The sequence below is a fragment of the Centropristis striata genome, chromosome 11, assembly GCF_030273125.1.
Source record: "Centropristis striata isolate RG_2023a ecotype Rhode Island chromosome 11, C.striata_1.0, whole genome shotgun sequence".
NCBI classification, from domain to species: domain Eukaryota; kingdom Metazoa; phylum Chordata; class Actinopteri; order Perciformes; family Serranidae; genus Centropristis; species Centropristis striata.
The window spans coordinates 25,228,477-25,516,834 of NC_081527.1; the positions used below are offsets into that span (position 1 = coordinate 25,228,477).

The 288,358-nt window shown below is 38.2% G+C and overlaps 5 protein-coding genes and 1 long non-coding RNA gene across 10 annotated transcripts in view; 3 read left to right on the forward strand and 3 right to left on the reverse strand.

Annotated features, from left to right (window-relative positions):
* Positions 1-9,362: 9,362 nt before the first annotated feature.
* On the reverse strand, positions 9,363-170,940 carry LOC131980842 (disks large-associated protein 1-like). 2 transcript variants are annotated; one of them, XM_059345151.1, is made up of 16 exons: positions 170,808-170,940; positions 115,446-115,534; positions 91,923-93,302; positions 76,994-77,208; positions 69,974-70,169; positions 63,804-64,086; positions 43,580-43,704; positions 39,851-39,976; positions 38,976-39,134; positions 38,248-38,330; positions 33,205-33,250; positions 31,519-31,803; positions 29,089-29,221; positions 26,999-27,090; positions 24,638-24,790; positions 9,363-18,395 (listed from the first exon to the last, which is right to left on the reverse strand). In XM_059345151.1, the coding sequence occupies exons 3-16, from the start codon at positions 93,186-93,188 to the stop codon at positions 18,171-18,173; spliced, it is 3,387 nt and encodes a 1,128-aa protein (XP_059201134.1). In that variant the 5' UTR covers positions 93,189-93,302; positions 115,446-115,534; positions 170,808-170,940; the 3' UTR covers positions 9,363-18,170. The 2 variants fall into 2 exon arrangements, with proteins under 2 accessions (XP_059201134.1, XP_059201133.1); XM_059345150.1 differs by having other exon boundaries at positions 91,776-93,302.
* Positions 170,941-186,697: 15,757 nt separating this feature from the next.
* cahz (carbonic anhydrase) lies at positions 186,698-202,100 on the forward strand. Of its 3 annotated transcripts, none has more exons than XM_059344752.1 (8): positions 186,698-186,716; positions 189,928-189,984; positions 191,952-192,149; positions 193,287-193,405; positions 196,078-196,170; positions 196,318-196,380; positions 196,583-196,738; positions 201,258-202,100. In XM_059344752.1, exons 2-8 carry the CDS (start codon positions 189,951-189,953, stop codon positions 201,375-201,377), a joined length of 783 nt encoding a protein of 260 aa, XP_059200735.1. In that variant the 5' UTR covers positions 186,698-186,716; positions 189,928-189,950; the 3' UTR covers positions 201,378-202,100. The 3 variants fall into 3 exon arrangements, with proteins under 3 accessions (XP_059200735.1, XP_059200734.1, XP_059200733.1); XM_059344751.1 differs by lacking the exon at positions 186,698-186,716 and adding an exon at positions 189,716-189,806; XM_059344750.1 differs by lacking the exon at positions 186,698-186,716 and having other exon boundaries at positions 189,844-189,984.
* A 17,602-nt stretch (positions 202,101-219,702) lies between these two features.
* gad3 (glutamate decarboxylase 3) lies at positions 219,703-236,573 on the reverse strand. The gene is made up of 14 exons (XM_059344333.1): positions 236,462-236,573; positions 235,134-235,269; positions 233,568-233,658; positions 233,096-233,208; positions 231,606-231,721; positions 229,666-229,745; positions 229,342-229,396; positions 228,531-228,647; positions 227,028-227,092; positions 226,344-226,422; positions 225,249-225,398; positions 222,572-222,679; positions 221,543-221,632; positions 219,703-220,625 (listed from the first exon to the last, which is right to left on the reverse strand). Exons 1-14 carry the CDS (start codon positions 236,537-236,539, stop codon positions 220,452-220,454), a joined length of 1,452 nt encoding a protein of 483 aa, XP_059200316.1. The 5' UTR covers positions 236,540-236,573; the 3' UTR covers positions 219,703-220,451.
* Positions 236,574-250,888: 14,315 nt separating this feature from the next.
* Positions 250,889-251,742, reverse strand: LOC131981078 (uncharacterized). 2 transcript variants are annotated; one of them, XR_009395272.1, is made up of 4 exons: positions 251,575-251,742; positions 251,417-251,488; positions 251,100-251,334; positions 250,889-250,970 (listed from the first exon to the last, which is right to left on the reverse strand). It is a non-coding gene; the product is annotated as an uncharacterized LOC131981078 (long non-coding RNA). The 2 variants fall into 2 exon arrangements; XR_009395271.1 differs by having other exon boundaries at positions 250,959-251,334.
* A 19,008-nt stretch (positions 251,743-270,750) lies between these two features.
* tyw3 (tRNA-yW synthesizing protein 3 homolog (S. cerevisiae)) lies at positions 270,751-278,302 on the forward strand. Its single transcript, XM_059345397.1, has 6 exons — positions 270,751-270,969; positions 275,738-275,818; positions 275,916-276,014; positions 276,555-276,626; positions 276,742-276,875; positions 277,851-278,302. The coding sequence occupies exons 1-6, from the start codon at positions 270,793-270,795 to the stop codon at positions 278,098-278,100; spliced, it is 813 nt and encodes a 270-aa protein (XP_059201380.1). The 5' UTR covers positions 270,751-270,792; the 3' UTR covers positions 278,101-278,302.
* Positions 278,303-286,118: 7,816 nt separating this feature from the next.
* Positions 286,119-288,358, forward strand: part of LOC131980671 (phospholipid phosphatase-related protein type 5-like) — a 13,150-nt gene continuing 10,910 nt past the window's right edge. Inside the window, exon 1 of the mRNA XM_059344954.1 lies at positions 286,119-286,322. Within this exon, the coding sequence (XP_059200937.1) occupies positions 286,119-286,322 (204 nt within the window). The remainder of the gene's footprint in view (positions 286,323-288,358) is intronic.

Here is a 288,358-nt window from a genome sequence, read left to right on the forward strand (position 1 = left end):
ACACAGCCTCTTCCTCAGCTTGTTCCTTATAGGCGTACACGCATTATAGGCGTTACGAGTGTGTTATTGTCCTAAAGTCAACGCTTCAGATGCCTTAACATGTGCATATGTAGACTGAAACAGCCTAAACTGTCTCATTGGTCTCTCTTGGTGATACATGAACTGCTTTAATTGTGAAGCAAAGCAGCTGTTAAACTCATAATTCGTCGTCATAAAGTAAATCATTATTTGTACATTGAGACGAGCGTTGACAGGCGTCCGCTACGTTCGCTCATGGCACTTTTCACCCGTCACCCATGTAATCTGGGGTACTCGCAATACACGTGTCTGTACGCATGCCTATTTATCAGACTTTATGCTGGCACAGGGGACGCGTTTAAGGCGTTTAAGTATAGTGTGCTGGCAAAAAATACCCCTCATAGTGTGTGTAGCGAAAATCGCTACACCTGTGTGTGTGTGTGTGTGTGTGTGTAATTAAAATCACATAAAGTTACCTGTGTGTGTTTGTGTGTGTGTGTGTGTGTGTGTGTGTGTATGCGTGTGTACGCGTGTGTGTTTGAAGCATGTGTATGCATGTGTGGGGAGTGTGCGCGCTTACGCGCATGTGTGTGTGTGTGTACCTGTAGCTGTAATCACATCAAAGATCAAAGGCAATCAGATCAAAGCAATCAACAGAATTAACTGACACCTGTTCCGGCACAGTTACAGCAGAGGTGGACAGACTGGAATTTCTGGCCTCGAACAGAAAGCATTTTTGGCAAAACCATAATACCTATCATTGATCCGACTTCACTTTGAGCGTCCTGAGTTCTTCCATTGCATTTTACCAATACTCACTTCAATATATCCATCTGGAATATATATAGACAGTTCCGTGCAAAAGTCTTAGGCAGTGTAAACAAAAGCCAAGAAGAATTGAGAACAACTGCTTCTAAAACAACAACTACAAAAACAACTATTAGAACAACTACTACAACAACAACTACAAAAGCAACTATTAGAACAAATACTACAACAACAACTACAAAAGCAAATATTAGAACAACTACTACAACAACAACCCCCCCGGAAGGATTTCCACCTTGTTGTGGTCTGGGGGCTTGAATGCCTCAATGACCCCAAGAGCTATACCGACAGGAGCTTAGGCTCGTGGTAGGGTCACCAAAGTCGGTCAGGTCGAGGGATAGAGGTCTGACAAAGTGCAATCCACTGGTCCTCCAGGTTGGGGGTTGGGCACAGGGCTAACAACCCAGTCCCGTAGAAAAAAATTTGTTACAGAAACAGCAACAAAGGAAAAAAACCCTACTGTGTACTATGGGCCTCCAGAGTTATCGAAAGATAATAGAATGAATGTCAGTAGTGAAAGCCGTAAGGAAGCTACTGACAAGAAGGTGGGTGCCCTCAACACAAAATGCAAGACCAGGATTGGATTCTGGAATGTGCGAACCTTGTACCAAACAGGTAAACTCGCTCAAGTAACAGCAGAAATTAGAAATTACAACCTGCATATTCTCGGAATAAGTGAGAGTAGGTGGACTGGAACAGGCAGACACAAAACCAACACAGGACAGACCGTTCTGTACTCTGGAATGGATGACAACCAACATCACATCATGAAGGGGTAGCCATCATCCTTAAAAAAGGAATGGAGAAATGTCTGATGGCATGGAAACCTGTAAACAGCAGACTCATGAAAGTCAGATTGTGGGGGAAACACATTAACATCACAATCATCCAATGCTATGCACCAACCAATGACAGTGATGAAATAACCAAGGACACATTCTACGATCAGCTTCAAGCAGAATTAGAAGAAAGTACACAACATGATATGAAGATAATAATGGGCGATTTAAATGCAAAAGTAGACAGCAATAACAATAACTACGACAGGGCCATGGGGAGGGAGGGCTGCGGCATCATGAATGAAAATGGAGAGAGACTGTTAGAGTTATGTACCACTTACAACCTTGTCATCGGAGGTACCCTATTCCCACATTGCGACATCCACAAACTCACCTGGTGTTCCCCCAATGGAAGAGACAGGAACCAGATAGACCACCTAATGATCAACGGCATTGATGCCGTTGATCGGTGCCGATCAGTGTTGATCGGTGCCGATCGGTGTTGATTGGTGCCGTTGATCATTAGGTGGTCATTAGGTCAGGAGAGTCAGGAGAGGAGCTGATGTTGGCAGCGACCATCACCTAGTCACAGCAGTGCTTAAGCTAAAATTAAGGAGAGCTGGGAAGAAGATAACAGGACACAAGTGAAAACACGCAAATAGGACCTGATGATGCCAACATGAAATGGGAACAGATCAAAACCGCTTACTCCAATAGCAGTGAAGTCTGCCTGGGAATAAAACAAAGGAACAGAAAAGAGTGGATTACAGCAGACATAGAAAGTCATAACAGATAGGAGAGCCCTTAAAAAGAAATTAATGGAAGCCAAGTCAGAAAGGATTAAAGATAAATACAAGCTACAATATAGGGAAACCGACAGAACAGTTAAGAGGATGGAAAGAGAAAACAAGAGAAATTATATAAACAGTCTTGCAGATCAGGCAGAAGAAGCAGCAAACAAGGGAGAGCAAGGTAAGGTCTACAAAATCACCAAAATAGTCTGCGGTAGGTACCATAGAGCTACCGATACACCAATCACTGACAAACAAGGGCAAACTCTTACATCAGAGGCAGAAGTAGACGCAAGGTGGGCCGAACACTTCAGCGAGGTCCTAAACAGACCCCCACCAACAGCAGAAGCAGAGATACAGGAACCTGAGACTGTCCTAGATGTTAACACTGCACCACCAGAAGAGAAAGAAATAGTTTCAGTCATCAAATCACTCAAAAATGGAAAAGCTCCCGGGCATGACAACCTGAATGCAGAACTATTCAAAGTACATCCAGAACTTTCTGCAAAACTGCTCAAACCACTCTTCACATCAATATGGGAGGGGAAAACAATACCAAACGACTGGTCAAAGGGTGTAATTGTAAAGGTCCCCAAGAAAGGTTCCCTAAAAAGCTGCGACAACTGGCGTGGAATTACCCTTTTGTCAATTCCAAGTAAAATACTATCAAAAGTCATCATACAAAGAATGTCAGATGCAACAGACAAGCAGCTCAGAAGAGAACAAGCAGGGTTTTCGGAAAGGAAGAGGGTGTGCCGACCAAATTTTCACTCTGCGCAACATCATAGAGCAATGCACAGAATGGCAAAGACAGCTGTATATCAATTTTGTAGACTTTGAGAAAGCATTTGACAGCATCCACAGGGACAGTTTATGGCGCATTCTACTTTTGTATGGGATTCCACGAGAAATCATCCTCGTCATAAAGGGTTTTTACACCAACTTCACATGCCAAGTAGGAAACAGCAACCACACTTTTGAAGTCAAGACTGGAGTGAGGCAAGGATGTGTGATGTCCGCATTACTCTTCAATATCGTCATAGACTGGGTGATGCGAAGAACGACTGAAGATCAACCTAGAGGCATCAGATGGACACTATTTACAACTCTTGAAGACCTAGACTTTGCAGACGACTTGGCACTGGTTTCCCATACACACCAACATATGCAAGAAAAAACATCCCGTGTCAACAGATTTGCACAACAAATAGGACTGAACATAAGCCTGAAGAAAACAGAAGTGATGACCTTAAACACACAAAACCCTCCACCTATACAAATACATGGAATAAATATACGAACAACAGAAGAGTTTTCATATCTGGGAAGCACTTTAAGGAGGAACAGGCAATGACATCAAAAGCCGTCTCAACAAGGCAAGAAACACATTCAGAATGATGAACAATTTGTGGAAGTCCACGAAGTACAGCATCAACACCAAACTCAAGTTATACCAGAGCTGTGTTCTCTCCACCTTATTATACAGCTCTGAATGCTGGAGGATGACGGAGAAAGATCTTTCCAAGATCTCTGCATTCCACACAAGAAACCTCAGAATAATCTTACATATCTTCTGGCCTAACACCATCTCCAACCAGCAATTACTTGCTCGGACAAACCAAGAAAGTATAGAGACCATTATTACAAGAAGGCGGTGGAGATGGATTGGACACATCATGCAAAAAGAACAGGATTACATTTCAAGAACCGCTCTACACTGGACACCTGAAGGCACTCGAAAGAGAGGACGACCCAAAGAGACCTGGCGTCGAACAGTGGAGAAAGAACTGAAAACCATGAAGCAGACCTGGAGTTCTATCCAAAAGCTTGCCCAAAACAGACAGGAGTGGAGATCCTTTGTTGCTGCCCTACATGCCATTAGGCATAAAGGGCAGTAAGTAAGGAAGTAAGTACAACAACAACAACTACTACTACTACAACAACAACTAATACAACAACAACGACTACTACTACTACTACTACAACTACTACAACAACTACTACTACTACAACAACTACTACTACAACAACAACAACAACTACGACAACAACGGCTACTACAACAACAACAACTACTACTACTATAAGAACTAATACAACAAAAACTGCTACTACTACCACAACTACTACAACAACAACTACTACTACTACTACTACAAAAACCACTACTACAACAACTACTACTACAAGAACTACTACGACAACAACAAATATTACAACAAGTACTGCTACTATAAAAACAACAACAACTACTATTACAACAACTACTACTAATACAACAACAACTACTATTAATACAACAACTACTGCAACAAAAACTACTACTACTACAAAAACTACTACTACTACTACTACAACAACTACTACTACAACAACAACAACTACTACTACTACTATTACTACTACAAAAACAACAACAACTAATACAACATCAACTACTACTACAACACCTGCTTCTACAACAACAAATACAAAAACAACTATTAGAACAACTACTACAACAACAACTACAAAAAACTATTAGAACCACTACTACAACAACAACAACAATTAATGCAACAACAACTACTACTACTACAACATCAACTCCTACTAATACAACAACAATTACTACTACAACAAGAACTACTACTACAACAGCAATTCCTACAACTACAAGAACTACTACTACGACTACTAAAACAACAACTACTACAACAACTGCTACTACTACTACTACTACAACTACTACAACAACAACAATTAGTACTACAAAAACCACTACTACAACAACTACTACTCCAACAACTACTACGACAACAACAAATACTATTACAACAACTACTGCTACGATAACAACTACAACAACTACTATTACAACAACTACTACTAATACAACAACATCTACTATTACTACAACAACTACTGCAACAAAAGCTACTACTACTACAAAAACTACTACTACTACGACTACAACCAGTACAACAACAACTACTACTACAACTACTAATACAACAACAACTACTACGACAACACCTGCTACTACAACAACAACTACAAAAACAACTATTAGAACAACTACTACAACAACAACAACTACTACGACTACAACAACAACTAATACAAGAACAACTACTACTACTACAACTACTACAACAACAACTACGACAACAACTACTACAACAACAACTCATTCAACAACAACTATTACAACAACAACAACTACTACTACTACTACAAAAACTAATACAACAACTACAACAACAGCAACAACTACAACTACAACAACTAAAACTACAACAATTACAACCACAACTGCAACAACTACAACAACAACAATGAAACAAAAACATAAATATATAGATATAGATATATAGACAGTGCTGTGCAAAAGTCTTAGGCAGTGTAAAGAAATGTCGAGAAGAATTGATGCTGGTTTGAAGGCATCATCTTTTCAAATTATAACATCATAAATTAATATGTTTTGAAAGATTCATTATGTATGTAAAGGTGGATTTTCACTGTAAAAATAATCTCTTGCAATGTGCATTGCATTTTACCAATACTCACTTCAATATATTCATCTGGAATATATATAGACAGCTCCATGCAAAAGTCTTAGGCAGTGTAAACAAATGCCTAGAAGAATTGAGAACAACTGCTACTAAAATAACAACTACAAAAACAACTATTAGAACTAATACTATTACAACAACAACTACTACTACAACAACTACTACTACTACAACAACAACTACTGCAATAAAAACTACTACTACTACAAAAACTACTACTACAACCAGTGCGACAACTACTACTACAACAACAACTACTACTACTACTACTACTACAACAACAACAACTACTACGACAACAACTACTACCAAAACACCTGCTACTACAACAACAAATACAAAAACAACTATTAGAACCACTACTACAACAACAACAACTAATACTACAACAACTAATACAACAACTACTACTACTACAATAACAACTCCTACTCCTACAACAACAACAACTACTGCAACAACAACAACTACAACAACAACTCATTCAACAACAACAACAACTATTACAACAACTAGTACAACAGCAACAACTACACCTACAACTACAACAACTAAAACTTCAACAACTACAACAACAACAACAACAACAACAATGAAACAAAAACATAAATATATAGATATAGATATATAGACAGTGCTGTGCAAAAGTCTTAGGCAGTGTAAACAAATGCCGAGAATAATTGATGCTGGTTTGAAGGCAAAGGGTGGTCACATGAAATATTGATTTGATTTGTCTTCTGTTCACTCACTTTGCATTTTGTTATTTGATGAAAAATGTTATCAATTCTATTTTTGAAAGCATTTTTATTTCATGGCATTTTTCACACCTGCTAACAATTTTCTACAGTACTGTACATTTCAACAACAACCACAAAATTCGAACAAAAACTAAAAACAAAAATTACAAAACAACATAAAGTCACCTCTCGTGACAAAAACTGCCCACAATCTTTTCAGTTTCACTATGTTAACTTGTTGTGTAAATGTCACATAGTGGGCTTCAGGAGAGGACATACAACATCAGAGAACTATTTCAGAGACACTAACCTTCCACTGAGATACAGGAGCCAAAATGTCACATAAGTTAGAGTGAGCACGTCCATCCCTACCTTCTTCAGCCTTCTATTCAGGACACTGCACAGGGCACTGGCAACATGCAGAAAAAAGCCTTCCACTTTCCTGTGTGTCTCATTGATCCACAGGTATCACAAAGTTAGAAAAAAACTAAGATAAGATGTAAAAACTCCGAGTAGTATTTCCAGTCCAAGCAGATCCACAGTTTGCTGCCAAGTGGTGTGTCCAGTCGGTGGAGAGCACACATTCTAAATAGACTGTCTGTGTGTTCTGTGTTCTAATTTATGTCCAAACATTAGAAAACAGAACACATGGGGCCCTGAGTCACTAAACACACACACATCATCTTTTCAAATTATAACATCATAAATTAATATGTTTTGAAAGATTCATTATGTAAAGGTGGATTTTCACTGTAAAAATAATCTCTTGCAATCTGCATATATATATATATATATATATATATATATATATATATATATATATATATATATTCTTTTCATAACAAATATTAGTATTATGTAATCAAAATCCTGATGATTATTCAATATTTGATGGTTTTGATCAGGACTGAGTTTGATCAAAAGATTTAACACAAAAAACGGTGGACAAGTCTGCCATCAAGTGGCCATAAAGGTGTTTTTACATTTTAAATCTGACATGACACAAAAACTAAAAATGCATCAAAATCAATTTTGTTCTTAATGACATATCCAATGCTGTGATAAAAATAAATACCCCAGCCAAATAATATTTATAATATGGAAAATATTACATTCTTCATTAAAAAAAACATCAGTGACATCATGCAATCAAACTGGCATTTAAAGGGTTAAAATTAGATTTTTTTTTTTTTTTTTTTTTCGTGGACATTTTTAGCCTTTAGGGCCTGAAAGGGTAGTACGTTTTAAATCTGACACTACACAAAAGCTGAAAACGCATCAAAATCAATTTCGTTCTTAATCTTTGACATATCCAAGGCTGTGATAAAACCAATGTCACGCCCAATGCTTTGCTACATTAGATATTTCAAAGGAAATACTGTTATATCTTATGTGTGGTTTATATAACCTCCTCTCTTCTTAGGCTGACAAAGTTTATCCAAATTAATTCTAGGCTTTTTTCCCTCCCAAAGAAAGTTTTGTTACGTTGTTATATCTAAGCAATAATTGCTGTGGAATCCATACATGTATCATACCAGTTAAATAGTTTACCTGTGGTACTATAACCATATTTATTATGTTCACCTTCCCCCATAAAGTCAGATGTAGCTTGTTCCAATTTTCAGGATTAACTTTAACTTCATTTAGCAGTGTTTCCATGGTGGCAGTAATAATTTCTCCTATATCTGGGTTCAGTTATATTCCTAAATACTTCAAACCTTTTGGTAACCATTTAAAGTTAAATGTAGCAACAAGATTATAGAGGAGCTGGTCTCAGAAACAGGCATACACTGTAAAAAATGTCTGTAGATTTTACGGTGAAAAACTGCTAAACCATGACAGTAAAAGACCGTAAAATGATGAATGGGTTAATTCAGTTTCAGTAACAATGAAACACTGTAAATGTATATATCAGCCAAAACAGTATTTAAAAAAAAAAAAACATTACTCCACTGTAAAATACACTGTAATATGTATTTAATGTAATATAAGACATCACAATAATTATTGCATTTATGTTTTGTAAAAAGATAAATAAAATACTTTTTCTCACTGTTAAATGTACTAAACACCATATCTCTAACAAAAATATGCTGTAATATTTAATGGTAAAGTATTTAATATATGCGTTTTCATTTATAAAGCTCTTGTCAGTTATATGGCAGAACAGCGTTTTTTTTAGATGGAAAAAATATTTTATTAATTAATTAATAAAAAGGCAATCTTAAACATGAAATCAACAGTGCTAATATCTTTTTACCGTAATATTTAAAAAAGTTATATCGTATTTATTACAGTAAAGTTCTGGCAACCACAGCTGCCAGTTTTTTAATGTAAAAACAACAGGTTTTTTTTACAGTGTAGCTTTTGATTTGTGCCAATTCATTTTGTAACCAGATATTATTGAGTATGTTTCATTAACTTCTAGAAGCACTGATATAGACGGCTGGCTCTTGACCAAAACATGATCAGCATAAGGAAACAATTTGTTTTCTGCGTACACAGACCATATTTGAACTTTTTCTTTCTACTACATTTCTTATGTAAAACAGACTGAATTGCTTCAGTATTTGAAAGATAACTACCTGCCCTGGTGCTTCAATCCACTTGATATGAGGAAATATCCACTCTAATGAAATGAGACCAGTCATGGAAGAAGAGCTGATAGTTAATTTTATTATGGGTTTATCAATAGTTATGGGCATGTAATCGTGTCTTTACATTACAACATAAGATCAGAAGAGCATGACAGACCACTTTAACAGAACCTCATAGTTTAGAAAATCAATAAATAATAGCATAAATAAACCAAATACATATTTTCAACTTAGATATAGATTCATAAGTACTAATATTGTGTCTGCATGCGTTATGAAACACCCTCAGTCATTTTCTGTACAAGCACAAGAGATCTGTCGCAGGTACGAATGGAGAGTTAATGTACAGAATGATTCTATGAGGCTACTAGACCATACTGAGAAAAGGCCCGACATAGAAAACAAGGGACTCAGGAAGCACTTTATAAAGACCTCGCACACACATCGTGCATCTTCCATAATGGTAGTATATACATATGAAACGCATACAAACTGTATAACACATAGACTCTCCCACTCACAGGTTAAGTAACAGACTAGCATGTCTGGGAGACCCTGATTTTGTAGACTACATTTCCCAACTCTTCCTGAGGAAAAAAAGCACACAGAGCCAGCTCAAACACACCATTGGTTGCAGTTACTTGGGTTTTCAGCAGCATTACATCCAAGGTTGTCCTCTATGAAAGTCCAGGACTGGCAATTTAAATCTAAATAAAAAAATGTATATATGTTTTTATTATTATTACATAAAACTGAACATTAATTTTCAGTGTGTGTGCCTAAACGGCCCACATTTAGGCATAAATGTAATAATCCTCAATCATTTACATGTTTGAAAATGTATAATTAATGCAACAATGACCCGATTTAATTCTGCTGAAAAATAATTCTCAAGCATAACACTGATAGATTTTTATTTTTCTTAACATATTAGTTTAGAAATTATATTTTATTTTTTATTCTTAAATATGGGGGGTACAGTATAGTATAAGCTTGTGGCTTCTCCTGTTGCATCACATATTTTTCTCTGTTTTATGCCGTTTTTATAGTACAAATAAAACTGAAAACCCTCTGAAATCTTCAGCTATTATGTTAAAAAATCTTCACCATGCCATGTTTGTATCAGTTTTTTCAGTGCAACCTCACCTATATGTCCTGATAATTAATTTTTAACTTTGACTTACTTGATCAAAATTTTGAACCCGAAAGAAACAAAGGAAAACATAAAATCTGATCTTGAAAATTACATGTTGCAAAAATGAACACAAGTTGCAAATATAACATATAACAGGTAAATTGAGGATAATATTTAGTTCTATATTTTTATACTAAATATATTTGACATTATCTCTGGTTTTACTTGGCTGAATATCATCAAAAAAAGAGTTTCAAGCCAAAAATTTAGAGGGAAGCTTATGGCAAGGTCTTCACGTCATGAAGAAGTCATGTGCCGATTGTTTCATGGACTCCAGAGGGTTAAAAAAAAAAAGTTGTAAATGTAAAACTTAAAAAAATAGAAGGCAACAAATTTAGTGTATATGTCCAAAAACACAGAATTAGCAAATCTGTTTAATTAAAGTTTACACAATGTCCCAACCTTTTTGGAATCAGGTTTGTCCAATCTCATCTTCAGATTTTCGTGGCACAGTTTCTGCCAAATTGAAAACATTAAGTTCATTTCACATTTTAGTTGTTTTTTTTTTAAAGCTTTCAATCAGCTTTCAAGTAGAGGAATTATGTTAGTAGGAGAATTTTTTTTTGCATTAATTATGCATTTTCAAACGTGACATTTTAATCCTTTAGCAGATATTTAGTTACATTTTCTTACAGCTCTCAGCTACAAAAATAGAAAATGGAATAGTGTCAGCCCTGATCTTGATGTTCACTTTCCCCAATAAAGTCAGCTTTTTTAGCAGTGTTTCCATGTTGGCCGTAATAATTTCTCCTATATCTGGCTTCAGTTATATTCCTAAATACTTCAAACCTTTTGCTAACCATTTAAAGTTAAATGTTGCAAGGCGATTATAGAGGAGCAGGTCTCAGAAACAGGCATACACTGTAAAAAATGACTGCTAAACCATGACAGTAAAAGACTGTAAAATAATAAATGGGTTAATTCAGTTTCAATAACAATAAAATACCGTGAATGTATATATCAGCCAAAACAGTATTTTTTACAGTTTTTTAGAGGAATTGTGTTATTAGGAGAATTATATTTTGCAATAATTATGCATTTTCAAACGTGACATTTTAATCCTTTCGCAGCTATTTAGTTAAATTTTGTCACAGCTCCCGGGTATAAAAATAGAAAATGGAATATTGTCTGCCCTGATCTTCCATAGTTTCCTACCTTTTTGTTTTAATATTTCACATTTATCATTTTGAATCTCCAACTAGGAGGCCAGTGGCTAATGTGTGTGAAAAGTCATCCAGGCTTTTATTAGAGAAGCTTTTAGAGTCTAATACACACTAAAGATTACTAATATGTCTGTCTTCCTGTTTCCCCTGGTTCATGTTCACATCGTGTTGATTCTGCTCTACTGTTCCTCCCAAACATACAGACAGGAAGCTTGCTACTGGAACACTAAAGAAATGAGTCAGTAAACAGTAAAACAAAAACAAAAACTCTTTCAGCATCTGTATGGCCCTTTCCTCTTGATAAGGGTATTTCACATTGAATATGGCTCACCGTCATTGTCACTGTCACTGTCATCATCATTTAAACATAGAGGTAATTAGATCCTGTACAAAATTACACCATCTCCCCACACACACGCACAACTAATCTTTACAAAAGAAGAAAATAAATACTGAATACTTTCATCAACAACACATCATCGTCAGCATAAAAGAATAGTCTGTAGAGTCCTGTGAATCCTACTTTTGATTTCCAGATAGTTGCTCTACAAAAATTGAATGGCAGTTATATAAGAGGTTGTAACAATAAAATGTTGGCATTAGTAGTAGTAATATAAATGGTATTATCACAGATAAACAACATGAAGTGGTTCTTAAAAAAATCATCTTGGCCCCAAAGATGTTTTCTTAGTCACCGTTAAAACCAGCTGTCGTCCAGCTGTGCAGTGCAACTGTGGGATATGAAATATGGATTTGGAATGTATTTTTATGGCACTTTATAACTCTGGTCAGTTAGTGTAGCAGTAATAGACGGCAGCATCTCATCCATACTGTATGTTGAACCCTTAAAACCTAAATTAAACCTGCTGTTGTTGTGTTCACTAGGAGATGTCTCTGCACAGTGATGAGTCCAAACTTAATAATACGTTTGGTGTGCTTTTTAATATTATCTTGTTTTTGTTAATACTTTTTTGGCACTGAAGGGGAACTCCAGCAATTTAGTACTTGACTTTCATAAATCTAGGAGGCTCACCAAAGACGGAATGAAAAGAGTGGTCAAAATTGAAGCATCAGAGAAAAATTATCGTAACTTTTAGTCCATTTTCCATAATGCAACTTGAAAGTGACCCTTCCTGACATCATAATGACATCCTCAGGGTTATTTTCTGAAACGAGACACAGAAAACATTTTACAATTAATTATACAGGCTGAGTATAACTAAAAAAATGGGTAACTCTTTAGAATAACCATCATTTATAAATGGTAAACAGATAGTTTATTGATGTTTAATCACCATTTATAAACCGTATATAGGCCATTTAGAATGGTAAATACATCATTTATTAATGTTTAACTAACTACATTATTTATAAATGGGAAATAGATCGTATATTAATGTAAGTTTATAGTTACTTTGCCATTAACAAACAATTAAATTATAATTAATAGTTTATTAATGGTGTTAGCTGCACTCATTTTAACATTTTTAACACCATATTAAGTATGTTAATGATTTTGAAATGATTCATATACCTTTGAAAACATTTAAAGATTAAATATGTATAGCACTTTGTAAATGGTTAATAATTGGTCTATAAACCATCTATGAACATTACTTAGTTGGTTTTTGTAAAGTGTTACCGAATATATTTAAATTCTGTGATTTATGCAGAGAAGAGCTTAATACAGTGGAACTCAGGAGCAAAGAGCATTTTAACGCTAAATGTATTTCCAAACAACTGCTTAGAATAGTTTGACTGTATTTGCAACATTCAGATAGGTGTGTTTAAATTATTTTTTATAAATGTTTTAAATATTTTTTAAGTCAAGTCTTTCATATTTGCTACTGTCAGCTTAACATACTTCTTGAAAGTAAAACAAACAAACAAAAAAAAAGAATATTTCACATTGTTGTTTTATAATCCAGCCATATTGTCATTTCTGTTCCATCACAATGCACAAGACTATGAACTGTGCATGGACAGCTAGTGGTGTTAATTCTAAAACTCTCATCTTTAAGAAGAAGAACTCTTTCAAGTAGCATGCACAGGAAAAAGGACTCGTGCAAGTAGAGAAATAGGACAATTCCCCTCAACTTCAATTCATTCTGAAGTGAAGTATAAATATAACACAGAAACCAGTATTGATGAACCATCAGCACACATTAAGAAGTTGATTTGCATCACCCTACACAGGGTGTGTATGACTGAGAGCCTGGCCACACTTATACAAATGACATCGATATTTTCCGTGATTCAACTGAAAGGAATTTTTATAAGCAGTGGATGTAGCCGTGGTCTCAAAATACACCTCACTGTATATTTCACTGTTGTGATATGTGAATTATTTCTGTAAACTAGGGGCTGACCTCTGAGGAGGATGCAACGCCCAAAAATAAAGGCCATCTTCTTAGCTCAGCAGGTTCTATAGTTCATGGCTGACCAGCCCACTGAGCAGAAAAAAGTTGCCAAACCACAGATATCTAGAGTCAGAGGAGGTAGGAGGCCAGGGTGGGTGGATGAGTTTTTCATCCAGGAGACTGGTGTTCATGTCCAGAGTTATTTTATTGGGTTAACCTGTAAATTAGAAGTGCAGTACGTAAGTCTGGAGAAAAAGACTGCACATTCTACTGATGCCCAAGTCCTTTTTTCCCTCAAAATCTGTATTGAAACTCCATCCAGTAGTTTTTTATGGAAGTAGGGTTTTTTTTTTTAACTTTATTTACCCAAACCCTGACTTTTTCTTAACCTTAACCAAGTAGTTTTGTTGCCTAAGAATCACAAAGTAGTTTTGTTTGAATTTTTCAAAAAATGTGACCCCAGTGCATCATGAGAAGGGAATAGAATGGCTGCAGAATTTCAGAAACTAGATTCTATCTAGATTTATCTGTATCTGTATCTGTAAACACACAATGCCAACATTTATTCTAGCAACTTTGTTGGGCATTTCAGTTGAACCTGAACAGACATTGTCTGTAGATACAGTGACATGAAGGAATGTCAACTTGTCTGATGTGACCAGGCCCTTGGTCAATAGAGTTCAGTTTCCTCTCAAAAACATTTGGAGCTGCATATTTTACTCAAAATTGCCTCGTGAAGCTAAACAACTTTCAGCAGTGTAGAACAGGTGGTATTGTATACAGCGGATAACAATGTCAGGCCATCTCAGACACCATCATATCAGCTGGTCATGACTCTTGACAAAATTGGTCAAAGATGCAGTGTAGATTAAAAATGCTCTCACCTTTGTGCATCCTATTAACTGAACAAAAGAAATGAATCAAGACATACTTAATTTTGTGTTGTTTTAGTCTGTCTGGAGTATTGAAAAATACTTGTTCAGGGAACTAATTAATTTTAATTAACTCCAGGTCCCTGGGAGCTCTTGTTTGGCAACCAATGGATGACTACTAATGGGTAGATTTATAGCCCTCTCTATCCAAAACCGTGTGATGGTTATGTACATAGGGACAATTGCAGCTTTGATTTTTGTCAGATCCTATCTGTGTTACTACCAATTAGATTTCCAACTAGTTTAAATCTTAGCATCACTAAACATCGAGCTAAAGAAGAAAAAAATGCATTTGAACATCTTAAACTAGAAACATGGCTTTTGGCGATCGGAGGTTCGATCCCCATGGCAGCCTACGTGTTAAAGTATCCTTGGGCAAGATACTGAACCCCAAATGGCTTCTGATGCTGCGTTCATCAGTGTGTGAATGGATTCCTGATGGTGGCAGGTGGCACCATTTAGGGTAGCCTCTGCCACCAGTATGAATGTGTGTGTGAACGGCTGACTGGGTGCTATAAAGCACTTTGATTGGTTGCAAAGACTAGAGAATTCCTATATAAGTGCAGTTCACTTACCATACTAGTTACTAAGAGACATGAGATTAATACTACACTGCACATTTGATCATTTGTAGGGTCTTGTGAGATATTGTAAATCTTTTAGCACTTTCATAAAGTTCACTATCACCTAATATTGCTTTAGAGTACCTGACATTATCTGTAAATAACAAATTTTAGAAGGAGGATGGGCATGAAGAGGCAGAAGATGTGTGACCTATGCACCAGTGGTGATCAACCAGACACCCAGATCAGTTACCTCCCCTACATTATCTGGCATTGTTGTCACTGTTACACTGTTTTGGACAGTATCCAAATTTCATAATTCACTTGATGGCTTTCTGTGTTGCACAAGAAAGAGTTCAAAGAAAATCATGTTTATTTACAACTTAGGTTGTGTAGTTTGGATAATCAAAAACTGAATTGCTCAAATACAAAGGGTCACAACCACTCCAGCCACCAGAGAGCTTTGAATCAAATCTTTCAATAAGTATTTTGGAAAACTTGGTTATAACCTATCCTATTGACGTCACGCCTTGTCTAATCCCTGTGACCCAACTGGTGAGTAAAAAATGATCACAGCCAAAACTATGAAAATACATCTAAGTTTGTAAAAGAACAGAATTTTCCTTTAGAATAGTGTCCCCGTTTTAAGAGGGTTCACCAGAACAAGAAAATGCCAGTTGATCATTACATGAAGTCCCTAAGTTTAATAAAGACCTGGTCTAGTGTGGTGATAGAGAGGAAGATGAAAGGTCAACAGTGATCATGGCGGTCTCTTCTCCAGAGGGAAGAGAGACACACTGTTTTATATTACAACAGCCTGCAGTGTTCATACAGCCACAAGACCTGAAAGAATTACCTGTGAGCGTTGATGTGTTCAGTATGTGTTGGGTTTAAACCAGTGTGCATTTCAAGTGTGTTCATAAGACAGTCAATGATTGTGGGTTTACAATGTGCTGATTGTCCATCACCTCTGTACATACAGGTGTGTCTGTGATATTAAAGATCCACAGGAAATTCATCTGCCTATATCTAAAGTTAAAGTGCTTTGTGCTGTTCCACACTGGAAAGTGAGTTGAAAAGCCTGGCATCATAGCGTTCTCTGCTTCCCTCATCTCTTTCCAGCATCTCTTTATCTTTTGTATGTCATTGCAGTCCAATAACAATCCATTTTAGATATGGGCATCACTTTGCAGACTTTCAGTCGCCTCAACCACATTCATGATGTTACACTCAGTGGTGACAGAGGTCTAAGGAAAAGCTAATGTCCGTATCTGGGGAGGGGTTGATTTGTCATTTGCTTATGGGAAATGTTTTTTCTCATCTATAGATTTTTTTTTTTTTGCTTTGTGAATGGGTTTACAAAACATTAGAGCTTCAACATAACAGGTCACGAGCTGTCCAAGGTTATTATAGTTAACGAAAACTAAAGAAATAACGAAAACTAGAATTGAAAAAACATTTTCGTTAACTGAAATAAAAATAAAAACGAAAGTTTAAAAAAAAAAAAAGATGACTAAGTAAACTGTATTGTGTGGTTACAAAACTAACTAAAATTATAGTGAAAATGTCCTTCCTTTTCATCTTTGTCATCTTTTTTCATGAATGAATTCTTAAGGAGTTTGTGCGTGCAATTGGAAGAGATCCAGATTGAAATAAATGATCTATTTGAAATGTCGGTTAAAAAACAGAAAGCTATTGACAAAATTTGAAAAGCTCCATTAACCTATTAGCATTGTGTTACACAACGCTCTTCAGAATCCTGTTCTGGCTGCACTGTAGTAAATTATTCTGTAGTCATTTCATTTTACTTAATATATTTGATAAAATGTATTAAATATAAATGTGTCCTTGATTTTGAGGCAGTTGTTTAAGTAACTTTAATATAAACATGTTTGAGATAGAATCTACGTATTTTGATCACATTAAATATAATCTTTATGTGTATGTAATTCTAAATCAAGAGAATTTTTAATGAATCCAACACAATAGAATTAGTCCGTTTTTAATTGACAGGCACTTCCTGTTAAATTGTTATTAACTCAACTTGTAACATAGTTAGATTTAATTAATAATATTGCCTGCAATCTGTTGCCTCAATTTTATTGAGTAGTTATTGTTTATCTTTTTTTACAGTGTGTGTGTGTCTGGCTTTGATGTCTGATTATGTCATGGTCCGGGCTTTAAGCCTCAGTTTCCCAGAGTTCTCTGGTGCTTTCCCCTGCCTTGTGTGTCTGTCTTCGCCTGTCTGTCTGTGTCTGTGTGTGTGAGGTAAAAAAAAAAACACCCAAGGAACATCATTTAGATTAGATTTTTCTCTGAACAGCTAATCTGGTTAAAGTTTATATGACTTGAAAGAAAAATGTCTGAACCTGAGAGCTGATAAAGAGTCTCATATTAATATCAGAGATGGACACCACTGTAAAGAGTGAATACGGTGTGCATGATGTCTGTGTGTTTATGAATGTGAAAAATGTTACTGCAAAACTGAAGACATTTTCCACAGTATATAATCTGTGCACATCTAAATAAAGTATCTCTGTTTTGGATACACCTGTATATCTTGGTGTGGACAATCATACATGTTAGTGTTGGGTTGTGTTATGCATGGTAAGCTTGTACTGCATGTCAACCGTGTGTGTCCCTGTTAGTGTCCTCATAGCCTTGTCTGAGCCTCAGGGATGTAAATCTCGATGCTGTCAGCACTCTCCGTAGCTGAGTTTTGTCGAACGGATGCGGCTCTCTTGGCAGCCATCAGGCGCTTCCTGGCCTCCTGCCGCTGTTTCTCTGAGCTCTCCAGTGAGCGGTCTCTGGCCAAAGGGGGGTGGTGGTGAGGGCCCTTGGGTGGCTTTTTTGGCACTGGAGGTGGGAGCCGCCTCTCCTGGTGGAAGAGGACGGTGAGGGAGGGGAGAACATTTCAGGAAAAAGACAGACGTGTGTACGTGTGCGTGTGTGTGTTCTTGTACTTCCTACATAGTGAGGACCAGAACACGTTTTTAACCAACAGAGTGAGGACATTTTTGCAAAGTGAGGACATTTCGACACTTCTTTTTTGAGATTTCACACTTTGTTTAAGGGTTAAAGGTTACATGATAATGATAATTAACTGAAACTGTGTGGTTACAAAACTAACTAAAATTAGAGTGAAAAGTCCTTCGTTTTCGTCTTTATCAACTTTTTTCATACATAATGAAGATGGATAAGACAAAGGAAATAAAGGCAAAATTTACTGTGACCTCTTTTAATCTCCTACCCAACAAATACCCCATTACAAAAAAACTAAAACTAACACTAAACTAATAAAAACTAAACTAAAACTAAAGCATTTCAATTAATTAATTAATTCAGTTCATTTCATTCACTCTAAAAACTAATTAAAACTAATTGAATTTGAAAACAAAAAAATCACAGCTAAATTAAAAATAAAACTGATGAAAAATTAACTATTCCAATGACGGTCCTCACAAAGATAGAAGTACAAGAATGTGTGTGTGTGTGTGTGTGTGTGTGTGTGTGCGTGTACCTATCTGTACGTGTATCTATGATGTCCATTGCAACTGCCATCATTGATTTTAGTGGCTTTTGGTTTAATAGATTGTACATTACCACTTTTACAAGTGAATAGTATTCTCTGTTCCTGCACATAATATGAATGGCATGGCTTCAGTTTCACTACAATGCAGAATACATAATATCCTATCTTTTTACTGACACCAAAAATGCCCCTCAAGGACCATTCTGGTACTTGTTGTCTTATTTTTATAGCTGTGTCCATCTTGTCTATCAGGGGCGGAGCAAGACGTTGTAAAAACCTAAAAGAGTTTGGCTTGAGAAAACGTTCTAAGCTGGGAACCCATAAGACTCCAGTGGCAGTGGGTTAGATTTTAAGCAGAAGTGGATTTTTATTCTGTGATGGATGTTTGAGTTATCATTACTGTTCTCTAATTACTGATTCATTCTGACAACCTGGGCATTAGTTTGACTGTACGATTGCCCATGCTTTTTGACCTGTCAGACTTATTTTTAGCAACTATTGTCATGCTGCCAGATCTCAGCAATTAACTTGCTGCCATAAGAAATAGAGCCAATGGGCCAGCATTCTGAACATCCCTGTTGTAATAATAACAAGCTCTATTCTTTCTACCAACTTTGACAAGCTTGTTACATGTCTTTGTCAGTCAAACATGTTTTTTTAAGTTCTCTCTCAACCAATTTATTTATCTGTTTTTCAGTTTAACCCATAAGAACCCAGACCTGTTTATCCTTGAAGGAAAATTATGGGGAATATACCACAGACATAGTGGACCACATAGAACACATGTATGATGTTTTAAAAAAATACTACCTCTAAATGTCAAAGATCTGTGATGTGACATATACGTTACAATGGGCTTTTATGGTATTTGTTTATAATATTTCTTATTTTAAAATAAAAAATCTAGAAACATTTTCTGCTTACATAATCACAAATTTACATTTTTCTTCGCATCTCATTTATCATTTATCAAACATTTATCGAAATTGTGACATTAATAGTGCTATTTAACAACAAATAATTTTCAGATTTGTTTTTAAGTAATAAAATAAGAATTAGTCAATAATAAATAAAAACAAATCACCATTTGTCTTTTTGTTTGCATCTCCATAACATATATCAAAATTGTGACTTTCATTTGTCCAAGTTAAATGCAAATTCAGGAGAAACTATTAACAGATTAGAATTGCTAAATGGGTTTAAACTTAGCCTCGTAAAAAAAAACATACTTTTTCATATTTCTGTTTCCAGTCACATCCATATTTTGGAGAAGTCACTTCTTGTCACAGTCACATGGCCACCACACCAGGGTGTTGAGTATGTGTCACTTAGAGATTTAATGAGTTAAGGTGAAGCATAAAGCTGAATATGGGAGATTCTAGAAGATTTAAAGTGTTTGTTACAAGGTAGTCACCATGGGTTCTTATGGGTTAAACAAAAAACAGCATCCAGGTTCCTCATGAGAACCAGGAGCTGAATTAGCTGCCCTGAACTTGTTGTTGATTTCAAAAGCTGAGCTTCTGTCCACATGAATCTGAGCTCACTTTGAGATGAACATACGTTTCCATAGACCACAACAGCACACATTAGCAGGACTGGACTGGACTGGATCCTCACAGCAGGCAGTAACCACCCAGCCTTCACATTGTGGACAAAGGTTTCCCAAACATTAAAACTCTTAATTCGCTGATTAAGTTTGACTTGTCTCTTCCCTATCTTGTAATAAATCCCTTGTCATACTGGAATATTGCATTTGTTCCTAATTAGTATATATATATTTACAGTTTAACTGGGGATTTAACAAATTTGCTTTTGTTTTCCCTTCTAATTCCCTGTTTGTTTTGGTCGTCAGGAGTTTGAGCGTATGCACATCTTTCTATTATCTCCTGTGAAACTGCTGTGTAAGATATATCTCTTGCCTGTCCATCTATCTTTACATTGGCAGCTACAACACAGACAATAAAAAGCCACACATGGTGAGGTGGCTGCAGGCAGCATGGGGAAGGAACGGCAGAAGGAAGCATGGACAGATGGATGGAAAGACAGACATGATGGATCTACGGAGACCCAGAGGTGTCAAGGCCCCGTGGTGTTGTTGGCATTGCAGTTATGCTGATTGATGCGTGGCTGTTTGCAAGCGCCTTCACTGTCAACACAAAAAAGCACAGGAAAGAAAAAGACAATAATGAGAGCAAATGAGGAAGCCAGCAGAGTCAATATTCACAACGATGCAAAGCCACAACAGATACTGCTGAAAGAGAGCAGCAGAACAGGCAGAAGACATCTGAAAGAGATTTACAGAAACACACATATGCAGAAGGAGCAGAAGGAAGAGAATCTGTATCAGCGCAGAGATCAAGTCAAACAAGCATGCACTAACTCTGCAACAGGAGAGAAGAGCTGAGTGATATTACAAGATTAAAAACAGGGTGTTCTACATTGTTAATTTACTGAAGGGATGAAATGCAAACCTAATTGCTTGTTCTTTTACAGCATGAATGGAGGCCTAAGGCAGTTGTGCAAAGAGTTTATAATGCAGAATGACTGCTGTCACTACTTTGACACTAGGCAGCATCACTTGCACATCAAACAAACATGGAAGGCTTCCATCCAGGAACCTCAGGTTCACTATAATAATGAGCTTATGAAGAGCTTAACCCTTTATCAGGCGAAGAACCTTATTTGGTAACTTCAGCGGATATCCAAAATAAAAATATTTCGAGAAAAAAGTTGCAAATTTACTAGATTAAAGTGGCAGATCTACAAGAAAAAAAGGAGCAGATTTAAGAGATTTAAAGTGGCAAATCTGCGTGGAAAAAAGTCACAGATTTACGAGAAAGAAGTGGGAAAAAAAGCAACTTTTTTTCTCGCAGATTCACCACTTTAAATCTCATAAATCTGCAACTTTTTTTGCGCAGATTTGCCACTTTAAATCTCTTTAATTTGCTACTTTTTTTCTTGTAGATTTGCCACTTTAATCTAGTCAATTTGCAACTTTTTTCTCGACCCCATTTTGATATCCACTGAAGTTACCAAATATAGCTATTCGCCGGATAAAGGGTTAAGGGTGAAAAGCACGAGTCTTCAGACAGTTGGGAGTGCTCTGTGAGAGGACATATTTTATATCAATACATTAAAGGCTAATCTCACAGGTTCATGTTATGTCACACTGTGTCAGATCGAGTAATGCAATCTTAATATAGATCAAATGTGATCTCCGTTTAGAGGTATGTCAGACACATGCCTGGTCATCAAACATTGGAAATAAATGTTAAGAAAATGGAGGGAAGCAGAGATATGTCATCAACTTGCATCATCGCAGGTTTTGCTAAATTCAACAAAAAGCAAGCTATGGCCAAGTTTGGTTGCGGTATCCACATGGGCTGTGCAGTGCTTTTTGTAATTACAAAGTTGTCTCAGTAAGTGTATTCTGTCATTTCAAGCTGTACTCTGATCGGGTGGTTTGAAGATGTGAGTTATAGCAGCAGTTACATCACACAGTGAGAACTTTGTTTGACATTTGTGACACTTGTGATGCAGGCTGTTTTTTGTCTCAGAAGCTTTAAATCAGAGTACCATACAGTACATTATTGTATTAATGTAATTAGGTCAGTACCCCTAATTTAAGGGTACTGACCTAATTACAGTCACTACCCTTCAATTTTAAGAGCCTTAACCCTTACCCTTAATAGGGCACTCATTGAAATACTTGCAAATTTCAAATTTCAAACCTAGAGAATATTGGAGGATATTACTGGCAGAATGTGTAAAAAAACATATGGACCCGAGGGAGGGGGGTAATATTTTGAGAAAAAAAGTTTACGAGATTAAGGTGTCAAATCTAAGAGAAAAAATTTGCAGATTTATGAGATTTAAAGTGGTGAATCTGCGAGAAAAAGTTGTTTTTCCCTCACTTTTGTCTCGTAAGTCTGCGACTTTTTTCGCGCAGATTTGCGACTTTAAATTCACTTAAATCTGCGCATTTTTTTCTTGTAGATTTGGCACTTTAAATTCTCTTAAATCTGCGCATTTTTTTCTTGTAGATTTGGCATTTTAATCTAGTAAATTTGCAACCCCACCCCGGTTTGTATTTTTATTTTTATTCATAATATGCCTTAATAGGCCTTAATATGCCATCATAGTCAAGTTCTCCTCGTCTTTGGTTCTACAACCAAACAGAGAGACATGGGGACCCCATTTTTAATATCCACTGAAGTTACCAAATATAGTTCTTCGCCAGATAAAGGGTTAAAAGTCCAGAGTTCGGTACTCAGGCCTAGCTAGCATTCACTAATCAAAACAACAGTCCCCAACTTGACAACATAAAGTAAAGGTTATTATAAAGGTTAATATAACGCTATAATGCATGCGGTTACTATGTAGTGTTGCAATCTTTCATGTGGCAGTCATAAACTGACCTGATGTGTTCTGCTTTTTGATATCACCAGTACACAAGCATTGAATACCAGGACACTAACTGAGGGGGGTCATCCCTATGTTCCCCGCTCGGGGCAACATAGGGAAAAAAGTCCTATGTTCCCTGTTTTTCCTAAAAAGGGTCCTATGTTCCCCTGTAGCTATATATACCGGGGAGCATAGGACCCTTTTTCTGAAAAAGACACCTTCTGGGGAAAAGCGGGGAAAAAGGGTCCTATGTTCCCCAGACTTATATAAAGAGGGGAACCCGGGGAACATAGACACACTCCCAAGTGAGGAGCCTTGTTTAACTCCTACTAGCTTACATGCTGTATGTGAAGAAATTGACTTATGTGAAAGTGACCGAGGTGCTTGTTTATGCCATATGACATTAATTTGACATCACATTAACCTAAAGGGGTGCATGTGGAAATGGAAAATGCCCACCTGGAGGACAAGCCTAAGCTGCACAGCACAGCTTTTACTACACTGTTGGCTAGCTGGTTTCTTGCATCTCCATGGTAAATCATTTCAATCTAAATGCACGCAACATAAATAAAGAACATGTGATTCAGTGGTCTTTCTAAAAATGAGCAGTGGTAAAAGTGAAATATAAATCTTGTGGGTTGACAAAATAAAAACTTGTGCATTAGCTCTGTGGAGACCCAGTGTTAGCCACACATGATACTCAGGCAAACTGCAAACTACAAATGTCTTAGTGAATCTGAAACCATTTGTCCAAAAATATATAGGTCAAATTGTGATTATCATATCAAAAAAAATATTTTTTCTTTCATTTTTGATAGCAGCCTTATCAGGAACTGTGACTTAGGTTGACACTGCTGAATCATTACCTGGCTAACACAATTTGTATTTCCACTGGGTGTTCATCCTACCTTCATTTACTCCAAATGGGTTAAAGTGGGCAATACGTTTTAGTTTTAGAGCAAAATAGATTTGAAAAAAAAAAAAAAAACACTGATGATCATGCAATGACATATCCTTTTGTCTTCTACAAACAAAAGTAATCTGCTGCCAAATGACACATTCATATGATGACCCCCACACAGTAGCCATGAAGTGAAAGAAACAGCACAAAATGAATTGTTCTATTCAGATGTTGGTGTTATCCTTGGTCAACCCATCAGGATACTTGAAGCTTATCTGTGTACCTTTCTTTCTGGGGGATCCAGGGGTCTCCAGCTGTTGGCTCTGAGCTGGTGAAGCTCATCAAATTTGAGGCTTATGTTCTCTATTGACAGCTGAAGCATATCCCAAAAACCAGCCAGGTCTGAGGCTACAGGACGAGGATGGGCGTTGGGGTTCTATGACGATAGAAAAGGAGGACAAAGTGGAAGTTTCATAGATGAAAACAGAGGAAGGTATGATATATAACACTAAAAAAAACGGCAGCTGTGGTTGCCAGAACTTTTCCGTAATAAATACAGTGGAACTTTTTGTAATATTATGGTAAAATTATATTAGCACTGTTGATTTCCCGTTTAAGATTGCCATTTTATTTTTTAGCATAAAAAAAACAAAAAACGCTGTTTTGACATAATTGACAAGAAAATACTTTATAAATGCTGCATGAATTAAAGATTTTACCATTAAATATTACAGTATATTTCTGTTAGAGATATGGTGTTTAGTACATTTAACAGAGAGAAAAAGTATTTTTACATAAAATAAATGCAAAAATAATGGCTTGTATATATATATATATATATATATATATATTACAGTATACTGCCAGTGTATTTTTTTTTAATATACATTTACGATGTTTCTTTGTTACTGAAATTGAATGAATCCATTTATCATTTCACAGTCTTTTACTGTAACGATTTAGCAGTTTTTCACCATAAAATCTAAATTTTTTACAGTGAACGTTTTTGCGTGGGTGTCTATGTCCCAAATGGACATAGACAGCCATAGAGGCAGTTCTCTGAAAATAGTTAAAGACCCAGGCATCCATCAAGTCCAACTGGAAGAACAGAGAGTGGAGGCTAAAAGGTTTGCAGCAGCCCTGGCAGGCACAAGAACGAGGGTTACAATATTGTAACCTTGGACTAGTTAAATATTGATGCAGCTTACAATGTTCTACTATGGCAAATGGGTCATGTCAGCCACCAAGCTAATGTGTACAGCAACACTTCAATCTTTGAGAAAGTTCAAGGCAATCTAAAGTTATTTTTAGTATCACTGTTTAGACAGAACAGTGCTGAGCTCACCTAGTATTGAATTTACCACATAACATTAGCTACAGTAGTTGTATGGGTCAACTCGTCTAACACTAAGTTAGCAAGTTAACATTTTGTTAACATTTCTTACAGCTATTTCATTAGAATAAAATTAAATGACACGAATAAACCTGTACCAAAGATGACTCCTGTGGTCACACTCTACTTCAAGGGATGTCAACAAAATATTTATTTTCTTATTGTTTTAATTGAGAGACCCCGAGCACCAGAAAATATATACTGTACATTCTAAAGAAAAGTAAGTAAGAGTAAAGTACATATATAAGACATGAAAATATGAATTACTGATATCATGGTGAGATAATTTTCATCAAATGAGGATGTAATATCATTTTAAGGGTGTCGTCCATATTGCTACTCAGTATGATTTAATTTATCAATATAGCTTAAAAAAACGTACACTAAAACTAAATCAAAACTAGCAAACTCACTGTAACTGCATTAATCTTAAATGAGATGTTTAAATAAGCTAAAATAAAGATGTTAAATATCATCTTTGCCACTTGTTAATGTGCTAATGTGCCCCTCTGATTAAACACTGGCCCCTGCTTGGCCCCCACAGTAAAATTGGTCTAGAACCGCCACTGCCACATCTCCTTAGATTTGTCCCTTCCACAAAACAACAACAAGACAATCAAATAAATGTGTTTCTAAAATACTTTTTTTTTATGTTGTATATGGTATCCCTGTAAACCTCAACCATCAGAACATGGGGGTAGACATCACATTTTCTATGTTATCATGTTTGGTTCAGGAGCTATGATGCAAAATACATAATTCGGTTATGGAAGAAAGTCAAATGGCCGCTAGGGCTGCCACAAGGAGTTTTTGCGATGGCTCCATTTCTGAAAATGTTCAGGGCCCCAAACTGTACAAATGCACCAAGTTTCATGCTTTTATGAAAAAGTGAACATATCACCACAAATTTGGCAAAGATCTCCTGGACTATAGTACTTTTACTTAAGAGCTTTGAAGACACTTTGAAAACTAGCATCTGGATGGTTTTATAACAACTGTGGGTGGAAAGGAGAGCAGCTTGACAATAATAACAATCAAATTAAAAAGCAATTTTTAAGAGGAAATGTGGAGCTAAAAGCAAGAAAGAAATGAAAGGATGCCCCACATGAAAAGTAATTCAAGAAACCAATAATGTGTTTGTAAATCAAATATTAGTTTGTTAAAAAAGTATACTACATAAAAGTGAAAGGTGTAGCGTTAGTGTAAATTATTGTGTGCATTTCATTTTGGCAGTGAGTGTTTCAGACTTACCAGATTCTCCTCACACAGCTCCCTGAACTGTTGAAACTTCTGGGACATCAGAAGCTGAGCACTTCCTACAGCACTCCTCATCTTCCCCAGAACTGTGAGCATAGACACAGAGCTCAGAAAGACACTAACCTACAGCACATCCATTTGTTTTTCATTTTAGCACTTCCATGTGACGATGTACACTGTAAAAAAAAACCTGTTGTTTTTATGGTTAACCCTTTATCAGGCACTCATTGAAATACTTGGAAATTCACAATTTCAACCCTAAAGTGTCATTGCAGGACACTACAATACTTTTTTTACATTTGTGACATTTTTAAAAATATAACATTTTTTTGTTGAAAAACAAGATCAATGAAGTGACCATATATGGTTCTTCGCCTGTCTAGAGGAAAACATTTTTAAAAAGGTGAATGCATAAAAATATAGGAAAGTCACATATAAACTTAAAGGAACATTGATTTTTATGTTGTTAAATGTTTTATGGAACATTTATAACACATGTATATATTTATATAGTTGTTATTTATGTAGATATATAACAATATAACATATATAATATAATATATAATAGCAGGAGGTGTAAAAAAAGCCGTACTTTGGGCATCTGGTGAAAGAGGGAAATTAGAAATGCTCATGGCTGATGCTGATTGGTCCGATGGTGTGATATCACTATCTGTGACATAGCCTAATATTAGCTGATTGGCTGAGAGAAGTCACGTGGTTCTCTGACCTCACTGGGCTGCGTAGCAACGCCATTTTGGATGTCCGTGGAAGTGACCATATATGGTTCCTTACCGGATAAAGGGTTAAAAACCGGCAGCTGTTGCCAGAACTTTCCAGTAATAAATACGGTGCAAGTTTTTCTAATATTACGGTAAAATGATATTAGCACTGTTGATTTCACATTTAAGATTTAATTTTTTTTTAAGATTATATTTTACTGGGAAAAAAAAGTTTTTCCATCAAAAGAAACGCTGTTCTGCCATATAATTGACAAGAAAATACTTTATAAATGCCGCATAAATTGTATTACAGTATATTTTTGTTAGAGATATGGTGTTTAGTACATTTAACAGAGAGAAAAAGTATTTTTACTAAAATAAATGCAAAAATTACAGTGATGGCTTGTATGTTACAGTATATTTTTGTTACAAACACGGTGCCAGTGTATTTTATAGTGGAGTAATGTATTTTTCTCCCAAAAAATTTTAAAAAATACTGTTTTGGCTGATATATACATTTATGGTGTTTCATAGTTACTGAAGCTGAATTAACAAATTTATCATTTTACGTCTTTTACTGTCGTTTTTTACAGTGTAGAGTTCATGACCTAAGGACTATCATGGTACAATCATTTGTTTGTGACTTATGGCAAAACCATTTATAGGCAAGTGAAAAAATGCTGATGTCATGTTTTATTGCTCTGACTGGTTGTACAATCAGAGGCATTTTTGTCTACATCCATTGATAACGCCCCTTGGAAATTAAAAAAATGAAAGGAGAGGCTCCGACTAATACCCATTGGCGCATGGCAATGCCAGGCTAACCTTTCATGCTCCTGATTTTCAGATATTTTTCAGATTTTCTGCGGTGGAATTTGCAGTACTGCGGTCAAACCTTAATGCATCTTTCATTTAAAACTAATTTAAAATTGTGTCAGTGGCTCCCAACCTTGTGATTGGGACATCCACAAAAAGAGAAGAGAAGATTACTGGAACAGGAAATCAGAAACGATAAAATACAGGTACATTACATTACAATATTTTTATATTTTAATTTTATTTAATCTTTGCCTTGTTCTTGGGAAATACTGCATAGTTTTGTCTTCAAACCACAAAAAAACTTTTTTTTAATTTACCTGTTAACATGCTGAATTGCACCCTATGATGAGATACTTTCTTCATATTAAAAGGTCAAAGGCAAAAAAATGTTGGGAACCAATGCCAGTGCTCTATGTGATTACTTTCTTATAGAATATAATAATGTACAAATGTCAGGTGTAAATGCAAATTAAATAATGTCTTTTCTACATAGTAGCATACATACTTGGAATCAAGACATGAAGAACAACACAAACAAACACATACTGTCTTCAGGCAGGTCGTTTTCCCGTTGCTCCAGCTCCATCTGTCGACACCAGCCCTCCATGCGGTCGGTCTCCGCCTGCAGCAGCTTTAGAAACCAACGTCCATCTCTGTGACACACTGACCGCTGCACCACCTGCCGTTTCAAATATTCAGACTTTCACAACACATAGAGACAAATATGCTGAGGCAATTTGTATATCCACTCCAATGTAACAAAGCCAATGCTCATATATGCCTTGACAATGAAACATGTAGTCAGCGATTGCTGTCCAATATACTTTTTGTCAAATTGTCATGGTCCACTATCTGTCCAATCTGTGTGCACTGTAAAAAAAAAAACTTTCTGGAAAAAATTCCTTGAGAGGCTGGTAACAAGAAGACTAAATAACCTATTACTTATTATAATTTCATGAATAAACACTGAACTGCACTTAGCTTTTTATTACATGATATACTTCACATAAATAATGTTATTGTATTGTAGTCATTCAGGGAGATTTAAGGGATCGAGCAGATGACCTTTGCTGACAATTTTAAAATGAAGGTTATACAATTTTTATATCCAGGCCTCTGGTCATTTCTGTAAGGTATGAATGTAATTTAGTGCACTGAAAAAAAACTGGTGTGACATTTACTTAAAAAAAGCTAGGCAAGTTTTTCCACACAGAAAGTAATCTTTACTCAGACTGTTTCTAAGTAATATTTATTTAATAGAACCACTTTTTTTAAATGAAAATACAAAAGTAAATTGCAGATTCGCTGATGTCCCTCAATTACATTTTACTTGGAAATATTAACTAATTAAGCCAATGAACTGGTTTAGTGAATATTACTTAGAACAAATGATTCAATTAACATACAAAACTGAGGACACATCATAACAAACAATCACTAAGTAATGCACGAAAAACTGCTATTTTAGAGTAAAAGCACTGAATTCATATTTCTTTGTAGAATTTATATAGATGATTGAAATAATAATTACAGTGCCCCAAAAAAATTTTCCGTGTGGAAATTGCTTGAGTTTAATGATTCACAACTCACATCGATGAATTATTGTAAATGTTCCAGTACTGTTGTATGGTAATGCAGTTTAAGTGCAGATTGGTTAAAATAATCTGTTTCGCTACACTTCATTACGTCATTTGGTATTATTTATGTGTGAATGGGTTCATGAAAGGGCTCTGTTATTAGTCTCATCTTAAAGATTTTGAGGGAAGATCGGCTGAAATTTGGTAACTTGTTTCACCACGAGAGAATTACAAGGGAGAACAGTCTAGCATGTGGCTTAGGGCCCTGTAAAAGTGAAAGAGCCATGCCAGTTATGCTCAGTCAGGTAGGCTCTTCCTGATGTACAGTGCAAATCGACCACAGGAACCTTAAAGGTTAGTTGGAACAGCCTTGTGGTAGGAGTTGGGTTGATCTAATGTATAGAGGGAAGAGCTGGTTAAAGTCAGCACATAGCTGTGGTTTGAGAAACCATGAGAGTGGATGATTGCACCAAGTCTGGTGGTATTTAATAAAAAGAGAAGGGGAATGAGCACTGACCCTTGAGGCACCCCTGTGGATAGGTTTGGACACTTACTCACTACAAAATACTTAAAAAGATCTCCCTGGAAGGTAGGACATGAACCAGGACACAGGAGAGATCCTGAGATACCAAGATCAGTGAATGTAGAGAGGAGGATTTGGTGGTTAACAGTGTAAAAGGCAACAGACAGATCCTGCAGCAAAAATGTGGTGATTCTATTACTAACAGGAGTGTAATCTCAGTAGAGCAATCCTGCTTAAAGATAGACTGATTGGGATTGTTCTCAGAAAGGAATTCAAAGACATGGTTAAAGATTGTGAGGTCAAGTAATTTTGATAAAAAGGGTCGATCTGTAGTTTTCAACCTGGTTTTGAGCAGTAGGGTGACCCATGCTCTCTTAAATGTGGTGCCTAGTAACAGAGGGATGAGAGTTCAGTAGATAATGTATGTATGTATACAAGTATGTTTGTCTTTCATCAAAAGGAAGATTTTCAAATTTGTCCCGTAAAAGGTAATCAACAATTATGATGACCAACAACAGTTATAGAGACCATAGTTGCTAACATGTCCACTTAATCATGAAAGTCCAATTTTCATTCTCCTTTTAGCTCTGGCTTGGTCTCTATCAACCCCTGAGAGCGTTAATAGTAACTAAACTAAAATATTACATTTCAGTTAATAAATCCTTCACTATGTTCACAGCTAGCCTCTATTACACCCTATTTACATGACACAGTATCACTGCTCGAACCTGGGTCAAAAGTGGCACCAATTCTGGTTGAAAACTTCTTGGTGGGCCTCGGCAACTTGTCAACCTGTCTTTCATTTGTAGAAATGAAAGCTGGGCTCATGTCTTGAATGTCCGTGGACCTGTTGTTAAGGAATCTGCTCCCACATACCTCCAGTATAGCAGAGCTGTTAAAGTTGACATCAGTGAGTGAGTCATCGGTTACGCTGTCTATCCAGGGGTCTGGAGGGGGCAGGATGGAAGGGTCAAATCCCACATCGTCGTAGTCATCAGATGCACAAGCATGGTAGTGGTTCCCTGAGCCCTGGATGCTGACAGTAGAGGTGGCAGCATCACGGGAGTATTGTCGAGAGATGGCACCAGATGACAGGACTTCCATGTCAGTGTCCGGAGAATCTAGAGGGGTGTCAAGCAGGTCCGGCATGTCGAGATCTGCCTGGATGGAATAATGAATAATTCAAATTAATAATTAATGACTGAGTTTAAAATATAAAACCCTGTTGCATGTACAAGCTCTGATCAGGTGGTGCATCATAATTATTTTAGGAGATCATCACATCCTTGATGTACGTCAGGGCTCAAGACTCAAATGTTCACTTCTATGCTGATGATAATCTGCTGTATGTGCCCACATATTTTATACCCTGCTGTATTTTTTAACTGCACATTCACCAACAATTTTCTCATATCTGAACATTGCAAAAAAAAAAAACAACAACCACAATATTGTTTTTCTGGACCTGGATCTAAGTTTTGGATTAATTCAGAATAAAATAGTGTGTTACTCTCTTTGGTTCAGTTTGGGTTAAAAGCGTTTGAACAGGGTCAAATATCTCCAGGTCTATGTATTAGCACTTGCCAAGTAAGTAAACAAATGACTTGTTAAATACATTAATATGCCATTAAATGTACCAAAATTATATTAATTATTAAATTAATTAATTGATAAATGTGACATACATTTATATTTCTGGTTTAATTGGCTTCTTTTTGTATGTACCTTTGTATCAATTAATAGTACAAAGGTAATCCTCTATGTATTAAAATTTCCACTAATTTTCCCTTTTATTAAAGTTTTAATATTTCTTTTTGAATGTTATATATATTTGTATCGTAGCAGATTGTGGATATCTACCAAAATTACATGGAATGACCATGACATCTTAACATGTTAATATACATACAAGTATGGCTTGCAGTTGTCAAAAGGCTTTCTGGTAAGGCGTTATAAAAGAGACAGTATATAAACCATGAATCTGTGTATCCTGCATGAAAAATTATCCCCATTGACTTTACATTGGCATTGTTTCCATGCTGCTCGCACATTACATGCCACCAGCATGGAATTATGTGTCAATCAATCAATCAATCAATCAATCAATCAATCAATCAATCAATCGATCGATCAACCAACCAATCAACCAATCAACCAATCAATCAATCAATCAAATCATCATTTTTACTACTACTACTACTACTACTACTACTACTACTACTACTACTATTGGGAATTAAATATCCTCATCCTTCAAACACTAAATAATATGAGAGGAGCCATACAGTTAACTCTCAAAAATAAGAAGACACTCAAAAACGAGGCATTTATACTATTAATTTTCTACTTGATACCTTTGTACTTGTACCTGCCACACTCTAAACTGTAATTTATCAATTTGAAATGTTCATGAAATGTGTGATGGGCTACTGGATTTGGATGAAAATGTAGGTACTTTGTTAACTAATATTCACTGGACAAGAAAAAAGCCTAAGTGCACTGGAGGAGGAAATGCTTTGAGCTCTGTAACTCAATAATAAAATAGCCGTTATGGAAGCTTACCTGTACAGCTGCTGTCACACTGTTGGAGCGCTGGAACCTGCGATACCTGACCACAAGAGGGAGACAAACAGAAACAGGTCAGGATTTAAAAAGCACATTGGTTCCAAGTCTCACTTCACAGACCCTACATGAACAGGCACACTGGGGCAACTTGGCACCAGGTGTTTGGTTGCTGGGCCCTGATGCCAGTCAGGCACAGTCTAAAAGAACAACACAAGGCTGCTTTCCTGGAGGCTCATTACCACTAGACCCACAGAGATAGGCACAGGGACGGATTTATTGTAAGCCAGGAAGCGGGCAAAGGCAGGGACAGAGGCTTTCTGACCCTTGGTGTCATAAACACGATAGGGGAATACAGAATGGATGTTAAATGTCATCTCCCTGTTGAGGATAGAACCAAAATCCAGTATCGAGCCCTCTTGGAGTCTTTGGGTGGGGTATTGGAAAGAACCCCGGTCTAGACCCCAAACACGTTTGAGAGATTATATAATTGATGTGGTTTGGGAATGCCTTGTAATCTCCCAGAGCTGGGATTGATGAGAAGAGGGATGTCTGGACTACTTTACTCAGCCTAGTGCCAAAGCTAGAAGGCCATGTAAATGGATGGCTGGATGGATGGATGGGTGGATGGATGGATGGACGGATGGCCGAGATTGTTTTAAATAAATCCCACGATGTGAAAGTGATTCATATCACTGGTGTTATGGTTGACAGGTTGTATTTTGAGAAATTGGCAACCATTTTTCAAAAATTGTTGCATTACTACATAGCCCCCAAAGTGACATGAGAAAAAAACAACAACCTTGAACCTCGACTTTAAAACTCAAGATTGCGACACTGAAAGTTGTGATCTCTCTGTGTACGAGTTTAACTTTGGTGGAAAAACTTTGAGGCTTAATTAGGCTGTTTTGAGGAAAGTGCCTGATGCATGTTATAAAGGGAAGTGAAAGTTAAGCAAAATGCAGCATAAACATAATGTTTTACTTTATTAGTTAACTACAAATGTCTATAAAACGTAATGGGACTGTGCATAGGTGCCGACTTGGCTTAAACAGTGTAGATATAAGGTATTATATTGTGAAGAGATCTCGAGTTTCAAAGTCAAGATTTCCCTGTTTTGTTCGCTTGTCAAAAACATTGGTGGAGTTAAGGTTTAATTGCACTTATAGGCTATAACTTTAGCTTTAATGTTGACTTTACCGCATGTGTCTGTGTGGCGTGGACATGCACACTATGCTTATTTTATTCACACAGTCAACATCAGCTCCTGTCACAAATTGCAAACTTGTTGTCTCTCAGACACAAGCAGACAAAACTAACGTCAACATATCCCATAAGTGCAATTAAACGTCACTAGACTGCATGTAGTGAAATGAGCCGCTCAAAGCATATGGCATTTCTTGCATCCAGGTGCATCATATACACATTAGGTAGGTTTAGACTGCCTGCAGGAACCATGATCACGGTCACCCATCCAACGTGAATATTAGCCATGTGGAACACCCAGTCTCTTTAAAATCGAGTTTCAAAGTCGAGATCTCAAGTTTTAAAGTTGAGATCTTGAGTTTCAAAGTCAAGATCTCAAGTTTTAAAGTCGAGATCTCGAGTTTCAAAGTCAAGATTTCAAGTTGGGTTTTTTTTCATGTCAATTCGGGGGCTCCGTACATTAGTGAAATTTAAGAGCTCTTCTGTGTGGAGTTTGCATGTTCTGTCTGTGTCAGCTTGGGTTCTCTCCAGGTCCTCCTACAGTCCAAAGACACGCAGCTTAGGTTTAATTGGTGTCTCTAAATTGCCCGTAGAAGTGAATGAGAGCATCAATGGTGGTCTGTCTCTATGTGTCAGTCCTGTGATAGTCTGGGAGAGAGGTGGGGTACACTCTGGACAGGTCTCCAATGTCAGCTGGGACCGGCTCAGGTCACTCGCGACCCGAATGCAGATAAGTGTTTCTGGAGAATGAATGAATGATTTTAGAAGAACATGACAAAAGCTGCACTACAAACATTTTCTTTACCAGGATTTAAGGTTGGGCATGTTAGCTGTTGCCTAGGATTAAATTTTGTATCAATAAACTTGTGTTTATTAACTGTAAATAAATCTTTTTTTCCTTGTCACATTTTCTTTTTTAAGCTGACATATAACTGCATAGTAGCTTCAAGCATTGGATTAGAGAGTTGCAGTCACCCTTTTCCACATTACTGAAACACCTGTCTGACACTTCAGTGAAACTTGACTTTATCTTAACTCTATCTTAACTGTTGATGAAGTATCTTTAATAATATGTTGAATGCCAGTAATCTAACAATACATAAATCTTTAAATACATGAGGGACACACTTAAACCAATACAGTCCAATACACCTGCAATGCGATAAATCCTTTAATGAGAGCAACAATTATCAGTCCCTGCTAAAACTGTTCCAGGGTGGTGTTTCTTAATCGTATCCTGGAGGCTAGAAAACACCCCAACGGGAATGGTTTGAGATCAGGTGCTGAGATCAGACATTTAGAAAGATCTAAGACTAAAAGTGTTGCTCCTCCAAATTGAAGAGAAGTAAATGAACAAATTCAATTAGACTGTGTTGAATATTATAAGTCAATTTGAGACATCGGGGCAGATCCAGAATATGCTTTTCCTGCTAAGAAAAATTGATAAATGTAATGTTTTATGTACACTGTTGATGTAAATACTATGGTTATTGTCTTGTTTGTATGGGATGTAGTTTGGTGAGTTGATACAGTATCAGCATCATCAAGACAGATGTATCTGCATAAAGTATTCTATAATTTGTATGTGTTTTCATGACATTATTTAACATAATTTTAGAGAGGTTTGAAGAGATAGGGGTCTAAAGAAAACTGCTGTGAGTCTAGAAGTCAGAAACTGGTCCTCAGCTGCAGTTATTAGAGTTTATTGCCGTGGATAACCTTGGCAGATGAATATGTGGGTGTTTGTTTGTGCCCAAGATGAGAGAGACAGACAGAGAGAGAGAGAGAGAGAGAGATAATTATGTGACAGCCGGAAATGACTCAGCTAGACTCAGCTAGTCTGAAGGAAAAGACACATCATGTAAGCTTAAATTCATACATTATCTAATCAGACTATTAAAAATGTGTGACGAACTAAAAAAAATATATTGGATCTGATCTTCTGATCAAAATTTAGTTTTATGTGTAAGAACTACAACAATTTTGTTCATAGTTTTACTTTTCTCAAGTCTATATTCAGAGTACACTTATGTTATTACCAAAAGAAACAATGGAAAGATGTTTCAAGCTGTCGAGGTTAGAGTAAAGCTGGATTCATTGCCAATGCAAAGGGTTAACAGAAGTTCCACTGTAGGTGCTTTTGCCAGATGTTTTAACCCTCTGGAGTCTTGGGCTATTTTGTCAATTTCTGAATCCCTTTCATGTCTTTTCATGTCTTTGTGATCATTTTGTGTCTTTTTTGGTAATTTGTGTCTTTTTTGGTAATTTTGTGTCTTTTTTGGTCATTTGTGTCTTTTTTTGGTAATTTTGTGTCTTTTTTGGTAATTTTGTGTCTTTTTTTTTGTCATTTTGTGTCTTCTGTGGGTTTTTTTGGTCTTTCTGTCCTCTCATTTTGTGTATTTTTTGGTCATTTTGTTTCTTTTTTTGAACATTTTGTGTCTTTTTTTAGTCCTTTAGTCCAACATAAAATGTGTTTTTGTATCTTTTTTTTACTTTCAAAACACTATCATGCACAATAAAGAATTTTAAATATTGCAAATGTGAACAAAGGTTGCAAATATAACATACAAGAGGGTTACATTCTGTCATTTTATACTAAATCTATTTGAGCTTGTCTCCAGTTTTACTTGGTATATCATCATCAAACTGAAACTGGCCTCATGGAGTTTACAGCCAGAACTTTAGAGGTAAATTTACAGTAGGGCTCCACGCTGCTTTGTTTTCTAGTCTGGATGTCATGAAGAAGTCTGGATTTGGTGGTTTTGCAGACTCCAGAGGGTTAAATTTAATTTTACCGTTTGGTTTCACCTCAGCACTCTGGACATGATAAATCTGTAGTCACAGTACAAAGAAATCTATCATTCATCATTCATATAACATTTTTTACCCAGTCCAGAAATCAGCTGCCTTTTCCTTACTGGCACAAAGACCTGGCAGCACATCAGCCCCACCCTCATCCACCTCCACCTGCTCCCCATCAGATCTCGGGACACAGGTCTGCTCCATCCCCTCCACCAGACTGCAGACTTTTGGTAACAGAGGTTTCAGTGCTACAGCCCCCAGACTCTGCAACTCTCAGACATCAGAACTGCCTCATCCCTGGACACTTTCAAAAGACTCCTTAAGCCATAACAACCCAGACCTGTTTATCCTTGAAAGAAATATGGGGGATATACCACAGACCTAGTGGACCACATAGAACACATTTATGATGTTTTTGAAAAAAGGCTACCCCTAAATGTCAAAGATCTGTGATGTGACATATATGTCACATTGGGCGTTTATGGTATTTATTTTTACGATATTTCTTATTTTAATATAAATATATTAAAATTGTGACAATAATAGTGCTGTTTAACAACAAATTATTTTTCAGATTTGTTTTTAAATAACAAACTAATAATAAATCAATACTAAAACAAATAACAAATCCTAATAGGGTCAAATGGATAACCCTAACCCTAATACAGGACACCCGATTAACGGATTAGAATGTGTTAAATTTTTCACATTTCTGTTTCCAGTCACAGCCACATTTTGGAGAAGTCACTTCTTGTCACAGTCACATGACCACCACACCAGGGTGTTGAGTATGTGTTGTTTAGGGACTTAATGGATTAAGGTGAAGCATAAAGCTGAATATGGGAGATTCCAGAACATTTAAAGTGTTTGTTACACCTGTGTCACCATGAGTTCTTATGGGTTAATACCACCTGTTCATCACGGCCTTCCACCTTAAATAACTCCTGACAAATCGTAATTTTTGTCTTTTTAACTTATTTGCGCATGTTTAGCAGTTGCAAATGCTCTTAGGGTAAAGAAAAATGTGTGCCTCACCCTCTGTCATCCTCCACTTGTACCCCTACAGAGGTGAACTTGGATGGGTCTTCTGGATCTGGAATCTCCTCTGGTCCATCCACCTACAGGAGACCAACAGGATAAATCCCTAATATAACCTAGTACTACAAATTAACACTACAAATACACATATGAACACAGAATACAGACTCAACACACTGCAAAAAAGGGGTGTATAAAAACAAGATAAAAACACTAAATCTGAGGGAAATGATCTTGCTGCATGGACAGATCATTTCACTTAACAAGATTTCTTGAATTAAGATTATTAAATGGAGAAATAAGCATGTTGAACGCTTAAAATAAGAAATTCATTCTTAATACAAGATAAATTAAAGCTGCAAGCAGCGATGAACTGGTCCGAGCAGAGTGACCTGACAATTATTTGTTTCTTACCAAGATAAAAAAAAAGCTTTAGATTTAGAAGTGTTAGATAATTTATCTTGTTTTAAGAGTTCATTTCTTATTTTAAGCGTTCAACATGCTTATTATTTCTAGATCTTAATTCTTAAGTCTTAATTTAAGAAATCTTGTCAAGTGAAATCATCTGTCCATGCAGCAAGATCATTTCCCTCAGATTTAATGTTTTTATCTTGTTTTAAGACACACCTTTTTTGCAGTGCATAATGTGTAGGAAGCTTAAGATCATTATGTCCTCTGGCCTCCTCCTCAACATCTCTCTGCCTCCACTGTGGTCTCACACATACCTGGATACCTATGGAGAGACATTTGCCCTTCCTGAACGCTTCTTTCCTGTATAAATCCCGGTGATCTTCAACAGCTGGTCCTCTGGTCAGGATGGAGGGGATGGGAGTGTTGACTGTCATGGTGCTGTTATTGACATGCTGGCTGGCTGGCCCATGGACCTACATGACATAAAGCATATTCTAAGTAAAATATTTATGAAAAAATGAAAATGTATATCACATACAATTACCAAATTATTGATTTGGAACCCTGATAATAATAATGAAATAATAATGATCAACTTTAGAATTGTAGAAATAATTTGGAATTATTTTCATAGAAGAGGTAAGCATATCACTCATACATGTACAACATTAAATTGGGGTGGGGGGTGCATGCATGACCTTGTGTCTGTGTAAAGCAGGACTAATATTCAACTACAAATGGTGGGGCAAAGCCTATAACAAATAACCGACACGGATATTACAACAATAATACTTAACAACACACATTAAACCAAATCATCAATTACAGATTAAAATCGTCTGTAAAATCATTGCAAACTCTTCATTCCCAAAATTGCAAAACGTTATTGGTGCACTGTAAAACCCAACTTGTTGTTTCAACTTAAATATTTGAGTGTCCATGCTGCAAAATAATTTTATGTCAAGACAACAAAGACAACGGAGATAACTCAAATGAATCTTGCTATTTGACTCAATATTTTAAGTTAAAATGACTTTTTGCACAAATCTTTGTTATATTGAAAACGAAAAAATAGTTATAATAACAAACAACCAACATTGGGTTTTACAGTGGGGTTATTACAAAGTTACAAGCTGTTAACTGCACAAAGCAAATGTTGATTTGTACACAAACAATAACAAGCACTGACCTGAGCATTAGCAGCTTCTATGGCAGCTGTCAGGGCCTTCATGCTGTCAATGCTTTCTGTTGAGTTACTGAGCCCAGACTGGATGGTCATGTCACCTCTGGGTCCCTCCTCCTCCATGTATGCATCCTGGTTGGTTTTAGAGAACATGTAACATTGTTTTCAAGATGAAGTGTTAATATGACCACTTGTAGCTGGCATCAGAGTCAATGCCTTCCTTAATTCATTCATTTAAGTTATTTCTTTATTTGAGTTAAAATACAATATTAACTTTTGATAAAATATTATTTTATTATTTATTATTGTTTGCTTGCATTCCGGTGTGTGTGTCCTTTGTTTCTGGAACAAGAATTGTTTGTTTTGTAGCATGCTGCTCATGTTCAAGTAAAGCTATCCATGTCACTGCAATACAGATAGATTCATGCAATCTGGCTTAAGGTATCTATTTATGTTCCTCTGTGTTGTTTTTTGCTGCGTTTTTGCATTTTCAGGCAGTTTTCTGAACAGCTTTTCAAAAATTAGGTTTTAAAATCTGGAAAAAATAATGTCATATTCTTTATCTGATAGACTTTGAAAGAGTGAATGTGCTGATAATACCATTTGATTCCTAGCATAGTTTCATTTCTGGTGTTCTTACTGAGTGTTAGAGGCTAAATGCAATATTTGGTAAACGTGATCAGCTACCCAACCTAATGCTTCCCCTCTTATTTCAGCTTACCTTGTTATTAAATGTATTTTATCCATCAAAAAAGGCCCTTCTGAAATAAAGCTACAATGTGGATGCATTATTCAGCAGAGACAGACCTATATTTAATTACCTGCCAAAATCTGGATCTGCTCTTTTCTCAGACCAGGTGAGTATTAAATGTATGAACTGTCCATTAAAAACAGCCAAATATGAGCTGGTAAAATTATTTGACTCCTAGATATCCAGAGACAAAGTTATGAGGTGCATACATATTTTGGCAATACTGCCAAATGACTTGGAGTAATCTGCATGCCCCTGTTATTTCAGCCAAAATGTATGCTACATGTATGAAATTCACATTGTCCAATCAAAACAGCTTTAATTATCAGCTGGTTAAATTATTTGACTTCTGGATATCCAGATAGTATAAATTTCCACAGTAAAACAGGAGTGATTACACAATTATGAAAAATGATTTGACATGTTGGTAATAATAACTTTTAATATGAATTTCAAACTTTCAGATTGGCTGTAGCATCTGTTGAAGGTGGTATGACCATAGCTGTGTAAAAATCCATGGGGGGATGAAGAGTACCTCGGCCCTTATAATAATATTTATTTCCAATCTATTTTGTATTTTATTCATCAGGGCCCGAGCACCGACTGCAAGGGTCGGTGATGAGCACCACTTGTGTGGGTTTCACACATTAAAAATGATCATAAATAATTATCAATTATATGAAATGATATAGACTAGATTGACTAGATAGACTTGATTTAGTTACCTCGAGTTGGGCCACCACTTTGTAAAACAGAGAAAAGATTCACCTTAATCAGTCACATACAGTTACCAAATTATCAATTTGGAACCCTGATAATAATAATAATTAACTTTATAACTGTAACCAAATTACCATATTAATATTTAGTAATGGTAGAAATAATTTGGAATTATTTTCATAGAAGAGGTTAGCATATCACTTATACATGTACAACATTAAATGGACAGCATGTGTATTCCAAAAAGTATTTATTCTAAAAAGCAAAGTAAAACAAACAAATAATTTAAGCAGACTATTTTCAAGTGTATGAGAGAGGTAGTGTGTGTGTGTGTGTGTGTGTGTGTGTGTGTGTGTGTGCGTGTGTGTGTGTGTGTGTGTGTGTGTGTGTGTGTGTTGGGGGGTGCATGCATGACATTGTGTCTGTGTAAAACAGGACTAATATTCAACTACAAATGGTGTGGCAAAGCCTAATACAAATAACCGACACAGATATTACAACAATAATACTTAACAACACACATTAAACCAAATCATCAATTACAGATTAAAATCGTTTGCTTAGCCTTTTGCTTGTTGCTATCTCAGTCTATGCCCAGTACATTACCAGTCCATAAATGGGAATGATGGTGAAGAAAGGTGCAGGAAAAGGCTGAAGACTTGTTTTTTTATGGGGTCTATCAGTCCTCAGTTGGGTTGCAGACAGGTCGCTGCTGTCTTCCAAGTTAAGTTACGTGCTGCAAACACACTCTGTTGAATTTAAAGCAGTTCAGAGACCTTCTGTCGTGGTATCTGGGCTGATTGCTGTTGTAGCAAATTTTGTGCTCATCAAAATCTTGAGAGCAGTCGGGGAGAGGGTAACCCGCTGGCTGCAGACACTCTTTTCTCTGAAGGGAGTTCTCAGCAGGAGGCCCCAAGCCTGTCCTTTGGGGTCTGTGTGTCCCAAGCCAGATGCTGAAGAAAGAGAGAAGCCCTCTCCTCTCAGTAGGGGAGAGGCTGGAGTAGAGAGAGAATGAAGGAATGCGAGTTTGGGGTTATAAGCAGGAGACCCCGTGTGGTGTCAGAGGTCTTTCAGACCAATGAGGTTATCACAGCTCTGTAGGGGCCATAAAATGCAAGGCATCATGGGAACTGAGTTTGCTGGCTGTTTCCTTGCCAGAGGACAAAGGGGACTGAGACACCATTTATAGAGGCTGAGATGAGAAATGCTGTTGCTGTTCCATACAAGTCAGTTCAACATGCACAAATGAACAAAGTCTGTCCATGTGTGTTGTGTTCCCAATAAAAGGATCCTATTAGAATTGAAGGAGTTATTATTTTTGCAGCAAAAATAAATGTGGCTTTTTGGAGGCTTTATTATAAGTTGTGAAATCATCAAGCATCAGGTCTGGTCTGGTGAAAATTTTGATATTTTTGAGTTCTCGCAAATGGGCGTGGCAAAATCCCTCAGTTGCGTGCCCTACAATGTTTAAACGGAGTGGAACCCAATGGTCAGCTTTCATGTAGACCAATGAAATTTGGTAGGCAGATGTAACATGCAGAGAAGCACCAAAAAGCCTCTTGGACCAATACCCTAAAACCAACAGGAAGTCACCCATATTGACTTGAATGTCAATTTTTGGCGAATATGGTGTTTCGCCATAAAGAAGGAAGTTGTTATAACTTAAGCATTTATTATCCAATTTGTCCCAAATTTCTCATGCGTGATGAGAGTCCAACCCTGAACACATCCACATGTCAATATTGACACAAAGTTATAGCGCGTGAGATGTTAATGATGGTTCATTGTGAAGATTGTGTGTTTTCAGGATATCAGCTTACATTGTCCAATCTGCCTCAAAGTCCAGACCTGGACACACCACAATACATCAATACTGAGCACAGTCATAGCCTACCCTTTAAAATTACCCTTCTTTGGTGTCAGCGCTCTTTGCTTTAACTGATGTTTTGTAAGAAAGTCATCATTTGTGTGTTTCTGGGTAGTTTACCTGTGCTGGTTTCCTTTGGAAAGGACAGGTTTTGTTAAGTGTCTTGGTGCAGATGTAGTACCTACAGAGTTGTGGAGGTGTTCTTTGCTGTCTAAATAACCTGAACTACAAGGGGAAACTCTTTCCTTTTTAAAGTGTGCCCTTCCATATGTGCTGAGTGTGAATAAGCTCTGTGGTAGCTTCACCCTTACACCTAATGTACATTTACAAACAGGCGTGTAATGTTCTGTAAGTACAAGAGGGACAGATTGTGGTAATAGATAGACTTGTACAGTACCTGTGCAGACTCTGTGCTGCTCTGGGCTGTGATGGAGATGTATGGCTTGGAGGCTGTGGAACAGGTGGACGTTCTGGGTGGTACTGGTGGAGGAGTTTTCTTATAGGTGGTGATGCAAGAAGAAACTGTAAGGGAGGGCATTAAGAAGGTGTTATAAATTGTTTAGTTTAAACATTGTATACAGAACAACTGAATCCCAAACAAACCGTGATCCTTATTCCTTAGTTAGTTCTCATGAACATTTAACTATTTAGCTTTATTGGTGTGACTCTGCTCATGTGATGCTCTGAATTATGAAATCTTATCAGTTGTGCTGGTCATCCCTGAGCACCCAAACTCTTCTGGCAGCCTGACATACATTTAATAAACATTAACACATGTTCAAAACATTTGACATTCACATACAAGTAAATACTGATTGGATGATTATTTGAAGAATGCAAGAATACAGGAATAGCAGAAAGCAGAAATCATGCTCATCTTAAGTGTATAAAGAAATGGGAGACTGATTCATCCAACTTAATACAATTTTGTATAGTTTACAGCATGGGATATCAAAATATTTACATGCTTAGAGGCACCAGAGCATTGTTGGAGATATTCAACGATGTAGAAACATTTTCAAGACCATCCATTATCCTTAACCGCTTATCCAAACTCAGGTCAGGTCGCCAGACTATTGCAGGGCAGACGCATAGGGACAGACAACCATGCACGCTCTCATTCACTCCTATGGGCAATTCAGAGTCACCAATTAAACTTAAGGTGCATGTTTTTGGACTGTTGGAGGAAGCCGGAGGACCCAGTGAAAATCCACACTGACACAGGGAGATCATGTTAACTCCCTCTTACTGTGAGTTACAGTTTTTCTCAGTGGCTTTGGTGCATTCCTCACATCAGTATTAACATTTGCACAACAGTTAGTTCAACCTCAACAACATTTAGTAATTTGTGCTCATCATAGTAGCAGTTCCTCATTCCTTACAACACATTACAAATACTTTTGGACATGCATCAAGTGCTTTCACTACAACTCTCTGCTGTTTTATAACATTATCATATCTTATGTCAGTAAAAATGAACTATACTTGTGAATGCTGAATAGTCATTCCATATAAAACTAATAGTCCTCATTTCATTGCTTGAGTCATTACATACAAAAATGTTGAACTAGTTGTCAAAATCTGTCAAGCAAATTTTATACTTTTTTTTTTCTCTTTCATCTTTTTTATTTATTTATTTTTTTTGCTGAAAATGTCTCCGGAATTGAATAATTTCTCTCAGGTGAACCTCTTCTTTCACTGGTGAGAAGGGCTGTGTGAAGCATTAGTTGAACCAATGATAAGCCACTTCTCTACAATCACTCAGAGCTGAATCCATAAACCATAAACACTTTACAACATATATGAACCAAGCAGGACATAGAGTGGACCATTTCTACAACACTATGACACTGGACTGTCACAGCTTTACCTAAAGAGACTTTATGTTGCACAATGCTGTAAACACATAGAATTGAAAAGAGCATATACAGTAAAAATGTGAAACATACATATTCAGTGTGTTGTACTCAGTTACCTCATTAAATTCAGTAATGTGTAACTTAACTGTAGTTTTCAAATGGCTGTGTAAATAGTGTATTTTGCTGTCTGGAGCATTTTCAGGTAGCGTCACCAAGATCTGACTTTTTAGCATTGAAAACATTTCCAGAGTAAACTGTCATAATGAAAACATGACAGAAACATTTGACTATCTCGTTCATAAACATGGTGTCAGGACTTTTCATCTTGATGACACTTTCATTGACATGAATACTTGCTTTTGAGGAATGAACTATGATCCATTTAGAGCAAGTGACATGCTGTTACAGGTTATCAACTAGGTTTTGCAGTTTGTACTAATTGTTTTGAGAAATGCATTAACTGTTGTGAAAATGTAAAGAGCGAGAAATGCACCAAAGCGACTGAGAAAATTATACATATTGAGGACACGGTTGATAGGACATTTTAACACATAAGCTGACCAACTATGATAAATCTGATTTCACGTAAAAAATAAAAAAAATAAAAACTTTGCTAAAGTATTTACACATATATACATGAAGTTGCAAAATCCTTTTGTTTCTCCAGAGATTTAAAAATCAGGATGGTAGAAGTAAGAAATGCTGACCAGAAGCGCCGCTGTTATCATGACTGAACAGGAGCATCGGGTAATGGACCAGAGTTCACCAGCTTCTACCCCTTATACAGTCTATGTTCTACACACATCATGGTTGAAGAAGAGTGGACAAGGGAAGCTAAAAGACAAAAGGAGATTTTAACCGAGCAAGAGACTCGATCTGGCTTTTAGTTGTTGGCAAGAGCTTTGTGAAATAAAAAACTAGCAACACCAAGCTGTGTTGGACGAGTAAGTAAAACATATTTTAGCTAATAGCTAATAGTAGCTATTAGCTAAAATATGTTTTATGGTGTTTGTGTTATTAATTATAAAAAAATAATGTAACCTACAATATTAAACATAAATGTTGCCATTTATAGATGAAAATTAGCTTCAAGCTAACTTTTGTACAATGCATCAGTACCTTGATGTGTGCCTTTGTTAGCTATTGTTTCAACCCTAAACAGGCCAATAAAGTATTCATAACAAATGCATGTGTCATGTACCTACACATCCTCTTGCGCTACAGCTGTCAGACTGTTAGGTGTCATTTTGGTAGAAGTATTGCAAAAATAGCAGTTTAGTCGTTTTACCAATTGCAATATAAAGCATAGTTATCATAAAGAATTTCCAAAGATCCAAGTACCTTAATTTACCTAACTAAGCACATTTCATTATAACAAATGTTCCTTCAGCAAATACAAGCTACAAATAATTAAACTTTTTCATCAATTCAAATACACTGGTGCCAACCCTTATGTTTGCTTGATTTTTGGTGTGTCCCACCTAGAGAAAAAATGCACCAAACACCACTGCCAACAACCTTACCTTGGTTTCAGCACAGAGGCTCTAGGCTCGAGCCAAGGTCAAATTAGATTAAAGATATTAAATGCCATGAAGACATATGAAAAGACACAGGGGTAAGGATATCCCCTACTTAGCTCTGGAAAAGCTAGTAAATATTTCTGTAAAACTTGAGTGAAAGCCTTGTTGGATCACTGTTGCTATGAAACTGGAGTCTGTCTTCTGCAGGCCCACTGGTGGAGCTGTCACTAAGCAAGCACAGGGCCCATTTCTTTTTTATCCCATGCTGCAGTGGAACACAGTAATTTCATTTTATCCATATCTGCATTTTTAGACAATCTGAAGCCTTGCTTCCTATTTAGTCAGTAGCTCCAGAAAAAAAAAAAAATATAGACTTGAAATAACATATATTCATGCTTGTGTGTTCATAAATACCATGCAGCCTGAAGAAGGATTAAACCACCTTGTTAACTACGCATCTAGCTGATAATAGCAATGTCCAGCTGGGAAGGAAACAGTAAGAAAAACAAACACAGTTTCTCACTCCCTTCAGTCACTTCTGAACAGAGCAAATGTCAAACTCTCTAACCCCTTCTGTTAAGAATGAACTCGTTCTCTAATGCTGTACTACGAGGTTTTTTGCCACGCTAGTGGTACGGCCACGGAGATGATGTTGGTCAGTTCATAACATTGGTCCAGAAGAAACTTTCTCAAAAACCATTGGATAGAATGCCATGAAATTTGTTTAGACATTCATGCATCAAATTCAGAATGCGTGTCGATTTTTGCAAACTGCGCAACAGCGAAATAGAGCTCTCTGATAGCCACAAGTGCAAACTCAAATCCTTTAACGTCCTGCATCCCAAGACACCATTCCCGGCAATCTGCCCACAGAGTGCTATCCTCTTCACATCAGCTGTCTCCACATGGAGCGACAGCGACAATAATCCAGGTTGTCTAACCCTGCTTCAGATTCGTCAGGAACAGAATCAGATTCAGAATCAGAATTACTTTAATTATCCCCAGGGGGAAATTACTTTCGTTAGAGAGACTCCAGTGCAAATATAATATATATATAAATATATATAATATTCCAAAGCGTAAAAAGAAGGAGATGCAATAAATGAAATAAAAATAAAGAACTAAAACAAATATACAATTTGTATATAAAGTATATACAATATACAACACAATATCATATATACAGATCAAAGAGTGCTCCTCTGCAGGGCCTGTGCGTCATGGAGAGGGTGGGAGACATTGTGGATTATGGAGCTTGGACATCCTCCTCTCTGACACGGCTCCACAGCTCCACCCCCACAACATCACTGGCCTTTTTGATCAGTTTATTGAGTCTGTTAGAGTCAACGACCCTCAGGCCGCTTCCCCAATACACCACAGCAAAGAAGAACGCGCTGGCCACAACAGAGGTCTTCAGGTTAGGTAGTACAGGATGCATAGTGGATAGTGGATTGTGGAGGTGAGGAGTAGATAGGAGGTCCGTAAGGAGGTGGAGTAGGGGGAGTGAGAGTGGCAGCAGTTGGGGGCAGGCAGGCAGCAGCAGAGTCATGAGGGGCAGCAGCCGCAGTGTCAAACCTGTTGCAAAACAGGTTCACAGCCCTCTTATCCACTCTACCAGTCTTTTTAAAGCCTCTGATGGTTCTCATGCCATGTTTTTGCTCCAGCTTCCTCTAGTAGTTGTTCTTGGCCTCCTTCGTTTTCAGTTTGAGTACCCCCTGTATTCTCCTCACATTGTCGTGGTTGCCATTTCTGACCGCTTTCTTCTTGTCTTTCATAATGGCCTAAATGTCTTTGGTGATCCCGGGTTTATTATTAGCGTAGCAGGTGACAGTCCTAGCTGGGACATTGCAGTCCACACAGAAGTTTATATAGTCATTGATGTACTCTGTGAGCCCATCAATGTCCTCTCAGTGTGACCTACAGAGTGCAGGCCAGTCGGCCACCTCAAAGCATCTTGCAGGGCCTCATAAGCCTCCTCTGACCACCTCCTTACAACGTCAGACATGATGTCCCCATGGCTCCCAGTCGAAGTAAAATTCGTACTTAATTTCAATGTGGCCTCTTGCGTGAGGAATACTGATCTTGTCCCCTTCCAGCCTATCATTTGGTATTGTGTCAAGTTTTCACATTGTTAAATCCCATCGAATTGATTGTTTGATGCTTGAAGTCAGAATTCCCACTTCTTACTTCTTCCTCCCCCATCTTCAAAATGTATTCAACTTCAACACATCAGCCATCTTTTGGGGGCACAATCGGTTCTATAAGATCACCACCATTTAATTTGATAACAGCATTGTTGTAGACATCTTTACCAAGGATAACCCTTACCGTACACCAGGTCGCATACTTATTTGTTTTCAGAGGGTTAACCAAGTGCTGCCAGTGCATCAATCAATAACAATTCCTCATTGTGTTCATAGGAAACAGCTGGCATTATGCTTCCTTCAAAATGTGTTTGCTTTTATATTTTTATAGAGACAGAGCGCCACGTGTCATACTCTGAAGATCAGTGCCACAATACACAACCATGGGCTGAAACATTTACAAAATGTCTGTTTCTTGCTAAAACTTAGAAAAATTAGATTTAATCACATCATATGATTAGTTTAACACTCTGTCTACCAGACAGGACAAGTTGGCTGTTAGCAAGCTAATGTTAGCTACTATATGTTGGCAAGCTAAGGCACTTGATACGGCATAGATTTCTGAATCCACACTGTACTACACACACACACACAACTTAAATCATGGCAAACATACAGAACTGTAGTTAGTCTAAAACTGTCTTTGGATATACTTGGTGACAAAACGACTGCATACGTAAGATAATAACATACTATATCCACTTCGTCCTCTTGAAAATTCAATGTTGTGGTTCCTTAAAATAAAAAAAACGTAGTTATTGTTCTTTACCCTGTTAGTAGAGCATTTTAGACATTTTTCTATCGTTTGCTAACAGACAGAATTGACTAGGAGACTCTTTTATTAAATACAAAGTCAATGGATATAGATGGACTGTTTTCCCCTCTGGTGGGGGTGGAGCTTAAGTGTGCTTTGTCTCTACAAAACAGGCTTGGTGTACTGTCATCATTGGGATCACTTCTTTGTTTATAGTGATAATTCAAACTTGTCATTGCACACATCTATCTCCCAACTCCTCCAATCTCTGTCTCTGAAAAATTAAGACACAAACTTTGAGTGTTGGCTGTAAGGCAGCCTAAGGACTAAACATGTATTATGAGAATAATTCTCATAGAGGGAGGTTTTTCACCCTATGAATTTAAATTTGCAGGGAGAAAAGCCTTCTCCTCCTGGTCTCTGTTAAACGAATCTTCCACAGTGGTGAACCCGTCTCCTCTCCCCCTGCTCATCTCCACACAGAGCTGACTTGTCGTAATTCAAGAGTTTCAGCAGAATATTCAGGGTGCTTTTGGACAGGGTCAGGTCAGCTCTTCACTTGATTTTTGATGCATCAGCAGAATGATAAAGGTTCACTGCGGGCTTGTTTTGAAAAAGGGGGTCTTTAGCTTCTTGCTGTTGAAAGTCAGCTTCTTTGACTGACATAAAATGTGTTGAAAATCTGCTTGGTTGCTTAATTGTACGTCGAAAGGACAGGTTCCGATTTTTTCGAGTTGTCTTATAGCGGAATCATTTTCCATCTCAAAGTTTCTTTCCAGATGTTATAAGTTTTACTGAATATGTGAAAAAAGTTCTATAAATAAAGAGCTATGCAAAGTAGTGTGATCATCAGATGACAAGTAGCACTTATTAAATAATTTGATAAAACAGAAACACCTTTCAGGTCTTTTACATGATCTCCAGGGCACCAATGGAAATACCCTAAATTTGCGATTGGCCTGGACAAGCTCACTAAGGAAAATCCAACAAAGTTTGAGTGTAAATTCTGACATTAAAAATAAAAATAAAAAATTTTGCTGCCCGATTGGTGGGGTTCACCAACAATCTGAAAATTAGTGTTGGTGACCCACAATATAGAGACATTCACTACAGGCTGCTGCCCCTTTAAGAACCAAACAGGAGACGTATCTTGTAGCTTTGTGGGCTAGTTAGTGTGTGTTAGAGAGTTGTGAACTGTGCTGAGTGAAATGCCAGAGCTGTAACCTTACTGTTATTGTTCTAAGTGAGAGTAAACAGAATCACCTCAAGTCCCTCAGTCTTGTCTGTTACATGCTCCCACATTGGTGACCCCAAACGTGGACAGCAATCATGCTACCCAGCAACACAAACAACAGTGTTGGAGCCACCACTCCAGCAATCAGCTGTGCTAACAGTGAGGCTGCTGTTAGTGCTAGCATCTATGCTGCGACAATCAAGTTACCCGACTTCTGGCAGCACAGCCCTCAGCCGTGGATTCAGCACATCGAAGCCCAATTCGAGCTGAGAGTCATGAGACAGGACGTTACAAAGTACTTCTATCTGGTGGCAGCACTGAAAGCTCCGACGACAGCCCAGGCGATGGGGTTGGTGGAAGCTCCACCGGCTGTGGGCAAGTACCACACACTAAAAACGTTCCTTTGGAAATTTTTCAAGCTGTCGGAGATCGAGAAGGCAGTCCTTTTCACCATCCTGCGACAGCTTCCTGCGCCCATGCTCACCTAGCTGGCAAGCTCCCCTCTCTCCTTCACCAAAGACTACCACTGGCTCGCACACTGGCTGCTGAGGAAGACAGGATTTTCCTTGCCAACCGGTAGCAGTTTGTTCATGCTCTGCCTCCAGCCCATACCTGCCCAGATGAGGCAAGCACGGCGGCCGTGGTGTCTGCCCGCCGGCAATGTGAAAACTTATTACCACAAGTTAGGTTTAGAGCCAAGGCTGCCCTGCAATTTCAACGTCCAGGAAAACATCAAAGCCAGCACTCGTTAGCAGTTGTGAATGCTGGCAGGAAGCTGTTGTTTATCACGGACGCCTTGACTGTCCGGCAGCTGCTGGTCCATTCTGGCGCTCAAAGTTGTTAAGTCCAGTTTGGTATAAACAATAAAAACACCAGAGAGTTTAAGTGTACTGTATGTGCTCTTTTCTTAATACTTCCAGTGCACCTTCACAACAGGTTTGTGTAACCCCGAAGCCCCAACAATAGTTAGGGCCACGGGGCAATCGCACCGAGCACTGGTCCCATACAGCAATAGCTGTAGGGACCAGTGCCCCGAGCACTACTGTTATACTGTGGATTTCTTCTTCTTCCCCTTCCGGACGCAATTTCGTCCTGCTACTAGTCCTACAACTTGAAGAGTTGCAGGACAAATTATATATCAAAATGTGCGGTTTGATCGGGATCGGTGTGCTATTACTTTTCTCTACAGAATACGAAAACCTGCCCAAAATTTTTGCATTGAAATGAATGGGACGGCCGAAAAAAAATGTTCAAAAAAGAACAATAACTGGAGATTTTTAAACGTCTACTTCTCCGGCATAATTTCACCTAGAGACTCCATTTAAACTTTAAACAGTAGACACAAGTCTTGTGTATCGGTGTATTAATCCACATTTCGATAGGTCATATCGTTTTTTATCAATCCCTGTTCAATGAACATGATCATTTTTGGAGAAATTCTGAGATTATAATGGGTGTGTATTGCACAGAATGTTCGTGTCACAGTGTGTGACATCATCGCCAGAGTGTAGAGGGAGAGAAAAAATTGTCAAAAAATAAATTTGAAAACTGCACTCCAGGCTACAAATTCCACTCTACAGAAATAATTTATACATAGAAACGCAGGAAAATGTGTCTTCTCCCTCACAATCCTCTGGTAAAGCTGTCAGAGTTATAGTTTGGGCGTAGGACACACAGATGAGCCACCAACGCGCACCAACAGCCTCATTGGCTCCCATAGTAAAAACGCAGGAAGATTTCTGAAAAAGGTCTCTCTTGTACTGGGGTGGTCATCAACGACTCTCTGTGTTCCGCCCTGTGCTGTTAGCATGCGTTGCATCTCTCCACCACCAGACAGACTGTCAGGCTCTTGCTCTGCACTTGACAATACCTTGATGGCCACTGTGGAGGTTGTTCAAGATTTCTAGTCACATGCACTATGGAACAACGATTCTTTGACCCCTCAGAAGCAGCTCTCCTGCCAGCGTGAGTGACTCTCTCTCTCGGGCCAGTATGCACCCAGCTCTGGAGGTAGAGCATGTTTCTCTGGCCACCCTGTCTTGCTGTACATCCTGAGTTTTACACAAACCGGGTCAGCTCTCTGTTTTTCTTGAATTTCCTTAAATCTTGCTTCTGTGGCTGGGAAGCTTTGGAAAAAAGCATCTACAAACACTTTGACTTCAGCCTTATTGTCTTTTTTCTCCTTTGTGAGTGTCTATCGCACAGGAGCTCTTGACAAAGTGTCTGTTGCTACCAGTTTCTTGCCTGGCACATGTAATATGTCGAACATGAACTTAGTCTCAGTCTGAATTTCAGCACTCTGGAAGGGACTTCATCTAACACTTTTGTGCTGAGAAGTAGAACCAAAAACTTATAGTCTGTCTCTAGCTTGAACTTCAGTCCCAGGAGATAAGGTGTGAGCCGTTCACATGCCCAGGTAGCTGCCAAAGCCTCCTTCTCGATTTGTACATAATGTTTTTCGGCCTCTGACAGGCCTCTTGAGATGAACATGATGGGTCTCCATGTTCCATCTGTGTGCTGCTGGCTGAGGACGGATCCCAGGCCACAGGAAGAGGCATCTACTGATACAAAGGTCTCTGCTGCAGTTGAGTATGGCGCTAACACTCGTGGTGAACTTCGTTCCATGTTCAGTCTCTGAAATGCCTCTTTTTGTGGTATTCCCAAGCACCACTTATTCTTCTCACTGAGCAGATCTGTAAAAACTTCCTAAGATAATTAGCCATTCCCATCACTCTCCTCACACCCTCAACTCCGTCTGGATCAGCCATCTCTATGATAGCCCTGACTTTCCCTGGTTCAAGTTTAACTCCATCTACTGTGATGCAGTTGCCCACAAAATTGATACTGTTTTTCAGGAACTCACATTTTTCATTCAGAGTGAGCTATTCTTCCTTCAGCCTCCTCAGCACCTGGTGTAGTCTTTCATTGTGTTGCTGTCACGTCTTCTCCATACACAACTATGTCATCAGCATGACACACCACTCCGTCGCGCCCTTCAAGGATTTGCGACATACAGCACTGGAAGTGTTCAGGGGCTGATGAAATCCCAAATGGCAGGCGATTGAATGCGTATTGCCCGAATGGGGTGATGAATGTCGTGAGGGTCCGGCTCTCCTCTGACAACAGGTTCTGCCAGAAACCTTAGGCTGCGTCTAGCTTTGTGAACACCTTCGCCCCAGCCAGCATTGCTAGTGTGTGGTCGACCGCTGGGAAAATGTGTCTCTCTCTCCGCACCCACTTGTTCAGATGTGTGAGGTCCACACAACCAGATCTTTCCTGGGTGAGCCTTCGGCGCCACAACCTTGCCAGCGCACCAGGGTGTATGCCGGGTCACTTTCAAAATCATCCCCATGTCCTCCAGCCTTTTCAGTTCTGCTTGCACCTTGTCTCTCAGTGGTAGAGACACATGACATGGGGATGACAGGGCATAGGGGATAGCATCAAGCTCCAGCTCAATTTTGTAGGACTCCTTTAATTCTCCTAAGCCTGAAAACACTGATGAATACTCAGCTTTCAAATCAACTTCTTGAACATCCTCTTATCTGTCTGTGATTTCCTGGTCCTTACAGTACCTTATGTGGCAGTTGCAGTTGCTTTCCCCATTCGAGTTCAACATGTCAATCCATTCATCCTCCTCTGCAGAGAACATTTCTCCTAAGAAGGCAAAATCAAGCTTTTCCTCTTTCACCATCTGTGATGTCATTGACTCTACCAGTTGACCTTCAATTCTTTGAAGGTGTCCCTTTTTTCGGCACCTTCTACACTCCATCCAGAGATGTTTCCTTAAAAGTCCACACCTGCTGCATTCAAAGGTTTTTTATGTCCGTTTATTCTTTATCTGCTTTCCGCCCTCTGCTTTTTGCGTATTGTTTCCACTTGTCCGGTTGTTTGTTCTGTACCATGTAACACTGGCTGCTGTTTTTTCACCTCGACATTCTGCCTCACTGTTGTGAGGGCTTTTACTAACGTCAGGTCAGGATCCAGCTGTAGGCTCTCTGAAAGCTTAGCATCTCTGATGCCGACCACGATTCAGTCCCTTATCAACTGTTCCCTCAGGGCCCCGAATTCACAATGTTCTGCCAGAGTGTGCACTGCTGTTATGAATGACTCGACGCTCTCAGCGTGCTCTTTCGAAGATTACCTTTGACTTGTTGACACAATGTCTCGTGAACGCCTCTGTGACGACTTCGTATGACCCCTTCTGTTTGTCAGTGAGCGGCAATACCTTTAGGATATCTTCGGCCTCATCCCCGATTGCATACATGAATGTATTCACCTGAAACTCTTGCAGCTGTTTATCAAGGCGCGACGCCATCCTGTAGCGTACAAATCGTTTCAGTCATCTCGGCCATCCATTCACAATGTGAGAAGTCGAACTTGACCGGCAGCGCTAACTGTGAAGCTAACTGCGGCTCCGCTCCTTCGCCGTCCATCTTCGTTCTTTCTCTATGCTTTCTTCTTTCTTTCTTTCTTTCTTTCTTTCTTCCTTCCACTTCACTTGTGACACCATGTCAGGTTTAAGTCCAGTTTGGTACAAACAATGAAAACACCGGAGAGTTTAATTGTACTCAACAGGCTCTTAAAACTTCAGGTGCACCAACACAACAGGTCCGCATAACGATTGAAGCCCCCATAAGAGTTCCCTGTTAACGTGCCTGCATCAGCCGTGCACACCATGGTGGACACGGCCCCCCGAAACATGCTTGCTTCAGGAGATTTGTAATGCCCTTTGGCCTCTAGGGGGTATCGCAGACATTCCAGCAGCAAATGGACTCTGTGTTGTGGGACATGTCGTTATGTTATTCTCTATAAATACTGATTGTTTCTTATACTCTGGAGTAGTGTGCAGGGACTCTTTGACAGCAATGAAGCCAAGCCACACCCTCCAAAAATATCATAACAGTTATGAGCCCATAAGAATGGACAAGTAGGGGTCTGCTCCACCTGCTTGCAAGTTGAGAAGGTTGTTATCAGCCCATTCAATGGCGACACGCAGAAAACAAACTTGTTCTGTTTGGTTAAGGGGCTGCAGTTTCACAAGGATTGCGCTACAAAACCACTTCTCCAAGGTAGGGGATAAAACATTGTGGTGAGGCATTATAAATTTAATTTAAAAAGTCAAATACATGCATGTAAATGCTGTAAGTGTTATGTAGGTCATGAAACACAAGGATGTTAACTGATGTTACTTAAAATAACACAGTATACTATTGCTTTGACATGGGACACGAACCCGGTTTACTGTACTTCCCCCCTTCACTTTCACAGTATGTCAACTCACTTCCGCCGTGCTTCGTTCATAATTACTATAGCCGGTAGAGGAAGGTGCAAAACAACACACATTGATACAGCTGCCTGAGATGAAAACGACCTACTGGCCTCACCAGCAGGAGGCGCAGGCCCCTTCTCACCCATTCTTATGGGCTGATAACCAATGAACACCCATTCAACCATCTGATAACATTCAGCTCGGGTGGTAAATCAACACTGGGGTTTCGATATTCCTCACAATTCGTCCAGTTGCCCGTTGGTGGGTTAATCTAACCACAGAAATAAATATTGAAATTTACACTTAGGTGCCTATGTATTATGTGCACCTAGCTAAACCTTTAGTTGGCTCTAATTGATGTAATTAGATGGACCAACTGTTAGAAATATCATTCAGTAAAATGCAGTTCAACAGCAGCACAAATTTCTGACATTAACACTTTGATAAAGGGAGGATATACTGCAGAGCTGTTGGATAAAACTAGACTGCATTGGTTGGAATTGGATATAAACAAATCAAAACAAAACTGAGTGTATGAATATAATTATTAAAACAGTAAATACTTTTGACCTCTATGCTTCTGTCTGCCATTCCTCAATGGAGTAAGTCTGCTGTTAAAGAGAGGGTGTAACATGGAGTTGAATATCTCTTTTTTTTTTTTTAATGACCACAACAATGTTATATGGCTGATATCAAGTGTGACCTTAGCAGCTGAATAGAAAACACAGAGCGGGCTGGTGGGAAAGTTGGATGTGTGAGGAAGCACATAAAGCGGAGATTATTAAATGGTTTTACACAGCCTGCTCTGCTTCTCAACTCAAACTGACCTCATTTAATTTGCATTTACTATTGAAACCACAGAATCGGCTATTCTCACTCTTTTTTATTTTCACTCTTTTCTCTTCATTTTTTTCTCTGTGGTGAACTCATGTATTTTGTTTTCTTTCCTGATTTGTTTTTTCAGATTTTTTTATAGTGGTCTTTGATCCTTCTTTTACCTACTATATGTCCCTATACAGTTTGCTGCTCTTCATTCATTCTGTCTTTAATACCTTAGCATGTCACACAATTGTACACAGAATTGGGGTGGGGAGCAGTATATTTTTAGAGGAAGATAGATAGCAGGTCAACAGTAGATGCCACATAGAAGCTACATACACCTTCTGAAAGCTTGGAAGCTGAAGATTATTTTGAGAAGCTCGGTGCTGTGTGGAAAGTTGTTATAGTCATACATTTTTAATAAGTTTTAATTAGTCAATAATCAAATCTATAAAGGTGTTCAAGGGTTTAGAACATCTTTGTATGACTATGAAGTCAAGTCAAGTCAAAAGTTGTTGCAGCAATTTCTGGGTTGATACCATTTGTACTTTTGGTGTTAAACTTTTTTTATATCAAGAATGGACATAAATGGTCACAAATTCCTACAGAATACCACACACTACAACCTTGAGGAATACCATAGAAAAAGCCATGCTGTGATTTGGTTTCAAATGCTTTTGGAGATTTCTGTGTTTCTGGTGATTGGATGATGAGCACTTCTGTTCTCTGAACTGCTGAGAAACCGACTTACTTTCAATGTACCTCAGAAAGCTATATCACCTGAATTCTTTAGGTCTCTGGTTTGTGGTTGTGAAGTTTCCTGAGGCTGTGATTATACTCTGTGAGATCTCAGCAACTCATTTTATATTGCAAATTCATGTTTCAAGAAATGCACTCACTGCAGTGACATGCTTCTATGCGGATTGACATGAAAAGGATTGGGCTCATTACATAATGTAAGCATGTATGTAAAGAGAAGACTTGTGGGTACCAGTAGACCCCATTGTCATTCAGATATCTTGAGGTGAGAGGTCAGAGGGCTGCTTTGAAAATTGTCATGTCCATTTTTTCATCACTACAAAAATGGCATAACTTTGAAGCGTTATTACACAACAAGACATCTGCAAAAGTTCGCTACAGCCTCTAAAAGAAAAAAATGTCTGAACAAGTCAAGGAGTTAACCCTTTTTCAGGCAAAGAACCATATTTGGTAACTTGAGCGGACATCTATAACAGGTCTCCTGGCTCTCTGTGAGCTCATAGAACCACATGGGTTTCTACATCACACATAGTGACACTGTGGCATCTGACCAATCAGTAAATCATACAAGATTCAAGCTTTCCTTTATTATCATTGTATTAAAAAAGTATACAACTAAATTTACGTCTGCTTCTCATATATAAGGTGCTTTAAAAAAGACATTCAGACACTACGCATAAGTAATAAGTAGTCTAAAAAGATAATTAATAGTTTAAAGGTAAAAGATAAAGAGGTGATGGATGCAAATTATGTGTTATTGTCTATTTAGGGTTACTATAATAAATATAATAATAATAATGACTCAATTGACCTCGATTTGCAATATAAAAATGAAACATTTTTGCAAAAAGTCCTCCAATAACACTTTTCAATTTCCAGGAGTGCCCTATAAAGGGTTAACCACAATCATCATTATGCTTCAGCTGTTGCAGAGATTTCTTCTGTGTTAATTTTAATTTCATTTTCTCCTTTACTATGGAGGAAAACCAAACTGTCAAAACAACCCATTGTGGGCTTTATATGGGCTTGTGGGCCAAACTACTTTCTGGCTGGCAGTATAGTTACAAGGCCAGCAGAGACTAAAAATATGGCAAATTGTTATTTTTACAATTTGTTTTTTCTACGCATTAAACTAACAAGCTATATGACGTGTTAATAAGTGAGTTTAGACTACTGGTAGGTGGTTTTTATTCCTCTTTGAGAGAGCCCTGCTAGCCTGTCCCACTATAACCTAGCCAGCTGCTTTGTATGGCCTAGCATGGCCCTGACATGGCCTAGCCCCTCAGTATTTGACCGAGCTCAAATCCACACCCCTGCCAGAACACTGAGATCCTCCAGTCAGCTGCTACTGGCCGCCCCTAAAACCAGATTTAAAACCAAAGGGGACCGTGCCTTTGTGGCTCTGGAATAACCTGCCCTGGCACATCCCATCTGCAGGATCTTTTAAGGTTTTTAAATCCTCCTTAAAAACACACTTTTTCTCCCTGGCTTTTAATCAAGTTTAAGTGGACATCTTGCAAAAACAAAATGTTATTACATTTTTAAAATCTTAATGTATTTTGTTATATTTTTATTTATTTTATTCTATTGTTGCACTGTGTTTATGTATTTTAGTATTTTAGTTTTTACCGAATTTCCTGCAACTGTGATATCTGTACAGCACTTTGGTCAACCCCGGTTGTTTTAAATGTGCTTTATAAATACAATTTGACTTGACTTGACGGTAACACTTTACAATAACCAACTAAGTAATGTTTATAGATGGTTTATAAACCAATTATTAACCATTTACAAAATTCTATAAATATTTAATCCTTAAATGTTTTCAAACTATTTCTTAAAGGTATAAGAATAATTTTGAAATAATTGACATACTTAATATGGTGTTAAAAATGTTAGAATGAGTGCAAAACTATTAATAAACTAATAATTATAATGTTATATATAATGTGTATAATTGTATAATTGTTTGTTTATGGTAAAGTAACTATAAACTTACATTAATATGCCATCTATTTGGCATTTATAACTTATAGTTCAACATTAATAAATTATGTATTTACCATTCTAAATGGCCTATATACGGTTTATAAATGATGATTAAACCTTAATAAACTATCTGTTTACCATTTATAAATGGTCTATTTACCATCAATAAATGATGGTTATTGTAAAGTGTTACCGACTTGACTTGACTTGTCGTGACTTGACTTGACTTGACTTGGAACAGCAAAAAAGTGAATAAGCAGTGAATCAATATTTACGAACTATTCCTTTAAGGGTTTTTTTTACATCTGAAAGTTAGTATGAAGGTAACCAAAGGGAAATAGTCATGGTGAATGGAAGGTTTACAAAGCACAGGACTTGGACAGTAGAGACTGGTGTTCACATCCTGCATCCCATGAGTGGCAATGAAACAATGTAATCTCTAAAGACATATTCTGCATATCAAAGCACCATCTGTAGGCAATGGGATGGTACCATATTTAGTAACGGGAGCCCTTAGTATTGATCAATCATGTTTGGTTGAAAGGCTTGGCGACTGCAGATCCCTGTGAAGAGCAAAAGAGGGTTGAACAAATGCCTCATTGGATGTTCTGTAATCTGGTGGGCTACCTTTTAGGAAGACAGCATCTTTTGTTTGATCAAAAATTCCACACTGTAAATGAGTCAACAAATGAAAATGCCAAGGAAAGCCTTTAAAGTCCTGTGGTGATAATAATTCAGTTGCACAATAGGGCATGGAGTGGATAATTCAGTTCAGTGGACATTGGACCAACATTTCTCAGCACAATCTCCAGTCATGTGGATGTGGAGCTAACCATCTACTGTACTGTTAGACTGCAGAAAATTGTGTTGGTGTGCATGAGTGAATAATATATACATACACATTTGTGCATATCTGCACGTGTGCATGTGAGAGTGTGTTTGTGTGTGTCCATTTATCCTCTTGGTTAACTCTAAGAATTACCAGAGGAGCAGCAAATGTAGGTCATCTCCAGTTGAGCACTTTGAAAATAAAGACAACTCTAATACCAAACAGCCGACTCCAAGTCCCCCGTGGCATCCACTCTGGCATGTTCTCATCTGAATACCACGCATGAAGACAGTCTTTTTTTAGGCTTTTACAAGATTATCTCTGTGAGATTTCTGGTTGACTGTTACAGTGTACGAGTGCAGAGTGCAGCTATGCACGTAACTGCAACCCAAGGCATTTTATAATCCTTTCTCCTGTTCTCTGTGTAACTACATCATGTTGTATTCGACTGTGAATTCTGTCAAATTGCCTCTGAGCACACAGCCGTGCTAGACAAGTAAAGTGAAGTAACGTTTAAAAAGTTACTCTGCACTAAGAGTAGTTATCTACTCATGTAATACACTGAACCGCAGTCCAGATTAAAAAAACAAAAAAAACAATAACAAAATGAAAGTTGAACTGATCATTGGTAAACATTAATTCATCCATATCCTATATATATATTATCGGGACTCTGGTCTTGGGGGGCTGGAGCTGATCCCAGCTGACATTGGGTGAGAGGCGGGTACACCCTGGACAGGTCTCCAGACTATCACAGGGCTGACACATAGAGACAGACAATCACACTCTCATTCACACCTACGGACAATTTAGAGTCAAACCTAGGTGCATGTTTTTAGGCCGGAGTCGAACCGGCGACCCTCTTGCTGTGAGGCGAAACAACTTTTCGTCTTCCTCCCCTTTTTTCAGAACCTCACCTCTGATTGCAGGGTAAGACCTACATCAGGGATAGGCAACTGGAGGCCCGGGGGCCGCATACGGCCCGCAACCTCATTTGAAGTGGCCCTCAGTACAACTACATGCATTTGAGCATGAAATCTTAAAAGTGTGGTGTAAAAATGCACAAAATGACTTGCAATTAATGTTTGTCTGCTGTTCTTGCACAAAAAAAAAAAGAAATCACAGTAAGTGGTTATTTTTTATTTGCTTCAAACCTTTTGTATTCCTATTTATACTCTTATACATGCATTTGAACATGAAATATGTTAAGTTACTGCACTGTAAACATATTTAAAATAGCAGTTTCATCATATCTGGTTAAGTACACGGTCCTATATGTGGCACTGTGGTGTCCATGAAAAATTGTGGCCCCCTCCTGCATTTAAGTTGCCCATTCCTGACCTACATAGTTTTTTGAAAGACGTCAATAGCAGTAATTAAGTCTTTTATGGTAGTATGTTTGCAGCTTCTTAAACCTGAGGCGTAATTATTTGGCATAAACAGGCAAAACTTCCACAATAATCTAATATTTTTATGGAAAAGGCCAAAAAAAAAAAAGACTCACCTACGGTTGCTCTCACATGTGTACAGACATCTTTATTTTGCATTTACACATCAGTTTTGTTTTTTATTCACAGTTTGGGTTTGTTTCCTTATCTCAACTATATTAAAGAGAAGGGTTTGGGGATCATACATTTTCACGTTTTTCATTATTCTTCTTTCACACTTGTTGATCAGATGCAAAAATCAAATACTTTGTAAAAACATTCAAAATTGAAGTCTATGTTCCCACGCTACTATTCAGAACTCAAAACCCTTCAACACTTTACCAGCTATTGATATGGTAATTTTGGTTGCAGCTATCTATTAAAATATCCATCAGAGTTTCAAACTGATGGTCTATTACATTTAAATATATGTAATAATATAATATATATAATTTATATAAGAGTGCTATCATTTTCCTTTTTTTCCAGAAAGATGAGACAAATTAAATGTAAATACTGATGGGCATTTTAATGGCACCTAGAGTTCGTAGTATTTAAATGATCTGTTTTAATCTTAGAACGGCCATGTTGGAATGTTGTCCAGTCCAATAAGACTCTACAGAAAGTAGTGGCTTGAATATGAAGGGCACAATTATCAGCTATCTTATCATAACTGGGAAGCTGATTCATTTGCCTCATCATATTATCACAGATATGAATATTCCTTCCAGACTAAAGTGTACTTGTTACTCTTTGTTATTCATACAGTCATGATTAGCCAACGATGTAACAGCCCAGCAGTTATCATACATGTGAGAAGGAAACTCAACACGGGTTAGTAGTGTTATTTACTGCTGACTTAAATTCAATAGTGTAAAATGATATTATTGCAGATTCAAGTGCAATGTAAAAGAGGCACATACAGACACTAAAAATTCCTGCTTATCTCTAACAATTCTCTACTTTTCATTTTGCGATACATAAGTTAATACAACTTAAATTACATTTTTGTGTAAACGTGTACTTGTAAAAGTTTATGGTGTCTGTAGTGACTGATATGTTTTATGTTCAAAATGAGGAAAATCAATAAAACAACCTGGTCTCACAGGAATTCGTGAAATAGCCACGGATTTGCTTCAGTCAAAATCCGTGGAATAGCCACAGAATAACTCAAATTTCCGTGAAACTGACACGGACTTCCCACAACACATCCGGTAGATTACAAAATAAAACAGCAGACAAATCTGATCGTAAGTCGTCACTTTGTCAACATTAGTGGCTCCCGCTGCAACAGAATAATATGTTGATCAGCAAATCAACCTCAGACACAAGGCATGTAATGGGCGAAGGTTTGATCCATTAAATACACAGAGGATCAGGGAGATTTCAAAATAAAACACAGCAGATCGTCTCTTTCTGGCGAGATCTTCGCCACAAAGTGATTATGTACATTCACTGAGTGGATATTTACAAAATAAAACATATTTCTCGCTAGCAATGTAACGAAAATCCATTTTTATGCAGAAAATAAGTCAAAATATTGTTTTTTTCACTAAAAATGAGAGAACTGTCCGCCATGTTTTTTGTTCTGACTTGGACACAAACCAATAGGAAAAAATATCCATGGAATAGCCACGGGATATGACTGTCATTAACTTGCATTGTAGCGAAATCCGTGTCAGTTTCACGGAAATTTGAGTGATTCCGTGGCTATTCTATGGATTTTGAGTTAAGCGAATCTGTGGCTATTTCACGGATTCCTGAGAGACCAGGTTCTGTATTTACCATTCTAAATGGCCTATAAACGGTTTATAAATGATGATTAAACATTAATAAACTATCTGTTTACCATTTATAAATGATGGTTATTGTAAAGTGTTACCACTTGTACTTGTAAATGTGTATGGTGTCTGTAGTGACTGATATGTTTTATGTTCAAAATGAGGAAAATCAATAAAAAGAGTTGGGGGGAAAAAAAGAAAGAAAAGAACATCTATTCCTGCCTTCTTGTGGCCTACCTGTGCTGCTCTGGATGGTCCTGACGGTGGTGGCAGATGTGCGTGGTGGGGAGGACGGCAGCAGGAGCAGCGGTCTCCCTCCTTCTCCCTCCTCATCGCCTGAACAGCCCTGGTCGATCGCCCGCACATAGCTGTGGCTCCGCATCCGGAAGCATCCTGGCATAGGCAGGGTGTCCATGGTGTCCATGCTGTCCATGGCAGCCTCCATGGCCTGGGCCTGCATCTCACTGTAGACCTGCTCACACACCTGCTCGATCTGCCCGTTCACCTCCACCTCACTCAGCTGGAGGAGGAGAGGAGAAAGCATCAGAGCAGGAGCAGGCAGAGAGAGAGAAAAGGGAGGAGGAACAATGAAGGATGGACGTTGTGCAAACTTCCACACTATTGTCATCCAAAACGATTTAACCCTCTGAAATCTCAGGCTATTAGGTCCTTTAAAAAATCTGTTTAAAACTATTTATCAGGTTTTTTCAGCGCAACCTCATCTTTATGTCCTGATAATTAATTTTTTAGTTTGACTTACTTAATATAGTATATATATACAATAACCAACTAAGTGATATTTATAGATGGTTTATAGACCAATTATTAACCATTTATAAAGTGCTATACATATTTAATCTTTAAGTGTTTTAAACCAGTTTATTAAAGGTATATGAATATTTCAAAATCATTAACATACTTAATATGGTGTTAACAATGTTAAAATGAGTGTAACTAAAATTATTGATAAACTATTTTCTTATAATGTAATTGTTTTTTAATGGTAAAGTAACTATAAACTTACATTAATATACCATCTATTTGTCATTTATAAATTATGTAGTTAGTAAAACATTAATAAATTATGTATTTACCATTCTAAATGGTCTATGGTTTATAAAAGATAAAATATCTGTTTACCATTTATAAATTAGGGTTATTGTAAAGTGTTACCAAGTTTTGAACCCAAAAGAAACAAAGGAAAACAAAAAATCTGATCCTGAAAATTATATTTCAATACACAGAATTTTAAATGTTGCAAATATGAATACAGGTTGCAAATATTACATACAACAGGTAAAATGATGATAATCTCTAATTTGATATTTTTATACTAAATATATTTTACATTATCTTCAGTTTTACTTGGCCAAATAGAATTTAAAAAAAATCTGGTATGGAGTTTCAAGCCAGAACTTTAGAGAGAAGCTGATGGCAAGACTCCACGTTGCTTCATTTTTATGTCTTCACGTCATGAAGAAGTAATGTGCAGGTGCTTTCATGGACTCTAGAGGGTTAATCTTTTTAAGAGAGCAACACTTTGTTGTCAATAATTTGGACATGCATTGAAGGGGCATTAACCCTTAATAGGGCACTCATTGAAATACTTGCAAATTCCAAATTTCAACCCGAGAGAATATTGGAGGATATTACATACTGCCAGAATGTGTAAAAAAACCAAAAACATACGGACCCGGGGGAGGGGGGTAATATTTTGAGAAAAAAGTTTACGAGGCTAAAGTGGCAAATCTAAGAGAAAAAAAATTGCAGATTTATGAGATTTAAAGTGGTGAACCTGCGAGAAAAAAGTTGCTTTTTCGCCCCCACTTTTTTCTCGTAAATCTGCAACTTTTTTTGTGCAGTTTTGCCATTTTAAATCTCTTAAATCTGCAACTTTTTTTCTTGTAGATTTGTCACTTTAATCTAGTAAATGTTCTACTTTTTCTCAAAACATTACACCCCTCCCCTGGGTTTGTATTTTTATTTTTATTCATACTTAATATGCCCTAATATGCCGTTTTTACATTGGAGGTCAAGGTCAATAAAGTGAATATTATTATATTATTATCATACTGATTGGTACCCTGATCTTTGCTGATTAGCTGGAAGAAATCCATGTGGTTCTACGACCTCAGAGAGAGACATGGGGACCCAGTTTGATATCCACTGAAGTTACCAAATATAGTTCTTCGCCCGATAAAGGGTTAATGAGGGCGTGCTTGCTAGCAGCTGCTTGATTCCTTAACGGTGCTGACACTTTTCTCTTGCTCTGTCTCCATTCAGGTCTGCCACTAGGGACAAAGACTGCTGGTGGAGCCAGTAACAGGGGGTGTGCTGCCACATGGAGCTCCTGTTGCTGGTTGCCATGGATGCTGCCTCTGAAGGAAAACTGAGTCGCTTCTCATAATCAAGAACAACCTTGTTTACTTATCTCTTTTTAGCACCTCACTTTGCTGAAAAGGCACACCAGGAACCAAGTCCCCAAGTGATATTAACCCATTAGTGAGGGCTGCACTTCCATTCATCCTGTACAACTTTTCTGTTTTTTGAAAACTTTCCAGCTCACACTCATAGCGTGGGTTAATGCTGAATAATAAACAGGTAGGAGCGATCGTACGCATGCAGACACAGTACAACTGATTTTCCAGTCGTTATTTGAATTTATTTCTCATTTCTGCCAGTTGTAGCATGTTGCTCATTTCCTGGTGTGGTTAGAATTGTACAGTCCCCCTCTTCCTGTTCCTTCCCTGTCCTCTAACTGTGCCCCTACATATACAACCCTGTAAATCCACTTACCACTATCAACTATCCATAATAATTTGACATGCCGACATTAATCAACAATCAAACAACATCACTATACACTAAAGGCCCTTTTCTTTTTTATGAAAGCAAGTCTAATCTGATGGCAAGAGGGACTTACCACAAGGTAAATGAAGTTACACGGTAAAAAAAAGTTGTCTAAAAACAAGATAAAACACTAAATCTGAGGGAAATGATCTTGCTGCATGGACAGATAATTTCACTTGACAAGATTTCTTAAATTAAGATTATTAAATCTAGAAATAAGCATGTTGAACGCGTAAAATAAGAAATTAACTCTTAAAACAAGATACATTATGTAACACCTCTAAATCTAAAGGGTTTTTTTATCTTGGTAAGAAACAAATAATTGTCAGTGCACTCTGCTCGGGCCAGTTCATCGCTGCTTGCAGCTTTAATTTATCTTGTTTTTAAGAGTTAATTTCTTTTTTTAAGCCTTCAACATGCTTATTTCCAGATTTAATCATCTTAATTTAAGAAATCTTGTCAAGAGAAATTATCTGTCCATGCAGCAAGATCATTTCCCTCAGATTTACTGTTTTTATCTTGTTGTAGACACACCTTTTTTGCAGTGTACCAATGCTGGGGCATTTGTGTAACATTCTACAAGTTGCTCCAGGCAACTGACTCATCAAATATCAACATTTCAATACATTGCACAATAGGGCAAGACAATGTTCTAACAACATTTATTTTTCAATTTCATGTGAAGTAGATACAATCATTCTGCCTCTCTTTTTTATTTAATATGTGTGCAAACAGCAAGTCTATTGCATTATCCCATGACTGGGTTTCTATTTTGATTTTCATCCCCATATTCTCTTATTTTTTAAATTATTAGATTTTAAATCATTCAGCTTGATTTTTTAAATGACTTGAATCAAACTGAAAACAAATTGAATGGATCTTAAATGCAAGACAAAAGCATATTGTTGCAAGTTGTTTAATTGGGGTTTTTTGTTGGGTTCATGCAGAGAAGGATATTAAAAGTGTTAATAGAGGCAGGATGAGTAATACAAGTAGAGGTAAGGTAAGGTTAAGGTGGGACAAATGAAGGCTTATTGGGCACAGCTTTATTTCACTTCCTCTAGCTTTAAAGGAAGGTTTAAACAGTTTAGTCTGCCAGAAGTCAATGCAGAGTTATTCATTACACATGCAGGCTGCTGCAGCTGTAAATTAATGTTAATTTCAAAGTTACCAAATATGGTGCCAACATCAAGTTTTCTTTTTAAATACCTCAAAACATGACTGAAAAAAAAGTGATGCATCGCCACCTCTTCTGCTGAAATTCTGTACTTTTCATATTGTCAATAAATCCCATAAAAACATCCCAAACCAACAATTTGCTCGACAAAGACCATACGTTCCTACTGAAAGAGCACTGGTTCCTACTGAAGATAATAATATTTATGGCTTTGCAGTCACAAATATAATGGTTTCATTTTTAATTTCCTGAAACTGGTTGTTTTAGTTTAAACATTAGGAAATGGGGCATTAGTAGGAGACTATATAAATTAGTTCACATTTCTTTCCCTTCTGTGTATTTGGGGCAGCAGGAATGTGTGTGTGAGTAAAAGTCAATGAAGTGTGTGTGTTCATGGTGATGCAGTGCAACAGTGTGGCTCATTGGTGTGGTGTTAATAGTTTTGGACAACAATGGAGCACTGAAGAATAAGATACATACACAATACATTCAGTGTTGGTTTGGGTCTGCACATGGGATTTGTTGACAAGAAGAAAAATAAAGAATATCACCACAAATGTGATGTGATGGATGGTTCTGAGGAGTTGTTAACATGACTCTCATCCTCCTTTTACTCCTTTCCCGTTTAGACTATATGGGCTGTAGTGGAGTTTGCTGGTGGTGCACTGTGGAACACACCTGGGCTTAGATAGTATTTGAAAGCATTTTCAAAAACATGGCCTCACAGGAATCCGTGAAATAGCCACGGATTTGCTTAACTCAAAATCCGTGGAATAGCCACGGAATCACTCAAATTTCTGTGAAACTGACACGGATTTCGCTACAATGCAAGTTAATGACAGTCATATCCCGTGGCTATTCCATGGATATTCTTTCCTACTGGTTTGTTCCAAGTCACGTGACATTGAAGGTCCTGGCGGTCAGAACAAAAAACATGGCGGAAACTTACTTGCATTGTAGCGAAATCTGTGTCAGTTTCAAGGAAATTTGATTGATTCCGTGGCTATTCCACGGATTTCTGAGACCAGGTTGTTTTCAAACAATGAGGGGTTCACTGGTTAGCAAAGTGCTCTATTGGACAATTAAATATGTTCATGGCCATGTGAACATTTTTCCTGAACACAGGGCTGTGTTCTGTCTTGGGATGCTTAGGACAAAACCTCAGTTGCATCAAATAACAAAGCTTAAGTCAGAGAATAACAAAGTCTTCCAGGATTACATGAAAGATTTAATTATAAATGACTGGCTGCAGCTTTACTTTACAAGATGGACACTGATACGCATCTCTGGCTACTTTTGGGTTAGTATTAAGTACCTCCTCAGAGGTGGATATGTGCAACACACTTGTGTTGGAAACAGTAAACCCATCCTTTAAAAACAGTGAAAGATAATGTATATTCAGCCCGATCGGACAAAATTACGTGAAATGACCACAATCTCTTAACACAGAATTCTGTGCTTGTGGCACGTAATGTTTGAAAAGTTATAGAATTTGGAAACAATGCCAATATAAGTCAATAGGGATCTCTTTTCACAGCACATGTATACCCTGGTGTAACAATGTCAATGCTATTTTGAGAATGCTCTGCTGTTTTATGTAATTTTCACAAATTACGTGCCACCAAGGACTTTTTTAAAAACGATAACTAACTGAAACTGAATTGTGTGGTTACAAAACTAACTAAAACTAACTAAAATTATAATGAAAATGTCCTTAGTTTTCGTCTTTGTCAACTTTTTTCATACATAAACCTTTTTGGTTGATATGAAATCTACTTCATCTATCTGGTTTTATGACTTAATAAACTTATTGGGGCTGAGATGGATCAGACAAAGGAAATAAAGGAAACATTTATTGTGACTTTTTTGTATCTGGCACCCAACAAATACCCCATTACAAAAAACTAAATAAAACTAAACTAAAACATTTTCCCCCCCAAAAAAGAAACTAATTAAAACTAGCAATCACACTCTGAAAACTAATTAAAACTAACTGAATTTGAAAACAAAAAATCACAACAAAATTAAAACTTAAACTAATGAAAAATCCAAAACTATTATAACCTTGTGTGTCACCAGCACAGAATCCTGTGTTAAGAAGTCATGGTCATTTCACATGATTTTGTGGGATCAGGTTGTGTACATCATCCAAAGCTTCCAGGTGGTTGCATGTGCTTGAAGTCATCACCCACATGAACAAATCCATGACAAAAGTGAAAAATAATGTTGTCAAATGAAAGTCAAGGATTGTTTTCAATGTGGTATACCACTCCTCACATGCTCTATCACATCCATCTACACCTTAGTCTTAGTTTGTTTAAAGTAAGATGATTTGGTGGGGCATACTTTAAATATGAAGGCAGCAGTGTTGGCAACCAACCTGACTGATGGTGCTCATGGCCCTCATGTAGCTTTCATTGCGTGAGCGGTATTGGGGTGAGGACAGCAGCGATTTGGGGTCGAGGAGGGTTTTGGGGTCCAGGGTATCCAGGCTTCTATTGATTGAAACCTCACTCACCGCACGCAGATAACTGTGGCTCCTGATCTGCAGTTTGGGGGAGTGCTCCGTTGAAATCCTGACAAAGGGACGGCAGAGATGGAGAGTTATACACATTTTTTTAATGAATTTATTCAAGAAATATTTCAGTCAGTGGCAGTGGCGGTTCTAGACCAATTTCACTGTTTTTCCGAAATCTTCCTGCGTTTTTTAATATGGGAGCCATTGAGGCTGTTGGTGCATGTTGGTGGCGCATCTGTGCGTCCTATGCCCAAACTATAACTCTGACAGCTTTACCAGAGGATTGTGAGTGAGAAGACAAATTTTCATATGTTTCTATGTATAAATTATTTCTGTAGAGTGGTATTTGCGGCCTGGAGCGCAGTTTTCAAATTTATTTTTTGACAATTTATTCTCTCCCTCTACACTCTGGCGATGATGTCACACACTGTGACACGAACATTCCATGCAATGCACACCCATTATAATCTCAGAATTTCTCCAAAAATGATCATGTTCATTGAACAAGGATTGATAAAAAACTATATGACCTATCGAAACGTGGATTAATACACCGATACACAAGACTTGTGTCTACTGTTTAAAGTTTAAATGGAGTCTCTAGGTGAAATTATGCCGGAGAAGTAGATGTTTAAAAATCTCCAATTATTGTTCTTTTTCGCTCATTTTTTGTCGGCCGTCCCATTCATTTCAATGCAAAATTTTGGGCAATTTTTCTTACGTCGCGAAAAATTCGTATTCTGTAGAGAAAGGTAATAGCACACCGATCCCAATCAAACTGCACGTTTTGAGATATAATTTGTCCTGCAACTCTTCAAGTTGTAGGACTAGTTGCGGGACGAAATTGCGTCCGGAAGAGGAAGAAGAAAAAATCCACACTATAACAGTAGCGCCCCGAGCACGGCTCCTCTCTCTCTGTTGCAGGACAGAGAGATACAAAAGATCCTTCTCTCCTACAGCCATCAGGCTGTCTCATTCTAACAGAGATTCTACCAGACTAACTGGATTTCCCCTCTGGGATAAATAAAGTACATTTTGATTTAATTTGATTGAGATGCATTGCTTGAGTGTTTTAGCAAAATGCTAATTCTAGTCCACAGGAGACTACAATACAAGTACAATAATATTGCATGGCTAATAACAGCAGCAACATATATTCAGAATTAAAATACACACCTGAGCTATCAGGGATTAACAGCAAAGCACAGCAAAGCCAGGACAATGTGATCATACAAACCATTTATAATATATGCATGTAAATGATAACCATGGTTTGAGTCTGCTATAAAGACATTAGATTAGGTTAGTGGGTAGAGAAGAGAAACAGATATGAGGTATTGTACCTTGAAACAAGACAGTCACCATATGGAGTTTATCTAATTTATTCAAGAACAGGATTTTCGTTTTCTGTGCAGGATTTTCAGTTTGAGAGTAGGATTACTTGATTTTGCGTTCATAGTGTTTTTACTGCTCTCTCTCAAACCTCTTCTATTGCACTCAAAATGTCTCTGCTCACACTCAGATTCCCTCTCCTTGAGCTTAAAAGTGTGTGTTTGCGCTTAAAACTTGCTGTTTACACACATTTCCTTCACTCTCACTTGAACTCTTTTCCTTGGATTCAAACCGTCTGTGTGCACTCTTAAAACTTGGGCTAGTAAGTATGAAACTCAAGAGAGTTAAAAAAAAAAATTATATGTTCGTCTTGAATATCTATTACAATCTCCTTGAGTCTACCAGGGTAATTTAAAGGGACGTTGGTTACAATGAACAAAATGTATGGGGTTTAATCATTGATTGTGTGTGCATGAATCTTATGATTAATACAAATTTTCAGCTGTAAACATCTAGAACTTTTCCCACACACAGTTTCTTATAGTAAGGACTGAATTCTGCCACAGAGCATTTGATGGTCAGTTCTGACCTGATGATCATTTAGATCAGTAGTTCTCAACCTTTTTAAGAGCCCCAATAACATGCATGTTGTCCGTGACCCCAGCTCACTGAACACAATCTCCACGCACAGTTCAGATAATTAAAACTCAGTTGATACGACAAATTTTGGACAAATAATGAAGCAGATAGCAACTAAAACATCTCTCTGCCTGTGCATTTATATATTCTTTAACATTTTATTGTTACTTTTAATCTAAGTGCTTTGCTATAAGTTTAAAGGTCCATTCTGACCTCCTGAGTGTGTAACAGTCAGCTTCAAGCCAGAGACTCCTTGGAAAGTAAGAACTTGCTACTTTGGGATTTGTCAGAAAAGACACAAAATTACCCAAAAAAGAATCAAATTGACCACAAAATGACACAAAATGACCAAAAAAATATATAAAATTGAGCAACAAAGGACTCAAATTGACCACAAAATGACAGAAAATGAGCACAAAAAGACACAAAATGACTAGAAAAGACAAAATGACAAAAAAAGACACAAAATGACCAAAAAAAAAGACACACAATTACCAAAAAAGACGCAAAATGACCAAAAAAAGACACAAAATGACCAAACACAGTGGAGACAGAGCTGACTTCCAAAATGATTTGGTGACCCCCAGAAATCATCTCGCGACCCCAATTGGGGTCAGGACCCCAAGCTTGAGAATAGCTGATTTAGATCATGAGAAAGGACCTATCAAAGTTATACTTATTATGTATCATAGTCACATAACTGTTGTCAAGATTTAGAAGGGCCACAAATATGTATTTTAATGCTTGCGCTTGTATATTTCCTAGCATGTATAGAAAGTTGTCATTATTAGCCACAAAGACACATCTGTGTGTATTGGTATTGTTGCGTTTGTTGTCTCATATGCACCAATATGAAATCTTATTTATATATAATGCAGAAAAAATGCTTGGGGTATTTGTTTTTAATTATTCCTTTTTTAATTACTAGAATTGGTTGACAATGTTATAGATTTACAGTATTGTACAATGTTTAATAATAATATTAATGATAATTATAATAAGAATTCTTTAATATCCTTATTTGTTTGAGAAAGTTGCCTTTTTTAAGTACATTTGCTGAGTAGAATTGGTGCACAATCCACTTAGAGCAGTGAATAAAAGTAGACATTTACTCTCTCAAACCTTTTCTCTTGCATTCAGATTTTCTGTCCTTGAGCTCAAAATTGTCTGTTTGCACTCAAAACTTGATGCTTACACAGATTTTCTTCACTCACTTGAAGTCTTCTCCTTGGATTCAAACCGTTTGTGTGAGCTCTCAAGACTTGAGCATGACATCAATATCAAAATATTCCTCTCCTGCTTAAACTGTTGGGGGTGTTGTAGTATATTTTATATCACAAGTGGTATATTTTATTGTTACTTTTAATGTAAGTCGCCGCTTTTCTAAAAGGCCTCAGTATGACCTCCAGATCATGTAACAGCCGGTGTAAACCAGAAATAAAGTACTGTAGGATCTGGGATTTTTTAGACCATAGAGGCGTTTGAAAAAAGAAATATAAGCAGTATAAGTTGCATCCTTTTAAGGTTAAAAAGTAGACTTAGCAGCGTGCGCGTTCCCATAAAATGTGCCAATACTTTGGATGTGGGATGTTACAAACAGAATTGTTTAAATGATCTTACACACAGACAGAAAATCCAGAGAGGAAAAGGGCTTCATTGGACTTGGGGACACCTTTTTTTCAGCAGCCTTAAAATTGACAAAGTTCTCCTCCGCTGTACCTACACTGTAATAAATTATTCTCTAGTCATTTCATTTCACTTAATATATTTGATAAAATGTATTTAATATAAATGCGTCCTTAATTTTGAGGCAGTTGTTTAAGTAACTTTATATAAAAATGTTTGAGATAGAATCTACTTATTTTGATCACATTAAATATAATCTTTATGTGTATGTAATTCTAAATCAAGAGAATTTTGAATGAATCCAACACAATAGAATTAGTCCGTTTTTTAATTGACAGGCACTTCCTGTTAAGTTGTTATTAACTCAACTTGTAACATAGTTAGATTTAATTAGTAATTATTAATATTGCGTTCAATCTGTTGCCTAAATATTATTGAGTAGCTATTGTTTATCTTTTTTACAGTCTGGTAATAAAATAAACTAAAAGGAACTTTGCCTTGATCTTTGATTCATTTTCTCACTCAATTTGAGGTAGTACATTTACACTACACTGTTACAGTATTGACTGGGCTGAAAGTGAAAGGAACCAATGAAGCAGACACATTTGGCAATATTTTAAAAAAGCAACACACATAGTTTACTAAGTTGTTCATAAAAAAATGTTGATTTAGAGAGTAGGGTGTGTGCATGACACAGTAAGAGAAAGGGACAGAAAAAGAAGAGTGGTCGTCCCTCGACTGCTCACTGTAATTACTCTCACTATTTAGAGAGCTGTGAAAGCTTAATTAGACAAAAGTGATATTTCTGGCTTCCTGCTGTAAATCAGACTGAAGATAAGCCCTCTCTCAGGGGCACATTTACTGAGCCTGCAAGCTTTTGTTTTAGCGCAACGAGATTTTACGTTGCTTATAATGCTTCATCAGTATTTAAATTAAAAAATTTGGATTTAATACTAGGGTTGGGTTAAGCCTTTTCACCCGTTAAAATACCCTATAATGCATATCAAATAAGTGACATTTTCAGTCAATGAGAACACACTGGTATAAAATATCAATTCTGCTAAATGAAAGAAGGAGATTCGAACTAACCACTAAGAATTTAAAAATAGATAGGTTGCTAAATAAGGCAATGCACTAGGTGTGCATATGGACATAATGAATCCATCAAATTAAATGTACACTGCAAAAAAGTGTTGTCTAAAAACAAGATAAAACACTAAATCTGAGGGAAATGATCTTGCTACATGGACAGATAATTTCACAAGATTTCGTCAATTAAGATTGTTAAATCTAGAAATAATAAGCATGTTGAACGCTTAAAATAAGAAATAACTCTTAAAACAAGATAAATTATCTAACAAAAATGTAATCAAAATTTTTTTATCTTACAAATAATTGTCAGGTCACTCTGCTCGGGCCAGTTCATCGCTGCTTGCAGCTTTAATTTATCTTGTTTTAAGAGTGAATTTCTTATTTTAAGCGTACAACATGCTTATTTCTAGATTTAATCATCTTAATTGACGAAATCTTGTCTTTTTATCTTGTTTTAGACACACCTTTTTTGCAGTGTAAATCTGAAGAGCTCTTCTATGTAGAGAACACAGAATGTCTTTCTAAACTGAATTTCCATCCCAGAGACAATAAATCACCATCATTAATGTAATGGTTAATAAAGCTACCGCAGTCATTTCAGTCCCTGAGAGAAAGTTCATTTTCTCAGGGAATAAAAACCACTGTAAGAAAAATAAAATGCAAACGAAACTGTATTAAAATATTTAAATTCATAGTGTATTGCAGATATAATGAATAAAGATAAATAAATAAAAAACTGTTGTATTATCTAACTATATGTTATAGTTAGTTAGTGTAATTGAGTTCAAGTGCAGCCAACACAACAAGCCCCATCTGTTTCTTAATTAGATAATCAGACTAATGTTAAGGCAAACTGCATTCTCCTGCAGGCTTCATATGATTGTAACATGGCTTCAATGATAAATATGCCAAATGCACTGGGTTTTTTTTCACTATAACAATGAAATAATATCTGTGATGATTATCAAATTAAACAGAATTACACAATGTTTGCATGTTACAGTGGAGAGTTTCTTTGATAAGGCTATCTGATATTATCCTTATTGGTCAAAACTAATGCATTTACTATTAGTGACAATATCATGTTTCTGGTCTGCTGCTTAGAGCTGACATCATAATATATCAGAAACGAATTGATCTTGGATTTGCTATAAAAGTAAATACAAATGCCAGGGAAATAAATTCTTAGAGCTTTGTCCTTTTAAAATGTAGCCAACTTAAATTTAACCCTTAATAGGACACTCATTGAAATACTTGCAAATTCCAAATTTCCACCCTAGAGAATATTGGAGGATATTACATACAGCCAGAATGTGTAAAAAAAAAAAAAAAGACATACGGACCCGGGGGAGGGGGATAATATTTTGAGGAATGTGAGAAAAAACTGTGCAGATTTATGAGATTTAAAATTGCTTTTTCCCCACTTTTTTCTCGTAAATCCGTGACTTTTTTTCTTGTAGATTTGCCACTTTAATCTAGTAAATTTGCAACTTTTTTCTCTAAAATTATATTTTATTTTGGATATCCGCTGAAGTTACTAAATACAGTTCTTCGCCCGATAAAGGGTTAAAAACACATTTTAGTAAAACAGCAAAGTAAAAAGTCTATCCATGTGTGTCATTAACACATGTATAGTGGAAAAAAACACAACAGAAAATAACAGAATATCATTTTCATGATTTTTTTCAATCATGGGGGCAACATGGTCTCACAGGAATCCGTGAAATAGCCACGGATTTCACTACAATGCAAGTTAATGACAGTCATATCCCGTGGCTATTCTAACATACAAAGTGATTATGTACATTCACTGAGTGAATATTTAGAAAATAAAACATATATTTCTCGCTAGAAATGTGATCAAAATCCATTTTTATGCAGAAAGAATTGTTTTTTTTTCACTAAAAGTTAGAGAACTGTCCGCATGTTATTTGTTCTGACCGCCGGGACCTTAAAAGTCACGTGACTTGGAACAAACCAATAGGAAAAAATATCCATGGAATAGCCACGGGATATGACTGTCATTTACTTGCATTGTAGCGAAATCTGTGTCAGTTTCATGGAAATTGTAGTTATTCTGTGGCTATTCTACGGATTTTGAGTTAAGCGAATCCGTGGCTATTTCACAGATTCCTGTGAGACCAGGTTCCATAGGAGAGTTCATGCACATGTTCATAGTTGATGAAAACTTACTGTAGAGTGGTCATCTCAGTCAGTGATGGCTGTGTGGCTTTCAGGTAGCTGGCCCGGCGTGCCTGGACCTTGGGGGACGGTTTGGGACTCCCGTCAGAGTCTCCACTGTCGTCCTCAGCCATGGCTTTGACATAGCTGCCGCTCCTCATCCTCCGACAGGGAATGTCGTCCTCCTTCCCCAGAGGAGAGAAGCCACTCCACTCATCCTGAGGTACCTGATAACCCGGCAGAGAGGACAGAGAACCACTATCAGGAAGATCCACTCCACTGCTGTCTGAGTTCCAGCCACCAAACTGGGTAACTAAACTGTCCTGATGATACATGGAACCTATAAAACCAACATGCCATACAACATAAACACAATACAAAGCAAGATCTGACATCCAAAAACACAGACTGGACTAAACTGATGGCTGGCATTTCACTGACTCCATCACTCTTTCTCACACATGCATCCATACACAGCTCCCGTACAGTCTGTTGGCTAATTAGCATCAAACAGTATGTTTATGTGCGTCAGTCAGTCTGAAATTTCTCTCTGGCTAATTCTTACATCTGCTTTCCTGGAGCCAGCTCAGTTCTCCAACACAGAACTGCATCCATAAATAAGCACAGGAGGGTTTCTAATGTATGTATGAGCATCAAGGTTATTATAGTTAACGAAAACTAAAGAAATAACGAAAACTAGAATTGAAAAAACACTTTCATTAACTGTAATAAAAATAAAAATGAGTTTTTAAAAAAACGATGTCTAACTGAAACTGTATTGTCTGGTTACAAAACTAACTAAAACGAACTAAAATTATAGTAAAATTGTCCTTAGTTTTCGTATTTGTCAACTTTTTTCATACATAAACCTTTTTGGTTGATATTAAATCTATTTCATCTATCTGGTTTTATGACTTAATAAACTTATTGGGGCTGAGATGGATCAGACAAAGGAAATAAAGGAAACATTTATTGTGACTTTTTTGGATCTGGCACCCAACAAATACCCCATTACAAAAAAATTAAAACTAACACTAAAACTAATAAAAACTAAACTGAAACCTAGCATTTTCCAAAAAATAAAAACTAATTAAAACAAACTGAATTTGAAAACAAAAAATCGCAACAAAATTAAAATAAAAACTAATGAAAAGTCCAAAACTATTATAACCTTGATGAGCATTCATGTGTCAGTTGAATGTGTTTATATGTGTCTGCATGTATTTGACCTGAGGGTATGCTATGTTTTTTAACTGAGAAATACTTGTTTTTTTGACTAACCTACTGTATCTATAACAGTAACGTTTACAGAGTCAAAAACCATTACTCAAATCACACAGTTATTTAAATATTGTGAAAAAACGAATTTCCCTCGAATGGTGTCTGTCCAATCAGACAGCTTTGGTTTGATCAATCCATTCTGAAATATCTGTCTGGTCAGCAATACCATAAACATTAAGGGCCTGTGCCCCATGCACAAAGGCCGAATCTTTTCTGCAGCGGCCACCGGTTCTGACCTGCGGCCCTCTTGTCTGTCCTGTATCCACTGTCCAATCAAAATGCCCAAAAAATGAAGAAAAAAAACTAAATCTCACAACAGCTACTACACAACTGTGATGTAACAATACTGTGTGTAGACTGTGTCAGTCCTTAAACATTGTATTTCTCACATTTCTCCCTGTTTACAGGTATACACAGAGAAATGCTAAAATATGAATGCAGCAATTCAAATGAATTAGTACAGAGAAAGAGCAGAGGCCGTCTGTTGTTTTTGTTGTTGTTGTTGTTGTTGAGGGCGGTGAATTGGTTCAATTGGCTAATAACGCCTTTCTTATAATAACTGTTTTTCAAACTTTAACCTGGACACCAATGATAAAGTCACTATACTGTACAGTGCTATAAAAATCACCATAATAATTTCCTCTGAATATGATATGAAAATCAGCAAAAGAAGTCATCTGGAATACTAATAAATTATGGTGAGACAAATGTCTATAACAAATGCCGCCTTAGTGAATATCTCTTTCCTGAATAAATTATTGATATGTAGTCCATTATACTACTTAGTCAGGTCCCAGTCTATAAGTGTATATTGTAACAGCCATTGTTTGCACTGAAAAATCTGATCTGATCCATGATGTCTTTTATTCCCTCACAGTTCAAGGCAATGTCACATATGTTGTTCAAGCTTGAGTTATTTTTTTATTGTCATATAGACAATTACAAAGAAGACATAATTTGTCAATTGTCAATGAAAATCTTGGATCAAGGGCTCCCCCAAACAATGCTCATTAAATATGCGTAAAAAAGAAAATCACACAAGCAAAAGTGAAATGGAAATTTAAAATAGTCGCAGTCATGTGGAACAGAAAACTCATGAGACCTGAAAACACAGCCCTGAGCGGCTCCATGGTGTTGAATGCTGGTCTATGAAAAGCACAAAGGGTTGCACAAGGGAAATACAGATGTGTTGTTTAAAACTGAGATGGATGTCTGAAAAATGTGGCTGTAGTCAGGGGTGAGTACCTGTGCGTTTTTAGGTTTTTGAATATTTCCATATTGTTGGACATGGAGTGTTAAGTTGCTCAAGAAAATAAAATAGGTTAAATAGGCAGTTTGAGAAAGCCAAGCCCTTTGTGTTTTCTCCTCAGAACTTATGGAAGCCAATACATGGACCTGGAGCATGTGATCTCTTTGATTGAAGACTGCTAGGTCTCAACATGCTGATGCTAATAGCAAGCTAGCTTGGATGAAGCTACATTATGTCTGTACATATAGCTCATAGTCTATATATACGACCGACAACAGCTCATTATTTTTAATTAGCCACACCTTTTTAGTGTGTTTGTGCCAGATGGAACACCTTTACCGACTTCAAACTAGAGGCCAGTGTGATAATTTGACGGACAATAATAGACACAGACAGCAGAGAAATTGCTCTGCTATTCTGACTAATTATATATGAATCACAGGGAAAGAGGCTGAACTGATCTGCTCGGCACAATGTCTCTCTCTCTCCCTCTGTATGTGTGTATGTGTGTGACGTCAAAGAGACACAAATGAGCAGTTTGGCTATAAAAAGAGAATGCGGGGAAAGGACCAGCTGCAGTAGCATCAGCAGTGCCTCTCACCCACGCACAGGCCTCACTTCCACTGCAGCTCAATACGCATTCTCTTGGCTGAGGAACAGTGGAACACAGCTTTTTCTATCATTTACACTGTCATTAGTGCAGATGCTGTTTGTTGGAGATTGGGTGCATTTTTAGGTTTAACAAGAAAAGCAATTCCCTATCTGTCTTCCCATTCACAGTGACAGTGTGTATACAGCATGTCCACAGCGTCTACTGTGTATTTTTATTACAGGCTGTAGATTGTTTCCTTGGCAACACTTGGCTGCTTTGATGGCTTAAGGCAGCAGTGTTATAAGTAACAGGTACTGTAACAGTGCAGCCAGCAGCTGTGCTGGAGAGATGCTGAAGATCATTTCAGATTATACATACTGTATAAACCCAAGGGCAAAGCTTTAATTTGTTCTGTTGACCGATAAAGCAGCTGTACTCTCTGCTTCAGATTTAAAGGTACAGAAATAAAACACAGGGGGCAGCATTTCACTGTGTGCAAGACTTGCATGGTTAACTAAATGCAGTGATGACACTGTTGACAGTTATGTAACAGTCAAGTTAGACACAAAAGAAACCTGAAACCTCAGTTAAGACCTACACCTGAACTGATATTCAAGAGAATGGATGGGTCGCCAACAGTCTGGCTCCATCCCGGCAGAGATTACTCACTCACTAGAGTGTACGGAGTACACAGTGGGCAGAGAGAAAGCACAGGCAGATGTGATGCAGAGTCGGTGTGGGGGTCTGCACAGTGGACGGTGCTGCCTGCTAGCTTCACTGCTAAGCTGAATCAGGGATGTTTTCATGCATCCTGGTCTCTGATATGGGTTCTCTCTCTCCTTCCCCTTCCCCTTTAATATTCTTCGAGCAAGCCAGCTCCCTGCCTCCACTGCCTGCTCCTTTGTGTTTTTGTTGTTCAATAAACTCTTTTTGTAAATACTAAGCTGTGTCAGTCTCTGCTTTGGGGTCAAAACAAAACCAGAACCTCACAACTGAGACTCTTGTGGATTCAATGAGCCCAATTTTATTCATGTGTGATTATGTTAATCCCCAAAGTAGCATTTTCTTTACAATGAGAACATTTTATGAAACTAGAGACCTAGATCATTCAGAGGATGTATAGCTGGTTTATTGACTATAAGGGTTTTTTACTCAAACGTAAAACTGATGTAACAACTATGTGACAACTGAGCATGAAGAATGGACTTCCAACATATCCTAGTGTACTAAATGTGCATACACTTTTATTATTTTCATTAATTCAACATTTGTGTCTATGGAAGCAAGAGGGAGAAAGACACCACTTATTCTAAAATACATTTGTAGGTGAGGGGTTGAGGCAATGTACCTATTTGTGGCTATGGAAGATTAAAAACTATGATCTGACAATGGTGAAAAAAAGTAAACTCTCTTTTAGTCACCAACATATATTAATACATAGATGTAAAACCACATCATGGAATGTATTCCATAGATTAAAAAAAGTTCTAAAATTCTCCTCCTGCCTTCTTTTAACTGGCTAACAGACTACTTGCTGTGAAACCTTGCGTAGGAAAATGTGAACATGTGCTCTTCCTGCCTGCTATAAATCGTTTCATCTGACGTTGCGAGAAATTGGACCCACTCCCGGCGTTAAGAACATACATACATATATATGAGGTAGAAATAGCAGATCTTCTTGCCAATGTCTGCTCTCCTATTCCTGCTTAGGCAGTAATCAGTATTAAGTTCAAACTGTTTCAGAACTGGTTAAACAATTCTTTTAGCTGATTTTGCCCAATTAGCTAAAAAAACATTCTTGTTTGTTGTTGTTTTTTTATTCATGAATGGATTCTAAATTATATTTTCCACAAAATAAACTGTATCACTGCTTTAAAAATAGAGTAAATACCAATGGAGTACTTTATTTGCTTCTACTTCATTCAATACCCATCATATGAATGGAAGCATCCAGTTATGTAATTCCACCAACATGCCCTTCCAATCCAAATTATTTTTACACAAATACATAAGACGCTAAACTGCAAACTCCATTAAATACACCATGCTCGGCCTAACCACACAAAGACTGTATGGGTTGTAGCTGTCCTTTCACACCTTTGGTTTTTGGCTGTGAGGGAAACCATACAAATAGTTTTTTTGAATAAATGTCTGTATTACAGTTAATAAATGAGTCAGACTGCTGCTTGTTGAGACTGACAGCAGGCAAAGAGACGGACAGAGAGAGAGAGATAGAGAGAGAGAGAGAGAGGGAGAGAGAGAGTCTGAGCCAGTATCTTTTTGTCTCTTGCCCACTCAGGTCTACCGGATGCTGAGACACACAGCAGATGATCCATCCTATCAGCTGGGGTCAAGACATCCCCAGTTTTTACCTCTCACATATTAGCATATACTCAACAAGCAGCTGGAGGAGATGCAGCAGCTCAGCTCTGTATTTTCTTTCAAGTCTGTCTTAAAAACATGATGTTCTGGGGTTGCTTTCTCCTGAATCATTATTATTTCAATGTACTTCACATTTTTTTGTTTTAGTACTTTATACTTATTAATATTATTGTACAATTCTACTTTTATTTGTCATTTCTCTGTTAATGTTTAGTTTTCATTATTATTTGGGTCACAATGGTAACCATAGGTTACTCTAAAAAATAATTAACCAGCAATAATGTGTCTGATTTTTCTCTTGGACTTTTGTTTATTTTGTTTCTGGTTTCTGTAGCACTTTGAGATTTCTTTATGAGAAGTGCTTTAACATTTAAATGTATTATTACTATTATTATTATTATTATTATTATTATTATTATTATTATTATTATTATTATTATCAATGTTAGAAAATCCCATGAAGTCTTTAGAATATGTATTTAAATTGCCAGTTTACCATATTTCACAGAATGGATTAATAAATGAGAGGCACAAACTGGGCTTGGGTCGATGACATACACTGAAAAAACTACTAAACCTGCGTCGTAAGAGATAATTTTCAACAGAATGAAGTGCTGTTTTCTGTTGTTGCAGCTGTTAGAAGACCGCAAATAAGATCAAAAACACATGGAAACAGATCAGGAAGACATTAAAGGAAACTAGGATTAAAAACATGTTCCTGATAGAACCTGCTTCAAATAAAGGCCTGGCTCTCTCAACAACTGTGGTAAATAAAAGCAGTATTTCAGAATTCCTGATGTACATGATAATTATACTGTTCACTCTTGTGTTGCTATTAATGGTGATGTATGCCATATGTAAATATGTACTGTACAATGCAACCATATACCCGCACAAGAACTCCTAACAACATACACACACACACACACACACACACACACACACACACACACACACACCAAACGAACAAACAACAGCAGCTGGTGCTGGGGAGGTCATTTAACTTTTATAGCCACAACTTACAACATATTGGATTGGGTTGAACCACAGGACTTCTCAGTATTTCCCAGATTTGTTTTACAAAGGTTGGCCAAAACAGATTTTGTTTGTACTACAGTAAGTAGAGCTAACATGATCTGCTGCTGGTGATGGTCGTCATTTCAGTTTAACAGTAAATTGTATTTAATGAATCTTTGAAGACACAATTTAAATGTTATTACATAAATGACTGTTTTTTAATGGTGCAATGTAACAAATTTCACTGTAAAATAACAGTTAAATAGTGGCAGCAGGGACGCCAGTATTTAACTGTTATTTTACAGTCCATAGTACTATAATTTATTTTAACAGTATATTATCGTATTTTGTATTACAGTATATGACCGTAGGGTAACGGTGGGTGTTGGGGTTATTTTACAGGGCATTTATCGTAATTTATCAAACATTATAATAAAGTTTAATGCTGTTAAATTACAGTTATCTATGGTTAATTGACCGATTTAACTGTTAATTAACATGTGAGGGATGAATATTTGACAGTATTTTACAATTATTTTTCAATACAGTAGGATTGTAAATATACCGTAAATACACAGCAATCTGTTACAGTGTAGTAGCTTCTGCACATACAGTAAGTGGAGAAAGCACCGTATGTATGAGGTTGATAACGACTGATAATGGCTATTTAATGGGCTGTTACATGCATAAAGGCATCTTTCCTCCATGTCAGGTTTGCTATCACCCTAGCCCTTGTGTATGATACCAAATTAATTCATTTATTCATTCTCCTTATCCGCTTATCCGCACTCGGGTCGCTGGGGCTGGAGCCGATCCCAGCTGATATTGGGCGAGAGGCGGGTACACCCTGGACAGGTAGCCAGACTATCACATAAATAGACAATCACGCTCTCATTCACACCTACAGGCAATTTATAGTCACCAATTAAACCTAAGTGCATGTCTTTAGACTGTGGGAGGAAGCTGAGTACCTGGCGAGAACCCACGCTGACACCGGGAGAACATGCAAACAGCAGTAGACGGGAGGCGAACTAGCGAGAGTGTTAACCACTACACCACCGTGTAGCCCTGATACCAAATTGTATACTCCAAATGTGTAAGCATATTTCATTGTGATTAGGGCCGGTACTTTAACGCGTTAATTAAGATTAATTAATTACACAAAAATTAGATGATGGGACATTTTGTTACAAATAAACCAACGGATGGAAGCGTCGATAAGAGCATGGTTGTGTTGCTATGCAACAAGGAATTCACATATCACCGCAGCACATCCAGCCTCAAGTATCACCTCAATGTAAAACATATAGCAGCTAGCGGCTAGTGTGGTAGCGTTAGCGTGGATTGTGTTTTACTTAAAAACCAAAGTATTCTAGTTTACAGAAGGTCTACCTACCTATAGGCTACCTGAATTTATGAAATGTACTATATTTCTAAATATGCTATTGCTACACTTAATGGCAAAAATTGCACTGGTCTGTTGGACTTGAACAAAAAGAAACAATATTTTTGTTAATTAAGCTTATGTATTCAGTCATTATTCAATGGTATACTAAAAATCCATGTGAAAAAAATTACTTCTCACTGTTCTCAGGTCAAATATTTATATGCGATTAAAATGCAATTCATTTCGATTAATTAATTACAAAGCCTCTAATTAATAGATTCATTTTTTTAATCGAGTCCCGGCCCCAATTGTGATGTGAGCACTTTGTCCTTCTTGACTAGGAAATCTATGATGTGATTCTTACACGGAAATAATGTACAGTATATCTCTACTATGCCCATTAATCCAAGGATACATTTTGTTTTACAAGCCATATCTTTACTCCCATGCATTAGAAATGCAGATGTACTTTTTGGTGGGGCAAACATTGAATTTCAAGGTGGGTGTTTTACATTTTGAATCTTTAAATAATTGGCAAGATATTACAAAAGCTAGAATATGGCTCGAATGATTATTTGGCAAAAAAAACCTGTTTGTGTAACCAAACAAATGTGATGTTTAAATAAAGTGTTACTCACCAAAACACTACCAAGCTAATTGACAAGCTAATTTTTGGTAGCAATCTTACTACTACCAAGTTTATAATAGTTATGGATTTTTCATTAGTTTTAGTTTTAATTTCATTGTGATTTCTTGTCTTCAAATTCAGTTAGTTTTAATTAGTTTTTAGAGCGAGTTTGCTAGTTTTAATTAGTTTAAATTTTTTGGAAAATGCTTAGTTTTTATTAGTTTTATTATTAGTTTTTTTTTTTTTTGTAATGGGGTATTTGTTGGGTGGCAGATTAAAAAAAAATTCACAATAAATGTTTCCTTTATTTCCTTGTCTGATCCATCTCAGCCCCAATGAGTTTAATTTAAGTCATAAAACCAGATAGAGGATATAAATTTCATATCAACCACAACCACAACTATAATTTTAGTTAGTCTTACACTGCAAAAAAAGAAAAGTTGGGTGAACTCAAAATTTCAAACCTCAAACAAAATTTCAAACTTGCAACAAACTTCGATAACATTTTAAGTTGGACAATTAAACTAAATATTTTAAGTTTTGTTTTTGAGTTTGCTCAACTCTGAATTCAGATTTTTGTCAACTCAACTGTAAGTTGTACTAACGTATAATTTAACATTGTAATAACTTGTAATCCTTACTTCTGCTAACTTCTGCAATGTGCTGAATTGGCACGATTTTAACGCCGCTATGAAATGTCAGCTAATGTTGCGACCACAATTTTGAGTTAGCATTAATACGCTAATGCCTACTCTTGTAGCTGTAACAAGCAGCGCCGCTAGCATCAGTTAGCCGCTAGCATCAGTTAGCCGCTAGCATCAGTTAGCCGCTAGCTTTCGCTAATGACCGAATTTCACCGCTTTCCTGCATTTCACAACAAAGAAATAAGAGTTAGCAGAACTATTGTCCCTTGTTGTGAACTTAAAAATATAAGCAACAACAACTCACAAACTTGTTTTTGAGCATACAACTGGCTTCCTTTGTTGTGCTAACTTACATTATTGCCCTAAATGTCAATCATTTATATTTCCAAGTTTTAACAACTTAAATCACTGTTTTAGGCCAAAAAATACAAGTTGACTTTTTTGCAGTGTAGTTAGTTTTGTAACCACACAATACAGTTTCAGTTATTTATTTATTTTAAATCTACTATAATAACCTTGACTACTACTACTAACTGCAGTCTTTTTCTTTTTCTTCTGTTGCAGATCTTGGCGTGTTTTGTCAGAAGCGATATAATCACTGTTTACTCAGTCTGGGAGTTTACTCAAACTAAAAAACACAATTTGGGCTCCTCAAATAAAGGACAGGCTAATAAGATTTCCAAAATATGCTAAAACTAAAACTAAAATGTATTTGTACTATCACTGGGTAATTGCCAAACTTATTCAAACTCTTATATATAGTTAAACACCTCCCCAACACTTAGGTCAATAAATCACTTCACAGAATAGAACAGCACAGCACAACACAACAGCAATCCATCGAGACAACAACAGTGAGGAAGGCAAGATAACATGTGGCAGGAAGGGAAGCACTACTAAATTAAAAATGAAGTGTAAACACAGGAAAGGATGTCATTCTTCATGAGTTTATGTCGTTACCTAGCATTCAGAGAGTAAGGCTGCTACTGGCTCTGCACTTACTTCTCTCTTCAACTCAAAAGGAGGAAAGAGGAGGAAGAGGAGAAGGAAGAGGGAGGCTCTCCAAACCAAGAGGAAGTAAAGGAGGTGGAAGTGGGTTGGTGGTTGGCAGGGGTTGGGTGGATAAGGAGTGTGGGGGTGAGTTGGGTGAGTGGAGGAGAAGCAGGAGGAGAGGAGTGGTGGAGAGGGAGGAGGTGGCAGTGGGGTCTTGGGAGATCAGAATAATAGACTGGTGGTAGGGAGCAATGTTCCCTTTAAAACTGTGGACGCACGACAACATTTTCATAGGATCAGACACTAAATATAAATTTAACCTTCATCTATAAACATTAGTCAAGTGTTGTTTATAAATTAGAGATAGTTACAAGTCCATTCTGGAAGCCTGTAGATTTAGCTTATTGCATTGTTGCACTGTTTAACACCACTGCAGGTTGTTTTTAGTTTGGTTATAATGTCCAGAAGTACCTGGACCCAAATCTGTGCAGCCATAATGTAATGTTGGAGATTAGTCAGTCACTTAAGATTTTTGTTATACTGTTTCTTTTGAGGTTTGATATATCTGATTATAAAAAAAACAATGTAGGTAACGTTCCAAATCACTCAGCATTGTTAGAATATTTGCACATGTTTCGTTTAAATGTGATGGAATTCATTGCAATGTCAGGTAGTTATTTACCAGATGTACCTATCTGGTGACTGTATTTGTACATTATTTTTAATTGAACTCCATAATGCTATCTAGTATACCTTGGTCACAATATAAAATTAGTTTATACTACCACTCACACAGTTACAAATGGTGTAAGTATGAAAAATTGTCCAAAAGTTCAGTCTGGTTTGATTTGGTGCTCTATTTATAAGGTTTTTATTCTATTGTTTTAAACAGTCCTGAGTAAATTTTGCCTTGCAAAAATGAGGAGATCCGCCCTGACTAAGAAAGAGGTCAGTAATGGTCTGCTTTCACTTAGATGGCAGGTCTAATTCTTTCTTCCGCCAAATTCACTCTGTGCCCTGTCAATGTACATCCACTGAGAAGCTCAGCTGGTTATTTTAAATGTCTCACAACATCATAGAAAGTTCTGAAAACTCACTAGAGGTGACTTGTTGCAGAAGAGACCGCTGTGAAGGTGAGTAACAGAGCTGGAGAGAGGAGTGCTGGGGGAAGCTTGTTGTATTGGGGTACAGAAAGTGTAGTTTAGTGTTATCTAAATAATTTTCATTTTCATGGCTGAATGCTATAAGACACTTGTAATGACAATCTGAGCACTTTCAGTGAAGGTAACATTACATTGACTCTAAGAAATTGCTTCTTGATTCGTTGCTGCTGGTTACAGTGGTCTAGGTCAATAATGGACCAATAAAAAAAATAGTTGCAATCAGGCCTGGAATTTCGTCATTTTAGGGGCGAGGCCACTTGGCCTTTTGTGTTGTCAATATGTTGAAGGCACCAAGGCCATGAAATAAAACAATGATTTTAAGTTCACGTCCATAATGAATGTAATTTAAGGACTAGTAATGACGCTTCTGACGAAGATTGGAGTCTCAGTCGAAACTGTTAATCAGGTAAAGAAACATCTCCTTGTAAAGTAAAATGCATCAAGCTGGTGCTCTTTGAGATCTAAATGAGAGCAAACACCTCACATAACATTTATGTGGGAGAAAAACCCTGGAGATTTTTTTTTTCCATTAAAGCCCAAATTTGGTGGCCTCCCGCAGATTCTAATGCCACTATTCCAACGTATACACTGATCTTAATGATTGCATATTTTAAGAATTATTTTAAAGGATAATAAAGGTTCTTGTATATTTTATTTAAGGCATCTTATTTTGACAGTCTTCTTGTAAATTCTGTGGTCGATTCTGTTAACACACTGCGCTCTTATTTTGAAAGCTGCATGCGTTTAGCGACAGGAAGTTATTCAAGTAAGTCACAGTTGAGTGTGAATAAAACAACTTGAACTAAGTTGTTAATGTGCGCTCGCGGCTACCGAACGGCATATGCAACAGTGTATTTGGACCAGTGACCGGTCCGGACAGGTTGATAGTATTTAGTTCGTCCTTCGTGAAATTCCTGCCCTGGTTGCAACCATTTGTAACTCAGACTAAAAGCATTGGTAAATAGAAAAGTTCCCCTTTAATAACTTAATTACCTGCAACAGCATTCTGATGAGTTAGTCAGAGAGCAACAAACGGGTGATAGGATGGTACTTTTCAGTGCTTTTCATTGGTAAACTTGAGGTTCCGAACAGTTTGGGTTTCAGCCAACAATTGGCTTATTGAGCTAAAATGATTTGATTAAATAAATAACATATTCTGAAAGTATTTGGATAGTTGATTAATCATCAAATTATTTTTGAAGGAAAAATGCCACACATTTCACACGTTTCAATGTGCAGAGATGTTAGTTTGTTGCTTTTCTTATCTGCTGTGATTTTACAATTTAAAGCTTTGTGTTTTGGACTGTTGGTGAGACAAAACAAACAATTTGGTGATAATACCTTGAGCCTCTAGAAATTGTGAAGAGCAATTTTTCAATGCGTTCTTACATTTTAACCAATTGACAGAGTGGTGTTATCATTGGAAAAACAATCAACAGATTGATTAATCGTGAAAATAATAGTTAGTTGCAGCCTGAATGCTAATTATTATAACATACTAGATCATTTCACTTAAATTATTCAAATACATTTAATGAAACATTTATGAAATCCAAACAATCATTTGGTGACTTGTGATCCTGATCCATAGACACTATATGGATTCTGCAGATGGTACAAATATATCAATTTCAATTTGTATTTTATCAGAATGGCTTTAAGCTGTCTGTAAGTTGATGAACATGGTTAAGATTAAATCACGCCTTCAGCACTCATTTAACAAGTTCTAGTGTGTCCACAGCCTTAGCCAGTGATATCCAGTCGTGGTTTCAATCTAAAAGTTGTCATTCAAGCCAAACACTAAGCATCACAGGGAATCTGTTCGAAGAGACCAACACCTTGACTCAGAGTGGCCCAACAAACTGGGATACACATCCACTGATCTCTTGGAAGGCTCGTCATGTAAAGCTGCATTCATTCATTTGCTGATATTGTATTCCACATTGTACCCTTGGTCTCTAGGCATTATATAAACACACATACAAACCATTTTTCTTTGTTTCTGTCTGTCTGTCTGTCTGTCTGTCTGTCTGTCTTTCTTTCTTTCTTTTTTCTGTCTGTCTGTCTGTCTGTCTTTCTTTCTTTCTTTCTTTTTTCTGTCTGTCTGTCTGTCTTTCTTTCTTTCTTTCTTTCTTTCTTTCTTTTTTCTGTTTGTCTGCCTGTCTGTCTGTCTGTCTTTCTTTCTTTCTTTTTTCTGTCTGTCTGTCTGTCTGTCTGTCTTTCTTATTTTTTCTGTCTGTCTGTCTGTCTGTCTGTCTTTCTTTCTTTCTTTCTTTCTTTTTTCTGTCTGTCTGTCTGTCTGTCTGTATGTCTTTCTTTCTTTATTTATTTATTTTTGTCTTTCTTGTTGATGTTTATCTTCTGCTTTGTGCTTTATTACACCATGTTAGTGCCCTGTGTATTTGGCTCTTACCATGGCTGTTACTAATTTTTTTTTTTTTTTTTAGATAAGGTAGTACAGACTTTCCTTGGAGTGTCCAAATGCCCAATTTTTTTGCAGTACTCCAGATGCCAAGAAAATTCCCAGAACTTCACCACAAGGAGCAAAAAATCTTTGCTCACTGTGCTCACTGATTGGAGGGGACACTACATGTGTTCCTGTAGAAGATTGGTCAGGTGAAACAGAGCTTCAGCTAATGAAATAAAGTCTGAGGCTGTGTTTTCAAATAAATCTAACCTCTCTAGTTCAGTGGTAAAATGCTTTTTTTTTTTTTTTCAATAAACAAGATTATGTTTTTCAGTATCTTCTATTCAACGATTACATTTGATCTTTCTTTGTGCTGATTGTATGTGTATATATTGCAAATAAATTACCATTTACTGCATCTGAGAGAAAGGGTTTGTTTAAATATTCCAATATATGTATTTCCAACCCATGATCACTGTGAATACTCAATTCACCTAATTATTAATTTAGTGGTGAGGTCACATGTATTATCTGTAACACTAGCAAGTTGTTTGTCTGAATTTCCCCTCGGGGATAAATAAAGTAATTTTAATTTGATTTTGATTGATTTAAGTTGTAACCATGGGTATATTTACAATGATTGCAGCAATAGATTGCATTGATTCTCACTCTATATTACAGATCACTGAAAACTGTAAAAGAAGCTTGTTCATAACCTGTGACTCAAAAAGTGATAACTGAATTAGCCAGGATGGCAGAAGTACACATCCCTGAAGTTGTGGAGGAATTTTCTAAAACAGTATGGCCACCTCCCCATTCCAGGAATGGATTTAGCTGATTGGCTTACCCTTCTCAGCTGAAGCTGTTTTTCAGTATAGTCAGAGAAGGTAGTGTTTGGCAGGACTGAAAACCTGAATTCTCACAAGACTGGACAAGGCTGACTTAAAGGAAACATTGGTGAGGAAAGTAAGTCGTGGAGAGAAGGGAGGCAATACAGGGGAGAAGAGTGAATCGACTGGTTTTGGATGGGAGCTGGGGAGGAATTAGTTACCTGTAAGAAATGGCAAGAGCGCTCCTGCTGCTGACTGCCCTTAGATTTGACTAGAGCTCTATCTAGGTTTAGGTTACCGGATCCTGCGCTGGCTCGTAGCTGGTTGTGGCTGCTGTTGTTGGTGTAGACCTCACGGGCCCTGCTCACCGTTAGGCTTGATGACCATGCCCCTTTCTTCACAAGGGGCCCGTCCACAAGACCCAGTGGCAGCAAGGGGCCACTTCCTCCAACGATACCGCCACCGCTGTTATTGCTGCTACCACTAACTGGCACACATGCCGACGACGCTGCATACTTGACATCGTTGTTGCTCCGGGAGACTTTGAGTGCAGAATGGTGGTGTGTGTGGCCATGGTGTGCGTGGGTGTGTGTGTGCTCGTTGAGTGTGCCGTAGGGGTCCATCATGAAGTACTGCTGGGACTGTGAGGAGGAGAGATTGGGGAGGGGCGTTTGGGGGAACTTGTCATGGTTGTTGCCGGGATACCGGCCCATTGTCATGGCTATGGGCGAGGGGGAAATGGAGGGTGAGGGTGAAGGTGGAGGTTGGTGGTGGTGAGGGTGGTAGAGACACAGCTCCCGTTCCAGGTTGTCATCTGAGCTCCAATATCCAGAGCCTGGAGCAGATGCTGAGCCGTGGAGCTGGTGGTGGTGGTGGTGGTGGCTTCGATGCTTGGGCTCTGCTGATCGACAGCGCTCACGGCTCTTGCTGCGCTTCCGGTGGCGCACTCCCACTGGTGGAGTTTCACCTTCTGGGCTGGCCCTTGAACCACCACCACCACCTCCTCCACCACCACCACCACCATTAACGCTCCCATTATTGGCCCCCTTGGAGGACTGTGTGTGGTGTGGCCCCTCCAATGAATGTGACTTGGTGAAGAGTTTCTGGACTGAGTGGACCAGGTGGCGAATTCTCCCTGGGCTGTCATTGTTGTTGTTGTTGGCCCCCATCCCCCCACTGTGGGCTAGCACTCCCCGTTTGTACTGCAGTGTATGGTAGCCATCTCTGGAAAATGACGGCTGACGCTCAAACGGGTCCGCAAAGTTTGCTGGTACCCGGGTGGGCGTTTTACCTCCATAGCCTCCTCCACCTCCTCCTCCTCCCCCTCCTCCTCCCACATACGGTACCATGGCCATACACTCATCCTTTACCTCAGGATGGTGAGATGAGGAGGTGGAGTGGCACCTCCTTGGAAAGGTTCCATAAGGGACGATGCTGTTGCTGTCAGAGGGGTATGGGGTACGCTGAGCGTTGTAGTAGGACAGCTCAGCTGGATGCGGCATGGGAATGGGCACCGGCATGTCATTCTGACTGATCAAATATGGCTTGCGGTCAACGTGGTGACCCAGTAGATCATATGATGGTTCATAGGAGACCACGTGATGGTGACTCCGACTACTGGACAGGCCTTTCATGACAGGGGGAATGATGGGTGGATGGAGAGAGGAATGGTATGGATCAGATGCTAGGCAGGCCTGTGACCAGAGAAGGGCTGCTGAAGACTGTCCCTGAGAGGAGAGCTGCAGACTCTGGAAGACAGGAAGAGAGAGGAGGGATAAGACAAACAGTTAATACAATGCAACAGATCCAACAAAAAAGTGACCACACTGTGGCAATGACAACCCCCCTGTGTTTAAAGTTGCAATGTGCAAGATATGACAACAGGGCCTGAACTTCTTTATTCAGGTCCACAAACCCTCCCGCTCACTAGAAAAACAAGTTGAAGTCTGGCATTTAAAGATCTCTGGGCATAATGTCCAGCGAAATTCCCTCGAACCTGCCACTTCAATGCCGTGGAAAAAAGCTGTTGTTTGGGTCAGGTTGTTGACCATGAAAAGTTCTTGTCGAGTGCTATTTAATGTAAGCGGGAGATATACTTGCTGTTTAATCACAGGTTCCTGCACACCACTGGCTTCGTTGGGAACGGAATTGTTCACATACATACCTGTGTACCACGCATTTTAATAAAGGACTCTACCAGTGAGAACCACCACATTTATAATTCAGCATAACAAACATGCTAACACTCCAAGAGGTTACTTTATTGTTCATTTTGACATAGGGCTGAAAAAGTGACAGGAGGACATTCGTAGATTATATAAAGAGCCCTTAAATCAACACATTGTAGAAATAGTCATGCTATTTCTGCTCCTACCCTACCTCTGCTGTTCATGTGTGCATCTTGCGATTGCATAGTATTAGTTTCTGGCAATGTGCTCAACCAAAACAAAAAGTAATTGAACCCAATAAACCTAAACATAAACACAGGGTGCAGGGTTATGATAAGTAAAGACTACTTTTTTATTTTTCTGTTCAGTGTGCAAAGCAAACCCAATCAGCTTGCACTGAGTGGTGCAGGTAACAGTAATGTAAGGAGTCCCTGCTCCCTGATCTTATATGATAGTGAGTTTGCAACTAATGTGACTATGGGAAAAGGCTTCAAGGTTCAGACTGCTCGAAAGGCAGTTTTATTACAGATGAACAGACATGCATGGCTGTGTGTGTACTTGCACTCTCATTTGTGGTGGACTTGTTGGATAGGTGCATGTCTGTGTGCATGCCTGAGTAACTTTCCTCTGTCCTTCTTGGCCTGTAACACAACTGTTTAACACAACCTGACAGCTCCACTGGTAGAAGGGCTACAAGCTACAGCAGTGGTTTTCAAACTTTTTGTGCCCAAGGCATACCAAAGTGCACGCCAAAATTACAGGGCACACCTGTATTCATATCCATGCAAACTAGCCTATATGACACATTATCACTCTCTTATTTCTCTTTCCTTTGCTGTCGCACTCCAATAATCAGGGCACCCCGGAGAAAATTTGTGCAGTAAAAGCCCAAATTTGGTGACTTGCTGTGAAACAACCCATAGTTCATATGGAAATATTACAGCAATAAAGGAGACAACAAAACCTACGGATTAAAAAGCTGCTGAGCTAACTAGCAGCTGTTCACACTAGCATTGCAGGATGAGGGCCACCACTATTAAAGCCACTTTGGTAAATATTTTGCAGATAGACTGACAGTCAATTCTAACCATAATTAAAGGCAAGTCTATTGTTATAATATTAAGTTACACAACAAAGTCACAGCCACTCACAGTCCAAACCCATTGTACCCTGAAATAACTAATATATATATTAGGGGTGTGACGATACTCTCAGCTCACGAGACACGATATTGGGTTCACGAGACAAACAGACTTTTATTTAACCGAGTTGCATGCATTTTGAAATGTCTTATTATAGCCTAACTCTTTACATGCATGATGTAAGCATGAGCTTACTGAAATTTATAAAAGTTTAAATAAGATTAATAAAAAAATAAAATCCCCCAGAGGGAATGACACTCCGGAGGTATGGTTTTCGATCGTCGCTTAATGGCTTAGAGACAGTTTCTACCGTGATCCCTGACTTCACATACAGGACTGTGGCCGCAGTTGCTAACTGCAAAACATCAGCAGCTGATCAAAACAAAGCAGCATGGCTAATTATCATAAACATAGCGATCTTAAATTAACGGCACTATGCACAGTATCCCCTGCTTAGCTTATTGTAAACAAACAGAGATCACTAAGTGAACATCTGCAACAGCAGCAGCACACACTGTACTGCTACGGAGCTAACTGTTAGCCTATTAGCAGGAGTGTTCTGTTACATATTTACATTTTATTCACAAAATATAGGCCATATTAAAACATAATGCATTTTTTTATAAACTGAACTATCCAGCATTGTACTACAGTGAAAGCTCCACCTTGAACAGCAGTGTTGTATAGCTGGTTTTACAATTAGTAGTTAATAGTCAGAGAGAAAGTTTAAAATTCTTCCACAGCCAAGACCAACATTCCTGGTAAGAAAAGACGTGAAAAGTAAAGTAAGACAATGTTTGTCTCAGGCCGCCAAACCAGCGCCTGAAAAACACACCCAGAAACATTGGTGGAATATCGAATTAAGAGCTAGAGCTATTCATTCCAAATGAGAAAATTAATCGCTTGCTTTGACATAACCACAGCAGTTCTAAAGAAAAGCATTGATTTAATTGCAGAGGTATTTTTGCATCAATGTTATCGGCGTTTTTATAAGATTGTATTGTTGTCGCAACAAAATTATGACTTTGATACAATACCCTGCCGAAATATCTTGAGTCGATACCAATACTGAAACAATACCATGGCAAAAATTAAAACATTAGGAAAAGTAATGAGTGACTAAATGTCACTCTTAGAGGACTGCTTTTACTCATCGTTTGAATAAGAAAAATTAACAAATACTACTTTAACACCTGCTCTTTGGTGAATTATTTGTTTGCCAGATTACAGAAGATGCTTAAATGACATTTGTGAAGAGAATGTCAATCTCAAAAGACTGCTTTTCCTCTTGATCCATTTCACCTGGATGAGAAACACGGACAAATAATACTTCAACACGTGTTCTTTTGTGGATTGTGTGTTTTATTACAGGAGCTGCTTGAAAAGATTCAGAAAAAAACAATGTTATTTTTATTTTCAAACAGTACATTTGTATCGTCTGTGTAGAGGTGAGATATAAAAGTCAGTGGCGGTTTACACACAGTGGCCTATAGGGGCCACTGCTCCTGTGAAGAAGCCCTTGGCCCCTGCTGTGGCCCTGTGTCCAATTAATAATAAAATTAATTGTGCAATAAAAGCTTGTGTGAATATATAAAAAAAAAATTCTCACTGTACTGCAGTTTCAAAATCAAAAAAGTAATTGTGCACAAAAATGGGAAATGTCATTGTCGTACAAAAATAATTGTTATTGGTGGTAAGTCTCATGTTTCAATCAAGGTATTTGTATCTTCCAAATATACTTAAATTAGATTTTTAAATAAGCTAAAATAAAGGTTTTGAATGCTTAAATATCATCTTTGCCGTTTTTTAATGTGCCCCTCTGATTAAACACTGGCCACTGCTTGGCCCCCACTGTGAAATTGGTCTAGAACCGCCACTGGCTTCGGTTGACTATCTATACAACCTTGCTGGAAACCTGGCCTTATAAATGTAAAATTAAAATGAGCATCAATGTGATTATTACCAACAGCACCACTAGTCAGCACCACATTGTTTTTAGAGAAATAAAAGAGACATGGAAAATTGAGGCCACAGGCTTTAGATGTATTTCCCAAACTAAGGTGTTAATGAACACTGTTTCTGCTCTTTGAATCAATGTTTCCTTAAATTTGTAAGTACCCCTGCTTTAAACACTAGATGCAAGTTCTATGCACATGCATGGGTAGGAAGTCCTGAATTACTCTGTCTCACTAGGAAGACATTGTTCTCACAACACTGTGTCTAAAAATAAATTGTAACTGAATCGAGGGAGGAAGTGATTCACTTCAAATGATGCGTTAGTGAAGTCAGACATTACTGTACATGGACTCAAATAACAAGGGCTTAAATAAGCTCTATTTGTTTAACAGCAATATATATCTGATTACATCAAATATGACTTTATAAAAGAACCTTTGCAAATATAAGTCTTAGTAGCTGAAGGAAAGTCATTCTGAATAGAAGTACTGTATTCCTAGACTAGTCCACACATGCATGGGCTTTTTTTTGAAAAGAAGGTTTTGCCCTTTAAAAAAAAATTCTGTCCACACAAGCACACAAAAAATGTCCATATCAAATTAAAAGCCATGATGGCCAATTTTGTAAAGAAGTAGAAGAAACATTTGTAGGCCAATCAGTCTGAAAAAAGATGCTATTATGGGAATGCTTGCTGCAACTCCGTAGTGCATTCTGACACCTCTGTTCAGCGGAGGTCCTTAGACCTGGGCGTTAGAGACAACACCACTGAATGTTTGATGAATAACCTCACATTTTTCAGGCCCTTTTAGGAGTGACTACTCATGGCTGAGTGTGCGCGGTGAGAGAGCAGAGGGAGAACACTGTGCTGCTACTACAAGAGCAGTTAACTGGGATAACTGTGAGCAGCAAGCCGCTAAAAGGGTTTAAAAAGTCCAGTGCTATTCATAAAACATTTGGGGCTGTAGCCTCGGATGCCCAGGCCTTATGAAGTATTTGCCTCTGTTCTTCAGTATTTTTTGTGTAAACATGTAAAATGTGCTATTAGCAAGGTTTGAACCAGCAGTTTTAAGGCCACGTCTGCCCAAAATGTCACCTTATTTCTGACACAACAAGCCAAAATCCATTTCCTGCCTACACCTTAACACTAAGTGTCTCAAAAGTTTGATAAAAGCTTGCACAAATATTCAAAATACCTGGGATCGTGTGGACTATGCATAATAGAAAAGATGACTTTTAGGTACACTGTAAAAAGAAAAACTGTTTTTACGGTAAAAAAAACGGCAGCTGTGGTTGCCAGAACTTTACCATAAAAAATAGGGTGCAACTTTTTCTAATATTACGGTAAAAACATATTAGCACTGTTGATTTCACGTTTAAGATTGCCATTTTAATCCATATTTTACTGTAAAAAATAAAAAGTGTTTCCATCAAAAGAAACGCTGACATATAATTGACAAGAAAATACTTTATAAATGCCGCATAAATTAAAGATTTTACCTTTAAATATTACAGTATATTTTTGTTAGAGATATGGTGTTTACTACATTTAAAAAGTATTTTTACAAAAAATAAATGCAAAAATGATGGCTTGTAAATATATATATATATATATATATATATATATATACTATATACAGTATATTTTTGCCCAAAATTTAAAAAGTACTATTTTGGCTGACATATACATTTACGGTGTTTCATTGTTACTGAAACTGAATTAACCCATTCATCATTTTATGGTATTTTACTGCAAAATCTACAGACATATTTTACAGTGTAGATGTTTCCTCCTACTTGTATGGCACTGGTGTTTTCAACTACAAGCAAAGAGTACATGATCCTCCACTGACTTCCCACCAAGAATTGTTCATAACATGAAACTCCTTAAATCACAAACTTATTATAAGAACAATGATGTGAATCCTTAAGCACTACACTGTCTGCACCAACGAGCCAGGACTGAAATGGCTTGGTCCAACCGAACATTATCCCCAAATCAGAACTATAACTCTGTGAGTGAGCGATTATGTCAGAGGGAGAATCCTACAGAAAGAGCTAAAGAAAGAAGACAACCAAAGTTTTGATTGTTAATGTGGTGATTTTTTTGTTTTTGTTTCCTGACTGAATGTAGTCTTCTCAGTTCGGCAGAGATCTCCAGGAAGAGAAATAAAACACTATTTTCTGAACTGAAGATTAGCTATTTATACAAATGACACTTTAATGCAAATTTGTAGAAGAACAGGCGAGAAAAGAGAAGTTATCATATAAGAGACTAAGGTAAAGTCTACACGATTATATAGAAAGGATAAAAAACAGATGAGAGATCGACAGCTGAACCCAACCCGTCTTTTACCACCACTTCCTTCTGCATTTTTCAAAGAGCCATATGTGCCAGGCAGGCTGGGTTGATGCTGTGTGTGTAGGCGGAAGGAGAAATGAAAATAGGGCTGAGATCAAGTTATTTTGGGCTAAATGGAAGCTGGTGAACAAAAAGCCTTTGAGTCACCCTCTGAGGGTGGATACCAGCACAGAAGGCAGACAGAATACTCATTTAATGTAGCCAGATGAGCATTTACTTCCATACTGGGGCACACACACAACCATACACATCAGGGATTTACCTAAAATCCAGCAAAATTCTAATTTTGTGTTGTTCTTGAATTCAATGTGTCTCTACCAGCCAACTCGACATTTATTTTGTATCCAAAATGAATCAAATAAAGACAAAGTGTTTTGCTGTTGGGTTTTGTGATATAAACATACATACCATATTTATCAAACACTATAGACTTTGGTTAATCAAACAGAACACTAACTTCACACAAGATATCACAATATGAAATAAAACACAGTAAATAAAAAATCTATCTACATCACCCGTTCCTCGTTACTCATAGTAACAACCACTGCCAGAGTGGTCATTAAGTCGTCATGCGTTGAAAAGGAAATTAGCAATCATTTTAAAGGCTACTATTGATGGTGTGTTAATGTGCTGGTGAGGAGCTGTGAAATCTGAGAAAGTTGGCCGCTGAATGGTGTTGAGCTCTGCTGTAAGAAATGACACCCACAAGACAAGAAGAAACTGTGAACTACATTCAACATCTGAATTCAACAACAGCAGTAGTTACTTTGTAGTTAAATCAAGCAGAAACCTCCAGGCCTGAAAAGTGAAGCCAATGCAGAAGTGCCTCAAACCTGGATTTTATATCTAATGGCCAGCATGGCAAAAAATGGAATAGGAAATTTACTCACTTTACCTATTACCTCAGTAAAACCGTATAATGAGTCTATTGTCTCAATCTCCAGGTTCAAGTCTTCTTCAAAACAGCCTGATGTTTCTTTTGTAAACGGTGTAATTTAGAGTAAAACAGATTATAAAGCAGGGTATGCTTGAGGACGGCTGTGTTTTCATCAAACCAAACATCAAAATTGACCGTAACTTAAAAATTTCAACAAGATCTCCAACCTTAACGACAGAATACACCGTTTGTCAATACCACCCATAGCGACACATATGAGCATTTGTCTGCTTATTTTGAATCATGATTTCCCCTTGCTAAGCAAGCTAACTAGGTACAGCAAGCTCATGGATAACATTTTTCCAGCTCCTGATCAATTCTGCACAGATGCTGGTTGCATAAAAACAAATGTGGAGACAGTCATAAACCAGGATGGTGAGAGCCAAAATGCTACAAAAGAGTCCATAACCCAACGGGTGACATCACAGTGACTACATACATTATTATAATACAGTCTACAGTCCAATACATCCGTTTTCTATCTATCATATGATTTACTAATCAGACTGTTCAATTAATCTTTTTAAAAGTAAAATGAGTTTTAATTACTTAATAACACAGCTTTTTAAACAAAAATGAAAAAAAAATCTGACAGGAAGCTAAATAATTACAAATACTGACATGATGAAAAGCACACATAACACTATAATTGAGCAGGATATGGTTTAATGGCAGCTAAAGGTCTGTAGAGGACTGTAGAGGTTGTCAACCAGTCACTGTGTCGCTGGAGGAAAATCAATACAAAAACAGAGAAAAGAGCAAGGGTGCAGCCCTCCTATCATACTGATGAATGTTAACATAACAATATTGCCAAAGCATCAGAACACAACAATATTAATAAACAATGGACAGAAACAACCATTTGAATATTTGCACAATGTTAAAATATACTTATATTATTTATAAAACAATCTATGTATTTAAACGTTAATTATATTATTTATATACAGTCACCTCATGTATCTATATAACAATGATCTCAGTGAATAATAATGAAACAATAGTTACCATTTCTACAGTTTAATTTCAACAAATATGGCTCTCTGTTTGTCTCTCTCTCTCTCTCTCTCTCTCTCTCTCTCTCTCTCTCTATCTCTCTCTCTTTCTCTAATTAGAATGAGGGCTTGCTGTAGTGGTGCACTTTCGCCTAACAGCATTAGGGTGACATGTTAAAATCCGGCTTGAATCTGCGTGGGTTCTCTCCAGGTCCTCAGCTTCCAAAGTCCATATTTAGGCTAATTGTTATATTGTATGCAACTATGCATATGGAAATGGAATCGGTTCAGCCACCAAACGAAGTAAAAACTAAAGACTGAACAGGTGTTTGTCTTTAGATGACATCAGGCAATTTTGTTTGTCTGTAGGCTGGTGGATCTCAGGATTGAACTGAAATGTTACAAACAGCCTTCTGTTCAACTGTAATGTGGGTCTGGTAACAATAACTGAGGTGGCTGGGAGAGAAACAGCCCACACAGCTCGGTATTTCTAATGAGCTAACCTTTACAGTGTCATTATCACCAGCTTTAAATAAACTGGTGCTGGTTTTTTCTGCCATCACATTCGTCCATAGAACACCACTGTGACAGTAAAGGTCTGGAAATCTCTTGTTCAGCTGGAGGTCCATAGAGGCCCTTTCACGGGGTTGCAATGCCCACAATATTCAAGTGTTGGAAGTAACAAACAAATATAGTGATAACTTTACTTAGCCTATTATATAGCCTATTAGCCAGGGCTAAAAAAAAAAAAAAAAGTAAAAAGTTTGTAATAAGGACGGTGCTGAAAGAAAAGGTGCAAACACTGGGCAGCATAAACACCCTCAGTTGTTTTAATGACCAGCCCTGTAGATGTATTATTATTATTAAAAAATAATATTTCTTATTATTTCTAATAATCTGTATTTTGCACTGATGACTGCAGGGGTCATCATGGGGTCGTCATGACATCTGGAATTATCCTGGGCTCCATGAATGCACACAAGGTTTAATGGAAATACAATAAATAGAATAGAAAAACTACAGAAAACGACAGTATAACACCTTAAACCATGCAATCTATCTGAAATGTGGAGCTTCACCAGCTCATCAGACTACTATGTCTAAGAATTATTTTATAGTTAATATAAAAACATAAAGATAGCTGCTGCTGTGTACTGTTTGTTTGTTTTCCTAAGATTTTCTCTCCCTTTCACATGCTTCTCTCTTTCTGCCTGCTCGTCTTACAGAACATGTCTTACAACAACCAGTTAAAAAAAAAAGAAGAAAAAACATTATACCTCCCACATCACACATGCACACACACATAATATATTGTCCTTTGCATTCTAAAAATATATATTCAAGAACCATAGAACCATCTATAAACAACAAAGGCAAGAGGGCTTTCCCGATGCAGCCTGAAGGTGTTTGAATGAATATAAAACCCGATAAGATTTTTGGCTGGACTGCAGCAAAGCTGAAACAGCCATACAGACACAACAGTATGTCCCTGGCTGGCTGAATGAGTGGATTAATAAGTTACACCATTGGTTATTGCTACTGTATATCATAGGCTGCAGTCTAACTCAAAGCAGAAAAAAATGGTGGAGGTATTAAGCACTATTTGTCTGTGTATCGCACAGTTTTTGTCCAGCAGTTTGTAAGTCAGTAGCATGACTTGGAAGTGCTCAGTATTAAGACCTCTCTCCCAACATCTACTCCAGCATCCCACATACTGTGAGCTGGTCATTGAATAGGAAGTATAACAGAAAGACACAGACTACTGCTTTATAAGCTAGCTGTGCAAGCACTAAAACCACCAGAATCCCCCCCAAAAATCACAGTGTTAACTGTGAAATTGAAAGGAAGCCATGTGTGCTGTCCATCCGTCCATTATCCTTAAGCGATTATTCAAACTCAGATCGTGGGGGGCCTGAACTACCCAGCTGACATTGGGCGAGAGGCTGGGCACATCCCGAACAGGTTGCCAGTTTTATTTACAGTTTTCCTACCAGTGTGCAGCTCCTTCATTTACTTTGTGCACTGAATTGTGGAAATAGTGTTATCAGCAGCACTCTTACTCTCGCAACTGTTTTTAGAGTGTATGGATTGCACTTAAGGTCTTGTAGTGGCTTTTGTCTGAGATCAGTGGTTATTTCGACATTTATGTGTGATATGCTGGTTCAGTAAATTAAAGAACACATATTAATGAAACTGGGACCAATACACAAAATTGTGGATGAACTTTTCATATCCAGGAATTTACATTATAGAAACTATAACCGACTGTCCCTATAACAATTTCTCATAGTCTAGCACATTGACCATACTGTCAATTCATGTACTAGGTACATAACTTGTCTTGTTTTTTTCTTCATTTGGCTGTAACTGTCACAGCCACGGCAGTTGAACTGTTTCTCGCTTCTGTTTCCCTGTGTTTCATTACTCTTGTCCTCCATTTTGCAGATTTGTGTGTGTGTGTCTATTTTTTATCATTTTGTTAAGTTGGACCCACCCAGTAACACACCTGCTCGCAATCAGCACATAACCTCTTGTGGCTAACTTTACACCATGGCCACTCTCCATTCCTACGCTTTCCTCCACCACCAGCCATCCCCTTCCTCCAGCCCATCTCCATCAACTGCAATTATTACATCCACTAACAAATGTAACAAATCAAATCAAATTACTTTATCTGTCCCAAAGGGGAAATTCAGATGGTCTGTTAGCTCTGTAGATTATTGAAGAATGAGACAGCCTGATGGCTGTAGGAGAGAAGGATCTTTTGAATCTCTCCGTCCTGCAACAGAGAGAGAGGAGCCGTCCACTGCTCTTTTTTTGGTCCATAAAGGTTTTGTGTAGCAGATGATCTGGGTATTTCAAGATGGCCTCGAACAGTGCATCTCTCCACCACCTCCTCCAGTGTGTCCAACCTGGCTCCAATCACAGAATCAGCTCACAGAATCAGTTTCTAGTCGCTTTGCGACCACTCAAAGCTCTTTACACTACAGACTGTGCTCATTCACCCATTCACACACACACACACACATTCATACTGGTGGCAGAGGCTACCCTAAACGATGCCACCTGCCACCATTGGGAATTCACACACCTTGTAATTTGGGGTTCAGTATCTTGCTCAAGGATACTTCGACATGTAGGCTGCCATGGTCAGGGATCGAAACGCCAACCCTCCGATCAGAAGACAACCCGATATACCAACTGAGCCACAGCCGCCCGCACTGGTTTAGGGACCAGTCCAATTTATTATCCAGGTATCCACCTAGATACTTAGAACTTGGCACCACCTCCATGTCCACCCCACAGGTATTCACTGGCTGAAGAGGGGACTTGAACCTTCAGGAATCTCGGATCATTTCCTTAGTCTTTGAGGTGTTCAGTAGGAGATAGTTCTTGTGAGTCCAGTCACTGAAGGCTTTTATCAGATCCCTTTATTCAGATTCCTGTCCATTCCTGATACACGCCACAATAGCAGTGTCGTCGGAGTACTTCTGGATGTGGCAGGAGTTTTATTTGAAGTCTGCTGTGTGAACAGGAATGGAGCCAGAACAGTGCCTTGTGGAGCCCCTGTGCTGCTCATTAATGTCCCAGAAACACAGTTCCCCAACCAGACATACTGTGGTCTTCCTGTCAGGTAATCTGTGATCCAGGAGATGAAGGAAAGATCCACTCCCATCTCTGTCAGCTTGTTTTTGAGTATGTTGGGTTGGATGGTGTTGAATGCGCTTGAAAAATCAAAGAACATGATTCTCACATAAGCACCAGTTTCCTCCAGATGAGCAAGGGCAGCTACGGATGTTTTGTACTTATCTTTTTAAAAGAAGGGATTTAAAAGATTCAGTACACTGAAAAGAACTGACGTTCCCACCACGACGACATTCTAATAATCTACAGAGGCTTTGGTCCAATCCTAACCCTTCCCCTATCTCTAAACCTTCCCTTGCAGGTGGGTTTTAAGAGGTTAATGTTCAAACTGATGAACGTTTGTGTTCCTAAATATACACTGTAAACACTCTCTAAATAAACATTCTGAATGTCATACATTCTATTTTGATTAATATTTGACACAGAATCCTAACTTCTTCGGAATCAGAGTTGTACTATGTTTGCAAAACGTGTTAGACAGGCATTTATCCCAATACCTCCAATAGCTCCAATATTCTAGATTTACAGGATATTTGGGACTCATGTTGCCAACATTCTGATTACACTTCTCATCAGTGCACAGCAGTTTATGAGTGCCAACCATAGATTTAGGAAGGTCGTTCTTTGACATTCATAAATGAGAAAATATTAACAGAGGGAACTCAAGGTGACCAAGACACAGCAAGTATTCTTTCACGCTGATGTGTTTAATTTCCAATCAGACTGATAATCATGAGCTTTTCATAAACCCAGCTGTGATTTGTAATCTTTGTGTTATGCCTGGTATACCAGGTTGCCTTATATTTGTGTTTTCATACAAACCATTACGAAATTAAGTAAAACTTATTATAGGTATTTATGATGCTGTAATTGGCTCAGCCTTAAATCTACCTGCAATCTTGCCCTACAGACTCCCTACGACTACAACCCCAGCACCACCCACCTTACTTAAAAGACAAAGAAAGGGGGGTTAGAGACTTGTGGTACAGAACACGACAGTGTATCAATGTGTTCTCTACACGGGGCAATGATTAGTAGATATTAAGGTCATGCTATTTTCAATAAGATTCAATCTGGTATTTGTTATGCAGGAAAAACAACGTCTTTGGATTAGGCTGTCATTGGCTGACCTCTTCATTAAATTGCTTGACAACACATCTCTTTAATTTAGTTAACCTTTTGGAGCTTTGAACTATTTTGTCCAATTTTATTTACTTTTCTTTCTGCCACTAAAAAAATGTTGTTGGCATGTACCATGCCATGTTGGTATATTTTAGCATAACCTCACCTGTGACGTAATAAAGATCTCTTCACTTTGACTTACTGGATCAATATTTTGTAGCCAAAAGAAACAAAGAAAAATGTAATAAACTAAAAAAAACAACATAAAATATGATTTTGAAAGTGTTTTTCTATTTTCAAAACACAATCAATGCTTAATTTTGGTAAATGGAGTGCACTTATATAGTTCTTTTATCCAAAGCGATTTACACTACACACTACGCTCATTCACCCACTCATACTGACTCACGTTCATACTGGTGACCTGCCACCATTGGGAATTCATTCACACAGCATCGGGAGCAATTTGGGGTTCAGTATCTTGCTCAAGGATACTTCGACATGTAGCTGCCATGGTTACAAACCACCAACCTTCCGGTTACTGGACGAAAGCTTTACCAACTGAGCCACAGCCGCCCAAATATAACATATATTAGGTAAAATGAGCAGAACATCTAAATCTATATTTTGATAGTAAATACATTTGACCTTATCTCAGGTTTTACTTGACCTATCATCATCAAACAAAAACTGGCATGGAGTTTCAAGCCAGTACTTCAGAAGGGAAGCTGGTGTCATTTTGACGTTGAGACATCATGAAGAATGTCATGTGCTAGCGCTTTTGTGGACTCCAAAGGGTTACGCCAAAGTATAAAAATGTTTACAACTTTTTCCTTGTGGCCACATTTGGAAATCATTTGTGAAATGTGATGCTACCACCATTGCCACAATTGCCACCTGTGTGTAAGCAGTGTTTTCACGTCACTTATTAATACACTTTTGTGATTGACTGATGGACCCAGACACTAGAAAATGCACAGTCAAGACCACACCCATAAATCAGCCTGCAGCCGTCTTATTAATGCTTTAGTGTCATTAACTTCAATCACTGATCCTGCTCTCACTGCAGCCAATCAGCACACTCTTTCTTCACTGCTTCTACATTTTCTTATGTGTGACAGCCACTTCTGTTTCAATACTTAATACACTGCAAAAAAGCCAACTTGTATTTTTTGGCCTAAAACAGTGATTTAAGTTGGTAAAACTTGGAAATATAAATTATTGACATTTAGGGCAATTATGTACGTTAGCTCAACAAAGAAAGCCAGTTGTCTGCTCAAAAACAAGTTTGTGAGTTGTTGTTACTTATATCTTCAAGTTGGGGTTCACAACAAGGGACAATAGTTCTGCTGACTCGGTCAGAAATTCGGTCATTAGGGAAAGCTAGCGGCTAACTGATGCTAGTGGCTAACTGATGCCAGCGGCACTGCTTGTTACAGCTACAAGAGTAGCCATTAGCGTATCAATGCTAACTCAAAATTGTGGTCGCAACAATCGTGCCAAATTCTGCAGTTAGCAGAAGTAAGGATTAAAAGTTATTACAATGTAAAATTATACGTTAGTACAACTTACAGTTAAGTTGATGAAAATCTGAATTCAGAGTTGAGCAAACTCAAAAACAAAACTTAAAATATTTAGTTTAATTGTCTAACTTATTTTATCAAAGTTTGTTGCCTTGAGTTGCATTTTGAGTTCACCCAACTTTTCTTTTTTTGCAGTGTACTGCCCCTTTTCTTTTTCCCTTTTACTGTGAATTCCCTTAACATGTGCAAATGATAAAGATCAGCTGGAACTTAATTGATACTGAAGAACAAATGCATCCATCATTGATAATTCGTATGTGCACTGCAAAAAAGGTGTGTCTAAAAACAAGATAAAACACTAAATCTGAGGGAAATGATCTTGCTGCATTGACAGATAATTTCTTAAATTAAGATTTAAGAAATCTAGAAATAAGCATGTTGAAGGCTTAAAATAAGAAATAACTCTTAAAATAAAACAAGATAAATTATGTAACACTTCTAAATCTAAGTTTTTTTTTATCTTGGTAAGAAACAAATAATTTGCAGTGCACTCTGCCTGGGCCAGTTCATCGCTGCATACAGCTTTAATTTCTTATTTTAAGCGTATAACATGCTTATTTCTAGATTTACTCATCATAATTTAAGAAATATTGTCAAGTGAAATTATCTGTCCATGTGGCAAGATCATTTCCCTCAGATTTAGTGTTTTTATCTTGTTTTTAGACACACCTTTTTTTGCAGTGTGACTTCTGTAAGACTGCATGCAGAACAGAAAATTGCCTTTAAAATTGTTGTAATCTGCTGCAGTTGAGGACTGTTGGTGGAGTGAATCCTCTTCAGCTGCTCACAGATATTTATATCACTGCATCTATCACAAGGACTTAACATGGATTGTGCACATGATCATGAATGCTGATGCATTACATGAAGAAGGCAGGAGAAGGTGAGGGGAATCCAGAGAGAAGCTATGGTTGCCTAGTGCTTTCACTTGTTACATCCAGCTCATATGAAGGAGGGGAGATGGGTTATAGCTGCATTATGCAACATTTCTATTAAAAATACACTCAGCCCTCCATATGAGTCTTAGGTTGCAGTTCCATACTGGTCAATCTAGTTCTTTACTCAGGAATTGGTTTCTCATAGCTGCAGTTTAAAGCCTGCAGGGATACAAAACCAGGGGTGAATTCACAAACTGGGGCTGTACAAAAAGAAACACCCCTAAATGGGAAAACATGGAGTTACATTGGTTGCCTAAAATAAAAAATACTTTTCTAGCTTACTAGGTCAAAAAGTTGTTTTATTTTCCTTTTCACGAGTGGGTCTGTGAGGCTGATTTTTTTTAATCAGATATAATATTTACCATGTTCACCATTTAAGTGTAGTGTGATAGCATGCTAACATTTGCTGTTAACACTTCATATGGCAATTTGTCAGAGTGCTGCTGCACAATCCAATGCACAAAGTAAATGATGGAGCTGCTCAGTGGCAGTTCAAACAGTTAGATTAACATCTGACATCAAACAGAATTTACTGTTTATATATAAAAAAGATGTTGATATTTGGAATACTAACTGCAAAAGCAAATGGTAATATCATTAGTTTACATATATTTGGACATTTTGACCTGATAATGGCCATCCTCCACAATATTTCATTGAAGTTAACACTACAATACGTTTGGGGATATAAAAAGAAGGATTGTTTCCTGTTTTTCCTGATTTTAAAAAAAAATACCCTGACTCTTCCCTTATCTTGCAAACTATGTCATCCACCCAAAATTGATTTTCAAACAGCAATGCAATGTCCACTGTGATGCTGATGATACCATTCAACCTACCACAAACCAGGTATGGTTCTGGTTTGTCCAGGTAACAGTCCTCTTTTCATAATCTCAAGACTTCTTTTATTCTTCCTATCCATTTCCTCAGTGAAGCACAAACTATTACAAATATGGTTAGACAGCTGGCAGCCTTACAAATGACCTGTACTTTTATACTAGCGTTATATAGATATAAAAAAGGACGTTTACCGATTTGGTCTCATAACTTTGACCCTTTCACTGTATTTTCACTTAATGACAGTTTATTTGAACGTTTTGTTCAGTAAAAATGTCTTGTTCAGCGTTTGGTTGGACTAACAGACACTCCAAGGAGTCGCTGCTCAGTTTTCTGAGGTCAGTAACGAACATTTTGTTTTTATTTTTTGCTAGCCAAAACTAACATCCCAGTTAATGCTCCAGTTAATGCTAACATGAATTAGCAGCAGCTTCTCTCAGTCAGGTTGAGGTGTAGAGAGGCTGTAGTCAGTGATCAGATCCCTCGCGCTCCACCACAGTCCAGATATGGTCTGCTCCCCGTATCGGAAACAAGATGGAGATGCAAGATGGCGACGAGTATAACGCTGAACTTGATGCTTCCAAAAGAGCCACAAACCAATGGGTGACGTCACGGTGACTACGTCCATTATTTATACACAGTCTATTCACTTGGCATGGATGAAGACTCCCATGTTAATGAGCATGTCAACGTGATAGTTATTAGGGTTACAGAGTTGGTTGTGAGAGGATCAAATCATTGTGCACTGAGACTATGACATTTTATGAATTAAACTTGAGTTTAATTTCATCTAACGACCATCTCTAGCTGAAGTGAGGCGTTTATGTTTTAATTATGGTAAGTGCCAAGTTGGATATATTGGAGAAGAAAAAAACATATAGATTCCTCCTAAGTGGAGTTCCAAGAGAACAACTTTGATGGCTGATCACAGGAGGGGTTTGCTTTAAAAGTTCCTCGTACAAATTGTGAACTGGGTAAGACCGGATTCCAGTGCACTTTGCTCTCAGAATGAAATGCAACCCAACTAAAATGAACTGATTAACTGTTGGCTCATGTGGAGAAATTATAAAACAAAGTTATTGTAGAAAAGTTAAGGAGTGATGATCCACATGATGTAGAATTAGCTTTCAACACCAAACCAGTTATCTAAGGAATCTTTACATTTCAACTGACTGCTTCGAATCAAGGTTCGTGTACTGTATATTTTCAGCTATCTCTGAATGCTGTTACCAGGAATTAGTTTGTTCCATTTGCTGCTTGGATTTCTTGAAAGCGCCCTCAGAGAGAAGACCCTTAACTTCTAAATTTAAATGTAGAGCGAGTTGCAATAACTTGCCATGGACAGTCAATTCCCCCACGTAAGTATTGACTGAACTATATCTGTACTGAAGAAAGTCGTGAGTATTTCCCACAGCTGGATGGATCTTTTGAAGAGACAAAACAGACCTTAAAATTCCATGGAGAGAGGGACAGACTATGCACTGCTGGAAGCTATCAACAAATTCCTCTGCATCCCACCCTCTTATCCCTTTCCTCCCATCCGTATGACCCCCATTGGACTAGAGATGTACGTCAGAATCTGCGTGGAAAGGATTTTTTTTTTTCCTTCTTCTTTTCGCCCACTGACTGTTATGATTCAACTCAGCCTTTAGAGCAGGATTGAGAAGAGAAGAGCGTAGGCTTAACCTGCTTCTCCCTGTGTGTGTCTCTCTCTAACTCAGTACTGGCTACCTTCCTTGCAGAGCTGCAGAGCTGCTCTCTTTTACTCAGAAATTAAATCCTGGGTGTGTATATGCCTGTAATCCTACAATATACAGACAGATAGAATAGAACAGCTCAGTGGTGGGATGTGTGAAGGAGGTGGGGACCAAAACGACCAGCTGACTGTGAAAGAAGCGTGAATCATATCTTTAACACCTATCTTTTCCTGTCATATTCCTCACAAACTATGGTAGACTGATTACTTCAGACTGTATTTCTAGGGGTTATTTTCTAAAGCATTTCTGCATAAAGTGACAATTCAAATGAGAACAAGTTTCAGGTGAATTAAGAGGTTATCCAGTGTCTTAAATCTTGAATTGACAGCCAATGAAGGTAGCCAGTTGAGTTTTGTAGGGTTTTTTTTGTTTGTTTTTTTTAACATATTTTTGTTCTGGTCTCAGAGGACGATTTGTAAACCAGCACTGGTCCACGTATGGACTGGAGAAAACGGAAAAAAAAAAAAAAACAGTTTCTACACTTATATACAGGGTGTCCATGAAGTCATAAAAATGTATTACAAAAGCGAATGAACAGACAAATATGTGGAAATTATTACAAAATGAGGAGTAGATATTGATTTTAAATTTTGTTTCAATAAACCATGATACACAGTGTTCCTTCTCTTGAGGAGTAGTCATTTTATAGGGGTTCATTACCACTACCTGAACTTCACAAATGCAATGTGATTAAAAACTTTGATAACCACTGAGAACATTCAACATAACCTTTTTAATCTTCTTTTTTTAATTGTCAAGAGACTTTATGGACTCAAGCTGTTTCGAGAGGATTGTGGTGGCTTTTCCTTTTACATAGATAGATAGATATACTTTATTTATCCCAAGCTGGGAAATTACAGAATTTTTATACGCTGAAAAAGTGTATCAAGTAATATTTATTTAAAAGAACCACTTTTAAACACAAGTAAATTGCAGATTCACTGATGTCCCTCAATTATTACATTTTACTTGGAAATATCAACTAATTAAGCCAATGAACTGGTTTAGTGAATATTACTTGGAACGAATGATTCAACTTACATACAAAACTGAGAACACATAATAACAAACAATCACTAAGTAATGCACTACATGAAAAACTGCTATTTTAAAGTAAAAGCACTGAAATCGTATTTCTTTGAAGAATTTATATAGCTGATTGAAATAATAATTACAGGGCCAAAAAATATTTTTTTTCAGTGTATGGTTACTAGACGAGGCTGGGTTTAGGGTGCTTGTCAGATTCAGTTGTGAGCTTTATTATGAGACCAGTGACAATCATCATGAGTCTGCCAACCAGCCTGAATTTTGCTTGGTCCATCAGCCACGCAAGTGTGCTTTAGTGGGCTTGTTATGGAATCCCCCCCAGCTTGTGTTGTGTAAAATTTTAGTGGACCCAGCCCTTGAACAAGCTCTTGTTACACCAACATATACACCAATTATTTCCCCAAAAACTTAATACAAAATGCAAGCTCAAAATGTACTCAGGAGATGATCAGAGTCTGATGCAGTAGAGTGTATTTTTGCACAGAAGACAATAAACCCGAGCCAGTCATCTGGACCTGGATTGACAGAAGAATTCCTGTTAAGTTACACTTTTTGATACCATACAGACTCCTCCTACACAATTCCTCATTGTTGGACTACTTGTGCCTACCTCACCAAAAAAGGACAACTCATACGCCCCGGAAATAATGGTGTCATTTTTTCTTCCCATTATGGCCATTCAGTTGCCTAGATACCAGTTATTTGTGTCATATATTTTTCCTTCCACACTACCTAGACAAATTAGTGGTTACATGGAGCATATATTTACATTCTAGTTACCTCATGTATTGTCAAGGATGTCCAGCACAAATCAATTTTGCAGCTCTGAGATATTGATATCACAAAGTGCTAATATTAGAAGGGGTCATTTTGTATTTATCTCTTTCAGTCACTGAATATTAGCTATTAAAACTGAAAATAAAATCTAGTTGCAGGTACATATTACTGTATTGGTAGTAATTTCAGACCCTCCATTCAAAAAGAATACCTATTGTTGTTGACATGCAAGATTTCTGGTCCTCAAATGTAAAATCAACCCCCACTATTTCTAATGTAACATCCAGTGGGTGATATGTTATATCAGTATCCCTGATATGTGGGGACCTATGAAATGAGAGGTCATAGTCAAAAGAAAAGGTGACAATTAGTTTATAAGTGATCGAACTTTAACAAGCAAAACATTTAAAAGCGGTCATGCACTTAGGTCAGGTGGTTTGTTCCACAGAACCATCCGAGAAGCCGGCATTTGAAACTGGAAAGGGGCAGATACTTTCAAAAGTATCGTGGCAGCTGATTGGATGAACCATCTGTCTGTCACTGTCACAGTGTCTGTGCTGAAACAGGTCAGGAGAGGAGCAAAAGCCTTCAGTGCTGTTCTCTGCTCTTCTTTTAATAAAGAAATACTCTCCAGATCTGAATTGAACTGATTCTACCATCTATGATGCCTCTTCAGGAGCACCGTAGCTGGATAGAACAAACGCTCTCTGTGTCCTCACCAGTGGTGGAATGTAACTACATACATTTTCTCCAGTACTGTACAAAAGTACAATTTTGAGGTACTTGTACTTTACTTGAGTATTTCCATTTTATGTAACATTATACTTCTATTCCACTACATTTAGAATCAAATATTGGACTTTTTACTCAACTACATACAGCTAACAGCTTTAGTTACTTTTCAGGTTGAGATTTAACATAAAAACATAATCAATTTAAAGTCATTTCACATTCTTTTACGTAAACCTTATTACAGTATATTAAGAAGTTAAAATGAGCTCTACCTTCTGAAAATGAAAACATGCATCAATAAGAATGATCCAATAATATATTTATATATTAGCCTCCCCGAGAATGTCTACTCCAGGGTGCTGGAAAGGAGGCTCTGGCCGATTGTCCAAACCTCAGATTCAGGAGGAACAATGCGGCTTCCGTCCTGGCTGTGGAACAGCGGACCAGCTCTTCACCCTCACGAGACTTAGGGCTTACAGCCGTGTCGTTCGGGGAGTCTTGTGGGGGGTACTGCGGGAATATGGGGTAGTGGGCTTGTTGCTACGAGCTATCTGGCCACTATATAACCAAAGTGAGAGCTGTGTCTGCAACGTCAAACACGTTCCCAGTGGGTGTTGGCCTCCACCATTTGTCCCTTGTCTCCGATTCTGTTCGTGGTCTTCATGGACAGGATCTCTAGGCGCAGCCAGGGGGAGATCTGGTTTGGTGAACTTAGAATTGCATCTCTGCTTTTTGCAGATGATGTGGTGTACCGGACCGTCGTGGTGAAGAAGGAGCTGAGCCGTAAGGCAAAGCTCTCGATTTACCGCTCCATCTACGTTCCAACCCTCATCTATGGTCATGAGCTTTGGGTAGTGACCGAAAGAACAAGATCGCAGATACAAGTGGCTGAAATGAGCTTCCTCCGTATGGGTGGCTGCGCTCAGCCTTAGAGATAGGGGGAGGAGCTCAAACATCCGGAGGGAGCTCGGAGTAGAGCCACTGCTCCTTCATGTCAAAAGGAGCCAGCTGAGGTGGTTTGGGCATCTGGTAAGGATGCCTCCCCGGAGCCTCCCATTAGAGGTTTTTCCGGGCACGTCCAACTGGAGGCCAGACCCAGAACTGGGAAAACCCAGAACATGGTGGAGGGATTATATCTCTCTCCTGGCCTGGAAACGCTTCGGGCTCCTCCAGGAGGAGCTGGACGTTGTGGCTGGGAAGAGGGACGTCTGGAATGCCCTGCTTAGCCTGCTACCCGGTCCCGGATAAGCGGATGAAAATGGATGGATGGATGATATATTTAGAAAATATTTAACATTCTGAGTGGGAACATTCTGCAAAGTACTTTTACTTTTGATACTTTAAGTACAATTTGATGCTGATACTTTTACTTATCTTTTTGAACACAGGACTTTTACTTGTAGTGGAGTAATTTCACTGTGTGGTATTAGTTCTTTTACTTAAGTAAGGGATCTCAATACTTCTTCCACCACTTGTCGTCACACACATGTAGCTGCCAGTTGCTGCTCACACGATGCTGACTGGCCAGAACCTTCAGTTGTGTGACTCAAATGCATTACTTGGAGTCTGGCAAGATGGATTTGCAATCTTGTGATCTCGCAAGAATCCAGCTGCCTTGCAAAGTATTTTTCCTGTTAAAACTGGAACATGAAACTCATGATAAGGATAACAGTAGCAAACTAAGATGAAATCTTCCTATGCTAGTCAGTTGTGACAAAATACAGATTATTTTGGTTTAGGGTACATGTGCTGTTGAACATCTACTGCTGAAAGAGCTGAAAATAAGAACTTTATTCTGTTTGTATGTAAAAATATCATGAAGTTGGCAACAATCAAATAAAATGTAGCGGTAAATGAGAGTTAGATACGTACTTTAGGTACCTGTACACTCACCTCCTTTATATCCCCATCACTGTAGAGTTGTAGTTAACTGGAAGGGATTGACATCTTTGTATTACTGGTCTCACATAAACTCCAGCTATCTAGGAAAAGACAAAGTGTGTGTGTACAAACACACAGACACACAAACAACACAGAAAGACACACATAGACATTTAGTTACTATAGAAGTTACATGCGTGAAATATTGGCTGGTAAGAAAATGACTTTTTTGCTGATATCATCAGGTTGTTGCTAATATCAGCACGTCTCATGCTGCATTTTGTCAAACTGATTCTTATGTTGTGATTAATTGCAACAGTGGAATTTTAAAAAGTTAAATACTGTCACCTATATTTGTTTGTTCGTAATTCATAGTAGCACCAGTAGCTGCTAAAGCTGCACTCGAGACCAGGGCATCAAATGCATCATGTTGGTAGAATCAAGCAACATTCTGTACAACTGTTTCAAATCAACAGCAGGGACACCTTGACCAATAGCCTAGCCTGAGATAAAGACAAGTCTAGTAAGGCCCGAGACCAAGACAACTTAAAAAAATGGTCTTGAGACTGGCATTGTTAGATATATGATGTTGAACTCTGTGTCTCTGAAGCATGCAGGATAGAGTCTAACCCTCCATCTTCCAACCAAATCAAACACTACTTTTTACAGTAGAAGCTTATAGAAAAAAAAGAAGGAACGACTCTAGTCAGTGTTACTTCCAGCTGAACGACTATCTTTTTCTCTCAAACAGAGAATGGTGACGGTTAAAAGTTGGTACGTAATGGCTACCTTGGAAAACAGAAGGCACTGAATCCAATGAATTTTATGATACTGGCCAAAGACTAGGCAGCACTTCGCATGTCACACTGACTGTCTTTTTCTCTCATTGGCTCTTTTTTACCATCTCCTCTTGGCATGTGCTGCTGCACTGAGAAGCACACCATCACACTGCCAGATGGATACATATACAGGTTTCGATGATTTGGAGGTGACACAGCACCTGGAAGAACTGTAAAACGGTCACCGCACACACAAATGCTATTCTCAAAACTAACAACACACTAAACTATATTGAAATAAATTAAAAAGTGAATTGAAGGCCCTGGGTAAACTAATCTAATTATTACATTTTGGTAAGCTGACTACAATTTAGTAAGCTCGATAGAAGGAAAAACAAACTGAAACAAGTGTATTTAGGGAGGTTCAACTCACTTTTGCTAATTAGACAGTGTACAATCTTGGGGAAAAGACAAGAAAAAAGCAAAGGGCAAAGTTGTGTGTGTATCACAATGTCATCTCCTTCCCTTTAAAAGCTGTGTCACTGCACCTGGTGTATTAAATGGCGAATTCGGCAACTTGGAGAAACAGGTGTGTGTTTCTGTCTATAATCCTCACTAACTCATCTGAATACATATGAGCAAATGCACAAATATTACCAATATATTTTAGTTTGATGATAAGAGAGACTGCTTTAATTAATTGTGAATATTTCAATACATGCAGCAATGTCACTACAGCAAATATCGTCTAAGCAGCCAAATTGAAAAATCCAGTTCGAAACTTGATAGAGGAAAAATAACTTTTAAGTAATTAGTGCAGTGTTACACTCATGTGTAAATGCGCACATGCTTAGCACAGGACAGCAGCTCTGCAGATCAACTTTCTTCTATGTTCACATTTAAATTATTAGATTCCTCATTAATGATGTATTATTTCACCCACCTTACCTACCTGCTTGTAATCACAATGTTTATTATGACTAACCCGTGGTGCTCATGGATATGACTGCAATCCCTGTTTAACCAGCGTATAACAGGATTGTTGTGATGTGTTTGTGAACTCAGTGTGCCATTTAAATAGCAGGGAAATACTGTCTAATCACATTTTTGTTGGTCAATGACACAATCACAATCACAATCTGCTGCTTCAATATAGCAATGAACCAATAATACGCCTGACCATACCTCATTTAAGACCAAAACATCCATGGGTGCACACAGATGGGCACAAGTACATTTGGTATTAACCATAGACTGTATATAAATAATGCACTGTGACGTCACCCATTGGTTTGTGGCCCGTTGGAAGCATCAAGTTCAGCGTTACACTCATCACCATCTTGCATCGCCATCTTGTTTCTGATACGGGGAGCAGACCATGTTTGGATATTTAAAAACAAAAGGCACATTACTTACCAAAGAAAAATTAACAGCGACTCCTTGGAGTGTCTGTTAGTCCAACCAAACGCTGAACAAGACGTTTTTACTGAACAAAAATCATTAAGTCATTAAGTGAAAATACAGTAAGTTATGAGACCAAATCGATAAATGTTCTTTTTTCTTCTATTTTCTTCTAAATGGGTCCATTATTAGAACTATTAACATCAAATTGTCTTGAAGAAGATTTTTTACTAGTGATTGAGACCATGGTGTTCTAAAAAAAATTCTGAGGTAATAAATCAAGTGAGCAGTTTTATCATTTTGCACTGAAATGAATGGACAGATTTTTTTTTACAGCCAAACTTGGCGCCCCCTGCTGGAATTTTGGGTAGAATGCAGCTTAAGGCACTTCCTGGTTTGCCTCCCTGCTCAGACCTGGAGGTTGCCGCCTGGAATTAACACAAAGTGGGTGCAGGGGAAGGACTATGGTAGTTGCACTGGATATGCACAACTTTGCGCCAGGTGTAAGGTAGGGTACATAATAACTAAGAGTATAATGCTACAATTATGGGAAAATCCAAGATAAGCTCACAAGTATATCATCGCTCAGATGCAACGAGGCATAACAGTGAGTGGACTGTGTGCAAACTCCTACTTCATCTGTTTTATTAAAAACCTTGTTTTTGCAACTTTGTCAAATATGTTTTGACAGATAAATGTGCTCAAACTGTTTTCCTTCTGAATCAATAATGTCATATCAACTATTTGCACATTCATTGTCAGGTTTTGTTAATGGATTAATTAATGTTTAACTGTTGCTTGTTGATAGAGAAATAATTGCATGCAACAGAATATAAACTACTTCTTCTTGTTTGACATTGCAGCAACATGTTTTGAAATGGAAGGAATGGAATGGAAGAAAACTGCTGGTGTAAGTATATTATTGAGTTCACATGTTTTCCCAAGTGTTTCAGTCAGACTTCACCAAGTGTTTCTCACCTTGGCAAACAAGACTATAGAAATCCTACTGTGACTTTTAAAGCAATGCTGGTTAGCAATACATGATTACGATACGTGTTCAACTGCTCGGAAAGCTTAAACATTTTTTATCTGATCAAAATAAGTACATTTTCTCTTTTGAAAAAGTTATTAGGAGTGACTAATATTTTCATTGCACCAACACCCTCACCTAAACAGTGGAGGCGGCATTAGTTTCTAAACCCTATTTCTATGCAAGCCTTGTGCTATTTTTTCAATGTCTAATTGAATTCTGAATTCCTATAATGGATACTGACATCTGGCACAACTAAACCGCCAACAGGACAACAAGGCCTTCATTACAGTGTTGTCAACAACAGTGGTTGACAATAGCATTGTTCGCACTGACAACATCAGTGTAAGTAACATGTTGTCACAGTTGAGGGCCGCAACAGAACTGTCAATGCCAGGTGTCATTAATTCTGTGTGTGAGAGGCTTAATGAGCCTACTATGCATGTGTCAACTGATTAGCACTGCAAACTAATTAATTAATTTCCTTTCTGACTGTGAATACTTAATGATAAGCCATGTGTTATATGCTCTGTGCCAAGTTGTATATACACAGCAGGACTATACAAAATAAAGGGGCCAAGTAATGAGGATTATGGGACACCAAGGTTATGATAGCTTTGGATTTTTCATAAGTTTTAGTTTCAATTTCGTTGTCAATTTTTGTTTTTTTAGAGTGAGTTTGCTGGTTTTATTTATTTAGTTTTTTTTGGGGAAAATGTTTAGTTTTAGTTTAGTTTTTAATTAGTTTTAGTGTCAGTTTTTTTGTAATGGGGTATTAGTTGGGTGCCAGATTCAATAAGGTCACAATAAATGTTTCCTTTATTTTCTTTGTCTGATCCATCTCAGCCCCAATAACTTTATTAAGTCATAAAACCAAACAGATGAAAAAGATTTCATATCGACCAAAAAGGTTTACCTATGAAAAAAGTTGACAAAGACGAAAACGAAGGACATTTTCACTATAATTTTAGTTAGTTTTATAACCACACAATACAGTTTCAGTTAGTTATCTTTTTTTTTTTTTTAACTCTTGCTTTTTTTATTTTATTTCAGTTAACGGAAATGTTTTTTCAATTGTAGTTTTCGTTAGCTATAATAACCTTGTCACCAACCACTATCAGAAAAGTTCTGTTCAGCGTAGAGCAGTGTCCCTGGGGCTGCGAAGAAATAAAATCGAAAGATTGTTACTTTAAGGGGAGCATTTTTGGTGCTATGACATGAACCAAAACCTTATTGATATCACGACTAAGATATTTTCGTAAATAGTCAAGTCAAGGACAAGTTTCTTGACCAGTGGGTGCACTTCTGCATGCTTAAGGACAGAGAGTGATGGATAACATTGCTGTTGAAAAACCTTTGAAGAACTCTAAAGTCAAAAAAATCTTAATGAGGACTTTAGTTTGGTAACTGTCCTTCAAAGCGTACAATGAAAGGGCCTCAAAATGAATAAACAAGGCCAAGGGATTTCAATTCAGAGAAGGGTCACAGGGTTATTGTGAGGGTTCTTTCTTTGGGTTTTGTATGCGTCTGCCTTTCTCTCCCCCTCCCTTTTCTCTTCTCCTCCTGAACATGTGTGTGTGACAGGGGGTATGGTTAGCTTTTCTCTGTTTCTGCAGACGAGGCACACTTGCTCCTAATCACCTCATCAACCTCTCCATTATATGGGCTTAAATTTGTCTCAATAATATCTGCAAAACGCACAGAGGATGATCTACAAATAGTCCTTGATTTGCACGTGTTTTGCTATCCACAAATATACATTTCTAATTTGTAACTTGTATTTTGGTTTTTGCAAATACGTGTGTATTTGTAAATATATTGTGTAATTGTAAATACACAATTTTCCATTTGTCAAAACAAAAAAGACATTTGTAAAACTGAAAATTCTGCTTGTGAAGTGTTATTCAGCATTTGTGGATCGCTAATCACACATACGCATCTCTTTCCTCAATGACGTATTTTTGGGACATTCTTGTCGACAGAATCCACAAACAGCTGGTGATTCACAAATGGCCGCCCTCCTCAACAGTAGGTAGTAGTAGCAGGGTTGTAATATGCACTGATGGAGCTATAGTTTGGACTCTGCTTAAGGGGGACTTACACTTAAGTTTCGATTTTGTGGTAAAGCCATGGTACATAAGTAAAACTATTTTTTCCTTGCCCTACATTACATTAGCACCTATACTGTGAAAATAAAATGAAAACAATGATAACACTATTGCAACTGTGCCCGTTTTGTTAAACGTTTAATTACCATGCACAGCCAGCACACCAGAGCAGAGAGGAAAGAGACCTGCTTCAAAAGACAGATCAGACAGGGACAGGGACGCCGGCTTTACCATGGCTTTATCGCAAAATTGAAACTTAAGTGTAAGTCCACCTTAAGCAGAGTCCAAACTATAGCTCCATCAATGCATATAACAACAATGCCACTTACTGTTGAGGAGCGCGGGCCATTTGTGAATCACTGTGTGTTTGTGGATTCCCTCGATTAGAATGTCTTTGAGGAAAGAGATGTGTGTAGATCACCCTCTGTGCGTTTGCAGATATTATTGAGACAAATTTGAGCCCATACCATTAAAGCCTGGTCAAGACTCCACCCCTGCACCACGTAGTTGCGTCCTGTTCGGTAGTGCTGAGAAGCTTGTAGTCTTGTGATTATCTCTGTAAACTGGCTACCTTTGATTGACAGGTGGCTAACAAGGCGAGCCGCCATCAGTAGAGAAGCAATGCGTATCCATGGCACTCTATCAATAAAGTTGTTTTTTTTTAAAGGCCTTTACAGGTTTGGTCTCATAACTTTGACCCTTTTACACTGTTTTCACTTCATGACAGTTTATTTGAACGTTTTGTTCAGTAAAAATGTCTTGTTCAACGTTTGGTTGGACTAACAGACACTCCAAGGAGTCGCTGCTCAGTTTTCTGAGGTAAGTAACATATATTTAGTTTTTTGCTAGCCAAAACTAACATCCTAGTTAATGCTCCAGTTAATGCTAACATGAATTAGCAGCAGCTTCTCTCAGTCAGGTTGAGGTGTAGAGAGGCTGTAGTCAGTGATCAGATCCCTCTCCTCCTCCACAGTCCAGGTATGGTCTGCTCCCCGTTTCCAAAAAGAAGATGGCGACATATGTAAAGAAAGATGGCGATGAGTGTAACGCCAAACTCTTTGCTTCAAACAGGCAGTCCACAAACTAACAGGTGACCTGTCCAGGGTGTCCCCCGGCTCTCGCTTAATGTCAACGGGGATCAGCTCCAGCCCTCTGTGACCCAAATTTGGATAATTGGTTAAGGATGTGGAAGGATAACAGTTGGATATGATACACAATACCGTCTCTTCCCATTTCCACTCTATTACTCGAGTGAGGTCATTTAGCCCAGGTTTATCGCTGGTTTGGTTTCGCCTGATTTTTTTGTGGGTATAATAGAGTCAAGTACAACTTCCCATGTATAGTTGAAGGTTTTTCATGAAGTCATAGACATATTTGGTTTGTTTACTGCTCTCTGTAGATACAGGCATGAAAGATTTATGAAGCTCAGCAGTATTGAGGACAGAAGAAGCATACGTAGACACTGTGGGAGGAAGGACGACCAAAAAATAATTGCTTTGTGGTCAGAAAGACATAAGCTAGCCTCACAGAGGTAACACTTTCAAGAGTAAAATCAGAGGAAAGAACAAAGTTCAATATTAAAGCATGTTTTCTCGTAATAAAAAAACATTCTGTATGAAATAACCACATAGCAAAGCCAATTTCTGTGTGTATCCTTATCAGTAATACAGTGCCTCTATGGTTTTCTCCAGCTTTGCTCCCTGCAAGGATAATCCAAATTAGGTAAATATTGCCATAATGCAGTTCGTTTTTTCGACAGCACAATAAAAATGATAGATGAAAAATGATAGAGAAATATACCATCATACATCATGTAGTATGTAAGCTAAAATCACCTAAAAAAAAAAGCGTCTATCAAAGGTAGACAGAATAAAAGCTCAGATAATTCCTGAAACAAACCAGAGTTACATTTTGGGGGTTCTGTGGATTAAAACACAAAGTAAAGGGGCCTTAATATGTATCATAAAACCAAGTGATTCAAATAAGGAAGGTTGCCAAGAGGGTATGGAGGACATTGAAGCAGCCCAGTCGTCTGAATTTAACTAAATTACTGAAAGTAAAAATAACAATCTAACTGATTTGATCAAATTCAATTATTGCAGAAGCAACATGGTCTCACAGGAATCCGTGAAATAGCCACGGATTTCGCTACAATGCAAGTTAATGACATATCGCGTGGCTATTCCAACATAAAAAGTGATTATGTACATTCACTGAGTGAATATTTAGAAAATATTGATATATTTCTCGCTAGAAATGTGATCAAAATCCATTTTTATGCAGAAACTAAGTCAAAATATGATGTATATATTAAAGATATATTAAAGATCTGATGTTTAACAACCCAAACATTGTTGGAAGATGGGTATGGGACAGAACTGGCAAGGTCGCATGGAGTGATGCAGCAAGTTTGACAAGGACCAGATTATTAAAATTTACTCTGTGCCAGAATTTCCAGTATAGAACCGAGTTTGATCTTCAAAATACTGTGACTTTATTATTGCCATTGACTCTTTTACTGGAGGCAATGCGAATCAACTTACATACATAATTATGTCATAACTGAAGACATTTGTTTATGTTCTTTGACAGCTACTCTGCCAAGGTACAAACCATCTGAACTATAGAAGGCATTTCACAGAAGTTGGGAGGAGTTTAAGTAAAGCAATCTTCATGGTGAGAAGACCTTTATATGGACTATCAAAGAAAGACAAAGTAAATAATTCACGATTAAAATGTATTTAACCATTTTATTCTTTAGCAGTACAACTCTGACCTTTCTTTCATTTAACAGAGGACTGCTTCATTAGTGGGTTCAGTTGAATGCTGGATTTTTGCAATGTTTACTCCCAAAAGATGTTTTTTTTTTACTTTGTTGGGCCAATCTGGAGGTTTAGGATCACAACCTCTACAGTGATTTATTAGTTGTGGATTTCTTACTTACGTAAAGCTGGAGTTCTGCATATAAATACATGTCCATTATTATATATAAGCCCTTGCCAAGCAAGTTTGCCGATAGAAAACTCTCTGTATTTTGCAGTGTGTCTGTGGTAAATTTCTTGTCTATGTGCACCAGAGCTTACTTACTGCACGTAGGCAGGTTGGTATTTGTAAAATACTTGTGCAGTGTCTGTTTAAAGCCTGCCTGTTCGGAATGTATTTGCACCCAAAGGGAGTAGTCATGGGGGGCTGGGAAGATGCGACAAGCTCCCCTGCAGGCATACGTCATGACCACACGACAACAGTATTTGTGTTATTGGTCTCACTGCCAAAGAAATTTCCGCATTGCAGGATTTAATCCCTTTGTATTCTGCCCCATTTTATAGAGGATCTAGGATGGGGGGCAGTGGATTTTTAGGTGGCTAAGTGGTATTCTCCATCTGAAAACTGGGATTATGTTGAGAGATTTCTGTAGTTTTTCAAGATTGGATGGCGAGCACTTCTTTTGCCAGAAACTACTGTCAATAGACCTGGGAAAGCCAGACATCTTCTCAATACCCTAAGTCTCTAGTTTGTTGTTGGAAAGTTTATTGAGGCTGTGATAATGCAAGAGTTAATTCATACAGTAAGCTCTCACTGCAATGAAATCGCTACCATGGGGACATACATCATCACACTTGAATAAAACTGCAAGACAGAAATATTCAAACACAATAGGCAAAAAAATAATCATACTAGATAGATAATATGTATGTATCTACACTAGCGCTCAAAAGTTTGGGGTCATCAAACAAACTGTTATTTTCATAAAATGAGTTACAAAATGAATCGGAAGTATAGTTAAGACATTGACAAGGGTAGAAATAATGAGATACTAGATACTCCATTAGCCTATGGAAAGATCATTGTATCGCTTTTTAAATCAGCACAAAACAGTTTTCAGCGGTGCTAACATAATGCTCAGGTGTTTTAATGATCAATTAGCCTTTGAACACTACAAATGTGGATTAGCACAATGTGCCACTGGAACACATGAGTGATGTGGATATTTAATAGGTAGGTCTAAACTATCTGTCTGTCTGTCCTTTTAATTAAAAAAAATTGCTTTTCTTTCAAAAATTAAGGACATTTCTAAGTGACCCTAAACTTTTGAGCATTAGTGTATATGTTATTATGCAAGACATACAGGGGCAAGGGCGTAAGACACCGAATTGTTGGAATGCTTCTACACAAGCAATCCCAGAGAGAGGATATGCAGATGATGTGGGACTCATGGTTACATTGAAGAAACAACTGTTAGCTCAGTGTTTCCAATGTCCATAAGCACCAACTACTGTCACACCTAGAGATTGGTGAACAGTGATGCTATGGCAAGAGGGAGCCAGGACAGGGGATGCCATCATCATCCTCACAACCTGAGACTTGGAACCAAGCCCCAGACCCAGAGAGCCTAAACACAAGGGCTGTAAACTGGAAACCTGGAACCCCTGTAGGCTACCTTCTACTAAAGCCAAGTTGCAATGTACCTTCAGAAGATCACCTAGAAGATGTCAATGCTGCACAAACCACAATCCCAACTGTGACCATCACAAAGACCAACAAGTAGATACACACCAGGGGAACAGTAATCCTACAGATGCTTTAGTATAAGATAGAAGCAGCTCAAAAAGACAATACCATCCATGGAAGACACAGCTAGAGTCGTACATAAGGGCAGCATGGGGAGAGGTTAGCCAGCTAACGGAGTTGCAGAAAGACAACGTGTTGAAGAAAGGGGCACCAGCTGTCCATATCAGAGGCATGCGAGATGGCCAACAAAGGTTAACAGCTCTGGCCACCTGACGAAGTAGAAGAGAATAAACAGGATGTTGTCCATCCAGAGTGACTCTCAGTGGCAGGGAAATAACACCAGGTCAGATCCACAAAGAGCTAAGCTGGTAGAATACTGGAAGAACATATGGGATAAAAGAGCATCACATAACAGCGATGCTCATCTCATATCTCATATCTCGTATAGCAGGGGTGGTCAACCTGTGGCTCCAGAGCCTCATGTGGCTCTTTAGGCTGCCTGTAGGGGCTCCCTGTGGCTGAGCCCTAAAAATTATATATATATATTTTTACATTAAAATTTTCATTTATCAATGCTGTAGACGAAAAAATATTTGTATTGTTCAATTGTAAAATTGTATAGCCTTTTTTTTTTTACAGCATGTTAAAAAAGTTTTGACATTTAAGTCAACTAAAATGTGCGTCATAGCTTACAAAAGTCTCCATCCCATCGCCTTAACCTTTAAGTTTTGCCAACTTTGAGTTTAGTTTTGAGTTCCCCTAGATAGACTAGTTTTCAAAATCTATTAATAAATGCTCAGTATGACTATTAATAATGTTGGTAGGCTAATTTAGACTTATTAGGCTGTTTAATTTTCATTTTAGGCTCAATATAAGATTTGTGGCTCAATCCCGTGATTTTCTGTCTTTTTTTTGAGCAACAGTGGCTCTTTAGTTAGTAAAGGTTGCCCACCCTTGTCGTACAGGCTCCAGCCTCTACTGGAGTCAATGGGTTGCACTCTCGTCCAATCACTAGCACACATTTGCATAAACATTTTCTGGCATCCCATAAGCAAAATCAGTATCGATCAGTTTCAAATTACACCTAAAGGTCCAGTGTCAAAGTACACACACAAAAACACTCACACACACACACACACACACACACACTTGCGACCCCCAAGCCACCTCCAGTACAGTAGACAGCATGCAGGCAGGTAACGCTGCTGGAAGCTGTATTCAGGATTTAATATATATACGTGTGATGTTCTCCAGGAGCCCAGCACCCATTACATCAGCTTTGGATGACATTTTGGCCACAGTTCTCGTGCTGCTACAGATCAGCGCCCACAGTTGACTTCCGTGGTTAACAGTAGGATGTATTATCACCCAATCAGTGAGCAATACGTGAACTGGACAAAAGTCATGACGGGGAAAAACTACAACCCCTATTCCAAAAAGATTGGGACATTGTCTAAAAAGTAAGTAAAATAGCATGTGATAATTTGGTCACATATTCAATTAACCCTTTATCGGGCAAAGAACTATATTTGGTAACTTCAGGCAATATTTCGAGAAAAAAGTTACAAATTTGCTAGATTAAAGTGGCAAATCTACAAGAAAAAAGTTGCAGATTTAAGAGATTTGAAGTGGCAAATCTGCACGAAAAAAAAGTGGGAAAAGAGCAACCTTTTTTCTCCCAGATTCACCACTTTAAATCTCATAAATCTGCACATTTTTTTCTTGTAGATTTGCCACTTTAATCTCGTTAACTTTTTTCTCAAAATATTATTTTCATATGTTTTTTTACACATTCTGGCTGTATGTAATATCCTCCAATATTCTCTAGGGTTGAAATTTGGAATTTGCAAGTATTTGAGTGTCCTATTAGGGTTAACACTGTACATATAACAATCAAACTGATAAACCTGTTTTTGCAAATATACATGCATTAAATTTGATGCATTCTTTTTGTATTTCTGTGAAACACAGCTTCCCATTTTTTGGGGAATCAGGGTTGTACTTTATGTGCTTTGAAATACCAAAGCTCGAACAAGAGACCAGAAGCTTTCCCCTGCATAATATGAAGATAAATCATTCTACAGACCCTAACATGGCTATAACCATCCAATTGATCAGTGCACCATGGTAGATGCAGGTGGTGGTTGCACTGATTCTTACAACACTACCTGAGCCTGACTGAAGCTTTATAAGAAATGGCTATTGAAACATGTGAATAGGACATTTCCCAGGGAAAACATCAAGGTCTTTGGGAACCACCCAATATTTCATGTTTGAAGACAACTGCAGTGAATAAAGCCATAGACATAGACAGAGTCACAGCATGTTTGTCCAGGCTTCATGGAATTGCCTTAGCCTTGTTCACGTCGAACAAACTGATAATATCGCTGAAAAAAGGCACTGCAGGTAGCAGAACAAAAGCTCATTCAAGATGAGCCCACCACCTAGAACACAGTTTTCAACACAGTCAGGTTCCATGAGCAACAGCAAGCAGTCCTGGCGGAGAACCTGAAAATTGTTCACCTAATGCCAAAACACACAGACACCACCATTTTGGAAAAGGGGAAGCATATTCTGGTTCGTCTGAGAGCCTTCCCAGATGTTTCAGTTGAGAAAAAGATCCAACTTTCCTCTGTCCTGCCCCTACTACGCCTTTCACACTGAGGGATCAACCAAGGTTTAACCAGGGTTGACTATGTGTTTGAAGGGGTTAACTCGCGTTGACCAATTTTTTTAAACAGGTCGAATAATATATATAATAATAATATATAAATAATGGACGTAGTCACTGTGACGTCACCCATTGGTTTGTGGCCCATTGGAAGCATCAAGTTCAGCGTTACACTCGTCGCCATCTTGCGTCGCCACCTTGTTTCCTGTACGGGGAGCAGACCATATTTGGACTGTGGAGGAGGAGAGGGATCTGATCACTGACTACAGCCTCTCTACACCTCAACCTGACTGAGAGAAGCTGCTGCTAATTCATGTTAGCATTAACTGGAGCATTAACTGGGATGTTAGTTTTTGCTAGCAAAAAAAAAATGTTTGTTACTGACCTCAGAAAAATGAACAGCGACTCCTTGGAGTGTCTGTTAGTCCAACCATACACTGAACAAGACATTTTTACTGAACAAAACGTTCAAATAAACTGGCATTCAGTGAAAATACAGTGAAACGGTCAAATTTATGAGACCAAATCGGTAAATGTCCTCCTTTCTATTAACATCAAATTGTCTTGAAGAATACTTTTTTAAGATTTGTTGTCCTGAAAAAAAATTATAAATCAAGTGAGAAGTTTTCAAATTTTGCACTGAAATGAATGGGCAGATTTTTTTTTGCAGCCAAACTTAGCGCCCCCTGCTGGAATGTTTGATAGAATGCAGCTTAAGGCACTTCCTGGTTTGCCTCCAAGCTCAGACACGGAGGTTGCCGCCTGGTTAGACATGGGTTGTTTTCAATGTGAATACCATCCTAAGCTACAACTTTTCCGCAACACAGCAATACTCATCCTGATTCAAGGTTTATGATGATATTTGTAGCAATACAAAAGGAGCTGAAGCATGAGCTCCTTCAGGGAGCTTTCACGGCTGACCTTCCTCAAGGAGAAAATATTCATATAAAGATTCAGTGTTATAACAACCAATGGAGAACAAGATAAAAAGCAGAAGCTTTCTATGCAGCACAACAGCACGACAAATGGTACACATAACTGCAGCAAAAGACCCACTTTCTTGTTGGAAAGATCATGAAAAGTTCCTTTCCATCCCAGCATATTGTACCAAAAGATATAGATAGCTAGAATTTTCCATTCCTTGGAGATGAGGCCCAGGCCGATATGCACTGTAAAAAATGTCTGTAGATTTTACGGTGAAAAACTGCTAAACCATGACAGTAAAAGACTGTAAAATGATAAATGGGTTCATTCAGTTTCAGTAAGAATGAAACACCGTAAATGTATATCAGCCAAAGCTGTATTTTTGCAGTTTAAAAAAAAAATACATTATTCTACTGTAAAATACACTGGCATCATACTAAACACCATATACAACAAAATATACTGTAATATTTAATGGTAAAATCTTTAATTTATGCAGCATTTATAAAGTATTTTCCTGTATGGCAGATCAGCGTTTCTTTTGATGGAAAAACGTTTTATTTAAACGGTAAAAAATGGAATAAAAAGGCAATCTTAAATGTGAAATCAACAGTGCCAATACCTTTTTACCGTAACATTAAAAAAAGTTGTACCGTATTTATTACGGTAAAGTTCTGGCAACTACAGCTGCTGTTTTTTTTACCGTAAAAACAATGGGGGTTTTTTTACAGTGTGTGGCAGATCCCTGCTGGGACCTTGCTGTGTTCTTGTCTGAAATAACATCCCTCGTAATGACACAGTGAAAACAGGGGTCGTACTGCCCCAAACCACCATGTGTGGAAACCAGATGGAATGGTTAATCAAGTCACCAGGAGGAGCGGTGATTACGGGAGCTGAAGCAGTTTACTGCACCAAAAATCAGCTATTCTTATCACATTTGACACAGAGATCACACAGAGCACAAACAGAGTGGGATCAGCTAACTTTCCTAAAGTCTGGGATTGAGGGGGAGGAAATGCAATGAGTGCTAGCTAATTCTTATGCTGTTGCCTTGGTCCGAAATCTGTGAGATAAGAATGTCCCATTCATTTGAATCATATCAGATGGGAATAAACATTAGGAAATAAAAAATCTCTAAAAGATAAATTGTGGAATTATGAAATAAAAGTCCTCAGAAAAAAAAGTAGTCCTTGAAAAATGTCATATTTATTGATGTATTTATTTAACTATATCAATTATTTTATATATTTGTAATTATGATTAGAATATTATTTATTATTTATTTATTTCATAATTTATTTAATAGGCACATCTTTTTATGTTTTATTTAATATTGGCATACATACATACCCCCAAAAACAAATTATTACATTATGCAATCACCACTGTTCTGACGAATGTAATGGACTCATGCAAAGTCATATCAAAGATGTTTTCTTGTCTGTTTCTTTTTTATTTATTGTTTACATTGCCTTCAATTCAGATCAACACAAGTTTTTGAGTGTTGGATATAAATGCATGGATTTACCAGAGAGGAGTCTGGATTTTTTTTTTTTTTTAAATTCCAGACATTTATTAGGAGGCTGTGCAGCTCTTCCCCATTGGCCATGAGAAATGGCTGTAGCTGCTTGGTGTATTCACCCAGACATGCCAACAGCAGGCTTAATTATCTACAAATACGCAACTTCTACTGTTTTACAGATTCATTTGTTAAGTGACTCAGATTTGTGCCACAACAGAAGATGGAAAATGACACCCGGGGGCCCTATTAAATTGTTGTTTCTCTGTTTGAGACCTGATGAAGTTGTTGCCTGGAAACAGGCTTATTAAAAACATGCAGCTTTTGCAGACCCAGAGTCTGAAAGGCAGATGTATGTTTAGCCGATCTAAGCCTAATACTGTGTGTGTGAAAAGGATCAGGAAGTGCTGTTCTTCTTGACTGTAAGCAAGCTCCACCTTACACACCTCTTTAATACATTGTGGTTTACCTTCTGTAATGTAGGCTATAAATATTACCTGCACCTGAAACAGGAGGCCTTTATCAATACTGTTTCAGTTCTATTCGAACTGGTTTTCTCGGGAGCCATGTTCAGAATGCTTAAAGCTGGTATAAAGTGCTAAATGTAAGTTTTTGTGGCTACATTGTGGCTTACTTGTGTGATCTTCTGAATAGTGAAAAAAACGTATGACTCATATTTTAGTCATGGCTGCTGCTTGAAAAATGCATGCTGGGTTAATCTTGTCTACCCCAAATTCACACATAAGCAAAGTTCCAAAGGATCCTAAATAAAATGGGCAAATCAAGAACATTTCCATATTTTGACTCCCACAAGAACAGAGCAGAACAAAGACTAAAAAGGGTCTATGCTGACTCTATCAATCAAAATCTTTGTGAAGTGACAAGCCAAAAGTCTGCAATTACCTTACTTATTAAAATAGCCTTCTCATAATTAGAATGGATTCATCTTGGTGACTTTAACCTGATTTACCTGATACCTTATTCTTAAATGTGACTAAATACACAGTTGCCAATGAAAATGGAATCATTTTGTTTTCAGACACAATCTTCTGTTAATTGTGGATCTATTTTCATTGTGACATGTTTGGAAGAGATTGATTAATAAAGTTTTGAGAAGATAAACACTTTATCTGTCAAGAATAAATCATACTGTCACAATCATTTCATGGAAAGTTGTTATGACAAAACAAAAAAAGCTGAGACATGAGTTTGAGATCAATCTCTATATCTCATACTAAGAAGGAAATCAAATGAGCATGTATCCAAAAATGTTTATCTATTCAGATACTTTTATTGGGGCCTCACAGGCAGCAGGTTTCAGGTTTGATTCTGACTTGAGGCTCTTCTGTGTGGAGTTTGCATGTTCTCTCCATATCAGTTTTGGTTTTATCCAGGTCATCAATCTCCCACAGTCCAAAGACATTCAGGTTACGTTAATTAGTGGATGTGAGTGTGAATGTTTGTCTGTCTCTAAGTGTCTGCCCTGTGACCAGGTGAATTGTCCGCGGTGTACCCTGCCTCTCACCCAAATATCAGCTCGAATTGGCTTGGGTTGGGTTGGTACAACATTTTGTACTTAAAGTTGATGTGTTGAAGCAGGAAAAAATAGATAAACAGAAGCATCTGAGCATCTTTGACAAGGGCCAAACTGTGATGGCTACAATTTTGTCAAAGCATCTGTTTAACAGCAGGTCTTATTGGGTGTCCCTGGTCTGCAGTGGTTTGTACCTACCAAAAATGGTATAAAGAAGAACACCCCTGACTAGAGGTGGGCGATATGGCCCTAAAAGATTATCACAATATTTCAGAGTATTTTCGCGATAACGATATTCTTGACGATATAAAAAAAAAACTGAAAAATATATAGAAAATTATTTTTTAGTCTGTATAAATAAATAAATAAAAATTGTACAACAAAATAAAAATCAATCATAAATCTAAATGTAGTGTAAATTGCAAATCTCAACAGTTGCCAAATACAAAAAAATTACTTACTTGAGTATTAGCAAATAATAATAAAAAATAACCTTCTAGGGGGTCTGGGGGCCCCCCTGGGAGAAAATTTTGTACATTTTATAGTACAATGTGATCAATCTCGTCCACTTTGAGAGCTAAATGGGAGCAAACACCTCACAAACACATCATTGCCTATTTGAATTAATTATTGTAAAGGAGAATAAGGGGTCTTCTATGTTTTATTTAAGGCATCTTATTTTGACAGTCTTCTTGTAATTTCTGTGGTGGATTCTGTGCTCTTATTTTGAAAGCTGCATTTGTATAGCGACAGGAAGTAATAGTAGCTTTTTGTGATTAAAACAACTTTAATTGTTAGCTAATGTTAGCTCGCGGCTAACGAACGGCAGAATGCAACAGTGTGTTTGGACCGTTTGGACCTCTGACAGGACAGGTTGATATTATTTAGATCGGCTCACGCACACACAGGCGCACAGAGAGAGAGAGTGGGGACGGGACTGACGCATGTCTCGGAGGAGGACTGAGAGGTGGGTCGGGGTTTTGACTGACTGACGGGTGACAGACACTGCTGAGCAGAGACACAACGCAAAATAACTATGTTATGAAAAGTGTAGATATACTTTCAGTAGCTTGAAATGTGACATTAGCGCAACACAAGAGACTCTGGCGGGCCGCCAACGTCTAGGTAATTAATAGGAAATCCCTACGCCACTATGTCAAGAAGTAGGGCATGTTGCCAATATCCTGATTTTTTTTACCCATAAAAAAAATATACCGGTATAATCGTGAACGATACGATATGGCACACCCCTACCCCTGACATAGTGTGTGAGGAGCGAAGGCTATGCCATGTTGTCTGAATAAGAGCTACTGTAGTACAAATTGCTGAAAAAGTTAATGCTGGTTCTAATAGAAAGGTGTCAGAACAAACAGTGCATTGCAGCTTGCTGTGAATGGGGCTGTGCAGCCGCAGACCGGTGACCAGAGTTCCCACGATGGCCCCTGTCCACCCCACATAGCACCCACAATGGACATATGAGCATCAGAACTGGACCCTGGAGCAATGGAAGAAGGTAAAGCAGGATAATGTGCCCTGCCACACTGCAAAAATGGTTCAGGACTGGTTTGAGGAACACAAACACTTTGTGCTAGGTTCCACAGCACACCTTCAGAGGTCTTGTGGAGTCCCTGCCTTGATGAGTTGGACTTGTTCGGGGATCTACACATTATTAGGAAGGTGGTTATAATGATATGGCTTATCGATTGTATTGTTTAACTTTATCATAACTTCACAATGAAACAGTTCTGCCCAGTGATTTAAACACTGCCCACAAAGCATTGGTCTGCCGACCACAGATGTTGAGATATATTAAAGAAAAAAGATAACATATAATAAATAAAAAATTGTATTAAATATATTTGCAGTGATATAAACAAAAATGCAAAATCGCTCTCCGTGGACACATTAACTTCTATCATCCATCCATCCATTTTCGTCTGCTTATTCAGGGCCGTGTCGCGGGGGCAGCAGGATAAGCAGGGCATTCCAGACGTCCCTCTCCCCAGCCACAATGTCCAGCTCCTCCTGGGGGACCCCGAGGCGTTCCCAGGCCAGGCGTGAGATATAATCCCTCCACTGTGTTCTGGCTCTACTCTGAGCTCAATCCTGATGTCTGAGCTCCTCACCCTATCTCTAAGGCTAAGCCCAGCCACCCTACAGAGGAAGCTCATTTCAGCCGTTTGTATCCGCAATCTTGTTCTTTCGCTCACAACCCAAAGCTCATGACCATAGGTGAGGGTTGGAACGTAGATGGAGCGGTAAATCGAGAGCTTTGCCTTCTGGCTCAGCTCCTTCTTCACCACAACAGTCCAGTACAACGCCCGCATCACTGCTGACGCTGCACCAAACCGCCTGTCAATCTCACGCTCCGTTCTACCCTCACTCATGAACAAGACCCCTCGAGGCAGCACCTCTCTCCACCCAGAGGGGGCAGTCCGTTTTCAGAGAACCATGGCCTCAGACTTGGAGGTGCTGACTCTCATCCCTACCACTTCGCACTCGTCTGCAAACCGCCCCAATGAGTGCTGGAGGTCCCGGACTGAAGAAGCCAAAAGACCCACATCATCTGCAAAAAGCAGAGATGCAATTCTAAGATCACCAAACCGGATCCCTTCCTCCCCCCGGCTGCGCCTTGAGATCCTGTCCATAAAGACCACGAACAGCATTGGAGACAAGGGACGGCCAACAATGGTGGAGGCCAACACCCACTGGGAACATGTTTGACATTGTGACAAGTATATGGACACAGCTCTCACTTTCATTATATAGGGACTGGACAGCTCGTAGCAACGAGCCCAGTAATCCATATTCCCGCAGTACCCCCCACAAGACTCCCCGAGGGACAAGGTCATAAGCTTTCTCCAAGTCCATAAAACACATGTAGACTGGATGAGCAAACTCCCATGACCCCTCCAGAAGCCTTGCAAGGGTAAAGAGCTGGTCCGTTGTTCCACGGCCAGGACATAAGCCACGTTGTTTCTCCTGAATCGGAGGTTCAACAACTTCGACATCTATCAACTCATTATATTGTCATATTGCTCAACCCTATCCAGAACAAAAAGAAAAATTGCTATAATATCATTGTAGTCCTCAATTGGTCATGTTGTATAAGTGTAAACAACATTATTTAGTGTAACTGTGCATGGCAGTGACTTTGGCTTCAGTTAAAGTCCCCGTGAAACGGAAGTCAGAGTTTCGTCAGCTTCTCTGACTAAGATATTTCTCAGTGAAATGGAATAGCTGAGGGGCACAGTTACAAGAGGGATTTAAATCAAAACTTTATATTTGATTGGACCACTGAAAAGAGTGCGGGTATGGAGTTCACCACGATACAGAGCTTCAGAGAACTGTTATCTCTCTGCAAACACACTGCTGCCTCCCTCTAGATGAAAGAGAAGCAGAGGGAGAGGTAAAAGAAACTTCTGACAAGGTTCTTTGTGGACTTCTGACGAGCTTCGCATCACTGCAGTGCACGGCCTCCCAGTTCCTACATACCGCTAGAAGCCCAGAGCTCCTTGTGCATCTGTCGGCAATTCTCTGCGTGTGCTGCCCACATCGCTGCAATACAGAGTCTGATGAAAAGCCAGGGATCACAATGTAAAATAATTCTTAACCTGTTTTTTTGACAATTATGTGGCATACATCAAAGATAGACGAAACTGATTTTCTGTCTGAGGCTTGTTTATTGTGTAGCAGAGAGGAATCTGCTTCGGTCAGTTGTCGGGGGCGGGGGTGTTTTTATGCTCTGCTTTAGGGAGCTAATCATCTTAATGTTTCATATGATAATCCATTAAACCATTTTAATACCTGCCTTCAGCCATAACATCTCAAGACAAAAAATGATACAAAAAGGATTCAGCTCAACAAAACAGCCAAAAGACTGTCAACTTCCAACTTAAAAGAGGTCATCACTATGTAGACATAAAACAGCTATATTTTTTTACTTTTTCAAATCTACTTTGAGGCATTAAAGGGGAACACTACCTAAATTAAGAATTCCAGGTTATTATGGAAGGAATATCCTATCTTAATTCAAGAACGTAGATTTTCAGTTTGAGACCATTATTTTATTCCTCTTCAGCGAAACAGCTCCTTCTCCTGCTGGGATTTATTCTCCTCATGCTCACATTGTGTGCTCACAGTGAGATTTCTGCTGCTTTCTTTCAAAATGTGTGCTTGTACTCAAAAATCACATGCTTGTGCTTACATTTCTTCTCCTTGGACACAAACATTTCCCTTCAAATTTGTCCTGCGCATGCTCAAATCTAAAGTCTGCACACTCAAAAGTTATGTACATGCACTCAAAACAAGCGCATCCTCTCAGGTTGAGGTTTCTGCTCAGACTGAAGATGTCTCTCCACTCTGCACTTAAAATAGTGTGTTTTACCAGCCAATAGGAAGACAGCTAGAGTGCGTTCCTTTGCCCTGTTTGATCGCTCCCTAGGGGCGGGTATCATCTGTTTGTAAAACTGCTTCTTCCTTAAATACACCAATTTACCATATTAACCAGCTATTGAATTGTCACTTATTTAAGAGGCTAGCATATTCATGTGTAATGAGTAATTAGTAATCCTCAAAAGAGTTATCCTAGTTTAGATATTTTCTAATTTTATATTATCAGGATATAGTAAATTAAATAAAGGGGACACACAGGACAAAAGCACCACATTTTTTCCACATGTTGTCACCATAGGTTTCAATTTTAGGTAGGAGCCACTTCATCAAGATTGTGGATCGGACATGGCAGCCATATAAAATCTATGAGAACCAACACATCTTCCAAGCAACTCAGAAGGTCAGTCTTGGTGTTAGAATATACATTTTCTTGGTCAAGGAATCATTTAAAACTGTTGAGAATATCACTAGATGATTATTTGATCGAATACATATGTTCAGTTTCACTCAGACTGGTAGGTCTTCAAGTGCTGCAGCAGGGAATCCTGAGCTGAAAATGTTTGGAATCTATGTTCTCGGTAGAGTGAGGATTAGCTGCCATATACACTGCTCAAAAAAATCAAGGGAAAGCTTTATAATAATATTTTGACACCAAGATTGACCTTCTAAGTTGCTTGGAAGATATATTGGTTCTCATAGACTTTATATGGCTGCCATCTCCGATCCACAATCTTGATGAAGTGGCTCCTACCAAAAATTGAACCTATAGTGACAGAGAGCATGTGGAAAAAATGTGGTGCTATGGCCCGATGTGTCCCCTTTATTCTAAAATCTGGTCCCAAGCCGCCTGACTAATATATTTTGTATACTGTGAATACTCTAATTGGTTTAGCAATGTTATGTGCAATGGCTGGGATGCAAACCTGAATCCCATGGTTTTAAGTGCAATAGATAGCAATGTCCGTTCAACTATTATACCATTGCTAATCCAGCTAGAGTATTCGTAGTATATAAAATATATCCTGCTCATGTAAAATTAGAAAAAGTCTAAACTCCGATAACTCTTTTTAGGATTACTTAAGACTAATTATACATAAACATGCTGCTAAATATAAGCACGCATTTTGAAAGAAAGCAGCATAAATTTGAGTGCAAGCACAAAATGTGAGCATGAAGAGGTTAAATCTGAGCACGACAAGGAGCTGTTTCACTGAAAAGGAATGGTCTCAAACTCAAAAATCTACGCTGTTGAATAAAGATAGGATATTTCTTCCATAGGTTATATGTTTTTTTCCATGGTAGAGGAAAATTCAATTAGTTTCAATATTTGGGAAAATTATCTTGTCTCTCTAAAAGCCAGAAAAGAGTCAACAAGAACAAGCACACATACCAAATATTACTCATCATAGCAGCTTCTGGTGGTCATTATCTCTGGTATATAGTTCTTTTTTGTCCTTCATGTAATCTCTTCATTATAAGATACTTGCTTTAATAACATTAAATATAAAAAGCTGGTATTAAATGATTCCACTGATTCGTACTCTTCTTTACTTGTTTGCTTCACTTACTTTATTTTGCCAGGTTAAGAATGTTTTAATTGAACAACCTCACTTATTTAGTTAAATGAAATTAGGGCTCAAAGAAAAAAAATGATATTAGTAGTGAACATCATGAGTCACATGAGCATTACTTTCTGTATCTGTAATATATCATGATACTGTAGATTTTCTTGAAAAGCCGGAAAAAAACCCTGTTTAATGGTCTTTTTCTATCTTAACAGTCAGAGCATTTTATAATGGCCTTCTCATTAACCCATTCTCTTTCACATGCTCACTCACTTACACACACACACACACACACACACACACACACACACACACACACACACAAGAAAGAAGAGTCTGAGATCGAACTGCCAGCCTGTGATTAGAGGATGACCTCCACTGGACCCTATTGAGCCACACTTCCATTCTCACTAAAAGTGAGAATGTGACCTTTATTCTGTAAAGGTTGCATTGTGTTTGAAATTCATCACAAGTCAACACTACCAGAGGGAATCTCACAGTTCAGATCTTTGTTTACATCCTCCCCTCATCGGGGAGGGTAAACTCACTATTTTCCTAGTCTTTGATCTATGGGGGGCACAGAGGTATGAGTCACCTCCAGCATATGACATCACAGAGTAAGACTTACTAGGGATTTCCACCGGGTGCGGAACGGCAGCGTAGCGAGCCAGCCGCATACACACGAGATAACGAGAACACGTGATAATCCTGAACGTAAGTGAGACCCCGAGATCCTGTGATAAACTGTGTGTATAAAGTAAACAACAACAACAAACTGCGTACTTTGCTTCTCCGACATGGAAGATCTTTTGATCTGACCATCTATCCTTATAAAAAGAATGTGTTATGTCATAAATGATTGTATGCTGTTCCACTTCAACAATCAGACTGTAATCGTCAGTGTCTCCGACCCTCTGAGACCCTTTGATTGATTGATTGCTGGTCTGGTCTCATAACATAATGTTGATGTGAAGTAGTTTTGTTGTAGAAAATCTTTAAAGAACTTGACAACCAGGTAGATTCGAATTACACCCTTGTGCGGGATTTATTTTGCAAGTATCAAAAACAGATACAGATGTCAGAAGTGACAGACAAATCCAAATGGTAGAACAACTCTGAGGAGACAACACCCCTATGTTTCTGTTTTTGGTTTTCAGGTTCGTGCGTCATTATTTCTGTGTAATTAAGGTTCAATGTCCTGTAATTTCCTGTTATGTTACACTTTTGATATAAGAGCACACTTGGGAGGTCAGATTCCTATTGTAATGTTATCGTATCAACCAGAGCATCTGCTTACGACATGCTAAGCTGACTTGTCTAATGAGTTTTTCCTTTTCCATAAAACTGATATCCTACCTTGTGCCAGGTCATGTAATCATGCATTAATTTCTTTATGTTACATATATTTTCAACGGATTTACACTACAGTTTTAGGCTGCTTGAACTGTGTTTTGTGGAAATCCGACTTGAAGACTCTGCAGTCAAGCAAACCGTTGATTATACATCATGGCAATTTTAAACAAGTAGATGCAGTTCGAACTGATTTACAATTAAACATATTAGAACAGATGAAGACATGAGAGAAAAACAGCAGTATTCAAAGAAACCTTCAGACTTTTTGAGGATATTCTTTGAAACAAGTTAAGCAGCATTGGTTTGGGTACTACTGATTTAAAGACTTGAGTTTGACATTTTTTGCCATTGCCGTTTGATTTTCTCAGCCAGAAGGGACAATGTTTGGATGAGAGGGTGAAGCAAAGTGCTAGCTGGCTAGCCTGACTCCCATGGTGCATCTGTAATTCAAAACCAACAACCGACTTCTTCAAGTACAAGCCAATGCTGAACAAGATTGTTTCTTTTTCTTTCATTTGTTGTCAACGTGCAACCAGAAACTCAGCTTTGACTGTACTTTTTTTTTTTTTTAATACCATCATATACCATATACACCAGTGAAATGTCAGAAAGGCATGAAAAAAAATATATACGGCCAATTTTAATAGCTGCAGGAAAATAGATGGGATCCTAGAGCTGACAACCATTGATGTGTGCATAAAATGACAAACTCAATGCGCAGAAAAAAATGTGTCAAGTGATAAGAGTGCAATGCCCACAACTTGTTTACTTTTTTCTCTCAACAGAAAGACAAAAAATTACCAAACTTAGAGTCTGTAGTCTATTGGCAGGGGTCTCCGTAAGAAAACTGTTACCTAGATATTTTAGTGGTTTGCTATAGATGTACACCTGCATTTGAGTTATATGACTTTTGTTTTGTTCTAGCTGTAACTGGAAACGTGGGTGTTGGAATACACCATAACCGATCATAACACATGAATAAATTAGATTCACTAAATCTACAAAAGTTGTATGCAGGAGAACAACTGCATGTCATACACATATAGTAGGCATATTTGTAAAGCTGGGTTCAGCCTCATTTTCAATGTGGTCTAATTGCCATGCTGTTTACCTCTATGGAGTCTTGGGCTATTTTGTCCATTTTTTAATCCTTTTCATCTTTTCATGTCTTTGTAAGCCATGTTGTGTGTTTTTCGGCCATTTGTGTCTTTTGTGTCTTTTTTGTGTCTTTTTTGGTCATTTTGTGTCTGTTGTGTCTTTTTTAGTTATTTTGTGTCTTTTTTGTCATTTTGTGTCCTCTGTTGGGTTTTTTGTTCATTCTGTCTTCTCATTTTGTGTCTTTTATGGTCTTTTTGGTCATTTTGTGTCTTTTTTTAGTCAATTTGTGTCTTCTTTTGGTCATTTTGTGTCTTTTTTAGTAATTTTGTGTCTTTTTTTTGGTCATTTTGTGTCTTCTTTGGGTAATTTTGTGTCTTTTTTAGTCCTTTAGTCCTTTGGTCTTTTTACTTTTCCTTTCAAAACACGATCATGCTCAATAAAGAATTTTAAATGTTTCAAATGTGAACAAAGGTTTCAAATATAATATATAAGAGGGTTACATCCAGTTCTATCATTTTATACTAAATCTATTTGAGCTTGTCTCCAGTTTTACTTGGTATATCATCGTCAAACTGAAACTGGCCTCATGGAGTTTACAGCCAGAACTTTAGAGGTAAATTTACAGTAGGGCTCCACGCTGCTTTGGATGTCATGAAGAAGTCATGATTGGGCGCTTTTGGAGACTCCAGAGGGTTACACTACACAAACTGTTGTCTTGTGGTCGGGATACTTAAAGTCGTTGTGTTTTACACATTTGACTGACCAGCAGCGGGTCTCAAACACTAAAGATCTCTGACCAGTAGGGATTGCCCATGAGTAGCCTATTTATGGTGATGAGCAGGCCAACTGTGGGTAGACCTGTGAGTCAAGGAGGTTGGAGCTGAATATTACTGGTTCTGGCAGGCAGGCATCAAAAAGTGTCACAGCAGCTTTCCAAATAAATTATTAATTAGGCCTACTGCAGAAACACTGTGTACAATCGATCTTGGAAACGGTGCAATCATTTTCCCATTTTCAAACACACACACACACACACGCAGCCTTTTTCCCTCTCCTAAACACCCACACAGAGACACACTCTTACCCTCTTCCTCTTATTTCTCCCTCTCCCAAACACCCACACAGAGACACAATCTTATCCTCTTTATCTCTTATTTTTGATCTCCAACACACACACACACACACACACACACACATCCCCATATCCCTCAATCTTCCCTGTCTTTACCTGTGTCTTATGTTCCATTGGCTGTAGCTCCCTGATAGACTCTCCGACAGATGGAGATATTTAGGATGCCAGATATTTGGAAAGTGTCAGTGGTTCATTGGCAAGCCCCTCAGCTTGCATCTGTAAACAGCTTGCACATGGTGTCTGTCCAGACTCATATAGCCATAACATTAGACACTGCTTCGCATCTGGATGTTGCTTCAAAGCTTCAAATTCTAAAGACAAATTGGATGCTTCACAAACCTCCAACTCAGCAGATCAGGACATATGGGGCTTTAAACACTTAATTTCCTGCGTTCTGGTGATATTCAAGCACTTTTTTTTTTTTTTGCATCATGGTACCTCCTGTTTTAATCATGTATACATCATTCTTCTGTTCTTCTGATGGCAACCACTACTCTTACATTTTTCCTTGTGTGCCAAAGGGTGTCTTTTTCTCTGCCTGACAGCGGTGTGTGTGTGTGTGTGTGTGTGTGTGTGTGTGTGTGTGTGTGTGTGTGTGTGTGTGTGTGTGTGATAGCCTTTTCCTGGTGGTCCCTGATAGGCTAACACCGCATACTGAAAATAACTGCTGGGTGGGGAAAAAAAATGTGTCCAAGAAATGTTGCCAGATTTGACGATTTTATGCTCAGGTGGAGGGCTTTTAATGAAGATTAATTTGATTAAAAAATAATTGTTGAATATTCCTATTTATTTATGGCTCATTAAATTACTTTGCAGTAACTAGCTAGAAGGATACTTGACCAGGCTTGCTGAATCACACACCTGCCAATCATTAGCCACAAAAGCACCCATCATTATTTTTAATTTTACAATGTATATATAGGTAGAAGGCCTATGAATTGCTGCTCCGATTAATCTGCAATGGCTAATTTGCTACAGCTTGATGCTTTGGACAACCAAGCCTTGAGAAGTGAGCTTTTGTTTAAAGATCGAGCAGACTCTTTTCTAATTTAATCTAATCTAACCTATCCCACTCCACCTCATCTGCATGTACCAATAGTTTCCTGGCTCCTGGTACCTCCGAGAAAATGACAGTGATAGGTCTGACATATCCCAAACCATGGTTAGTCATATGCTCCGCAAATTTCTTCATGGTATAACCTGGTTGATACCACAATACATGACTACGAGACTTTTGCGGACGCTAAACATGCGCAAATAAGGCAAAAACAAACGGTGTAATTCTGCAAAGCACCCTCAAAGGGGTAATAGCAACCCTTACTGCACTGCCAAGCAAAATTTTGTCTCTGTACTCTGATTCTATTTGCATGTATTTAAATGAGGTAAGATGCATACATTTGTTGAAAATCAGCCTCTTCCTATGCAAATGAACCTAACTGCAAAAAAAGTCCAATTCAAAAACACCAATGCTAATAGCCACGCGCAGCACCAGAGAGCTGGTTATAAATAAAGTACATTTATAAGGGGTCGACTCAACCTTGTTTATTCAGTGGCAGGATGCTCCTCTCAGTTCCCCGGAGAATACATGAAAAATGATATGAAAAATAACAAATAGATTTCTGGCTTAGTTTGACTGTCATGATGTCCACAGCTGATGCGCTCTCATACAATCACTGTGTGGAATAGGACTGTGTGTGTTATTATTGGATGTGTAGAAGAACACAGAATATGAAGAGATCCGATGGTGTGCAGTGTGCATAGATACGCTCTGCATTTCTCTTACCTCTGAAGACACACTTATCTTTGTGGTTAAATGAGCCGAGTCCGCTCTATTAAAAAAAAAGCACCACCCCAGGCCAAGTATGCGTCAGATTGGCAGTTATTCAGTGAACCTTGCCTCATAACGGGGCTTATAGTGGTTTCAAGCAATTTATTCTTTAAAAATCACCCCTCAGTTTCCGGCAAACAGATTTGGCCCACATGCCGGGGGGGAACCTGGTCTCACAGGAATCCGTGAAATAGCCACGGATTCGCTTAACTCAAAATCCGTGGAATAGCCACGGAATCACTCAAATTTCTGTGAAACTGACACGGATTTCGCTACAATGCAAGTTAATGACATGATCATATCCCGTGGCTATTCCATGGATATTTTTTCCTATTGGTTTGTTCCAAGTCACGTGACTTTCAAGGTCCCGACGGTCAGAACAAAAAAACATGGCAGACAGTTCTCTCATTTTTAGTGAAAAAATCAATATTTTGACTTAGTTTCTGCATAAAAAATGGATTTTGATCACATTTCTAGCGAGAAATAAATGTTTTATTTTCTAAATTTTCACTCAGTGAATGTACATAATCACTTTGTATGTTGGAATAGCCATGACTGTCATTAACTTGCATTGTAGCGAAATCCGTGTCAGTTTAACAAAAATTTGAGTGATTCCGTGGCTATTCCACGGATTTTGAGTTAAGCGAATCCATGGCTGTTTCACAGATTCCTGTGAGACCATGTTGCCGGGGGGAATGCACGACTCTTTTGTGCTGTTGGATCCAGAGGCTGAAGAAGATGGTTGGGTATTCATGTTATTATGATATAATTTTCACAAGTTTGCATCACTACCTTCAACATGTAATCCAACTATTTCTTAAGCAGGACTATCCACTACGACTGTGGCTAATGACAGCCATCGCTAACCCCCCGACCCAGTAGAAGGTGGTCTATAACCAGAAACTGATCTACACTCCAGACACAGCAGGTGGCAATCTTTTATACACAACTGGACAAGTGTGCAATATAACCATGGCCGGCTGCATTCTGAAAAATATTTCAATGCACCACGGTATGCACCGTTCCCAGCCACAATGAACTGACAATGACCACAAACGTAGCAATGAAACCCGACAGTGACTTACTTTACTTTTGGAAGCATGGAAGCAGATTACTTTTGTTACAATTTGATACGACAGAGGCAGCTCCGAGCAGGAAAAACAATTTAAATGGCATGATTTGTTCTCTCCCATATAATGTAAATCATTGATACAAATAAAGGTTATTATAGTTAACAAAATCTAAGGGAATAACGATTCTTGTTAACTGAAATAAAAATAAAAACTAGTGTTTAAAAAAGAAAAAGATATCTAACTGAAACTGTATTTTGTGGTTACAAAACTAACTAAAATTAAAAGTGAAAATGTCCTTTGTTTTCGTCTTTGTCAACTTTTTTCATAAGTGAATCTTTGGTTGATATGAAATATATTTAATCTATCTGGTTTTATGACTTAATAAACTTATTGGGGCGGAGATATAGGACAAAGGGAAAAAAAAGGCAACATTTATTGTGATTTTTTTTTAATCTCACACCCAACAAAAACCCCATTACAAAAACTAAAAATTATAAAAACTAAACAAAAACTGAGCATTTTCCAAAAATAAAAACGAATTAAAACTAGCAAACTCACTTAAAAATAATTAAAAACTAACTGAATTTGAAAACAAAAATCCACAACTAAATTAAAACTAAACCTAATGAAAAATCCAAAACTATTATAACCTTGATACAAATGCATTGCATCTGACCAAACCTTGTTTTAATGCCAACACACCCATGGGCACACACATGCATGCAAGTGCATTGCTTACACAATGTGGGCGCCGGGCCTGAAAATGACAACTGAGTCTGAAACTAGCAATGACAGTTGTTCTGCGTTTAAAATGGGTATGAAATCCCTGGTATAAAAAGTCAGATTCAATCAGTGTAAAGTCCAATGGACATGAGGCTTGAGAGTGTGAGAAGAGTGTCAATGACTGGAGGTTTCTATACAGCACAGCGTTGGCAGCCCTGCTGGCTACACCTACACTGTTGGCTCTAATTCTTCTTCTGCTTCCTCTTCTTTTGTCCTCTGTAACATATCACAAACACATTTGGATAAAAGATGTTTCACGTCTAAAATAAACAAAACTAAAATTATCTTTAATTATGTAGTCAATGTATGTGTTTATTTATCTTGTAACATTGCTCTGGTATGGCTTCAGTGCTTGCATAATGTTACATGAATGGTTATTTTATCCTCTATGCTTTTATAATGCCTCAGCACCGCCCCCAGACTTGGCCAGAGGCACTTTGTAGTTGGGTTGTTTGTCTGTCTAATTCTCGTGCACTAACATCTAAGCAACCCTTGAAGGAATTTTTATAGATGGCATAAGCGGCTGCTGAGACTCAAGGATGAATTGAAGACATTTAGGATGGTCAAAGGTCAGTGTCATTGCTCTGTGACCTCACATGTGCCCCATTCTTGTGAACGTGATACACAGGCCGGAGTTGAACTGGCGAACTACACCACTGTGTAGCCCCAACCATAGCTCACATAATCTTAAAACTGTGATGACAGTATCGATCTATTTACTTTTCCTTCTGGGTCAAATTTCTGCCTTGGTTCATTCATGAGTCCAAAATGGAATTTTCAAGAACCAAAATTGGACCTTTATTTTTAATTTGATTTTCTATTTTTCCTTGGTATTTCCGTTTATTCTTTGGTTCAAACAAACTGTCAAATGTACAACAGACAGTGTGCCACTGGGGTTTGCACAGGCTAAATTTGGGTTGGTGCAGTGGCAAAGTGAAGTATCTATCTCAGGAGCTGCTATTCACTCTCCTACCTACCAGCAGGGAGTAGCAGTTACAGGAGTCAGAAACATCCTACACAACCACCACTGAAAACTATTGGACATATTATAGACATTTTATAGGAATGAACTAATAATTGTAGTGTAGCCTAATCATTATCTGCAGCTATGCAGAAACACTGGGTTTAAACAAAATTATTAATATTTTGAGTTAGAATTATCAAATATCATTGCTTTGAATGAAGCTTTGAAGCTTCAAACTACTTGATATAGCCCCATTCAAAACACAGAACACTGATATGTTAGTACTGTAGGCAAGCAGGTCTAACACCTGATCCTAACTGGACCCAATGCAAGCAAGTTAACAAGGGTTCATCGTTTGTTTTTCCCAGGCGGCAACCTCCGTGTCTGAGAATGGAGGCAAATCAGGAAGTGCCTTAAGCTGCATTCTACTGAAAATTCCAGTAGGGGACGCTAAGTTTGGCTGCAAAAATTCTGTCCATTAATTTCAGTGCAAAACTTCTCACTTGATTTATTACCTCAGAAAAAATTTCCAGGACAACACTATGGTCTTAATCACTAAAATCTTCTTCAAGACAATCTGATGTCAATAGTTCTAATAATGGCCCCATTTAGAAGAAAACAGAAGATAAAGAATCGTATGATTTGGGGCGTGGCTACCTTTGATTGACAGGTCACTAACAAGGCGAACCATCATCAGGAGAGAAGCAGAGCAATGCGTATCCACGGCAACGTGTCAATAAATTTATATAACGTTATGTAGATATAAAAAAGGATGTTTACCGATTTGACCCTTTAAATGTATTTTCACTTATTTGAATGTTTTGTTCAGTAAAAATGTCTTGTTCAGCGTTTGGTTGGACTAACAGACACTCCAAGGAGTCGCTGCTCAGTGTTCTGAGGTCAGTAACATACATTTTGTTTTTGTTTTTTGCTAGCCAAAACTAACATCCCAGTTAATGCTCCAGTTAATGCTAACATGAATTAGCAGCTTCTCTCAGTCAGGTTGAGGTGTAGAGAGGCTGTAGTCAGTGATCAGATCCCTCTCCTCCTCCACAGTCCAGATATGGTCTGCTCCCCGTATCAGAAACAAGATGGAGACCAGTGTAACGCTGAACTCGATGCTTCCAAAGGGCCACAAACCAATGGGTGACGTCACGGTGACTACGTCCATTATTTATATACAGTCTATGGTTTTTCCCAATGAAGAATGACCGAACCAGCACTTTGCATCAGCAGCATGTTGCTTGTTTGAAGAAACATTCACCTTGGCTCTATTTCCACTGACTATTTGCGCACTTGCTTCATCTCCAACCTATTTTCATTGGACAAAATTGACACTTGTCCTCCAGCTAAATAGAAACAAAGCTGACAAGCAGAATAATAGTAAAATGCTTCTCTACCTGAGTTACAGATATACACACCACAGTGAAAGGCAATGTTGACAGGCTTTCTCTGGGAGATTTTAGTAGACTGAAAAGAGCAATGTTAACTATATATCCCAACACAATAACAACATAAAAAGAATCACTTCCTGTTCTTGCTTGAGACATTGCTCCTAATATACTTGGACAAGTATTTGCGTACTATCTGCCAGAGTTTGTTCATATTTCATCCAGTTAGGATGAGACATTATACAGCAAGTTACCATGACAGCTCATGCTTAAAAGTTGCATTCTCCCTTTGGATGAATAAGTCCTTCCTGTCCTTTCTACAAAAAGATGCTCAAAGACAACGTCAATGTAGTTTTTTAATAGTTATTTATCGTGATTAACTGTGATGTTCTGATTTGTTACTGAGTGTTCCTGTATTCATCCAGAGAGCTGACTGTCAATCCACTGTCAGTGTCCTCCGAGGAGTGTTGAAGTATGCTATGTGCTGAGACGGCATCTTTCACTGTCAGCTCTCTGACTGCTCCACATTAACATTTGCTCTGTGTCCTGTTTACTGTCAAAGGCTGCTGGACTGGCAACCTCAACATACAGACATGTGCTGTTCTTAAGGGACAGAATTATATTTACTTAATACCAGAAATGCTAAACAATGAACTGAAGGCTTGGGTTTCTACAGGGGATGGTATTATATTGGCAGGTACAGGACAAAAATGAAAGCTGGTGAAAGGATGTTCATTGGGTAAATACTGCTCCTGGATCAGGGGTCGGCAACCTGAGGCTCCGGAGCCACTTCAGGCTGCGACAACAACAAAATTATACGAAATGAAACAGTCATTTATTTACATTTTAATGTTCATTTATCACTGGTGTAGGCCCAAATCAATTTGTATTCTTTAGTTGCAAAAATGTGTCACATTGAAAAAGTTTTAACATTTTAATCAACTAGAATGCTTACGAAAGACTACGGCCCGGCTCCTTAAACTCTAAATATTGGCAACTTCAAGTCTCAAGTTTTGAATTGCTGCATTCTGACAAAATCATATCCATTATGACATTTATTCTCCTTTTTTGACCAACAGTGGCTCTTTTGTTAGTAAAGGTTGCCGACCACTGTCCTAGTAAAACCACAGCCTCACATTCTGAATCCAACAAATGTACTGCATACTTGCCCTTTAACGATCAAACAGAAAGCAATACAACCCCAAACAGTGCTAAAAAGCCACTTGAGTTATGGTTATGTGTGATTTAGTTCAACTAAACTACATTGTTACTGATCTACAGTCGTGACCAACTGCAGCTACTTTTTTAAAATCTGCATTAATTCCTCGAAGGCTGCTTGCTCAAGCCAAATGGTGTTTGCACACACACACACACACACACACTTACACACACTTCTATCTTTGTGAGGGCCCTCATTGTAATAGTGAATTCCCTTGCAAGGTTATAATAGGTTTTTTCATTGGTTTTAGTGTTAATTGTGTTGTGATTTTTTGTTTTCAAATTCAGTTAGTTTTAATTCGTTAGTAGTTTTACTTTAGTATTTCTTTTTTTTTTTAAATGCTTTAGTTTAGTTTTAATTAGTTTTAGTTTTTTGCAATGGGCTATTTTTTGGGTGGGAGAGAGGCCACAGTAAATTTTGCCTTTATTGCCTTTGCCTCATCCATCTTCATTATATACGAAAAAAATTGACAAAGACAAAAATGAAGGACATTTTCACTATAATTTTAGTTAGTTTTGTAACCACACAATACAGTTTCAGTTGATTATCATTATCATACTTTTAACCCTTAAAACAAAGTCTGAAATCTCAAAAAAAACCTTTAAAGAAGTGAGGACCGGCCGAAATGTCCTCACTTTGCAAAAATGTCCTCACTCTGTTGGTTAAAAATGTGTTCCGGTCCTCACTATGTAGGAAGTACAAGAACACACACACAAGGGGAAATGCCATGGGGCCTGGAATGTTAATGATAAAACTGAAAAGGAAAAGAAAGATGGAGAGGGCTTCAAGCAGGCAAATCAAACCTACCTGTGAAGGGGAACGGGACGTGGAGAAGGCTCAGAACTCTTTCTTGATTGTTTGTATTGGATCCTGGGTTGTGTTGGTTCACGTCACGATAGGAATACTGTAGGAGGCATGTTGCCATATAGCCAAATAAAGATTTTAAATCAACTATATCAAGTATCTGTGCAGATAGTTGTCTGCATATTACATATCCGGCAGCTTGTTAACAAGTATCCACAAAAAAAGCCTTGAAACTATCAAACAATAATCATGGTTGATTGAAAACCCAAATGGATGCATGAACAGCCTTTACTTCTTGCCCAACTTGTGCATGAAAGGAAGGAAATTATCAAAGGTTTGACGCCATTTCAAGGTGGATGCTAGCAGCAGCCATTTATATAGGGGTCAGTGACAAATAAAGGTTGGCAAGATGTAAAATGTAACCACAAAAAAATGATAGATATTAAATACTTCATCCACCTACGTTGTATTTTATATTATTTTTATATATTAGTGGACTTATACATATAATTACTTCATTTTAAAAAACATCTAATTATTTTCATTTTTTTTGTTTTTCTAAATTTACACATTTACATCAATATTGAACAGAACATATTCTAAATACAACCATTTTTTCTAAAGTTTTGACAAATTATGTAAAATTTGTTATATACCATAGTGTTGCAATGTAAACGTGGATTGTATTTTTTTTCTCATTTTAGTTCACATTTATTTCCCTGTATATAATCAGATTTTTATGTGGAAAAAATGACTGTTTACACCAACTGACACTGGGTTAGATCACGTCATTGACCCATATATATATATATAGAATTTTATAGTAAGAAATAGTATTCATAATATTTATAGTTTAAAGTCATATACAAAATATCAGTATTAGTATTGTCAATGCTTGATGTTTGATTATTTACTGACATTTTTATACATTTGTCTTTTTTATCAAGCATAGTTATTGTTAGGTGACGCCCTCAGTATAAAATCCAGGGTGGAAGTAAGTATTAAAAAGGTAAAAAGACCACTTAGGTTGGTGGGAGGTGTGATGAATAAGTCAAACAAACAAAAGACTTTCAACAAGGAGAACAGAGTCCCCAGAGAAACCCAAAGATGTTACTTTTGTAATTAAACACAACGTGTACAGCTACATCACAATCTGCATCACATTTTGTTTCCCAACTCTAACAAAGTGGCAGCACAAACCTAAAAGACTACAACAACTTGATACCATTAACCATACTGCTTTCAGTAGGGGTGCTAATTTAAAAAACACTCCTGTGGGTCATGTTGAACAACATTGTTACAGTTTTTTTCAGTAGCTAACAAGCGTTTGTCCAACCAGTTGTCACATTTTCAAAACTCTAAACACAATTAGCACAGTATCGGTATTAACAGACCAAGGTATTACCTTGTGAAGTGAAAACAAGTGTGATTCTTTGACAGAATAATTTCATTTTGAGTCAGATTTCCAATGTTTTGGTAAAGTTAGTGTGTGCAGAGAAAGATGTGTTCTATTTTGAAATTAAGAGTTAGTATATATATATATATATATATATATATATATATATATATATATATATATATATTTTTTTTTTTTTTTTTTTATATGTGTTTTTGAGAAGAAAATTATCCATTTGGCCAATTGTGTTTTGTAGGTGTGAGTCTGTGTTAAGAGTTTAGAAAAAGTATCTGAAATGGGTAAGCGCTAGTTAGCGATTGAAAAAAAACTAATCTATTTGGAGATTGACAGCACATTTAATTATTGTCAAAATGACAACATTGATCAAATGATGTGAATTGGATGGCTGAAGCTTGATAGTTTTAATTCTCCTTGGAGGAGTAGGGAGGGTGGAAGCACCAGTGTAGTAGAGAGCAGGGCAGCACAGAGGATCAGGGCATAGGGCACAAGAGTCAATCTTCACTGTGGCAGGAATATAAAATGTAAGAAAGCTTCTGCTGGACAGAACAGCAAGAGGGCATGTATAATTTATAAGAGTAGACCAAAATACTTCCACTTAAGGTAAGACACGGATGCACAGGGGAAGTGCCTACAGAGGAACAGAGAGGAAGCAGCCACAGAGCTTCTTCAGTACAGTACAAGAAATAGCACTGAGCTCACTGTATGATGCCATGGGCTTTTTGAACCATTCAGGAACAGTAGGAACTCCATTTTACCACGTCTCTCACAATCTCTACATAGTTGTCTACATAGTCCAATATGATCATTTTTGGTAACACTATTATATTAGGGAACATATATTCAACATTAATTAGTTGTTTATTAGCATGCAAATAAGTAACATATTGGCTCTTAATGAGTCATTATAAGTAGTTATTAATGTATTATTCTGCATGGCCTTACTCTGATCGCCGATACTCTGAGACCCTTTGATTGATTGATTGCTGATCTGGTGCCCCGGTCATAACATAATGTTGATGTGAAGTAGTTTTAGGCTGCATGATCTGCGTATTGTGTTTTATTTTGAAAGGGGCGGAAGTGTTTTACGCTGATTCTGAGTCGGACTTCCTGTCTGGTGCGATCTGCTCTGTTGAGATTCACGCGATTTGGCAGTGTCTCGCAGAGAAATAAAAGTCCTACCTAATGCTCGCGTAGAGACGCTGACGTGACGCTGCTGTAACGTGACGCTGCTGTAACGTTACGCAGCGCGCCCCGGTGGAAATGCTCTCATTGATTAGAGTGTTACCTATTTGCAACGGCATACGCGACACTGACGTGACGCTGCAGTAACGCGCCCGGTGGAAATCAGGCTTTACTGGTTGTATCATAAGGCCATGCAGAACAAGGCATTAATAACTACTTGTTACATGTACATGACATGTAATGTACTTAATAATGACTTATTAAGAGCCAATATGTTACTTGTTTGCATGTTAATATGCAACTAATTAATGTTGAATATGTGTTCCCTAGTATAAAGTGTTACCTAATTTTTGTCTCGTTATTTTAATTATTCATCAATCATTTAAGCCTCCGAAAAACTTCCAGTAGTGGTTATTAACTGTTCCCTCAACATTGGTGGAAATATAATGACATGGTATCAGCTACTGGGAGTCGATAGAGTTCCCTTGCATGGTCTGCACTTCCACAAGTCAGCTTTTATATTCACTATGCACAACTAATGCAGAGTGACATCAGAACAAGGAAGCCTGAAGCTCTTCTGAAGTCACAGCCAGGCCTTACAACTCTACTTATCATAGATTACATAGAAGGACTCATGACTACTTATAAGTATGTAAAATTATCCTTTTTAGTAATAATACAATTCTTTCTATCAGGAGTTAGGGTACCTTCAACTGAAAAGAACATTCTTATTCAAAGCAGGACCATTATCCCCTGTGCAATAACTAACTAACAACAGTTGACCCGGCTTTGGTATACAGCAGGATGTTTCTACTGTGAGAGTAGAAACTGAGGCTTTAGGCTAGAAAAGCATAATCAGCAATTTACCCTTAGGGCAGTAGTTCTCAACCTTTTTAAGACGCGACCCCCAATTTAACATGCATGTTGTCCGTAACCCCCCCTCACTGAACACAATCTCACAGTTCAGATCATACAAACTCAGTTGATACGATGAATTTAGGACAAATAATGAAGCGGACAACAACTAAAACAACTCTGTACAGTACAGACAGTACAACTCTGTCTGTGCAATTATATATAAATATTTTTATATGTTATTGTTACTTATAATCTAAGTCCTTTGCTATAAGTTTAAAGGTCCATTCTGACCTCCTCAGTGTGTAACGGTCAGCTTCAAGAAAGAGACTCCTTGGAAAGTAATAACTTGATACTTTGGGATTTGTCAGAAAAGACACAATATTACCCAAAAAAGAATCAAAGTGACCAAAAAAGACACAAAATGACTAAAAAAAGTCACAAAATGACCAAAATAAGATAAAAAATGACCAAAAAAGACACAAATTGACCACAAAATGATCAAAAAAATACACAAAATGACCAAAAAGAACACAAATTGACCACAAAATGATCAAAAAAATACACAAAATGACCAAAAAAACACACAAAATGACCAAAAAGACACAAAATGACCAAAAAAAGACACAGAATTACCAAAAAAGACACAAAATTAACAAAAAAGACACAAAATTAACAAAAAAGACTAAAACACATTAACACATGAACACTTTAACACAGTGGACACAGGGCTGACTTCCAAAATGATTTGGCGACCCCCAGAAATCATCTCGCGACCCCAATTGGGGTCGGGACCCCAAGGTTGAGAATAGCTGCCTTAGCGTAATGACGATTGCCACGATGAAATGAACCACAATGATATTGAGCATATGTCCATGAAAGAAACAGGAGGCGAAATCTCAGGGGAGAACAGCAAAAGTAGTAACTGGCAACCCAGTCCTGGTAATAAAAACAGCATAAGGTTGCTCAAATGAGGAAAATTTAACTAAATATATGAGCTGGCAATCAATTAGCCAGTAGTGAATGCAGAGAGAATGGCCAAATGTCAACCCAGTGCCTGTAACAGAAACAGACCAAGGAAGCTGTAATGAGGAAAGTAACTCTAATGAGACACTGACAACCCTGGGCCTTGACAGGAAATGGAATGTTGCTGATACTGTTTTGAAAATCTCAATCATTGTGAAATTGTTTGCACACACATGAACTTGATTTCCGTGCCCATATATCACAATAAACTGGAATTACAGGTACACTGTAAAAATGTCCCGTTGTTTTTACAGAAAAAAAAACTGGCAGCTGTGGTTACCAGAATATTTACGTAAAACATATGTCAACATCTTTACAGAACAACTTGTAAATTTTACATCCTAAAACTGTAGTAATTTAAAAAAAAAAAAAATTTTTAAAGTTGTAGATTATAGCGTCCTTTACTGCTAATTTAACCCATTTAAGGCGGGAAAGCATTTCCACATTTCAACCATTGAGGCCAGGAAAGCGGATACGCCGTTTTGTAGTAGTTGTTTATTTTTCCACCTATTTTCGGTCTCTTGGCCAATGAAATGCATCCGAATACATGTGGGAGTGTCGCAATGCAACATGGGACTTTTCCAGAACTGAAATCATGGAGAAAGACGACTATAGCGGAGGGAGCTCAGAAGTAAGTGACAGAAGTGATCTTGATGAAAACAGCACCGGCAATTTTATTGCTGATATAATAATAATAATAATAATAATAATAATAATAATAATAATAATTGATTGTGATGATGATATAAGAAATCATGACTGTTTATGTCTTATACTACTTTATGCGTCGTTGAGTACCCTGAAAAGTGCAATATAGGTAAAATGTATTATTATTATCATTTATTATTATTATTTATTATTATTATTATTATTATTATTATTATTATTATTATTTCAGTAGGCTAATGAGAACTATGTCTATTTCTTCCAATGGTCATATCATGTTTGCATCTTGCTGATGGGCATGTATCAGTATTATGCATAGGATTTTTATTCAGTCAAATGTAACATTTGCTGAGTTTGTTGATTTAAAAAAAAAAACTTTATTGAAGGTTTGGACAAATAAACTTCTCATGAAAGCCACTGGTATAAGCTCTCAAATACTTTTTGAATTTCATTTCTATCTGCTACAGAGGCTGAAAAATCTTCTGTTGAATTTCCAGAAAAACTTCAGGTTTTAGGGGGTTCTTTCAAAATCGGCCAGAGGTTTTCCAGGCATTTTTTCCAGGCGTTTTAGGCCTTAATGGATTAACAGGATGATGCTGCTTTTATACTAATTATTTATGCCAAATTTACATGCAGATTTTGCTTATTGTACACTGAATACCAGTAAAATTTACAAGTTGTTCTGTACAGTTGTTTACATATGTACTGTATTTTTTGCAGAATTATTCTGGTAACCACAGCTGCCATTTTTTTTCTGTAAAAGCAACAGGATTTTTTTACAGTGTACTCTCTAAAATGTCTTTCTGAGAGCATTTGAGAAGAGAAATAGGCAACCCAGTTTCCAGACTCTTGATTTATATTTAATCAACACTGCCTAGTTTATCAGTTTGATGGTGTGGTGGTGAATCGTATTAGCAAGGGAAAGAAGCCTTTTGACATCAAGGAGCAGTTGACTTTTTTGTACTCTTGTCTTGATCCCTTCGTGCATAACCTTGTGGCCTAGTTGGCTTCAGCCAGTGCATTGTCAGGTCTGTGCATTCCTAAACAGTCATTAAGAATGCTGGAGTGCTGTTGGAATATCCCCTTATGTCATTTAGAGCTGCACACTCAGAGCAGCTGAGTAATGTTACTCCTGCACTCTGAGGAGACAAAGCAGCAGCACAGAACGCAGTGAATGGAGTGAATGTAGTGTTTAATGAACAGTGGAAATGGCAGCTAACTTGCATTAGCTATTAGTTTACAATAGCTGTCATGGCAGATGAGTGTCCAAGGTTTCTGTAAAAAGCATATTTATTGTGACTAGAGATAATGACTTGGAAAAGGGACTAATGTAGTGGATGATGAAGGAAGCACCTTTCTGTTAGTTTTGTTTGTGCATTGTGTTGTTGATGTTAAACATGACCACGCAGTTGGTGCCTGTCAGTTGCACTTATAAGATTGTTCTTTTTTGTTATTATTTACAATGTGAAAATGAAGTGCTATTTAATATATTTTATTAAAACATTTTAATGAAGGGAAATTGGATTAGAACACATTTTTACAACCCTATCTGTCAATATGATGGACAACAAAAATGTCTAACTCAGGGAGGAGATATCTGATCCTTTCATTTCCAAACTATCATATCTCACACACTGCAAAAAAAGAAAAGTTGGGTGAGCTCAAAATTTCAAGGCAACAAACTTCGATAAAATTTTAAGTTGGACAATTAAACTAAATATTTTAAGTTTTGTTTTTGAGTTTGCTCAACTCTGAATTCAGATTTTTTGAACTTATAATTTTACATTGTAATAGCTTTTAATCCTTACTTCTGCTAACTTCTGCAATGTGCTGAATTGGCACGATTGTAACGCCGCTATGAAATGTCAGCCAATGTTGCGACCACAATTTTGAGTTAGAATTGATATGCTAATGGCTACTCTTGTAGCTGTAACTAGCAGCGCCGCTAGCATCAGTTAGCCGCTAGCTTTCGCTAATGATCGAATTTCACCGCTTTCCCGCATTTCACAACAAAGAAATAAGAGTTATCAGAACTATTGTCCCTTGTTGTGAACCCCAACTTAAAGATATAAGTAACAACAACTCACCAACTTGTTTTTGCGCAGACAACTGGCTTCCTTTGTTGTGCTAACTTACATTATTGCCCTAAATGTCAATAATTTATATTTCCAAGTTTTACCAACTTAAATCACTGTTTTAGGAAAAAATACAAGTTGGCTTTTTTTGCAGTGCAAATACAAAAGGACACACTACTGGAGTCAAACAGAGGAGCACTAAATACTTTATCTGCATTTCTATCTTTCCCATCATTCTAGATTAAGGTTACGGGGGAGAAAAACCCAGAACTTGCCACAGTAGTATTGAAGACATTCTCATCTGAACCCTTGTGTGAAGCCACCAAAACAAGGCTCTGCAGCAGACAGAATTTGAGAAATATACTGCGCTGTCAGTCACAAACACCAATGCTACGACGTCCTTGGATCCAGACAACAGGCTCAGGGCTCACACCAAGGTTATTATAGTTAACAAAAACTAACAAGTAATAAAAAATAGAATTGAAAACACATTTTCGTTAACTGAAATAAAAATAAAAACGAGAAAAAACGATAACTAACTGAAACTCTATTTTGTGGTTACAATACTAACTAAAATTACAGTGAAAATGTCCTTCGTTTTCATCTTTCTCAACTTTTTTCATACATAATCCAGTGTTTCTATTAGAAAGAGGATCTGTTAGAACCTGCAGGAACACATGGTAAATATGTTTACTGAGAATGGGATGTCTATACTTGAACCAAAATTCAAAACACTTGGAACTGTAAGAGTTAATAACCTTACTGGGGCTAAGATGGATAAATCAACGGAAATAAAGGCAAAATTTATTATGACCTCTTTGAATCTGGCACCCAACACATAGCCCATTACAAAAAAACTAAAACTAACACTAAAACTAATAAAAACTAAACTAAAACGAAGCATTTTCAAAAAATAAAAACTAAGCTAAAACTAACAAACTCACTCTAAAAACTAACTGAATTTGAAAACAAAAATTCACAACGAAATAAAAACTAAGGCTAATAAAAAATCCAAAACTATTATAACCTCAGTTCACATTAATGGTGAGTCAAGTATTGATATTCATGGCAAGGTCCCTTACCAGAGGAGCCATCCTTACAGACTACTATTAAGCACAGCTGCAGCTGAGCACATACAGTTATTAACTTGACACTCACCTATTATCGTCCATCAGCAGTGATGTCTCAATAATCATTAAATGTCCAAAAATAGTCAATAGTCAGTCACCCCTAACCCATCTCCCTTCTAACTTGTCTCTGTTACTACATTGTTGATTATGAGATCAACAATAGAAAACATGACAGCCTATTGGTTTTGCTCCTTAACTTCAACTGAAGATATCTCCTATTGAGAAAACCTCGCAGCATTAGGCTGCAGTCACACATACGCCAACGTCAGTGAGTGGGTAGTGTAGTGACACACACATCAGTTTGCGGGTTTGTAGTCCGTTTGACAACCAAGTGGGGTCAACACACACACACACACACACACACACACACACACACACACACGTCTTCTTGATTGGTTTAGGGCTGCAACTTCACTGGTCGAAGTTAACCAGAGTTGAGCCCCTCCATGCCTCCGTGGTTGAAAAAGCGCGCTAAAGTTCCCTCTAGAGTGGTGAAAACAAGATCATTGCCTTATTGGCTGCCCTTTACACATGCAAAAAATGATTGGGTGCCCTCTAGGGTGCCCCTTCATACAATAAATTTTGATGATGTGCCCTCTAGAGCAAAAACATTTGATAACATGCCTTAATGAGTGCCCTTCTAGTGCCCTACTAGTGCCCATCTGGTACCTCCATGGTTGAGAAAGTGCCTCTAGAGTGGTGAAAACGAGATCATTGCCTTATTGGCTGCCCTTTACACATGGAAAAAATGATTGGGTGCCCTCTAGGGTGCCCCTTCATACAATAAATTATGATTTGGTGCCCTCTAGAGCCAGAATATGGCAAACCAAAAAAACATGTTGTGGTTAGCTAATGAGGTGCTTTACTTTGGCGTCGTTATGACGAATGTGGTGTTTGCTCTCATTTAGCTCTCAAAGTCCACATAATAGATGCATTTTACTTAAAAATGTACAAATTTTCTACCTTGGGGGGGCATGCCCCCCGACCCCCCTAGACGTTTCGGTTCGATGCTTTTAATTGTCAGTACCATATCAATAATTACTTTGATCTGGATCTCCTTTTAACTGAATGCTAATCATAATCAAGGATGAGGACTATTTCATCATACATGATGCATAACTTTGTGTGCTGGTGGGGCCCCATGTTGTGCAGAATCGGGCCCTTTTATTTTTTCGCCCCTGCCCTTCAAACAGTCTGAGTCCGCCACTGGGACTAATATTAATGATGGCTCAATTGTACCAATAATTACAATGCAGCTATTAAAAATGTTACTACTTGCCAAGTAAAATGTATACTGTGAAAAAAGCCCATTCATTGTCAGTTTTGTCACTGAAGCTGTTTAAATTATACTAAACAAACATTTGCAAACTATCAAACAAACTATCAGCTTGGAGCAAACGCTCTAGGGGACTAATTGTGGGAACTGCTGCACTGTGGGTTTAGGTTCAGGTCAGAGCATATTGCTTCTCAACATGGCAGGTAGCAGCTAATGGTGCTAATGTCACTGCAAACAGTCCTTAAAAGGGCAACCTGCGGAAGAACCAGCAGGTCGCCACCATGCTGATGACGACATGGGTCGGCAAAGCGTCATCAGCGTATAGCGATAGAGCAGCAGTGAGTGGAACACTCACACACACACACACACACACACACACACAGGACATGTGAGTAGACATGCTACTGTAAAAAATCTGTTGTTTGTTGTCAACAAATAACAGAAAATCTCAGATTAAAACAGACATGGAGTGAGCTGACTCCATTCTGTAGTCAGAACATCATTACTACACTGTATTTTTAGATATGAAATAGTTGTTTATTGCTATATCTATGTTCTGAATGCAATGTAAAGCCCATTAAACACTCAAGACAGGCTCGTTTAACTGGGCATGGCAGATAACAAATAAGTGGGAATGGACAAAACTCTGTCCTACCTCCTGCACACAACCTAGTGGTGGGAATGGCAGCACTTTTCAGTGTACTGAATGACTGGGATCTGTTCTGTAAAAAGATAAGTACAAAATATTCGTTCACCGAATCATTCAGTGCTTAACCAGAGCTCTGACTGCGTGTCAGAAGGGCTCCGGTTCACTTTACTAGTATGTTCAGTACGCCAACCGAAACACTGACTGACCATGAAGAAGAAAAAAACATGTTGAGAAAAAAAAAAAATTTGAGGAAGCTATTCAGCATGGTTCGTTCACCTAAACGAATGAGACTAAGGCCTCGTTCAGACTGCCAGCCCAAATCTGATTTTTAGCCCATCCAGATTGGAATTGGATGGCTCTTTTGAAGTCTGAACAGTCACAAATCACATGAAATCCGATTTTTGCAGACCGGATCGAAACCACCTTCGGGACAGATGGACAGATGCGTCTCAGTCTTAACCGCTCCAAACACTGAAAAACTCGGTTTTAACTGTCCATGACGTCACTCTATGCGTATCGCGGAGATGAAGTGTCCACTGGCAGCCGCGTCCGACTCATGCGGCCCGAGAGGGGTGTCCATCCGCCCGGTTTCTCCCCAGTGATGTTCTGCACCTCTACTGGACAGTGATAAGGCCAATATACTGAGGTGACCTGCCTCCATCATGTTTGTTGTTGTTGTTCTTGTCGCCGTCGCAATTATATGACGTCAGACGCTCTGACGCCGTTACTACAGCAACCTGTCAGATCAGTCAATAATGTGGCCCAGTCTGAACAGAGCCATATCCTATTTGGACATTTGCTAAAAACAGTGTGGACAGTCAGCCCTAAAAATCGGATTTGAGTAAGAATCTGATTTAAATCAGATTCTGATTTAAATCAGATTCTCCTGCAGTCTGAACGCAGCCTCACATCACATCACTATGAAGAACCCTGGTGTCATCCGGGCTTTTGACTTGTTACTAACCTGTGTCTCTCCTCACCCTGCAGCTGACTGATCGGTATAATCTGGAACACCTGGGCCCACTGTTCCTAGTTTACTGAAGCCCCGGCTGCAGCTCTTTTATTCTCTCTGTTTCTCCCTTCAGGAACTTGCTCTGGTTTGGTTTTATTATGCTGCCTTCATCAGTAACTTTTGCTTTTACACAACTTCCAAACTCAACGCTCAACCACTGATTTGACCCTCACTCATTGTTGCACATTCACATTTCGTCCTTAAAAAATTTAAAACATCTGTAATCCTGTTAATTGGCACTGATGATTTGAAATATATATAGAATTTACTTGTCACAATGCTCTTGCTATATTTCAGTTAAATCTGTCATTCAGTGTTTTAAGTATGTCGTTCTCTGCTGGATGAGCGAGCTACAATATGCTGGTATGCAAATGTAAATCCCCACTCTCTGGTCCATTCAGTGGTTTACAACACACCTAAATGCTGCTTATTCCAAACAAACAGTCTGACTCATGGCTGAAATGCCATCTTTGTATGTTGGCAGGCTCTCATTGGTTAGTTTTATCTACAAATGTATTCTTGGGCTGCTTCCCTCTTACCTGTGTGTATACATGTGTCGAAACAAATCAGGATGCTGGAGCCAAGAGTGAGAACTGAATTAGGTCAGAAAGCTTTTAGTTACGCCCCTTTATCATGGAACAATCTGCAAAAGGAATTGAAATTGTCTGCGTTGATCACAATCGGTGAATTTAAATCGATTCTAAAGGATAAAGAAATAATTTAAGAAATAATGTCTCTGCTGAGGCTCCTTCACTGTTGTTGTGATGGCTGTATCTGTATTTAATTGTATTTAATTAATTTATGTTAACTGTGTTTAAATGTTGTAACTTGTCTCTTTTTATGCTGCTTTCTTGGCCAGGTCTCTCTTGGAAAAGATATTTTTTAATCTCAACGCGACTTTTCCCTGGTTAAATAAAGTATATATATATTTGACTTAAAGAGCCTTCAAGTTTGAATGTTCATGGACTTTTAATTTTCTTATATTCTTATATTTTTCCACTGTTGTCAGTACCTGTACTGGGGAAAAAAAAAAAAAAAAACATTCCACAATTTATAACTTTTCCATGTATGGCAAACCCACATTAGGTATTGAGTTTAAAAAGGCCAAAATGAGACCAGTTGAAGGAAACGGCAATGCTGAAACAAAAAACCTCCAGTCAGAAAATATTCCACAAGAGAACATGACACATGGAGTGGAGCTAAAAGTGGAGGAGTAATAGGCCGTTAAGACAGAACTGGTAATGTTATATTTTGAGTGTCAAGCAACTCATTGTGTTCACATGAGATGTGTTGTCTCTGCAGCACATCATATCCAAGAGCTGTGAAAACACCAACACAAGACTCATCAACCATGTATTGAAATAGTTCTGACGAAGGTCAGAGACAAACTGTTCTCACAAATTGCACTCCAGAAAGCTTTAACAAGAAACCAAAGCTTAAACTGTCGGTTTGTCCCTGTGCCACACTCCCACTCCCTCAGAAACGTGTTGCCAGTTTCCATCTGTCCAGCTACATGTCCTCAGACACTCTTGCCAGTCCTGCTCACCTGATATCCCCTTCCCTTGACTCACCTGTTGCAATTTTCCTCTGACTGGCCTTCTCACTTGTATTTCATTCACTTGTTAGTCCTTCTTCATATATAGCTGCTTCACTTCCCTTTGTTCCTTGTGCAATCTTAATATCGGCAATGCTGCTTTTGGCTTGCTGTTACCTGCTGTGCCTTGCCTTTACTGTTCCTTAAGTCCAAAATGGCCCTAGTTAGATCGAGCAACAACAATCTCAATGTAAATCTGAAGCAACCGAATTCTGAAGCAACCAAGAAAAGTGTTGTAAATAAACATACACAATGTTACTAAACTTCTGTAACATAATGAAATCTCTTTTTTTTCAGTCAAGGATCTAAAGGATCTTCATCCCAGTATTTGAAAATATTGAAAAGTTGAATCACAGCATTCAAATAGGGATTTCCAAGTCTAAAGTCCCAAACCCTGCATGTGAACCAGGCGGCAACCTCAGTGTCTGAGCAGGGAGGCAAACCAGGAAGTGCCTTAAGCTGCATTCTACCAAACATTCCAGCAGGGGGCGCTAAGTTTGGCTGCAAATACATTTCTGTCCATCCATTTCAATGCAAAATGAAAAAACTTCTCACTTCATTCATTACCTCAGATTTTTTTTTTTAGGACAACACTATAGACTTAATCACCAGTAAAAAATCTTCTTCAAGACAATTTCAAGTTAAAAGTTCCCTTTCACTGTATTTTCACTTAATGACAGTTTATTTGAATGTTTTGTTCAGTAAAAATGTCTTGTACAGTACAATACAGTCTATGATCTGAACAGGGGGAAAAAAACGTGCTCAGTTATTGAAAAGAGCAAGTGGTAGCACAGCTTCGGCCTCTAAATGGAAGTATACTTGTGTCTAATATGTAGCATAATGTAAGACTATACATGTAATGCGAGTAGAGATGTACTATACACATTTGGATTGAACTGTAGCCTAACTTCTTCAAATTTACTCTCTCTGTTATAACAAAAAAGTAATTTCAGTTTTAAAATACGTCAAATTTCAACATACTTATTTTATGTTTAGATCACTGTATCTATTAAGAACATTCTATACACCACATGCACAGAAAAAAACCTTCCCACCTCTCTCTCTCCTCCCAAATCGTTCTGTTCAACCTGCATGTCAGTCATCAGGGCATAGTTATTGCTGGAAAACTGCTGTCGTGTGTCTCAGAGCAGGTGTACTTGGACCACTTTGAGTTTGCAGTATTAATTCATTCATCCATAATTCTTAACTAATTATCTAGAATTGGATCATGGAGGCTGGATCCAATCCCAGCTGACATTGGGGGAGAGCCGGGTGACACCTTATTTATACAGTCTCTGGCTGACACACACAGACAGAGAACCACTCACACACTCATTCACACCTACGGGCAATTTACAGTCAGGAGGAAGCCAGAGGACCTGGAGAGAACATGCAAACTTTGCGACCTTTTGCAGCTATTGCAGAAAGGGTTGTCAGTGTGGAGTTTTGAGAAATATAACCAGACTTTAGGCTTGCCATTGCCTGACCTACAGTGACTTGAACAAGTTGCAAGCTCTATACTATTTAGTGTCTCCACTGTGCTGTGCTGTCTGTGTGTCTGGTGGAAGAGGAGAGGTCAGAGTGGTTAGTGCGACCATAAATGAAAGCAAAGGTAGAAGAGAATTTCAGAATAGTATTTCTTCTAATTGTAATCCTAGTAACTGTACTTATTATGTTTTTGATCTAAAACATTTTTTTTTTAGTTTACCATACTATTTTACAGTATGTGTGAATAATTCTACATTGTTATTTTGGACTTGAGTTGTGTTAAAAAAATAATATTCAGGTTTCAAACAAAGTTGATTATTTCCTGATTTGTCTCCCATTTTTGTATCACAATGTTTGGAAGACATGGCTTGTTAAGAATGTCCAATATATACTCTGGGACAAAAGACTCAAAATCTGCACTCACTTTCATTTCTCCGGTTGTAATCAATTCTGACCTGCTGCCAATCTGTTAACGGGCGTTGCAGTAACTATACCTACCTGACATAGATACAGGAACGGAGTGGTCAGAAAACCGTCTCGTTAGAAGTGCTTCCGTAGCCTATATGTGAGCTAGCTACTTGAATTGTCACCTACTTAAATTGAGGGTGAAATGATTGCTAATTAAGCTTAGGTCATGCTAACACAAGCTAACATGGTTCCTTCGACTTCTGTGTCGAGTAGAGAAGTAGCTGGCTTTGTTGATATACGTCATGGGTAGAGGTGTGCCATATCATATCGTTAATGATTATACTGGTATATTTTTTTTATGGGTTAAAAAAAATGTGTATCATGATATTGGCAACATTTCTACTTTTTGACGTAGTGGTGTAAGGGTTTCCCATTAATGACCTAGACCGTGGCGGCTCGCCCTAGTCTCATGTGCTGCACTAATGTCACATTCAAGCTACTGAAATTATATCTACACTGTTCATAATATAAAGTTATTTTGCGTTATGTCTGCTCAGCAGAATGTCTGTCACCCGTCAGTCAGTCAAACCCCGAACACCTCTCCGACCTCCTCCGAGACATGCGCACGCATTCACACACACAAACTAAATATACAGAGCTGCCCTCCAACTGTCCTTCAAAACAAGAACCTAGCTGTCTGTAATGTTTCAGTCCCGTCCCCACATCATCTCTCTTTGTGCGCGCGCCAAACTAAATCCTATCAACCTGTCCGGGCCGTCAGAGTCCAAACACACTGCTGCATTATGCCGTTAGTTAGCCGCCAAGCTAATATTAGCTAGCAATTAAAGTTGTTTTAATCACAAAAAGCTACTATTACTTCCTGTCGCTAAACAAATGCAGCATTCAAAATAAGAGCACAGAATCCATCACAGAAATTACAAGAAGGCTGTCAAAATAAGATGCCTTAAATAAAACATACAAGAACCTTTATTCTTCTTTATGATAATTAATTAAAATAGGCAATGATAAGATCAGTGTATATGATGGAATAGTAGCATTAGAATGTGTAAGAGGCACCAAATTTGGGCTTTTATGAAAAAAAAGGGAATGCCCCCGGACCCTCCTAGCCAGCTGTTATTCAACACTGTCTGGCTGCTCCATGTCCTAGAGGAAAGCATGTTGACTGTGAAATATGTTACGTGTGGTGTTTGCTCACATTTAGCTCTCAAAGTGACGAGATTGATCACATTGTACTATAAAATGTACAAATTTTCTCCCATTTTTGCTAATACTCAAGAGTCAAGAGTAATTTTTTTTTTGTATTTGGCAACTGTTGAGATTTGAAATTTATTTTGTTGTATGATTTTTATTTATTTATACAGACTAAAAAATAATTTTATATATATTTTCAGTGTTTTTTAATATCGTCTAGAATATCCTTATCGCAAAAATATTGTGATAATCTTTTCGGGCCATATCGCCCACCCCTAGTCATGGGCTACTTTTCAACTAAAAAGGAAAAACAAAAAAACAATAAATATATACATATTTCTGTCACTGTTTAGGTTTTAAGGGAGGGGGCAGTGAAACCGTTAATAAGGCCTACAAATAACCTGTACAACAACAATGAGGTAACAAAACAACACAATTACATTGCTCAGATTACACAGTAATTACCAGAAATATATGCTTGCATGTATGCAAGTGTGGGTTTTGTGGAGCTCTCTACCCTTGCACCCCTGTTGTGTCCCCACTCGCCTAGGTCGAGTCCAGGCACAACACCGGTGACGCTCCCCGCCATTATTCAGAAATGCCATAGGCCTGAAAACCTCCTCCTGTCAGTGGTCCAAAAGTCATCTGCTCACGATGTAAATGCCTAAACTTTGATCTCGGTGCTCTGAGGTCCCAGTCCTGGCAGTACAGCTAACTAGGGTCAGCTACAGTGAGTAACAGGTAGCAGATAGTGCTACTTTAGTGACAATTAAATCTTTCTGTCCATCAGGAAATTCTATTAATCACGTCCTCTGGTCATCAAGTGAGCTGTTAGTTTGCTAGTAGCAATAAGCCACTTCTCACAGCAGTTTGTACCTGCAGACCAAAGCTACATAGTGCAAGAGCAGGTTTTCAGGGCACAGAGTGGGAATGACAGAGCGACCATTCTCCCTATTACAAGTCAGTGCAGTATCAAAAGGATTTAAAGGCTGTTGGTTGTATTCATGTTCATTATAATTCTGCTTGGTTACAAAATGGTGTGAAGCATCACAGACCCCTTAGGTCATCTGGAACTGGCTTGTTGCGTGTCCCAAGAACAAGAACTAAGCGGGGTGAGGCAGCTTTCAGTTATTCTGCTCCTCACCTGTGGAACAAACTACCTGTAGATCTGAGGTCAGCTCCTTTAAATCAGGACTAAAAACACTATTGTTTACTGCAGCGTACTCTTAACTTTAACACTTATCTGCTGTACTCTACTGCCCTTACTTTTTAACCACGCAATGTTTGACTTGTGCTTTTTATTATTTTATCTCTTTTCTTATCCCGCTGTATCTTATTTTATCTTATTTGTATTTTTATTTCTCTTTCCCTGTTTTAATTGACTGTTTTTACTGTTTTCAATTGTGTCTTGCTGTTTTTAATGTTTATGTAAAGCACTTTGAATCACCTTGTGTTGAATTGTGCTATACAAATAAACTTGCCTTGCCTTGAAGCTGGAAGACAGACGATATGTTTTTATGCACACAAATTTTGATCTAGTAATAAAAGGTGATGCCAGAGATGTGTATGTGTCAAACATTGCATGGCAAGGGTCTTCTTTGTCAGAAATCAGCTGATGTAGTGGGAGATCAAGTAAAAGCTTAGCCTACTCCTACTTCTACTGTTCATCCAAAGATTGACATTAATGAATATACCACAGGCTAGATTGAAATAAATGTAATCTTTGAGAGCACACGTGTAACTCTCACTTTACATTTAAAGAGCCAAAAGGCCATTCAAATCATAAAGGAAGTGACTCAAGTCAACTCAAGTCCAAGTCACAATGACTCACATCCACATATCTGTTATATGACACTGGGACTGGTGACATTAGTCCACTATCAGATGATTGAATTATATCAGAACTCATTTCCCATATTGGATCAGATTGGCCCCATGGTTATCAAGAAATATAACAATAAAACAAAAGTGTACACATAATTTACACTTCAAACTTAGCACTCAGCAAAAAGGTGAGAGCGATCTGACAATATTGAAGAATAGTTTCATTTAGGGATGTAACGATGCATCACGAGACATTCGAAACAAATGTGTGATGACTCAAATCAGCTGAGATACCAAATTAATTGCGATGCTCTTTTTAAACAGCAGAGGACATAATCTACATTTGATATACTTGTTTCAATGGCATTCCTCACTTGTCACTTATTGGTAATGCTCAATTTGTCATTGCACAAAACAGCTCTACCAGATTCCATCATTTGGACCCAGATCACTGTGGATATTTTAAAATGTAACAGTTGAATACAAAACTTTGAACTTTGAAACTGAAGACCTGGCTTTGCAGCTTTATACACTGTAAACATTAATCTGTTTAATTTACGGTAAAATATCGGCAGCTGTGGTGGCCAGAACTTCACCGTAAAAAATGGGTTTTCTACTGTAAATTTAAATGTAAATATCTGTAATTTGGACTGAATAATCACGCTATTTTTAAGGTTATTTGTGTCATTTTGACATCATGGTATTTCTCCACTAATTTCACATGAAAATGTTATATTTCCACAGCAAAACTGTGTGTTCCCAAGTTTATGACAGTAAAAGTTAAATTGTTGTGCTATTCTTTGATTTACGGTAATTAAGTGTCTGACTATGGTGATATGTATTTTTAAATTTTACGCCCTATTTCTGATGTAATTTGACAGTTTTTACTGTCATTTCTACTGTAAATTTAAATGTAAATATCAGCAAAAACTGTAATTTAGAATAAATATTCCTGTTATTTTTAGAGTAATTGTGTCATTTTGACATCAAGTTCTGCATTATCTACTGACACGTTTCGATTTCTTTCACCATGACAGCAATCTCTTCCTATCTATAATCCCAGGATAGCCTTGCCCATATCTCAAAGAGTCAATTCACCTAAAATAGATTTTTTTATTATTATTATTGTTTTTTTTGTTTCTTTTTACAGTTAAACCAAAAAAATATATATTATGTGATAAATGGTATTTTGGCTGTGTCACTAAAATCACTAAAACTAAATAAAACTAAGTAAATACATAAGGGCTGCAACTAAATAGTTCATTTTATTGTCAATTAATCTGTGACTAATTGGATTGTTGATTCATTTCCCTTCACATTTTTCAGGAGGAAATATCCCACTCACCTCTGAATCAGACTCACTGTGACAGTATTCTGTGCACCTTCTGCAGCTGTTTTACTTGCTTGTTTTAGAAGGTGTGTTGTTTCCTGTCTAGTGTGGCTCTGTATATGCATTATTATGCAAAGTCACACTTTTGTATTAATACAAAATGTATTTGACCCTCTTTACAAAGTTATTCATAATTGTGTGAAATTCCATAATGGATGACAATACAATATTATCTTATTTTGAATGCATAAGGACAAAAAATGATATGAGAAGCACTAGTGCTAAATCTATCCTGCGCTGTGAAATCTACAGTTATTTACTGTTCAGGTTATCACTGTGTTTGATTTTTACAGTATAGTGCTGTATAATTTACAATAAAAATCAATCCTTGTGACAAAATTACAGTAGTCAAAGCAGTACTGTGGGAAAAAAACACAGTAAATAGTATGAAAAGTAAAGTAGACTACTGTATTTTTCCATTGTTATCATAATTTTGATCAGAATCAGTCCTGTACAAATGCTGTTGGATATCAATTGTAAAACAGTAAATGTATTAATATTATTTTCTTTAGTGTATGGAGTAATTACTTGCAATTACTAGTTATTTCTATAAAAAAGTAATGATGAAATTATTATCAAATTAACACCATTGTTTACTGTGCCGTATTGCCATATACAGTACCATTAAAAAAATCAGTGTTTAATTGTTTTTTATTCTTACAGTTAACAAATCAGTACTGTAAACACAACTAAAAAAATCTGTTTATTTTAATTTTATTTTACAGTAAAGAAACCAGTACTGTAAATAAAACTAAAATCAGTGTTTGATTGTTTTTTTTTATTTATTTTACAGTATAAAAAACAGTACTGCAAATAAAAATACAGTACTTCTACTGTAAATAATAATTACAGTAAGTTACTTGTTAATTGCTGCCAATAAATTACTGTACAAAAATCACAGTAAATTCTTTACAGTGTGTAAGAAAAAATAAATGTTTTTTTGCATAACTGCTTCAGCTTAGTACATTTTGAGTGGGAATATAATGATACAAAATTAATCATTTCTAAGCTGACACTCTGCCCACACTCTTATCATTACCAGTTGGTCTTCTTGAATGAAAAAAACACGCAGGGATCTGCTTGTCCTCTCGTCAGCAGCCACAGGCGACAACTGACGCTATAGCTCCTCTGAGCTCACAACTTCTCACTGAGGCGGATGAAACAGAGAGCACTCCCCCACTGGAACCACTGCATCACACAGCACTCCTGACATCACATAACGTTAAGCCTTTTGTACGTTTCATCTCAAGCCAGGCCAGTATAGCAACCGCAAGAGCAAAGTGTATTTTCTCCATAGCAACCCTCCATCCAGCTGTAACAGTGCCGCCTGCATGCGTGCGCATGTTCACATTGACAGTATCTGTATACATGTGTGTGTATGTGTGTGTATGGAGGTGAATGTCTCTTCACATTAACCATTTACAGTGCGGCTCACACAGCTTCTAACGCCTCCCTGTATCATTACAGCCCACCGTCATGCAACTCTTAATTCCGCTATATATACATCACCACTGCAGCCTCGTTGAAGATGCGTTTTCTTTGTGTCAACAGCATTTTCCTTCACAAAAAAAATGTCTAACTGGGCGGAACCGAGCTGTGACAGCGTCAATCAACCCAGAAACTTTAACTTATACGGAATGAATGAGGCGCTGTGTTGTGCAGGCCTATTAGTCAATCCTGGAGGATTGACTAATCTGAAGACTCACTCTAAGATTGTATCATTACATGTCGTTACACTTGGAAAATTAGCAAAGCCATGTCAAATTGCCCGAAATTTCAAAAAAAGCACGAGCAGCGTGTATTTCCCCACGCGCGACAATGTCAGGTGAGGCTGCTGTTGGAGCTCCATCAGCGCCACTGATGCAGCTGAGACAGATGAATGTGCAGCATACGGCCGTTAATGATGCTCTAACGGTCACAGCAGCGCTCTTTAAATGGACGTTTCATTACTCTGGTTCCGTCTTACCGGTGTGAGTCATCTCGTCAACAGGCAGCGGTCCTATTGATAAACTGTTGAATCCTGAACCCGCTCGAACCTGAACCGAACCCGCCAGTACCCGGTCTAATACCCGGTCTAAAGCCCCTCTTACCTCTACTGGAGCAGCGTCACACCATCCTGCACGAGCCGCCGGCTGCTACATCCAAAGCACGGCCGTTTGTGGAAGCGAGGCGATCACAACAGAGACTCACTGGTGGAATGTGTGTGTGTGTGTGTGTATGTGTGTGTGTGTGTGTGTGTGTGTGTGTGTGTGTGTGTGTGCACGCGCGCGCGAGTGTGAATGTGGGGGCACCGAGTGGCGCAAGCCTGTGGTCCATGAACTGCGGCAAGTAAGAGAGACACCGGAAATCAGGCGGTTTAGCTCTAGAAAGTAAAAGCAGATGTTTTTTTGTCTGAAAATAAAAAATGGATTTGAATGACTGAACATGTCAGCTAACCTAGCTTCATTTCAATTGCCTATTTTTTTGCAGTTTAATGATATTTAATATTTTTTTAGTCATATCCTGTCAATGTTTATTAACACTATTCACCAAATATGTATTGACAAATAAGTCTGTCTGTCTGTCTGTCTGTCTACCTATCTATCTAGGAAAATGAAAAAATGGCAGCTGTGGTTGCCAGAACTTTACCGTAATAAATACGCTGCAACTTTTTCTAATATTACGGTAAAAAGATATTGGCACTGTTGATTTCACGTTTAAGATTGGCATTTTATTCCATTTTTTAGTGAATAAATAAAAGGTTTTTACATCAAAAGAAATGCTGTTCTGCCATATAATTGACAAGAAAATACTTTATAAATGCTACATAAATGAAATATTTTACCATTAAATATTACAGTATATTCTTGTTAGAGATATGGTGTTTAGTGCATTTAATCTCTGTCTGTCTGTCTGTCTGTCTGTCTGTCTGTCTGTCTTCAGCTAGGCCTAACTTGTAGTTACTGTAGCCGTGGTTACTTAGGTCTATTAGCCTAACTTATTGCATTAGCTAACTGTTGGTCTTCATTTTCTTAATTTCCTTGACCTTAGTTCACTGTGTTTTCTTTTTTCACAATGGCATTGATGTGTGTGGTGAACAAGTACAATTAATACAGTGGATTACATAAAATTGCCGCGAGTAGAATCAGCACAACAACAACACTTAAATGTCACATGTTGGAGATTAAGGGAAAGCAGCTGTCAGTAGTTAGAGAAGTGTGCTGTAACATATACTAAATCTAATATAGGACCTGAAACCTTCAGGAAACTGGAAGAGAAATGTGGCTACACAAGATGATGGTAAATGATAGGCTACAGTATTAGCAAGAATGTGCCAGGCAGATTATTTATTTATTTTTTACTATTTTTACCACAGCTTTGGCTAAAACAGGAAGACTGTAGCTAGGAATTCCCAAACAGCGGTGACCTCATAGTCTCAAGCTCTGAAACTATAGTTGTTTGTTTCCTTTTTCAGAGCAAGTATTCCATCCAGACTCCCCAGTGCTATTGGCAATTCAGGCTTCTTCCAAATGTAAAAATATTAATTTCTGACAAATACATCATGATACTTTATTTGCAAATAAGGACTTTATTTTGATAGAAAAACGGAAGTAGAATCATGTTACTACAGCAGACTTTACTTGGGCCATTCATCCAACTGAGAGAGAGAGAGAGAGAGAGAGAGAGAGAGAGAGAGAGAGAGAGAGAGAGAGAGAAACATCCCTTTAACTTGTAGCTTGTAAGATCTGAAATGGAATATTTATAACTCATTTCAATCCATGTCTGGGTATGCAGGTGTACTGCAAAAAAGTGGAATTCCCAAAAATGTGTAGTGTAGTGTGACTTAAGTTATGATCCAACACGCTTTATCAGACTTTTCAAACATGCCATGCTCTTCTTCAGCAAACAGACTGTGAGATGTGGTAAAAATGAATTTAAAAACCACTAAGCAAACCTCTTATTTGAACTTATGTTGGGCTTTTATGAATTTGGTATAAATTATATTAACATTTCCGTAACTCCTTCTTCATGTCTCTGGGCATTTCTTCATCTCCTCCTTTCCTCCTCTCCTCCTCTCGTGCTTCATCTTGTCCTCTTGTCCTATCAGCTCTTCTCTCATCCGACTCTTTCACACGTATTGCTCCCAACTCTGACACAGATGCTCTGCTCTCTAGTTTCTCCTCTTTTCTGGACTCTCTCTGTCCGCTCACCTCTCAACAGGCTCCCCGACCCCTCCAGCTCTGTGTTAGTCTAACTCAGTGCTGCTGATCAGACTCTCATTGAGTAACTGTATTCACCAAATCAATGAGTGGATGTGCCAGAACTTTCTCCAGCTAAATGCAGAGAAAACAGAGGTGATCATTTTCGGCCCTAAAAATGAAAGGTCTAAGATAAGCGCTCACCTTGGCTCTATGTCATTGACAGCGACAACTCAAGCCAGAAATCTTGGTATAATTATTGACTCAGACCTGAACTTCAACAGCCATCTAAAGTTTATCACGAAATATGCCTATTACCACCTGAAAAACATAGCTAGAATTAAGGGGCTTTTGTCCAAACAAGACATGGAAAAACTTATCCATGCATTTATTTTTAGAAGGTTGGATTATTGCAATGGCATCTTCACAGGTCTTAACAAAAAATCAATCAGACAGCTGCAGCTGATCCAGAACGCTGCCGCCAGAGTCCTCACAAACACCAGGAAACTGGACCATATTACACCGGTCCTTAAATCACTACACTGGCCTCCCGTGAGTCAGAGGATAGATTTTAAAATCTTACTGCTGGTCTACAAAGCACTGAATGGTCTCGGACCAAATGACTCTCTATGAAGCATCACAGACCCCTTAGGTCATCTGGAACTGGCTTGTTGTGTGTCCCAAAAACAAGAACTAAGCGGGGTGAGGCAGCTTTCAGTTATTCTGTTCCTCACCTGTGGAACAAACTACCTGTAGATCTGAGGTCTGCCCAAACGCTCAGCTCCTTTAAATCAGGACTAAAAACACTATTGTTTACTGCAGCGTACTCTTAACTTTAACACTTATCTGCTCTACTCTACTGCCCTTACTTTTTAACTACACAATGTTTGACTTGTGCTTTTTATTATTTTATCTCTTTTTTTTTTATCCTGCTGTATCTTATTTTTATCTCTATTTCCCTGTTTTAATTGACTGTGTTTACTGTTTCCAATTGTGTCTTGCTGTTTTTAATGTTTATGTAAAGCACTTTGAATTACCTTGTGTTGAATTGTGCTATACAAATAAACTTGCTTTGCCTTGCCTTGCCTTGCCTTGCCTTGCCTAAAAACTCTGGTGACACTTTACAATAACCAACTAAGTTATGTTTATAAATGGTTTATAAACCAATTATTAACCATTTACTACATATTTAATCTTTAAATGTTTTCAATCATTTCTTAAATGTATATGAATCTTTTCTAAATCATTAACATACTTGATATGGTGTTAAAAATGTTATGAATGCAACTAAAACTATTAATAAACTATTTATTCTAATTTAATTGTTTGTTAATGGTAAAGTAACTATAAACTTACATTAATATACCATCTATTTGCCATTTATAAATAATTTAGTTAGTTAAACATTAATAAATTATGAATTTACCATTCTAAATGGCCTATATACGGTTTATAAATTATGATTAAACATTAATAAACTATCTGTTAACCATTTATAGATGATGGTTATTGTAAAGTGTTACCAAAACTCTTTATTTAAATTCCTTTTCACCCATTTCCCAAAGGAGACATCGAAGAGAATATGTCTGAAACGTGTAGCATCATATCTATGCAGATCAAGCTCAACTAATTCCATCTTTTCGTCAGAAAGAAGTGGCAGGACAAGTCTCTGTATATTGTTTTCAATAGCCGAACAGGCACCAAAAGTGTTACTAGGCCTCAAAGTGCGTCGACACACCTACTGTAATCTTGTTTTGACTTTGGAGCATCACCAAGTTGACATTTGTTACAAGTTATTCCATAAGGTTGGAGGCCTCAACTTCCTGCTTAAATTTGATTTGGAGTTGTCAAAAAAGTTATATGAAGTTGTTTGACTTTTATAAACAAGCTCTACATTTTGTAAAAATGACATTCATCTATAACGTTTCAACTTATAATGCTTAATTATGGAACAACAGTGTAAATGGTAATGGTAAATGGACCTGCACTTACATAGCGCTTTTCTAGTCGCTTTTCGACCACTCAAAGCGCTTTACACTACAGACTGCACTCATTCACCGTTTACACACACATTCATACTGGTGGCAGAGGCTACCCTAAACGGTCCCACCTGCCACCATTGGGAATTCATTCTCACACCAATGAACGCAGCATCGGGAGCAATTTGGGGTTCAGTATCTTGCTCAAGGATACTTCAACATGTAGGCTGCCATGGTCAGGGATCAAACCACCAACCCTCCGATCAGGAGGCAACCCGCTCTACCAACTGAGCCACAGCCGTGTAGTGGCTATCTAACTTATCGTTCATAAACTTTGCGTTTCTAAACTAACTTATTTTCATAACCACTCTTGAATGACAACATGACAATGTTTTACTTGTTGAGTTGGCTTGGTGTCCGACATGTACACAGTAAAGCAACCGTGACGCTCTGCCGAACTCATTTATTGAGAACAACAAAAGCAAACTTCAATACAGTACAATTCACTTCCTGACTCCTCACATGACTACGGGCACTAAATAAACAAATATTAAATGGAAATAAGTCAATGAATATAAATCAGTGAATATTCCAAAATATTTCCACAACTAAAGAAAATGTATTTCTCTACTTACTTTTAAGACATGTATTCAAATGATATAAAACAAACTCTTCATTGTTAATTGGCGCCTAAAAACAGTGTTATTACTATAATAGGAAATCCTTCTTTAACACTGGCTGGTATGACAGTGGTTTAAAGTTTGGATGGACACTTCTTTTGAAAAATGTATCACTAAATATAATATTAATGTCTCAAGAGAAAGGTATGAGAAAATCTGTAAAGCAATCCCATTCCTTTGCTTCATTCGATACAAAGCAGTATGCTGTTTCTGTTAATCACACTTTAGAAAATGTTGTGATGCTCCATGTGGCATCCTCTGAGTCTATCCCTTCCTCCTCCTCTCCTCTGGGTGTGGTTTCTCTGTCTGCAGGTGTCTTCCATTATATTATTTTTAGGTCCGGGACTTTAACGCGTTAATTAAGATTAATTAATTACACAAAAATTAATGTGTTAAAAAAATTGACGCATTTTAATCGCACTTATTTTTGCTCCGCGGACCAATTATACTGGAGCACCAACTAGCGTTCATGAGTTCAGACAACAACAAACCACAGTGAACATGAATGAAGAAGCTGATGAGACGCTTTGGTTGGCCCCGTGGATGATGGGACATTTTGTTACAAAAAACCAACGGATGGAAGCGTCGATAAGAGCATGGTTGTGTTGCTATGCAACAAGGAATTCACATATCACCACAGCACATCGAGCCTCAAGTATCACCTCAATGCAAAACATATAGCAGCTAGCGGCTAGTGAGGTAGCTAGCATGGATTGTGTTTAACTTAAAAAAACCAAAGTATTCTAGTTTACAGAAGGTCTACCTACCTAAAGGCTACCTGCATTTCTGAAATGTACTATATTTCTAAATATGCTATTGCTACACTTAATGGCAAAAATTGCACTGGTCTGTTGGACTTGAACAAAAATAAACACATTTTTGTTGCTTAAGCTTATGTTTTCAGTCATTATTCAATGGTATACTAAAAATCCATGTGAAAAAAATTACTTCTCACTGTTCTCAGGTCAAATATTTATATGCGATTAAAATGCGATTAATTTTGATTAATTAATTACAAAGCCTCTAATTAATTAGATAAAAAAATTAAAACGAGTCCCGGCCCTTAATTATTTTTGGATTATTTCAGGGCGGGGGGTGCCCTTTACACGTGCAAAAAATGAATGGGTGCCCTCTAGGGTACCCCTTCATATAATAAATGATGATGATGTGCCCTCTTGTGCAGAAAAGCTTGATAATGTGCCTTAATGAGTTCCCTTCTGCCCTTCTGGAGCCATGGTGCCTCTCTTTGGTAGCCGACGAACAGGGAATGTGAAAGAGGCTTTGCTTTCATGTGGCGTCGCTATGACGAACAGCTACATCAAGTGGTACTAAAATCCACAATGGATAAGGAAGCAAAAAGCGAATTAATAGTCTGCCTGTACCTGTAGTAGAAAAGCGCAATTAGATGCCAAGTTATAAAACAGGAGCTCTTTGAATGGAGAGAAAAAGAATAAGATATAATACAGTATCACCCAACTGTGAAAAATGTAATGTGAGGTGTTTGCTCTCATTTAGCTCTCAAAGCGCACAAGATTGATGCATTTTACTAGCCTGGGTATACCCATACTGCCTTGCGCGCTCAAATTTAATTTTGAACCTCCATCCAGTCTGGCAACTAGGGCCGTTTCTTAGCCCTGTTTTAGGGATCCAATCACAGAGCGGGGAGGGACGGCAAGACGATGACGCGTACTACTCAGCACTTGGAAGCTTGTAGTTTTCTTACGGTTCAACATGGCTGCTGCAGACGCGAAACTCTCTTTAGCTGTAGACGGCGTTTTAAATAGTTTAGAGCGAAAGTTGAAAGGCGAAAGGTCTCTCGGCGGCTCCGCTGTCCCCCGGCTCGTAGCGAGATCACCGGTAGCGGGGCTATTAGCGCCGCTAATCACCGGCGCTACCGCAACGCCGGTGATCTCGCTACGAGCCGGGGGACAGCGGAGCTGCCGAGAGACCCGCAGCAGCTTGTTTATTGCCCATAAAATCAGTGGATGTGTGTGGCTAAATGACATGAAGGGGAATAAAGCGTGAAAATAAATAATCTTGCAGAAAGCGAGAACTGGAGAAGCAAAGCAGCAAGCAACACTCTCTCACAGACACACACACAACAAACATCCATTTCTGTTGCTCTACTACGTCATCTGGTATAACTGATATGATTGGCTAAGAGCTACCTACGACGCTTTTGATAGACATTCTAAGCGCCCAATAAACAGCTCCGGAGGATCGTAAACCACACCTCCTCTACGGAGAAATGCATTGTAGGTTGCCAGACTAGACCTCATTTGAGAATAGTCTGGTGTTAGCCAGGCTAGCATTTTAGTTAAAAATATACACATTTTATCCAGGGACCCCCCTACATGGTTTGGTTCGATGCTTTTAATTATCAGTACCATATCATTAATTACTTAGATTTGGATCTCCTTTAGCTTAATGCTAATCATAACCAAAGATAATGAATGTATCAAATCATGTATGATGGAATAGTCCTCATCCAGCTTTTTGCGTGCTGGTGGGGCCCCGATGTTGTGCAGAATGGGCCCTTTTTTTCCGCCCCTGCCCTTCAAACAGTCTGAGTCTGCCACTGCAGCCAGGTGCTCTCCCCTTTCTGCTCTCCCTCCAGCTCTGCCCTGTTCTGGGCTCCTTTGTCCCCAGTAAGGTTTGCTTTGGTTTAGCTTGATGCTTTAGCTTGTCCCCTACCTTTGTTCACCCTATCAACACTTCCACGCTCACACTTGTCACTCATGCACACCCTACACCACTGGTACCACTGCTTCTACACACTCCATAACATCAAAGCCTTTATGATTGTTTAATTTGGCTGAATTTGATCAATAAAGAATTATTTAAACTGATGGTATGGACTCCATTTTTTGCCATGACTCTTGGAGCCAGGTCATGACAATGTGATAACAGAACAGTTAGTCTATTTTTTTTCTGGGGACACTAACTGCTGTGTATGGGATATATAGGGGTTGAAATAAAGAGACAGTTTTTTATCTTTCTATTTATCATGTTCTATTCCTCCTGAAGTGAAAGAAACTAATTTTAAATTGTTTCAACAATATGCCCTGTCAGTGATCTTTTTAGCTCTAGATATAAATTTGATGTAGATCCCTGTACGTTTAGTTCATCTGAAGCTGAAACCATTCAACACTTATTTTTGGCTTAATTAATTGCATTTGGGTCTGATATTCGTAGTTGGATATCATTGAAAATTAACAACAAAGCATCATCTCCTTACAATGATACAATTTACTTTATTGACAATGCGGATGAGTTTTAGATAAAATAAGTCTTATCATTATCTTGGGTAAATATATTCATTCTTGCAAGTGGAAGGTTGTACTCCCTCTTTTCTCTGTTTTAATTTATTATTTTTGCTATTTTAGGGTATCCTGCCTTGTTTTTTATGCCTGCCTTGCTCTTATTTATCATATTTTTTAGGAAAAGACTTCTGATATATTGATTGTGATTTGACATTATTTTCACCATTGTGTCTAGTTGTTATATCATTTTTTGGTTATATTTTACCTGTCTTGAATTGTACATTGTCAAGTGCTTGAATAAAAAAATATAAAAAGTAAAAAAGTACACCTGTTTGGAGAGAGTTAAAAGGATTTAAAGGTATCTAATAGCTGTATATTGTATATTGTCAGCCGGTGTCAGCTCCATAATCTTAACTTACACTGTTTATAAAGTTTAAATTCTGCAATGCTCAACAGAAATGACTACCACTGCCAACAGCTATACTACTGTAAATATGCTCCCATGTCAGATACTTAAAATAAGAAAAAAAATCATCAAAGCTGAGTCTCTGTAGTTATGTTACAAACCCACCAATATAATTTATTATGAACATTTAGCGACATCTACTGGTGATACAGCTTTACTACATATTACAATTATATAACATTACATACATAATTCATTGTCATGTATTAGAGTTTTGCTTAGCTTTGCTTTATGTGACATTCACACACACTGAAGAAAAAATAAAAGATGACTGGACATTACACTGCCTTATGTAATGTTATGGGCTACTCAGATAGAAATGTATGGAAGTGTAACATGTAATGTATAGCCACATACACATAATAACAGTAAATAGTTAACATAATACAGTTATAGAGTTATTATTATCTGTGCTTTATGTGGCTGTCATTCACCTGGAAGAGAAAATAAAACATAAAATGAGATGGCTTTAGCCTAGTGACTTTAATGCTGTTCTACTGATAATCCAATGCAGATATAAGGAAAGTTCAATAAGGATGACGGTTAGACATGTACTTCTATCTCATAACTTATCACTGATGTTATCGGCTGTTCTCATCAGCTGACAACATTTTGTTTCGCTCACTGTCCCTTCTGATTTAAAATATTCCTGAGATTTTTACAGCAAGCTTTTGTAGCTTAGAGTAATTCTCATGAACATGGTACAGCTCATAGCAAAAATCCAAGAGCATTGAATACATATTTTCTTTGACCCTTTATAACATATACAATCTAAAGTCACTGTTTAATATGAATTTATAATCTTTTTTTTTTTTTTTAATTAAGGTATTTTCTGACATTTTTAGAGACTGTGAGCACAATTCATTACTGTAACACATTTATATATAAAAAAAAAAACAACAGTTTTTTTTCTTTTCTTTTCTTTTTTTTCCTTTGGCAAGCACTTAAATATGTTCAAGTTGCTGGTATCACCAAAATGTATTTTATTAAAATATACACATATTTTAATGCAAACAATTCTATCATTACCGTAACATTTAACCATTTCTTCTCATCAATTTTCATTCAGATTTTGTTCTTTATACATTGTTTATACATTGTTAAAACCAATTTTTTTCTGTTAAATTATACATTTTTAAACAAATACATATTTATTTGGATAAAGTTTATGAAATATTTATTGTATACAAGTGTGGGGAAACCATGACATTTTTATCTGGACACATTACGGTAATGAATTTGTGAATCAATTATTGTTTTAAAAATATAGAAAATATTGTTTTAACACAAAACAATGAATTGTGCCTCATTATGGCTACATTGTTCATCCATATAAAAGTGAAATATATTTAATTTAATAAAGTTATAATCTTCACAGACATAACTTAGACTGGCTCATGAGAATCACCGCAATTCTGCGTCTATAGCAATTGCATATAACTGTTGCTCAGTGGTTTTGTTTTGTGTTGCTGCAGTCTATAATTTAATTATTCTCATGTTGCTGCTGACCATTTGGTAAATCCATTTATTGCTGAATTGTTATGCCCTAAGCAGTTCCCATCATGTCTGCATGCGAGCAGCTTTCCTGGCCATCAGCTGTGCAGGAACAGTACTGCTCTCCTCCAGCCATGGCTGCCTCAGAGCTGGGTTGGCTTTTAACTTCATACAATTGAGTCAATAGAAACAGGTAGTTAGTGATGACTTAGTTCACTGTGTATGAGGAGGGTTCCCTGCTGCATACAGGGAATCAGTTGTTGCTCTCTCTGATTTGATATTAATTTGTGTGTTGTATGAGGTATGGAGCTAAATGTGATTGTTAAGAACATTTCTAAGGGGATTTATGTTGTTGCTGTTCAGGTCAGGTGCCCTTTGATTACCCATCTTGGTTACACTTTATATAAGGGAACACATATTCAACATTAATTAGTTGCTTATTAGCATGCAAATCAGTAACATATTGGCTCTTAATTAGTCATTATTAAGTAGTTATTAATGCCTTATTCTGCATAGCCTTATTATACAACCAGTAAGACATTAACTAAGAGTTTTCCCTCAATAACCTCAGCATTAATAATTAAAAAAAAGTAAAAAAAAAAAAAAAAAAAGTAAAAAAACACATTTTATGTTGGACTAAAGGACTAAAAAATACAGAAAATGACCAAAATTGTCACACTGGCATAAAAACCAGAGTTGGATGACAGGATCACACACAATCGCAAGATCACATTTATGTTGGTTTTTCTTTGTTTCTTTTTGGTTCAAAATGTTGATCCAGTAAGTTAGAATGAAAAAATAAATCATTATTAGGTCATAAAGGTAAGATTGTGCTGAAAAAAACACCAACATGGCATTTGAACATTTTTTAAGTGGTGTATACAGGCAGGATGAAAAGGATTCAAAAATTGAGACTCCATAGAGTTAACTGTCCACACAGAGAGACATGAGGCCAAAACAAACCCACAGTTCAAAAGAAAGAAAGAGAAAAGTTTCTTGCAGGTATTTAAGTGGACAAAACCACATATTTATATAAAACCCTAAACCATATAAAAATATAACATAGAAAATGAGTATTTAATCTAAAAAATGTGTAGAAAAGGAAGGCAGACTGGTAAAGGCAAAATATGTCTCCAAATACCATTCTGAATGTTGTATTACAGTACTGCAAGATGACAAAGACTTCCTCAAAAAAAGATTACACATTCATTTTTCAAAGAAAATTAGGATAATGATGCAAAAATTACTTTTTCCTTCAATATTGTGAATCATATTGCGATTACAGTATCAGTTAAAATAATATAAATTTGATATTTCTTTTCCAAATCATGCATTTCTAGCAGGAACCCTACACAACAAACTGCCATGCACCATCACTAATAAACACACCATGAGATCTAACATTTGCTTTTATTGTTGTTTGTTTGTTTGTTTTGCCCTGTTGTGGTAATCCTGTCAGGCCACTCATTGTAAGATGTTCTGTTTTGTCTTGTGTCACTTGTCATGTCTCCTTTTTTAAACCCAACAAATAAAGAACCATCCAAATCACAGCACACTCCCAGTGTTCAAAAAAAAAGTTTAATCTTTAATGGTGCAGTTGATGACAAGACATGTTGGCCCTTTGGGCTAAATGTGTTTTTACAGTCACATCTCACCATCTGGAAAGTTTCATTCAATCAATGATTATGTTGAATTATGTTGAATTAAAAAAAAAAAGGAAATAAAAAGTATGATCTACATTAGAGACTCAGAAATGAGAAGCAGAATTGAGCCACAAGATGGCAGCAAATGCATTGATGTAATGAATGAGTGAAAAATTAGAATATTCAGAATACTCTCACTGCCAGAATATAATATGTTTATATTATCATACATACATGTGCACCATTAGTGTCCATAAATAATAAAATATTGGATAATGATATTTTACAACTAACAAGTATAGCATTTTTCACCTAAAGAAAATTTACATAAGACACAAATAGACATTAAAGACAAGATGTGAAATAAACATAGCAAGTCAAACACAGAAAGTCACATGTAACCAGACACAGAATGTCCAGTTTTCAGTTTTGTGCAGTGAATTTGTAGTATTTCTCTCTCGCAGTAGTTTTGTGTGTTTTTGGTATTTGCAGCATTTTTCTTTGGCATGTGTTTTGTGGATTTATAAGGTTTTGTTTCTGCTTAATTTCTGTGATTGTAGCATTTTTTTTGCTGCTGCATATTTTGTTGCATTTGTTTTATGTGTTTGTGTGTTTTTGGTGTTGCATGATTCCTGTTTTTGCAGCATTTTGCTGTTTGTGGCACGTTTGCCCTTGTCAGCCACCGTACATTATGGTCATTGTGTTAAAAATCATATGTGATAGTCACATCCTTGTAGTTATTCTCATTCTATACATTTATGTTTGTAGTTAAACTGGTTCATGTTGCTTTCAACCAGTGGTGGACTTTGACTAAATACATTTTTAGTTAGAACTTAATTTTGACCAAAAATGTAGTTACTGCAGTTAGACTATGTAGGGCAGTGTACCTACGTACAGTTTTGAGGTTCTTGTACTTTACTTGAGAATTTCCATTTTATGTATATTTACAGCTTTAGTTACTTTTCAGGTTGATATTAAATGTAAGTTTTGCCACTTTAAATCTCTTAAATCTGCACTTTTTTTTTTTGTAGATTTGCCACTTTGATCTAGTGCATTCTATTCTATTCTATTCTATTCTATGCTATTCTATTCACTGTCTCAGAAAAGCAGGAGCCTCTGCCATGCTACTGGAGGATCAGGATTTTAACTTCTTCCTGAAACTTTTACAACACATCATCCTCTGGACATCTCTACATGCCAAGCTCAGGAAGAATAACATAGACTAATGCTCCCTATACATCAGAAGACTTTTAAAAGATTTTTAAAAGACTCCTGGAAGACTATCAGCTCACACCTGCTCACATCTAAAGACAAGAGTTTAGAGTTTTTAGTCTCACACTGAGATTTTAGACAGACTGTCAATCTTTCAGGGTCACTACAAGACTACAACTAGATTCTTTTTGTATTTTTTCCTCCCATGAGGTGGTCTTATTGTGGACCTTTCTCCCGCTCATCTATTGATTGGTGATTGTGTTACGTCACTGAGACTTGAGATCATATCAAACGTGCAGATTACTACCTCAAACTTAACGATGGAGATGACGGGAGCGCGTGACTCCAGTAAAACTCCTAGATTTACTAAAGACTTAAATCTAGGAGTTTTACTGGAGTCATGGCGCTCCCATCATCTCCATGGTTAAGTTTAAGGTAGTAATATGCTCTGTTTCATATCAGTCTTTTCCTAGTCTTGGGTTTGGATCATATCAAACGTGTTTGATATGATCTCAAGTCTCAGTGATGTAACACAATCACCAACCAATAGATGAGCGGGGGAAAGGTCCCCGGTTCCAGACCGGACAGTAAAACCAGTAAAACCACTTCACCAGGAAAAAGGAACATCACAATAATGATAGTAAGCTCAGTCCTAAATAAAAATATAGTGATGTCATATATTTAGATGTTTCTTAGTGAAGAGAACCGTAAGGAGACCCAGTTAAAATGTATAAATAAATGTAGGCCTATACATAAATAAGTAATAAATAATTGATAATGAATGTATGATTAACTAAATTAGAGTTGAAAGAGCTGATAAATATAACTATTTAATTAAACACATAAGGCATTAATGTATGTCATGAATTCATTTCTAAATGTTCCTTTCCTTTATTCTTCCTTATATCTATTTTTACTGTAAAATAGTCAACTTTTCATGTCAGAAAAACAGAAACCCTTTTCAGCTTTGTGAGGGGCATTTTGTGGCGTCTTCTCTTCTTTTTTTTTCTTTTTTCAACACAAACCACTGCACACACTAGAGCAGCTGGAGCCAAAAGCCGTTTCTCCTCCATTTTTCTAAGTTTTTACTAGAGCATGATGGAGAAAAAATTGCATGGTAGGTAAAAAATGCTAAAGGAAATCTAGTTGTAGTCTTGTAAATAGTGACCCTGAAATATTGACAGTCTGTCTAAACTCTCAGTGTGAGACTAAAAACTCTAAACTCTTGTCTTTAGATGTGAGCAGGTGTGAGCTGATAGTCTTCCAGGAGTCTTTCCAAATCTTTTCAAAGTCTTCTGGTGTATAGGGAGCATAAGACGTCTATGGCAGCTGGGATCAGGACCTGCTTTCTTTCTAAGAGCTGTGTACCTGGACCCAGAGGGCAGGAGGGAGGGATGGTGGTTGAGGGTGTGTGATATCCTGTGCTATCATGGTTGCAATGTGTGTGATGGTCTTATCGTTAAGTTCAGTTAGGTTGGGTGTGGGGAGACTGATAATTGTGCCAGTGGTATTGTTTATGTGTGAGTGTGGCCCAGTTAGTAACAGATAGCATATTGAAGGAGCAGGTGGAACAGTATTATTAGATGGGCTAAATCATTTCTCTGGTAGAACGGTAAGATAGACAGAGTCGTTTAAGTTAACAGATGATTCCAAGGTATTTGAAAGTGTTGTTGGGTTGCTATGGTGAGGGGGGACTGATAATTATTTATTTTGTTTTACTGACATTGAGGTGAAGATGAGTATGTGATTGGTTACACTGCAAAAACATGAATCTTACCAAGTATTTTCTTCTTCTATCTAGCAATAGTATCTTAATTATATTGTTTTGAGTATAATTTACCAACTGACCATAGCTTTATGTGCTTATATAATAATAATAATAATAATAATAATAATAATAATAATAACGACAATAATCATAACAATGATAATAATAATAATAATTATTATTATTATCATGAATAATAATAATCATAAATATAATTAATTATAATAATAACAATGATGATAATAATAATAATAATAATAATTATTATTATTATTATTATTATTATTAATGATAATAATAATAATTATTATTATTATTATGTCCTCATTTAATTATCTTATTGTTTAAAGACTTCTTTTTAGGATTGACATTGTGAGCTTTTTCATGCTTTTCAAGCTATTCAACTGTTGAATATGGTGAGTTTTTACCTAAAATATTGGTTTTAGTTGCATGTAGTTTGAATGTTATTTCAAAAGCATTTTCTACCACATCGTTTCAAGTATTGCTGGTTTATTTTAATGTTACTACAGTTGTGCTTTTCAAGCCACAGTTGCTCAAAAATAAGTATATTTTGATTTATTTCAAGCTATCATTGGTTTTTCCAGTGTCTAGATATTTTTACTTATTTAAAGAATTCTTACAAAGAAACATTTACTTACTGCACTGGCAGCTAATTTTATTTGTTTCGAGCATGTATTTGCTCAATTGTAGTTATTTATTTCTTATTTTTGTCAGTTGTTTTTTGCAGTGCACCTGTGTATGAATGTGTGTGTGTGTGTGAATGGGTGAATGATGATCTGTAGTGTAAAAACACTTTGGTTGCAATAACTAGAAAAGCGCTATACAAATGTTGTCCATTTACAACTATGTCATGGCAGGTGTCTTGTCCAAGGCCAAAGGATGCACAATACTTGTTTGGCGTAGAACTTCCGTGCAAACACCTTGACAGGTATGAATAAATGTAGACATGTATATATTCATTCATTCATTCATTCATTCATTATCTTAACCTGAACTCAGGTCTTGGGGGGCTGGAGCTGATCCCAGCTGACATTGGGTGAGAGGCGGGTCCACCCTGGACAGATCTCCAGACTATCACAGGACTGACACATAGAGACAGACAATCACACTCTCATAAAGTTTCTACATTCTGGCCTTCTGTTAAGTACTCCTGTTTTGTTACCATGGATACAGTGTTATTATTTTTATTTTGATGACTAAAACAGCTTAAGTCATAAAGAGCACGTTCTACATGATATTTCAATGTATTTTTGTTTATTCACAACAGATATCAGAGGAGCACATCATTGGAAAGAGTAAGTTTGTTTCCTTTGTGTAGAATCTGTGCCTGTTGAAGTTATGATGCTGAAGAGAAACGGGCATCATATTTTACATTAAACTGTCAATTAGGGCTTGTGTGTGTGTGTGTGTGTGTGTGTGTGTGTGTGTGTGTGTGTGTGTGTGTGTGTGCGCAGGACAGAATTATTACTAAATGTAAAGAGGTGAATATTATCTCTCCATCATAATAACAACAATATTAGGATATTATATAGACTATTAGGCTTTATATATCATGATGTATAAATGAAATATTCCAACCTCACCAGGAGTTGAATGCTCCACTACTACTCTGCTGACAGCACCACTGATTTCCTTCTTCTTCACTTTTTATGCTGCCAAACAAAACCAGTTTGTTGTGTTGCAGCTGTAACGTCAGCGTTTCACTTTCTGAATCTGAGAAATTCCTCTTCTTTTGGATTAAAACTTACTTTAACCCTCTGGAGTCTCCAAAAGCGCCAAAGCATGGCTTCTTCATCACATCCAGACGTAAAAACAAAGCAGACCAAAAAACGACACAAAAAGACATAAAATGACAAAAAAAGACACAAAATGACTAAAAAAAGACACAAAATGACAAAAAAGACACAAAATAACTAAAAAAGACACAACAACAGACACAAAATGACCAAAAAAGACACAAAATGACTAACAAAGACACAAAAAGACATGAAAAGGATTCAAAAATGGACAAAATAGCCCAAGACTCCATAGAGTTAAAACATTGCTTATCTCCTGGCTGCAACCAAACAAAGCTGTGAAAACTTTAAGTCTGTGCTCAATATGTATAATATTGTTGCGAGCTATGGTTAGCAAGCAGGACACAGAAAGATGAGCTCTGAACTTTATGTCTCTTTATGATGACACAGTCACATAGACTTTGCGCACCATGTAAGTGAAAGGGGCAGAGTCTCACTAAATGTACCAGTCAGTTCTCCAATGGTGCTCTCTGACTCATTCCCTAAAACAACAATAAATAACATTGAAGATAAATAAGTAGACATTAATGTAACCTGTGTAACAACCCTAACATGTTATTAACACTTTGACATGATTTTATTTTGTTGTCTTTATTTTTTGCGTTTTTCTGTAACCGAAATAAAGCATTCATTCACTTTGATTGCTTCCAAAACCTCATTTACATGTAAGAACATAGGGCTGCAAGGCATTCTGGGAAACACTCCCTACTCCCTACTACTTATTGAGTACTTCCATTGCTGCGTATTTCTGTAAAATGTCTATTTCACTCCAGTTTTTATTTGCAATGCTAATAAAGGTGAGTTTTTAAAAAAATTGGGAAAAATCCTCTTCTTGGCCTTTGGTGTCATAAACTCTCTGGGCAAGGCATCTGAATTGAGTATATATTAGCCCATGGTATTTAAATTTTTGCCGCCGCCACATTTATCATTAGCTGACTATTGTCACGCTGTGATTGGCGATATGAACATTTGATAAATCCCACGTGAACCTTGTCGTAAGATGAAATATACGCTCAGATCTGTGCTCGTTTCTACGTTTGTTTGATGAATTAGGGCCAGTGTCACCTCCTGTCTGTCCACACGGGGAATGGCGGCCTTTTTTTAAAAATGCACCTTCACTCTACTTCAGTCAGTCTGACTAATAGGTAATTACAGGCGATGGCATGAAAATAAATTACAAAATGTGCGAAAATCTCAAGGCCTTCATTAAATATCACTTTTCTCCATGCCAATGATGGTAAGGAACACATATAACTACAATGAAATACAAAGTATTAAAGTAGAGTAAAATAAATAAAATAGCATAGCAGAGAAATGCATCCCTCTGATCTCAAACTCCATAACAGAGAGAGCGAGTACAACGCGGGAGAATAACTTCCATCCACAACCGGAAAATCCATTTCTTCATTTTTAAAAGTGCTATACAGAAAATAATTTCGCAGCAAATAAACATCACAGTCCCTTGTAAAAATGAAACATAAAAACCAGAAAGTTACTGTAAAATCAACTGACTCAGTTTGCTTCTTCAAAAATAAAAGTTCTCCATATTTTTCCTAATTAACATAAAAATAAAAATTAGTTTATAATCTAGTGTAACAACATATCACTCCATTACCCAGAATACAACAGTGTATACCGCACATTCTTTATGAAATATGAAGTTCCACTTGGAACCCAAATGTTGGATAAAATAAATTTTGGGTTGTGTTTTTCAGCAGCAATGTGAAAGTTTTTTTTCATTCACACCATAGAATGAACATGGTTGTAATAAAAATGTAATTAAATTCTTTGTAATGTTTCGCTAAGTTTTTCAGTGGTACTATGTATATTGTACTACTTATTATTATACATATTTTATTATTATCAGTTGAATAACATCGTTTTTTAACAGACAAACATCTATCTATCTTTACATCCAATAATCTGTGTGCGTGTGTGTGTGTGCGTGCATGCGCGCGTGCGTGTGCACGAACATGCTACTATTTTTTTACAGGGCAAAAATTAATAATAATGAGGTTGGGGTTGTGTGTGTGGGTTTGGAGGGCTCTGCTTCAGGAGACAGAATGTGTGTGTGCAGCCCTGCAGAGAGTCCCAGGCAGCACATGTAGCAGGGGTTACACACACACATCCCGCCGCATGCAGCCGTCATAAAGCTGCAGGCCACACAAGGATCTGGATCACCGAGACCAGTGAAGGCTGGCAAAAGGTGAAGAGGAAAATCTCCACTTCAGGATATTGCGATAAAATCCGCTGGAGCGTCGGATCCTCACAGCCTAATGCTGCACTGATCCCCGGACAGCTGAGCAGCGCGGGGTCGCGGCATGGATGTGATGAATGTGTGTGGATGGGGGTGCGCGCATCAGGAACAAATCCATCGCAGCCTGGAGCGGAGAGAATCAGGATCACAAATCACGATCGCATCTCCGCAACAATCTGCCTCTGAACATTCCGAAAACAGGAGTGGAGGGCAGGGGAGCAGGGAGCAGAGAGGAGGGGAGGTGGAGAGCTCCAGGACCAGGACTGGAGGATCCACCATCACATCTCTGGATGGCTGCACCGCTCAGTGACAGACAAGCCAAACCCACCGGGGTGAGGACTGGGATCCCCTATATAAAGCCAGCCGCAGCATTTCTTATCACCCTCGTCTGCCTCTGTTCGACTTGTAGACTCATCCGGATTAATCTTTTTTTGTTGGTGTGTGTGTTATCAGGATAGCATCCAGTAGAAGCAGCCATGTCTCACGGATGGGGATACGGAGCAACTAACGGTGAGGATCTGTCAGCCTGTAGGCCTCCTGGACGTTCAGCTTTCTATGTAACAGGTTGAATTTTGGGGAAATGCATATAAAACAAACCTAGATCCAATAATTAAATTCATTAAAGAGCTATTAGGATAATAAATGAAGTTGGATACCGTGATTCTACAAATCAGCTTTTTATAAGATCACACACATTAACATTTTTGGACATTGTATGTTCAAAAACATTAGAAATTATGTTTCAAGTGATAAACATGTCAATTCTTGTTTGTATTCAAAATTGTTTAAATGAAGGCAGGGGATTTATTACTTAAGGGGGTTGCTAATGTTTGAAACTCACAAAGTCAGAACTAATCTCAAGTACAGATGTGTGTCAGTTTTGGGTGTAAAATTATGGAATTATGGACTAAATGATGAACGAAAGATGTGTAATTCTATGTTAGTTTTCAAGAAGACCTTAAAGTCTAAAATTATCAAAGGTTACAATGAAATTTGATTGAATTAGATTTTTCAGTTAAAGCTATCATGTGTTTTGTAACAATGTGAATTATTCAATTAATGTAATTTATATAATGTATACATGTAGATGGTACAGGAGAGGCAAAAATAAGCCTTGGGGCTTCAGCCTATAGTCCGTTTTCAGTTGCTCTCTGATGGATCCTTTTATTAAAAAAAAGATTTTATTTTATTACAAAAGCATTCATTCATTCAAAACATGCTAAACTCAATATTGCATTTGTGCAGATAGTAGGTTACATTGTAGTTCATAATTTGCTATTCCTTAATATTAATGCCATTAGTGAAATACTTATTAACATTAGTGAACCCTGGAACTTCAGGGTAACACTTTGACACTTACTCTACTGGTTAAACAGCAAAACATTGTGATTTTAAATCCATACACTTTGAGAATCTTTGTTTTCTCATAACTTTGTGCAACACATATGACAACCTTTTTTGTTTTGTTTGTTTTTTAACCCTTTGATGCACAACATTTAAACACCTTCTAATGCACAACATGGGTCAAAAATGACCCGCATTAATTTCCCATGTTATTTCATGCTGGCAGTGTGTTTGAATATCTTTTTTTATTACAACAGATCATTATATCCATTTTTCCTTTCATACTTTATGAAGAAAAATATTTTTTGTATTTTAACATCAAGTTCACACACATGGGTCAAAAATGACCTTGTGCATTAGAAGCGTAGTGATAAAAAAAAAGGGTTTTATTAAAAAAGTAAGAAATTCAAACAATGTATGATGATTAAAAACAAGTTAATTGAGGAAAACCTGGAATACTGAATGATTAAATTAATCAATTCCAAAGATATAGAACATAAAAACTTAGTTGGGTCACTTTAGACCCACGTGGTGCATCAAAGGGTTAAAGTAGTAGTAATATTAACTTTCCCTCAGAATGAACAGCACTAACACACACATACATTAATTAAATTCTTAATTTAAAGAAAAGTGGGAAAGGCATTAAATGTAGCTGTAGATGGATTATAATTATTTTGTTCATGTATCATATGAATGATCCTGCTCCTAAACTAAAATAACTATTACTTGCTATCACATGTTACATTTTAGGTACATTTAAAATAGTTTTTAACCAAGAACAGCGGTAATTACAATGGATAATTGTACTTTATTTAAATATTTCCAATGTCATTTTCCATTTTTTAAAATGGTGCTTGAACGGTACACAGGAGTAATATCAGTCTGAAAGAGGCTACTGTACATAATGTATACTTTTACTTTTGACACTTTAATACGTTTTTTATGATAAAACTTGTTTTTGTTACCCTTAGTGAGTATTTTTGCACTGTGACATTGCTTTATATGTTTAAGAAAATGATCTGATTATCTGAGATCAGTGTAAAAGTGAACATAACATACATAGATTGGAATAGAGTAGGACAAAACACTGAGTGTGACATACATCTATTAAACATTTTGATCTGTATTTGTAGGACCTGACAAGTGGGAAGGAGATTATCCTGTGGCTAATGGGCCCAGACAATCTCCCATCAACATTGTCCCTAAGGAGGCCCCATATGACTCCTCTCTGAGGGCTCTAAAACTCAAGTATGACCCCTCCAACTCCTCGGGCATTCTCAATAATGGACACTCCTTCCAGGTGGACTTTGTGGATGACACAGACAGTTCCAGTAAGTAGAGCTATGTTCATTTCTAGTCAGTATTAGTTAACCTTATCTAGCGGTCCTGTTTCTGCCTCCACCCTTGCTGTCTGTACTGTAGCAGATAAGAGTGTGTCTGATGATGTTAGCTCTAGTGTTCTTATCTGGAGGTGAACAGGACATCTGCACCACCTCACCCTCACGCTGTACTCACACTCTTTATTTAACATCTATTCATCTGAATATCACAAAAAGCATATCAATATTAATTAAAAGTGCAAAATGCAACTTTCTGCCACTAGCCGTGTTTTAGTGGCCAGCGGGAAAGTCTCCGGCCACGCCCTCTCAAATGTCCACTCACTCTGCGTGTCTCCACTACAAAAATGACCCCCATAGGGATTTATGAGACTCCGGAGGTGACGTATGGTTTCGATCGTCGTGACGGATTGAACACAGGAGACGCCACTGTGGCCGCCGTCGCTAACTGTGCACAAAGTCAGCAGCTGATCATAAACAAAGCAGCATGACTAATTATGCACAGCTTCTCCATAAACATAGGGATCATGTATTAACCAGCATCGCTAACTGTGTACAGTTAGCCGGCTCTGTGACTGCAGCTGGGAGAGACTGCTGCAGGAGAAATGTGCCGCTTCGACTCGTTCTTACTCCTCTTAACGAGCTGCTGGGGCCGGTGGCTCGTTAAGAAAAGCTAATTATAGCAACAAAGTCGCTAAGTTGACAACACTGCTTCGCCGGCTTTTACAAATGGCGCGTGTTGTTGTGGCGTCGAATACTACATCACATCCTGCTTAGTGATCTATCCAATCAGTAACCAGGCTGTTTTTAGGGGAGAAAAAAGACCCTGCTCTTCTACAGGGATGAAATACGTGTTCTATCATCAAAATAAAGAAAGTGATTAATTTGATGAGCAGGACAACAGCAACAAACATTGCACAGTAGGACAAAAAATGAGAAAGAATATAAAAACATTAAATGGAATATGAATAAGTAGAAGTCATAAGATCATGTACAATACAGGTACAAGGTCTAAGATGTTATTATTGCCTGAATTATCATTTGCAGGTTACAGATAATTTACTTTGTTGTTGGTTTTAAATCTGTATTTTCATGAATGCATCTTTAATTATGTTGTTTTGTTCTAACCAGCCCTCACTGGAGGTCCTATTTCTGGAACATACCGGTTGAGGCAGTTCCATTTCCACTGGGGAGCCAGTGATGACAGAGGCTCCGAACACACTGTCAACGGCATCAAGTTCCCCTGTGAGGTACTCAAGCTACTGGAGCTCTTACTTACAACTACCACATACAGAAATAGGTCCTACATTCATGAAATAAATAGCTAGGTTGTGTAGTGATAATGGTGGTGGTTCTTCTGTTTATAATGGTTGTTTTTATTTTTCATACACAGTGTATTTGAAGTAATTAATTCTGTATTTTACATTTAAAATTAATTAATTCCCCATTCCACTCGATTGTAGGCGGTTCTAGTTCTAGTTCTCAGCTGAGCCCAAGCCTAGACATTTCTGCCTGGATACTTCTTCTCCAGCTGTTGTTGTGGCAACCTCTTTTCCTTGGTCCTTCTGGGTTCCATTTCAGGGCTTGTTGGGTGATGTTTGGAGCAGGTTTTCTGAGGGTGGGTCCAATCCAACTCCACTTACTCTTAGAATTTGTACATCAGTGGGATACTGGTTTGTTCTTTTCCACAGGTCTACATTGCTTACTTTGTTTCTCCACCAGATGTTCAGTATTCTTTTGAGGCAGGTGTTTGTGAATGCTGACAGCACCATCTGTTTCATGTTGGAGTAAAAATGCGTATTCTGGTAATAACTGAGATATGTTATGAGCTCCAGATCTTCCTTAGCATGTTAAACACCACCCTAGCCTTATTGATACTGCTCTTCCGGTGGTGTTCACAACACTGCCCAAGTACATGAATGCTTCCACCTCCTCTTGGGCCTTGTTGTGTATAACAATAGGATTGCCAGTTTTTGAGTGGATCTTCATGACCTTTGTTGCATTGGCGCAGCTTTTGTCCTGTCCATCTTCTCTGAAAGTAGAGCTATGTCGTCCTTCTTTGCCACCTGAGTTTTATTGAGGTATTTGGTATTGTATTTTGCTCTTTTGCTCTTTGGCTTTTGGTGCGGTAATGTCTCTTTAACCTTAGCTTGAATTTCCCAACCAGGAGATAGTAATCTGATGTTACGTCTCCTTCTTTTCTTCTTCTGACATCCTCCACGGCCCTTCTGAACTTCTGAACGTTTCCTGTCACATGGTCTGGTGACAAATAGGTTGTTTTGTGGATTGTTTTATGGGAGAATACACTTTGCTCCCTTTTCTTCATGTCCGGAGTAGCTAATGGACTGCCCACTGGCAAACCTCTCCCATCTGTGTCCATCTTGTTTGTGCCAAGCCCAGGACTGAGAGGTCGTAGTGCTCCATTTATTTGGAAGAAATGGCAGTCTTGCCAACCTGGAGCATGGTTCGGATGTGGCACAAGGATTGATTTCCTTGGCGTCAGAAGAGGTGTCGTACTCCCAGCCCAGGTGTCAGTAAAACATTATGGGCAGGTGTGGCCAAAACACCTTTGTTAATGGGACTTTTTACATACTCACACATTGTTGTACAATGAATTTTCCACTATATCAAGACACAGGGGAAGCTGAATTCGCAAATTGTAACTCAGAGTAATCTTAGTTTCCGGCTCTTGTGGTGGCAGCACATCTGCTCTCCCTCTTTTTCACTGTAAGCAGGAAGTCAAGAGAAGTCACCTCAAACATGTCTGAAAGTCTGGGGCTGTTGATAACTCAACCTCTCTAAGACGGAGCTTCTAGTCATACCGGCCTCCCAGCCCTACATCAGCCCATCAATCTTCAGCTTGGATCCATGCCTTGTGCCCGCAAACTCTGCACGGAACCTGGATGTCATGACTGATGACCAACTGACCTTCAAGACTCATGTGTCTTCAACTGCCAGATCGTGTCGATTCACCCTGTACAACATCAGGAAGATCAGACCCTATCTGACCGAACAATCCACACAACTCCTGGTTCAGGCCCTTGTGTTATCCTGTTTAGACTACTGCAACTCTCTACTGGCAGGTCTTCCTGCTGCATCACCAAGCCTCTGCAGATGATCCAGAACGCGACGGCGTGTCTAGTCTTCAACCAGCCCAGGAGAGCACATGTCACTCCGCTCCTCATCTCTCTGCACTGGCTCCCGGTCGCAGCAGCATCAAATTCAAAGTCTTGTCTCTTGCTTACAAGACAGGGCACATCTCCTACATATCTGAACTCCCTTGTTCAGGTCCACAAACCCTCCCGTCCACTACGCTCTTCAAGTGAAAGTCGTCTGGCTCCCCTACCCGTTGATGGCCTCTACGTTCCAAACCAGACTCTTCTCCTCTGTAGAGCCCCGGTGGTGGAACAACCTTCCAAACTCCATACGATCTGCTGAATCCCACACACACACACACATACACACAAAACTGCACTTGTGTCCCAAAAACACTTACGTCTTAACAGGACTCAACATAATATATGCCACTTATTCTTATTCTTGTGTTGTTTCTTGACTTCATCCTGGCTTGTGTTGTATGATCTCTCAAATGTATGTCGCTTTGGATAATAGCGTCTGCTAAATGACAATTTTAGATCTGTAGAAAACACTGGCATCTTTTGCCCAGGCCTGTTGATGTCGTTGAACAGATTTGCTGAATGCACTACAGAATGGTTTTAGGGTTAGGGCTTTATTGCTACCTGTGGGTATGCCGTTTTCAGAAGTATAGTTGTGTTTCTGCATTTTTATGTTCAATCTAGAATACAAGCATTAGTTACATGTTCCAGCAAACATTTTACCCAGGGCCAGAAGAAATGCAATGTGAATCATTTATCTGTAGCCTCTGCTATTAAAATCAAACTTTCTCTCTTTTTCTTGTTAGCTTCACCTTGTTCACTGGAACACTAAGTATCCTAGCTTTGGAGAGGCAGCCAGCCAGCCTGATGGACTTGCAGTAGTGGGGGTCTTTCTCAAGGTAATTCATCAGTGATTCAACCAACCATCAGTCTGTGACTGTACTAGTTTCCATGGCCTGCAAAAATATGTAAGGTAAAGAGAAAAGTAGAACAATGAACACTGTATTTTGGTATTATAAATTGTGCTTATCTGTTGTTTGCTCTAGATTGGTGCTGCCAACCCCAGGCTGCAGAAAGTGCTGGACATGTTGGATGCCATTAAGACTAAGGTAAAAAAAAACAAAAAAGAAAGAAAAAAAAACAGCAGTATCAGAATAAACAAATGTGATCACATTGTTTATGAAAAGCAATTTATAAGCTTGGGAAACTAACAACTCCATTCTTACGGGTTAACAATGAGTAACACGTACTTTCCTCCCTTCTTTCCTCCCTCACTCCTTATTTTCATCCTTCCTTCCCTGACACCTGCAGGGAAAGCAGACTACCTTCCCTAACTTCGATCCAAAGACTCTTCTTCCTGGTTCTCTGGATTATTGGACCTACGATGGCTCTCTGACCACACCTCCACTGTTGGAGAGTGTCACCTGGATTGTCCTCAAAGAGCCGATCAGTGTCAGCCCTGCCCAGGTTAGCTTCACATATATCAGTACACAACATGTATAATTTGAAAGGTGAAATTACAAATTTTGATTTTATATAGGTAAAACATTGAAGTACCGTCTTTCCTCAAATAGTAGCCGGGGCTTCTATTAATAAAAAATCAGTTTGGGACCGGCTAATAATAGGGGCAGGCTATTATTTGAAGGAGACTTTTATTAAAAAAAGAAAATCAGAGCAGCTCTGATTGGCACTTTTTAGAGTGTTTTACACAATGTATTGTAGCCAGTTACCCGGATGTCAGCCATATTGGAAGTACTCGGATGTAAACAAATAATGAACAGCACGCTGAATGTTCATTTTAAGCAGGATTTTAAATGTCTTAACTACTAAAAAGCCCAGAAGAAAATGTGCGTAAACGGCCTGACTTTACAGAGAATGACTAGGACAGCAAGAGAAACAACGATATTTACCTACAGTACTAACTCGTGTGGCCAAACTTCAAAATACAGGTGTTGTGTTGAAATCTGTTACCCGTCAAATGATGTTTCCTGAATGGTGTTCTCCGTAGCATCACCTCTGTGGTTGGAGTTAGGATTTAAGTTTAAGGTTAGGCCTTGTAGAGAGAACTGTTTGGGGTTAAGGTAAACTTGGGCTCATGTTAACAACTTAAAGGAGGACTGGTTGGGGTCAGGGGTCAGGTTGGTGCAGGTTAAGGTAAGGGGGACACATATCGACGGGGGAACAGACTTTGACATAACACCGGTTAGACACCCTGCTTATAAAAGAGGCCGGCTTTTATTTACTAAAAATTGTTTTTACACCCAGTTACTAAATGAGGCCGGTCATTAATAGGGGCTTTAAATTGAGGAAATACGGTACTTGCTTTTTAAGATACAGCTCCATATACAGTGACAAGCAATGATGTTCCCTTAACGTGCCAACTAACTAACTAATGTTTTTTAAGCCAAGAAAGCATCTAAAGCCCCTAAATGTGAGAAAGATGTGAATATAAATTCCAAATATGGGCATGCATGTATTAGACAAACATTGCATGCAGTTGCATAATTATAAATCTGCTGCTGAGCAATTTCTATTCTTGACTCACAGATGAGTCATTGCTTGTTGTTTGAGTTATCTTTGGTTTGTGATTGAAAGGTTTTTTGCACTGTATAACACCATAAAGTAACAAGTAGAGATACAGAATACTTCTACAAGAAAATATGATTAATTAGAGGTGCACCCAGCTCAGGTGGGTTACCTGTCTTCCCCAGGATCAGGGTTTAGATAAACGCTTTAAAAGCTGAAATACCAACATAATGATGCCTATGTCGAAGAAGTCGACAAAATGTAGAATTTAAAGAATTTATTTTTTTCATCAGGTCTGTCTGCAAGATGACAAGTAATCAACTTTTAAAATGCTTGTTTGTCATATCGATCGATGTTATGAAGCAGATTTGCAGTAGAGTGAAATGCTTTTTACTGAAAATTATTAAAATTTCACAGCACAAAAACCGGATCTGTAGTGTGGGTGGCTTACGTGTAGTCTAGGGAACTCTTAAATGTTGTATGTATCTTAAATACCGGAGAACAAACAGGAGTGTCCGAGGCCATATCATGCTTTAGATGAGGGTGGGTCTGAGCCTTGAGGGACGTGTTTCTCTTAGATTACACTGCCCGCCAGTCTCAAGTGGGCAGTTTGCACTTTATCTCTTTCCATAATGAACACTGCCACCCTTTACCTTCATGTGACATAAAAAACCCACATAGGTAATGTTTTTTTTCATCTAAATGTTCAAATGGTCAGTTTTACCTTTCAAATAAATGATAGATATACGATAAGATGTGCTTATAATGAGTAATATTTATTTACTGCGATGTACAGAACAACACAAACACTGTAAAAAAAAAAAAAAAACTGTCGATTTTACGGTTAAAAAAACGGCAGCTGTGGTTGCCAGAACTTTACCGTGATAAATAGAGTGCAACTCACATTTAAGATTGCCATTTTATTCCATATTTTACCTAAAAAAATAAAAAGGTTTTCCATCAAAAGAAACCATATAATTGCCATATAATTCACAAGAAAATACTTTATAAATGCCGCATGAATTAAAGATTGTACCATTATATATATAGTATATTTCTGTTGAAGATATGGTGTTGAGAACATTTAACAGTGAGAAAAAGTATTTTTACAAAAAATAATTGCAAAAATTAAAGTCATGGCTTGTATTACAGTATATTTTGTTACAAACACAGTGCCAGTGTATTTTACAGTGGAGTAATTTTTTTTTGTTTTTTTTTAAAGAAGAAATACTGTTATGGCTGACATATTCATTTACAGTGTTTCATTGTTACTGAAACTGAATTTACCCATTCATACAGACATTTTACAGACATTTTTTACAGTGTACTTTGTTGCGACAATGAAGTACAAACATTGTTGTGTTAGCCTGCTGAGGATAATTGAATCCAAGCTAACCAGCTAGCTAAAGGCTATATGAGTCCCAGAGGAGCTGTTGTCTACGAGACACTGCAGCTTTAGTAGCTTCACACACACACACACACACACACACACACACACACACACACACACACACACACACACACACACACAGAGCTAGATGTTTTAAACTCAGTTTAAATTCCCCTAACATGTACACTTCATTCCAGTAGCTAAGTGTTCAGATATGTACCTTGTTTTGCAGAGGAAAATAAAGGCAGTTCTAGGACAATTTCCTAATCTTATTGCTACTATGTGTGCAACATGACACTAGTTTCAACAGGGCTGTGTTTTGCATCACCATGTGCACATAGAAGATAACAGCCACAGCAGCAGGGTGTTGTACAGGCTGCCCTGTACAACATTCTGCCTACAAGTGAAGCAGCTGATTGCATTAAATTTCATATTTCTTCTAACTGAACATGGTCCAGGAAGGTTTCCTTCAGTCCCAGGCAGACTGTGCAGGACTAGAGCAGACACTACTGTATACCTGGCCTGTTGTCTCCTAAATCAAAGTGCTCTTTCATCTGGCTAACTGATGATACAAGAGCTCATGGGAATGTTTCATCATTCTGGTTCCTACGCAACACACACTGTGGCATTTGTTTCCGTTTAACAGTGTACATAAACAGTTCTTCCTGCTCCCTGTTCAGGGATTGCCGGTTAGACATAATTCCTCCATTTATAACACCCTATAATGTCACCAACGCATCACCTTCTCTGTGCATTACACATCTAACATGGACACCTCGGATCCCGTTTGCTGCTAATGTGGAATTTTTACACTCCAAAATTAAAGCATTGAAAATATATTGCAACAAAACTGATATAATTACAAAACTTATTTTTAAATATAAGTTGTCAATAAGCATAATTTGATGAATTAACAAGATGTATTGTTATACTACAAAGATTGATATAGCCTACTAAAAATTATTAACTTACGGTATTATTACTATTATGGAATTGTGCCATTTCATAAACCATTATGAAGTGCTGTGAAAGACTAGTCATCAATTCAATTCAACTCAATTTTATTTATTTATATATATATATATATATATATATATATATATATATATATATATATATATATATATATATATTTCTATTTCTAGCAATCTTCTATTTCTGTGGGCATTAAACAAGTGCATCAATGTCCCAGCTTTTGGGTCCACGGTAACACTTTATATTAGGGAACACATATTCAACATTAATTAGTTGCTTATTAGCATGCAAATAAGTAACATATTGGCTCTTAATTAGTCATTATTAAGTAGTTATGAATGCCTTATTCTGCATGGCCTTATTATACAACCAGTAAGACATTAAGAGTTTTCCCTCAATAACCTCAGAATTATTGCTTATTAGTAGTAAGTAAGGAAGTTGTTGTATATGAGTTACGATCTTAATATGCTTTACTTTGTATGGACTTTATAAGCGGTGAAGGAAACCATGGAAACGGCAAATAGCCACCTTCTCCAGACCTTTGACGTGACTGGTGGCTCCTTTTGGAAGATTGGATGAGGATTGGTAGATTGTAATGGCAATCATTACTCTACAAAGTGGCTCACTGATAGACTAACATTGGCTCAAAGTGCATGCAGAATAAGGCATTAATAACTACTTAATGATGACTAATTAAGAGCCAATATGTTACTTATTTGCATGCTAATAAGCAACTAATTAATGTTGAATATGTGTTCCCTAATCTAAAGTGTTACCGGGTCCATATGTGTGAACAGCCTGTAAGGGTTTAGCCCCAGGCAAGGTAGCAAACCAGCAATATGTAGTTTTAAGCATATTCATTCTGCTGTCCAGTAGATCATTGAGTGAATGCACAGAACACATTCCAGGACACAGATTAATCGATTCAAACTTTGCTCTTAACACCTCCTCCTCTTAAAGTGCTCTCAGTCACAATGGAGTTTTACATATTATACATATGAATATTTCATATTTAATTGCAAAAACATTTCAGCTACTGCTTATGTGACTCAGATCTTTTAATTTTCTTATTATCATTCCCTCCTTCCTCATTAGATGGCCAGGTTCCGTGGCCTCCTCTTCACTGGAGAAGGAGAAGCTCCATGCTGCATGGTGGACAACTACCGGCCTCCTCAGCCTCTGAAGGGCCGTCCTGTCCGCGCCTCCTTCAGATAAACCCTGTTTCATCTTCATAGCCTCCTCTCCCCCTTGCTTATCCTTCCATCCTTTCCTGAACCTTCTTACTCCCTGAATTTTTTCCACATGCAGCCTTTACTTAGCTTATATTAGCCTTATGGACATCAACTTGATAAGACATAGAAAAACCCTCTGCTTACACTTTCTATGACATAGACTACTTGGATGTATCTAGAATAAAAAATCACTTTGAGTAAATGTAAAGCTTTGACACTATTAGGCCCCAATTACACTTGCCATTTCAAGTGCCTCACATCCAGATAAAGTTCATGTTATATTAAATACACTTTAATTTACACTTAGCCACAGATAGATGTCTTGTTTGCCAGTCTGGAGCATTTTTCCTGATTGCTTCAATGAGACACTAATTTAAGTGTAATTTTAGTGTAACTTAAGCTTCTGTTATCAGCTAAGAGGAGACAGACCGTGGATTTAATGATAACATCAGACAGTGAGTTCTACATCTAAAGCTTCCGCTGGAAGGGCTGCATTAAGTGACTCAATGTAAATGAGATCATAGATTGTTCACACGTGTGCCACTCAGAATATTACATACACATTTTCCTCTTTGCCTTACAGAAGAAGGTAGCATATGAATTGTAGACTATATCAGCTAAAACAGGTCGGGACTAGTGATCAACTGGAAATTGTCACAAATACTAACAATGGGACAGGAATTCTGGCCACTGATCTCCTCATTTTGTTTGTAACACGTTATGCAACCCATTTCTTCTAACCATGTTATAACTATTTATCTAAATAATTTTCTTACATGTAGCATTGATTTATGTTTGCCAAGAAAGTCAGCTTTGTCAAAGACAAAATATACCCAAGAGTATCAGTTATGTTTGTGTTATTATTAGTGGTCGACCGATACAGGTTTTTTAAGGCAGATACCGATTATTTTGATATCAGTCTTAACCGATCCCCGATATGTGCTGCAGATTTTTTTGGGCCGATTCTTGAAGCCGATATTGCCTTTTCTCCCTCCATATACATGATAAAAATGACACAATGATAACAAATGTGACACGACAAGTCTCAATTTAAACAAAAAAAGAAACATTTATTAACGAAACAAACAAAATATATTAACACCAGAGAATGGTGAATGGGCTAATTGAACGAATTAGCGAATAATGCGAACAAACGCACGTATCGGTACAAGTAAAAAAACGCAAATATCGGCCCGACCAATATATCGGTCGGCTGATATATCTGTCGACCTCTAGTTATTATTGGGGATTTCAATGAATATAAGAATTTCAGTAAACAGAAATATATTTGGTAGCATTAATGCACAAGATGAAAATAAAGACAAGCTACATTCTATGTGCTAAATACTACAGGTAAAAATGCACCTCGCCTATCTGAAGGTGGATGTAGGCCTAAATACATGCAGGGATATTTATTTCAATAATAATAATAATAATAATAATAATACATATATGATATGCTTTTCCTTCTTGAAGCTTCTTTCTATGCATTTAATTGTGTTGTGGATTGTACTGCAGACAGCTGCTCAGATTGTTTAAACTCATGATTTTATTGATGCCTAATTTTGTCAGATTGACAAAGTGATCACACATAGTTTGGGTGTAACGTTTTGCAGTGATAACTATAGAGTCAACCATCAGCAGGCGCTTCTTTACACAAAGGTTTTCAGACGTATGATAAACTCCTGATGGTAATGCAATGGAATGCTCCAGTATGTCGGAAAGACAGTCCCACATAGTGTTGGCTGATAGAACAGCCTGAGGCCAATCCTCACTATTGCTTGTGAAAAGAAATTGTGTTTGTTTTTTTGCATGTTTTGGGCTTCCATCCATTTGGGTAAATAGAGATATTTTTTTTAAAGTTAAAAAGTTTGCCAATACCCCATTGGAACATCTACATGACTCACTACTCACTCATCAGTGGCTCTACAGACAAGTGTTACTCCATATTTTATTTTTAAAAACTATGACAACCAAACTACCTGTCACCACAGTGCATTAAACATTGTCTCATGTAAGACAGAGCTGTTAAGTTGGAAAGGACTGACATAATCAATTTATGACATTAACACAATATACAGTATTATTAAATACTTTTAGATCATCAGCAATTCCAAAAGTCATTACTCCATCTAACTAAACTGAGTGCAATGACAGATATTAATAAGAGACCAGCACAATGTTGTTTTATGTCAATGTTATAGAGTGTGGCTATAGTGAAACAGCTATAGCCTTTAAAAGTGTGTCACTTAAAACTGCTGTCACATTACAAATGGAAACAATGTCTTTTGTTGAAAAAACATATCAATTAAAGTATATAACTTGCAGATGTCTCACATTGTTCTTCTTTCTCACAACTCCTGGAGTTCATTTGATATTCACAGGAATACTCAAAAGGGTATCGTTATCCATAGATTTTGTACCACATGTTAGCCATGCTAGCAGCGTGGTGGATAGGGTTGTTAGTAATTTCAGTTCTGTTTTATGTTGTTCTCACTCTGTCTCTCGTTTCAGGTGTGTTCACTTCCTTCTCTTGTTTGTTTCCGTCCTTGTGTAATTAGCTGTCCCTGCCCCTGATTGTTGTCACCTGTTACTAATTATCCCGCCCTCCTTGTGCATTTAGTCGTTGTCTGTACTCCTCTTCTCCTCTTCTCCTCGTTTATGGGTGCTGACCTCTTCTAAGAGGTCAGCACCCATAAACTTTCAGAAAACAACAGACAAAACAAACTAAAATTCAAACAAAGGGTGTCCAACTCTAGATTATCTTTATCTAAAGAATTTACAAACTACAGAACTTACAAAGATTCCCCAAAAAAAGCACTGTCTGAACCACCCAGACACAAGCAATACTGCTGCAACACTCAATAATACAAAGCTTCTAATTACACAAATTGATATGCATCCAACAGCAAAGGCAGACTGCTCACTGTCTCACAGCCGCCATGAACTGTGGAACCACAAGCCTTTTATAAGGTGCAGTGGGTTGAGTGAAGAGTCCTGATTGGCTGACTCGCAGGAATCTCCGCCGCACCAATCACAGATGAGTACGCAGCAACCAGGAAGTAGGCGGTCTCACAGCTCCGAAAGGTCCAATGAACTTTGGGATAACCCACAGCTGGATTTACAAAATTAGCAGAGTAATGCGGAGAAACAATACAATAAATGAAGAACGGCAGCCAGCCGTAACAAGCTAACCAGCGACGCACGGACAACGTCATTAGCGCAAATTTGCGCTCGATATTCATGTCTTTCATGGTGACATGAACATCATGATATTTGTAGATGGTAGAAAGTAGCGAGATAGCGAGCGCCTATGGACGACTGCTACCGGGCTGTTCATTACCCGTCGTGCTGTTGTTGTTGTTGTAAACGTTGTCATAGAAACAAGTGAAACAAAGCTCCAGCTTGCGCAATAAAGGGACCTTCCACACACAACACGGTAAAGTGCCATTCATATAAAACTCACATTAAACTTTCATATCAAGGTGGGGGCCACAAAATATGTGGATTGCAACCCATGCCCTAAATCCTTCAGACTCAGTGACTGCTGAGCCTTATCTCTGCTGGCTCCCTGACTCCTGTCCTGATTTGACTGACTCTGCTGACCATTGACTCTGGTGACCCCCGATATGTTAACGTGTGAATTGTTCAACGTTAATTAGGTTTTTATCAAATACATATGATTTAGAAGAGAAGTTGTCAATATTTACGATTGCATTTATATTGCCTATTGTTGTGTTGTGTTATTGTTGTACTGACTATTGTTTTCAGAATGGCAAATGTAATGGTTCACTTTTTTCACCTTACTCTCACTGTGGATTTAAAGTAATATTATTTGATCTGTCAAGGCAAATGAATAAAATGGAGTAAGGCAGCAAGCCAGATTGGGTTATGATGACATCTTCCACTGAAGTCCAGGACCAGGCCAGATCATTCACAGCTCATATGGGGAAGATTTTAATGGAGTTTCCAGGACATCATTGGACATCCTTAAGTTGAAAACTTTGAAAGTTCATTACTAATCAATTGTATGGGCCTACTATTTTGTATTTGGCAACGTAGGTTAATTAATTTCAGTCTTCTTTCTCTTCTTTCTCTTCTTCATCCTCATCCTCTCCTTCTTTCTCTTACATTAATTCATTCATTATCCTTAATCGCTTATCTGAACTCAGGTCGCAGGGGGCTGCACCCGATCCCAGCTGACATTGGGCGAGAGGGGGGTACAGCCATGACAAGTCTCCAGACTATCACAGGGCTGACACACAGAGACAAACAACCATTCAGTCTCTCATTCACTCCTACGGGCAATTTAGAATCACCAGTTAAATCTAAGTTGTATGTTTTTGGACTGTGGGAGGAACCAGAAAATCCCTTTTCTACACATAGGTTCACTTTATCTCAGTTTTGTGTTCTCACAACCACTATAATAGCATATTGCATTTTTGCAGTTTTTTTACTCCGACACAGTGAAATCTGGCAAGATGCTGCAATGGCCAATCAAATATATGTAAGCACAATCGTGGTAGATTGCTTTGTAATGGGACTGTATACATAACACATTCTGATAAGGCACCTTCTGTAAAGAGTTTCTAAGCTGTAATTAATGGCTTTTTGTATTGGAAAAAAACAGCATTTCTTTTTTTTTTTTTAAACTAGCTCTTTATGTAATTTGGGAACCAATAGACTGTATAAAATTGTGGACATAACCCATTGGTTTGTGTACTGTAGTTTTGAAGCCTCAAGTTTGGCATTTTTTTGCCATTGCCGTCTTTGTGTCATATTAAAAATGTTTTTGTTAATTTTTGAAATCAGATTTTTCCTGGAAACTGACCCTATCACAAATGGACAAAACTACAAAAATCCTTAAACTGATATTATTCTTTTACTTGCATACTGTTGTTTTGTTCCTGTTGATGGTCCATCCTCTCTCCTGTCTTTCCTTGTCCTTGTCCACTGCTGTCTGACAAATCTGTAAATGAGAAAACAGATGACCTAGAAATTGGCAGCAGAACGACAGAGCCACAAAACTGGCTAACAATGTCATGTCCACTTGAAAGGCGAACTGGAGATTTGTGTGTGTGTGTGCGCACGCGTGCGTGTGTGCATACGTGCGTTCGTGTGTGTGTGTGTGTGTGTGTGTGTGTGTGTCTTTTGCATATGAAGTGTGTCTGTCAGGATATGAAAGGGGATTTGATCAATCTGAATGGGCTCTCTGCTCCACAGACTAGGCCACTGTTTTAGAGAGACAATGGCAGACAGAGAGAGGAAAGAGAAACTGTATTCTTGCTGAAGATGGCCTGGAATTTATGAACATGATGCTTGTGTTGTGATTGTAAACATGATTTTTGTTAATCTGCTGCTATACAGATTCGGTTCTGCTTTAACAGAAAGATGCATGACTAATCCTCTGTGTCAACTCCAAATATTATGTAAGCAAAGGATTCTCTCATCAACTTCCTCCCTCTGGCACTACAGCCACCCCTCCCCCCGTCCGACAGTAACATACAATGCCACTCTCTCCACGGCTGAATGACAACAGTAACCATGGCAACTGCATGTTCATATCATAAAATATAAAAAGGGGGGATAAACAGCTTTTCATTGGAACAATTTGAGGCCTGACATGCATTTTTTTATAAACAGAACAGTGGCTGCTCATCCTAATGGGACCAAAACTCGATTATCCTGCTTGGGTTCAAGCCTCAGAAATATTTGTATTTGTGAATCAGTTCAAAACACTTCACAGATATTAGCCAATGTTGGGGGTGGACATGGGAGACTTGTATAGCTCGTTATGAGATCAGTCACTTCATTATGGAAGCAAACAGACTGCTAAGAACAAATGGATAGCCGGTGGTCAAAGGATGTGTTGACATTGTTCTATGACTATGTGTTTGCTCAGATTAAAAAGTAATGGGCTGATATAGACTTAACGAAAACTGTATAGATTCAGGTTGATAAAATATGAATAGAGAATTGCCACTGACAATTTTTTCTACCACTTATTGCTGAATCTGGAATTGATATCAGTCTGTCTTGGAGAAGATTGAGTGTGTGTGTGTGTGTGTGTGTGTGTGTGTGTGTGATGGGAGGCCCTTATTTGGTTGGTTGGGATCGATAGACATAGGATGAGGATAGAAGCACTGTTGGCTGTGGTCCTTGGGCTAGTACAGAACAAAATGGAGATTGTGTGTGGAAATTATTTGTGATGGTGACAACACACGTTTGAGGCAGCAGATTCTGAGAGATCACAGTCTTAGTTTTTTGGTTCTCTTTTGTCTGTGTATCTGTTTGTAACTCTGTATGTGCTCTGTATATCAAGTCTCAAGTTTTACACTTCTTTTTGAAATCTATGGTCAATAGACTTAATTTCCATGAAATGATATCTCGTTTGAAATGCTATCTCTTGTTTTCAAAAAAATAAGCAGAAATGATGAGCTCCCTTGTACCAATCAGGTGGGTCTCAGCTGCAGTTTGCAGGTGGGTGCATAACTTTGCACCTGTAACTTTGCCCCATTGCACCCACGGTTAATTTCTAACCTGGAAAATCCACGGGTGTCATACATTTGAATAAAACATCCAAAATTCAATGAAAGTAGTGATTAATATTTTATTTCTTTATTTTAAGAAGAGAATGGTAAGGAACCATCCATGGTTTTTTTTTTTTTGAGGCAATAAGATGAAAGAAACTCATATTTCTCATATACATTTACACTATATTGTTTTACTGTCATGATTGAAGGTTAACTAATGTAACATTAAGTTATGGTAAATACCATACATTTGCAAGCTGGGTTCTGTTACACGGCACAGATACAGGACTCAAATGCAGCACTCGGGAGGCAGAAACAGGAGGTAACCAGTCTTTAATCACAAGCAATGGTTCGGTACACGGGAGTTCAGTCAAGCAAGGCAGGCAAACAATCCAAAGGGATAAGGCAGAGGCAGAGTCCAAAAACAGGCAAGGGTCAAAACCAAAAAGCAGTGAGAGAGTCAATGAGGTGATGAGACACAGGTGTGTGATGGGGGGGGAGCCACCACCAGGTGGGAAGCTGGAGCCTGGAGTAGGCAGAGGAGGGGCAAACTGTGACAGTACCCCCTCCCCTCAAGGGACGGCACCGGACGTCCCAGGGAGATCCGGATGTCCACCAGGTACTGGAATCCCCGGCACCTTTTCCGGACCGCCAGCAACCGTTTAACTGAGTACACAGGGACCCCTTCGATGACCCGGGGGGAGGTGGGGGTCTGGAGGCTGGGACCAGAGGACTCTGCTTAGCTGGTTTCAGACGGCTGACGTGGAATGTGGGATGGACCCTCATGGACCTGGGGAGGCGAAGGCGAACTGCAGCAGGGTTGATGACCTTGGAGACAGGGAAAGGTCCCACAAACCGAGGAGGCTCTCCACTCTGAGGGGCAGGTCCCGAGTCGACAGCCAAACCCGATCTACTGGTTGATATGAAGGAGCTGGCGTCCGGCATCGATCAGCTGCTTTCTTACTCTGAGCAGTGCTAGATAGATAGATAGATAGATGTACTTTATTTATCCCAAGCTGGGAAATTACAATTAAATTGCTACGGAGCAGTATGTGGCGAGCCCCGCTCCAGATCTTCCTGCAGCGCCGAATGAGTGCCTGGCCGAAGGTGGTGTTACCATTAGATGGAGGCAAACCTGTGACAAAGTCCAAGGAGATGTCCGACCAGGGACGATGGGGCACCGGGAGAGGTTGCAACAGACCTGCTGGAGGTTGCCAGGAGACCTTGTTCCTCGCACAGACAGGGCAGGCAGACACGTATTCCCCCACCTCCTTCTCCATCGCCGATCATCAGAAGCGTTGCTTGATGATGAACGCTGTCCGAGCGGTTCCCAGATGGCAGGCAACCCGTGAGGTGTGAGCCCAGTGGATCACCTGTGGACGTAAGGAGACAGGAACAAAAAGGCGATTTTGTGGATACCCTGCCAGAGCAGGGGTGTTGACAGAGGCTTCCTTCACTCTGTTTACAATTGCCCATGTGACAGCTCCTACCACACAGTAGGATGGGAGAATAGTGGAGGGAGTCTTGGGGCTGGGGTCAGGATCAAAGATCTTGGAAAGGGCATCAGGCTTAGTATTCTTAGAGCCAGGGCGGTACGATAGGGTGAAGTTGAATCTGTTGAAGAACAATGCCCACCGGCTTCAACGGCCCCCTCTGCCCGAAAGGGACAGCTGCTGGGCGACTCTTATCCTTCTCTCTTTCCACCAGTCTAATGTCTGTGCGAATGGCGAGGGCGATAAGAGAGTCCAGGTCAGTAGGGAGGTCCAAGGGAACGAGGAGGTCCTTAATGACGGCGGAGAGACCATGAAGGAAAGCGTCGAACAGCGGCACCGAGTTCCACCCGCTGTCGGCCGCTAATGTGTGGAACTCAATGGCATAATTCGCCACGCGATGTCTGCCCTGCCGTAGTGACATCAGAGCCTGGGCCGCCTCACGACTGGGAGCGGTGGAGTCAAAAACCTTGCTCAGGGAGTTCATGAAGCCATCCAGGGAGTGGCAGATGGGAGAGTCCCGTGCCCATTCAGCTGTGGCCCAGGCCTCCGCTATGCCAGACAGATGAGTGATGACAAATGCCACCTTCGCTTGCTCGGAGGGAAAAGTCAGACTGTGACAGGTTCAGACTCAAACAGTTACTTACTGTAATTATTTACAAAAATGATATTTTTCATGAATCTTAGCCTCTTCCCCTCAAACAACCACTGCATGTCTCTGACAATAAGACAGCTGTTTCCTTTTTGTTAGTTTGTAATATCACATTATCATTTAATGAATAAAATCTGATGACTTACTAATAGAAAGATTAAAAAGCAGTTTAATCTTTGCAGCTGGTAAATCTAACTGTTTTGGAAGGCACACACAAGTGACATTGTCACAGTTATAGGTGTCAGATCAGAAGTCATTTCTTCTTTGGCGAAAAAAATGAGATGTCCTTTCATTATGAAGACTTCTTGATAATAGTCAAAGATCTTAGGAGTCATTAGTCATTTACTCAGGACCTCCTCTTTAAGAACAAAAGAAACATCCAGGAGGTACCAATATAAGTCTGATTCATCTTGTGCATAAATGAGTCACTGAAGTGGGTGGCTGTATATCAGGATGTCCTTGAATTTGTTTCGTGATCCGGTCCCCATGTCTCTGTCTGCATGGACTAAATGGAGGTAAACAATCTTTTGATCAACACAATGCAGAGCAGGCCATTTTAATGTTGTATCCTGCAGGCTTTCTTGTTTCCCTGGAAGTTCTGCTGCCACTGAAGTCATGTTGTGCCTCCTCAGCTGCAGTCATATGCTATCTGCTGATGTGAAAGCCATGGATGTCAATTTTTAATGTATGGAAGAAAAAAAGCACATTCATGAGTTTCCCAAGAGACAGGAGCTCTTGATTCCCTACTATGCACTCCCTTACTATGCAGTCATGTTGAAACCATGGCATGTTCATCAATGTTTTCAACATACCATGGCTGTGAATACGCGCTCTGAGACAGATGCATCAAATGAGAAGACAATAACAGCAGACTGTAAAAAAAGGGTAACACTTCACAATAGCATCTAAATTATGTTTATAGATGGTTTTTAAACCAATTATTAACCATTTACAAAGTGCTATACATATTTAATCTTTAAATGTTTTCAACCAATTTCTTAAAGGTATATGAATCATTTCAAAATCATTAACATTTTCAAATGTTAAAATGAGTGCAACTGAAACTATTAATAAACTAATAATTATAATTTAATTGTTTGTTGATGGTAAAGTAACTATCAACTTACATTAACATATCATCTATTTGCCATTTATAAATTATTTAGTTAGTTCAACATTAATAAATGATGTATTTACAATTCTAAATGGCCTATATATAGTTTATAAATAACCATAAACTTTAATAAACTATCTGTTTACCATCTATAAATGATGGTTATTGTAAAGTGTTAGCAGAAAAAGAAGTAAACAAACAAACATAAAACATATTCCTGCCATCACATCATCCTGTGTGATAAATATTGCATTATACATTTTTTAATGCAAGTTGCTGTCGGCTTTGCAAAAGATATTTAACCATAGTGGACTACAGCAACAATATGGTTGATACCAGATCAAGCTTACCATGGATTTAACTTGGGTCACTTTTCCTTGACCTCGATGGAAATGAGGTCATAGTAAGATGTCAAGGAAAGAGTTGTTTGTCCACTAAATTTGGCTTCTTTATATATCTTTTGAATAGATGCTTTTCAGTGGATTCTGTCTGAAGCTGTAATCCTCTAAGACAGCCGTTCCCAACCTTTTTCTTGAGAGACCCAAGTTTTTGCCGCACAGTGATGTGACACATATCTTTGTAATCAGCATAGTTTCTGCTTTCACGGGACACCAAGTTTGTGTGGACTTTCGGTTTTAAGAGGTTAAATTTACACATATGCTTAATTACTTACTTTTGAAAAAAACATTCAGACTTGCATAAATACTTCTTAAATCTTAATTTAAGAAATCTTGTCAAGTGAAATTATCTGTCTATGCACCAAGATCATTTCCCTCAGATTTAGTGTTTTATCTGGTTTTTAGACACACCTTTGTTGCAGTGTGGAAAAAAACCCTAGACCTATTATTAATTTACATTATCACAAAGAAACCAAAGAAGCCTTTTTTCATTTTAATCGAGACTTTTTCAACCTGATATTTTAACCAGATTTTGACAAACTTAAACATTGATTTATACAGTCATGGATAAAATTATTAGACCCTTGTTTTCTTCAATTAATGGTTCACTTTAAAGCCTGGTTTATGGCTTTGGTTGATGGCCATCATTCCTGTTGGTTAGGTTGTTAAGGTTGTAAATAAAACAACAGCTTATGCAAACCTCTATTTTGACTTTAGAATATATTTATTATTTATTTTATTTATATTATTAAACTTAAAATTTCGCACAGATTTGCCACTTTAAATCTCTTAAATCCGCGACTTTTGTTCTTTGCCACTTTAATCTAGTAAATTTATAAATCTAGCAATTTTTTTCTCGAAATATTCTCAAATCACATGATGTCACCGTCTGTGACGTAGCCTGATCTTTGCTGATTAGTTGGAAGAAATCCATGTGGTTCTACGACCTCACAGAGAGACATGGGGACCCCATTTTGATATCCACTGAAGTTACCAAATATAGTTCTTCGCCCGATAAAGGGTTAAAAAGTTGGAAATATGTATCCTTTTGTCTTTCTTCCATTTGAGTAGGTAAATGTGTTAGGCTGACAGGTCTACAATTAAATATTATGATTTTAATCACCACAGACTTTATGGAAACCGTTACAAGAAGAAGATGAAGATATCTATAAGGTGCCATTTGTCATGAAGAAAGGGGTCCAAACAACATTATTTAATATGCTGATATTGTCATATTACTGTTATACGCTAGCTTGGTGTACATCTGGTTGGTCACATTGCCAAAAGTCAACCTGGAGGGACATTGTTTTTCTCCCTGAATATGTTTATAGTGCCAACATGGACACTTAGTACAGCCAACACAAACATACTACAGGTAGACATCACAAGACTTCTAGACTGTACTGTAAATCTCCACTGGAAAAGATTTGAGCATTAGATATGGAGGCCTTGGAAGACAAGGGGAAGATAGCTTTTTCTGAATTCCTACGTTTATCTTGACAATATTAATAATAAAACAACCTTTCTGGGTCAGTAATATAAACTAGCTTCACACATGTCAGATGACAGATCCCAATGGCAGATGGAATTTTTATTTTTAAGGTATATTCAGATCATGAAACCTTTCCAAAGCACTTTAATGCTTATTTTAAATGTAATTCTCAGGTTCACTCTTATCCAACACGTCAGTCTTTAGATCTTCATCCTCCAAGATTTATTACATGCAGATGTCAATTTATTGTTTAATTTAGGGACTAAATTATGGAATACCTTTTCCCATCTCTATAAGATGTTTCAAAAGCTGTCTAAAGCCCATTTAACTGCTGTTTTAACATTCTAATTCACGCACAAATACACTTTTATAACATATTAATTTTTGTTTTTTACTGTTTTTGTTATTGTCGTTATAACTTGTTGCAGTTATACATATATTTTGCTATTATCAGTTTATTACTTTCTACTACAACTACAACTATGACATTTTAGGTGGAGGCTTTAAATAAGCCCATCTGGGTTTTCTGCCTCTCCCTGCACTTTACACTTTATTTTATCTTTGTCATTTTATGTCATTCTAACTGTGCAAATAAAATAAACCTAAACCTAAATGAGTGCTTGAGTTATTAGAAATAAATGATTATGTTGAATATCAAATGAATAGTTTTGAAACAAGAAAAGTGTCTAGTAATTGTTTAATACCTTTGGATACAACAATAATTTTATGTTTGATTAAATAGTGAAGTTGAAAGAGGTTGGAGAGCTTTGGGAACACGTGGTTCACTGAGTAGCAGCTTTCACAACAGCAGCTGTCTGTCTGGAGTTTGGCTCCATCTAGTGTTCTCATGGCTAACAGACACTCAGTGCTGCAGGCCTCAGTGATGCTGAGTAACTTCACACACACACAGACACATAGAAACACACAGACACACAAGTAGTCAAGTCAAGTATAGTTTATTTGTCCCAACTTGGGCAATTTGGTTGCAGTCTAGGTGTATAAAATACATAAAAAACAATACATTCCAACAATACCTTCTCTCTCTCTCTCTCTCTCTCTCTCTCTCTCTCTCTCTCTCTCTATATATATATATATATATATATATATGTAAATAAAACAAAACAAAACAATAGTGCAACAGAAGGCAATACCAGGTGAAGTGTCAACCACATAGGTCCCCAACATCAACATCAACAAACATCATCATCAATATCAAACTCATCGTCATCATCATCATCATCATCATCATCATCATCATCACCATCATCGTTCAACCAGGTTCAGTTCCCTAATGGAAGAGGGGGTGAATGAATATCTGTACCTGTTCTTTACCCTAGGGGCACATAAGACACACCAGATGGTATCCAGACAGACTCAGAGCTCAGAGGATGGTACTGTCTGAACAGATACTCCTAGCTTTCCTCACTACTTGCCTTTGAAATAAACAATTCGAATCAACAAACCGAGTCCCCACAATCTTGCTAGCAACATTCACAATGCCCTGTAGGGCATTTTTATGTTTAGTTCCAAGGTTTCCATACCAGCAAATGACAGAAAATGAAACAACAGATTGGATAAAGGATCTGTAGAACAGAATCATTAAGGTCTAGTTTTCTTAAACAAAAAAGGTGCTGCTGACCTTTCTTACATAGCGCTTCTGTGTGGAAATCAAATTTTAGTTTGTTGTCAAACATGGTGCCAAGATACTAATAAGTGGTCACCACATCCACTACTTGGCCATTTATGACACTGCTCTGGAGGGCTGCTGGAGCATGCTGTCTAAAATCAATACACATATCTTTAGTTTTGGTAACATTAGGTTGGAGAAAAGCATCTTTGCACCAGAGTCACACTACCATAGTGTTCACTTGCTATATCCAGCGCATCTGTCTCTTCTATATTTTCATCCTAATTTGTCTCCCTTATATAGAAGGCTCACACTAAACATAATTATGGTAATTTATAGCAAAATGGCATCTGAATTGATGAAGTTAAATAATCAGCTTGTACACAAACACCTTACTACATGTTTTAAAAACACATTCAAGTAGTGATGGCCAGATGAAGCCCCATGAAGCCTTGAATCTTTTTATCCAATTGGTTCAAAAAAAGGTTCATTTCTTGAGGCTTCATGTGCTCAGAACCCCCCCTGCTGGTCAAAACCTTTATTGTCTTTTCAACTATTTGTGATAGTCTCTTGGCTGTCTGCAACAGTGTCAGCATGGGAATAATCACTGCCAAGAACTGGCTTTGTATGATTTATTCATTCATCCATTCATTTAATCTGTTTTTGATTAATGTGTGGGTAATGGTAAGAGCAAAAAACCATGTCAGGATGATTTCAGTCAATGTTTGAATAAATTCAATAGGACATGAGATGTTTACGTTAAAACTGTTGCAGTGTTTTACAAAAATTAGACAGTGATTGTGAATATGAATACTGGGCTGATAATGATGACTTTATTCATTTTTATTACGAAAGAATATTTTTGCCACTGTGCTTGGACTCAATGTGCAGGGATCCATTGCACTTCATATATTGTTCATATAACACGCCAACACCCGAATCACTGCCTGAACCAGCGAGGCTTCAAATGTCATCAATGACGTCACTCTTTAACTCACTCGTCGCCCTTTAAGAAACAAGCCTCGATACGTGCTTCATTAAAAGACTTCCTGGATTTCTCGACACACATCCCATCACTACATTCAAGCTATTTCCAGATATTTTAAAAGTGCATTTTTAAGTTTCTGACAGAAGTCAAATTTTTCTTCAATTAATCAGAAGCATGAAAATATATGCTTGGAAAGTGCTTTAATGTGCAGCATGATATATTTACAGCAGTTTCAGAGAGTGGGATCAAATATTTTACTATGCTTTAAATGTATTTCAATTAGGTTACTTTAATTTTTAAAAGTAAAACACTAACATTTGATTAGGTGTAATGAACATCTTGAGTAAAAATATCTAGGAGAAGTGGATCTAAGTGAAATCCATGTCTGAGGTGGTTTTGGTAACAAGTTGATCCAGATATCTGCCTTAAGTTTTGAAATACCCAAATCCAGCCTTTTATCTGGATTCAGGATTGGATGATTGAGTTACTGGAGCCGAATCCTGATCTCCAGGATCAGGATCATCTGGATCCATGTTTGAAATGCCCAGTTTTCAGATCGATCTAGCTTTAATCTAATCGGACCAGGATAATCCTATCTGATCTCTTTTGAAATACCGGCCCCTGGTGGCTGAGAGTGCTTATAGTAATGATGAGCCTGAAGGTTACTTGGTATCAAGCTCCTTTTTCAGGATCATTAAAGTGAAAAGCTCATGAAGAGTGATAGGGTTTGGTTGTCTCTGTGAAGTGTTAATGTGAGAAGATGGAGAGCAGCATGGTACCAAGCAGAACGGGCTACCTTTGATTGAGAGGTGGCTAACAAGGTGAGTCGTCATCAGAAGAGACGAAAAGCAATGCGTATCCACGGCAACATCTCAATAAAGTTATATAAACGTTATGTAGATATAAAAGAGGACGTTTAGCGGTTTGGTCTCATAACTTTGACTCTTTCACTGTATTCTCACTTAATGACAGTGTCTTGGAACTGTGTTCATTTATATTTGCAGTTGCATTTTGGGCCTGTAGAGGGCGCAGTACGTTCGTTTATGGGTTTTTTGGCATCAATGTTTTTTGCGTCAGCTCACGGGAAGTGATGTAGGTTACCCGGATGTTTTTGTGTTTACCTTCTCCGTAGCAAGAGATGCTCTTCCTCCCATGTTTGTTTGTAGCCCTTTGTAGTGGCAATATGAGTAAGTAAATCATTATTTACTGTAACGAGCGAGGCGCTATCGTGGACTTTGACCGTAGATCTGTGCTGTTAGATCCTCTACCTCTGTAGGAGGCATTAAATTCGATCCAGACACAACTTTGCCTGTTCCTTGGATGAAAGTCACGTGACTTTCAAGGTCCCGGTGGTCAGAGCAAAAAACATGGCGGACAGTTCTCTCATTTTTAGTGAAAAAAAAAATGTTTTACTTAGTTTCTGCATAAAAATGGATTTTGATCACACATAAGCGAGAAATATATGTTTTATTTTCTAAATATTCACTCAGTGAATGTACATAATCACTTTGTATGTTGGAATAGCCACGGGATATGACTGTCATTAACTTGCATTGTAGGGAAATCCGTGTCAGTTTCATGGAAATTTGAGTGATTCCGGAGTGAAACCTCCCTTTGATCTATTCCAATATTTAAATTATAATAGTGTGCTTTGCTTTTTAGCCTTTTCAGAAAAATGTGTTTGGTGCTCTATGGCCAGAAGACATGGTCAATGGAGGAACAGGGGTCAAGGCAAAGCATGGAACCTAGAATGAGTGTTACCAATGCAGCACAGCATTATCAGGGCAGGCATTCAGTTTATGACCAAATTCCGTCAAGACTTTTTTTTCTTAAGAAAATATTTAATTCTGTTATTATATATTTTCCGTCATAAGTGTGTATGCAAAACACAGAACAGTTCTACATACAAGACATGGTATCATCAATTTGTGAAGATTAAATGTATACATTTCCTGTGTCACTCTGAACATGGGCCATTTCATGATATGTCAGTCATCCTTTTCAGTCCTAGAATGTTTTGTAAATAAAATCACATCAGAAAAGAGAATAACATTGAAAGCGAGACAAAAATATTTAAAATTGTGTTTTTATAATCCATCCCAACAGAAAGTAACAAAGGACTTAAACATGTATCCTTCAAGCCTTGTTTACAGTCAAACATGTTTTCTGCCCCAAAGACAAAAAATTGCCATATGACATGACATTTTTCAGGCTGTATAATCAACTTCAACATTACAAATAATGCTAAAAACTTTTGGTAACACTTTTTATGAAGACTACATCTATAGTGCATTATGAGCGCATTCATAGTGAATTATAATGCTCATTATAATCAATCATAATGCATTATGACTGCACTCATAAACACATATAAAGCTTCATGATGCACTATATCAACAGTTATAAATATAGCTTATAATGACTTATAAATCCAAGTGTCTTATGAGTGCTCTTGACTGGTTATAAACTACAGGCTGACTGATGAGGCTTATAATACATTACAACTACTCATACCCCTCTATACACACACCTCAACAATCAATTGTTATGAGGACTCATAGGATGCCATATGTATAAATAAATGATCAATGTATGCTTTAAGTAAAGTGAGGTTCATATAGACACATCTATAATGCAGTATAGCTAATCATGATGTTTCATTGTTGGCGTTAAGTAAAGTGTAACACATTTTCATGCATTTAAAAGAAGCTATGCTGCATCATAAGTCATTTCGTCAGATACCAAATATAGAGAATTACACTAAGATTAGGAATGTAACGGTAAAGCTCAGTTTTAACCTGTAGGGGGCAATCCACGTGCATATTTTGTCCACAAAATGTATATTTTTAAGATTCACAGATTTGGAGCTCAATCAATCACCAACACTACTTAATACGTAGATATAAGGGTTTACATATGAAAACTTTGGTTTTGGGATTTAATTACAGTTTAAGGAATAAAACAAAAAAAAGAGAGAAAAAGACAGTACATTTTTCACTTTATTTCAATAGTCAAACAATTAAAACAGTCTTAATCAACCATCTGGTGGTGAGGAAATATTTGAAGTTTGAATTTCTTTCTCAACAATGAAACATCATGATTAGCTATACTGCATTATAGATGCGTGTATATGAACCTCACTTTACTTAAAGCATACATTGATCATTATTTATATTTATGGCATCCTATGAGTCCTTATAACAATTGATTGTTGAGGTGTGTGTATAGAGGGGTATGAGTAGTTGTAATGTATTATAAGCCTCATCAGTCAGCCTGTAGTTTATAACCAGTCAAGAGCACTCATAAGACACTTGGATTTATAAGTCATTATAAGCTATATTTATAACTGTTGATATAGTGCATCATGAAGCTTTATATGTGTTTATGTATGCAGTCATAATGCATTATGATTGATTATAATGAGCATTATAATTCACTATGAATGCGCTCATAATGCACTATAGATGTAGTCTTCATAGGAAGTGTTACCAAACTTTTTTCTCTCTAACTAAACTGGAGTCCAACTGGACTGGAACACATTAAACAACTCTTTATGTCTTTAGATGCCAGCAGGATGTTTGCAATGGCTACTGGTTCAAACCTGGAAATCATAAGGTGACGATGGCAACTTTGTCATCATTTGTGTAAGGATGGGTGATCAAGATCATGTGATTGTTTTTGACATTGAGGCTTTCATTCCAGTCAAAGAGTAGACTGAAATCTCATTAGTTTGTTTTTTGTAGAATTGTGGGAATCCGAGAATTTGTGACAGTACTTTAAGAGCTTGTATTTGAAATAGCCTACTTAAAATATATTATTTATATTTTGTCTGACATGTCTTTTTATTTGTGAATAAGACACATTTTTATCCCTAGGTTTAAACTGTAGGGGAAAAACTGTTATTCAGCTGTATCAAGATGTAAAATCAAGAAATAGATTCCTGCACACATATTTTAATTCACATTTCCATAAATGGACACTAAAAAGGACAATGGTTTTTTTTTTCTTCATTTTCAGATTTCTATTATAAAAAACAAAACAAACAAAAAAAATGGGATGTTCGGTGAGGCTAAATATAAATGATGCATTTTTCTTCTTCACTGCTAGCTAGCACATCATGGAAAAGTTTGTGTAAGTACAGCCAGGTCAACAAAAAACAGCATTCACAACAAATGTCACAACTATTAAAACAAAGATAAGAAAATATGAAGTACAATGATGTGTAATGAAGAGAGACCGCAGTGTGTTATGTGTCTCAAAATATGAGCTTCTGACAGTATGAAGCCGAACAAGCTAAGAAGCCACTTAGAGAGTTCACTTCCCGAACACAAAGACAAGCCCATTTATTTCTTCAGAAAAAAAAAACTGTTGTGCACAACAGAGTTGCTTTACTAAAGCAGCTTCTGTGCTAAACACATGCTCACATCAAATGCTGAACTCACCTCCAACAAAGTAGCGTACAGAGTTGCTCAGTGTAAAAAGCTGCACACAGTAACGGAGGAATTAATACAACCTTCCGCTATTGATATTGTTTCAACTATGATTGATGAAGCAACAGCTGTCAGACAATATTATCGCAAAGCGCATTTATAACATGGCAATACGAGAAAATCGTTTTGCTATGCAGATGGATGGGGGTCAATGTTTGTGTACCCAGGCTGGTTACAATATAGGCTAAAGGCACAGTAAAACTATGGTCTTATAGTTGGTTTTACTTATTTCCTTCAAATGACAAGAATGAGACCAAATAATCATATCAGACGTTACAGGTCATCACCCAGCCGAGTGATCTCGTCCAGCAGGAAGTCAATGTCCTCTTGCTGTGTGGCAGGATTGGAGAACACACACCTGAAGAAATTGACTTTGTCTCCCAAAGGCTGGTAGCCAATCAGAACAGAGCCCTTCTCCATCATCCTGGCTTTGATCTGGGGAGCTACCTGCAGAGACATAAAGAATGAAGATCAACACCAAGAGAATGAACCTTTGTCTTTGTTCTGTCAGTTTCTTCTAAACTCTTTTCCATCATTTTCAATATTCAATATAAATTGAAGCAGTGGTCCGGGACCATTGCTAAATGAGTCTCGAGGACCCACACTGCAAAAACTGAAATCTAAGTGTGATTAAATATCTTAGATCAAGGGGATATATTCTTTTTTTTTTTTTTTTTTTTTTGTCTGATAAGATAGTTCTTCTTAGTCAGCATCTTTTATGTTTGACTGTTTCACTTGTTTTAAGTGTTTTGGTCCTTAATTATCTCAATAAGATATTACAGCTTGTTACTGAGATTTTATGACCTATGCTGAGTAAATACATGCTTCTAGAAGTAGAATATTATATAATATATAAGTTACAAAGCTGTTTCATCAACACTTACAAGTATAAAACTGCTATTTCAAAGTAATCATTTCTTATTTTAAGCATCACTAAGAAATCATAACTTTGACATCATTTTACCTCTTCACATACTTAAAACAAGCAGCCAGATGGAATCAATTGTTTTATTATCAATGAAACAGTAGAAGTGTGTATTATTGTGTAGTGTGTATGTAATTAACTAGTACATTGGCACATAGCTGTAAACTGACACTTGATATTTAGACATTTAACATGAAACATTTAACAATAACAAAAAAATATCACTTTTTATTAGTTAGAATACACTAATTCTATGGTATTTTTGGGTTCGTTAACATGAGATATTTTTACTTGTTTTGGAAAGTCTTGGGAAGCCAAATTTTCTTGTTCCATTGCTAGATAATTTTGCTATTTTTAAGCAAAATAAATCTATATTTTGTACTTCTTTCCTTCTTTTTGATAGGTGGCTTTTTGCAGTGCACTGATGTTCTTTGCTTACCTGATGGAGTTTTGTGTCTCTGTCATGTCCATGTGGCAGCCCACTGAGACTGGGAGGGATGTACCAGAAACACACGTTACTGTGCTCCGGCTGTGTGAGAGGCAGAGGAGAGACAGACAGACAGACAGACTGGAAAATGAGATAGATAATGGAACTAACGGGATTACAAACCTTTTTAAACAAATAAACTGAAGGACTAAATACTGTAAAAATATATTGCCAGGTTATACTCAGTACATATTTAGTGCAAGACAAGTGAGTGCACTTTTTGAAGGTGCAAATACATTGTTTATATTCTGGGATACATACTGTAACTGTAGCTTTTAAATAATTAAAATTATTTGAAAAATAGTCATTGAAATGCTGTTAAAAATATGGATATATTTAACCCATATATGAAATGTATCTTGTTATCAAATTAGATGTCTTTTAACTCTGTTGGGACCAAGGTTATAATAGTTTTGGATTTCGTTGTGATTTTTTGTTTTCAAATTCAGTTAGTTTTAATTAGTTTTTACAGTGAGTTTGCTAGTTTTTATTATTATTTTTTTTTTGGGAAAATGCTTAGTTTTAGTTTAGTTTTTATTAGTTTTAGTTTTTTTGTAATGGGGTATTTGTTGGGCGCCAGATTCAAAAAAGTCACAATAAATGTTTCCTTTATTTCCTTTGTCTGATCCATCTCAGCCCCAATAAGTTTAATAAGTCATAAAACCAGATAGATGAAATAGATTTAATATCAACCAAAAAGGTTTAGGTATGAAAAAAGTTGACAAAGACGACAACGAAGGACATTTTCACATCATTTTAGTTAGTTTTGTAACCACAAAATACAGTTTCAGTTAGTTAACGTTTTCAAAAACTCTGGTTTTTATTTTTATTTCAGTTAACGAAAATGTTTTTTCAATTCTAGTTTGCGTTATTTCGTTAGTTTTCGTTAACTATAATAACCTTGGTTTGGACGTGATGTAAAAGGAGTGTGAATCAAAAGATAAATGTAATTATTTTTTACCAAGTGAAAACAAGCCTTACTTTGTTTTTGAAGACCAGTTCAAAGTCTGTCCTCCTCTGCAGTTGATCATACAGATACTCAGCATTCTCTAAGCATTTGTTGACCTGAGATCCAAAGCCCTCTGAGCCCTGAGAGAGTGAGTGACAGAGACAAATGCTGTGTCTCACTTAACATACTTTTGTGCTTCCACTTGCTAGTTTGAGTGCATAAAGTGCGTTCACACTGACAGGATGGAAAAAATATAATCTGAACCCTGGATGTTGCACTCATATTGGTCAATAAATTGAGTGTAGAACACTGGACACTTTTTAACCTGGACAGTCGCTATCTCTAAGGAAGTGAAGCAGCCAACAACATATTTCAATCCTGTGAAAATGGCGGGTGAGTAAGCATAAGTAAGTATGCACACAAACGTTATTTATGTATTTTTTACAGCCAGTACCACTATACTGCCCTACAAAGCCTAACTGCAGTAACTACATTTTTGGTCAAAATTGAGTTATGACTAAAAATGAACTCCTTGATGTCTGTTTTATCTTGTGACAAAGTTTTAGATTTCAATTTTGCTTTATTTCAGAGAAATAATGATATAAAAACCACAAAATCCAACTCAAAACCAAGCAGAAATTGCACTTACCACGGTTTGCTTTGGATATACTAATTTAACTAAAAAATGTTATTATTATTATATAACTTACATTATAAGTTTATTTAAAAGGGAAATTATTATCTAGATAGTGTTCAAGTAAAAAAAAAGTTAGATAAAATGATAATAAGACTAAAATAAAACATTTATTTGAATACAGTTTTTTAACACTTTTAAATAGACTTATAAAATATCAATTTGAAAATGTTTATTCACTGAAAACTAAATATGAAAGCTGAAATAAGAAAACATTGTATTTACTGCACTCTGTTTATCATTATTATTAGAACCTTTTATAGTGATGCAGTACTTTTTGGGGTCAAAGGTCAAGTAAATCGTTATGATTTCTGAGCGTAAAAATTGCATTATCAATACATGTAGAAATAAGTGTTATGTCACTAACCTAACTATAACCCATTTGGCTGGCCAGTTAGAAAACATTAAAAAACTTTAAAATCGTTTTTCTCAGTTTCACCCTTTGCATAGTTACTGCAGTTAGACTTTGTGGGGCAGTGTACTACAGCCTCATATAAGCCAATAATGGGTTCATTTATCGGTCTTAATTGAATAACTGCCGATATGCTGTGATACCTACACATGATTATCACCAGATATACATATTGGCTGTGACCAATTTAAAGCTACAATACCCCGTCAGAATTTATACACTACGCAAGTTAGTGTCTAGTCTACACAATGGCTCCAGTTCAATATTTCTGTCAGACAGATTCCATGAAATACATGATATATTAGGTTTTCATACATAGTTAGCTGAAGTTCCCTACACTGCCCTACAAAGTCTAACTGCAGTAACTACGCAAAGGGGAAAACTGAGAAAAACTGCTTTAAGGTTTTTTTATGTTTTTTTTTAACTGTCCAGCCAAATGGGTTATAGGTAGGTAAGTGATATGACACTTATTTCTGCATGTATTGATGATGTCATTTTTATGCGCAAAAATCATGATGATTTATTTGACCTTTGACCCCAAAAATGTAGTTACTGCACTCTGGTTTTGCTGTAAAAGATTCTAATAAAAAGACAAAAACAGAGTGCAGTAACTATAATGTTGTTGTCTTCTTTCAGCTTTTATATTTTGTTTTCAGTGAAAAAACATTTTCAAACTGATTTTGTTATCAGTGTATTTAAAAGTGTTTAACAACTATATTCAAATATTTGTGTATTTTAGACTTTTTTCTTTTACAAAGAAATGTTATATTTTAGTCTTAATATCATTTTATCTCACTTTTTTACTTCATCACTATCTAGATAATGATTTCCCTTTCTAATAAACTCATCATTTCTATTATTTTTATGTTTCAATTAGTATATACATCCAAAGCAGACCGTGGTAAGTGCAATTACTGCTTGGTTTTGAGTTGGATTTTGGGGGTTTTATGTCATTATTTCTCTGAAATAAAGCAAAATTGAAACCTTAAACTTTGTCACAAGATAAAACAGAAATCAAGGAGTTCATTTTTAGTTATAACTCAATTCTGACCAAAAATGTAGTTACTGCAGTTAGACTTGGTAGGGCAACATAGGTTAATAGTTTGTCCGTTGGTGGACCAAACTAAATAATAGCACAGACAATTATATCAGTGAATTCGGTGATTACTATTCATGTTTGTGTGTAGACTCTACACCTGTCAAGAATGTCAAGAGATGTCAGCCTCAACTGTGGCGATATGCATATTTTAAAGCAAATAAGAAGAGCTTATTAATTTGGCCATCGCTGAAACCAACCACAACTTCACCTGATCCTTTATTGATAACAATGTATTCAGTATGATTCAACTTTTCCTGATTGCATGGAACTGGACCAGGATGAGGTTATGTAACATCATCAAATCCATAATGAGTTTGTAACATCCTGATGTCAGTTCTGATCTTGCATTAATGCACAGATTCATGTAAACTGAGATCCAAGCCACCGACTCAGTATGTAAACCAACATTAACAGAAAGAAGTTCAGTTTCAGTCTGGTTTAAAGTGTAGCAGGTGTTGTGTTGGAATAAGGATATGAAGCTAATCAGAATGGGGTTATGGATACCTTTGCCTTCCACATGAGCCAGAGTTTAAAGACATCAACATGTCGTCCACACTGGATGCTCTTATCTCCAGTGTCATAGCTCACATCGTAGGGCTTGTCCGTCTGGAAAAGGTACTCAGCCCTCAACTCATTACAGCTGTGTAAGAGACCCTGCAGAGGACAGAGGCACAGAACATTCATACAGGAGACAGCTGGAGACCTGACAGACAACCTTTACAGGAAACTAAAGGAGATTTGAGAAGAGATGGACGAATTACTGACCGAAAGACTGACTATATAGGTATACACTGTAAAAAATGTTTGTAGGCGTTACAGTAAAACACTGTCAAATTGAATGAGAAATAAGGCGTCAAATTAGAAAATTGGCATATTGGCATATCACTGTAGTAGACACTTTTAATTACCGTAGATCAAGGAATAGTACAAAACTTTTGAAAAACTGTAGAAAACACAAAATATAAAATTTTCATGTAAAATTAATGGAGAAATACCATATTGTCACAAGGACACATTTACCCTAAAAAAATAAAGGGACTTTTTAGTCCAAATGACAGTTTTTTCCTGATATTTTCATTGAAATTTACAGGAGAAAAGCCACTCACTGTAATTTTTATGGTTCTGGCAACAGCTGCTGGTATTTTACCGTAAATTAAACAGGGTTTTTTTACAGTGTGTGTGTGTGTGTGTGTGTGTGTGTGTGTGCGTGTGCGTGCTAAAAAACTATATATATATATATATATATGCTGTCTGAGTGGAGTCATTGGATAGCTTTTATCACAGAATTTCAACCACATATATAAAAACATAACCAGTTAGCATCTGTATTTTCATCTAGACAACCAAAGATCTTCTCCATTTCTTCCATTAAAGTTTTCATGCAGATTGAGGGTAAATAAATAGCCGACAGCCACACAAGCTGCTTTGGATATTTAGAGATTCTTGATAAAAGGCAGGGAATCACTAATGTTCACAAAGACCACAAATGAACCAAATGTCATGGTAAATCATCCAACAGTTATTAAGACATTTTACTCTGAACCACACATTTCAACCTCAATGATAATCACTTAAAGGAAAGAGCAGAGAATGTCTTACTCTCTTCTTGATGAGTATGACGGAGCACTGCAGAGGGACGCCCATCATCTTGTGAGGATTCCATGTTACAGACCAGGCTCTGGAAAACAATCCTTTATAATTTAACAATTCATACATAGGCAACTTTAGATAGATAGCTAGATAGATAGATAGATAGATAGATAGATAGACAGACAGACAGACAGACAGACAGACAAACAGATAGACAGATAGATAGATAGATAGATAGATAGATAGATAGATAGATAGATAGATAGATAGATAGATAGATAGATAGATAGATAGATAGATAGATAGATAGATAGATAGATTACTTTGTTCATCCCCGAAGGGAAATTCGGTTGTCACAGCAGTCCAAGTGAAATAAAATGCAATAAAATACAATAGAATAAGATAATGAGGTAGCATTAATAAAAACAACACTAGAAAAAAACACAGAATAGAACAAGGACACAAGTTAAAAAAAGCAGATCAGTTGGTAGGATGGTTGGCAAGATGATGGTAATGATACTGATGATATGATGGCAACAATGCTATGGTGACTAGACGGTATATAATTATAATAATAGTACAGTATATAGTGTATAATATGTAATAATAAATAGTTTCCAGGCAAGCTGAATTCACAGTGACAAACAAAGGCATGCTTTATGAAATGGTTGGGTTGTGTTTTGATGCAGTTACCGTTCAATGCCCTGAAGTTTCATCCTGTGCCTGTCTGACATCAGAAGGCCTCCACCCCACGCCGCCTGGTGAGACAGAGTCAAATTCAAAAACACACTGCTTCACTTCATTTAAGGCCTACTAAATCTGGCTGTACCAGAACATGCAGGTATGGGCACAAATACATTCTATACAAACTGATATTATGACCTTAACCGCCTACATTGAAAAGATGAGCTCTGCTGTTCTTCCCTACAAAGTCTAACAGCAGTAACTACACAAAAGGTAAAACTGAGAAAAACTGCTTAAAAGGTTTTTTTTTAAGTTTTTTAACTGGCCAGCCAAATGGGTTATAGGTAGGTAAGTGATATGACACTCATTTCTACATGTATTGATGATGTCATTTTCATGCTCAAAAATCATGATGATTTATTTGACCTTTGACCCCAAAAATGTAGTTACTGCATTGCTATAAAATGTTCTAATAATAATGATAAACAGAGTGCAGTAACTATAATGTTGTTGTCTTCTTTCAGCTTTTATATTTAGTTTTCAATGAATAAACATTTTTAAATTTAATTTGTTAAAAGTCTGTTTAAAAGTATTTAACAACTCTATTCAAACATTTGTGTATTTTATATATTTTTATAAAAAGAAATGTTATATTTTAGTCTTAATATAATTTTATCTCACTTTTTTACTTCATCACTATCTAGATAATAATTTCCCTTTCAAATAAACTTATAATTTATATTATTTTTATGTTTAAATTAGTATATATATCCAAAGCAGATGGTGGTAAGTGCAATAACTGCTTGGTTTTGAGTTGGATTTTGTGGTTTTTTATATATCTATTTTTCTGAAATAAAGCAAAATTGAAATCTTAAACTTTGTCACAAGATAAAACAGACATCAAGGAGTTCATTTTTTAAGTTATAACTCAATTTTGACCCAAAATGTAGTTCCTGCAGTTAGACTTTGTAGGGCAGTATTTCCCTCATTATGGATATGAAGTGGCCAATCAGGATAGCTGCAAATTCAGGGGTGCATGCTGAGTAAGTGAACAGCCAATTGAAATTCAACTGGTGGAACTGTAATGCACTACTAATCCTTCAGTTGACAATAACAGACATTCAGCAGATGTCTTTTTTAAGAGCGACAAATCTAAGTGCAAGGGTGTAAGCACATTTCTGAGATCTTTCATGAACCAATTAAAAGAGTGCAACAGTCACAAAACAGTACCGTTACAGCAGAGTATGACACAGTACAAGGATATTGTGCCATGCCATAACTAGAGAAAGCAACGTACTGGTTCGACAGCCTCCACAGATATTATGGTAGAGGTAAATAGCGTTAGAACATTTCTGATTTAGGACAAAAGCTGATCCAGAGTCGGTAAAAAGTGTGTCAGTGGTTAAGGTTAGGGAAACCCAGATTTCGAGAAGAGTTGGGATGCTGTGAAAAACGTAATAAATCAGAATGCAATGATCTGCAAGAAAGAGAGAGAGAGATGAGGCACCTTACATCAACATGCATCCACAGTGCATGTCTATGGCAGATGTCAGCGATTGCATTGAGAGGATCAAAGGCTCCGTACACTGTGGTTCCTGCTGTCGCATTCACATAGAATGGAACCAAACCCTGGAAAGAGGGATAGAGGTTGGTCTCATATGTACTGTAGTATCTGTTCCAGCTGTCAGGTACAATATATATACACATTTGTTAAGACTTTATATTAGGGAACACATATTCAACATTAATTAGTTGCTTATTATCATGCAAGTAAGTAACATATTGGCTCTTAATTAGTCATTATTAAGTAGTTATTAATGCCTTATTCTGCATGGCCTTATTATACAACCAGTGAGACATTAACTAAGAGTTTTCCCTCAATAACCTCAGAATTATTGCTTATTAGTAGTAAGTAAGTAAGTTGTTGTATATGAGTTATGATCTTAATATGCTTTACTTTGTATGGACGTGAAGGAAACCATGGAAACGGCAAATAGCCACCTTCTCCAGACCTTTGACGTGACTGGTGGCTCCTTTTGGACGATTGGATGAGGATTGGGTCAAAGTGGGTCACTGGTAGACTAACATTGGCGCAAAGTGAGCCACTTTGTAGAGTAATGATTGACATTACAATCTACCAATCCTCATCTAATCATCCAAAAGGAGCCACCAGTCACGTCAAAGGTCTGGAGAAGGTGGCTATTTGCCGTTTCCATGGTTTCATTCACCGCTATGTAGAGACATACAAGGTAAGATCATAACTCATATACAAAAAAAACTGTAGGCTACATACTGGGATATTTTCTTTTCCTTTGTTTCATACCTTTTCTTCAGCTGTAACAATGGAAGACTCAAGTTCAGCTGGAATCATTTTCCCTCTTAAAAGACCAAAAGTAGACAAAGGCTCAGTAAACAGCAACTGACTGTGTTCTTTTTTAATGCACATTGACTCGATAAACCCCCGACACCAGCAGAACCACTTGCTTTCTACAGGAACTCAGACATCAATCAACATACTGTATGCACAACAGTTTGTTGACTGCTACTACTACATTCAAAGCTGCAACAGGTGAGCAAACATTTCCTTTTTCATGCATCACATTGACTATGAAGAAACGTGCACTTAGTGAGTGTGTGACTTACCCACCTTTCATCGCATTTCACTATGACCACATTCTCACTGCCCATCCCCAGCACGGCTGCAGATTTTTTCACTGAATAGTGACTCTGAATGGGTTAAAATACATCCTTTCATCTTCATTCATCTCAATTCAAAGACAACACAAACAGGTACATTTTTCTTTCAGTTGAAAGCCTTGACTGCATTGTTGGCTGCTTCAAAGGAGAAGTTCCCCGGGGCATGTCAAGTGTGAGAGTCATGCATGTCAGGAAGAACTCACTTTTTCAGTTCTTGTGCACAAAACTTTTGGTATCTGTAGTGCCTACCAACCCCTTATCATTAACATGCGTCCTAGGTTATCAGATCACTATTGTACACTGCCCTACAAAGTCTAACTACAGTAACTACATTTTTGGTAAAAAATTGTCTTATTAACTTAATCTTAACTAAAAATGAACTCCTTGATGTCTGTTTTATCTTGTGACAAAGTTTTAGATTTCAATTTTGCTTTATTTCAGAGAAATAATGACGTAAAATTGCAGTAACTACAAAATCCAACTCAAAACCAAGCAGTAATTGCACTTACCACGGTCTGCTTTGGGTATATAAACTAATTTACAAACATAAAAATAACAGAAATTATAAGTTTATTTGAAAGGGAAATTATTATCTAGATAGTGATGAAGTAAAAAAAGTTAGACACAATTATATGAAGACTAATATATAACATTACTTTATGATATTAAGTCTGAAATACACAAGTGTATTTAAGTGTTTAACACCTCTATTCAAAGATTTATGACAAAATCCATCTGAAAATGTTTATTCACTGAAAACAAAATATAAAAGCTTAAGACAGACATCAACATTATAGTTACTGCACTCTGTTTGTGCATTACTATTAGAACCTTTTACTGCAAAACCAGAGTGCAGTAACTACATTTTTGGGGTCAAAGGTCAAATAAATCGTCATGATTTTTGAGAATAAAAATTCCATCATCAACACGTAGAAATAAGTGTCATATCACTTACCTACCTATAACCCATTTGGCTGGTCAGTTAAAAAACATTAAAATAACTTTAAAGCAGTTTTTCTCAGTTTTACAGGTTGCATAGTTACTGCAGTTAGACTTTGTAGGGCAGTACAGCTCTTACAGGTATGAATTCACTCATGATGCTCTGAGGATGCATTCGAGAATGTTAAGACCACATTCAGAGTTGGTCTGGGCCATGAAAAATAGCCCACTGCATGGTCAGTTAATTTAAATAATGATAATAATAATAATACATTAAATTTATGTAGCGCTTTTAAAGGTACTCAAACTCGCTTAACATGACAAACAAACAAACAAACAAATAAGACACACACAAACACAAAATACAGAAAAAAAAATTAAAAAAAATTAAAATGAAACATCTTGTCTTTCCTCGGATATACCATAATGAAAAAGGACCCTCAAGTCAAACTTAAAATGAATCTTGGTTAATATTTTATTGCTCAAGCTCAACAGAAGTTCAGGTGGAGGTTGCAGAGCTACAGTATTCAATCCACATACACTGTAATAAATTATTCTGTAGTCATTTCATTTTACTTAATATATTTGATAAAATGTATTAAATATAAATGCGTCCTTGATTTTGAGACAGTTGTTTAAGTAACTTTAATATAAAAATGTTTGAGATAGAATCTACTTATTTTGATCACATTAAATATAATCTTTATGTGTATGTAAGTCTAAATCAAGAGAATTTTGAATGAATCCAACACAATAGAATTAGTCCGTTTTTAATTGACAGGCACTTCCTGTTAAGTTGTTATTAACTCAACTTGTAACTAAGTTAGATTTAATTAATAATATTGCGTGCAATCTGTTGCCTCAATTTTATTGAGTAGCTATTGTTTATCTTTTTTTTACAGTGTTCTCTGTTATTCCTACAGAGTGTAATAGTGTGTGACGTGTCATTACATGTTCTGAAGTGAAGAGGGCCAGCTGAGGCAGAACTCCCATCCCCCTGGTCTTCACCTCTGGGTAGAAGTGATATCTGGCAACCAGGATGCTGTACAGGTTGGATATTGTGCCTCCTAGAGAAAACAATATGCACAGTTTATGGACAAGTAGCAGCCATACTATATTATAATACTGGAAAGAATACATTATGAACTGGATGCTGACAATGTCCAATTTTGAAATTACAATGTAACTTTTTTGTTAGTTGCACAAAAAGTTTATTGAAATATCTACCCTGGTTAACGCCAGACTATATCACAAATGAGATACAGTCTGGAGACCACCTGTTCATTTCTCCGTAAAGGAGGCGTGGTTTACCATCGTCCAGAGCCGTTTATTGGATGCTACGAATGTCTATCATAAGCATCTGTAGGTAGCTCTTAGCCAATCGTATCAGTTATACCAGATGACATATGTAGAGTGACAGAAATTCGATGAGGAAGCATCGAGGAAGAAGACGACTGATGTTTACATAGCCAGACTAGCCCATCTCTACTTTGGGTCTAAAATGCTCAATTCTCCTTCTGCAACGTTTTTCTGCAGCATGTTCTGGTTCTGGTTGCTCTGTAGTTTCAGCTCACAGTCTACCGGGTGTGTTGGTGTGTGTAAGTGTGTGTGTGAGAGAATATTGGAGGGAGTTGCTTGCTGCTTCGCTTCTCCAGTTCTTGCTTTCTGCAAGATTCTTTCATTTTTCGCCTTATTCCCCATCATGTCATTCAGCCACACACATCCACTGATTTTATGGGCAATAGACGAGCTGCTGCGGGTCTCTGGGCGGCTCCGCTGTCCCCCGGCTCGTAGCCAGATCACCGGCGTTACAGCAGTGAGCAGTAGTGGGGCTAGTTGGTAGATTAGGCTTTTGCCAAATCCTGTCAGAAGCAAGGCTAAAACATCCTTTTTGGTGGTGAAACAGGAGTGTAAAGCCAAACGTTGTTCTTCTTTTAAAATAAACTTTGGCTCTAAACTATCTAGAACACTGTCTACAGCTAGTAGATCCAAAGAGAGCTTGGCGTCTGCTGCAGCCATTTTGGATGCGTAAGCAAACTACAAGCTTCCGTCTGTCCAATAGTACGCGTCATCGTCTTGCCGTCCCTCCCCGTTTTGTGATTGGATACCAAAAGCAGGGCTAAGAATCGGCCATGGACACCAGACTGTATTGCAGTTCGAAATGAAATCGAGCGCGCAAGGCAGCATGGGTATACCCAGGCTATGAAATATCTGCAAAACTGTGCTAACTGAGACTTTGCACACCTCTGTTATCACACTGAGAATAATGGTTAACGTGTAGTAGTTGAACAGTTGTCTAAATTGAACTTGGATTTTTGAGTCAAAATAAAGGTGAAATAATAACTCAGCTGTTTGCTTCTGGAGATGTTCTCTGTCACTTATAACCCTTTAACAACTTATCTGCCCACTCATTTCTGCCTTACCTTTCATGGATGTATTACCTGGACAGAAGAGTCCGTCTCCCTCATCATCGGGCCATCCCACAATGCTTTGCATCTTGCTCAGCAGAAATTCCTCCATAAGTATGAAAACAGGGGACACTTCATATGTAAACCTGTAAAAAAAAAGTGTATTGTATGAAATTGTAAAGACAAGGCTTCTTTTGCCTTCTTGTTAATATCTCATTTTTTATCTTTCTGAACTTCAAAGATCATTATATAAAGAAATTAAGTTGCGCTAGAAAGGCATTTATCCCAAATTACTACTTAAGTCACTACAGGACTATTGCCAGGGGACATCCAGTGGCACATTTAAAATACTGGGGAACCAAATAAATCATTTATCCTGTCAATTAAATATAGTGGAGTAAAAGGTCAGGTAAGTAACAAGTACCTCAAAACTGTTAAGTCCAGTATTTCAGGAAACTACTTTAACCTTAGGCCCAACTACATCCCACCACTTATGAGACCTTACATGTTAGTGTTGGCTGTGGAGGTTAACCACTCGGCTGCTACACCAATCACATCCAGACCTGAAGACAGCTGGTTCAAGAAACGGGGATGGCCTAGAAAAGTAAAAGCCAGAGGCCATAGATCAAGGTCAAATAAGTAATTGGTTAAGAGAGATAGAGGGGGTGTGTGAAAAGCAGGGTTAAGAATCGGGCTATCTCCTACTGAACACCTCAAAGACTAAAATGATCATAGATTTCCACAGGCTCAAGCCCCCCTTCAGCCAGTGAATATCTGTGGGGTGGACATAGAGGCTCCTCTCTCTCCATTGCAGGACAGAGAGATTCAAAAGATCCTTCTCTCCTACAACCATCAGGCTGTCTCATTCTAACAGAGATTCTACCAGACTAACTGGATTTCCCCTTGGGGATGAATAAAGTAATTTTGATTGATTTGATTGATTGATTTGATTTGGCCGCACAGGACAATGGAGGTTGTTTTTGTTTCTTTGTTTTGTAACTCAGCATATGTCAAAAGTAATTTTTTATCTGTCCAAATAAAGTTATTGATTTCCAAAAGTAATGCAAGAGTGATGCCCTGAGAATGTCTGCCCACTGCTCCTTGCATGGTGTGTTCACTTGTGTGTAAAAAAGGATGGGTTAAATGCAGAGGTCCCAATTGTGGGATTAATAAAGTAATTAAAAAAAAAAAAAAAAAAAAGATATAACACAACATGGACCACTTATCGTAACGTAGATCCACTGGTGGCGGTTCTAGGAATTATTGATTCAAGCATGACGAAAAGCCACATGGAACATCGTATGGTTTCGTTTGTCAGCCTACTTGCGCAAAGATTGATATTACTAATTGGAAACAAAAGGCAGCCCCAACTTATGCGAATCTAGACATTAAGAGCTGGAGAAAATCAGATTCTTACTGAAAAATCAGGAAACAAAGTCCCCTTAATAGAAGGAAATAACTTTTATTTTATTTATTTTAATTTTATTTTATCTATTTTTATTCCTGTCTCTGCTTATTTATTTATTTATTTTTTTACTTTTGAAGAGTGTATACATGTTTGGGTACATATATATAGGTATAATCTTTTTTTATCTCCTACATCTGTCTACTTTTCATTTTGAGATACATAAGTTAATGCAACTTAAATTACCTTTTTAAATGACCACTGTCTATTGAAGACACACCCTTGATTATAACAATATTGCTCCAAACTTCCACCAGTTTGGAGTGGACTTGTTTGGAGTGGACTTGTTTGGACTTGTTTGCTAGATGTAACCAAGGTTCCAAGAATCCTAAACAGAACTGGTTCAACAACCAAATTTAGTTTGGTGGAAAAGGGATAATAGTGGATACAGGAGGCTGTAAAACATTTACAATATGTCATCTCCAGTGCCACACAATCAGATGCAAATTCATTACAACCAAAGTCCCTCTAGCGTGCCCCTCACATGTGCAAGGGCAAGGTGCAAGGGCCAAGTCATTTTTGCTTGCATCTTTAGTTATATCTGTATTTTTTACAAATCAAAGTTGTACAGAACTGGAAAACTTTCAGTGATTGATTAACACACACCTGTGCTAACACCATACTTGAGTGTATCTCTACAGTCCACTAGTATCTGCTCCAGAGTTTCTGGTTGGTCCGGTAGGTCCAGATTGAAGCCCTCCAGTCCCTCCTTCAGCTGGTGAGGATGGTGGAAGTCCAACACCTACAACACAAGGAGCAGTATTTTTCCATTATGTAAATGCCTTGGTCTCATATTTAATAATCCATCCATCCATCCATCCATCCATCCATTCTTGTCCGCTTATCCGGGGCCAGGTCGCAGGGGCAGCAGGCTAAGCAGGGCATTCTAGACGTCCCTCTCCCCAGCCACAACGTCAACTCCTCCTGGGGGACCCCGAGGCGTTCCCAGGCCAGGAGAGAGATATAATCCCTCTACCGTGTTCTGGGTCTTCCCCGGGGCCTCCTACCAGTTGGACGTGCGTGGAACACCTCTAATGGGAGACTCCCGGGAGGCATCCTTACCAAATGCCCAAACCACCTCAGCTGACTCCTTTCGACGAGAAGGAGCAGCGGCTCTACTCTGAGCTCCCTCCGGATGTCTGAGCTCCTCACCCTATCTCTAAGGCTGAGCCCAGCCACCATACGAAGGAAGCTCATTTCGGCCGCTTGTATTCCGCGGTCTTGTTCTTTCGGTCACTACCCAAAGCATTCTCCACACAGCTCCTGTTTGCAGGCACCGCAGCAGCAACACCTATAATTTCCTGTTTCCCATTTCAGAAATTCAGACTATTGGTCTCATTCAACCAGTCCCACCATTTTCATTCACATCTTTCAATTAGCTCCAAAACTGGAAAACCTTTCAGTTGCCTCACAAGAAGTTATTCTTAATGGTCTTTTAGCCTAACTTACCAGCTGGAAACAATTATAACTCCGTCCATCTAACACTACAATTTATATTTGCAACTCTTTATTATATATGTATTTAATTTCATTAAACCTTTATAAAATTACATAGTTGTGGTGTGCTTGTTTCTAGCCCTTATTTACACATTTAAACAACTTCCTTTTGTTACCTTAGCAGAGAAAATTGTTTACTCCAAAAACTGCCATAAAACTATATAGTAGTATTATTTTTCACTTTCACTGAGTTAAATATAAACTGAGTCTAGATCATCACTACCAAATATATATCAATACAATTTGACTCTTTTAACACCAGTTACTTTACATAATGCCCCTGTTGGTATGAAAAAACATCTTACCTTAGAAAACAAAAATATCACGTTCATAATGCTTTAAAATATTATTTATTGATATAAATTATTCAGCAATTACCACAATCAAAACGAGTGGAGAAAATTTTAAGACAATAAAGGCAAAAATGTCAAAATTACCTTGGAGCTCCTCTGATTGGACTTGCTGATATAACCCAGCAGGATGTTAACCAGCTCTTGCAGAAACCTTCTTGTCATCCCCTCACTGCCTGAAGCTGGTAGCAGGTCTACACACACACACACACACACACACACACACACACACACACACACACTTTTTTTTAACATTTATTTCCAAGAGAACATACCATAACCGCTACCTAACTTTCAAAACAGATTTATTTCCCTAGAACATGAGTTATACAAGACAAACAATACTTCAGTTGTCTAACCTGGGATAAATGGCACGTGGACAGGAATAATGAGACATCTAATACTGCTGACACAGCCAATTATTTATTCTGTGATAATAAAAGGCAAGTACGGGGTGGCTGTGGCTCAGTTGGTAGAGTGGTTGCCTCCTGATCGGAGGGTTGGTGGTTCGATCCCTGACCATGGCAGCCTACAGGTCAAAGTATCCTTCAAGATACTGAACCCCAAATTGCTCCCGATGCTGCGTTCATCTGTGTGTAAATGAATTCCCAATGGTGGCAGGTAGCCTCTGCCACCAGTATGAATGTGTGTGTGAACAGGTGAATGAGCTCAGTCTGTAGTGTAAAGCACTTTGAGTGGTCGCAAAGCTACTAGAAAAGCGCTATATGAGTGCAGGTCCATTTACCAGTATGTATTAGCTATTGGGAACTTCTGTCAGTCACCTCTCACAAAAACAGTACAGCTGTGTGGCCTAAAGGTCTGTGGTTAAGTTGAGTTTACGCCTTTTCAATTTGCTCTGTGAGATTAATAAAAACAAACAATCCAAAGATTAGCTTACAGTAGGGTTTTCACATATGACATTTTCCAGCTTTTGTTGTTTGTGACATCAAACTTAATTCAGGTATCAATTGTCCTTAAATAAGTCTGATACCCTCAGTAACCCCTCACACCACCATCAGGGATAGAGGCCTCCAATCCTGACTTCCTGAGCTCTCACCTTTGCTGTAGATGTTGCTGAAGTCAGCAGGTGTCTGTTCTCTGTCTCTGACCGTTGCTGAGTCTTCCTGTTTGTCCCTCACAGTCGATTTATCAATGATTCTGTCTGAAAGCACAAAACAAATGTTTGTCAGCCAATGTGCTACTGATGGCTAAGCTAAGTCTGAAAGTGTGTCAATGTCAATGTGTCAATGGATAAACATCATCCTATCTCCTCTGCCATCCCCACAAAACAACCGACACCCTCAAGGTTTGGAAGTCAATCTAATCCTCTAAATGTGCATTTGTGCAAAATTTGTGCCATTTTTATGTTAAAACTTAACTTAAGATACTGTAAAAATGTAGCCTGATTTGAGTTTGTATGCTGTCTGTCATTCTATCTACCTCTCTATAAATATCTGTGTGTGTCTCTCTCTCGGACATTTCAAGGACATTAGTGGTCAAGAAATGAATTCTTAAACATTTTGCATATTATTCAAATGGATAGAAGTACTATGATTTAATGAACAACAACCAACACTGCTCACTGCATTTCTCTATAGAATGCAGGGTTTGTTACAACACAATATTTCTAGATTTCATGGCATTCAGATGTTTTACAATCAGCATTTTAAGTTTTAAGTCACTCTTGAACTGCTGGTTAATGGACTGTTTATTTAGACCAGTCATCATTTGCAAATATTTCTTGATATGTTTAATGACTATGTGCAGTGCACTGAGATTTAAATTTTCTAGGAGAAAAAATAATGTGCATTAAACTAGTGGAAACATTCTGAATAGAGAGGACACACTTCTGCATTTATGTAGCTTTCTGCCAAAATTTGAATCTTTTTTGTCCTTCACAGTAGTTTTCGTAGTGGTTTAAAGCGGATGAGGTTTATTTGGAAACAGGTGATGACGTACTTTTTGTTTTTTTACACCTTACATCTGCAAACAGACAGTGGGTTGTTTGGTCACTGTGAATCAATAACTTAACCAAACCTACCCAAAGTTTATAGGTGTTAAAACTTGACTCTTTTTTTTTGTTTTCTTTGGTGCATTTCTCATATCTGAATTGAAATGATCAAAACTATCTGTTCAAACTCCACAGTATCTTCTCACTTGTGCTCACCATAAAAGCAACTTCTCATACTTTTGAACAAATTGCAAATGCTTAGGTACGTTCATGATTATGTACAACTGTTTGCTGAATGCTTGAACTCCCCAAAATATCTTTGCATTAGTTCAATGCATTAGTCACTACATGCAAAATGGTTGAACCAGATGTCTCAATCTATCAAGAATATTTTATATTTCTTTTAGACTGTTTTTTTTTTTTAAATAAATGTGTTATGAATTGATTCATTGCTCTCAGGTGGATCCTGACTATAACCAATAAACAGGAACTTATTATGACAAATGAAATCAAGTCTTTCAGCTCACTGAAAAGAGATGCTTTTTAACAGTAGAGCTTTTGTGAACTTTACAAAAAAAGTATTGAAGAACTGCCATACCCAGTTGGATACATCATATGTGTATGTGTAATGCTATGAGTGTCATCAAACTCTTACCTGGTGGCTGGAAAAAATCCATATCATTTACAAATCAATGTCAGTTCTTCAAAGATGATTCAAAGCAATTTGGTTCAGTCCCACTGCAACTCTTCTTACATAACAGTCAGATGAGTTTAGCCCAAAAACATATTTCTGGGAATATGTATAATCTTTTGCCAGACATACTCTGCTGGCCTGGTGTTTACTTAGAAGTCTGTGAGAGTAACTCATCCAGCACAGAGACAATGTGGTGTAAGCCTGGAAATAGGGGTGTGGTCTGGAACCATCTGCTGTTTGGCTATCACTGAATAGCAGACCAATAGGAACACCTGCATGATGCTTCATTTATGTTACACAAAGCCATGTGGAGCTATGAATAGGCAGTAGGCCTGCCCACATTTAAAAACAAACATTTATTTTCTCATAGTTTCTCACTTCTCAACATTTTGCTTTCATTTGACCAGGATTTGAGGAATCCCTCCATTAGTTTTCTGAGGTATTTTGTTGGATTATTTTATCAGAAGAAATTAATTCTAATAAAATCAGTACATAATTCTACAGTTCTTCCAATGGTCTTTTTTATTGATGACAAGGCATGTATAAGACAATCACTGTACAGAAAGACATTTTTTGATTTTTTTGTACAACATCCACCCATGACACAACACAAACAACTGCCCAATATCTAAACAGAGACATACATATACAGCCACTGACAAAAAAATGTAAATGGACAGAGTAAAAAAAATGAGATATATAGAGAATGCCATATTCTTCATAACAGCTTTGAGGGATGAATTCCATAAATACTTAAAGCCATGGAGTTTACAATGTTACCTCATACAGATCTCAGTCCTTGATTGCCCGCCTTAGAAGGAACTGTGAAGTAGGTGGCAATTTTAAAATAATGGTTGTGCCACAGAAAGGATGTTCTAGCCTGATTTGCTCAGCAGAAATGAATGTTGGCTGCATGCTCTCAAAGTTGAAGGAACTTAAGGAGAAAACTGAAGAGGCAGAGTATGAAGAAGAAAGTGATGATGACTTGACACGAGATGAGACACTCTCTTCCTACAACACTGCAAAGACAATACGGAAGGAGCTCCAGAACCAACGTAAGCAGGCCCTGAAGGAAGTAAGAGAAGCCAGAATGGCTGAAGCCAGTGGAAGTCACCAGATGCCTGGTAGTTTGACTGAAGACCGGTTACTGCAGATAGAGATATCATACCTGGAGGCATCCCGAAGAGTGAGCTCTAACCTGTATAACCACCTGGCATGGATGATAACAGATGCATCTCCAGAGTTAGGTGAGGACGGCCGGGTGAAAGTCACTCCTAAGCAGCAAGAACAAGTTCTCAACCTTGCCCAGGATATCTGCCAAGCAGTTGCCAAGATCCCAACACCGAAACACATTGGGACAGCTTTGCACATCCTCAAGGAAACCAGAAGTAGGTCGACAGTGTCACTCCGAAATAGATTTGGGAACAGCATTAGCTACAAAGAAGCACAGAGATATATTACAACAATGGCAATGGCAGTTGAAGAGCAGACAACTAGGGATGTTGCCTTCATACCAACGAACCTGAAGGTTGGACGATTCACACAGTTTGCATTTGATCAATCAAACTTTATTTATATAGCGCTTTTCATACATAAAAATGCAACACAAAGTGCTTTACAAAAAAATAAGAAAAAACAAACAATAAAAATGACAAAACCCACCCCTCCCTCCCCCACATACACATCTGTAAGTATACATACACAAACATGCACACACGCATTTAGTCATGCACGCACACAAACACACTCAGACTCACACACAGCACATATCGATTGACAGTGTAGAGACATGGCAAGGCTCCGAGGATCCAGATGAGGAAAAAGCAACCTGTGGGAGCATCCACACTGAGAGGTGGCAGAGCCCACGGCCATAGAGGACGCCATCACAGAGACCACCAGGACCCAGGGAGACCGAGGCAGACTCCACACATGGTGCAGAGCCGCCCAGCCCCCCGGGCCCAGGGAGTCCCCAAGACCACATCCCCACGGGCAGACCCAACACACCCCCCAGTGAGGAGGCCCCCATGAGGAAACACTGGAGCTAAAGACTAAAAGACTAAAAGACAACAGGACAGAATAAAAACTAAAAGACTAAAAGACAACAGGATAAAAACTAAAAGACAACAGGACAGGATAAAAACTAAAAGACTAAAAGACAACAGGACAAGATAAAAACTAAAAGACTAAAAGACAACAGGAATTAAACTAAAAGACTAAAAGACAACAGGACAGGATAAAAACTAAAAGACTAAAAGACAACAGGACAGGATAAAAACTAAAAGACTAAAAAACAACAGGACAGGATAAAAACTAAAAGACAACAGGACAGGATAAAAACTAAAAGACTAAAAGACAAGATAAAAACTAAAAGACTAAAAGACTAAAAGACAACAGGATAGGGTAAAAACTAAAAGACTAAGAGACAACAGGATAGAAAATAAAAGATAAAAACTAAAATACAACGGGAATAAATAAATAAATAAATAAATAGTAAAATAATCAGTTAAAAGCTAGACCAAACAGGTGGGTCTTGAGCCTCCTTTTAAAAACATCAACAGTCTCTGCGGTCCTGATGTCCTCTGGCAGGCTGTTCCAAAGGCGTGGGCCATAATGGCTGAATGCAGCCTCCCCGTAGGTTTTAGTTTTAACTCTTGGAATGATTAAAAGGCCGGTGCCAGAGGATCTCAGGACCCGCGAGGGTTGATATGATAAAAGCATATCAGATAGATAAGATGGCCCAAGACCGTTAAGACATTTAAAAACTAATAAAAGAACCTTAAAATCAATCCTGAAACACACGGGGAGCCAATGCAGTGATTTTAAAACCGGTGTAATGTGCTCCCGCCCTCTGGTCCTCGTCAGCACGCGTGCGGCTGAGTTTTGTAATAATTGTAGGTTGTGGATGCTGTTTTTGGGAAGACCAGAGAGCAGGGCATTACAATAGTCTAAACGACAAGAGATAAAAGCATGCATCAGCACCTCCGTGTTGGCCTGGGAGAGAAACGGGCGGACTCTGGCTCTGTTCTTAAGATGGTAAAAACCTATCTTTGTTGTATTTTTAATATGAGGAATAAAACTTAGCTCAGATTCAAATGACGCCCAGGTTCTTTACACATTGTGAGGTTTTAAAATCTCGTAGTTTTGGTAAAAGTTTCTCTCTCTTGCCTTCAGGACCGATGACTAAAACCTCTGTTTTGTCCTGGTTGAGCTGTAGGAAGTTCACTGCCATCCATGACTTGATATCTAAAATACAGTTTAAAAGGGAATCAATTGGCTCAGTGTCATCAGGAGACACGGCGATGTACAGTTGTGTGTCATCAGCATAGCTGTGGAAGCTGATGCCGTGTCTCATGACGTCCCCAAGGGGAAGCATATACAGATTAAAAAGAATTGGACCTAAAATTGACCCTTGGGGAACCCCACACTTGATTTCATGTGTTCTGGAGAAGCATGTATCCATACTTACAAAGAAACTTTGATCTGAGAGATAAGAACTGAACCAGTTAAAAACAGTACCAGAGAGGCCGACCAGGGTTCGGAGTCTGTTTAATAAAATGTGATGGTCTACTGTATCAAAGGCGGCGCTGAGATCCAGTAGAACCAAGACTGTTAATTTCTGTGAATCTAAATAACACCTGAAGTCATTTAAAATCTTTAAAAGAGCTGTCTCGGTACTGTGGTTCATTCTAAAACCAGATTGATATTTCTCTAAAATGTTGTTTCTATTTAAAAAATAATTTAACTGGTTAAAAACCAGTTTTTCTAAAATTTTACTTAAAAATGGTAAGTTGGATACAGGCCGGTAGTTATTTAAAATGTTGGGGTCTAAATTACTCTTCTTCAGAAGGGGCTTCACCAATGCCGTTTTGTAGGCAGTGGGGAAGACACCCGTCTGAAGAGAGCAATTCACAACATTTAAAATCTGTTCCTCAAAGAAAGCATAAAATGATTTTAAGAGCGATGTGGGAATAGGATCTAAAAGGCAGGTTGTTGGGTTTACTTGGTTTACTTGGGAGAAAACTCGACCAAGTGTCCTTGCATCAACCAGGGCAAAACTCTCCAGTGTTTCCTCAGATAAGAGCGATGGTTCAGGTGTGTAAAAAGTTACATTCTGGGATAAAAGACTGGATCTGATACCATCGATCTTACTTCTGAAGTGGTCTGCAAAGTCCTCGCAGAGGGCCTCTGATGGTGTCATGTGAGCTTTATTAAAACTAGTGTTGGTTAAAAGATCGAAGGTGGAGAAAAGAAACCTGGGGTTGTTTTTATTGTCTGTGATGAGTTTCGAGAAATGGGAAATTCTTGCTTGTTTGACTGCATTATTGTAGGTTTTGAGTTGTTCACGTAGTATTTCATGATGGACTGTTAATTGAACAGTTGTTAAATGAACTGTCCATTTTTTCTCCACCTTCTCTCCGCACTCCTGCAATTTCTTTTTAGTTTTTTGACGTTAGCGGTTCTCCAGGGTGGTACAGGTTTTGTTCTTACAGTTTTAGTTAAAAGTGGAGCCACAAAGTCCAGTGTTGATTTTAGTTTGGAATTAAAATTGTCAACAACAAAATCGCAGGGTGCAGGTAAAACCTCAGCAGGGGTGCTCTGTAAAATCTCGATAAAATTTGCAGCCACTTCAGAAGTCAGGTAGCGTTTCCTCACTGTTCTCACCGGGGCCTCCTGAGGGTTAAAACTGGCGATGTTAAAACACACACAGTAGTGGTCAGACACAGCCAGGTCCACAACAGAGGACACACCAGCGGACAGGCCGTAGGTTATGACCAGGTCCAGGGTGTGTCCTCTGTTGTGAGTTGGCTGTGCGACGTGCTGTTTAAAATCTAGGCAGCTTAAAAGGTTTAAAAATTCTCTGGACATTGTGTCCGAGATGTTGTCAACATGTAGATTAAAATCACCAGCTATTAAAACCAGCTATTATAATCCTGTTGTAAGTGGTGTGGATGATTGATAAAAATTCAGAAAATTCACTGATAAAAGACGAAGAATATTGGGGTGGTCTGTAAACTGTGATGCAGATAATCGGAGGGCTGCTAAAAACAAAGGCGTGGTATTCAAATGATATGTAACTGTTAAAAGAAACCTCTTTTGAGTTCAGCGTTTCCTTTAAAAGTGACGCAGTACCGCCTCCCCTCCTAACCTCCCTTGTGGAAAATAAAAAATTTAAATTAGGTGGGCAGGCCTCAGTGAGAACAGCTGGTGCATCGGTGCCAAGCCATGTCTCTGTCAGAAGAAAAATGTCCAGGTTATGATCTGTAATTAAGTCATTTATGATGTAGGTTTTATTGGAGAGAGAGCGCACATTCAGCACGGCCAGATTAATGTTCGTGCCAAATGTGCGCTCACAAGGTGTGGTGATGGGGACCTGCAGGAGGCAGGTCAAGTTCCTCAGAGTCTTATTGAGAGGGCCTGAGCGCCTGTTTGTTATCCTGACTGGAATGGGTAGGGGAGAAATAACAGGGAGTTTGGGCAGAGTAGTAGTAAGCCCGCCCCGCCACACGGGGGAGCCAGCTCTGTATGGGCTAGCTCCCCCGTGTTGGGAGGTTGGGGAGGGGGAGGCTTGCCTGTGGTGACCTGCGCTGACCAGGTGCGGATGATTTGGTGATGATAGTCAGTGCGAGGGAGAGGTCCAAACGGAGTAAAAGATATTGTCAGTGAGAGTCCGTGAACCTCGGCCGTTTGGATGGATACCATCATGGCGGTAAAGAGATGGGCGTTTCCAGAAGAGATTAAAATTGTCAATAAAAGCTACATTGCGGGCTGCACATGTTGACTGCAGCCAGGTGTGGAGGCTCAGTGTGCGGCTAAAACAAGCGACACCTCGGTTGTGAGGAGGTATGGGTCCGCTGATAAAAACTTGCTTGCCGTGGGCCTCGAGGGAGTCAAGAAGTTTATTAAAATCCCGTTTGAGCAGTTCGGAGGACTGCTCAGGAATGTCGTTACAGCCAACGTGCACGACAACATCCTGGGCGTGTGTGTGTGTGTCCAGGATGCTAGCAGACTTTTCCTGGATGTCTGCCACCTTAGCACCGGGGAAGCAAAATGTCTTTGTAGATTTATTTCCCACATTTCTCACAATCGAGTCTCCAATGATGAGCATGGTTGGTGAGGGAGACTTCAACTGTGGTGGAGGAGTGGATGAAGGTGTGCGGACAGAGTGAGGAGCAGGATCTCGCTGCGGCGCAGGTGTAAACTGCGGTATGGAGCGGCGAAACCTGGGGCGAGGAGTGACCGATGGAGGGTTCTGCGCCAGCGGGGGACTGCAGGGGTCACTGGATGTAGGATGAGCCAAAAGAGGAAAGTAATGCAGATCCAGAATGTTAAATCTGTTCTGCAGCTGGATGGTGTGGTGAGGAGGCACATTTGAGGAGCGTCTCCCTCTTTTGCTGCGAGCACTGACCATAGACCAGCGCTCCTGATGGGATGGAGTGGAGCTGGCCAGGGCTGCATGTCTTGGTCTAGCCCCGAGCTGGTTCCAGGAGACATCGGGGACGGTGACCGGAGCAGCGGCTGGACACTGAGCGGTGACAGGCTCCGGAGGGGAGGAAGCTCCGGCTCTGGCCTCCTCGACTCCTACAGCAGGGGGTGAAGAAGCAGAGGCATCGGGAGCCTTGGTGCAGGTTGTGCTGGACTGTGCTGGACCGAAGATGATGGTATCCATTAGCTTTTCAGCTTCCTGGATCTCGTACAGTGTGGAGATTCTTCTTTCCAGCTCAGCGACTTTATCCGCCAGGAGGGCGCAGCTGACACAGCTTGATGAGGAAGTGAGTAGAGCCATAGTTTCCATTGTTTTCTGACTTCTCTCTTCCTCTGTAGTTGTTTGTGGAACTGCTGATTAAAATCCTTTTCAGTCCGAGTTAAATGTTAAAACGATCTTTGCACAGAAGCGTTTAAAACATCAGAATAAAATGCTATAACGAATCATGCAATAAAACGTTAAAACATTAAAAACAAATGTTAAAACGATCCCTGCAGTAAAACGTTAAAACATCAAAATCAAATGTTAAAACGATCTTTGCATTTAAAACGTTAAAACATTAAAGCCAGGCACTGGAGAGACTGTAGTGATGTGGTTTCTCTACCAGTGGTATGGTTTCCTCCAGGCCGCCGTTCAGTGTGCTTAAAATCCACAGGTCCGATGTTTAAAAACCTTTGATGCACGGTCATCACCTCTCACGGATAGCAGGATCCGGTGCATAAGGCAAATAAAATCATCGGCAAGTAGTTAAAATGTGGTTAAAAGCGTTGTTTTAGGGGATTTTTCCCACGCTGTCAAAATGTTTGCCGGTAGCCGTGGCTCGATGGCGACCGGCGGACGAGACGTATCTTGTTAACTTCCTCTTTGAGCCAAGAGCCATGATAACTTTGACTTCCAAGAGTACACAAAGGATGGACGAACACTGCTTTGCACAACACACATCATATTCCAGTACAAGAATCCAGATGAAGACCCCACACCAACAGTTAGTTTACCTCTATTGAAAACCCGCCAACCAGCCCTGGAATCTTCCCAGCCTTTTCACACCAAGGAAAGCCACCAAGTCTAAAAGATCGTCAAAAGCTTCCTGTGTGTCTAGCAGAACCTATTGATCACCTGAGCATCCGCTGGCGTTTGGTGCATAGCTGCCCTACTGTACTATTGGAAGACCTGAAACCAAGTTGCGCTGCTCCAACATGGAGTTCATCCCAAGCATTTCATCCCAGATACCACCCCTGCAACTGTGATCAGCTATGGTCCCTTCTTCCCCAAGTCACCAACAAACCCATATGTGGTTGAACAGTCTGTTCAGTACTGCATGGATGTGTCGAGAAAACATGGTCAAGAGTATGCCATCATCACATGTGACCAAGCAATCTATGAGGTGGTCCTGGGTCTGCAAAAAAAGAACAAAGAGAAGTATGCCAAACTAATCTTGCGCATGGGTGGCTTCCATATTGCTCAGAATTTCCTTGGAGCCATTGGGCATCTGATGCAGTCCACTGGAATCGAAGACATCATGGTTGAAGCTGCTGTCTGTCTCCGTGGAACAGCAAACAAAATCATCAGTGGGAAAGATTACTATGCAATGCTGCACACCCGCACTATGGTGTATTCAGCCATGTTTGCCCTACACTGGGAAGCATTTGCCAGATGGTTGGTCGATGAAGAGAAGGACCTGGAGTACATGTGTGTGCTTAGCAACAATGTCCAGGTACTCCTAGATGCCCTGTCAGAAGAGGATGTAGAGAAGGCAACTTCTGCGTGTGCTGATGCAACTGACCAGCTGAAAAAGCTGTCATATTTGATGAATGAGTTTGAAGCATGTTCCTCACCTACCACAAAGCTATGGCTAATTTACATGGATATGGTGATGATTCTTAGACGGTTTATCCATGCTGAGCGTGCAGGTCTGTGGGTTGGCTGAAGTGGAGAAGATGTTACCATACCTTGTAGCTTTTGACCACTACAAGTATGTATCCTGCCTGCCCCACTACCTAGAAGCTATGAGAAGCTTACCTACACTGTCTCCAAATATCTATAGGGAATTCAAGGATGGGAAGTTCACTGTACGTCAAACAGAAGGACGGTTCAATGGTGTCTGGACAGACATGGCACTTGAAAAAACCTACAACTGTGTTGCCAAGACAAAATTCTTCACTGGCATCAGTCAGCAACCAGCAGCCATGGAGAAATACTTAAAAGCTCTTCCAGTTCTGACAGCTGTGTCAGAGCAGACAAAGGCTATGGCACACCTGGATGTGAATGACACCAAACACCATGAGGACAAGGACAGCCAAGGTGCAAAGGAGGCAAAAGATGTAAACAAAATAACAGATGTCGTCAGCAACCAGATGATCAATACTTTCAAATGTGAAGACCAGGAGCTGATCAACATCTCAACAGGCCACAGAGCCACATGGTCTTGGACTAAGGTCCCTGGGCCCTAACCCAAGGTGGCATTGTCGGTAGTATTAAAGAAAATAAGCTCTTTTGATACTTAGTAAATAACCCCTAGTGCCGCCACATTAGCATTAACTGGATCACTAACTGGGATGTTAGTTTTGGCTAGCAAAAAACAAAAACATAATGTCTGCTACTGACATCAGAGAACTGAACAGCGACTCCTTGGAGTGTCTGTTAGTCCAACCAAACGTTGAACAAGACATTCAAATAAACGTGAAATGAAGTGAAAATACAGTGTGAAAGGTTCAAAGTTATGAGACCAAACCGCTAAACATCCTTTTTTTTCATGTCTATATAACGTTACATATAACTTTATTGGCCATGGATACCATTGTTCTGCTTCTCTCCTGGTGACGGCTCGCATACGATTATTTATCTTATATTTTCTTCTAAATGGGGCCATTATTAGAACTATTAACATCAAATTGTCTTGAAGAAGATTTTTTACTAGTGATTGAGGCCATAGTGTTACAGCCTCTGGTTGGCTCAGTGTCTGTCTGTGTTTTTTTTTCTGTGTGTGTGCAAACAATCATCCCCACCTGGTGTCCCTGCCGCAGCTGTCTGCAATCATCTCATCACCCTGCAGTATATCTACCTCAGCGCTCCATTCATTCAGGGCCAGAATGTTTCACTTCTCAAGTGGTATACTCGGTCATGGCTCCTCTAAATGATTTTGTGCACTCTCAGAGTTCTTTTCCAAGATAATGAAAAATATTTTTGTTTTTTCACAAACTGTCTGCGTTTGGGTCTGTTCTTGAAGGAAACTTAACACATAGTGTTATCCCCCCCAAAAATTCTAAGGTAATAAATCAAGTGAGAAGTTTTCTCATTTTGCACTGAAAGGGATGGACAAAAATGTTTCTGCAGCCAAACTTAGCGCCCTCTGCGGGAGTTTTTGGTAGAATGCAGCTTAAGGCACTTCCTGGTTTGCCTCCATGCTCAGACACGGAGGTTGCAGCCTGGCTAGAAATAGCTCACAGCACCTTTAGAACGAACAAAGCAGGAAAAAAAAGTGAAATTCATCTGGATCAGCTGTCTAACAGCTTTTTTTGGTCTGCACAGATACAGACACGCATTTATAAGAATAAAAGGTTTTCTCTCTGAAGCCAGTTATCTGGAGGGAAGGAGATTTTGAAAAATCTTCTTCCCCTGATGCCAGCAACCAGAAGCTTCTTCTGGAGGTCATTAACTGTGCACAATATCTATGAGGATGAAGAATAGGTAGAGCGGTGGGGGTGGGGTGGTCAGCACAATCAGGCCTCATTCCCTTCTGCAGACTCACTCAGCTCTGACACATTTTAATTCTTTATCATATTTACAACAGGCAGGATTAAAATATTTCAAGAGATAAGATGTCCACACAAACACCTAATTTTCTTTATCTCTAACCATTCTTTCATTTCCATTAATTAAATAACAATTAAACTTTGTTGTCAGACTCCTTTATTTTAAATCACATACAGTATAAAGTGACCAAATAAGGGCAACCAATCATCCTAATTTGACCTAACCTGTGTGGGAGAACTTTGTTTTGGCATCATCTGCCTTCGCTTCTAAGTTGCCAATATATCCAGGAAAATGTATCAGTAATGTTTATTCATACTTTTCGAAAAGACCACACTCCATCAAAGTTCAGTCCTGAATACAGTATATGATAATATTGCAAATTAAATCCAAAGAAATATTAATTCCTGGCAGACGGCAACATTCAACATCAAGATGCTACAATGGAATGATGCTTAAATAGCTTTGCTGTTCTAGGCCTTGGGCCTTTATCCAAATAAATAAGCCAATTGGTCCAAATTAGTAGCCCATATCCAACAAAAGTACCTGCTTTATATATATTTAAACATCAAAACACTCTCATTGTTAATGCTGAGGTCTGTCAGATAGTGTGTGTCAATCACGTGACCGCCTGTGTGGCACTAGTAGTACAAAATACAGGAGATTTTTTTTTAGTGATCTATCATGTTGACAAAGGAAAGCCATTTTCTCTTGGTCAGTCGAATAGGGTCAATATTTCCGAAAAAAAGGTCAAATTTGAGTGTAAAGTTTTTTATACATAGATCAAGACAGGTATACACTACAAAGTGTGAAAATTGCAATATTATACCTATAGCTCAATTGTAGGGCAGAGCACATGTCAAGGGGATGGACGGCAGTGGAGGAGAAGTAGGCGACTGTAGAACAGCACATGTGGAGGGGCTGGACGGCAGTGTTGGAGTGGAGGCTGCAGCAATCAATTTTGCAGGAATTCTTGGTTGTGGCTCCACATATCTTTTTAGATGATCAATGTAATTTTTTTTAGTCACTAGATCTGCACTTTTCCCCTCGATGTTACTGATTCTAAAAGGACCCAATAAATCACATTCCAGTTTCCCCCCCTTTCTTTGCTTTTGCCGAATGTTCTTTCTAGGCACTTGGTCCCCCACTGCAAAGCCATCATCTTCTCCTACAGACAATTTCCTCTTCCACACCCTTTCTTGTCCTTCTGTAATGTTGGCTTCCACCTTGGCATACACATCCTTGATGTTTGTAGTGCATACTTCATTTCCAGCCAATACATGGATGTATTCCTCACTTATCTGCAATAGTAGTGTAGATAAACAGACACAAGTTGCCTATGCATTACAGCAGAGAATGATATGTTTGTCAAAACGGCTCCTACTACAGCTAAATTAAATCATACCTGAAACTTTTCTGGAATTCCTGATAGGTCCTTCCATACATTAAAAAGTATGGGGAACATTTTGTTGTTATTTGTTTTTTTGGTGCGTAATTCAAACACTGTGGGTTATATGTAACCGTCCCCTCTGACACACAATTCGGAGGGGGAAAAAGGGTCATTCTCAACATACACTAATCATATGACATTATATATATACATACACATGCACACAGGCATTTTTACCCTTGAATGGTGCTATTAAGCTTTTCCACCAAGCCATTTGTTCGTGGGTGGTAAGGTGCACAGAGACTTTTCACACAAGTCCAGGTTGTCCTGAAATGAGTAGGATAGGAAAATGAAAAATGTACATATTTCTGTAATAGAGGCTCTTCTTTTTCTATTGTTGCTATGTAAAAAAAAAAATAAGGTAGGCCTTACATCACGTCTCAGATTTCAACTTACTTTGATCGGGGCAAAGAATTTATCATCAGTCAGAATACGTTTTGGCGCACCGTACTTGTAAAAAAAAGTCCATGATGCATTCAGTCACTTCCTCTGCTCTCTTTCTTTTCAGAGGATAGACTTCAAACCATTTTGTGAAATAGTCCACCATGACACACATATACATGTGGCCATTGTTGGAGCATTTTAACTTCCCTACAAGGTCCATCCCCACAAGTTCAAATGGCTCCGACACCTTAAATGCAAATCAAAATGTTACATCAATAGGACTTTCATGTAAGACTAGACAACATACTAAATGTAATTAGATAATTCACCTCTATGTGTTTATATTGAGTCTTCTCCTTTAGGGAGACCCGCTTTCTCTGACATGCATCACACTGTGCAATCTAATAAAGTGAGGCAATAGAAAACATTGAGATATGATATGTGAATATTTTCATAAAATCCAAAAAATAAGTTATAATTAACTTACCCATTTTGTGATGTCTGCTTTCATTCCAGGCCAGTAATAACGCTGAAGAATTGCACTCATTGTTTTGTCAATTCCACAATGAGCCCCAATAGCACTCGCATGAAATTCCACAAAGATGTTGTTTGCCTCATGTGGAGTGCAAACTACCTTTGCAAGGTGATGTTGCTGCTAATCACTCTTTCTTTGGCACTGGTAATAAAGTTCCCCATCTAGGGATGTCAACATTACCAATATTTTAAATCATTTTAAATTACATTTACAAGTTAGACAATGCAATAGAAATAGTGCTGTAGTGTGGTTTACCTTACTTTTAATGTGGTTACTTTCTGCCCTTCTTTTAAGTACGTAATGCTGTTTTTTAGTTGGGTCTGGAGGGTAGATATTTTTGAGCTAAAAAGACAAACATTTCCTTGACTTTATTATTTTTTCCTTTCTAATTGTTCGATTGCTAAAGTTAAACTACTTTATTTTAGCAACAGAGCAAAAGACGTCTCACCTGCTGTGTGCTTCTTTTATGCTCTCCTGTGCTTAATGTTAGTGATTAGCTCCTTAATTGCTCCATCCTGTTCATGATTAACAGAATAGACATCATTTTAAAAGTGGGCTTGGACATTGTGCATTTGAAAAGCATGGAAATTTAAAAGTAAGAGTGTTTTGGCCAGAGAAGTAGTGCTGAGCATTGACTAGTTAGATCGTTGAAAGCATTTATTCGTCACAATATGTTTCATATGGGGCTCATAAAGTGGTTAATATGACAGTAACCTCGGTCGACACGGGCAGTGAGAGAGAGAGGGAGAAACTTGATAAATATGTTCGGTAATTTTCTACGTTCAGCTCAAGGTAACCAGTTGTTTTAGATGGACCCAAAACAAAATGTTACCTGGACACTGACGTAAGCAATTTAATGGGTATATAATTGAAGGCACAGTGAGTAAATGAAGATGAATGGCATGACGTGTATAGCTGATGGTTAATGTGCTAGTTAATTTTGCTGGAGTGAGTTCAATTCCAGCTCTTACCGATATCGCAAACATTTTATTTTCATATATATATATTTTTATAGGCAGCTGTGATGTAGTGTTCACTTTTTCAACGATGTTCTTCACAGAAGACAGGAGATGTGACTAGTAAAATGCCAAGTATTATTTTTATAAATATGTGACAAATCTGCTGACAGAGCATGGCCACAGCTGCATATTTTGACGCACACATGCGTACGGAAACCAGTTTGTGTTGAAACAAGTGGGGATATAACACCGGCACAGGCTAATGTTTCCCATAGACATAAATTCATTATGCTAAGCTAGCGCACTGTGCTAACTCTAGATAGAAATTAATTTTCAACTTGTTTTAAACATTTGCAAATCATTTAACACTATACATTGTGAGTGACTTTTTACTTACCCTCTTTTTCTTCAAGCTAAGTGCAAGTCTGAATGAGAGTTGTACATAGACTGTATATATAATGGACGTAGTCACCGTGACGTCACCCATTGGTTTGTGGACTGCCCGTTGGAAGCACCGAGTTTAGCGTTATACTCGTCGCCATCTTGCGTCGCCATCTTGTTTCCGATACGCGGAGCAGGCCATCTCTGGACTGTGGAGGAGGAGAGGGATCTGATCACTGACTACAGCCTCTCTACACCTCAACCTGACTAAGAGAAGCTGCTGCTAATTCATGTTAGCATTAACTGGAGCATGTCCTCTTTTCTATCTATATAACGTTATATATAACTTTATTGACACGCTGCCGTGGATACCCATTGCTCTGGTTCTCTCCTGATGACAGCTCGCCTTGTTAGTGACCTGTCAATCAAAGGTAGCCACGCCCCAAATCATACGATTCTTTATCTTCTATTTTCTTATAAATGGGGCCATTATTAGAACTATTGACATCAAATTGTCTTGAAGATTTTTTACTAGTGATTGAGACCATAGTGTTGTCCTGAATTTTTTTTCTGAGGTAATAAATCAAGTGAGAAGTTTTCAAATTTTGCACTGAAATGAATGGGCAGATTTTTTTTGCAGCCAAACTTGGCGCCCCCGCTGGAATTTTCGGAAGAATGCAGCATAAGGCACTTCCTGGTTTGCCTCCATGCTCAGACACGGAGATTGCTGCCTGGAGTTGTAGTGCAACCAGAGCAGAGTACTTCTTCTTCTTTGGTGCATCCTGCATATTTTTGACAATCAACACAGACAAACTGATTGGCAGCTCTGGTAGGATTGGCCAACACGGTGGCCAATCACATTTCAGAGGTAGCCGGTGCTACCATAGACACATAGGCTGTATCTCATGTCCCTTAATTTTCGTCTCCTCTATCCTCTTTCCTTGCTTCGTTTCCTTGCGACACACAATATTGGGTTCACGAGAACGAGACGAGACAGGATTTTAAGAAAACTACAATGACAAATATATGACTGGACCAACAGACTTTTATTTAACAGAGTTCCATGCATTTTGAAATGTTTTATTATAACTCTTTACATGCATGATGTAAGCATGAACTTTTAATAAACTTCTTCTTCAACAAATTGAAACTAAAACTTAAATTTATAAAAGTTAAAATAAGATTAAAAAAAAAAAAAAATACCCCAGAGGGATTAAGGAGACTCTTGAGGTGACATATGGTTTTCAATCATCGCGTAATCGCTTAGCCACAGTTTCGACCGTGATCCGTGATCACATACATGATGGATTAAACATGGGAGACGCAACTGGGGCTGCCATCGCTTACTGCACAACATCAGCAAAACAAAGCAGCATGGCTAATTATCATAAACATAGCACATACACACTGTACTGCTACAAAGCTAACTGTTAGCCTATTAGCAATTTGCAGACTGACTCACAACCTACCTTAAATTATTTTCTTGCCCAGTATTTCTTGCAACTTATTCTCCAATACTGATTCAGTTATTATCAGTGTACTGAGATACTTTGTGCTTTATTCGGTTTCATTTCCACTGATTGTGCTTCACTATTCTACAGTATAGATGCTTTGAAGGACCAGCCACTGTGGGTGTAAGGGGGGTGCCCCTGGACTCATCACAGTTGGACCATGTGTCCTTCTACAGTATTCTAACTGCACTGTAAGACCCTCCGAGTGGGTGTGGCTGAAGGTCATCAAAAGGAAGTGGATGGAACCACGTTGGGCAGGTCCATATCAGGTCGTAACAGCAAAGACATATGCTGTGAGAATCATGTATTCATGAAACATCATTCATATAATCAATTGTGTTTGACATTATATAATGCAAAAATGTGGATGTATCCTACAGATAGATTGCGATGGATACGGCTGCTTTGCTCTGCTTGATATCTCTCCTCATAGTGCTCTCTATTCTGTGTCACCTGGAGGCGAGGGGGGAGAGTGGAGGCACACCACCCACACTAGAGGAGGACACAGAGGTCCCTCCGTCTGGTGGTAATGTAATACCATTCTAACGACTTGAAAGGTCTCTTGTGAGTAAATCCACTGACAAATGTTTGGTAAAGAATGGAGGAAATGAAATAGACTACACAAACATAGTGATGGTAGCTGCCCTGGTGTTGTGTGGGTGCTGTTGTATCTCTTGTATCTCTCACAGTCATCGAAGGTAAATCCCCTTCCCCTTATCAAATGGCACTAATCCACTCTGAAATGCAAGTTTTACTGCTCATTGATATTGCTACTGCTGATGACTGTGACAATGCTGAAGACAAGACATGATGTAATTGACCTCATGTATATGAGGTTTTTGGGGTTCACCATGGGCTTATAACAAAGGCTGGGCCTACATAGAATTTTTGAGACCTTACTTTTGGGCCTACATGTCTAACAGGAAGCCTGACCCCCGCCCTTTCTAACAAAGGAAGATCACGAGGGCTGGACCCCCTGTGGTGAGACCATGTGCATCACCTGATTCCAGCTCAGCCCCATTGGTCAAGACCAGAGAGATCTGGTGATGTCACTGTGGCTTTAAAAGCAACAGCGGCACAGAAATCGCTCTCTTCAGTACGACCTCCAGTTGTTAAAAGAAGATCCATGACAGCCGACCATTTTAATAGATAACAGTTTTCTTAACTTGCGGGACGAGCAAAGTCTGTTACTATTATCTCAAATAGCTATTACTGCGTTATTAAACACAGTTGGATCAAGTTACTTGTGGGAGTAAGTTACTTCTACCTGCAGAAGGAAGACAACAATTGCCGTTTCTTCATGGAGGAAGTGTGGGATTTACTCTCCCTTCTCCCGACGTCTCCAGCTGTTTCCATCAGTTTTCATAACTGAAACAGCGCCGTTATTTCCGTGGACGCACGTATAACAAACCTGACGGCAATCTCCACTTCAAATCGCAACAAGAGCGATTCAAGTAAGAGGCTCTCTTTGTCTGGGCAGATAATAGGTTTATTTGATTTGTAAACTATTTGTGCTGTTGGTGTATAAGTTAACGGACCTCCGAGTCCTAATTACCTTGTGTGTTGGTTATACCTGTACTGTTTTGACTGTGTCTGTGCGATCGCACAGAATATTGATCTGTGTCCCACATTCGTTGTTCACTGCTGTGTTGTCAAATCACTGTTCGCAGAGACAATAATTCGTATTTTATCAGTGAAACAATCTGTGAGGTGGCTGTTGGGAGCACGCCCACTCGCCGACTTTCCCGTGAATAAAGACGATTACATCAACAAAGGGACAGAAATGACACACACTCTGCCCACAAACTAGCATAGATATACAAATGATTGAAGCTCCATCGATCAGTTTTGTAATGCAGGATGTTGGCTGTCCAGTGTATACAGGTAGTGTAAAATGGATGCATACTTTGAGGTCCAAATATCAGAGGAAGAATGATGCATTATAAATGTGAACACTGTTTGTGGATCAAACTGTAACGATGGCTGACATGTTCCTCTAAGAGGTAAACTCTCTGAGGCACCAATACATAAGACTGTCTATACAACTGGGGACATTTAACACACATTCTACTTCCATAAAAATGGGGACACTCACGTGACAAATCATTTTACAGACACCTTTTTCTAATGTGAAATGCAACAGATGTGTTATGAGTTATCATACCTGTTTGCGCAAAGGCCAGTCCGAATCACCATAATTGTATGTAACCTCTCACCCTGGCATAATGTCTCTAATCGCAAAGAGACAGCGGTGCGGCATGTTGTCCACTTGAATTGTCCGCATTTTGCAGTTTGGATTTTTGTGCTCATTGTTTACCAGTCTCCCAAGTGACTGGTCATCCAGAGATGCATCAAGACTATTTAGGAAAGAATGCACAATTAATTCTCTATTTAATCTGGATGTAGTGTTGAATAGTGCCATTTTAAATAAAACTATAAAAGGATTGGAAAAAGTGAGAAGAAGGAATAGTCTCATCAAACAGCCAAGAAAAGTCAGTAAGACTGGTTGTAGTCACATGTATAAAAGTCAGTACTGACTCACTGCAGTTTGTTAGGAGCTAATTGTAAGAGAACTATTAGTAGATCGTTGTAACTACTTCCTGGTCAGTCATTAAGTCCACGCTTCATACTGATGTTAATAGTGCATTTATTTTTCTTGGACATGTAAATGGACATCTTGAACACCGTGAAAACTAAAACAGAGGAGATGAAAAATCTCAATGAATATTTATAACATAGCATAGCAGATTTTCCAGTCATACAAAATACATGCAACACAATCAGGTCACAGCAAAACCCTCTTATTATCTCTACATTACTTATAAAATAAGAATTAACTCTGTTAGCTTATAAAAACCAACCAAATGTCACAATCACGCTACTGAGGTGAACTATAAAATAAACTTCTCAAATAATGCAGAATTAGCATATAAATTGTCAACAGCCTAATGCAAGCTAGCTGGCCATACACAGCAATGTAATGCAAAACGAACTATTGTTATGTAAATTAACGTTTCACACTACAAACCACTCGGTACAGTTTCATCTAGAGATTAAAACAAAACAAAAGAAACTATTTACCGTGTGCGCCGTTGACCAGCAGTAGAATGTCGGCAACTACGCTCATTCATCTCTCTAGTCTCTCTGCTTTCTAACTTTTAGCGCCTTGCGCTGACCCCGCCCAGCGGACAACAACATCCGGGTTAGAGTTGAAAGAAATATATTATAATATTTTATGGCATCATTTACACTCCCACCAAATTACCCTTTGATTCATGGCCTAAATGTACAAATATTAGGCGTGCTACACCCCTAGTTTAATAAATCAATGGTAATTTCAATGTCATGTCAAATTAAAGCACCTAATTCGAGACACCGGGAGTCTTACTGCTTTCTACTAAAACGACTAACTTTTGGATGGGGCGTTCGACGACAGATGGCTTGCTGAGGCGTTTACCTCCTTCCCCTAGCTTCCGCTCGCCTATCTGTATGGTAGCTTTGCGGACCAGCCCATCATCATCCTTGCTTACGTCCAGAACCCTGGCAAGCTTCCACTCATTGCGAGGAGCATCTTCTTGGACGATGACAATGTCGTTGACTTGCACATTCCGTCTTGGATCATGCCACTTCTGCCTGATAATAATCCCGGCTAAATACTCTTTCTTCCATCTGCACCAAAACTGCTCTGACAGATATTGCACCCGCCTCCATCTTTTCCTAGCGTATAAGTCCTCTTTGACGAATCTACCTGGTGGGGGCAGTGGGACAGAGGATTTCATTGTGAGCAGATGATTTGGTGTCAGTGGTTCTAGGCTTGCTGGATTGTTGATACTGTCCACAGTCAGAGGGCGGCTGTTTACGATGGACATGGCCTCGTAAAAGAATGTCCTGAGAGAGGCATCGTCCAGTCTACCGGCGCTCTGTGCAAGGACTGAACTCAACACACTCAACACACTGTGCGTATCTGCCTCTCCCAGACACCTCCAACGTGACTTGCGTCTGGAACATTCATGCAGAAGTCACACTGTCGATCTGCCAGAAATGTAGCCACTCTTTCTTCATCCAGTTCTTTCAGGGCTCTTCCCAGTTCATTCTTTGCGCCCACAAAGTTGGATCCATGATCAGATCTTATCTGTCTCACTGCTCCACGGATGGCTATGAAACATCTTAAGGCGTTAATGAAAGCATCCGTCGTCATGTCTTCCAGTATCTCTATGTGTACTGCTCTGGAGCAGAGACACGTGAAGAGCAGACCATATCGCTTCTGTTCCTTGCGGCCCTGTTTGGTGTGAAAGGGACCAAAGCAATCCATTCCACAGAATGAGAATGGCGGTGAAGGCTCGATGCGATCTGTTGGAAGATCTGCCATCCTTTGCTGTTCTGTGGGTCTTCGAGCCTTTCTGCAAATGACACACTGCCTTATATAACCGGCGACTGCTTTACTTCCTCCAATGATCCAATAACCATTGGCTCTGACTTCATTCAGAGTTTGCCCTCTTCCTTGGTGCTGTGTCTTCTCATGACAGTACCTGAGGATGAGGCGTGTCACATCACCATTGCTCGGTAGGATTATAGGGTGTCTCACATCGAAAGGTGAGGATGCTTTCCTTAATCGTCCTCCTACTCTAAGTATGCCATCGTGGAGCTCTGGGTCAAGCTGGTAGAGTGAGTGATTGCGTGAGAGCTTTCCAGATTCCTGGGTCAGGATGAACATCTCTTCGTTGAAAGCTTCTTGCTGCACAAGCTTGACAAGAGTAAGTGAAGCTCTCCTTCTCTCCTCTACATTTAACGGTTCTGTCTTCTTAGATCTCTCAGCCAGTCGGTGAATACGTGCCACAACGTTCACAGCCGTGGTCCATTTTGAGAATCGCGACAGTCGCTCCAAAAAATTGTCCTGCCTTTCAGCCAGTGTGTTTAGTACCTGTGCTGCCTTGACCTCAGGGTCTCCCACCAGCAGCTCTGATGTTCCTTGCTTGATATCAAGCTCTCTTTCCCATAGGAATTTGGGTCCCTGGAACCAATTTGAGTTGAGCAGCTCTGATACTTTGAGGCCTCTGGAGGCATGATCAGCAGGGTTCTCGTTTGTGTCGATGTAATGCCACTGTTGTGGCTCCGATGTTTCGCGTATTCTCTGAACTCTGTTTGCTACGAAGACATGGAACCGTCGAGCCTCATTGTTGACATAACCCAGAACAACTTGCGAGTCTGTCCAAAAGTACTCTTCGTCAACCCTAAGTTCTAATTCCTCCTTCAACATACTGCTCATAGCAGCAGAGATCACTGCAGCAGTTAACTCGAGTCTTGGTATCGTGACTACCTTTGTGGGTGCAACCCTTGCCTTGCCCATTATCAGGGCACAATGTACTTTGTCTTCACTCACAAGTCTGATGTATGTGCATTGACCGTAGCCTTGAGTGCTGGCATCTGAGAAGTGATGTAGCTCTGTTCTCAGGATCTTTCCAAAGTTCTCAGGAGAATAACATCTTGGGATCTGAATCTTTTCCAGGTTCTTAAGGTCATTGACCCAGCTTTCCCACCTTGGCTTCAAATCATCTGGAAGAAATTCATCCCAACCGACGCCTTTCTGGCACATCTCCTGGAGCACTTGCTTTCCTGACAGGAGAAATGGGGCCAAGAACCCCAAAGGATCGTACACGGAGGCTACAGTTGAGAGAATCCCACGCCGTGTCATTGGTTTCTCGTCCAGTGAGACCTTGAAGGAGAAGGTGTCCCTTTCTATGTTCCATTGCACTCCAAGTACTGTCTGAACTGGGAGATTGTCGTGACTGAGATCTACATCCTTCACTCCTTTGGCTCGTTCACTCTCACAGACTGATTCCAAAACCACTCGATCGTTGGAGATGAATTTGTGAAGACGTAGTTGTCCTTTAGCACACACAGCTTGGGCTTCTTCCACCAGCTTGATGGCTGTGTCCACAGACTCGAGGCTTATGATGCCATCATCAACATAAAAGTTCTTTTTGATGAAGTCTGCCGCTAAGGGGTTTTCTCTCTCATTTTGGTTGGCGAGATACTTCATGCCATAATTAGCGCACCCTGGAGAGGAGGCCGCTCCAAAGAGGTGAACCCTCATGCGGTACTGTTTGGGCTCAGACTCCGTGTCTCCACCTTTCCACCATAAGAACCGCAGATAGTCTCGGTCCTCCTTGCTGACGTGGAATCTGTGGAACATTTTTTCTACGTCACACATCACAGCAGTCGGCTGCTTGCGAAATCTACATAGCACCCCAGTCATTCCGTTGGTAAGGTCAGGTCCGGTGAGAAGATGATCATTCAAGGCAGTGCCTTCGTACTTTGCAGAACAATCAAAAACTACTCTGATCTTCTCCGGCTTTCTGGGGTGATAGACCCCCCGATGTGGGATATACCACACATTGCCTCGCTCAGGTTCGTTATCAGCCTCCTCCGCATCACCATCTTTGAAGACGCCTTCCATAAAGTTCACGTAATCATTTTTGAACTTAGGATCTCTGTCCAACTTCCTTTTCAGGTGCCTCAGACGAACCAAGGCGAGCTTCTTATTGTCTGGGAGACAAGGACGTGCTTTGAAGGGCAAAGGCATCTCAAGGTGGTTACGTTCATTCTGCTGAATTCTTCCTTTCAGGATCTGGAGAAACTGAATGTCTTCCTGAGATATGCTCTTTTCTCCTGGATTGGTGTCTGCAAAGTCAGACTCAAGTGCTCTAATCACAGCAGCTGGTGTCACAGGAGGCAACTCTCTGGCGAATATGCGATGGCACAGTCCTGTTACATCCTTGGAGTTCACACTCTGGGGCACACTCCCGACAATACTCCAGCCTAGGTCAGTTTTTATGGCGTAAGGCTCACTATCACTTCCGATAATGACTTGACGTGGTGCTAATGCTCTGGAGCAGTCGTACCCGATCAGTAATCCGACCCCACAATTCATCAGTGGGGGCATTTCATGGGCTATGGCTGCAAGGTGATTCCACTTATTGGCAGTTTCACAGGTGGGAATGTGTGCTTGTTCGAGTGGAATGAAGTCCCTGGAGTAGGCAGGAGGTAGGTTGATGGTGGTCTCTGAGAAATAACCTCGAACTTGAAGTCCACTGACTCTCTGACTTTTTATTGTTGAGTCTTTTCCCATCATGGTAGACAGCTTGAGTTTCACTGGCTCCCCTGCTGCTTGCAGCCTTTCACACACCTCCTGATCTACAAATGTTTTACTGCTCTGAGTATCCAGTAAAGCGTAAGCTAGCGTCTCTGTTCCATTGGTGGTTGATGATGAAATCCATACCGGTACAATCATTGATGTGCTGCCATCCTCACCTCCATTCACACTGCATGATAGCGCAGAAGCACTTCCTTCCGTGTTCTGAGCTCTTTGTGAAGGTGACTTCTCCACAGACGGACGGTCTTCATGTAATGGGGTGGGATGACTCCTTTTACATATGCTGCACATGGCTTTCTTTTGACAGTCCTTTGAGTTATGACCTTTCCTAAGGCATGCAAAGCACAGGCTTTTGTCTCTGACAAACTTTCGCTTTTCTTCCACAGAGATTGCCATTAGTTTTTGACATTTATGTATGGAATGATTTTCTTCACAGTACATACATTTCACTGGACCGGGGTTCTGTGTTGTTGTGTACTCTTTCTTGAATTTGTTGGAATCTTTTGGCTTGGCTTCATCATTAGTGTGGGATTTGACTGTGGCGCTTGAAGTGTTTGAGGTCTGCACATTGGTGGCAAAGGTGTTTGCCTTTGGACGCTTTGTTTCTCTTGTCTGCTTTTCTTCAGCAGGCTTCAGGGCATACAGCGAGGAGATTGGATTGCACGCTATACGTGCCTCTTTTGAGATGAAGGAAGCAAACTCCTTAAAGCTGGGATAGTCTTTGGCCTGGTCCAGCTGCTCGGTAACATGGCGATTCCACCTTGAAGTTATCCACTCGGGGAGTTTGACTAACATCTTCTGATTCTCTTCGCAGTCATTGAGTACCTGCAGACCTTTGACATGAGGCATGGCGCTGTCACATGCTTGCAGGAAGTCACTGAATTCTCTCAGCTTTACATACTCCTTTGCTGCGATCTTTGGCCACCCATTGAGCTTCTCTCTGTATGCGCGTTGTACTACAAAGGAGTGGCCGTATCTGGCATTCAATTTTTCCCATGCTTGCTGATAAGCCTCTTCATCTGTTCTGTAGAAGGTACCTTCCAGAACTGACCTCGCCTCTCCAGCAACATACTTTTGCAGGTAGAACAGTTTGTCGGCCGGATTGGGGCAGCGTCGATCTATGAGGGCTTTGAAGCTAGTGCTCCACTGTATGAACCTTAACGGATCGCCAGAGAATACGCCAGGTTCTGGAACCGGGAGTCGGGTGAGTACAACTGAGTCACTCAGAGCTTGCAGGAATGATGTTTCAGTTTTTGGAGCTTCCTCACCTACTTTACAGGAGCCTGCGGAACAAGGATCCATCATGTTGCTGTATGCAGGGCTGCATATTTGACTATTTTCCCGAGCCTCTTCCTCAGTATACACTCTAAGTTTGGCTTCCATAGCTTCAAGATCCCTTTGTTGTTCAAGTCTTTTTAATTCTTGACGCTGTGCATTGATGAGGTTTTCCTTTTCAAATTCAACCCTTCTTGCAGCTAGCTGGGCAGCCGTCTCAGCTCTCTTGGCCGCTATGCTTGGTGTCTCTGAGGCAGGTTTGGGGCTGCTAGCATCAGATGACCTGGAACCTGTGGATCCATATATGGATTTGGCATAGTCCTTATCCAGTAGCAAGCGCAGCCTTGGCTTTTCGGCTTCCACATCAAAATCCTCTCCTACTTCAGACAGGCGTACTCTCATTAATTGTGTTAAATCTCCTGTCACCGCTGAGCAGGCATCGACCTTTCGTCTTATTTCCTGAGAGGGAGTTGATTTTTCTCGTAGATTGTCATATTCTACTTTGGCTATAGCCTCAAGCTGTTCAAGAGATTCCATCATCTCACACAGGTCATGATCAGTGCATTCATATTTTAGATTTGCACGGACACTTCTAACATGCGCTTTCCATTTCTCATACGCTGAGTTGAACTTCCTTTCTCTTTGAGCTATTTGCTGCTCTGTCAATTCTAACATCTTTGGTGTCAAACGTTTCTCACGTGAGGACTTTCTTATATCTGCCTGTGGTGCAGCTGCACCTTGCTCGCTAGGATTAAGCTCAGGGTCTGCCACCTTTTCATGTGGATTGTCAGTCTGATCGTTTGGCTTCTCTAGAAAGTAATTCTGCAGAGGTTCAGACTGTCTAACTAGTTCGTCCTGAATGTGTGAGTCACTGCTAAATGACATATTTTGTTTAAATTAACCACTTAGTCAGAAACTAAATGATAAACACCATGACCAAAAAACATCAAATGTGTAAAGCATAACACTCTAAGATGACACTTCAAAATGGAGATTTTAAATCTCAGAGAAGACACTTTAAATGGAGCTCTATGGAAATACTTCAAACTTGAGTCTCTTTAATGTATCATAGGACTATCCATCAATTGTCTGAGGCTGCAATTTTAAGATTGAGAGATCTCACCTTAAGGCAGTAAAACTTCACATTGAAAGCTAACGGGCTGCAGGCGATGAAGCAGTACTGCGCTCTGGATCCTGAAGTCCACGGGCTGCAGGTGATGAAGCAGTACTGCGCTCTGGATCCTGAAGTCCACGGGCTGCAGGCGATGAAGCAGTACTGCGCTCTGAGTCCTGAAGTCCACGGCTGCAGGCGATGAAGCAGTACTGCGCTCTGGATCCTGAAGTCCACGGGCTGCAGGCGATGAAGCAGTACTGCGCTCTGGATCCTGAAGTCCACGGACTGCAGGCGATGAAGCAGTACTGCGCTCTGGATCCTGAAGTCCACGGGCTGCAGGCGATGAAGCAGTACTGCGCTCTGGATCCTGAAGTCCACGGGCTGCAGGTGATGAAGCAGTACTGCGCTCTGGATCCTGAAGTCCACGGGCTGCAGGCGATGAAGCAGTACTGCGCTCTGGATCCTGAAATCCACGGGCTGCAGGCGATGAAGCAGTACTGCGCTCTGGATCCTGAAGTCCACAGGCTGCAGGCGATGAAGCAGTACTACGCTCTGGTTCAGATGTAGTAGCAGACGTTGTTGCACCTCAGCAGGATGGAGAGTAGGCTACGTTTTCACTGTAACTACTTCCTGGTCAGTCATTAAGTCCACGCTTCATACTGATGTTAATAGTGCATTTATTTTTCTTGGACATGTAAATGGACATCTTGAACACCGTGAAAACTAAAACAGAGGAGATGAAAAATCTCAATGAATATTTATAACATAGCATAGCAGATTTTCCAGTCATACAAAATACATGCAACACAATCAGGTCACAGCAAAACCCTCTTATTATCTCTACATTACTTATAAAATAAGAATTAACTCTGTTAGCTTATAAAAACCAACCAAATGTCACAATCACGCTACTGAGGTGAACTATAAAATAAACTTCTCAAATAATGCAGAATTAGCATATAAATTGTCAACAGCCTAATGCAAGCTAGCTGGCCATACACAGCAATGTAATGCAAAACGAACTATTGTTATGTAAATTAACGTTTCACACTACAAACCACTCGGTACAGTTTCATCTAGAGATTAAAACAAAACAAAAGAAACTATTTACCGTGTGCGCCGTTGACCAGCAGTAGAATGTCGGCAACTACGCTCATTCATCTCTCTAGTCTCTCTGCTTTCTAACTTTTAGCGCCTTGCGCTGACCCCGCCCAGCGGACAACAACATCCGGGTTAGAGTTGAAAGAAATATATTATAATATTTTATGGCATCATTTACAATCGTGTCTGTGTTTGAAATCACACACTAGTGTACTGCCTACTGCAAAGAAACGGATCAATATGGTTTGGATCGTCGGCAATTTGTTAGACTAACTGCTGCTGTTATAATCTGTACTGACACTAAATATGACTTTGTTAGAGAGAAGAGAGAGTGAAACGTGTTAAACTTAAATGTTAACAGAATTTGCATTACTCAGAATAAGTCGTGTTTAAAATGAACATGAGGTTCAGATTTGTATCAGCTTCATTCAGTTTAACGTGTTCATACAATTTATTCTGTTATCTGACAGAAAGAAGAATTGCTTTTTACATTTGTTCAAATCTTGGCTTAGATTTGGTTACATTGTCATTGAACTGTTACAGAACAGTGCATTTGCATGTAACTTTTATTGGTATTTTTTACTTTTTAAAATGTTACTATAGGCCCCCAGGCATCTTCACATTGTCAAAGTTTGGACACCCTTGCTTTTTAAGTACATGGGGATTGCAAGCAAGCTAACAAGTTTAGTTAAATATAAATGTTTAGTCTAACAATTTTCTGTGATCTTACATTTATTAAATCAATGTTTCAAACACAAAATTGAAGAATCTATAAACCAAATTAAGAAATCTAATTATTGCAAACTCACCTAGACGTGTCACACCATCCCACATGATGGAAGATCCGACTCTGTAGAGTGTTGACCTCTTGGAAACTCAGAATTCAAGATTTCTCGACGTCACTCAAATCTTCTTAGAGCTCTTAGAAAAAAACCTTCTTCGTCTTCGTGGATCGTCGTGAATCAGTTGACTGACATCAAATAATAAATCATCCACCAAAGATTATTTAAGTATATTTACTTGTATTTATTTCTAGTTATACATACAGTACTTTCACACTAGTAAACTGTTCGTTATGTACATGGCCTTGCAAAAGTATTCATCCCCCTTGGATCTTTCACCCTTTTGTTGCTTTTACACATGAAATCATGGTCGATATATTTGGCCTTTTTTAAAAAGAATTTGCAAAAAAACCCTCTTTAATATCAAAGTGAAAACAGATTTTGACAAAATAGTATAAATGAATTAAAAATATATAAGGTAAAATAAATGATTGCGTATTCATACCCTTTAAAATAACTGAACTAATTCAACAAAGTTCCAGCTGGTTGATGCAGCAGTGTCACAGTTAGTGAAATGGAGATCACCTGAGTACAGTTGATGTGTGTCACGTGATCGTAGTATAAAAAAAACATGTGTCTGGGAGGTCCAGTCTCTGGTTCATTACTATTCCTGCTACAGAGAAAATATCATTGAACAGTATAAGTCAGGAGATGACTACAAAAAAATATCCAGCTCACTGGACATCCCACAGAGTTCATTTAAACCATCATTAAGAAATGGTAGCAGTATGGACCTTGTTTAAATCTGCCTAGAGCTGGCCGTCCACACAATCTGAGTGACCTGACAAGAACAAGACTGGAGGGAGGCCACCAAGACACCTAGGACCACTCTGCAGGAGTTAAAAGCTTCGGTGGCTCAAATGGGAGAGACTGTACATACAACAACTGTTGCCCCAGTTCTTGCGTGGTTTCCGAGCATAGACCTTCACTTTGAGAACCCCCCACAGATTCTCAATAGGATTGAGCTCTGTGCAGGCCACTCAAGGTACTTGGTTTTGGTATCCTTAAGAAACTGTTGAACCAATTTTGAGGTGTGTTTTGGGTCATTGTCTTGTTGGAAGACCCAGCGATGACCTAAGGATAGACTACGAGCAGACTTCTGCATATTATCCCTCAAAATGTCAACATAATTTTCTTTTTTCATGATGCCATGCACCCGAACAAGGCTCCCTGTGCCTGAGGCTGCAAAACAGCCCCACAGCATGATCCTCCCACCACCATGTTTAACTGTAGGAACTGTATTGTTAGGGTTGAGGGCCTCTCCCTTTCTTCGCCAAACATCAGCAACATCCATGTGCCCAAACAGTTCCAGTTTAGTCTCATCAGACCAAAGCACAGACTTCCAAAACTCTTCTTTACCTTTCAAATGTTCATGGGCAAACCTCAGTCTGGCTTGGATGTGCCGTTTTTTCAGTAAAGGGGTTCTTCTTGGACGATGGCCCTGAAGCCCACCACGATGGAGAGCCCTCTCAACTGTGCTCCTTGACACATCAACTCCAGAAGAGGCCAGGTCTGCAACAATCGTCTTCACAGTTGTTAGAAAAATTGCATGAGGAAACCTTGAAAATTGATAATCTGTCACTGACAGAAAAAATCTGTCACCAACAGAAAAAACCTCACCATTTTTCTGCGCATTCATTGATGGGGAAATGAAGAGCTGGAGACGTCCAAGTTTCTCAGTTTAACAAAAGTTTTATTACAATACGTCAAAAAATGTGCACTTTACAGAGATCTCCGGGTTCAAAATCAACTCATGTCCCTGAATACAAACAGACGTGTTTCAGTTCGTGAAGTCTGAACCACGACCCTCTCCCTGGAACCCATTAAAATAACCTTACAATTGTTTACAAAACATGCTGGTCGATTTCCTCCAGGAAGTCCCGCCCTCTTGATCGCTGATTTGCCAGTTTTAATTAATACAACGGCACGTCAATGCCAGCTGGGCATACGATCTTGCTGCCCCGGACAAGGCCATCCTGGCCTCTCCAGGACATTCAACAAAAAACATTCTGTCTTGTTATTGTCTCACAAAGATATTATGTCTACAGAGTCAAAGGTTTCTCACTGTGTCACATAGATTGTAAAAGTCTAAAAAATATGAACCAGACAATAAAATAAAATATATGTTGTCAAAGTTTCTAAACCAAAATTAACAGACAAACAATCATTGTATCAAATCATATTGTCTGACTTAATATAAATGCATAGAGATATTTATTACAGTCAAGGTTTGACCTTTGATAGTGACCTGCGTCACTCACAGAGAACAGAGACAGACCACAGAGAAGCAGAAATAAAGCATAAAACCATTTACCAATATAGAAAATAATCAATTATTTTAACACAGTTGTCGGGGGTTCTTGCTGACATCTCTGACTAGTTTCCTCTCAAGAGATCTTGATATCTTTCTCTTACGTCCACGCCCAGGTTGGTTTGTCACAGAGTTTGTGTTCTTGTACTTTGCAATGATGCAACGTACGGTTGTTCTCGGGACAGTGAAGCGTTTTGAAATAGGAGTATGGCCTTGCCCCTTACCATGGGCCTCCACTATTTTTTTTCTGAGGTCAAGGCTAAGTTCTTTTGTCTTAGGCATGGTGGCTGAAGCAATTCCCCCTCAATGATGTGTTCAAGTGCCCTGTTACGGCTCCACCCACACCCTCCTCCTCTGCCCCTTCACACCCCTCTGTTCCGGCCTCATCCACTCCCAGCACCTCAGCTCGCTCCCAGCGTGCACTCCACAGACACAGCTGCAACAGGTTGGGTTGACGAGGTGAATGAGCTTACAGCGGATCACTGCACACCTGCTGCCACTCTCCAATCAACCCCTCTGCCTACAAGACTCCAGCTCTCCTGCCAGTCATCGCCAGATCTTCCCTGATTGTTACCTGGCAAGTACCTAGTAGAGACGCAAGCTCCCTGCAAAGTGTTTGTTGCTGTTGCCTTTTTGACCTTTTTGCCTCCTTGCCTCGCTCCAACTCATGTTCAACCTCTATTCCCACAGATCTCCCCTCTCCAGCAGTGATCTGGCTTGCCTGCCCGTCAACCAGCCCAGTCACCTCACCTGCTCTTCACCCCCAGCTCACCTCCGGCTCCCCTCCAGCTCACCCAGCCTTTCCCTTTCACATCACCCTGCAAATAAAAACCCTGCCTCCTGTGTTGTGCGCTCGAGCCTCTCCCCGCAAGCCCTAACAGTTCCTTGCACTCCTTTTATGCTGACTGAATGTTCGGGTGTTCTTAATTAGCCAATTGACTGCACAGGTGTTGTTTGAAAGCTGATTGGTTAATAAGGTGTGTTTTGAAAGCAGTAACTCACATTTTAATGACCATTTCATCAAGGGGGCTAATATTTTTGATATAAAGCAAGCCTGTACCAAAATGTACCGAAAGCTACTAAAAGCACTGGTGAATGTTTGATAATATCAAGTTTTATCAATGCTGCAAATATTGGGAGGTATTTGAGGAAAATGTTCCATCATTCCAGGGGGGCTAATAATTTTGACCTCGACTGTAGGTAATGACTATAATGAAATCTAATTGGGGACGGTAATTTTTGCCGAGCCCAATCAACTCGTGTGCATTCCAAAAAATGTCCCCAATTTTAACTTAAGTCGCCGCACACACACACACACACACACACACACACACACACACACACAATCTGAGTGCTTGAAGCCTGGTTTTGCTGTTTGTAACCATTTTATAGATGTGTTTTGTAGTTTAGAATACAAATAAGTTAATTGATTTAAGTTTTATTGGTTTAAATCAATTCTGCTTAAGTAAAATAAACTTGTTTTGGATTTAAAGAGCATTTGTTTGTGATTGTTTGCATGAGTGTTGTAATAACAGCTGGTTGTGAAGATCAGTGCTTGAATTTCACCTTTCAATGTTCCTATTGTAATTATTAATATTTTAGAATATTGATATTTTTTTATAGTGAACACCCCTTTTATGAGACTATCTTTCACAGTTTGGTTATTGGTCCCTGTTCACAGGGTGGTGCCCCGATATTAATAACTGATTATTAATAATTTAATTAACATTAATAATTATATTACTGTAAAATTGTATTATTAAATATTAATTTTAATATTTGCCAATATCAAACTTGCTCCTGCCATTCCCAACAAGGTCAAAAGGGGGAATTGTTAGAAATAATCTGTTATCCTGTCTCTGTCTATACATGCGTAATTCACTGTGTGTGTGTGTGTGTGTGTGTGCTCTTTCTTTCTGTGCATGCAAGATGCTTTGATACAATGATCATGTGCAAATATTGTTTTTAAACTATGATAAAACTAAATAAATTTACTGCAATGGATGGAAAAGTTAACAATCCTGCTGTGCCTGATGTCTCAGCCACCAGTTATTGCTAGATAGTCCCTGTTTTCGATGAAGACCCTCTTCAATACAGGACTGGAGGAGAAGATTGGAGTTCCTGTTTGTACTTTATCAAACAGAACACCAGGGGGCAGCCAAGAGATTTGGTGCACAGTTGTCAACACCTGCCTTCAGAGCTGGGATACCACAGAGCCAAAGGCCTTCTAGCAGAGCACACAAATGAATACAAAATAACATCTGCATATATGGAAAAGATTTTCAGCTGGACGCTTGTTGAGTGAGGATACTAAAGCACTACAATTGGGAATGAGAACGGGTTGCAACATACATACATGTTGTGAACTTGTGACTGAAAACGCTGGACCACTCCAACACAGCAGGGGGCGGTAATGCAGCTAAATGTTTGTTGCCATCCGCCATTAAACGGAAGAAGAAGAAGCAGGAGCAGACGCAGAAGAAGAACTGCGGAAACTACAGTAAACTGACTGTAACGTTACACATGAAGCTGATGGAGAAGAAGTTCAGCCAGTGGAAGACACAGTGTCTCAGCAAGTCCGACCTGAGTAAGAAGGGCAGTGTGGATGAGGATATTAACCATGTAGTGTCTCTGATCAACAGCTGTGAGGAGTATTTCACCACTAGCTCCTGTTCCGGGAGAATCATCCTCACTGACGGGGTGAGTGTATAACCTTTATTTAACCAGATTAAACCCATTGAGATAAGGATCTGTTTCACTAGGGTGACCTGGCCAAGAGGTCAGCAGCACACATCATAAAAACAATGACAAGGAGGTGACAGTACAAGTTAAAACATACAGTTTTTAAGGTGCAAAAGTGTTTAACAATATTTAAAACCATAATTTAACTCTCTAGAGTCCATGAAAGCACCTGCACATTACTTCTTCATGACGTGAAGACATCAAAATGAAGCAACGTGGAGACTTGCCATCAGCTTCTCTCTAAAGTTCTGGCTTGAAGCTCCATGCCAGATTTTTTTGGGATTATATTCAGCCAAGTAATTTCAAATTAGGGTTGTCACGATGTTCAACTCGATACCGATACTCAGGATAATATTCGATACTCGATACCATTTTCGATACCACAAGGATAAAAACAAAGACCCCAAAATTTAACAGAAATATTTTTATTAACAAGAAAAATGCCACATGTAAAAATTAACAGAACCACAGGTTAAATATTTATAATAAAAAAACAGTTGTGATACTTTTGAAAATTAGTATCGTATCCGGATACAACGTTTTAGTATCGATACTTTTTTGAGTATCGATACGTTTGACAACCCTATGTCAAATATATTTAGTATAAAAATATAGAACTAGAGATTATCCTCATTTTACCTGTTATATGTTAGATATGCAACCTGTATTCATATTTGCAACATTTAAAATTCTGTGTATTGAAATATAACTTTCAAGATCAGATTTTATGTTTTCCTTCGTTTCTTTTGAGTTCAACATTTTTATCAAGTAAGTCAAAGTTAAAAATTAATTATCAGGACATATAGGTGAGGTAACGCTGAAAAAACTGATACCAACATGGCATGGTGAAGATGAACAGATTTTTTAAAGGACATAATAGCCCAAGATTTCAGAGGGTTAAAACCAGTTCTATAGTGTTTTATAATTTTAAATGGTTGTTTGTTACAGTTCCCGCACTTTTTATTATAAAACACAGCAGCAGAATTAATGTTAGATATCTGAAATAATAGTAGAACATTTTGTTAGAGAATGAGATCCTTTTTCATTCCCTTGTAACACAAAACAGATCTATGTTACAATCACAAAATGCCACCCGGTGTGTTTTTTATGATGGCTATTACTTTTAACTTTACTTTACATTTACTTTAAAAAAACACCTACATACTTAAATTATATTTAAAAAACCTAAAACAGTTAAAGGTTTTTGCGATCTGTGAAAATAATAAGAAAAAAGAAGGAACAGAAGAGTTTCAGGGGGTAACAATGTTGTGCTGTCCATTCATGTCAATTACCTTTGTCAAAGATGCCTTTTGAATCTGGACGGAGACGTTTATAGTTCATTTAACCGGACTGGACCAATAATAGCAGTTGTTTCACTCTGAGTTTCTGCCAACTTTTGTGAATGAATGTAGGGGAAACACTGCTATATCACAGCCACATATGAAAAAATAAATGTATGAAAAAAACATAATGTTTGCAAGATCAGTTAGAGCTGGATTTGAATTCACCACAGCAAAATGATATTACTCAAAACAGTCACGTTAACATCATGAGCTACTCATGGCGTCTGTTTACTCTGTCTCCAGAAATATAATGAGTGAGAGACACCAGCGTAAATACCACACACTCCTGGTGAAATGACAGACGACATCTGAAGGGGAGGTCTACCAGCTATCTCATGAGCTTGTATGCTTGTCTCCACCACATATTCCCCTTTTCCACTAGTTCTTCTGCTGGGCTGGTGCTGGTTCGCAAGTTGAACCAACTGTGAACCAGCACCAACTGGCCTTGGGAGGACATAGTCTCCTTACACCATGCAAAAACTGTGAGACCAAGTAATGCATGACGACAGACTGTTGTAGCAGCCCGGCCAGCTTCAAACAGATACTGCAATTACCACAGTAGGGCTGCTTCCACTACCGTGCAATACCCTGAATGAGGCGGGTCTCACGCGCCGAAACGCCCCTAATTTGAATCCGAGCCGTCCGGAGCCGGCTTTTGTCGGGTCTTTTTTCATCCCTGTTGGAGAGCAGGGTCTTTTTTTCTCCACTGAAAACAGCCTGGTTACTGATTGGATAGATCGCTAAGCGGGATGTGACGTAGTACTCTACACCAGTAGTTCTCAACCTTTTTGAGTCGCGACCTCGAATTTAACATGCATGTTGTCCGAGACCCCCGCTCACTGAACAGAATGTCACACGCACAGTTCAGATCACCCAAAAAAGAAACAAAATGACCAAAAATAGGAAACAAAATGACCAAAAAAGACACAAATTCACCACAAAGTGATCAAAAAAGACACAAAATGACCAAAAAAGACACAAAATGACCAAAAAAAGAAACAAAATGACCAAAAAGGACACAAAATGACCAAAAAAAGAAACAAAATTACCAAAAAAAATACATAAAATTACTAAAAAAAGACATTAAATGACCAAAAAGACTAAAACACATTAACACATTAACACGTTAACATAGTGGAGACAGAGCTGACTTCCAAAATGATTTGGCGACCGCCAGAAATCATCTCGCGCCCTCAATTGGGGCGCGAGCTGCTCTACACGACAACAACACACGCCATTTGTAAAAGCCGGAGAAGCAGTGTTCTAGGGGTGGGCGATATGGCCCTAAAAGATTATCACGAGTATTTTCGCGATAATGATATTCTTGACGATATTAAAAAATAGTGAAAAATATATAGAAAACAATTTTTTAGTCTGTATAAATAAATAAAAATTGTACAACAAAATAAAAATCAATCATAAATCTAAATGTAGTGTAAATTGCAAATTTCAACAGTTGCCAAATACAAAAAAAATTACTTACTTGAGTATTAGAAAATAATAATAAAAAATAACCTTCTAGGGGGTCTGTACATTTTATAGTACAATGTGATCAATCTCGTCCACTTTGAGAGCTAAATGGGAGCAAACACCTCACAAACACATCATTGCCTATTTGAATTAATTATTGTAAAGGAGAACAAAGGTTCTTCTATGTTTTATTTAAGGCATCTTATTTTGACAGTCTTCTTGTAATTTCTGTGGTGGATTCTGTGCTCTTATTTTGAAAGCTGCATTTGTATAGCGACAGGAAGTAATAGTAGCTTTTTGTGATTAAACAACTTTAATTATTAGCTAATGTTAGCTCGCGGCTAACGAACGGCACAATTAAACAGTGTGTTTGGACCGTTTGGACCTCTGACAGGACAGGTTGATAGTATTTAGATCGGCTCACGCACACACAGGCGCACAGAGAGAGAGAGGGGACGGGACTGATACATTACAGACAGGTAGGTGCTTCTTTTGAAGCGCAGTGGGAGGGCAGCTCGGTATATTCAGTGTGTGTGTGTGTGTGTGTGTTTGTGAATGCGTGCGCATGTCTCGGAGGAGGACAGAGAGATGGGTCGGGGTTTTGACTGACTGACGGGTGACAGACACTGCTGAGCAGAGACACAACACAAAATAACTTTATGTTATTAATAGTGTAGATATACTTTCAGTAGCTTGAAATGTGACGTTAGCGCAGCACAAGAGACTCTGGCGGGCCGCCAAGGTCTAGGTAAATAATAGGAAGTCCTTATGCCACTATGTCAAGAAGTAGGGCATGTTGTCAATATCGTGATATGCATTTTTTTTACCCATAAAAAAATATATACAGGTATAATCGTGAACGATACGATATGGCACACCCCTACAGTGTTCCCAATTTAGCGACTTTGTTGATCAATTAAGTGACTTTTCAACCCTCTTAGCGACTATTTTTCAAGAAAGCGACTGGAGAAAAATCCAGCGACTCCTTCTTACTCTTCTTAATGAGCCGATAACGAGCCGGAGGCCGGCTTGTTAAGAAGAGCATTGTTAGCTACAGTTAGCTATGTAGCATTACAGTGTGTATGTGCTGCTGCTGCAGGAGGTGTTCACTTAGTGATCTCTGTTTGTTTATAACAAGCACCAGACACTCTGTGAATTAACGACATTGCTAACTGTGCACAATCACTATGTTTATGATCAGTGGAGACTCTGTGCATAATTAGCCATGCTGCTTTCAGCTGCTGACGTTGTGCACAGTTAGTGACGGCGAAAACCAAACGTCACCTCCGGAACCTCTAAATCCCTCTGGGGGGTAACTTACTTGTCCCGTCATGGAAAACCCTCTCCTCCATTTGTTTCTTCTTCTACAGTTTGGCATCTAGCCGCCACACTGTATCATCAAATGCTTCCCTGCTCCGTGCGGAAGGCACCAGGAATACAACTTTTTTTCCTCCCAGATATGATAAACTATTCAATTTTTTTATGATTTAATGACTATTCGAATATTTGAAAATCGATGCCCTCCCTAGTTGTCTGTATGTTGTACTATAACAAAACCAAAAAACACTTTATTTATGGTTGCAGTTCTTCTGTAAGTTTGTCCTGTAAGTTGTTGCTATTTATTTTAATAATATATATATTTCAATATTTTATTAACTACCTCAGACATTGTGATTTCTTTTGTTTTTTAAAGGAAAATACTGCTGTGTTATTGTTTTCCAATAAAATAAGATTCAAACATTGAAGGTGTATGCTGTGAGTTATAAAAAAATCGGTATCGGCCAAAATCGGAATCAGCAGGTCAGGCTTTTTAAATACTGATCGGCCAGAAAATTGCAATCGGTGCACCCCGAAGGTAATGTGACCACAGCATGTAGAGCAGTAACGTTAACAGTTCCCTGTGTTTCTTCCAGGATCCAAAGACCCCCGATGTTCAGAAACAGAACTGCGTTTGGCTTTTTGTCTCACACTGCAAATGTAAATTTGATGATCTGGTGAGTTACAATGGATTGAATAACAGCTTCACTGCTGGTATTTCATTTAATAATATGGATTTAATATTGATAAGAGGCCGTTGTGTGTGTTCCTCAGATGTGTGGTCTGGCTGAGTCCAGAGGAGATGCAGTGTTGAAGTTTGAGCCCTTTGTGCTCCATGTTCAGTGTAGACGGCTGGAAGATGCACAGCTGATGGTGAGAATGGTACTCTGTGTGTCAGTGTGTATTATTGAAGGATCACAGTGTTTACATATAGCAAAGCTCTGCACCTTATAGAGTCTTTGTATGACCCTCACACTACTGCCATTATTGAAAGTGCTCCAGTTTTTTTACTTAGGATTAAAGCAACATGCCAATGAGTTTTATGGGCCTTATTAAGCCCTAATACACTGCCCAAAAAAATAAAGGGAACACTAAAAATAACACATCCTAGATCTGAATGAATGTAATATTCTTATTAAATACTTTGTTCTTTACATAGTTGAATGTGCTGACAACAAAATCACACAAAGTGTCAATGGAAAGCAGTTTTTCTCAGTTTTACCTTTTGCAAAGTTACTGCAGTTAGACTTTGTAGGACGGAATAGAAATAATGTATATTCTGTTATGAGTATGATGAATGAGGTTGTTTCTTTAATGAAAAAGTTTGCTGTGCAATGTTCAGCATAGTGCTATTATATTGTTGATTAAATAAAGTCACCACTCAGTCATTAACATGTTTTGTCTCTCCTCCAGCACTCGGTGGCCATCAACTCAGGCTTCAGGAACTCAGGTCTCACTGTCAGCAAGACAGGAAAAATCATCACGGTATTTCCTCTCACTACCATTGGATGCCATTAAACACAATCCATGCAGTAGAAACAGTCCTGCTCCATTGGTAGTTTACATATACCGTGTAAAAGGAGAACATTTGTCCCTGTAGGCCGTCCGTAGCACCCACGGCCTGGAGGTTCCTCTCAGCCATGAAGGGAAGCTCCTGGTTCAACAGGAGTACATCCACTTCCTTACCCAGACAGCCAATCAGAAGATGGAGGAGAACCTGAGACGGATCCACAGGTCGGTCTGCTAACTGGCTTTCTATGTTCACTGATGGGTTAAACTTACAATAGCTGTTAACCACTGCATGCACTGCAAAAAAGGGGCGTCTAAAAAAAGATAAAACACTAAATCTAGCTAATCCTTCCCTCTGCCATAATGTATGGATTTCATCTGATGCCAGACGCAAAGCTCCATTTATGTCTTAGTTGCTGCTGTTGTCCTATAAATCTCCAATTCAGGTCTGCACTTTTCTTTTTCTTGTTGCTGTTGTTTGGACACTGTACCCAAGTTGTGTGGTAATCCGCCATTTTGTCATATCTATTTATGTTTTAAGATGCTGCCGTGTTGTTGTTGTTTGTTTTGTTTTTTGTTGGTTTGTTTGTTGTTGTTTTGGTTTTGTTTTAACTTGTATGCTTTTTTGGTATACAAGAAAGAAAAAAAAAATGAATAAAAAACTATGATTGCTTTGTGTGAAACATGTATTCTAACCAATGTGAACTTGGCAATAAAAGAATATAAAAAAAAACAACACTAAATCTGAGGGAAATGATCTTGCTGCATGGACAGATAATTTCACTTGACAAGATTTCTTAAATTAATATCTAGAAATAAGCATGTTGTACGTTTAAAATAAGAAATTAACTCTTAAAACAAGATAAATTAAAGCTGCAAGCAGCGATGAACTGGCCCGAGCAGAGTGACCTGATGATTATTTGTTTCTTACCAAGATAAAAAAAACTTTAGATTTAGAAGTGTTAGATAATTTGTCTTGTTTTAAAAGTTAATTTCTTATTTTTAGTGTTCAAAATGCTTATTTCTAGATTTAACAATCTTAATTTAAGAAATCTTGTCAAGTGAAATTATCTGTCCATGCAGCAAGATAATTTCCCTCAGATTTAGTGTTTTTATCTTGTTTTTAGACACACCTTTTTTGCAGTGTGAATAAAAAGTCCTGCAGGGAGCTCTGACTTACTTATTTATGGTCCTCTCCAGGTTCTACCAGAATCTCCAGTCAGCCCTGTCCTCAGAGAAACAGCAAAAGTTCGAAATCTCACTGGAAGCACAAGAAACCCCTCAAAGACTGGAGACACAAGGGGGGGAAGAAGAAGAAAAGGAGAAGAAAAAAGAAAGTGTGTATAAACGGAGACGTAAGAGAGAACATCATCATCAGACTGACTGTTGCCATGGTGATGGGTCTAGTATTGTGACTGAGCTGGAGGACTGTGTCGATCTGTTCACATAAAGCAGAGGCTCTGCAAACATTTTGTCACTGACTGGATAATAGTGAATGTTTTAATGTACATTTTTAGTGTTATTTTAGAGATCATAAATAGGATCACCATAGTAACCTACACTGCACCACTAACATGCTCTGGAGCAGGTTCACGTCAGAAGATCAGTTCAGACCATAAACTGTATATAAATAAAGGACGTAGTCACCGTGACGTCACCCATTGGTTTGTGGCCCGTTGGAAGCATCGAGTTCAGCGTTACACTCGTCACCATCTTGTTTCCTCTACGGGGAGCAGACCATATCTGGACTGTGGAGGAGCGAGAGGGATCTGATCACTGACTACAGCCTCTCTACACCTCAGCCTGACTGAGAGAAGCTGCTGATAATTCATGTTAACATTAACTGGAGCATTAACTGGGATGTTAGCTTTGGCTAGCAAAAAACAAAAACAAAATGTTTGTTACTGACCTCAGAAAACTGAGCAGCGACTCCTTGGAGTGTCTGTTAGTCCAACCAAACACTGAACAAGACATTTTTACTGAACAAAACGTTCAAATAAACTGTCATTAAGTGAAAATACAGTGAAAGGGTCAAAGTTATGAGACCAAACCGCTAAACATCCTTTTTTATATCTATATAACGTTTTATTTAACTTTATTGACATGTTGCCGTGGATACGCATTGTTCTGCTTCTCCTGATGACGGCTCGCCTTGTTAGTGACCTGTCAATCAAAGGTAGCCCCGCCCCAAATCATACGATTCTTTATCTTCTGTTTTCTTCTAAATGGGGCCATTATTAGAACTATTAAGATCAAATAGTCTTGAAGATTTTTTACTAGTGATTGAGACCATAGTGTTGTCCTAAGAACATTTTCTGAGGTAATAAATCAAGTGAGAAGTTTTCTCATTTTGCACTGAAATGAATGGACAGATTTCTTTTGCAGCCAAACTTAGCGCCCCCTGCTGGAATTTTGGGTAAAATGCAGCTTAAGGCACTTCCTGGTTTGCCTCCCTGCTCAGACCAGGAGGTTGCTGCCTGGTTCAGGTGAGTAAACAGCCTGCCTACTGATGAATCAGCTCAGCAGAGTTAGGGCCTGACCAGGCTGAGCACTTTTCATCTCTGTCTTCCTACACAGTCCCAGCATGAACAGAAGAACTACATTTAAGAAAATGACAAACACAAAACATCAGGGGAATCATGGTTTCAGGAATTATATGTAATGTTTGTAATAACAAAGGGCAAGCTATCCCAACAATAAAAAGAGCTAAACCGAAAACAGAAGTGTCTTGGTGCGACACAGTGTTAATTTGACAATCCCATTTAGAATAAAGACAAATTTACAGTACTGTGTTTAAACTCATCAGAAAGAGCAATGAATTAAACATTCTGCCTCTTGGAACAGGAAAGCTTGTAAAAGCAGCAGGACTTCAAAAAAGGGTTTGCTGCATAACGAAATATTAGCTGAATACTGTCACCACAAAGCACAATTCAAACACTTGCATATTCCCTTATGTCAGGGGTGGGCAACCTTACGGCTCTTCAGGCCATCTGCAGTGGCTCCCTGTGGCTGGGACAAAGAAATTATATGAAATGAAACGAATGAATGAATGAATTATTTACATTTAAATTTTCAAGCAATTAGTATTCTACAATTTTAAAAATGTGTACCTTTTTATACGTCATTTTAAAAGTGTTTCAAAAACTGAAATGGGCATCATAGCTTACAAAAGTCTATGGCCTGGTGCCTTAACCTAACCAAAAGTTTGCCAACTTCATGCAGGGCCAAATTAACCCTTTGCTGTATCCTGGGCAACAATATTCAAGGGGCCCTTCATCACGACCCCAGAATCACCATAATCTGGCAAAATACAGAATAAATTACAATAATATACAGTTAATATACTCAATACATCAATAACTAACTGTCATCAAGTGCATTTTTTATGTACAGATGTTCAAACGCTCAGAACTACAAATACTATGTCCTCTTGTCAAGCCACTCACTCACATATGATGTTATGAAACCAAAACACATCAGCACCAATCTGGCAAAATTGACCCACTACATAGATAATAATAATAATACTACATTTTATTTTGAAGGCGCCTTTCTTGGCACTCAAAGACACCGTACAAAAAGATAGAAAAGAAGAAGGAAGTGTCCTCAATTTTTACAAAAAAATAAGTATCCGATATTTATTTACCAACACCTATTCCCAGCAGCACAAATGTATTGAATTGATAGAGGAAGACGAGACACAAACACAAACAAAAATCAAGAATCAAGTAGCATTTTGGTCCTTAGCTCCCTTTGCCCTGGGCCCTTTAGAGGTTGAGGGCCCCAGTTGCCCATATGGTTAATCCGGCCTTGACTTCATGTCTTGTTTAGTGTTTCCCATTCGATTCCAAATCTCTTTCCCAAAAGTGATTTCTTTGGTGTCCAGCCTCTCATTTGCACTTGGGTCCTCGCTGCATTCTGATAAAACCATATTAACAAATGCTCATTATTACCTATTAGTAATATTGATATGCTATTTTAGACTACGTAGGCTGTTTTATCTTCATTGTAAGGCTGAAAATAAGGTTCGTGGCTCCATTCCGACGTTTTTTCTGTTTTTCTGGCCAACAATGGCTCTTCTGTTAGTAAAGGTTGCCAACCCCTGTGAACAATTCAAGCTTAATGGACATTAGAGTCACATGAATACATCATCAGGTTTAAGTTGCACAGCTACAGTCTGGAGGCTTGATGAGCTGTGACTGAAGTTAATACTGAATATTCTTTTGTTAAATGATTAAGACATCATATGGGGGAACATCTGCACTATGAAACACTGTGCAGGACGTCTGATAAAGACTGGTCTGCGATCCTATAGAGATAAACAAATTGGGAAACTACACAAACATCATTGTAATAAAATATACACTCACCAGCAACTACATTAGGTAGTTACCTTCAGAACTGACTTAATTCCTCGTGGCATAGATTCAACAAGGTACTAGAAACATTCCTCAGAGATTTTACGTGGAGCCCTATTGTAAATTTACCTCTAAAGTTCTGTCTGTAAACTCCATGAGGCCAGTTTCAGTTTGATGATGATATACCAAGTAAAACTGGAGACAAGCTCAAATAGATTTTGTATAAAATGATAGAACTGGATGGAACCCTCTTATATGTTAGATTTGCAACCTGTGTTCACATTTGCAACATTTCAAATTCTTTATTGAGCATGATAGTGCTTTGAAAGTTAAAAAAAAAAAAGCTTCAAAATCACATTTTATGTTGGACAAAATGACCAAAAAAAGACACAAATGACAAAAAAGACAAAATGAACAAAAAAAGACTAAAAAAGACACAAAATGACAAAAAAAAGACACACAATTACTAAAAAAAGACACAAAATAACCCAAAAAAGACACAAAATGACTAAAAAAAGACACAAAATGACCAAAAACAGACACAAAAAGACTAAAAAAGGACAAAATGACTAATAAGACGCAAAATGACTAAAATATACACAAAATTACCAAAATTGTTACGCTAAACACACAAGACACAAATAAAATAGATTCCCACTAGAATAAAAACCAGAGTTGATGACAGGATCACACACAATCATAAGATCACATTTATGTTGGTTTTTCTTTGTTTCTTTTTGGTTCAAAATGTTGATCCAGTAAGTTAGAATAAAAAATCAATTATTATTAGGTAATATAGGTGGGGGAAAAAAAGATTCAAAAATGGACAAAATAGCCCAAGACTCCGTTGAGTTAACCGTGTACAGATGCTTCTGTCTGGAGGCTGTTTAACACTGTTTCAGTGTCACCACTGGAGGGCAGCAACACTTATTGTATTGGCACTCCACTTCCAAGGTTTCTCACTAGATTTCTCTTGTATTTAGTGATGTATAATGTATAATGGGATTGAACTGACCACTTGTTGGTCAGTTGAACCTGTTCAGGGCACCAAGGCCAAAATTTATCCACCTGGTTTTCCAACCACCATGTAGTTTATACACCTTGCTTTTTTTCAACAATATATTTATTGAGTTATGTTTGACAACATTGACACATACCTAGGTCACAATAAAAATATAAAACAAGCAAACATACAAGAAGATGGCAGCCAAAGGTAGCATAGTTTAAGAACAAGAGTCCTTGAGGACCTATTCAAAAAAAGAGTACATGAGTATAGAGCAATAGAACATAAGTACAAATATGCAGAGGGTAAATTATTCTGCTCCAGGTTCGTTTATTAAATGAGCCAGATTATTGTTCTTAATATAATGTATAAAACGTCCCCATACTCTTTGAAGCACCTCTTGTTTATTCTTAAGCGTGTATGTAATGTTTTCCAGGGGCAAACATAAAGATAATTCCTTAAACCACTGTGATATGCTTGGTTTACCAAAGTTTTTCCATGTTAAAGCAATCACTCATTGTGCCTGTAATAAACACAAATTAAGAAAAACTTGTTAATGGTAATTTATCTTATACCCCTCTGGGTATACTGCCCTACAAAGTCTAACTGCAGTAACTACATTTTCGGTCAAAATTGAGTTATAACTAAAAATGAACTCCTTGATGTCTGTTCTATCTTGTGACAGAGTTTTAGATTTCAATTTTGCTTTATTTCAGAGAAATAATGAAGTAAAAAAGTGAGCTAAATTATATTTAGACTAAAATATAACATTTTATCATAATATTAAGCTTAAAATATGCACATCTTTGAATAGAGTTGTTAAACACTTTTAAATACACGGATAACAAAATCAATTTGAAAATGTTTTTTCACTGAAAACAAAATATAAAAGCTGAAAGAAGACTACAACATTATAGTTACTGCACTCTGTGCATTACTATTAGAACCTTTTACAGCAAAACAAGAGTGCACTAATTACATTTTTGGGGTCAAAGGTCAAATAAATCATGATTCTTGAGCATAAAAATGACATCATCAATACATGTAGAAATAAGTGTCATATCACTTACCTATAACCCATTTGGCTGGCCAGTTAAAAAATGTAAAAAAAAAAAAACTTTAAAGCAGTTTTTCTAAGTTTTACCCTTTGTGTAGGGGTACAGCTTAGAAAAACTGCAGTTAGACTTTGTAGGGCAGTATAGACCAAGTAAAAAAAGTCTGGGTTTCCTAAACTAGTCTAATCGATAGAATCTCCTGAACTAATACAATAACCTCTTCCCAAAACTCTTCCATTCTCAGGTACAACCAGTGAAAAAATGTGCCTTTATCTTCACCACATTTATACACCAGCTTCACTACACATGCCAAGTGTCCTACTGGCGAAGTGTCTCCACATTATTAAAAAATATTTTTGTGGCTTTTGGTCCTGGAACAGACACTGTCCTGGTTGGTAATCCAACCTCGTGATTTTTACTTCGTAATAACTGTATAATAACCTGTGAATAATCTCTGATAAAGCCACTGTACTCCACCTTCCAAGGATCAAACAGGTGGCAGACACAGTTAGACATTAGCTGGTGAGTGTAATGGAGCATTGAGCTGCTAAAGGATGGGTCGACAACCTTTATGGGAAAAAGAACCACTGTTTGCAGAAAAAAGGGAAAAAATATCGTAATGGAGCCAGAAACCTTATTTTAAGCCTTACAATGATACGATAAAACAGCCTACTAAGTCTAAACTAGCCTACCAGCTTTACTAACAGGTCATAATGAGCATTAATCGATATGATTTTGTCAGAAAGCAGTGAGAAACAAAGTGCAAGTGAGAGGCTTGACACTGAAGAAATATCTCAAGAGATGTGGAATCGAAAGCTAGCCTTCTAGGGAAACTTAAAACTAGAGTTGAAGTTGGCAAAATGTAGACGTTAAGGTGCCGTGCCTTAGAAAGCTATGATGCAAATTTAAGTTTACCAAAAAGTTAAGAAAATATATATTTCAATGCCACATATAAGCTGCACATTTGTATAATCGAAGAATGAAAATTGATTTGGGTCTACACCAATGTTATATAAAAAGTTAAACGTAAACAAATAACCGTTTCATTTCGTATAAATGTTTTGGTCACAGCCACAGGGAGCCACTGCAGACGGTCTGAGGAGCCACATGTGGCTCTGGAGCCACAGGTTGCCTACCCCTGCGCTAAAGAGACAGGAGTTGGTGGAGACCAAACCAGAGTTAGAGGAGAGTAACTGATAAAACATCTGCAGCATCTTACTACACATGTCCAGAGATCTGAGCTTCAAGAAGAAAAAGAGGCTCTGCCCCTTTTTGTAGAGAGCGTCAGTGTTTAGGGACCAGTCCAACTTATTATCCAGGTATACACCTTAGAACTTGGCACCACCTCCATGTCCACCCCACAGGTATTCACTGGCTGAAGGGGGGGCCTGAGCCTGCAGAAATCTCTGATCATTTCCTTAGTCTTTGAGGTGTTCAGTAGGAGATAGTTCTTGTGACTCCAGTCACTGAAGGCTTTTATCAGATCCCTTTATTCAGATTCCTGTCCATTCCTGATACACGCCATGATAGCAGTGTCGTCCGAGTACTTCTGGATGTGGCAGGACTCAGAGTTGTATTTGAAGTCCCCTGTGTACTGTGTGAACAGGAATGGAGCCAGGACAGTGCCTTGTGGAGCCCCTGTGCTGCTCATTAATGTCCCAGAAACACAGTTCCCCAACCTGACATACTGTGGTCTTCCTGTCAGGTAATCTGTGATCTTCCATCTCTGTCAGCTTGTTTTTAAGTATGTAGTAACATTCATCAGGTGGACACAAACACCACCCAAATTATAATGTTCCTATGTCTCCTGGATCTGTAAAAAGTGTTTGCTTAAATGTGCTCCAGAGTGACCAAAAGCCATTAATGCAGCTTTAATAATGTACAACTAGGGGGTCAAATCTCACCTATTTTTAATTTGGCTTTTTTTAAAAACTCTAATATAACAAGTAAAGTCAGTCTAGAAACTATCATTCTCTTGCCTTCACTTAGTCTGTTTCACCGTACTGCAAAAACCAACTGACAAAAAATAAGAAATAAATAACTAGAATTAAGCAAATACAAGCTTGAAACAAGTAAAATGATCTGCCAGTGCAGTAAGTACATTTTTCTTTGTAAGAATTCTTTAAATAAGTAAAAATATCCAGGCACTGGAAAAACCAATGATGTCTTGAAAAAAATCCAAATATACTTATTTTGAGCAATTGTGGATTGAAAAGCCCAACTGTAGCCAGCAATACTTGAAACAAGCATGTTTGGGTGGTAGGAAATGCTTTTGAAATATAATTTAAACTACATACAACTAAAACTCTCAACTGGAGCCAATATTTTAGGTAACAACTCACCATATTTAACAGTTGAATAGATTGAAAAGCATGAAAAAGCTCACAATGTCAAACCTAAAAAGAAGTCTTTAACAATAAGATAATTACATAAGCACATAATAATAATACTAATAATTAAATACGCACATAAAGCTATGGTCAGTAGGTAAATTGTACTCAAAACAATATAATTACAAGATACTATTGCTAGATATAAGAAGAAAATACTTGAGTAGGCTTCATGTTTTTTGCAGTGCAGTTCTCCTTTTACTGATATGTCTTTGTGTTCAGTTGACTGCAAGCTGCTCTTTAAAGATTGTTCAGTGAAATAGAATGAGTTCACTGCAGTCCAGTGATTCAGGGAATACACAGGAGCAAAAGGACAGGGTTTCTGTCTCGCTCACAAAGGCAAAGGAAAAAAGAGTTTTTCGTCTCTGGTGGGCATCATCGTCATCATCCTCACTACAGTCTTCAGCATCTGTGGTTTGATATTTGGACTACAGTATTTTTCAACAACAGTTCAGACGGATTATAGATCAGAATTGTTACAGAAATTGAATTATTTAACATTATGGGTGACAAGAAGGTTTGACTAAAACTGGATTATTATGGTGAAACCAACCAGAAACGGACAAAACTGGATCACAAACAACAGCAGTTACTGGAAGTTATAAGTTCTTCAGCGCTGTGGTAACAGTTCCCAGACCTGGTAAGATCCCACTGTTGGAGCCATGCTGTACTTCCAGGTGGTGATTTTGGCAGCGACGTTGATGCTGGTTTACTACTGTGAGTTCACGGACACTTTCAGACCGGCACAGCAGGGCTTCATCTGCAGAGACCCCACTCTGACCAAGCCAGATCCTGGACCTGAACAGGACAGCCACGTACAGCCAGTAATAATGTACTCTGTGGTGGGTGGACTGCCTGTTGTACTGGTAGGTCTCACTGTCATTTACACACATAAATGCCTTTTTTTATGTTGTGATGAAAATATTAACCCATAAGAACCCAGACCCAGTTATCCTTAAAGGAAAATTATGGGGGATATAACATATATACATATATATACGTGGACCACGTAGAACACATTTATGATGTTTTTTTAAAAAGATACTACCCCTAAATGTTGAAGATCTGTGATGTGACATAAAAGTTACATTGGGCGTTTATGGTATTTATATTTTGATACTTCTTATTTTAAAATAAAAAAACTAGACACATTTTCTGCTTACAGAAACAGAAATTTGCATCTAAGTATTTTGAAAAATAATAAGTTGTTAAACAGCACTATTAATCTCACAATTTTGATAAATGTTGCAGATTTGTTTTTAAGTAACAAAACAATAATACATCAATAATAACTAAAAACAAATAACCATGCCATTTTGCAAAATGATGACATTAATTTGTTCAGGAAATATGGTCAGAACAAGTTAATTGCAATACAGGACACCCTATTAACAGATTAGAATTGTTAAATGGGTTTAAACTTTGCCTCGTGACAAAAAATTTGATTATTGAAATGAGCAACTTTTTCACATTTCTGTTTCCAGTCACACCCACATTTTGGAGAAGTCACTTCTTGTCACAATCACATGACCACCACACCAGGGTGTTGAGTATGTGTCGCTTAGGGATTTAATGAGTTAATGTGAAGCATAAAGCTGAATATGGGAGATTCTAGAAGATTTAAAGTGTTTGTTACACGGGTGTCCGCATGGGTTCTTATGGGTTAAGAAAGAGAGGAGCCATGGCTCACATGTTAGTAAAAGTCTTGTTTTAACAACGTTTTTACACGTTCGGTTTCACATTTATGTTCCACCCTGTTCACTTTTTTATTAAAGATTAATTAAAATACACTACTGCTAATTTCTCCCAATCTGCTGTTGACTCTGCACTGGAAGGACATAGGTTACCGCTCCAGATAGCATTCACAGATTACTTGATGCCTTTTTGACCCTTTGATGCACAACATGGGTCTAAAGTGACCTGACTAAGATTTTATATGCTATATCTTTGCAATAAATTAATTTCATCATTCAGTATTGCAAGTTTTCCTCACATGACTTGTTTTTGATCATCATACATTATTACATACTAATTATTTGTTTTCATTTCTTACTTTTTGAATACGAACCCCTTTTTTATCACTACTCTTCTAATACACAAGGCCATTTTTGACCCATGTAGGAGGTGTTAATATGTTGTGCATCAAAGGGTCACCAATTTAAAACCTGACAAAGAAGACACAAATATTAACTATCCTATTTTGTTAAATTGGTGTTCTTCCAATTGAAATTATTATTTGGTGGCTCTAATAAGTCTCAAATGTTAAAATATGTGATTTTCCAATGTAATCTGGTGGTTCCAACAACTCTTTTGGAGTTAAACCTTCAAAATAAGACAAACATATTGTTAATTTAGTGTAGGTCATTTTTGACCCATGTGTGTAAACTTGATGTAATAATACAAAAACTATTTTTCTTCATAAAGTATGAAAGGAAAAATGGATATAATGATCCGTTGTAATAAAAAAAACAAGAAAAAAGATATTCAAACACACAACCAGCATGAAATAACATGGGAAATTAATGTGGGTCATTTTTGACCCATGTTGTCTATTAGAAGGTGTTTATATGTTGTGCATCAAAGGGTTAAATGGATGTGAAAGCCTATCTCAACATGACAATAAAAGAGGAACACAGACAAAATGATATCTTGTTAGAAAACTAGCTTGGTGCAGCTGGCACAAAAATGAATATACTGTATATACTGTAAATATATACATTACAAGCAATTGTTTAGTAAATACAAAGACTCAGATATGTTTGGCATGATGTAGTAGAGGAGTATGACAAGTAGGCATTATAACCTGTATAAACTGTAAAAAATATCTCTAGATTTTACGATGAAAAACTGCTAAACCATGATAGTAAAAGACCCTAAAATGATAAATGAGTTAATTCAGTTT

Bases quoted from the DNA above. Each gene is read 5' to 3' on its own strand.
- gad3 (XM_059344333.1), bottom strand. From the start codon at position 236,539: ATGACAAGAAGGTTTCTGCAAGAGCTGGTTAACATCCTGCTGGGTTAT. The intron at 233,659-235,133 runs GTGTGTGTTAAT...TTACTTTTCTAG, and splicing joins CAAGTATGGTGTTAGCACAG to GCCATCCCCGTTTCTTGAAC. The intron at 229,397-229,665 runs GTGGGTAAGTCA...TGGTCTTTTAAG, and splicing joins ATAGTGAAATGCGATGAAAG to AGGGAAAATGATTCCAGCTG.
- tyw3 (XM_059345397.1), top strand. From the start codon at position 270,793: ATGAAGCTGATGGAGAAGAAGTTCAGCCAGTGGAAGACACAGTGTCTC. The intron at 270,970-275,737 runs GTGAGTGTATAA...TGTTTCTTCCAG, and splicing joins GAATCATCCTCACTGACGGG to GATCCAAAGACCCCCGATGT. The intron at 276,627-276,741 runs GTATTTCCTCTC...TTGTCCCTGTAG, and splicing joins AGACAGGAAAAATCATCACG to GCCGTCCGTAGCACCCACGG.
- LOC131980842 (XM_059345150.1), bottom strand. From the start codon at position 93,188: ATGAAAGGCCTGTCCAGTAGTCGGAGTCACCATCACGTGGTCTCCTAT. The intron at 39,977-43,579 runs GTACTGTACAAG...AAAACCAACCAG, and splicing joins GCAGCACAGAGTCTGCACAG to GATGCATACATGGAGGAGGA. The intron at 24,791-26,998 runs GTAAGTCTGAAA...CTATCGTCATAG, and splicing joins AGCTGTGTGAGGAGAATCTG to AACCCCAACGCCCATCCTCG.
- cahz (XM_059344752.1), top strand. From the start codon at position 189,951: ATGTCTCACGGATGGGGATACGGAGCAACTAACG. The intron at 189,985-191,951 runs GTGAGGATCTGT...CTGTATTTGTAG, and splicing joins GGGATACGGAGCAACTAACG to GACCTGACAAGTGGGAAGGA. The intron at 196,171-196,317 runs GTAATTCATCAG...TGTTTGCTCTAG, and splicing joins TAGTGGGGGTCTTTCTCAAG to ATTGGTGCTGCCAACCCCAG.